The sequence below is a fragment of the Pollachius pollachius genome (assembly GCF_949987615.1).
Source record: "Pollachius pollachius genome assembly, chromosome: 3".
NCBI classification, from domain to species: Eukaryota; Metazoa; Chordata; class Actinopteri; order Gadiformes; family Gadidae; genus Pollachius; species Pollachius pollachius.
Genome location: NC_136936.1, coordinates 31,211,650 through 31,455,996, shown reverse-complemented (window position 1 = coordinate 31,455,996; position 244,347 = coordinate 31,211,650). Strand labels below are relative to the sequence as shown.

General features: G+C 46.1%; 6 protein-coding genes across 8 annotated transcripts in view; 2 read left to right on the top strand and 4 right to left on the bottom strand.

The window, feature by feature from the left end:
* LOC307073423 (neuroligin-4, X-linked-like) overlaps positions 1–2,259 on the bottom strand; it is a gene marked incomplete at both ends in the record, with an annotated part of 18,502 nt that extends 16,243 nt beyond the window's left edge. The window contains 3 exon segments of the mRNA XM_079733243.1: positions 31–183; positions 1,730–2,108; positions 2,110–2,259. Coding sequence (XP_079589369.1) covers positions 31–183; positions 1,730–2,108; positions 2,110–2,259 — 682 coding nt within the window.
* Positions 2,260–24,571: 22,312 nt separating this feature from the next.
* sona (SON DNA and RNA binding protein a) lies at positions 24,572–59,910 on the bottom strand. The gene is made up of 10 exons (XM_079731292.1): positions 59,797–59,910; positions 57,326–57,407; positions 34,384–34,594; positions 33,666–33,742; positions 31,805–33,565; positions 29,451–30,027; positions 28,644–29,128; positions 27,423–27,904; positions 27,095–27,188; positions 24,572–26,712 (listed from the first exon to the last, which is right to left on the bottom strand). Exons 2-9 carry the CDS (start codon positions 57,351–57,353, stop codon positions 27,114–27,116), a joined length of 3,696 nt encoding a protein of 1,231 aa, XP_079587418.1. The 5' UTR covers positions 57,354–57,407; positions 59,797–59,910; the 3' UTR covers positions 24,572–26,712; positions 27,095–27,113.
* A 480-nt stretch (positions 59,911–60,390) lies between these two features.
* ercc1 (excision repair cross-complementation group 1) lies at positions 60,391–65,001 on the top strand. Its single transcript, XM_079731216.1, has 9 exons — positions 60,391–60,888; positions 61,331–61,684; positions 61,826–61,929; positions 62,051–62,150; positions 62,422–62,495; positions 63,135–63,234; positions 63,756–63,827; positions 63,936–64,004; positions 64,096–65,001. Exons 1-9 carry the CDS (start codon positions 60,844–60,846, stop codon positions 64,156–64,158), a joined length of 981 nt encoding a protein of 326 aa, XP_079587342.1. The 5' UTR covers positions 60,391–60,843; the 3' UTR covers positions 64,159–65,001.
* Positions 65,002–65,717: 716 nt separating this feature from the next.
* On the bottom strand, positions 65,718–67,499 carry LOC307073331 (uncharacterized protein). The gene is made up of 2 exons (XM_079733081.1): positions 67,389–67,499; positions 65,718–67,207 (listed from the first exon to the last, which is right to left on the bottom strand). The coding sequence occupies exon 2, from the start codon at positions 67,197–67,199 to the stop codon at positions 66,150–66,152; it is 1,050 nt and encodes a 349-aa protein (XP_079589207.1). The 5' UTR covers positions 67,200–67,207; positions 67,389–67,499; the 3' UTR covers positions 65,718–66,149.
* A 17,417-nt stretch (positions 67,500–84,916) lies between these two features.
* Positions 84,917–111,655, top strand: LOC307072851 (sacsin-like). Its single transcript, XM_079732381.1, has 8 exons — positions 84,917–84,977; positions 85,596–85,641; positions 93,354–93,441; positions 94,383–94,494; positions 97,886–98,032; positions 98,154–99,585; positions 100,107–100,195; positions 100,284–111,655. The coding sequence occupies exons 2-8, from the start codon at positions 85,613–85,615 to the stop codon at positions 111,125–111,127; spliced, it is 12,741 nt and encodes a 4,246-aa protein (XP_079588507.1). The 5' UTR covers positions 84,917–84,977; positions 85,596–85,612; the 3' UTR covers positions 111,128–111,655.
* A 175-nt stretch (positions 111,656–111,830) lies between these two features.
* Positions 111,831–225,442, bottom strand: dip2a (disco-interacting protein 2 homolog A). Of its 3 annotated transcripts, none has more exons than XM_079733599.1 (38): positions 225,010–225,442; positions 174,435–174,506; positions 168,136–168,255; positions 167,090–167,209; positions 163,022–163,399; positions 159,717–159,833; positions 156,156–156,275; positions 154,246–154,446; positions 153,097–153,188; positions 152,381–152,491; positions 149,227–149,350; positions 147,345–147,454; positions 146,918–147,020; positions 142,176–142,240; positions 141,332–141,425; positions 140,532–140,651; positions 140,266–140,380; positions 139,343–139,482; positions 138,892–139,028; positions 138,680–138,760; positions 138,286–138,413; positions 133,999–134,113; positions 132,732–132,933; positions 132,512–132,621; positions 131,747–131,827; positions 131,255–131,378; positions 130,135–130,256; positions 129,687–129,798; positions 129,459–129,568; positions 127,512–127,642; positions 126,399–126,567; positions 121,487–121,657; positions 117,196–117,257; positions 116,885–116,942; positions 116,689–116,763; positions 115,426–115,600; positions 113,791–113,914; positions 111,831–113,620 (listed from the first exon to the last, which is right to left on the bottom strand). In XM_079733599.1, exons 1-38 carry the CDS (start codon positions 225,143–225,145, stop codon positions 113,368–113,370), a joined length of 4,878 nt encoding a protein of 1,625 aa, XP_079589725.1. In that variant the 5' UTR covers positions 225,146–225,442; the 3' UTR covers positions 111,831–113,367. The 3 variants fall into 3 exon arrangements, with proteins under 3 accessions (XP_079589725.1, XP_079589726.1, XP_079589727.1); XM_079733600.1 differs by having other exon boundaries at positions 132,521–132,621; XM_079733601.1 differs by lacking the exon at positions 159,717–159,833.
* Between the last annotated feature and the right edge of the window lie 18,905 nt (positions 225,443–244,347).

Below are 244,347 nucleotides of genomic sequence, written 5' to 3'. Positions count from 1 at the left end.
CACAACCCGGACATGAGTGGCGGTTCGTACCGAGCACGCCGAGGCGGTAGTTGAGGGTGATGACGATGACGTTGCCGTAGCTGGCCAGCACGCTGCCGTCCATCATGTTCCCTGTGCCCTCTGTGTAGGAGCCGCCGTGGACGTACACCATCACCGGCCGCTGGCCCCCCTCCTCGTGGATGTCTGGGGAGAGAGAAAGACAGAGACAGTTATTGGGAGGGCGAGAGAGAGAGAGAGAGAGAGAGAGAGAGAGAGAGAGAGAGAGAGAGAGAGAGAGAGAGAGAGGGAGAGAGAGAGAGAAAGAGCAAGAGAGAGAGCGAGAGAGAGAGAGAGGTAAAGAGACAGGCAGAGAATGAGATCCATCATTAAAATCCGCTCTGTGCCATATGGCTCAGCAATGTGTCTCAGCCAAGGATCAAGGCAACACAACATCACCCACTGAGCTGTTCCAGCAGGTATTCTGTACACTACCTCCTGTTGGGATTTGATCATGTGTGTATGTGTGTGTGTGTGTGTGTGTGTGTGTGTGTGTGTGGATGGTCCCACTTGTACCTACACACCATCTACTGAATGCCTTTCTCTACACATATTTGCTCCTATAAGGCAGTATCTGCCTGTCTTCCTGCCTGTTTGTCTGATTGTCTGCCTGTCCGTCCCATTGTCTGTCCGTCCGTCTGTTTGTCTATCTTTCCATCTAGCCTGTCTGTCTACCTGGTTGTCTGTCCATTGCTCTGTGTTTCTGTCTGTCTATCTGTCCATCTAGTCTGTTTGTCTGCCCATTGGTCTGTGTGTCTGTCTGTGTGTCTGTCCATCTAGTCTGTCTGTCTGCCTGCTTGTCAGTCCATTGCTTGGTGTTTTTGTCTGTCTATCTGTCCATCTAGTCTGCTTGTCTGTCCATTGGTCTGTGTGTCTGTCTGTCTGTCTATTTTGTCTGTCTGCCTGCCTAATTGTCGGCCAAATGGTCTGTGTGTCTGTCTGTGTGTCTGTCTGTGTGTCTGTCTGTGTGTCTCCATGTATCCATGTGCTTCAGCAGGATGGGTCTCCTTCATGTTGAGCAGGGGACAGAGGTCCTCGGTATGTTCACATCGCAATAGGAACCCTCTCTCTCTCCCTAACTCATCTCCCCCGACACCACATGCTGCTGCTCTCTCCATGGCTGCTCTCTCCGTGGCTGCTCTCTCCGTGGCTGCTCTCTCCGTGGCTGCTCTCTCCGTGGCTGCTCTCTCCATGGTCCCTGTGTTGTTGGGTCGTCGGGTCTGCTGCAGAGCTACATACACTTCTGCCTGGTCCAGGCCACTCAGAGGGGTTCTGCCTGGTCCGGACCCCTAGGAGCGGTTCTGCCTGGTCCGGACCCCTCAGAGGGCTTCTGCTGCACGTCTTGGATTATTTTCAACGTGTGCACGGCTCCAGACCTAACGCTACCCCTTCTGCAGTGCTAGGATACGAGTATGACTCCTGGTGAACAGCCCCGCAACCACGAGCGAGCACAGACACATGCACACACACAGATACACACACACAGACACACCTACACACACACACGCACACGCACACGCACACACACACACACACACACACACAAACACACACGCAGACAAACACACACACACACTCATAAACACACACACAGACGCACAAATAAACACACACACAGACAAACACACACAGACACACACACACACACACACATAAACACACACACAGAGAAGCCGGCATGGCCGCTGCTCACCCTCCTCGGTGGGCACGTAGATGTTGAGGTAGAGGCAGTCCTCGCTCTGGTGTGTGAGGTAGGTGGCGGCGACGTCCAGGTTGGCGGTGAGCCAGGAGGGCATCATGTCCCCCAGCATGCTCCTCTCGTCCAGCGATTGCGGGCACACCGGCGCAAACTGCGTCACGTTGCGGATGCCCGGCCAGGGCAGGGGGGGCTCAGGCGCCTGGAAGCGGCGGTCCCCGGTGGGGGCGCGGGCATAGGGGACCCCCAGGTACTGGATGACGGGCCCGAGCAGGTCGGACGGCAGCACCGTCAGGAGGCCCCGGATGCGGCCCTGCGCCGTGGAGACCACCGGGACCGCCTGCTGAGCGAAGGCCGCCGGCAGGGGGGAGGGGGGGGAGGAGGAGCAGGAGGAGCAGGGAGAGGGGGAGGGAGGAGGAGGAGGAGGAGGAGAGCGGGGTCTGGGCCAGAGGGCGCTGAGTCCGACGGGGGAGGGAGAGGGGAGGGAGGCGAGGAGGGGGGGTTCTCCGGGTGATGGCCAGAGACATGGTCTGCTGGGGGCAGTCGGAGGCAAGGAGGGAGCAAGATGGACAACCAATCGGGGAGCTCAAGAGGAGCTGAGTGGTTGGACGGGTAATGGGGGGGGCGGTGAGGTTTTGGGGGGCCTTTACCGTTCAGAGGTATTTGGCAGTCACACTCAGTTGCTGATGCTGTTCTACTTGATCCATATCCCACACCACGGCCTCTGTATGTATGTGTGTGTGTGTGTGTGTGCGTGTGTGTGTGTGTGTGTGTGTGGGGGGGTGTGTGTGTGTATGTGTGTGTGTGTGCGCGTGTGTGTTTATCGTGAGAGACTAGGAGAGTGTAGCTGAGTTGGGCTTTACACTCTTGCTGTGTGTGTGCCTTTATGTGAGTCAGTGATTTTCTGCCTCAAAGTGTGTGGTGACTCAGAGTCCCTTGAGTATGTGTGTGTGTGTGTGTGTGTGTGTGTGTGTGTGTGTGTGTGTGTGTGTGTGTGTGTGCGTGTGCGTGTGCGTGTTTGTGTGTGTGTGAGTGTGTGTGTGTGTGAGTGTGTGTGTGCAGGGGGGGGGGCTAGTGTGTGTGTGTGTGTGTGTGTGTGTGTGTGTGTGTGTGTGTGTGTGTGTGTGTGTGTGTGTGTGTGTGTGTGTGTGTGTGCGTGCGTGTGCCTCTCGTTATGTAAACAGTAGCATCACTGTTCCTCTGTCACTCTCTCCTTCCGGTCACCCCCATAACAAGCCCCCACTGCGCCCTGCAGAGAGAGAGAGTGAGAGAGAGAGAGAGAGAGAGAGAGAGAGAGAGAGAGAGAGAGAGAGAGAGAGAGATGGTAAATGGTAGAGAGAAAGTGGTAGGGAAGGATACAGATGGATGGATGGAAGAAAATAGATATAGATAGATTAATAGTAAAAAAAAGAGAGAGAGATAGAGAGATAATAGATAGAGAGATAGTAAATAGTTAAAAGGATAGAGAGATGGATATAGAGAGAAAGAGAGAGAGAGTGTTAGAGAGAGAGAGAGAGAGAGAGAGAGAAAGAGGAGAGAGAGAGAGAGAGAGAGAGAGAGAGAGAGGTGAAGGGATAGTGAAGGGAGTATGGGGACAGAGACAGAGGTTTCTTTAAAGACTTGCATTATCCATGTGTTTGCCTTCAACGCATGCACACACACACACACACACACACACACACACACACACACACACACACCAAGCAACGTGCGCCGCACATTAAACAATCCAATGACGCAACGACTATGGGTTCAAATATAGAAACACGATGTGTGGAGTGACCATATAACCATGCACTCAGCTTATCTCGGTGTCGATTTATAGACCGTGTGCCCCCCCCGGTGCGTATCGCGGAGACATATGTCAGAACGTCGCGCGGGGCTTCACGGGATCACAGGGAACGTCGCGCGCGAACAGGAGGCGTCAGGTTCTCTTAATTACACCTCGGGGCGCGTGACCTGCACGGAGCAACCGATAGGACGTCTGTGACGCTGCAGCACACGCAGCGGCGCGCACCCGCGTACACGCAAGCACACACGCAGGCAAGCACACACACACACACACACACACACACACACACACAGACACGTGTATGTGTGTTTTTGCAAACACACGCACGCACACGCACTCACACACACAGCTACACCCCCCCCCCTCCCCACACACACACACACACACACACACCCCTGATACTACGGGCCTCGGGGCAGAATATCAGCTCCCATATGCAACAACCACCTTCTTATTTCCGGAGGACCCCGAGGCTGCGGCGGACACACGGACATGTTGTTGAGATAATGATGAATAAAGACCCCCCCCCCCCACACCCCCTCGTTAACATTCCGCTGGTGATCACACACACGCTGATGAATACCGCTCCGTTGAGCGTCACGTTAAAACAGAAACCATCCCAACATGCCTGATTCACAATGCAACGCAAATTATTCCCCTGCTGTACGCCGGTTTGCTATAGCGTGTGCGGGAGGAATCACCGCCGAGCCGCCGCGTCCGGGGGTAGATTCCGCCTCCATCCCGCGGAGGCTGACTACGGCACAAAAACAATCAAAGCCTGTCGTGTCCCGCTGCAGTGGAAGCTCAAATGAAGAACGCTGGCTGTACCGTAGCATGGCGAGAGGTGTGTATCCGAGGACCATGGTCCGTGCACCGCAATACGTGCTGCCTCGTGTCTCCTGCTGCAGCTCCGCCGGGTCCAGGATGGGGTCTGGAGGTAGACCGTCTCCGCTCCGTCGGGGAATCAGTCCAGCGAGTTCAATGCTACTAAACGATAACGTTTCAATGGACAAATGTAAACCTGGACGATTTGGCGAAGGTTTTCTGGGCCCAGGACGTTTAAATGATCATTCTCCCCCCTCGCTCTCGCTCTCTCGCTCTCTCTCTCGCTCTCTCTCTCTCTCGCTCTCTCTCTCTCTCTCTCTCTCTCTCTCTCTCTCTCTCTCTCTCTCTCTCTCTCTCTCTCTCTCTCACTCTCTCTCCCTAGTTGCGATTGGACAGTGTGACAGGCAACGGCTAGTGATCCAATGCTACGCACCTTGCTCCATGAAGACACGGAACAGAGAGATGAGGAGAGGAGGAGAGGAGAGGAGGAGGAGAGGAGGAGAGAGGAGTGAAGGGGAGGAAAGGTGAGGAGAGAGGAGAAGGGAGGAAAGGGGAGAGGAGGAGGTGAGAGGAGGGGAGGAGAGGAGGGGAAAAGAGAGGAGAGGGGAGAATGGACATGGGAGTTGTAGACGGAGGTAATAGATGAGAATAGGTAGAGAGCAGGGGAGAAGCAAGGAGAGGGAGATTGCAGTGGAGGGGAGAGGGGAATGTAGAGAGAGAGCTGACCCACACAGGGAAAACTCAAATACATCTTTAGCCGACCAATATGCACACACACGGACACCCGGACATACAGACATCTGCTGTCATATCCAGACAGACACCTAGAAGACGACACACACACACACACACACACACACACACACACACACACATACACACACACACACACACACACACACACACACACACACAGTCACACACACACACACACGCACGCACGCACACACACACACACACACACACACACACACACACACACACACACACACACACACACACACACATAGCTACAAAGTGACCTCACATCTCTTCAGGACCAGAGGAAATTCTGTCCCCATTCTACTGCTGCCCGCCAACAAGCCTCTCCCCCAGGCATTGGATGTGTGTGTTGTGTGTGTGTGTGTGTGTGTGTGTGTGTGTGTGTGCGTGTGACTGTGTGTGTGTGTGTGTGTGTGTGTGTGTGTGTGTGTGTGTGTGTGTGCGTGTGACTGTGTGTGTGTGTGTGTGTGTGTGTGTGTGTGTGTGTGTGTATGGTAATGCAGTGGATCTGCAGTCACTACTAACTGTGTTTGGGAACACTCCTCACGTCAGCACAGCCTGCTGCAGCACTTGGGGCATTCTATTCATTTCTCACCTACCCCCATCTATCTATCTGTCCGTCTATCTCTCTCTCTCTCTCTCTCTCTCTCTCTCTCTGACTCTCTCTGATTCGCTCTCTCTCTCTCTCTCTCTCTCTCTCTCTATATATATATATATATATATATATATATATATATATATAATTATATATATATATATATATAATTATATATATATATATATATATATAATTATATATATATATATAACTCTCTCTCTCTCTATCAATCAATATATTGATCTATCTATCAATCAATCAATCTACCTGTCCATCTGTCTATCTCTCTCTCTATATATATTTTTATATATATATATATCTTTCTCTCCCTATCTATCATCTCTCTAACTATCGCTCTCTCTCTGTCTCTCCCTCTCTCTCTCTCTCTCTCTCTCTCTCTCTCTCTCTCTCTCTCTCTCTCTCTTACACCCTCTCCCTCTCTCTCTCTCTCTCTCTCTCTTACACCCTCTCCCTCTCTCTCTCTCATGTAAGGTTGATGGGAATGCATTTAAAATGTTTTAAAAGCATTCTGCGTGTTACAAAGCTATATCTGCGGGGAGCAGAATAGGGGAAAGCATTATCTCCAGTAGGGCTCATCACCTTGGTAATGTAAGGGATGTACGTCTCTAAGCAGTGGTCATATCTGATCACCACTCTTTCTCTATCTCTGCATACATCTCTCCATCTCTATACACCTCTGTCTATATTTCTATCTCTCTATATGTATATCTCTCCATCTTTCTATCTTTCTAGATATATCTCTCTGCATCTATATCTCTCCATATATCTATCTACTCTATGTAGCTATTTATCTATCTGTCTATCTCCCCACCAACGCACACACACACGCACGCACACACACACACACACACACACACACACACACACACACACACACACACACACACACACATACACACAAACACATACATACATACATACATACATACATACATACATGCTCATACTAGCACACATACTTTTATTCAGCCTTGTCTCCATTTATGCTATTTATATATGCTGAATTTGAATCCTTTGTGAAACAAATTAGAACTGTAACACTCTAATACAGGTCTCTGCGTTTCAAATCCTTATTTCAGAAGCGCAATATGTGCTGGTGTCTGACAGGGATTATATTGCCCGTTGTAGTTCTGATTAGGAGACCCAGTAAGACTTGTGCTCCTCAAAAGTAACAGGACCATTTCTCCATTTTCTAATGACGTATTTTAGAATAAGTGGGAGGGCTGTGAGGTGGGTGCATGGTGTGTCCTGCTGTTTTCTGCTCCGTTCCTGCGGACCGTGAGAATAACATGGAGCAGAGCCATGAGTGTTGAGGAGGTTGGCTGATGTCTTCATTTGTACAACATTGGCTCTTCAAGTTATAGAGAACCGATCCTGTTGATGGTCAGCGCTGCAGAACACATGTGGATACTATTCCACTCTTAACCCAAACCCCACCACCCTCGAGTCCTGTCCGACCCTGACCACTTTCACTAACACACACCTCCTCCATCCACATCCTGAGTCACATCCTCATGGTCTCCACATGCTCAGACACGCCCGTTCTCCATGGAGGAGTGGTTTTGATGGGACTAGCGTCTATGTATGTCTTTGTCTTGGGACCTGAGCCTCTGCAGCACACAGCGACTCTGCACCACGGCCCCTGAGTGTCACTTCCCACCAACGCCGTCAGCCCACCTCTGGCTACTCAACCCATCTCTGCACACCTGGCCTCCTGCTCTGCTGCCGCTGGTCTGCGGGCCCTTGCCCTCTCCTGCAGCCGGGCCCCACGGGGCCTTTCCTCCAGTCGGACCTCTCCTGCAGCCGGGCCTCTCCTGCAGCCTTGCTTCTCCTGCAGCTAGGCTGCACGGAGCCCCTCCTACAGTCGGGCCCCAAGGGGGCCCTCCACAGCCTGGTGTAACTGTGTGCCGTAGTGTCATGGCCTCGGGTAACCAGACAATGAGGGAGGACGAAGACGTGATTCTATTCAACAATAATCAAGGTTTATTTGATAGCCCATAATGAAAAGAGATCAAACCACAAAAGTTGCAGCGTGGCAAGCAGGTGGAGGTGCAAAAAAAAGAAAGGGGCTGGACTGCTGGAACAGGGCACACCATATAGGCCACCATATAGGCCACCATATAGGCCACCAACAAGGCGACTCCACCCCTCTTCATCAGTCCTAATTGGGAGACAGGCACACCAGTCCTTATTGGGAGAAAGCCGTCACACGTACATTGCGGCCGTCACACGTACATTCTGGTTAGAAAGAATGAAATGAAGACATTTTGATTAAGGAGGACGGAGAGGAGGGGGAGAGGGAAGCCCACTTACACCCACTATACAAACATGAATGTGACCGTGTCGGATCCATGTTTCTCTCTCCTCTTGCCCCTCCTCTACATCCTCTTTAATCAAAATGTCCTTCATTTCATTCTGGCTCTCACAGCTCAGACGTTGTGCAGTCGTGTGTCAGGTGTGAATCAGGGGACACTTGACCGTCTAAACGGGATCAATTCTCCACCGTTGAGAAGGGCTGCATTTCACGCACCTGTGATTGGCATGCAAGGTGGATTCCCACAACCAATCAGAGAAGCAATGCCCTGATTGGTCAGAAGTGAGCCCGGAGCCGTGTAAAATATGAATGGGCTCATACAGAAGCAGAACAGGGGAGCCGATTAGCTCTGGCACTTTACAAATGAAATTCAAATAAAAGCCCTTGAATCATACCTACAGCGCCTTCAACATGAATAATTTAAACAGCAGAAGGAAAACATGTCAAAAGAAGATGAGAAGAAACGTACAGTTGTACATTGCACGAAAGAACAGTGTTTTATTTGAAGTGTGTGTGCCGTGAGAAGTGTGGTCACAGTGCTGGATAGACACAAGCTGGATACACGGTGGTGGCCGTAATGAGCAGACGAGCCGCATGAAAGATTGCACGTCAGAATGCACGGTAGAGTGAACGTTAGAGCGCACGTTAGCCCAATAAAAGGACCAGCTGGGAGTGTGGAGAGCTCCACCGGACTGGCTAGAGTGCACTCAGCACTGAGCTGTGACCTGTCAGTGGGGGGCATCAGTGGGATGGTTCCCACACTGGGGCGGGCCACCGGACTGTTCATTGATGAAGAGGGCGCTGGGAGCCTCCTCTAGGCAGGATAAGGGAGGACGGGCGGATGAGTGGAGGAACGTACCAGGGGAACATTGAAACGTGTGATAGGGGGAAATAATACAAAGGAAAGAAGAGGAAAAAGGGGGGAAGGAAGAAGGAAAAAGGTTCTGTGAAAGGAAGAGAACAGAGTTAGTTCGGGGCTGGGAAGATAGCAGCGATATTACAGTTTTTCTCACTCGCTTTGGTACATTTCTCGAATCATCCTCAACATTTGCAAAACAGTAAATGCATTTCTCAAAACAATTCGTACAAATAACAAAACACCATGGATTACCTGCAAAAGCCAATCTCTTGCTCAAAATCCTTAGTTCATACCTCAAAAGTAAATATCTGTGTCAAAGATCATGTCAAGTCCTTGTGTCATTGTGGACGGGTAAGACAGTCAAATTGCTTAGTCATGTTGTCAATATAACAGTGTACTCTGGAGGGATGTTCTGATGTAAACTATGGCTAAAGTATTGAAGACATTTATTGTAAATTGTAAGTTACACCTTAGTGTATGTGGGAGATTGATTGCAAGAGACTGGACAAGATTCACATTTACTCTTTGACTGTTTGTACTGTAATTTGTTGACAGACCTTGTCATTGCTAGAAATGTGAACATAGGACAATCTCCTTAGGGTAAACTGTACATGCATTGCTGTAGGCATTACAGTGCAGTCTACCTACACCTCCTGACGTTCCTGTCTGTTGGGCCACAAATTCTCATTCTCACGCAGCCTCACTCCTCTTCCTCTTCTTCTTCTCTCTGGCTGTTGACCCCGTCCAATTCCTTGTCATTCCATTGTCAGACAATGTAACATTGTGTTGTGCTCCAGCTATATATATATATTTGCCAGTTCATGGTTAATGAGATGCACCTTTGAGCTATTTCAGTAAACTGGTTGATTGTTGGTTGATCTAACACTTCACACATTTCCCTTCTTTAGAGAAAGTCAAGATTCACCTGGGAGCAATTTACCAATTCAGGACAGATTTAGAAAAAAAGCCTAATGGAAATGTATAAAAATATGCTTGACATATTATGACAACTTGTTCAACCATTTTGCAAGTAAAGACTTACGCAATGAACTAATGCCTAAATGTTGTGGGGGTTAGACTATTCATTAGAGACCCATTACAATACATTTGGATCAACATGACATAAGCAATCGATAATGTAGGAAAGCGCAGAGAATTGTACGTAACATAATCATTTGCATGGATGTACCAAAGCATTTGCAACTTGTTCAACGAAAGGAGAAACTGCTTTTTTAATGTGTACAAGTGACACAATGATGTGAAAATTGAACAGGTAGTTTTGAGAATTTCAATTCTGATCTGAGAAATAAACCAAAGTGACTGAGTAAAATCGGTTGCTATGGAAACGTGACATCACACTTTAGTACTCTATAGAGGGATTATCAGTCTACGTCACTCTACATCACCACCCGCTCTACGCGCATGTCGCTTGCAGAAAGAGATGAGAGCGACAAGAGCCGCAATCAAGAAATTAAGATCATTCATTTATGTTTTCATGCATTTTACCATCCAAATATAACGTTTTTCACATAAATAGGACGGACCTTAGCTACGACTTGGCAACGGGAGGTATTCTAGTCCGCTGAGCTATGAGCCAGAGAGCTAATGTGTGGATGTACATATTTATAATTCGAAATTCGTCCCACCCTTTATACCACAGATACTCTAGGGTCTATAGCATGTAACTGCGTTGTCTGATTACAGTTTAATTCATTTTTCATAATTTACCAGCTCTTGTTGTGAAGAATAATTACCGCGTCTGTCATGGTCCGCCCCTGGTTTTCCCATTCACCTGCCTGCCACCCTGATCACCCCTAATTACGCCAAGCTCTGAGACTTTGCTGTTTAACGCAAGTAGAGTCTCTGATGAGGCTACTTCGCCTACAGCTCTTCTAACAGTGAGTAGGCTAAGGAGAAGGTTTGTGTGTGTGCGCAGTCAGTCAGCACCCGCCATGGTGTGTATATGTGCGTGTGTGTGCGCGCAGTCAATCAGCACCCATTATGGTGTGTGTATATGTGCGTGTGCGTGCAGTCAATCAGCACCCGCCGTGCTGTGTGTATGTGTGTTTGTGTGCAGTCAGCACCCGCCGTGGTGTCTGTGTGTGTGTTGTGTGTGCAGTCAGTCAGCACCCGCTGTGGTGTGTGTTAATATATGATTGCGCCCTTACTCTGAAGGGACAACGTGATGTCACTACGTTCTAGTGAAGTGTATGCGCAGGTCAACAGTTCCGTCGTACGTTGTTGTTGAACTGACTGGACAGTAGTCAGTCATGTATTCTAGAGAATAAATACGCCAAAGGCTAAAGAGAATCTATCGCTTTGCTTATTCTTCACCACGCCAGAGAAGAGGAGTCTCCGCTCCATCTCAGCTTAACAGGTTATGGGCCCAGGAAGAGTTTGGACACAAGCAAGTTAACGAGCATCTCGGACAGATTCCCGGAAGAAGTTGCCGCGCAGTATAGACACGGAACTTGAACATGCTAGGCTAACGTGAATTCTTTGTGTACCAGCTTGGAGATAAGTGAACGTTTAGATTCCCGGAAGAAGTATAAGGTGAGTAGCGACGTATAACGCAAAAGTTAAAGAAGATAACAACCCAGCTTAGCAATGAAAGCAAGCTAAGAGACTAGCAAAGAGGCTAATAGCCCCCGAGTGAATTTGGTGCGAAAGCAAAAATGGCAAGCACAACGTCAGGAATCATTGGAGCAAAGCTTATATTCGATGGATCAGAAGACAAATATGAACTATGGGAAACAAGATTCCTAGGCCACTTGCATATTCATAAGCTAAAAGGGACAATATGAGCCTCCAGGCTAATGCAGAACAGCTAGCCCAAGATGGAGCGAAGAATGCCGATTGTTAGGCTGAACTGGTAAGACATAGACGATAAAAGCCCATCGCTGATTAGGCACGATGCAGCCGATGATGGCAGGAAAGCCCTGGGAATATTGAGGGAACATTATTCGGGAAAAAGCAAGCCTAGAATAATAAACTTGTACCCGTCTTTGACCAAGTTAAGCATGGCAGAGAACGAGAGTGCTGCTGACTATATGATAAGAGCGGAGAACGTCATTACTGCTTTGAGAGATGCGGGCGAGACCATGAGTGATGGACTGACTATAGTCATGGTATTAAACAGACTACCAGACTCCTTCAAGCCACTAGCCGTCCATGTAACACAGAATGAAGATAATGTTACATTCACAGACTTCAAGAGAAGGCTACGGATTTATGAAGAGTCTGAGAAAATAAACACAGTAGAATCCGCAGACAACGTGATGAAGACGAGTGTGAGGCCAAGCCGAGGCCCCGCCAAAACGCACGCCAGCAGCAGAAAAAGTGAAGATACCGATGTGACATGCTGCAGGTGTGGAATAAAAGCACACAAGTCAAGAGCATGCTCCATAAAAGTGTGGTGCGGTTACTGCAAGAGCAACACACACCAAGAGTCTATATGCAGGAAAAAGAGGACTCAAGATGGAGCCAGATGTGTCGCAGAGGAACCGAATAGCGACCAGGACCACCTCTTCAAGGTCAACCACACCAAAAGAAAGAAACCACCGGACAAAATGAACATGAAGGGCATCATGGTGGACGGGGGAGCGACATCCCACATTGTCAATGACATTGGAAAGTTCAAGAGCTTCGGTGACTCATTCCAGCCCGAGTCCCATTCAGTGGAGTTGGCCGACGGAACCAAGTGCAGCGGAATAGCACAACGGAGAGGAACGGCGGTGATCTACCTACTAGACCACGCCGGACGCCAGCACAGAGCGCAACTTCGAGACGCCCTGTACATTCCTTCATACCCACACAATATCTTTTCGGTTGCAAGAGCAATACACAGAGGAGCGACGATCACCTTTAAGAAATAGGACAATCGCATGGTAACCAAAGATGGCAGCAGGTTTGACATCCATGAAAGTCTAAATTTGTTTTTCTTGCCAACTGTTGAAATTAATGTTGACCAATGTAAACAATGTGTGTGTCATGATGTACAAACCTGGCATGAGATTTTGGGTCATTGTAACTATGAAGATGTGCAGAAGTTACAGGGTATAGTGGAAGGCATGGAGATAAAGGGAGGTGCAGTAAGGCTAGCATTTTGTGAAGTGTGTACACAAGGCAAATTCACCCAAACAAGGAATAGGGAGCCAGACAGTAAGGCTAAGAAACCTTTGGAACTGGTGCACACTGACTTAGCAGGTCCCATGCGAACACCGAGCATAGATGGACACAAATATACACAGTCTTTTAGAGACGACTACTCAGGTACCATATTGGTGTATTTTCTAAGGTCCAAAAGTGATGCAGTACAGGCCACAGAAAGGTTCTTGGCAGACATAGCACCTTATGGAGAAGTCAAGTGTATCCGTTCAGACAACGGCACTGAGTTTACATGTGGAGACTTCCAAACACTGTTAAGGAAGAATAAAATCAGGCACGAGACGTCTGCGCCCTATTCGCCCCACCAAAACAGCACAGCAGAGAGAGGGTGGCGAACACTGTATGATATGGCCAGATGTGGAACTATGCTATCCAGACAGCAGCTTACGTGAGAAACAGGTGTTACAGCAGACGCACAAAGAAAACGCCATACGAGCTGTTAAATGGCAGGGTACCAAATGTATCTAAACTGCAAAAATTTGGATCAGTGTGTTTTGCCTACAAGCAAGAAAAGGGCAAGCTAGACTCTAGGTGTGAGCAGGGTGTGTTACCCAGGTATACTATCCTGACACAGCGAGGGTTCAGAAACACAGGTTGGTCAAATTCCCAACCAAGGCAGCCACAGAGAGAGAAACACAAACGCCTGAGTCACACATATAATGTAGTGATAGAGAGGTACATCCCAAGGTCAATATGGAAGAAAATGTTGATGAATGTGTGGAAAATGTACCAGGTCAGGATATTCAAAGTGGTGCTTCTGAGGTTTTACCTGAACAGATTGTAAACAGAAGGAACCCACCGAGAAACAGGAGGAGACACCTGCAGGAGTTTGAGTCCGAGGACAAGGTGGAAAAACTGCAAACTGCACGCCAGAGAAGAGGAGTCACTGCTCCATCTCAGCTTAACAGTGTGTGTTGTGTTGCGTGAAGTGTTTTAAGAGTGATTGACTGCTTTTTTAGGTGCGCACTACTGCCCTCTCTCTAGCATAAGGCCTTTCTACACTGCCAAGCCGGTTTGGTAGAGGCTTGTCGTGTACAGCGATTTCACTGCTTATTTCAAGTTTCCTGTGTAAAACCGAGGGGGTAAAATCCCCCGTTCGTCACGGCGCGGGCTTTCTTGGTTCACTGGAGAAGGCAGGGCTGCGCATTGAGTCTAGAAGTCTTTAGAATAATTTGCATATTCCGAATGTTTTTATTTTTTTATGAATGAAGACACCTGCATGCAAGAATGAGTTCACGTCTGAGTGTAGGCTACAAACGAGATTAACTATTTACAAGTGCAAAAACGCCAACATATTCTTTATTTTGCTGACCACTTTTGGGTTAGGGATGGGTTAGGTTTTTTTATCCCAACAAAAGCCTCGTAAGGACAGTTCCTCTGCATCTCTCTCGTAGATCGCACCGTCTTTCAACGTCTTTGTTTAATATGGCTGCATCACTTTCTCTCACATGATCAGCAGCTCGCGGATTTCACTTTCTCTCCAGTTAGAACTCCTTTTGATGATATCGCTGCGTTGTCTCTGTGGAGACAGTGCAGCAACACCTCTACCCAACGTGATCAGGCATGACATTTACGTGATTAGGGTATACATTTGTTTATGTGTACGTTTTTTAAGTCATCTAGTGCTTAGTAGGCATATGACTAAGCCAGCTGAGGGGCCTGCGTCGCAGATCCAGATGCACTTTCATTAATCAATTCCTTGAAATAGCCTTTGATAATGTTCTGGCCCGCCACCTACTGGCTGGAAAAAAAATTGTTAGCTTGATTGCCAACCCCTGCTATAGGGTCTATAGCATATAACTGTGTTTTCTGATTACAGTTTAATGTAACAGTAAGCTGACAACATGGCTAATTAACACCGCAACTGCAAATTAACCACACAGAGATAACCATGGCAACCGGTCAAACAACTCTTCTTTTTTTTTTTGCGATCATTCTGCGCGCGCATCCGCCGTGTTCATAAACAAATAATCCCCCTATAGCCCGTCAAAGACGTTGACGTTGCTTAGCAACCGAGTACGCTGGCTGGGGTTTATAAGTTACCCGAGTACTTACGGAGTGATGCGAAAGACGGCAAAAAATCCACTTTATGCTTAGCAACGGTGAATCATCAAAAAATAATTAACCGCCGGAAGTTGTGAAGGCCCATGCAATTGAACGGAGCGTTCCACAGCATTGAGAAGAGCCGTGTAATAAGTTAGGGATAATGCAAAGAACAATGATATGATGTGTTCTCCTGGTAGCCACGGTACTGCCCATCTTGTGCTGGGTAATTAGCTGTGATGGCCTGGACAACACAGGAAGCCGATACTGTCAAAGAAAGAAAGAGAACAACATTAGCAAAGCATGATAAATTATGCCTTGAGTAGCCTATACAGCATTACACAGGCTTCAAGCTAACGTAACGTAGCCTATGCTCTGCCAATAAGATCAGCTACTTTCGGATAACTACATTGTCACGTTCCCCGGGACTCAAAACGATTCTAGCCAATGTGTTAGTAAAAAAACAACAACACTTACTCTATGCTCAGACGTCTGTTTTTCCTGTCGGGCTTTGGCTGGCGTTTCCAGTTCACTTTCTGGGTCGGGAAATATGTATCCAATACCCATCTGTTCAGATGAGGCGTAAAGCCTGGGTGAGAGGTTACACACACGGCCCGTCCTCGCCAGATTCAGCCATTTATTCTAGAAGAAACTGGCATCGCTTAAATTCGCTGCAGCACAGGGACTCTGTGTTAGTGTCTATAGGTGACCAGAGCAAACCGGCGCGCTCCGGCTCCTCGTCCGGCAACAGGCAAGGCTTGTTCAGCTGCAGCCGCAGCAGCCTCCTCCTCTCCTGGCTGTATTCTGGCTCGTACTAATAGCCCTGAATGTCCGAATCCAACAATAGATTTTCAAAATCCACTTCTGCTGTTTCACATTGCAAATTTGTTCTCTAGCTAAGCGGTGAAGAAACATGGCGGACATTGTGTTTAAATCTCGTACGCGAGCTCCCGCCCCCCCCTCATTCCTTATTGGTGGGCTCACAAATTTGCGGAACCAGTGGTTTGTATGCTGCCTTCAAAGCAGCTCGGAGGTTCGGAAGGTCTTACTTGTCTTTACGTAAACCTTCCCTTCTTCCGAAATAAGTGTTCAGGAAACGTTTGTAGGATATGACATAAAACCGGAAAAACAGATGGTTCGTGAGACTAGACTTCATAACAACAAGTATGGATGCCCGCAGGGACCTCTTTGCTGAATCAGATGAATCAGTGATTAGGATTGCGTGCGATGGTTGAACATGAGGGAAAATTTGTCAGTTGATGTTTATAATCTAAAGCTATAATGTATTGTAATGCAAATGTTAGAATGGGTGTTAAGTTTGCCTCTTAGTGCTTGCTGCAAGTTCACTTTAGTCTATCAATGAAATGGGCAGCCATTGTTGTGACGTCAACTCGGAGGCTCGGGTTGCTCTACTTCCGCACGAAGTTCCGAGGGAAATCTTCACCTTAACAGAGTGTTTAAGGCGATTTCCTCCGATCTTAAATCCCAACCGCCGAAATTCCCGGAAACTCTGACTGTTTTGAAGGCACAAGTAGTCCTCGGCCCTTATAGCAGGCAAGCAAAGTTTTACTGAGATGACGTCAAACGCGTCATTTGACGTCATCTCAGGAGAAAATTAGATCAGGAAAGCTGGGCCAAGGGAAGACTGGGTTAGACTGAGGGAAAAATAACTTTTTCTTATATTACAGTAGTGATTTTATAATGATAGAACGCTGTTTTGAATTAGTGAAGTATCCCTTTAAACATCCAAAAATGAGAGAGACAGATGTGTATGTAGAGCAGGCAAGCCACTATTTAATCATTCAGCACCATTCATCCAAACGGACCCAGAGAATTCAGATCCACGTCATTGAAGATAAGGGTTAGGCGTTTGGCTCTAGGGGGCTCAGGTTACAAGGACATCGGGAATCGAATGCGGAGCCCTCTGGCTGCTAGTCAAACCGCTTGGCCACAAGATCCTCCTTACCAACTGCTGCCCTGGGTTTTTTAAACACAAGTTATTAACCTTTTAATAAAAATGAATGAATTCCCTTTGAACCAAAGCGCCTGAAAGTGAATAGAGGAACAGGCTTCAGACTGGTTTGGTGTATCAGTGTGGAGTCATATTCGGACATTCGCGTTGTGTATCCTACAGTTCGCCTTCACTAGGCAAGCTGGTTCTGATTTTGTTTATTTTGTTCTTTAGTTGATCAGCTCCACTGTGGGCACGGGCAAAGTCTCAATCAAACCGCTGACGTTTCTATGGCAACCTGCAAATATGTGCCGCACTCACTCAAGGACATTGACCTTCACTACGCTGGGCTCCCCTGGGCTGGACGCACAAACACATACACATGCATTTGAGCATACACACACACACTCAAACACAGTCACAAACACACACATGCATGTAAGCAAACACACAAGCATACACAGAGACACACACACACACACACACACACACACACACACACATACACATAGACATGCATGTAACCACACACAAGCATACACTCACGTGCATGTTACCACACACAAAATCAATCCCACACCCCCACCCACACATACACACAACCCTTTGTGCTTGCTTACATACAAACACACACACACACGCGCACACATGCAAGCTCAGTCAATGAGAATATGACAATGAATGTGAAAGAACCAGATGATTTTAATGTTATCTGCGCCTTGGTTCCCTGCAATTATATTGCACTGAAAAATATACATGGGGACATTTTCACAAATAAAGAAATATTCTGATGGCTGAATGTAAATTCACACAGAGAAACATGTCATTAGGATTTGTGACCTGCGTTGTGTATTCCTGCCTGTCCACACATCTTCATGACAGATGCTACAGATGTTCAGTTGTTATTTTGTTACTCTGTTTGTGTGTTGATGATGTAGTTGGTGGTGTTAAGCGCCATGGTAACAGGTCGGCCATGAGCAGAATCAAGACCATCTGCTGCGGGGGGAACACGTGGCAGGGCTTTTGGTTTTGTGTCTAGAGCTGGTTCCTTGTTCCTAGTACTCACCTCCGTTCAAAACACACTGGGCATTGAGAAGCTTTAAAGTAATGTACGCTTTCATTAGTACCTATGGGCTGAAAGCCGCTCTGTAGGGAACAGGCCTTTCAATATCAAATCAAATGCAAGTGTACATATGTATATGTATACATATATATAGGGTTTTATAGATATTTATATATGTATAGATGTAGGCCTCTACATTTGTGTATATTCATATCTAATCATGTTCGTACATAGATATATGTATATGCGTATTTAGGTAGGCCTGCATATATCAATAACTGTATATATATTTTTTGCATATATGTAGGCCAATATATTGTTATATGTAAACATTTATTTGTATATGTAGGCCTAAATATATTCATATATATTTATATATGTATGTATTGACGTGTGTCCCGAGAGGACCCACTATATTGTTGCACATAGCTGCTCCAGAATCACTCATGAAAAGGACACAAAACCACGCTGTCAACAAGGTTACCTTACATATATATGGGTGCCTTATATATCTTATTATGTGGTAAATTGTGTGCTTTATATATCCTATTATGTGGAAATGTATGTGCCTTATATATCTTATATCATTCTTGGGTATCTTATATATATATACCTTAATATATCTTATTATGTAGAAATTTAGAAACACTCGAGATGTCTGTCTTCAAAATGTGATCAATGGTAAAGAGCACATGGACGGGGGGAGACATGATCTGCATAAGGGGGCCACTGTGTGCATTACAAAGAACGTGTGTCTCTGTAGGCCCCATGGTATGACCAACATACGTTGACTATAGCGTGTGATCCTAAGGAGAACACAAACATATTGTAAACCTATGATGGCTGTTGCATCAGCTCAAGCATTATGTGCCGCCCTGCGGGCGAAATAGGATAAAGAACCCAGAGATGTATCACAAAAGAACATTTTTTGAGAAAAAGTATGGAAACTCAGACTGCTAGATAACATCGGGCCCCCGCCTGTATTGGGCGTAGATGAAAGCTGGACTCTGCATAAAAAGAGAGTGATTCAGAGGGTTCGGGGGGACAGAGACAGAGAGAGAGAGCTTGTTTGGTTAGTTAGCTGACCACCTTCTTAGGATGGGGCCGTGTGAACCACTGTCTTCTGCTCTTAGAACTAGACACTGAAAAGTGTCCGGGGAACTTAGCAATAGCATTTTATCTTAGGAACTCTGACATAGCCTCTATTAGTTTATTCTAGCATCGGGCATATTCTCAAGTTGTGGCTGAAAAAGCCGGTGAACTGAGACAAGAAGTCCATATTAGTTTATTTTAGCATCGGGCATATTCTCAAGTTGTGGCTGAATAAGCTGGTTAACTGAGACAAGAAGTCCATATCCGTTTATTCTAGCATCGGGCATATTCTAAAGTTTTGGCTGAATAAGCCGGTGAACTGAAACAAGAAGTCCATATTGGTTTATTTTAGATTAAGACATAATCTCAAATTTTGGCTATAGAAGCGGGTGACTGAGATTCAAAGTATGTCTTATTTTAGTTTGGTTTAGATCTATTCCTTATTTTATCTTGTTTATCTTACATTTATCTTTTCTTTCTTTATCTTAATGGACACTTTCTTAATCTATACTCAATTGTAAAAGATATTGTGTTGATTGGACCTAAAATAAATCTACCTGACTACCTTTGTAGTAGGTTAACTCTCCCAGCCGATCCCCTCACGGTAAGTGGCGCATAATACAAGCAATGGTTGATTGTGACTGACGTGTATAGAGGGAAAAAGGCAAACGTAAAAGAGGTTTTAATAATAAAAAAACAATGCAAAAGATACATCAGGGTTTCGTGGTGACCAGGGACCTTGACCCGCTCGTAAACTAATAAAAAGGGTCAAGGCTGAATTCATAAAAGCTGTGAGGAACTTAACCGAGTGACCTGAGTTGGACCGGGTTAAGAGCCGAGCCGAGCACCTCCGTGAACGACACAAACCACGGTGACACTAAAAAGGGTGTTCGACCGAGGTTAGTCCCGAGGGGCGTCCGACACCCCGACACCGACAAGGCTACGGTGTGTCACACGTAGGCCCTATAATCACTAATACATATATATGTATCAAAGCAGAATGACCCTAAGCCATGTGAAAAGTGTGGAGCAGACTTTCCCATCCCTCAATAAGAAAAGACAGACCAGGCCAGGAAATATATTTCAAATATAAAAACCAAACAAGTAAAACTCCAGACTGAGACACTTGGTGGAGGGGGGGAGGGAAACAGCCTTTAAGTCCAACACGTCTATTATTTGAAGCATGTCTTTCCAGGGTGTGGGGCATTGCGGTGGATCGGACAGCAGGCGACCTGCTGTGTGCTACAGGCCCTCTCCGTACTCCAGCTCCCACTCTGTTTGTCAGGTGACTAATATGCAACACTCGTTTCAGGTGTTGGGGAGGAGGTCGATAAGCGCCTCCAAAACAAACCTTTTTTAAGGGATAACAATGAAAACCTTGCAGATCCGGGGTCTCTTACAACTCGGTTTAGGGGGGGGGAACCGAATCTGCAAGGAAAAATCTTTAATTTATTTTTCTTTAAGGGGCAATCAGAGGAGATGAGAGAGAGAGAGCAGCATGGGGCGCTCTGCCTCCATGTCGTCTCTGACGGAGCTGGACGAGGGACTTTCAGAGTAATAAACAAACATTATGAAATATGAATTCACTTTTTGCTGTCAGCCATGCAAGCCAGTAAGATGTTCCCCATTCAGAGGATGTTGGGGTTCTCTGTGCTGGTGCCAAGAGGGGGTTTGAGTTTGGAACAAGGCCAAGCTGCCTCTAGTGATAAGATTCAGAGATATTAAAGACCCAATCCCTCTCCTTACAGCCCCTGTTGGAGCCAAGACGGGCTGGGAAGGTTTTGATGAAGGGGCAGAATCACACATTAACTAAAAGACATCGCGGAAAAAAAGCTGTTACCAATGTAGCTCCTGGACTTCCTGCCAAATGTGTAATGACTATAATTTGTTCTAATCTTGAGAAATTGGCAAAGGTATCGCATTTCAATTAGTTCACTGTTGAAATCACAAAGGACGGTAAATATCGTCCTTAACCGTACACAGTAAATATTTACTGTGTTCTCTAGTCCGAGTTGGGATGAGTGGGATTAACATGTGTGATAAGAACAATCACAGAGGACGGCCCAACATTTAAAGCAGATAAGGACTGTCTTTGTGTCTTCAATAGACAGGAAGAGGGGGCAGACACTGTAGTACTCTACACAGCACAGGTGTCAGTGCTTTCTGCCCTTACATGGTTCAATCAAAATGTATATGTGGCTTTCTAACATTAATCCTCCATCTTGGTTCAACCTGAACAGACAATACAGAGGGATTGGTAATGTTCAACCATCATTAACATTTAATACCTGCCTGATATTTCCATTTTAGATTATTGAGCTGCATGTTGAATTGCCTTTGGTTATGCTGGGTTGGCATGTGACATACTTTACCTACGTGCAATTTTACCCGTCACTCAGAGTGGTGGAGGTGGAGGATGGGGGAGGAGTTGTACTTGCCTGGAGCGAGAGAGGGGGAGAGAGAAAGGGAGAGAGAGAGAGAGAGAGAGAGAGAGAGAGAGAGAAAGAGAGAGAGGATGAGAATACTCAGGGCAGTTGCGGACCCCCCAATGAGTTCAACATCTTATTTATTTTGCATGAAAAGCTATAATTAATGCATGCAGCAGTAGGCAAAACCTACGTTTCTTGGCCACAGTTGTGTCTTGTTGAATCAGGGCCCGGCATATTAACTGTTAAACAGCCACTAGAAGAAGAGGTGGAGGGATATGGTCCAAGAACAAAGTCCTGGATTGGCGTAGTGATTTTCACCGCTGTGTTGGTGTCTGTGGGTTAACACCCAAACAACCAAGGAGCATTAGTCAACTTACATGTTACATAAGTGGTGCTTAAAAAACTCCAAAAGATAATGATGCCTTGAATCCACCCCTCTTATCAGATACTCCTACTCCTGAACCCGACCATCTCCACCCTAATGACATTTAAAACAAACCAACCATCCTTACTCTTACGCCTAGTGCCCACTGCACCGTCAGTCAAAGGACGTCGGAAGGCGTAGCTGACGGATGGGGGAGCTTTCGAGGGTCGTCAGATCCCGAGTAGTGTCACAGTGCTTACATTTGCATACGCGATCTGATTGGATGACGGATTCGTCGCTGCCGAAAAAGTTGAACATTTTTCAACTTTTTGACGGCGGCGAAGGCTCCAACGGAGCGCACGGATCCACAATGCATTGCGCGTCCGTCCCCATTCAAAGTCAATGGGGATCAGTCAACGGACGGATGCAGTGGGCACGAGGCGTCGGTTAAGGACGTCCAAGTCAAAAGGCGCTGGGTTTGATTCCGAATGTCTGCAGTGTATCTGTAGGCCTTTTCTCAATTGCTTTGGATAAAAGTGTCTTTCTCTAATCCCCAAGTGCCTCAACAAAAGGCTCTTTAGCAGCGGTGCTATACTAGAACCGGGGGTCGGGGGGGGATGGGGAGTCGGGCAAAACCTAAAGATCGAGTCCCAAAGGTGAACATACAGGGTTAGCCTATATGGCTGATCTGTCTGCCTGCCTGTCTGTCTGACTACCTGTCTGTCAGTCAGTCTGTCTGTCTGTCTGCTTACCTGTCTGTCTGTCTGTCTGTCTGTCTGCCTGCCTACCTCCATCTATTCAGCTGTTTTTTGTGTTAAAGGAAACATTAAACCACAACATCTAAAATAAAGCAGCTTCCTCCTCATCATCAGATCTCATGTGCAACGTTACGTCAACAGTGTGAGCAGCAACGCACACCGAGACCAATGAGAGGGTTTGAGCCACATGCAGGACCCGGGGACCCCCGTAGTCTCAGTCTCTCTCTCTCTCTCTCTCTTTCTCTGACAGATCACCTCTCTGCAGTGCACTGAACTGAATCCTGCTCCAAAGGACTGAGGGAGGGAGGGAGAGATGCCTATAGGTTTCCTAGAGTGATGAACTAGCCATACCTGCTCATGAATGGATCTGAATTCTAATGGATGGATCCATCCATTCATACAGCCATGCAAACACACACAAGCACACACACACACACACACACACACACACACACACACACACACACACACATATAAGCATCCCATATTCTAGCCCTCCTCCATGATTGGTTAGGATCCACCTGCACGGTTGATAATCCATCTCTTCCCTTCCTCATCTCTTATCTAGATACATGCCGAGCCCAGGGAGATGCACCTGCGACCTCATATTCTGCCCACATGGAAAATGATCTAGATTAGATGGTGGTTGCAAAGCCCTCAGTCATCAATCGATCGCGCCATTGATCCCCCAAGTCCAATGACCCAGTGGCTGCTCAGTATGCAACACACTCATATATGTATGTGCAGGTTCTGTGAGCACGCACACACGCACAGACACACACACACACCAACTTGTTCACATGCAGACTAAAACACTTAAATATCCACACCCCTCTGGTGTTACAGTCTACTAGAGTGTGTCAGTGGATTTCTCTGCATTAAAGGTGCTCTAGGTAGAATTGAAAAGCTATTGTTTGAGTGTAATTTGTTAGAAATGTTATTACCAACCTTCTGATTACTGAGTGAAATATGCGGTATCTTTTTGGAGTAGACTGTGGCTGATTCTGTTCGGGCTCATTTAGACTGCAGACTGTTATAGGCCTATAGTATTATATACCTTCATATTAGTAGAGATTAGTAGAGGCGTTTGATCATTTACAGCAACTGTTGATCTGCTTCAAATCCAGTTCCATAAAACCCAGAATAAAGGATCCACTGCTCATTGGGCAGGGGTCGTGTGTTTTGCCCATTTGGTTTAGAGTTTATTAGAACAGAAAATGAGTGGATATCCAATTTGTCGCAATGCAAAGCTCTTAATGCCCACGCACCTTTGGAAGGATTGCGTTTTATGTCTCAGGTGATTTTCTCGCCTTAAACTGATGAAGAGGCGCTGAGGGCCCTTACCTTCTGCTCACCCAGCAGACCCAGATTAAAGCCTTCTACTGGGAACTCTCCGCCAGCCTCATAACTTGGTACTTTAGTTTGGATTTATTGCTTTTGTTTGATTACCATAAATTCATGGAGGAAATTAAGGATGTATAAATATATCCTTCGGTTTGATAAACACATAGCATCAGAGCATGTCTGGATGTCAGGAGCACCGTAGGGCTTCCGGCAGGGCTGAGTGGTAGGGCTCTGGCGCCACCAGGTGGCAGCAGACAGTATCGGAATCAGACTTCTAAATATTAAAAACTAATGATCCCATCGTATGCATGCTTAGTGGGAGATGAATGCTAGGCTGTGAAACCCTCACTAGAAACATGGCTATTGCTACACTACATTGCCAACATTATCTTATCAAAAAAGATGTCCAGAAGAAATCCTGCAACATACACATTTTCTTAATTAAGACAACAGCAGATGAATTTAAGGCTTTTAATAATGATCAACACATTTATGTACAAAGCAAGCAATGTCATACCCAAGTGACCAAAAAAAAAGAATCCTAAAATGTTTTTTTGTCATTAAAATAGCTAAAGATTACATCAGGTACTCAACAGGTAAGCACTATAGGTACAGCATCACTAGTTTGACAAAAAAAAAAAATCTTCACGGATATCCATGACGGTTTAACAGCCCTGGGCCGGGCGGGACCGATGGGCAATATACAAATGCATGGAATATTATAAAGACGGGAGTGAGAAGAATGTGTCTCTGGATTGGGGTGGGTGGAAATGTTTGAACGAACAAGCTCAATTAAAGCCGCACACTCCCCATTGTTTGCCGGGTGTGAGCCGATTTGTAAGTTTCAAAATGGCTATTAGTAACACTCGTACACTGGCAGCTCACGCACACGACGACGCTGAAGGTGTCCTGGGTTTTGGCGAATGACATTCAGAGACAAAGAGTGAGCTTTCTGTCTATAGTTACACAAAGGATTTTGAGGATTTCATCAGGCCATCTTCTCTTTATCCAGCTCACACTAAAAAAGGTGTCGCCCAGCTCTGAAACACTCAAGTAAAAATAAAACATCTCCTGCACTACCACCTTTAGTGGCAAGTTCGCCTCTGTACCATAGGACAAAGATCTCACTATTCTGAAGGTACAGGGAACAGAACATCAAATCAACTCACAAGCTCAATGATCCCTTGGTTATCTTAACATGCTATCAGTGTCCCCACCCCCCACATCACTAACGCAAACCCCCAATTGATCGTGAAAAACCTGAGACGAGTCCACCTGGTGGGAGTGATGGGGAGAGACGGGGGAGTTGGGAGCATTAATATGCACAGGAAGGGGCCAGCACAAAACACCACGCTACCGGCATTCTGATTGTCCCAAACAAAATGGATTTGTCCATTGGCCCAGTGGAATCTAATCGAGGAGACATGTTGTACTGCTCATTCATTTGTTTAAAGATGATCCTGTTTGTTTACTCTTCTGGATTTAAAAATATATGCATCACATAGGACAAAACCAAAGGATCTCAATTTAGGAATCACCAAATATGCCCCAACTAAAGGTATGCCTGTGAGGCAGACGTTTTGACTCAATGTACCTTTAATGGACATGGGAACAGGGGCTAAAACAAGGTTGACAATCAGAGATCACAGGCCAGGAAACGTTTTGTGCTGCCAAGGAGTACAGAGTGTTGTGAAGTCATACAAATGAAATGTTTTGCACATCAAACCATTGCATTAAGGTTGGATCTGTAGGCTTTAGTTGCATACCATGTAGGGGCAATGGGAGAGCAATCTTCATTTCATTCATTTCACTTCATTTCAAGGGATCATAAAGGAAAGGCAAGTAGAAACATCAGGATAAAATGACCCACGCAATCCAGGACAGAGTATTTGGATTAACAGTTACTGTATGAACCCACATTCTGTGCTTCAACCCGTCCACATTCATGTCCTGCTAAGGGCAATAACCGTGTCACCTCAGTAACCGCGGGGAAGCGTGTCGTGAAACATCTCATCTCACGCATGCCGCCAATCAAAACCATCAGTGATCTCAGGCCGTTAGGAGACAAGCGGCGTGGGCGGGCCCAGTACACAGCGAGACACAATTAACCAGAAGATTTTCGTATTTTCTTTTACAAAAACAAGTAGAACATATTCGTAGGAGGAAGTTATCTTTTACAAAAGCACCGTCACCGTGAGGTGGGTGCTTCGCCTCCCTCCGTCGTATAAACAGCGAGCCTGTGAGGAAGAGGAGGTGGGGGGGACCACTGCAAGGTGAGTTGGTAAAGAGTCACCACTATGTACACTTATGCACACTCCCAGCATTCACATTACAGTCAAACTACTGCGTGCGCACACCGGAGTGTGTCCCCAGTGGGGTCACTGTAGCGTCTCCTCGCCGGTCCCTCGTGCACCGCACACACACACAAAAATAAACCAGGTGTGACTGCTGCTCCTCTACTGTTACCATGACAACAAGGGTGCTCTTGTCACTGATAGAGGAGGTGGAGTCGGGCGAACTGTGGGATAGGTTAGTCCTCAAGTCCAAACTATAAAACACAGAACATCCACTCCGGTCCAGTAGAGGGCGCTCCGGCACCTGGGAAAGCACAACGGGGATATTTAAACTGCTGTGGTAAAACACTGATGTTAAAAGTGAGTCTACAGATATTTTTCAGGTGGGGCATACTCATGGCTAGGTAGTTTCAGGACAGACACAGTATTTAGAGTTTCTGAGATGTATACAGTTCGATAATAAACCAACTGAAAAACGAAATGCTATTAGAGCTTCAATTATTTTTTGCGTGTAAAAGATAAGTGTTAATTAATGCACCAAGTAAAAAGCTGACTGTACAAGACAGCAAATCAAACAAGAGAACTACTCTGATAGGCAGATAACATCCACTGACACCATTATAATATATGCTATTGTAATACATTTTAAAAGACCCAATACAACTTCTTTAAGGTGGTGATCTTACCGCGAGGACACACGAGGCTCTAGCTCTCATCATCCGAGACGTGGGGTTTAGCGATGGCCATCTCCTCCTTGCTGTTGGCGATCATCTTGCACTTCTACAACACAATACAAATGCTGGTGAGCTGGTCAGCATTACAAAGGCGTGGATGTGTTCACATGAAAAATAACAGCAGGATGAGACTTCATTCGCAGCAAGCAAAGACACTCATAAGACCCTGCACTGGAGATCAACAACAAGCACCCGACATCAGGACCGCGACATCAACTTCAAGACCTCGACATCCGACACATCAACGCGGGGGGCTCCGGGAGGACCAGAGTGAGCTCACCTCGGTGAGCTCCTTGATGGTGTGTATGTTGGCTTGCTGGGTCACCTTCCTCTTCACCTCCTCGATGTGGCCCAGGTTGAGGGGGGGTGCGGGCGGCGCCAGGCAGGGCGGGGGCTTGTTGGTGATGGTAGGCAGCGGGGCCAGGGGGGGCATGGAGGCCAGTGCACCCATGTTGGACAGGGCCGCCGTCATGGTGGCCGCTGTCATGCTGGCCATGGCAGCGCTCATGGTCATGTTGGACATGCTGCCCATGCCCATGGGCCCCATGTTGCCCATGCCCATTTGCCCCATGTTGCCCATGCCCATCCCCATGCCCATGGGCATGGGCAGGGGGAGGGGCAGGGAGAGCGGGGTGGGGGAGGGCGTGGGGAGCGGGAGCTGGAGGATGGCTTTGGGTCGCAGGCTCTCGGGGATGGGCACCCCCGCCTTGGCGCACATGGCAGCCGCGTTGGCCTTGGCGATCTCCAGCAGCTGGTCCTTATCTGGGGGGAGACGACCAGATGATGAGGATACAGGGCAGGACGTCATGTTTTGTTTGTTATTTACGGCCAAGGAAAATTAAATGCATTTACGAGCCTTTCAACTCAAAAGAGCCAATGTTAATTTTCCACAACTTTGACCATTCATTTGATTCTACCAGGATCCCATTGGCACTTCTTAAGGAACCAAACAACGGCGAATACTCGATACGTGAATCTTCCTATAGACATCAGTGAGTTCAAATGAAGACACACTGCTATGAATGTATGGGGTTCTTTAAATGATCAAAAAGCTAAAGAGGTGGTTTTAACATTGTGAAATGTTTCCATTAATCTGCACCGCAGCACTAGCGCTACTCAAGAGTGTACTCTACTCTACTTTGATGAAGGAGGAGGAGAAGAGCCAATAGTTGGTTTGTGAGGAAGGTAATGTGGATGCACTGTCGGTAGAAGACATAAAAAGACCACGTATGCAGTAAATACCTTCTACAATTCTGCGATAAAGAGGCAAAACATTGTGCAACCACATCTGTTTCGGTGCCTCTAAATGAAAACAATATTAGAAGTGTGAGTCTTGAGCCCTGCCGGGACAGTGACTACACATCCTCCCAGACTGGGACGCTTCTCTGGGTACCCTAGTTACGACACCACACCTTTTGAACCGGGTGAACCGACCAATAGACGGACCCCTCGAGCCGGTCTACTGAACGAAGACCGCTCTACAGACAGAAGGTGGTATTACCCAGGTCTGTGAGCCGCGGCGGGGTCTTGCTGCCGCTGCGGCGTGAGCGGGACCCGGAGCGACGCTGCTTGCGTAGGATGAGCACGGGGGAGTGGCTGGGCTCCCTCTTCCACCGGTCCCGCCGGTCAAAGGAGCGGCTACGGAATGCGGGCCGCCGGCCCCGCCCCCTGGAGCGCGAGCGGCGGCGGCGGCTCGGGGACCGCGAGTGCGAGCGCTTGCGCCGGCCGGCCGAGCGACTCTTGGATCGCTTGGGGGTCTTGGATCGCTTGCGGGCGCGGCCCGCGGGGGAGCGGCTGCGCCTCTTGCGCGCGGGGGAGCGGGACTTGGAGCGGCGGGTCCTGGCCCGGGACTTGGAGCGGGACTTCCGCCGGCGCGCGGCTGAGCGCGAGCGGCTGGCCCGCCGGCGGTGGGCGGGGCTCCGGGACTTGGAGCGGCGCTTTTTGCGCTCGGCCGGTGACGCCCTCTTCTTGACGGGAGACTTGGACCTGAAACGGGCAGCAGCGGGTCACTACATGGAACAATGCTTGGAACATAATAAGCTAGCCTTTGACCATCTATAAGTGGGCGTATGCTAGACGTTCTGCTGGAGGTCAGGATAACAGAGATCCTGAGCTCCAGTAGGATGTGCAGAATGCTGCGGAGCTCGTTTGGGTAAGCGGCTGATTTAAATGATGGTGTCTGGAGGGTTAGGCTTCTAGTGGCAAAGTGTTTGAATTTCAAGCTGAAAATTAGGTTCTCATCAATAATGCCAACTTCAATCTGAGGCGGCGTGGCCAAAGAAGAAAAAGCCATGTGCACAAGACCCACCTGGACTGCTTCCTCCTGGACACAGACCTCCTCCTGGACACAGACCTCCTCTTGGACACAGACCTCCTCTTGGACACAGACCTCCTCTTGGACACAGACCTCCTCTTGGACACAGACCTCCTCTTGGTCACAGACCTCCTCTTGGAGGCCGAGCGCCTGGGGGAGGGCGACGTCTTCCTGTGGGGAGGGGCAGCGGGGGAGCGAGACGGGGAGTGCTGCTTCTTCTCCGTCCGAACGGGGGAGATGGAGCCCGAGGAGCTCCAGGGCTGCTTGGTCTTTACAGGAGATGCTGCCTTCCCAGCCCGTCCCTCCTCCTCCGCCGCCTCCTGCTCCTCCTCCTCCTCCTGCTCCTCCTCCTCCTCCTCCTCCTCCTCCTCCTCCCCCCCCCGTGTGGAGCCTCCAGAGGCCCCGGAGCTGCCGGGGCCCGCCGTGCACTCAGGAGAGGCAGAAGGGGAGCGGGAGCCGTCCCGCTTGGAAGGAGAGCTGGCCTCCTGGTGGTTGGGCGTGGGCCGGGGCGAGGAGCCGGCAGGCGCGGCGCTGGGGTCAGCGTTGGATAAGGGCAGGGGCTTCCAGGGGCCTTCATGGACACAAAGGGAAGAGTCAATACCTTCCCAGTTAAACCCATCTAAAACCTCCACATTTAGGACGTTCAGGCCGCTGGACCCGATTAGAGGGGGCATTTCTCCACAAAATGTACAAAAAAAAGTGCAAGTGAAACGTCCAAGTCTAGATCGATCTGTAGAACTGTGGCGCCCTTTGTCAGACGATTCCTCTTTGGAGAATCGTAACGGCCTTTAACCGATTACCTTTAAAAACACGACTAAAAGCCTGTGAAAAAGAGAAACTCCATTCCCCCCTGCGTTTTCATGTTACGATTCATAAGAACCCCAGATACACAAACGGTGACGTCATCGTCCACCCACCAGGTGGGTGACGTTCGATTTCCGTCTAATTTGTTTTTGTTTGATTTGAACTATTTTTGTAGCTTTAAATACAGCCCCTTGGAAAATATGATTACTAACTGCACATTCAAGTATTTTTTGCTCAATCTACAAGGTTTAACAACTGCTGTTGATTTCATCTTCAGCTGTATGTATGTAATAGGGATGGGCAACAATAGTCGGAGTCACGTAAAATATCGAATAATGAATGTGACTATCGTTATTTATTAAACGGCTCTTCTCAATGCTGTGGCCTCACTTGCATGGGCCTTCACAACTTCCGGTGTTAAATCATTTTTTGATAATTCACCGTTGCTAAGCATATAATGACCGCTGTCAAGGAAAGTGGATTTCTTTTTTTTTTCTGTCGTATCACTCCGCAAGTCGAGTCACTCCTCCGTGGTAACTTATAAACCCCAGTGTCCTTGGTTGCTAAGCGACGTCAACGTCTCTGGCGGACTATTTCTCTGCTGATCAACACTACGAATGCTGGTAACAAATAAATTGTAGAAAGACACACCTCGTGAAGTTATTTTTTTGTTTTGGCAAGTAGCCGTGTAATAAGCAGGATAATGTATAAAACGTCACTGGTCATATACATTATTCAAGTTCATGTTGTAGTCCAAGTCTACCGTCATTCCTGTAGCCTAAAATCATTAATGCTTGAGGCAACATTATGAAATTAACTGTGTGAAGATAATTTTGCAGTTTTTAAAATTGAAAAGGTTATGAACAATTACAGATAGGCCATAGTTTCCATATGCTAAAGACGTGTCTAGTTCACCGTCATGCAGGCTGTGTTCAGTCAAATAAATAAATAAATAGCAATCTGTTTTCGGCGCATGTAGGCCTGTCTTCCTAAGCCCACGTTGAAATAACATTGAAGTTGAATGTTGATGGCGCAGTTGTTGGAATAAACAGATTGATTTCATGCAACTCATAAAACACTCTTCCTGTGTCACTGTGTGTGCGTGTATCCGAGGTGCGTGTGTGCGTGCCTGGTGGGTTCTTGATTGATCGATTTTCGAATATTATTTGAATACATCTCACCGAATATTGAATAGTATTTTTGCCAGAAATGCACATCCCTAGTATGTATACAGCGCGCAGGCTTGATGCGCACAATCCACCACCTCTTCTTTTTTTGGTGCAGTTCTGTAGCAGAAACAGCGCCACATATAGACCTGGAATATGTAGCACAGCGTTTCTACAGCTAGAAGTGCTTTTGCAATGAGCAAATCATTACGGAGAAATTCTGCCACGCTGTCAAGGAAAACGGGGGGGAAAAGATCGTTTTTTGCCAGGTGTGGGCAGGGCCAAAAGGAAGGTGTGTGGTCTAAAGATATGAAGAACCTAAAGGAAGGTGTGTGGTCTAAGGCTATGAAGAACCTAAAGGAAGGTCTAAAGCTGTACCTGCTGCGGGTGTGGCGACTGCAGCTCCTTCAGTGTCCTCTGCTGTCTCTGCCTTGGACGGCGAGGGGGAGGGCTCCCTGTCCTGCCCTGGGGAGGCGCTTCCAGACGCCCTCTCACTGGAGCCAGATCGAGACTGGTTCGGGGCAGGCGAGGCAGACTTAGACAGCGACCTCCTCAAGCTCTTACTGGGGGACTTGGACTGCCTCCCGGCGGGGGCCGGTGAGTGGGACTTTGACCTGTTTCGCCTTGACAACGAGCGCGACTTGGAGCGCTTCAAGGACCTGGGCGGCGAGCGGTTCCTCTTGCCGGGGGAGTTCGATCGCCTCCGGGCCCCGGGGGACCTAGACTTGGACCGCCGGCGGGAAGGCGGTGTTCGGGACTTACTCTTTTTCCGGGGACTCCGGGACTTGGTGCGACGCTTGCGTCTGAGCACCACGACGGAGCGTGAGCGTGTGCGCCTCGACCGCCTCGTGGACCTTGAGCGGGAACGCCGCGTCCGAGAGGGCGGTGGCAGCGGAGACCTCCGACGCCGGGTCTCGGGTGAGCGGCTCCCGGAGCGCCTGGCGCCCCCCCGCCTCACCGGGGTGCGGGACCGCCTAGCGGGCCGCCGGGTCCGGCCCACCGAACGAGAGTGTGAGCGTCGGCCGACAGCGGTACGCCGAGGAGACCGCGTCCTGGAGCGGCGGGCCGCGGACCTGGACCTGGACCGCCGGTTTCTACGCGGGGACGGGGACCGACGCAGCCCACGTTTAGGAGACAGCTTCCTCCTCGGGGGGCTCGGGCGCCGCCGCTTGGGCGACGCCGACAACGTCCTCCTCCTTCGCTTGGGAGAAGCGGACAACGACTGGCGCTTGGACCTCTTGGGGGACTTGGCCTTCTTCTTCCTCTTGGGGGACAGGGAGCGCGACGTGGAGCGGGACAGCTTCCTGTCTCTCTTCGGGGAGCCGGAGTGGCGGAGCGGCCTTTTGGGAGACAGAGAAGCGGACTTCCTCTCAGACTTGGGGGAGTGGGAGGTGGAGCGCGAGCGCTGCCTGGCCTGTGGCGGTGAGACGGACCCGTTGGCCTCTGATGTGGACCTCGATCTCGTTTGGGAGCGCTCTTTAGAGTCCTTGTCTGTGGCGGCTGGAGCCCTTGTCTGCTGCCGGCTGGGGCTGGGCGTGGAAGACCGACTGTGACTCGACCCGGAGCGCTTGATCCCAGGGGCCCGCTGGGGGGACCCAGACGGGGACCTGGAGCCCTCCCGCTCTGCCCCCGGGGCCCTTTGGTTCAGGTTGACCTCATCTTTTAGAGCAGGGTCGTCTTGTGACGCTGTGCCTTCCTGTTTAGGTATGATGTCGGGGAGCGCGTGGCTGAAACTGCCATCACCGTGGTTCCCCTCGATTCTGACGTCAGCCCCTGCCGGGTGGGCCTGACCCTGGCCAGCAGAGGGCGACATCACCTGCACCGAGCCGTTGGTGCTGCCGTTCTTCCCTGCGGAGGAGAAAACGTTGTTGTCCGTGCTCTCGTCCTGCTTGGCGTGAGGCGCTTCCAGTTTCTCTGCCCCTCGCTTGCCCCTGGGCAGCAGCTTGGACACGGCCTCGGGCGCATCGCGCGGCCCCTTGCCTTCGTCCACCTCCGAATCAGAGCCTGACGCGGAGCTGCTCTCAGATGCCGAGTGGGACGGGGATCTGCGGTCCTGCTTCTCGTCCTTCTTCTTCTTCTTTTTCTTCTTTTTGGAAGCGTGCTTTTTGTGCTTTTTGGTCTTGGCGTCTACCTCCGATTCTGTAACAGAATGGAAGTGGGTGAGGAGAGTACAGATGATTAAGGTCACAAGAAAACTCTTCCTAGACCATCTGCTGGGGGAGCGCCGGTCATTCCTTACCTGTGATGCCGTCCTTTTTGCTGCCCTCCTTTGGCCCGACTTGGTCTGCAGCCCCCGTGGTAGATGCTAGTCTGGCACTGTCCATTAAAAACAGAAAGACATAATATATCAATTGTAATTATTGACCTCTGAGATAAGTTTTGAATCTGTGAATATTTTTACCAAAGAGAATCCCAATTGAAAGATCCCATATCATGCTTTTTTAAGGTTAATAATTGCATTTGGGGGTACTACCAGAATAGGGTTTCATGCCCGTTTGTTAAATATACCCCTTATTATTCTCACTGTTCATTTCTGCAAAACCAATTTCAGCATCTTTCAAAAACGCTTTAAGGCCCCCCTCCCAACAGCCGCGTCTGCTGTGATTGGTCAGCACGCCCACTCTGTTACGATTGGTCAAACACCTTGCGCGAGCGTCTGCCAATACACACCCCCGAGAAGTTGTAAACATGGCCTCTGCCCTTCAGCACGGCCCACTGCAGTCTGATGTCACACTGTTTGAGCGCATACGCGCTGTTTCACACCTTTATTCAGGGACGTTCTCGTGGGTGCGAATACTTCCCCCGACAGACTTAGATTTTTCTAGCTTTGCAGACATAAAACATGTATAGATACCTCATATAACAGTCTAAAGCAAAGGGAAAAGCCGAAAAAGCATAATATCACCACTTTAAGAAAGTCTCCTGTATCAAACAGAAGATGTTTGAATGGTCCTCACCTGGCTCTGGTGTTCCTCACGGCCCTCTGGGAGGGGGGCAGCTCTGCCTCAGATTCTGCGCCAGATTCAGAGCTGCTCTCCTTGTCTCCTTTCCGGCGCCGCTTCTTCTTCTTGCTCTTGTGTTTCCTGTGCTTCTTGTTCTTCTTGTGAGGGGTGCCAACGCCCCCTTCCTTGGTGTTGAGGTCATCCCTCTCAGTGGCCTCGTCCTCACCTGCCCACAGGGTCCCAGGCCGAGGGTTAGATATGCAAACATTCACCACACGGCATACACAATACAACTACAGATTCCGTCCATTTATTAAAAAAAATAAAATAAAAATACTTTAGTGTGTTTTTCCCAGTTTCTCTGCATTTTGCGTTTACATTATGCTTGTTGCCGACAGCAACGGCAATGTTGCTACAGCAACACGACTAGTGATCTCACAAAAAATACAAACGCGTTGGCCGAAGGAGTGTAAAGATCAACTGAGACATATTGGAAGTATCCACTCAAAACCCATACATTTCAATGCCGTGTAGTGTAGCCTAGTCTCTGTTCCCTAGCCTTTAGAGGCACAGGAACAGAGACTCATAGTTGGCATGAAAATGAAAACACTCTAGAGTCTAGGGCTGCACGATAAATCGTTATAAAATCGCGATCTCGATTCACCCGTGTCGATTTAAGTTTTAAATTAATCGATTAATTCGATTCTCTTTTTTTTATGAGCAGAGTCCGACTGACAAACGCAACTTTCTTCTGTGAGTTTAAAACAATAGGTCCGTGGTTTAATAGCACTCCCAAGCGCTCTCGCCCTTCTAGGTTCTGAGAAGGGCTTCACCCTCAGCCAATGACGAAGCGCCTTTTAGTCACGTGTTTCACTCGTGGAGCAGCAGAGAGCGCAGTAGTTCGGAAAGCTAGTGCGACTGCGAGTGCGACAAGAGATAAACAGTGAAGACAAAATGGATGTTGATGATGAGGACCCAGCTACTAGTGGCGAGAATCAGCCAACCTCTCAGACACAAACGGAACTCGTTCCAAAAAAAGGCTTGCATTCAGTGGTGTATGTGGAAGTATTTCGGCTTCAAGCAAAATGACGAGGGTCAGTCTAAAGTGATTTGCAAGGCATGCTTTGCGATCGCTGCAGCACCGCAAAGTAACACCACAAATCTATACCAGCACCTCAATCGTCACCACAAAGTGCAATATGATGAAGCTGTACAAGGCAAGAAAAGGTCTGAAAGTCGTCCAACATTAACAACAGACATTACTGACACCTTGCACAAGGCAACCCCATACCCACATAACTCCAGTAGGAGTAAGGAAATAACAGACGCAATTGCTTACCATCTAGCAAAGGATATGGTTATGGATATGGTGAAGATGACCCCTTAATCTGGTGGGGGCAAAATAGATCTGTATATCCACGGTTGTCTGTGTTGGTGAAGAAATACCTATGCATTCCAGCTACCAGCTCACCTTCTGAGCGGCTGTTCAGTACAGGGGGCAACATTGTGACATGCCACCGTGCATCACGAAAGCCAGAGCATGTGGACAGACTTGTGTTTCTGGCCAGGAATCTTTAAGTGCCAAGTTCAGGGTCACATATAGGGTCATATGAGAGGAAAATAAGAAAAGATGTGTTTTATTTATGTTAAAGTTAAAGTTGGTTCAGCATACTCGTCTTTGATACTGCACTTTTTTGTTGTCATGGTTCATGTGTGCAATAAAAAAATATAAATGTTTTTTTTATTTGTGACAAAAAAATCGTGGCAGAAAATCGTAACATCGATTCTAAGCAAAAAAATCGTGATTCACATTTTTCCCTGAATCGTGCAGCCCTACTAGAGTCTGTCTGTGTGTGTGCGTGAGCCATCCCTCTGACAGATTGTCACTTGGGCAGCCTATTTACGTTTCTCAACAAAGTCCTCTTAATTGCAACCATAGTGGTGAACTACATTCATAGACTTATAATTAACATCATCTGATTTATGTGCGATTCAACTCAATAGCAGTCTATGCTACAAGCCAGTGTTGACTGGCCCTGCGGTACGTGAATATAGGGTACCACTTACACATTACTTCACCTCATTGCTGGTTACCACTGTTAGTTTCATATTATTATTTACTTTATTTTATTATTATTTATTATGTTGATCTATGCTGCTTCTTATTTTTTGCTTAATCTTGTATTGTTGCTTCTATGTGGCAGTTAAGGAACCAAGCCTAAGAATTTTGTATCTTATTGTACTTGTACAATAAGATATAATAAAAGTAATTCTGATTCTTTGATAACATGAATGTGTGCAGTTTCATCTAAAAAATGATGTCTCTCCAAAACTCTCTCCAAAAGAGAGGTAGGCTACTTTAGTTGTGCAGGCCTCGACATTAACGGTTGCCCGCTTTCCCGGGCCAACTAAAAGTAATATTTGGGCAAGTTGCGATTGATTTCTGATTGCCCGAACGGGCAAGTGGATTTTGGGTGGATGTTAATATAAAGGCTATTTATTCAAGCTTTTTTAGAAACTGCAGAACAACCTTTTGTTCCGCAAAATCACACAAAATAGAAGTACTTGCAATTCATCAGCGCGCTGTCTTCTCTTCTCTCGGACAGCGAGTTAACAGACACGCATCGCTTCAGCGCGAATATAGCCCCGCCTTCTGTCACTCACTCGCAGTGCGGCCTTTGGCAGTGATTCGACGGTGTTAGCTAAAGGTTAGCCAACACAGCTAGCATCTTAAGTGCAGCGCCTCGGCGAACGGTTTAGGTAGAAGGAAAATGGAGTAGTGATGGACGAGTGCGGTTTGGAAGTACTTTGGATTGAGGCATATTACCAAGGAAAGTCATATGCAAGAACACGGTTTTGGGTTTCATAACTGTGCACATGCACAGCAATAGCGATCTTTTTCACGAAATTGGACCCTCACAAACTATATATTATATGAAAGCTGAGCCTCCACTTATTCCATCAGTCCAAACCATATCATTCTGTGACTAAAACTCGCAAATAACAACTTAAGAAGAAACGTCCCCTTTTCTTTTAACAACCAAAAATTAAGTTTTACCTTTGTGATTTTTGTCCACAAAGTTGATTCTGATCGCATAAAACCACCATAAACAGATAATCCAGTGTCTGGGGCAAATTTTGCAACTAAACATGGTGTTTACAATCAATGACTAAGAGAAGGTTTCTTAAGAAAAAGGTAAATTGCCTTCAATCAGAAAACATTTTCTTCAGCGCAATCTAGTGGCCATATGTGTATTTGCGATTGTTTGGCTTGGTGCTTTCAATTTTATTTGCCCTGAACTTTAAATAGAGGTGTCAAGTATCAAAATTATAAGATATCTACCTTTATTTGTGTCTCATAGTAAGACAGCGCTCCCAACTGATAACGACCAACTGATAATTATTTCAGGTGGAAATGTTATCTTCCACTTATGCTGTGTACCATGGCTTTATTCACTTTAACCAAGTATTATCCCCATTGAATATTTCACTTGCACAACAATCTTTCTATTGGCACAAAGATGACATTATCGCCCATGCAGTTGTGGAGATACTCTATTTACTTTGGGTACATTCTTTCCTGAAAAAAACTTTTCCCCTGATATCGAAAATGATATAGAATATCGATATTTTTCCAGGTATAGTATCGAAGTTAGAAAATCCAGTATCGTGACTGACAACACTACTAAAAACTAGTGGTGCAACGGATCACGGATTTCCCGTGATCCGTCCCGATCAACACTCACGGGGCGGGACGCACGTGATCCGCGGGTCAGCTGACAAATAATAGTTGCGCGTTCACGTGATCGGCGCATTGGGAATGCAGGTGTATACTTGTTTAAGTTTAAGGAAGAGGAAATATATAAAAGCATTGTTTGACTTTTTGAGAGAAACAGGTTTATATGATAGGATATAGAGTAACAAGAAAGTGTGAATGAGTGAGTGTTTGGATATTTTGCACCAACACGTGGATGCCAATTGCCAACCGCCGTAAAACACCAAGAAGAAGACGTGATCGGCGCATGCTTACTGAACATTTAGCGTGGCAGCATGGCGAGCGGCGGAGCGGAGGAGTTGGAGAGGCCTGCATCATTTAAATCAGCCGTATGGGAGCACTTTGGCTTCCCTGTGCACTATAATGAAAACGGAATAAGGGTGGTGGACAAAATGGCCACGGTGTGTCGGCATTGTGGCACCAGAATGCCATACGACCACGGCAACACCTCGAGCATGGCCAGCCACGTGAGGAGACATCATCCCGATGTGTCGGGAGTAACTGGAGGAAAGAGAAAAAATGCACTGCAACTGCTTCTCCCCGATGCATTTAAGCAGTGCTTTCCTGCGAGCTCCGACCGGGCAAAAGCCATCACCAAATCGATTGGGGTGTTTATAGCGGCAGACATGAGGCCATACTCCGTTGTGGAGAATAAAGGCTTTAAAAACATGATTAAGGTGCTTGAGCCACGGTACGAAATACCCTCGCGCACCCACTTTACAACCAAGATCGTTCCCGAATTTTATGAGGAACAAAAAAAGATTATTGTGGATGAATTATCTAAGGCATCCTCCGTTGCCCTCACTACAGACGGGTGGACCTCTAGAGCCACTGAAAGTTACGTGACGGTGACTGCGCACTACATAACACCGGAGTGGGAGATAAAGAGCCCAGTGCTGCAGTCACGCCCACTCTACGAGAGCCACACCGGCACAAATCTGGCGCAGGTACTGACAGAAGCAGTAGCAGAGTGGAAAATAGAGAGGCCAAAAAACAACATCCCAGTCACCACAGATAATGCCAAAAACCAAGTAAGTGCAGTGAAGGAAGCTGGACTGGGGCCACAGATAGGGTGCTTTGCCCACGTGATTAATTTAGCATCCCAAAGGGGAATAGCATCACACAAGATGGACAGACTGCTTGGGAGGATCAGAAAGGTGGTTTCATTTTTCCACCGCAGCACAACAGCAGCTCATGTGCTTAAAACAAAGAAGGAAATGCTACAGCTGCCTACTCACAAGCTGATACAGGATGTCCCAACAAGGTGGAACTCCACGTATGACATGTTGGAGCGCTATCTTGAGCAGCAGGCAGCTATATACTCTGCACTGACTGACAAGGCTCTGAAAAAAAATATCAGAGACATTGTCACCTTGTCTGATGATGATGTGAAAGTGGCAGAGGAGGTCCTCCAGGTGCTCAAACTACTCAAAATGGTTACAACCCTATTAGGCACTGAATCTGCTCCATCTGTATCCATGGTCCTACCCCTAAAAACAAAGATTATACAATCCATGGACCCATGTGAGGGAGACAGCACCATCAGCCGGGATGTCAAAGCTGCTATTAAAGCAGACCTGAACCGCAGATACACTGATCCCCCCGATCTACAGAACTATCTACATAGATCGACTGCACTGGACCCAAGATTCAAGTCCCTGTCTCACCTAGATCCTGCCCTGCGCCAGAGAACATACAACAATCTCACCACTGAGATTGTGGGCAAGTTGGGCACTGAAGAACATGAAGAGGTAAAAACAATTTAAAATACGAGTGACTTAGGCCACTGAAATATACTGCAGTTCAGTCTTAGTTATTTTGCTATAAGAATTGTACGTCTTTTAATTGAAATTAATAATAATAATGTTAGTGCTGCAATAATAGTTCTGTTAAAACTGAAAAACAAGATTTTAACATCAAATAATTGTTTCTTCCAGAGTCAAGTCACTGAGCCGACAGGAGGAGGCGCAGGGACATCTCCTCCACAAAAGAAGTCAGCCATGGAGGCGCTTTTCGGGGAGACCTTTGCAGGCAAGGAGGACACAGGCAAGAAGCCGTTTCTTGATGCCATTGAAGAGGAAGTGGCATACTACCGAGCAGCAAGTGGCATTCCGGTTGATGGTGATCCACTGAATTGGTGGAAGACCAACGAGGGCAAATACCCTCATGTTGCCATGATGGCTAGACGTTACCTTGCTGTGCCTGGCACTTCAGTTCCCAGCGAGAGAGTATTTTCCACTGCAGGGGACATAGTGACTGCAAAAAGGTCTACACTCTCCCCAGGCAATGCAGACATCCTCATCTTTTTGAAAAAAAATTTAAAGTTATAAATCCAGGTCCGCTGTGCTTCTCTGTGCACTTTAGTTTGTTCATGCACTTTATTTTGTACAGCCTGTTATTCACTGTAGAATGTTGAGTTCCAAGCGAGAGAGTATTTTCCAGCCTGTTGTTCACTGTTGAATGTTGAAAATAAAACAAAAAGCAATTGAAAGCTAAGTCACATTTGTCTTGATATCTTTTTCGTTGTTGATGCGAAAATGATCCGATCCGTGACTCAAAAACCGTGACCCGATCCGAACCGTGAGTTTTGTGATCCGTTGCACCCCTACTAAAAACGCGATTGTAATTATTCAGTTAGAGCTACAAGAAACGTGAAAGTAAAAAAAGACATCTTTGCTTCTACCTCTGACATTTAGTTATGTACATTTGCATAAAATCATGCAGGTCTACATATAACTGGGCGATAGCTTTAATAGGTTGCAACGGTTGACTGAAATCACTTCATGGCACGATGTGACAGTTCGATAAATAAGTAAACAAAGAGAAGTATGTGTGGAAGCTAACATTCAGCTTCAGTCTGAGCTAGGATGAGTTTTCTGAGCCCCCCAAAACCAGGCCGGGTGCCTGGCAAAAAGAGGCCCGTTCACGATTCTGATTATAATTTGGGCAAGTGAACATCACATTCGGGCAAGTTGAACATGACCTGTACTTGCCCGATGGGGAAGTGCTTTTGAAACCTAAGTGTCAACCCCTGTTATGTAACAGGTAAGTACTTGGGTTGCCTGTATCTAGGTCTGCATCCCACCGTTTGTGCCAAGTTGTTTAATATCTGGCAACACGCGGTACTACACGTGGAATAGTGGACCACAGCACAGAGCCAAAATCAATCGCTCTGACCCCGAACAGACTGGCTGTAGCATTGTCTGTTTTGACCTGGCCTCTTTCCCTAATCTCCAATGACTGGAATGGTAACCTTATGATTTAGTACAGTACACTTGTTGCATAATGTACACACACAGGCAAACGCACGCGTGCAAGACGAGTTATAAATATAAACCTTCCAAAGTGTCCTCACCCACAACTCTTCCTGGGCCATGTTCATAACCCAAGAAAGTAGCTTTTTTATTTCAATCAATGTATTCAACAACTATATAAAATCAGGGCTCAACACCGACTGTTTTCCTGCGAGCACTGCTCCTTAGTTGAACATTTCAGGGGCCCAATCAAACAAGTAGGGCCACAACTAAATTAAATACACACAAGTCAAACTAGAGGGATTAATAAGAGTTTATTTCAGTCTTACAATATAGAAGCGTTACATTTCTAATTAAGTGATAAACAATAGATGGTTGGGTGTGCGCTCTGGCTCCAGGGTTTAACACTGACCGACTCACAGGGGCACGTACCAATGCTTAAGTAGCTGCCGCTAATTTTAAAGAGCCAGTCAACCCAAAACCTTTTTTTTTTATTAAAACATGGTAATTTGTCTCATTTTATCGCAAACATAGCAATTTATGCCATGTTATCATTTTTTGGCCTGTTGCGTGACGTCAGACTACCTTTTCCGAGGTAGTCTAACGTCACGACAAAGGGCCACGGAGCTCTCTCTGAGCGGTGTGTGTGGAGCTCTGTCTGAGCGGTGTGTGTGGAGCTCTGTCTGAGCGGTGTGTGTGGAGCTCTGTCTGAGCGGTGTGTGTGGAGCTCTGTCTGAGCGGTGTGTGTGGAGCTCTGTCTAGGCGGTGTATGTGTGGACGTGTGGAGCTCTGTCTAGGCGGTGTGTGTGTGGAGCTCTGTCTAGGCGGTGTGTGTGTGTGTGTGGAGCTCTGCCTGGGTGGTGGGTGTGGAACTGTCTGGGTGCTGTGTGTGTGGAGCTCTGTCTGGGCACTGTGTGTGTCGACGTTTAAAGCTTTATCTGGGGTGTGTGTGTGGACGTGTGGAGCTCTTTCTGGGTGGTATGTGCAGTAGTTGACACTGACGGTTGCCCGCTTGCCCGGGGCAACTAAAAATAAAATTTGGGCAAGTTGAGATTGATTTCTGGTTGCCCAAACGGGCAATTGGATTTTTGAGGGTTTGTTAATACAAAGGCTATTTATTCAAATGTGTTTACGAACTGCAGAACAACCTTTTTCTTTTGTCTTCTCTTCTCTCGGACAGCGAGTTAAAAGACACGCATAGCTACAGCGCGAACATTGCCCTGCCTCCTGTCACTCACTCGCAGTGCGGTCTCTGGCAGTGATTCGGCACTAGTCACTGTGTCACTCGTGTCACTAGTCACTCGGCACTGTGTTAGCTAAAGGTTAGCCAAGAAAAGTAGCATCTCAAGTGCAGCGCCGCCGCGACCGGTTTAGGTAGAGAAGGAAGACGGAGTTGTGATGGAGGAGTGCGGTTTGGAAGTACTTTGATTGAAGCAAATTACCAAGGAAAGTCAAAAGACTCATTTAAAGTCATATGCAAATGCAAGAACACGGTTTTGGGTTTCATAACTGCACAGCAATAGCGATCTTTTTCACGAAATTGGACATGCAAAAACTATACATTATATGAAAGCTGTGCCTCCACTGATCCCGACAGTCCAAACCATATCATTCTGGGACTAAAACTCGCAATTAACAACTTAAGAAGAAACTTCACCCTTTTCTTTTAACCAGTGTTAGGAACGTTACTTTAAAAAAGTAATTAGTTATAGTTAGTCACTACTTGTTCTAAAAAGTAACTGCGTTAGTAGCTGAATTACTCTATAATAAAAGTAACTACACAGTAAATTCCCCAGTGTTAAATATGCAGTGTCAAACTCCATTAACTCTATCTGAGTTAATATAACAACAGCTGGAGTAGAATGCCCCCTAATGTTGGTGTCAATTTCGGTAGTTAAAACACGGGGTGTAAAAAGTACTCTATAAAGCTCTGCCCACCCCTTTCTCATTTCAAAACTGCACCGACTCTGCACTCCGCCATTTTCAACTGCTTTCGTCGTCGAAGAAGTCTGGTAGCATATCTACATGACTAATGTTTTTAAACTGCCTTGTTGTCATTTACCGTGTACTGCAGTTAGTTGTGTACTGTAGAAATAGAAAATCCAGTTGTGTCTAGCTGAACAAATAAGCAGTACCTAGCTTCTTCATTTCGGCTAACCTGCTACCATAAACAGGATTTAGTCGGTAAGAGGTTACTTTCACATTATGAAGGTTTATAAAAAAGTGCATTGGTGGTTATCCTGTAATAAATTTAGACTCCTGTAGGTAAATGGGAAGACTGCATATGTGGGAAGTGGACCAAATTGCGCTGGCAATACAATTGTGTAGCCTTACTAGCCTAGCCACTCTAATTTTACCCTAACCCTATTAAATTAATTTCAGATTTACAATTTACGGCAGTTTAAATGTGTGATTTCGGTGCAGTTACGAGACAGTTTGAAACAGGCTTATTGCATGTCGAAGAACGTGGTTTTCAGCGGGGTCATCCCTATGTTCCCCGTTTTTCCCAAAAAGGGTCCTATGTTCCCCTGTAGCCATACATACCGGGGAGCATAGGACCCTTTTCTGGGAAAAGGGTCCTATTTTCACTGCAATCTATCAATCTTCAAAAATATTTAAACTTTGACGCGACATTCGCGTGATGACAGCCAATCGGCGTTCAACAGCGTGGCCACTGAGTGACACGTGTAACGTAACAGCCAATCAGCGTTCAACCGGCCAACTCAGTGCAGTGCAGTCCGGGGTGAACTGCAGCATGGAAGAGAAAGCGATTGTTGCCGTTTTCGACTCCCGGAGCTCTTTATATAATAGTATATAATTGTATAATAATATCAGGGCCAAAAACTTTGTTCGCCTCCGGATGGCCGCGGGAAGCTCTCGTAGGGATTGGGCTTCTCGGGGTTTGATTACCGGCGTATGAATAGACTGCGTCAGGTTCTCCGACGTCTCTCACTCTTCCACAAAAGGTAAAGACTTGAAATGGTAGTTATCTCGGCCGGAATTTGGCAGTAATGGTGAGAAAAAGTAACAGACCGGGGAACATAGAACCCTTTTTTTGAAAAAGGGTTCCGGGGAACATAAACACGCTCCCGTTTTCAGCCACGGTGCTTGTCTTCAGTTTATGGTCACTGTCTGGTGCTCACATTACGCGCGCGCCAAAGTCCACCATTTTGCTTTGTCCGCCATCGGGAACAGCACATCCAAGTGCAACGCCGCTGCTTCTGCCTGTCACTTTGTCACGGGATAGCCATCGGTGGAGGCAGACATTTTATCAATAATCTTAATCATCATTACTTGCTGAATTTTCAAACGATTTTCAAGCCGTTTGCTTTGCATGGGTATTTGCGGTGAAGGACACTTGGTTACCAAAAAGTAAACAGTAGTTCTGTATGAATTAGTGGTGCAACGGTTCACGGATCAACCCCCACGGTTCGGGACGCAAGTGATCCGCTGATAAAAAAAAAAAGTTGTAAACACCAAGCGCACAGAGTATTTAGACCAGCAGGCTGAAACTGATGTTACGTTAAACGGTGCAGGAGAGGTTGTGGCAAGTAATGTAGACGAGACGCCAACATCATCTGAACCTTCTATAAATTCCGAGAAGAGCACTCTTGATATGTGTGCCTCTGCTGTTGCACAACTCAAGGCAGCTGTCTACTGTAAACAGTTTTGTCTCATCCATGGAAGAAGTGTTTTTTGAGATTAATAGTCAGGCTAAAGATGCAGCTTTACAGTGCTTATCTCCTCAGGACACTGAAAATAAGAATAAAATAGAGGAATCCTTCAAACAGTTGGAAAATGGAAATCCCTTTGCATGCTTGAATACAGAAACCAAACGAAACAAACACTTCAAAGAGAAATGGGGAAACGTTGAACCTGTTGAAAAGGTGCTCGGCACAAGATTTGACAGCAGAAGAAACAAATCTACTGGGACATATGACCAGGTCATTATAACAGATACGTTTTCATATGTTCCCATCCTAGAAACGCTTAAGAACATTTTTGATAACCCAGAATTGACCAACATGTTCAAGCCCAGGCACATTCCCAAAGAAGGTGTTTATACAGACATAAGAGATGCCAATTATTTTAAAGAAAATCTGTTATTTTCTAAAGAGAATGATGCATTGCAGATTCAACTGTTTTATGACGACTTTGAAACAGCAAATCCCTTGGGCTCTAAAAAGGGTATCCATAAATTAGGGGCTGTATATTTTACTCTGAGAAATTTCCCCCCAATCTTTAATTTGGCTTTGATTAATATTAATTTATGTGCTCTTTTCCACGCACAGGACATAAAACGTTATGGTTTTAATCTGATACTTGAACCACTGGTGAATGATCTAAAAGTACTTGAGACAGAGGGACTTAACATTTCCATGTCTGAACGTGTTATTCATGGTACCATTGTCCAGGTCACTGGGGATAATTTGGGTTTGCATGGTCTGTTTGGCTTTGTGGAATCATTTAGTGCTCGTTATTGCTGTCGTTTCTGTCTCCTTGAGAAAACTTGTTTTCAAACTGTGTTCTGTGAAGATAATCCTGAAGTTGTATTAACAACTATTGAGATGCACACCCAGCACTGTCAAACTTTACAAACTAACTCTACGCTACCTCATACATATGGTGTGAAACGCACTTGTCTGTTGAATACACTACAGTATTTTAACACATCAAACAACTTTTCTGTAGATATAATGCATGATATCTTGGAAGGGGTTGCTCAGTTTGAGGTCAAACTTGTTTTACAGTACATTCAGGGCTACTTCCTGAATGCCGAACAACTGGCAGGTAGAATCCATGCTTTTGACTATGGTTATAATCAACAGCAAAATCGACCACCTAGAGTAAAAATGCTTGATGGAAGTAATGATTTGTGACTGAATGCTATACAATCCTGGTTTATATTGCGCAACATGCCGTTGCTTTTTGGTGATTTATTTCAGACAGGTGATGGTTATTGGCGTCTTCTACTTTTGCTTCTACAGATTGTTAACATTGTTTTTTCACCTGTCCTCTCAGAGGGCATGACCATATACCTCAAACACGTAATCATTGATCATCATCAACTCTTCAAGCAGTTATTTCCTCAGCTCAATCTCTTACCAAAGCATCATTTCATGATTCATTACCCTCGTATTATAAGGACCATTGGCCCAATTCTGCACATGTGGTGCATGCGTTATGAAGCTAAACATAATTTCTTTAAGAAACAATTAAAAAACTTTAAAAACATTACACAAACATTAGCCAAAAAGCACCAGAGTTGTATGGCATTCTATCGAGACCAAGGAAAGACTAACTTTAGGCCCTGGAAAAATGCTTCCACTAAGTGAGCTCAAAAATTGCCCAGACATTGCTTCCAAATTTGGAGCTGAATTGTTATCCAGTATTTCTTCTGCCAAATGGATTAAATACCATGGTACCGAGTACCGCAGTGACTTCATTATCTGTACTGAGGTAGCATTTGAGATGCCTGTGTTTTGTAAGATAGAGTCTATTGCTGTGAAGGATGAAAATGTATTACTCTGTGGAAAACTGATGGAAACTGTTTGTTTTGAGCATCATTACCATGCCTTTAAGATCAGACTGCATCCAGAAAATGTTCGAAAAGTGTTGCACATTGATGAGTTGTGTTACTTCAAACCATTTGATGTTCAAATGTGTTATGGAAATATAGATTGCTCAAAGTACATAATCCCATACTGCCATTTTATGTAGCCCTCAATGATTGAATAAATTGTCTCTTTCTGCCTTGACATTCAAGCCTGTCCGCCTGACAGTTTGCACTAAAATAAACAAGTTGAACTGCATTATTTTCTGATAACTTGTCATTTTTTAAATATTCTGCTTTTTAGAACATTCAGAAGTTTTAATGATACTTCAGTGTTATTATTTTACTGTTTTTTAACTGCACAAGAGTAACTTTTCAACACAGTAGTGTGTAACATCAACACTAGCCAGAGCTACCTTTTCACTGCAATAGAGTAACTTTTCAACACAGTAGTGTGTAACAACACTAGCCAGAGCTACCTTTTCACTGCAAAAGAGTCACTTTTCAACACAGTAGTGTGTAACATCAACACTAGCCAGAGCTACCTTTTCACTGCAATAGAGTAGCTTTTCAACACAGAAGTGTGTAACATCAACACTAGCCAGAGTTATTTTAATGGCCAGTGTTACCTTCAAATAACTCAATGCAGTGTCAATCAGCATTCAAATTAACACCATCAGAGTTGATTCGTTATCACAAGAGTTATTTATGAACACTGCTGGGAATAATATTAACCCTCTAGAGAGTTGTTCAGTGTTCAGTGTTAAATTTAGATAACACTATACAGTGTATACGAGTGTTAATTTTTAACTATTTGGAGTTAATTTAACTCTAAAATTGTAACACTTTGAAAAGAGTTCATTTAACTCCAATTCAGAGTAGGACCAAATACACTCGGAAATGGTGTTAAATTTAACTCTTTTAGTGTTATTTTAACACTTCAAAATTTACTGTGTAGTTACCAGGGAAAGTAACTATTTGCGTTACTGTAAAAAAAGAAAGTTGCTATATGTCAGGGAATTTGAATTTTTCTGAGCAGTTTTCACTTGGCCTTAATGTGTTAAATGGTTGAACTGCCCAGTGAAGGCCCTGATATACTTCCAACTGAATTTTAATTTGCTTAGTTGCAAAAGCTGTGGAACATCTGCCGAATACTACAGAAAATGCCAACTTTTCATCGGATTGCTCTGGACTCGCCATTTCTGTTACTTCATCTAATCTGTTTGGTGTGACTTAGCTGAAAACCTGCTCCCGACCAGGTTTGGTTGAGAGCATAAGTCACCATGGTGATACAGCGACGCTAAAAGAGATTGACTTTCGTGTCCCCACTAACCCAGGCTTTGAGCGCAACATACCTCGCTAACCCACTAATCAAGGTTTATAGTACAGGCCACTGGCTTGTGTGTAAAAACACTGGCTCCGATTGGCTACCATGAAACATGACTCAGCCTTAGCCAATCATAATCGCTTATCTCGTTGTCAACCCACCCGGTCTCCTCACTAGCAGTTTGTGTCTGAAGCCAGGGATGCATTCGGATTACGCACTTTATGCAATCAATTCATAGTAATGCACCGCATTTAACGTACGGTAACAGCGTTGTAACGACGGAAACAGTAATTAGTTAGATTACCCCGTTACTGAAAAAATAACTGCGTTACCTAACGCCGTTCTTTTAAACAGCGTTATTACAAACAATGCTTTTAACAACCAAAAAGGAAGTTTAACCTTTGTGATTTTTGTCCACAAAGTTGAAACTGATCTCATAAAATCACCATAAACAGATAATCCAGTGTCTGGGCCAAATTTTGCAACTAAACACGGTGTTTACAATTAATGGCTAAGAGAAGGTTTCTTAGGAAAAAGGTAAATGCCTTCAATCAGAACATATGTTCTTCAGCGCAATCTAGTGGTCATATGTGTATTTGCGAGTGTTTGGCTTTGTGTCATTCGATTGTATTTGCCCTGAACTTTAACTAGAGGTGTCAAGTGTCAAAATGGTAAGCTATATACCTGTTTGTGTCTCATAGTATGACAGTGTTACAATCTGATAATGACCAACTGATAATTATTTCAGGTGGAAATGTAATCTTCCACTTATGCTGTGTTCCAGCTTTATTCACTTTAACTAAGTAGTATCCACATTGAATACTTCACTTGCACAACAATCTTTTTATTGGCACCAAGATGACACATTAAAGCCCTTGCAGTTTTGGAGATATACACTATTTACTTTGTTTTCCCTTGGTGTTGAAAATGGTATAGAATATCAATACTTTTCCAGGTATAGTATCGAAGTTAGAAAATTCAGTATTCGTGACAACACTACTATAAACGCGATTGTGATTATTCAGTTAGACCTACAAGAAACACGAAAGTTAAAAAATACATATCTTTGCTACTACCTTGGACATTTAGTTATGCAAATTTGCATAAAATCCAGATAAAAGCATGCATGTCTACTAGGGTGGAGCTTATTTATGAACTCTTGAAATATGATCTTCTTACCCTCTCATTTTGTTCCTATATATAAAAAATAAATCAGGCAAAATATGAGCACAATTGAACAATATTTAGAGGTAGCTCAATGAGCGTGAAGTTTCTCATACCCAAAAGCTGCAGCCGCCTTTTTTTTTTTTTTTTCCTCGTTTCTTTACTCCATCACAGAGATGTTTGTCCAATCCTTGGAGAAGCTCTATCAGTGAGTATGGTTGTTCATAACTTGTTCTAAGTATATATCATCATATGGTGAAGAGATGGACATCACAATGCATACACCAAAAAGAAAGAGGGGGCGAAAAACTGTCATTACTCCATCACTCGCAGCTGCTCTAGATCGCACAAAAGTGTCAGACCGCAAGGCTGCTTTTATCATAGCACAAACTGCCAAAAGCTTGGGGCAGAACATTGATGAACTTGCTCTAAACAGAGACTCAATTCGCCGAAACAGAGTACAACACAGAGGCCAGAGAGCTGCAAACATAAAGGCCAAGTTTCAGGGTAACGTTCCCCTTGTTGTTCATTGGGATGGCAAACTGATTCCGGATCTAATTGGAAAAAAGAAGGTTGATCGTCTGCCAGTATTGGTTTCAGGGAAAGGAATTTCTCAGCTACTTACAGTTGCCAAGCTTCCATCCGGAACAGGCGAGGCTCAGGCTGCTGCTGTCTTCGGAGCCATTCAAGACTGGGGCTTAGCAGACAGCATCCGAGCTATGTGCTTTGACACCACCAGCTCAAACACTGGTCGGATTGCTGGTACCTGTGTCCTTCTAGAGCAGAAGCTTAAGAAAGAGCTCTTGTCACTGGCTTGTAGGCACCACATTATGGAACTGATAATTGGTGCAGTGTTCCAAGTATGTTTGGGAGCCACATCTTCTCCCGGGGTTCCACTCTTCAAACGGTTCCAGGAATACTGGGAATTTATTGAATGAACCGGGGGTTGCAGCCGATGATGTGGCAGGTCTTGTGGAAGACATTAAGCAAAGCACCATTGATTACGCCAACAAGCATCTTGAACAGAGTCTACCAAGAGATGGAATTCTTGGAACTCGTGGTTGTGTTTCTCGGTGCTGCTGCTGCACGAGGAGTGCGATTCATGTCACCTGGTGCAATACACCACGCCCGTTGGATGTCCAAAGTTCTATACAGTCTCAAGATCTGGATGTTCAAGGCTCAGTTCAAACTGACTCCCGCAGAAGAGAGAGGGTTACCTGATGTGTGTGTGTTCGCAGTACGTGTCTACCTGAAAGCCTGGATCTCTGCTCCTCAGGCATCAGGTGCTCCTTCCAATGACCTGCTGCTACTTAAGTCACTGCTTGAATACTCATCAATCCATTCAGCCATTTCAAAGTCAACATCACGCAAGTTTTCCAAACACTTATGGTACTTGTCACAGGAACTTGTTGGCTTGGCTTTCTTCGACAGTCGGGTCAGTTCGTCAACCAAGAGACGGATGGTTAGTGCCATGCAGAATGAAGAAAACCAAGAGCACGATCATTCCAAGCCAATCACTGTTCATCTGGATTCATTCAATGACAAGAACTTAGAAGACTTTGTCACAGCAAAGTCAATGAAACTGATCAGAATCATGGAACTTCCAGATGGATTTCTCGCGGTTGATCCGGACTTGTGGCAGGACAGAGATGATTACAAGCAGGCTACAGAAGCAGTCAAGTCTCTTAATGTTGTCAATGACCAAGCTGAACGTGGAGTGGCACTCATTCAGGAGTACAGTGGATTACTAACCTGTGATGAAACGCAGCTGCAATTCCTGCTGCAAGTTGTTGAGGACCATCGCAGATTGTATCCTGATAGCAGGAAACAGACTCTGCCCGGGCTGCCATGAAAACATTAAATCTAGAGTTTGCTGGACACTGATATTAGTTGTCAGAAACTGAACAAGAATTCACTATTACTGTGTTCAAAATAAATAGTGTTGTTTAAAATAAATTTGTAGAAATACTCCTAAAAGTTGTGTAATTCGTTGCATTTTTATAAATTTCGTAATCTTTGAGGCACTTGAGCTACTCCTAAACATAAGAATTTATTGTTCAAACTTTGCATAGGGTGTTTTTTTATTATGCCGCACAGATAAGGGGGGTAAGACTTAAAAAAAAAAAAGGAAAAAAAATGTATTAGTTTAAGCTCCACCCTAATGTCTACATATAACTGGGCAATAGCTTTAATAGGTTGCAACAGTGGACTGAAATCACTTCATGGCACGATGTGACCATTCGGTCAATAAGTAAACAAAGAAGAAGTTTGTTATTGTTCAGTCTGAGGATGAGTTTCATGAGCTCCCCTAAACAAGGCAAGGGCCCCGTTTCCCGATAACGATGGATCCACGCTCGTACGATCATTCTCACGATGGATCTTGCGAACCATCGTAAATTTCTTTGGAGCGTTTCCCGAAACTCCTCTTAACATGAATGTGCTTTCACTGCACTCACAACGTTCGTAGGATTGTAACTGTCTACTGACAGTGCTGAAATGGGCTACGTAGGAGGGGGAGACGGAGGAATGTCGCAGGAAAATGGGGCTAAAAAGCGTTAAAATATCTCCCCATCAAGGCCAACAGCAAAGTAGCATACGATAAGAATAGACTGCAATAAAATGAATGCTAAAGATCATTTACATTTACATTTAGGGCATTAAGCAGACGCTTTTATCCAAAGCGACTTAAAATAAGTGCATTTGTTACAATAAGTACATTTGTCATAAGAAGTGAAACAATATATCGCTGTCGGTACAGTAAAGACGTTCATAGAACCAAGTGCAAGTATTACAATCGCTAGGCTAACCCATTCCCCGTGTAAAGCAGCGATAGCAGCTACTGTAGATGCTACACAATTAAGTACCTTGAATAAGTGCAATGTAAAAGTGCCAGGACGTACAACATTCAATGGTGGCTGTGCATTGGTTTCTATGCAGAGTCAAGATGAACTCTGAACAGGTGAGTTTTGAGTCTTTTGCGAAAGCTGGTGAGCGATTCTGCGGTCCTGACATCGGTAGGGAGCTCGTTCCACCACTGAGGTCCCAAAACAGAGAAAAGTTGTGACTTTGCCGATCGACCTTTGCTTGCTCTTAGCGATGGCGGTACCAGACGTCCAGCTGAGGTAGTTGAGCGGAGGGATCGAGCTGGGGTGTGTGGCTTTACTAATGCTTGGAGGTAGGCAGGGGCAGTTCCATCGACTGCCAAGATATTAAAACACAATTGATTAGGCGTGAGGCCGAGATCAGTCCTCATCCTGAATGCCCTGTGCGTAATTTTTTTCCCGGCAATTTCCCCCCTGAAATAATTCCATATTAGAAAAATCTAAAATAGCTTGTGTCACAACTACATTTATCTTAATGTGCTGATTTCTGAAACACGCTTTGCGCAGCAAAGAGAGACGACTTTATCTTATTCCGGTTTCATTGATTGGCGTGCACTCTCTAGTCTAGAATGTTTGTAGACATTAAAAAATGCAACATTCCATTCATTCATTATCATTCAACCACAGAGGCTAGGCATTGGCACACGGCTATTGGTGACCCGATTAGGAGAGCTTGGTCTAGATCAGTGGTTCTCAACTGATCTGGCCTTGGGACCCACATTTTTCATGGTCATTATGTCGCGACCCATTTTTATTAAAACCTAGCAAATTTATTTCTCTAAAACAATCACACATACACAATTGTAATCACAAATATAATCTTCAAGTTGGCTTAGTAAACGGATTGTTTTTAGTCAACAAGTGTTCAGTGAAGCTTTTCAGATAGTTGGGGATGTGCTTTTTTCCTGTCTCCTGTGCTTTGTTTCAAAGTCTGGGGTGATGGTTGACAGAGCTACTCTCAGATCATGTTCAGCGTCCAACCTGTTCCTCTGCTTGGACTTGAGCTGGACCAAAGTTGAGAAGCCACTTTCGCAGAGATAGGTAGTGCTGAACTTAGTAATTAAAGTGATATATAGGCCGACACATAGGAATCATAAGTCAAAACGGGCTACATTTGGCTGAATTATAAAAAGGTATAAGTGGTCATTTGAAGAGCCGTTTGGGAGCCGAAAGAGCCGGCTCTTGTTGGTGAGCTGATCCAAATTATCCGGCTCACTAAAAATAACCTAAAATCTCATCTCTAATCAGATGGCCTAATCACTGGTAATATTTTTAGCTATTTTATTTTTTCTCCTACACTCCGCGACCCATTCAAAATGAGTCCGCAACCCACTTTTGGGTCGCGACCCACCAGTTGAGAAACGCTGGTCTAGATCCTGCCCATATTGTTGGGCAGGATGATGTAGGCTATAGCCTAGGTCTTTTTACACTGCCAAGCCGGTTCGGTCGCAGCTTGGCACGCCCGGCGATTTCACCTTATCTCAAGTTTCCTGTGTAAAACCGAGGGGGTCAAATCCCCCGTTCGTCAAGGCGCAGGCTTTCTTTGTTCACTGGAGAAGGCGGGGCTGCGCTTGGAGTCTAGACCTCTTTAAAATAATTTGTATTATTGCAAACTCCCGAATGTTTTAATTTTTTTATGAATGAAGACACCTGCATGCAATAATGAGTTCACGTCTGAGTGTTGACAAACGCAATTAACTATGGTCAGGGATGTTCGTTGCTGTCTAGACACGGTCCAATAAATAATGAACATCATCACAGCCTCACCGAAGCGCCCACAGTGCTTAATGCAAACAATCGCAACAAAAAACGCCTGCAGAAATTATCCAACACCCGCTGGTCTCAGCTTGATTCCTGTCTACATTAGCCTATGTTTTCTGCCATTGATCAATATGAGGACCTTTTAACCACGATGGTTGAATAAAAATCTGAGAGACAGCAAGTGCAGCTCGAAAGCGACCTCCCACACAAGAGCAATGGAATCGTTTGATTTTATTATATGCCTTGTGACGTGGCGTTTGATTGGTACATTTCGGCTTCGCATGTATTTGTGGAATTTTAAATTGCTGCAATAAATTATGTTGTTGTTGACTTCTAACATGTCTCTATCTTTGCTGTTTAAATCTAACAGTAGTCTATGAGTAATATATCGATAGTAAACACTGATTTTGGTGGCAAAATTGCGCCAGCTGGGCATTCCGTGGTATTGGATGTGTTTTAATAAAACATCCAATACACGGAATGTCCGCTGGTGACGCCCCTGAGGCTATAGTAGGTTAACGATGCTCTTAGCATCCTACGAATACCCCTGGAATCCTCGTTAGCTACGAGCGTTTTCATGACGTTCGTTACCAATGATGCTTTCCGGAAATGGTGTGAAAACTGTACGATGCTTGTACGACGCACTTCACGATCCACTTAGGCTAACGATGCTTTCGGGAAACAGGGCCCAGGTGCCTGGCAAAAAGAGGCCCGTTGACAATTCTGATTTTAATTTGGGCAAATGAACATAACATTCAGGCAAGTCGAACATGATCTGTACTTGCCCGATGGGCAAATGCTTTTGAAACCTGAGTATCAACTAGGGATGCACCGATGTATCGGACGAACATCGGTAACGGCCGATATTCGCGTTGTTGACATTCACAGATGGCAGTGGCCGATGTTTATCTGTTGTCATATCAATTTTGCACTGGCTAAATGTTGTTGGTTATTTGCGGTCTGACTTGCAGTTTCAGAGAAGATGCAACAGGTGGTAGGCTACTAATAATACCACCCATAACAGCCGCTGTGCAGCCGTGCGCACGTTTGGTTTGTTTACAAATAAAAGTGAAAGAAAATGTCGGTCGTGTGGGGGTATTTCACGTCTCTGAGAAAGATCAGCGATATGCAGTTTGTTGTTTGGTTGGGCTATGCAAATACTGAACTCTTCTCATTGAGTAGGCAGTTGTATAGTAGGGATGGGCAGCGATCGTCGAATAGTCGAAGTCACGTAGAAAATCTAATAATGAATGTGACTATCGTTATTATTTACACGGCTATTCTCAATGCTGTTGAACGCTCCGTTCACTTGCATGGGCCTTCACAACTTCCGGTGGTGAATAATCTTTTGTCACCGTTGTCACCGTTGCTAAGCATATAATGACCGCTGTCAAGGAAAGTGGATTTTTTTTTTCTGTCGTATCGCTCCCTAAGTAGCCCGGTCAACCCCAGCGTCCTCGGTTGCTAAGCGACGTCAACGTCTTTAGAGGACTATTTCTCAGCTGATCAACACTACGAATGCTGGTAACAAATAAATTGTAAAAAGACACACCGTGTGAAGTTATTTTTTTGGACATAGTTTCCGTATGCTAAAGACGTGTCTAGTTCACCGTCATGCAGGCTGTGTTCAGTAAAATAAATAGCGATCTGTTTTCGGCGCATGTAGGCCTATCTGCCTAAGCCCACGTTGAAATAATTTTGATGCTGAATGTTGATGGCGCAATTGTTGAAATAAACAGATTTCTTACAAATCATAAAAGCCTCTCTCTGTGTCATTGTGTGTGCGTGTATACGAGGTGCGTGCGTGGGGGGTTAGGGTTTGTTCCCCTGGCACAAAAGGGGGAATAAATAACAAAAAAACATTGGTATCGGCATCGGCTATTTGCCAAATTGTCATTTTAAACATCGGTATCGGCCCAGAATTGCACAATCGGTGCATCCCTAGTGTCAACCCCAGTATGTGGATGTGTGGAGCACTGTCTGGGCGGTATGTGGACGTGTGGAGCTCTATCTAGGCGCTGTGTGTGGATGTGTGGAGCTCTGCCTGGGCGGTTTGTGTGGACGTGTGGAGATCCTCACACATGCTCCTAAATGTCACTTTTACAGTCATGAAAGGGAATTTCCTTAATAACAGATGCAAGAAGAATTGACACCCTGAAAATCTAATCTTAGCCGGATCGGTTCCTAACAACTGTGCATTCAACACCCCTGTATTACATAGTTACAATATAATGTTTATCATCGTTTTTGTAAGACTATGCATCTAAATATGTTTTGGATGGCCGCGAGCTAGAAATAGCTGGCATTGATAGAGGTCTCACACAATCACTATGTAAAGCGCTTTGAGATGGGATATCTACATGCAATTAGGAATGGCGAAAATGTAAAAAATTCTTGACCTCATTAACCGGTTAACTGATCAGATTAAAATGTGCAATTTGAAATAACAGCCATTTCGAGCCGCACCAGCCGTCTGCTATTTCGTAACTCTGCTTATCTCCCTCCCATTCTGCCTCCGACTCACAGACACACTCCAAGTGAGAGTCAGTGGCTCTAACCGCGGCACGACCTGCGTTTGAATTGAAACACGAGGCATGCTTGCTTACTGCAAGTTGAACGTGTGTAGAGAGCGGGGCCAATCGGAAGAGGGCAGAGTTAGGAGCTCATTTGAAACATTGCCGCGGCTCATTTAAGAAAAAGACAGCTCCGAAGAGACGCCGCTTGTTTAGTTTTGAGGAGATGGAAAAATTTAGTGTGAGGGATAATTTTTTTCACTTCACACAAAAATATCTTGGAATGAGATGGCTAACTGTAGTCTTATAGCGTTTAGTCTACTGTCCATAATAATTTAGAGATCATATTCTCCGCCGCTCACATGCGGGAATAATTAAGACTTGAGCAGAAATTTAACAGCGTGCTAGAGACGCGGTGTCCGTCCAACTTCCAATAAGTCACTTCATCTGATCATCTTTTTTTGTGAAGTGAAACCAACACACACTCCACAGTCCACATTGAAGCCAAAAAATGTTTTAACCGACAAGTGACAAGATTGATCGGTTAACGTGGATACGGTCAACCATCGGTCAAACGGTCATCAGTCAACATCCCTACATGCAATTCACTTTTCTAATGTTTCATTAAGTGATAAAGCAGACACATTTCGGAGCCAGGTTGCACAGGCCCCCCTCGATGACGGATTGTGGTGTGAGACAGAGTGTATCAGCTGCAGGGCTCACTCACCTGAGGGAATGTCCACTGCACATTCCATTATGCCAGATGCTTGGAGCCAATTGACTGGAGAGCTGCGCTCTGCTGGTTCCCTCTGAAACAACAATCTGAATTTTAATATTCAGTCTATGTTAAGTCAGTTGGACCTGTATTATATACAGTCTATGTTAAGTCAGTTTAACCTGTATTACATAGTCTGTTAAGTCAGTTTAACCTGTATTATACACAGTCTATGTTAAGTCAGTTTAACCTGTAGTATACAGTCTATGTTAAGTCACTTTAACCTGTAGAACACAGTCTATGTTAACCCATTCAGACCGGATCACGCATCTGTGCGTGTTTACCTTTAAGACCGGATTGCGCATCAATGCCTATTTACCATTTACCCATTTGTACCGGCTGCGCGGAGCAACATTGTATCTACTAGATACAATGTTGCGCCGCACAGCAGCCGGTACAAATGGGTTAAGTCACTTTAACCTGTAATATCCACAGTCTATGTTAAGTCACTTTAACCTGTAGTATACAGTCTATGTAACTGAGTATAACCTGTATCATACAGTCCAATTTAGGGATGGAATTTAGGGATCCGAATTCTGTTCTTTAAAAATAAAATTTAAATACCGACCAAATTATGTTGGTACTAGCGAGTACCTTTTCAAGTTAAAACCATCGGAGTGGGTATGCTTCAATATACATCAGAGAGGGAAAGCACTCGTTCACATTACCAAAAAAGTGTTTTCTAATGTTTTTTAATAAAGGACTATTTGTTGAAGTAGGTGGGATTTAGTTTTAGTTTTTTTATTTATACAGTGGTATCAAGAACCATTGAACTTCAGTTTTAATGGTATTTACTAATACATTTCTTGTATCGTCACATAGCTAGTCATTACCAACAATTACTGAGTGAACAAACTCATAGTAGTCCAAACCTTCAACTAGACAAGAGGGAATTTGTCTGACCATTGCAATTACAATCTGGGATAGATTTATGTTTGATCAAAGTGGGAACTGTTGTGGATACCGTTCAACAAAAACATCTAAATAGTGTCACCAAGCAATCCATGAATCACCAGTTATACACCAAGATATGTGCTGTTGAGACGTACTTATTTCACACAGGTCTACACTTCATTAGTTTGCCTGCAGCGAAAACAGGTCTGTCCTGCTGCTTTGTTTCATTTGATTCATGTAATAGTAATACTAATTATACATATAATATAACCTTGTTAACTTTTCTAATAGTTCATTTAAAAAAAAGGCCTTTGCCTCAATTATCCTTGTTACAAGAAATATTGTGTCTTCTTCCCAATTAAAAGGGTTTCATGATAATAAGCATTTTCATTGACACAAGAGCAGTTTAAATGTTCGTATCAAACATTGGATTTTAGCCTAAACCATGAAAAAAACATGTAAAACTAAACGAGTAGTTGTCAATGTACATTGATCAACAGCACATTTTTGTGCTTCACTAAAAATGCACACGGTTTGGTCAGGTCGTTGGGCATCGAGGCCAGTTTGCGACCAAATCTACACTCATCGGTTGGCCTTGGACCAAATATAAGGTATCCAGAAAATAGTTTCAAATACACGAGATCAATGGAAAAACGGTTGGCACCTCAAATTATATAACAGTAGTTTTAACAATAATATGGGCACCTTTCTCTTACGATACTTTAAAGAGTTTGAGAGGGTTTTCACTGGAACTTTAATTATTTGCGAAACAAAAACATAACGTGAGCCGGAGCCGGGAAATACCGGACATCATGACACACAAAACATCGGAAACAAAACAGCGAATCCATCCATTCCGCCAGGTCCATTTGGTCCTTAACGTTACTGAACAGAGAGCTTATCCGGTCTCCTCCGGTTACGGAGCACCTGGACGGATAGCCACACGGCGGCCGATAGCATTTACTAGCTCTTGTTGTAACGGCACAACAATCTGACGCATTCTGCATTTCACAAACACTGTTATGTTACGGAACACATACAGCTATCCTGACCTACAAACACACCATCGACATGAGCACACAGAGGACAGATGTTAACGCGACGGCTAACTATGTAGCGGCTAACCATGTAACAGTTAACTGTAACAGCTAACCATGTAGCGGCTAACACGTTGGCTGAGGACCTGAGCTAGGCCTGTGAACTATAAAACACTTCACCGTCCCTTGATGTCCAGCCTACGTTACACCGCCGGCCACAAAAGGTAGCGTTAAATACCCTTGGTGATGGCTTATGGATTCGCCATTGTAGAGGCGAGATTGCTGCCCATTCAATAGTTGGTTTAAATGTGAGCCGCTCGTGAAGCGGGTTAACAAAGCGAGGCACGCGCGGATACACGCCGCGGATAGGCGGCTAGCCCACCGACTAGGTGGCTGATCCGCAGGGCTCTTACCGTATTACGGCCGATCCCGCAGTCTCAACATACACCCGACACATGGTCAGACACGGAGAGATTCTCATTGTAAACTTACCCAGGTTACGCCGAGTTACTGCCGTCCGAGAGGAAGTGGGACTACCACAAATCCAGAAAACCGTTGTGTATGCTAATCGTTAACGTTAGCACACCACCAGATCCACCATGACAGTAGTGTGTCTCCCAGAATGCACCATGGCGCGGTTTGAATATGGCGTCAGCGTCTCCTTGGTAACTCCACAGAAACACAACCTCAACTCATTAGTTACTTGCTTAAATTAGGATTTTTAAAGCAAAAAAACACAAGCAAACTTCGACACTTGAACCAGAAGACTGCTATGCTACTTTGATTAACGAGGTTGTAAATAGGAAGGAAATGGCAGGCGGCTACTTCTGTGATCTTCACATCAAAGTCATATTACTAAAGTTACACAATAAAAACGTATAGGATGATATGGACGTGAACATTTGATAGATGTACCTGTAAGAGCCATACGTATTCAAGGTCCAGTTTGCATAGTTGGATTAATATTTTTTGTATTATATATGATTATTATTATTAAGATTGCTTAATAGCACGGACCCATAAGGCTTCCGTATAGTCATGACGTCAGAAATAGTGACGCGGGAAAACACGGCGAGAAGCCTGCGGAGCAACACAATTTTTCTTTCCGAGAAGTGCACTCATGTCCATTTCTATGTGGCTTATTGGGCCAGTTGGCCTTCACGACAGATATGTCAACGTTAGAATTTAGAATTCATACTTAAATGAATTACCCTAATAATTTGTTTACCCCAAACAGTTCATATATTTCTGGAGGCCTACAATTTGAGGAGATAACCAATTGGTTTAACTTACTTCTAGACAAAACAAACACAGAAATATATCATCAATTCATTATTAAAATAATCATTCTCTGGGTTTTGACAATCCACTTCGACTAGTTTGGGCTCTTTTTTATCGACATCGACTTCTCGGCGACCGTCTCAAGAGTCTGGCTGTTTTTTTTTAACTGGTTTGTTCAAACTGCGCGGACTCAGTCGACCCTGTATCGGACTGGTCAAGGAATCTCACGTCTCATCCTGTAGCATTGATCTCAGTAGGATGGAGAGGCGAAGGTTGACTCTCCACCTGGAGGACTCTGCACCGGTCAGTACTACCGCTCCTCCAACCCGGTGGTGCCAATCTCTGCTCCCTATCGAATCGAATGGTATAAAATACATGCATACATTGGCAGAACACAGGGTCTATCGAATCATGCAACCTTTTTTGTTTGGTAGCGTATTTGATCTGTAGACCAATTGCCTCTATCAAACGATGCTCTCACTACAGAATATAACACCACTACTCACTCCATATACACTGTAAGAATATGGGGTAAATTATGTTTATTTCACACTACGGATCAATATTGTCGGCATGCGCAGAGCCACTAGGTAGGACGATTTGATAGGTAGCACAGATTGGCAGAACACCGGCTCACAAGTAAACACTGGAACAACTCAAGAGAAATACTTAACTCTTGTTTCCATGATCCTACATTCCAGAATACAAGTGCTTTATCTCATGTATGTTATGTATTCCACTTTAGATCAAGCCTCCGTCTCAGAGCTCCACCCAGGGAGCGGCCGGCGTCTCCTCCTCTTCAGCGGACCCTGCCCGCCCTGCAGAGGGCCAGACCGACGTGTCCAGTACAAACAAGGATGAAAGTACTGCGATGCTGAACAGCCTTGAATTAGCACCCTCCACCGCTGTGGACCGTACAGCCCTGCAGCATGAACTCCATCAAAGCATTCTTGGTGTGGACAACAATATACCAAGTGAGCACATGGACTTGACTGGGACTGATCAACCCCAGGGAGCCGACCAGAGGACAGAGACAGTTTCAGTGATGGCTCCTAAACCAGTGGGATCTGGTGGTAGTATTATTGTCAGTCCCCGGCAGGTAAGCTATAGACCATGGACATGCTCCCTCTTCCCTGTGATATTCACCCCGGACTTGCTAAGCTAACTTAGCTCGTGTTCTTAATGGCATGATTCGAAATGTATTGATGGCCCAAATGTTTTTTCCCATGTCTTATCACAGAGGGGAAACCCAATTCTGAAGTTCGTCAGGAGTGTGCCTTGGGAGTTTGGAGAAATTACCCCCGATTATGTGCTGGGACAGACGACATGTGCTCTTTTCCTGAGGTCTCACACTGTGTGTGTGTGTGTGTGTGTGTGTGTGTGTGTGGCCGCACATTTTGCTATACTCACAGTTTGCTTCTCTTGTCTTATTTACATGACTGGTTGGGATGACCTTTGGATTTAGTTTGCGGTACCATAGTCTCAACCCAGATTATATTCACGACCGCCTCAAACTGCTTGGACAGACCTTTACTCTACGAGTGTTGCTCGTTCAAGTCGATGTGGTAAGTAAAAAAACAAATTGCAATCAAGTCGTACGATTGTTGAAGTCATGTTGGCCCCCGTAGAGGCAAATTTAACACAGTTTACCCTCAAAGGGAGAGGATTGATCCTTCTAGTAGATGAAGTTAGAAAACGTTATTGTCCGTCAGAAAAGTAGATAGTAGGGTGGGATGGGGCTCCAATCAAAAAGGAGAGAACATTGTTGATATTGTTTTCGACAAAAATAACAAATGTGTAATATGGAGATCAGATCATTTTATTCTTTTATTGCAGAAGGATCCTCATTCACTGAAGGAGCTGGCTCGCATGTGCATCCTGGCTGACTGCACCCTCATCCTGTCATGGAGGTAAGCAAAGTCTGCAAAATACTCTTTGTTGGGAAATCCTAGTTAAAATATGCATGAGCATGGGAGAAGTGTAGCATGCGTTTACTTTTAAATACACTGCCAGGGTTAGGGGATGGGTTCCCACTGGGGCCACCCATGCTAAGCATGCAAGCACTCTGTATCAATGTGCATGCTACAACACGCCACCTAGCAACCCGCTGCCCCACGCCATCTGGCTTTCAATGGGCTCCTCCAGACAGAGGGAGCACAGGTGGTGAGTTGAAGTATAAGGTTACATGGCCTGGTGCTCAATGTTGCCATGCAGGAGATCTCTTCCTGAGTGAGTGTGGATGGGAGAGACCAAGTTCATTTTAAATACACAATGGGGGAAGTGAAAATCTCTGGTATCTATACAACAAAGAAGTCAGTCGATTTGCCTTATTATCATACTTTGTGGCTACAGTGGAATTGCAAAATGCAAACTATCTTATCACCTTTCAATTAGAGAGAGGAAGGGAGAAATCTCTAGGTCCAAGGAGAATGTATAAAAATCCCTTTCAATTGACTAGTAATTATATAAACTGTGTGTATATAATTTGATATTATAGTTCTGATTGATTTAAATCCAGTGATCCTCTTCTTGCGCCTCTTGTGTGGCAGTCCAGAGGAGGCCGGGCGTTACCTGGAGACATACAAGTCCTACGAAAAGAAACCAGCGGACCTCCTCAAGGAGCATGTGGAGAAAGACTACCTGTCCAAGGTATAAGATATGACTAGACTAGTGTCAACAAAGATTGTTTGGAAGGTCCTCTTCAGTTTGTCTCTAATCGAGAGTACTGTTTTAGTAGACCTTCCTGATCTCATGAGATCCCATTCTGTGTCTCTGCTCTCCATCTGGCTGGCCTCCAGCCTGTTAAGATAGAACTAATCAGCACTCGGGGAGGGAGTTGAAATTCATGAAGAAGCACTGAGCGCTAGTCTTTTAACAGCGCCTGAGGAGAGAGCAGAAATCAAAACAGTTCTATCCAAAATGCACTGAACTAAATCAACCTCCCCCTAGTGCTGATGGCTCCTTTCACACTTAGGAGAGGCTTTGAAGTGACTCGCGGACACATTGAACTGCAGAGACAATCAGAATCTGAGGATGGTCTAACGAGGCTCATACCGCAAAGATCATTTCCCATTATTTCATACTGTAAAATCCTTGACTATTGATTGCTTATTCCGACGCAAAGTACGAGTCCTGTGGTTGTTCCTACCTTTTCTACCATGTCTCTGTAGGTGACTGACTGCCTGACCACGGTGAGGTCCATCAACAAGACGGACTCCATCACTCTACTGTCGGCCTTCTCTGTCGGTATTATTGAACTAGCTGCTCCTCTAGAACAAGTCATGCTTTGTATCAATGTGGAACTGCTGTTCCTATGTTGTCATAAATCAATGTTTCTGTCCCCTGCCCAGTCTGTAAAAGGGATCATCAATGCTTCTAAAGAAGACTTGGTGCTCTGTCCAGGACTGGGACCACAGAAAGTGAGTGGAGAAAGAAAATCAATGCGTCATTCCCATGAGTCAATATAGGAGCAGGATAGATGTGAGCTCCCTGGATGTTGTGTGTCTGCAGGCAAAGCGTCTCCATGATGTTCTCCACCAGCCGTTCCTGAAGTCCAAGAGGAAGGAGGTCTGAACCCCAGGGCCGTGCCCCATAAACACGGAGACGACACACCTCACCCAAACACTCACAAACAGGCATCTTAAGGTCCCAATGTGGAAGATGGAGCCACTCCCAGTTAGTAGAAGGGAGTCTTTCACAATTCAAAACATGAAATGCATATTGTGTCCTCTAACCGGCTGTTCACAAAGAAGGAGGGAGTCAGCGTAGCTCGGCGGGCAGGGAGCAGGAGCACCGTATGGGGAGCCACAGTAAGGGTCTTTAGATAAAGAGAGAGGGACGGGCTGGATATCCTCTCTTATTTGTAGAAAATATTGTTGGTGGGGTGTACTATGATTTATAACATTATTGAAATCTAGCGATTTAGGATTGACTACAGATATGTCGACATCATCTCAAGCTAGTTGAAATATTCTGTATTACAACATTAAGGATGGGAATTTGGGAACCAGAACCGTTTGTGCTGATCTGTTTTAATGGAGGGATGGAAGAAGGGTTAGGGTTAGGATATCTGCATTGTTATTGTATGCAATAAAGGTTGTCAACATGAAGTGATAGAAATTGTGTGATTAGATCATATCTTTGCATTCGTGGGCAAAGACAATTTATTGGTCGGTGTTGTTTTGCTGTTACAATATAATACTTTTTTTTTTATAAAATACCTGCATTGCTATGAAATTAGCTAATCAAGCAATCCATGTCAGCCCCATTTGAATTAATGTTTACATCTGTTCAAATAATTGTAGAAAAAGGATAACTGAAGTTAAAAACTGTTTGCTTATTACTTCTGCTCAAGGGTGGCTAGTGTGTCGACATTGGGGTTTTGAACCCGGAACCTTTCAGCTGAGAGACAAACAGCCTTACATCGACAACCCTGCCGGGATGCGATGGGATGAATAAATTACATCATGTGTTACTCATCCTCCTCATCTTCAAAGCCACTTATCCGGGCCGGGCCGCGGGGGGGCAGTAGCTCCAGCAGGGGGCCCCAGACTTCCCTTTCCCGGGCCACATGAACCAGCTCTAATGGGGGAATCCCCGAGGTCTCCTCTCCACTGGTCGTGCCTGGAGCACCTCCCTAGGGAGGCGCCCATCGGGCATCCTTACCAGATGAACCATCTCAACTGACTCCTTTCTAAGCAGAGGAGCAGCGGCTCTACTCCAAGTTCCTCCCAGATGGCTGAGCTTCTCACCTATCTCTAATGGAGACGCCAGCCAACCTTCTGAGAAAACCCATTTTGCCCCATATCTTACAGATTCTATTTAATTACACAGTCGTACATGTTGGATCAGCAAACAATCATTGTATAGGATGCAGAAGTGTTAACTCATCACACAAATTGAAGACAGTTAGATTTATTAAATTAAACAGAATAGACTAGTTTCTAACTCCTTTGACGTTCAAGACAGTTGTATGGTCATGGATGAAGAAACAATGCATGTTTTTTTTCTTGTATTCATTGTTTTACATTTTTATTGAAATCACAGCAATATGTATTGAAAATAAGCACATGCAACAATTCATTCATGGTACAAAATACCATTTTAATTTAACAAGGATTTTAGGTGTCAGGTTAAAAAGTGCCAGTTAAGTGCTGTTAACTGCTATTTCTAATTAGAAATATGAACTTAAAAATAATTTCACTGTATCCGCATTGCTAACATAATAGGCGGCATGTCAGTCAATCTATTCATGTACTGAAGTAATGAAATGCAATACATTTGTTTGAAATACTATGTTTCTTAAACACAAATAACAAAAACTTGCAGAAGAAAGAAGGTGTGTTCTAGTAGGCATCTCCAGACACTTGGCTGGAAGACATAAAATGAAATCTTGGGGACCTTCTTATGAGAGTATCTGGCTATGTTCTTCTGAATCACATGTTGACGTTCATCTGATGGGTACAGCTAAAAATGATCTATGTTTACCATGAGGACCCAAGACATGAACATGACCTCAGTCTCATGTGGTCGGTTGGAGAAGCCATTAGCTGTACTTCACGTGGTCACGGCTCCATCTTAACCCTGGCCCTGGATCTGGAGCGCGTGGTGACCTCCGAGGAGAGGGCCCCGCTGGGGGAGGGCGGAGGCAGGGGAGGCAGTCGGGACAGTGGGACAAACAAGGGAGCTTTGACCACTTTCTCTTTAACCTCCTCGCTCCCACCTTTGACCTTGTTATGCCTCAAGTGTTTATCACAGTGGCTGATAAAGGTATCCATCTTGACAAAGGTTTTGTTACACACCTTGCAGTGGTAGGGTCGCTGGCCCTTTTTGAGGCGCACGTACAGCCGTATATAAGAGGAGCGCACAAAGGTGCGACAGCAGACCCCACAGTTCAGGCCCTCGGGGGGCGGGTCCAGGACCTCGGGGGGCGGGTCCAGCGGGGCGTGGCGCTGCCGGGCCGTGGGAATGGACCCCGGCGGGGGCGCGGCAGGCTCGGGGGACTCCTGCGCTCTATGGCACAGCAGGTTGGACAGGGAGCGAAAGGCATCCCCACACCTGTCACACTTGTAAGGGCGTTCCCCCGTGTGCAGGCGAACGTGCGCCATCAGCCCAGCCTTCTGAGAGAAGGCTTTGCTGCAGTAGGAGCATGTGTACGGCTTCTCCCCCGTGTGGAGCCGCTGGTGGGTCTTGAGGTGCGAGGCCCGGCCAAAGCTCTTCCCACACACCGGGCACTTAAAGGGCCGATCCCCGCTGTGGATCATTTTGTGAGCCACCAGGTGGGAGGACTGATGGAAGGACTTGCCGCAAGTCCCGCATTTGAACTTCCTCCCCTTGCTGTGAGAAGCGAGGTGAACAGTCAAGTGGGTCAGGGAAATGAAGGTCTTGTCACAGTCAGGGCAGCTGTGAGGGTCCGGGCGGAGGCGCCTCTGGGGGCGGCGTCCCGGGGGGGACCGGAGACAGGACGGGCATCTGGAGGGGTCGTCGGTTCTGTGCCGTCCTCTCCCGGCTGGAGGGGTGGAGGGGGCCAACGGGGTCTGCTCCTTCCGTAGTCTGAATTTACATCCACATTCTGAACAACGTCCAGCGTCTTTGTCGTCGACTTTAACAAGCATCGTGCAATCTGCAACCATAAGGATGAGGAAAGTGGCGGCTTTACTCTATGGACACATCACGTCTCTATCCGCATCACCAAGAAATGAATCGAAACGTCAACCGTGCAGTGAACTCTCCGCATTGTGTCAGAATGTGAGATCTGGCGTAAAGCTCCACATCAGCAGGACAAAAAACACACAAGTACATACCGCATATTACGCATGAATGGTGAGGCTGGAGAACACAATCCACGGTTTATTTCTTAAAATGCCAGGTTAAACGGGAGTAATATGTAGACCGCTGTCAACGCCCCCCACCCCCCCATCCCTATTGACAACAAAATCCAAGAGGAACCCCGAGCAGCAGAGATCTGATACCCGGGACACAAAGAAGAACGACCACAGCACCGTCTAGTGAAGTGGAGGAGGAACGATCATAGCATCATCTAGTGGAGGGGGAACGACCACAGCACCATCTAGTGGAGGAGGAACGACCACAGCATCCTCTAGTGAGGTGGAGGAGGAACGACCACAGCATCCTCTAGGACTAGGAGGACTAGGGGTCCTAGGAGGACCAGGGGGACTAGGGGTCCTAGAAGGACCAGGGGGACTAGGAGGACTAGAGGGCCTAGGAGGACCAGGGGGACTAGGAGGACATGGGGGACTAGGAGAACCAGGGGGACTAGGAGGACATGGGGGACTAGGAGGACCAGGGGGACTAGAAAGACCAGGGTGACTAAGGGGGACTAGGCAGCATCATCTAGTGAGGTGGAGGAGGAACGACCACAGCATCATCTAGTGAGGTGGTGAGCAACTCTGCGGTCCTGACATCGGCAGGGAGCTCGCAGTGGTGGAACGAGCTCCCTCCGATGTCTGGACCACAGAGTTGCTCACAAGCTTCGGCAAAAGACTCAAGACTCACTTGTTCAGAGTTCACCTAGACTAGGGGTCGGCAACCTGCGGAACGCGGGCTGCATGCGGCCCTTTGGCGCCGCCCTTATGGCCCTTTGGCCATAACTCGAAATTAACATTTATGGGATACTTTTTCCTATGATTGTTGTAGGCCAAAGTCAACCATACATCATCAATTTGTAAAAATATATTGCTTGTATATGGCATGAAAAATGTTTTTTCAGCATGAGTTGTGCATTGCAAGACTATCCTGGCGCCTATTTTCTGAGTGGATAGCTTGCTAAAATCACCTAGCTATGGATCCAAAGAAGGCAAAACATATATAAGCTGAAAACAACATCATACAGCCCTGATATTCAGAAGCTCTGCAATGAAATTCAGAAACAAAAATCCCATGAAACTTGATGAGAAAGGTAGGGGGTGTTTGATTATCTCATTCATTCTAGGAAGTTGTAAGGTTTTATATAGATTTTTGCTCATGCAGGCCGCAAGTGTTGCTGGGAATCAATGCAATAGGACTACTTAGCACTGAACTGGACAGTCATAATTCAATTGTTTGAAATGTTTACCAGTGTTGTTATTTTCTATGATGCAATGATATTCACCTCATTTGCACAAACATGGACTGAAACCGAAGAGCTAGGCCTACTCAATTTCAACTTAAAAACCTGATTTCTTCTCCCTCATTTCTTGTTAGATGTAACATCGATGGCCAAAATAACCTAAAAAACACACCACATATACAGTACAGATATAGGCACACGTTAAGGCCCATGGTGAAGACATGTCCCAACAATAGAGGCCGTCAGATGCTCACACAATGGACATACTCATTCAAATCTATCTGCTGATAACACTCGGCCGCAGCCCGGGGTGCTCAAGGCCAGGCAGGTGTTCTCGAGATACCCCCACACCAGCCTTGACTCCCACAACTCGCAACACACATTTCGCTAGAAGAAAACACATAAGACTGATACACTCTGAAGGCCATCACGCTCATTCGAAGCAGAACCTCTACGGAGGGGAAGCTCCGGACGACCTCAGCGCTGTTAGGGACTTAGACATTTTCGCTCGATCGATCTCTTACGCTCTCTAGCTCAGTATAACCTTTTTCACCTTACTAAATAAATCCGAGGCCCTCGTGCCGATAATTTTATCTCCTCTCCGTCTCAGTTTATCTGTTCAAGTAACTAGGCAGACTATTTTCCCCAACAAAAATGGTGACCCCGACGTGATACTTTAAGATTTGGACCGTGACTGGGAAAACCACTGAGGACGTAGAGGAGGACACCCCGGGACCCCGGAGCGCCGGACCGATTCCTGGAGTCTCACCTCGGGCCCAAAGAAAAGGTAGGCAGAACCTGTTGATAAAATCCAAACTCTGCATAGTTATATAGGAACCACATTAGGAGGTGAGACTCTAAGAACGGTCTGCTACGGGACATCCCACGGGGAGAAATCTAACTGCAACGTAGTGTTAACCTGCCAAAGCCCCACCCTACCAGAAAAGCGTAACAGATCGTATCGTCTTGGGAGGCGGGAAACCCCCTTGACCAGGTAAAGAGCGTAGCGGACCCTTAAGGTCTAAAATACTAACATTAAAAGTAACTCTAAAAGATCCTTATAAGGAGATCTAAAAGGTCCTTATAAGGAGACCTAGAGAACAAATGCTAACATTAAAAGTAACTCTAAAAGATCCGTATAAGGAGATCTAAAAGGTCCTTATAAGGAGACCTAGAGAACAAATACTAACATTATCACTAACACTAAAAGGTCCGTATAAGGAGACCTAAAATACTAAAAGGTAATAATAATCAAAATAAATAAATAGATAATAATAATATTTTTATCAATTAGAATAATAGTAAAAACACGAACGAGGTGAGCCCGCGCGACGTGGAATAGGCAGGAAGAGACATGGTATATTCGGTAGCTGACGGACAAATACATTGACCGACGTAGACAGGGATAGAAAGAGACCTCTCGGCCCCACCTTCACAGACGGGACTGTCCTCTGGATATTGAGGTGTGGCAGCTGGCCGCACATCTCTTAGCAGGCAGTGTGGGTCTGTGTGTTTGTATGAGTGTGGGTGTGTGTGTGTGTGTGTGTGTGTGTGTGTGTGTGTGTGTGTGTGCGAGTGGGTCATCTGAAATGTATTATTGTTGATTTATTTTGTACTTAAACACAACGAAAAAATAGTAAATGCTCATGTTTAATACAAAAATATAATTACATGATATTCCTGAACCTGATTCAAATAGCAGTGCAGTGTGTGTACGTGTGAGTAACAGAGAGAGAAAATCAGAGCGACAGGGTGCATGTGTATGAGAGGCTGTGTATGTGTGTGTGTGAGAGGTGCACTTTAGCAGATAGAGGAGCAAGTCTCCTGGCTGCCAGTGGAGTTTGGGCGTCTGACTTTATGATCTGCTCATATTAATGTTTGTGTATCGTTGTGTGTACGAGAGAAGCTGTGTGCGTCATTGTCAACGTGCGTTTCAGTGTGTATGTCTCAACGTGTGCTTGTGTGTGCCTTTGTGCGAGTTAGAGAAGCTGTGTGCGTCAGTGTGTACGTGCGTGTCAGCGTGTATGTGTCAACGTGCGTTTGGGTGAGTGTGTTTGTGTGAGAGAGAGAGAGCGAGAGAGATAGACAAGGAGAGCTAAAAGTGGGAGGACGAGCGAGAGGGACCATTTTTCCCCCCTTCTAGTCTGTTAGAGGTAGCGATAGACAGCGTGTTCTTCTGAGAGTGGACGGTTGCTTCAGAACCACGGACAGGGACTCCGTATAGTTGTCAGGCCCCGAGATTTCCCCCCGTATTTGTAGTCCTCCCATTCAATATATTTGCGGTCCCCGTCTGCCTTATTTACAGTTCTTCCATATTTGTAGTCCCCGTCCCCCATATATGTAGTCCTCCCATTCGATGCATTTGCGGTCGCCCACCACCATATTTGGAGTTCTTCATAGTCTCTGTAGCCAAGCCCCCCCCCTCTCAACACCTCCCACCACTGGTTGATAAGAGAACTATTACCAGTTCTATCTCAACATCTCCCCCTGTACCACAAGAAGAGGACTATTATAAGTCCCAACTAGGCGACTCCCTGCTCTCCAAGAAGCGTACTACTACTGCTTTCCCCACACCCTGCCCCAGAATCCCCTTAAGTGTCTGCCCCCACCAGGTGAGCCCGAGTTTGCCTTACAACATTAGGGTAACCCATGGAACAGACGTTCAAAACCCCACTTGACTTGTACATACTGGAACAGATAGGATCTCATTCGTTCCTATACACCCCCCATTCCCCATCAACCTATTAGGCAGGGACCTCATGGGTTCCCTGCAGATCACACTGGCCTGCGACTTAGGGAGCACCACCCTTACACACCTAGTTTGTACCTTCAAACACTCCCTCTTAATGACAGTAGTATTCATTTAGTTGAAAGGAGGCCGAGCCTCTTTCTATTATTAGTCAAGTTGAAGGTTTTTTCTTATTGTTCTCTCTTCCCCTCACTCCCTTCCACCCTAAACACCTAGCTATGTGTAAGGACCAGATTGTCCGTTTTTGTATTTGTTTGAGTGTGTGTGTGTGAGACTGCTGAGATAAGGTGAGCCATTCCCTAGTTAATATCTGCAGAACACGCATGTATTTTGAATATACCATAATTACTGTGTTTTGATTCACCAACATTAATTGTTTTAACAATCTGCAAAAGTTTGCAATTTTCTTTTTTTCTAAATGTATTCTCTTTTCTCTTCAGGAAGTGGCAATATAAACAGTGAAGGATGCCCATCACTCATCATTTTAATTGTTTACATTATTCTAAATATTCTCTCTCTCTCTTCAGGAATTGGCGGTATAAGCAGTGAAGAATATCTAACACCCACAAACATTACTTTCTTCCAGATTGCTGGGCCCGTCTGTCTGTTTTCGTGTGTTTTGTGTATCATGACAGGAGTGCACTAGACACTGGTTGTGTTACGAACATTACTATGAGAGAACCAGGATGGTTAAAATAGACACGGGGATTAACTACTAAAATAATAAGTTCAAATAATAAATAATGCGAATGGTTTTCACCGGTGAACAAGGAGGAAGTTAGGAGCTCAACTACTATAATTCAATTATAATACATTTTTTGAAAAAATGTAATCTAATTGGGTTAATTTCTGCACTAATCAGCTGCTACATACAAACATCAGAATAACACTGCATGACATGTTCACGGGTCAACTATTGCCTCAGTTGGAGCGATCGCAATAGATACAATATCGTACCACCAATATGCATGCATGATCTTGTATTCAATAATTAGAACAGCCGGATTCCAGAACCGGCAGAGGACCTACCAAGGGAGGGACCGAACCAGGGGTAATAAATCAAGGGAGATCCCTGTATTGGAGTATTAGAGTTGCATGGTGATCACAGGATTTAGGGACAATTATCTAGACTCCATAACATCAACAATTAGCCTTTAAAGTTGTCCATAGCATGCATACCGCTCGTCCACAGAAGTTCAGGGGTAACCAGTGCTGGGGATTCTTGTTAAAGAATTCTGGGGTAATCTGGGGTAATCCCGCCTCACAAAAGAAAGAAGAACCCCCCCCCTTTAGGGGACTCTGAGAAAGCGCGGTAGAAATGCACAGTTCAACAGACCTGACGAGGTTTGAGTACCAATATGACAACACAAATTAGATATTTCCTGAGGGATAGCTGTAATAAGACATTTTATTAAAAGTGATCGTATAATCTAGAGATAATAATCTGCAATATAAAATTAGACTAAATAAGTATGATAAAATGTTATCCAAAATCCATCCTGAGTGTGATGGAGAATCTACATGCTATGTTTTTCTTTATGAACTTAGGTTTTGTATACTATTCCGTGTATGGTCTTGTCACCCTGTTATTCTGCGGGGTCGTTTAAAAGGTAAGCCTTTGTGGTTGGTAATGCAATCTGTTCTCATTCTGTTCCTGTGTTATCTTCTGTTGGTTTGGGCCTGTTTTCCTTTCCCCTGGGGAGCGCAGAGACGCATGTGATAAGGAACGGCTGCGACCACTTATTTATGACATCCTAAGGAACTTAAATTGATAGATTACCATCTGGTTGACAAGGTTTTGGTTTATTGGGGGACAGCTGCCCTCAAGAACCCAAAACAAATATAAGAACTCCTGATCTTAGCCACCCAGCGGACTTCTCCATGCGAACCTTTAGAGAATGAAGTGAGGCGCAGGGCGAACTCCCACCTGAGACCTCAGATTATTGTACAGTATGTGTTACGTTAGACATTTCAAATATTCACCGGAGAAAAACACACACAGCCGCCATCAACTCTTTGGTCGGGGAACTATTCGGACCGTTTATTCTGCGCATGATCACATGACATTAAACAGTGCACCCAGGCACGCATGCTCATATAATCACGTCTATGTGTAGGCTATTTAACATGGCTTTGCACCTGCACTTATATTCAGTAATATACTTAACACTCCCACTCAATGACATGTTTATAGCTCCCTCTAATAGTAAACAAAACAATTATTATTATTATTATTTTTTTTTTTTACAGAACTCCAGAATATAATAATATATAATAAACATTTGGCTCATTGACAATGTTAATAACAAAATAAAAACTTTACATCTGTCAGTACCCTTCACTCTCCAAACAAATACCTCTTGAACTTCTCAAGCTTAGCCTTCACCACTGGTTTGGTAAGGACATCAGCTACCATGTCTGCAGTAGGGCAGTATTCTATAGCTATTTTCCCTTCTTTGTGTGCAGACCTTATAAAGTGATACTTTATATCTACATGTTTGCTTCTCTGTCGACATGCTGGGTTCTTTGATAAAGCTATCGCCCCCTGGTTGTCCTCGTATACCTTCACTGGTACATGCTGGTTGCTGCTGTCTATTCCTGCTAGTAGTTGTACAAGGTACATACTCTCCTGAGTAGTGGCTGCTAGTGCCATATACTCTTCGCTTCGCAAGTTGACAGTGCCACTGTAGGCTGTTTTCTACTTTTCCAAGATATAGCTGGACCATTTTCAGTTAAGCTGAAGCAGTATCCAGTTGTGCTTCTCCTGTCATTTTGATCGGCTGCCCAATCAGCATCACTATATCCCTCAAGTTGTAGGTTTTCATCACTTTTCTTGAAGTGTAGTTTTTGGTCTATAGTACCTTTTAAGTACCTGAGTAGGTGTTTGGATGTAGCCCAATGTTGTTGTTTTGGTTCCGCTAGGTATTGTGATAATTTACTCACAACCCAGCTCAGGTCAGGTCTAGTACATGTCATAATGTATATCAGGCTGCCTACTATCTCTCTATAGCCTGTTGAGTCAATAACTTCACCCTCAGTGTCAAAATGCAGCTTCTGGTCACATGGGGTTGATCTTGGTCTGCATTCAGACATTCCAAACCTTATCAACATCCTCTCTATGTGTCTCTTTTGAGTCATTTTGATCTCTCCTTCACTCTGTTTAAAGTCGATACCCAGGAAGTGTCTAAGTGGACCCATATCCTTCATCTTAAACCTCCTCTTCAACATCTCTTTTACACCATTGAGTGAGGTGTTGTTACTTGCCGCTATGAGTAAGTCATCTACCCATACTAATAGAATCACTTTCTCCTTCTCAGATTCTCTGCTGTAAACACAATGATCAGCCCCATTTTGCACAAAACCATTCCCTATAAGACGATCATGTAGTAACATGTTCCAGTTACGCCCGGACTGTTTCAACCCATACAGTGACTTGTTGAGTTTACATACCAAGTGTTCTCCTGTTTTTGACTTGATTTCAAAACCTTCTGGTTGTTCCATGTATACCTCACAGTCCATCGGAGCATGGAGGTAAGCAGACTTCACATCCATTTGATGTAGGATGAGATCTTCTTTTACAGCCACCTGCAGCAAAGCTCGGACAGAGGTCATGTTGGCTGTTGGTGAAAAAGTCTCATTATAGTCAATCCCTTCCACTTGGCCATAACCCTTTGCGACATATCGGGCTTTGCACGTTTCAGATCCATCTGAAACGTGCAAACGTCTCTTTTACTGCATATACCCAGCGACCTCCCACTGCTCGCTTGCCCCGTGGCAGTGGGGTCAGAGTAAAAGTCTCATTCTCTGTTAAAGAGGTCATCTCCTCTTCCATTGCATCAGCCCACATTTTTGACTTCTTAGAGTCCATAGCCTCTCTAAGTGTTTTAGGTACACCATAAGTCACTCTGTAGAAATAATCAACATTTTCATCATCATCATTGTTACACTCAGCTTTACACTGGTACTCCTTTAAGTGGTCTGGAGCCTTCCTTTGCCTGGTAGGATACCTGCTTTCTTCCTGTTCTATCTGAGTATTATCTGTCTGAGTGGGACTTGTCTCAGCAGTCTCAACACTGGGTTCTTTACACCCCTTAGGTTGTTCCTGACCCTGGTTGGCTATCTTTGGTGGTGTATCTCCATAACACTCAATGTTGTCCCCCATGTCATGATCTGTCTGAGTCTGGCTATCTGCGTTACCTTTGTTGATGGATTTCACCAGCCTATGTTTAAGGACTTTTCCTGTCTCAGGATAATAGACATTATATGATGGGCTATATTTATCATAGCCTACAAAGATTCCCTTTGCACACCTAGAATCCAGCTTCTTCTTATCCTGCTTGTATGTGTAGCATTCAGAGCCAAATATTTTCATATTAGAAAGGTTAGGTGTTTTTCCTGTGAAAACACGGTAAGGTGTCTGCTCTAGTCGGTTACTGTAACACCTGTTACGGATCTGAGCTGCTGTCTGTACAGCATATGTCCATAATTGCTTTGGGAGGTTACTCTCCAATAGCATGCATCGTGACATCTCAAATAGGGTTCTCCAACCCCTCTCTGCAGTTCCGTTCTGATGAGGAGAGTAGGGTGCACTAGTCTCGTGCCTTATCCCTTTACTCCTAAGTAAAGATTGGAACTCCTGCCCGGTAAACTCTGTACCGTTATCAGATCTTATGCACTTTACTTTTCCATATGGAGCTACATCTGCTATGAATTTTTCAGTAGCTTTTGTCGTGTCACTCTTTACTTTGATAAAGTATGGAAAAATCATCCCACTGTGATCATCAGTAAATGTTACAGCATATCTGTACCCATCTTTATCAGCTGGTTCTATTGGACCGAATAGGTCTGTATGTACTAATTCTAGTACAGTTGTAGCTTTTGTGTCTGCCTGTCTGTTTCTGTTTTGTGTAAATTTGCCCTGTGTGCATATTTCACAATTTGTATTGGACTTGTCATGTTTCCCTTTTATCACCATCCCTTCTACCACCTTTTCTAGTTTTGAAACATCATCAAAATAACAATGACCAAGTATCTTATGCCACGTTTGAATGTCATAACACCCCTTCACTTCATCACTGTTTTCATCTTCTACTGTGCTAAGGTAATACAGCCTACCATACACATCCATTTTGAACTTGGTACCGTCTTTGTGGATCAGCCATCATCATTGTTCTTGAAACGAAACTCGGCTCCGTGAGCTGTCGCCGCTTTGACTGAAAAGATGTTCTGAGGAAAAAATGGGATGTAGAGTGCTTGCTTGAGCCTCGTCTTCACCCGTCGTCCCACGCTGTCCAGTAGGTAGACTTCGGCGTCTCCCCTCATCTTCGCCATCCCGCTCACCTTGGTTCCATCGGCAAGCTCGATCGTGTGGTCTTCGGGTCGGAAGCTCTCATCAACTGTCATGAACTTGTTGGGGTCGTTGATCATGTGTGTTGTGGCGCCACAGTCGACCATGAGGCCCTTCTTGTTTCCTCGTTGTGTCGGACAGTCACTTATTTTAAAGAAACAGAACGATGTCGGCTCTGCCTCCGTTTCTCCATCAGCTTTCTTCACATACTCACGGTCTCGTCCTCGGCCGCGCCCTCTGCCTCGCTGTGGTGTGTCCCATTTTCGTTCTACCCTTCTCGCTTGGAATCCGTCATGACATGTCCTTGCCATGTGTCCCTTTTTACCACATGTGTAACACTCGACATCAGCCAGGTTCATTTTCTTTCCTCTTCCTCTTCCACGTGGCCATGTTGCGCCGCCAGTCTTCATCACGTTGTCTTCTTCTACATTTCCATCACTCTGCCCATATTTTTCAGTGCTCTCATAACTTCTGAGTATCGTTTTAAACTCGCTGAACGTTACAATGTCATTTGTCTGGGTGATGTGGACGACGAATGGCTTATATGTATCAGGTAGCCCCTTTACTACCATTGCTATCTGAAGCCCATCACTAATATGCCCGTCTGCTCTTCTTAATGACGTGAATATAGTTTCTGCTCGAATTATGTAATCAGTTACCGTTTCATTGCTAGCCTTATGGAGCGAGGAAAGTTCACAGTACAAACTCACGACGCGCGGTTTGTCCTTTCCCGCGTAGTGCTCGCGGAGAATCTCCAGCGCTCTTCTTCCATCACGTTTTGCGTCCCTCATTACCAAGGATAAACTCTTGTCGTCTAGGCATTGCACCAGCTCTGCATATGCCTCTCCGTTCTTGGTCTCGTCTTCTGCGAGGGCTTCTTCGTCTTCCCCGTCTATCTTCGGGTCCTCCGTGATGACTTCTCCGAGCCCGCGTAACTCCATGTGCGCGAGGAACCTCGTTTCCCATAGTTCATAGTTTTTCTCATCGCCGTCGAATAAAAGTCTAAACCATCTTTGGCCTGCATGACTGGGCCCATAACCTGTTACGTTAGACATTTCAAATATTCACCGGAGAAAAACACACACAGCCGCCATCAACTCTTTGGTCGGGGAACTATTCGGACCGTTTATTCTGCGCATGATCACATGACATTAAACAGTGCACCCAGGCACGCGTGCTCATATAATCACGTCTATGTGTAGGCTATTTAACATGGCTTTGCACCTGCACTTATATTCAGTAATATACTTACCAGTATGCCTGTTTTGTTGTTAGTTGATGCATGTTGTGATGAATCTTTGGTCGTACTTTTATTACAAATATATATATATATTAAAAAAATCAATAAAAAAATCAATAAAAATAAAATAATAATAATAATAATAATAATAATAAAAATACAAAACAAATGGAAGATAAATATACCATGTGTGCATGTCTTCTCGTGGGTGTCAGGGCCACCGAGACAATGGAGGTTACTCCCCTGGTGGACTACAAGAGGGATATTGAAAGCATACTTCAGATAAAACAATAAGGTTAATTAGGAAATAGTCGTTGTTATGATTGATTACGATAACATTTGTGCCGACCAATAACTAACTTGTGAATTTTTACTTTAGGTTCAGTTTTTGTTTTGGTTATTATATATCACCGTACCTTTAATACCCAGATGTATGAGCATAATTGTTGTGAGTTTGGATGACTCTTTATTCTACCTAGTTTAGACAGTTTTGATTGACCTGGCTCAGAATTCCCTCCACTGACTTGGTGTCAGAAGTAGGATTGTGGCTCTCCTCGGGAGCCTCCGAGCCACACGTCGACTGACTGATCGTTCCTGCGGGTTCTGGAGAGGTGACGGTGGGGCTCATGGGGGGCTCCGGGAGAGTGGGCGATCACGGGTTCATACGGTGAGAATTCAAGTCAGTCATGATTAGAAAATGGAAATAATGTATCGATTTGATGTTGACCAACAAAAAATTAGGTAAATATAATGATAAATACTGTTTATGTAATGGTTTAGGCAGGTCAGGGACTTGCATAGCTAAAAAAAACTGTTTTGGAAATAGTAATGACCATGTCGGGGACTATGAATTTTACTATGAATACGTAAAGGTAAAACTGGGTTTTACTTTACTAGAACAAGTCGTATGCACGTTTGATATGGTATGCGAAAGGTAGAGCAAATAAGGACAACACGGAGGGACGTGTTGGGTACATAGGAGTGAATCAAAGGGTGGACAACATCAAATGCGAGCAATTGGTAGAATAAAAGAAGATTAAGTCATCCAATTTAAATAGTTAGTGTAGGACAATCGGGTAGAATAATGAAGGGAATTCTTTTCAGAAACGGTTAACACAGAAGTGTTATTGAACATGCAAATTTTAATATTGTGATTTTTCTTTTTACATCTCTTTGGTTAAGGACAACAGATGGATTAGCGCTACATCTGCTGGGAAGGGATCCTACATGCTAGGTTCTCAATTTACATTCAGACGTAGTGGGTTTACCCTTCAAATGCCACTACTACTGCTAACTAACTAACGCTTTGATAAAATGTTAGCATTTGATATTATGATACTTTTAACTCTGATAAGTTACTTTTGGATTCGGCCCATCATCCAGCCACCCCCCCTCCACGCACACACAGAATAATCGCCCTGATGTGTACCCATTACACACACACTTGGCTGCATGGGTAACTGGGACTGAAGACTCTGTCTCCATCCCTCCACTTTGCAATCTATACCACCAGATTGGTGGGGACTGATTGTATCCTAGGCACGGCTTTCTACAATAAGCCAGTATGGAAGGCTGGTTGGCCAGTGACGGGTAAGATCCCACCTTGACATCTGGGACAACCTAAGACAGGCACAGTCACGATTACTTGGCAGAGTCACTGTGAGCACTGGCTCACTTGATCATGAAGTGACGAGCTGCAACCATCATAGGAAGAGCCGGTTGGTGGAAGGTAGAGGAGGAATAAGAGTCAGATATGTCAGCTCAGGCAGCGGAAGTGGTGGATTTAGAACAGGGCAAGTTGCGTTTTCATTTATTTAACCTTTGCGGTATATACTGACTCGTGTATCGTTTTCAGTTCAGTACATGACTTTGTTAAACTTCGGGAACAGCGTGGTTTCAAGGCGGCTGATGATAAACCCATCAATGTCGACATTTGGTTTTGGATATACAGGCTTTGTTATCCCTTCCCAATAGATTGGTTTTATTTAAAGATAGTTGAGGTTAGGGACTTCAAATTTGGTTGCACCAACAGCGTTGTTAGGTTTGCTTATCATTTAATGTGCATGGCGTTGGCAATGCGCAAGGAGGGAAGTAGTGAGAAATTAAATCAAAGTGTGGATACTGTAATCAGACTTTTGACTCAATTGAATTGGTTTAGATGAACTACCACTAGCACTAATGAATTATCACATGCAAGCTAACAGAATGACTCATCTAACCTTGCATGAAATGCTAACGGGTTGACCCATGCCTTCACCTACATTTCGAGGGCCCCATAAGGGACTTCCATTAGAGCAATTAGAAATAGAATTAAGAAAATATGTATGACAACTAACTGCTATACATGAGTTTATATTCCCACAAGAGAAACACAAAGTTCCAGAGCCGGAGGAGGAGCCGGATGCAGACATGCCCGGAGCCGACCAACTACTCAGGACCACATCCAGCTGAGCCAGGAGCAACAGCCACATGATGCAATCAAATAGCGGCAGGGTTTGAATCAATTCTGTTTTGGTGGTCCACTATTAACAAAAATGTAGATTGGATGAAGTACATATACTACAATCAGCAATCAGTTTGTCAATTTTACAGAGGATGCAGTCAAGGGGCTAGCAGAACAATTAGATGCCACTTCCCGGATGACCTATCAGAATAGGCTAGCCTTGGATATGTTACTGGCAGAGCGAGGGGGGGTGTGCCAAATGCTAGGAACCACATGTTGTACTTCATCCCCAACAACACGGCCCCTGATGGATCGGTGACAAGGGCCCTAGCCGGTCTTCGAGCTCTCTCCCTCCAGATGGCAGAGGACTCTGGAATCGATAACCCCATGGAGAAATGGATGACCGACGCGTTCGGGAAATGGAAGGGCCTGCTCTTGGCCCTCTTGTCATCCCTGGCCTGCTTTGCCGGGGTTCTGGTCTGCTGCGGGTGCTGCTGCATCCCGTGCGCCCGCACACTCTGCTCACGCCTCATCACCACGGCCCTCCAGAAAGAGAGCCCCCAGCCCCCTCCCTACTCCGAAGCAGTTCCCCTCATGCCCCTGATGGATTTCCCTGACCAGGCCGACGGCGAGGGGGGCCTGGAGCCCACAGCCCCTGACTATGAGGACGATTCCCCCTGCCCATGCGAGTCCCCTGCTGGCCCAGACGCCTATCGGTGAAGTCCCTCCCCCCCTTCCCTCCGACATGGCACACACCCACACCACTCGTGACAAGGATCCGCGTTCCGGTACCAGGGGCTGCGGCCCGTTCCCTTAAGGCTTGAGGGCGCCCCTGGCTGTATTCTCTTCTGTACGCTTCACTGTTTTTAGCCGCTCCCGTATCTACGCCCATGTCTGCACCTCTGGCCCGGGTTTTTCCAGCAAGTCTGGTTTTCCCGGCGTTGGTTGGTTTCGACGGGAACTCGAATGTTGCTTCTTGTATTGCTGTTCCACTGTATGGGGCTCGGGGAGGTACGCGGGCATAGTTCCAGGGGCCTTTGATTGCCCAGTCATCAGACGAGGTCCTGAGCGCAGTTGTATAAAAGGGTCTAATGCTCAGGTGGCGCGTTGCGTCCACCTGCCCGTGATGACGCTCAGGACTATTCCGTGGTTCTTTAGAGATTCCCGTGCCCCGAGCCAGCCCTGTATTGACCCTCATGCTGTTTAATCACTTAGTTTCTGCCATCGACTGACCCCTTGTATCTCAAGCACGTAGAGTCGTCTGGTGACGACTTCATTTTGATTCTTATTTTTTCTATGATGTTGATTTTGATTGTTATTTTCTATGGTGTTGATTTGTCGTTGTTTTGTTGGTACGCGCTGAGGTCCGGCCCCTCGTATCCCTAGTAAGTGAAGTCGTCTGGCAACGACTTGAGGGGGATATGATGGCCAAAATAACCTAACAAACACACCACATATACAGTACAGATATAGGCACACGTTAAGGCCCATGGTGAAGACATGTCCCAACAATAGAGGCCGTCAGATGCTCACACAATGGACACACTCATTCGAATCTATCTGCTGATAACACTCGGCCGCAGCCCGGGGTGCTCAAGGCCAGGCAGGTGTTCTCGAGATACCCCCACACCAGCCTTGACTCCCACAACTCGCAACACACAATTCGCTAGAAGAAAACACATAAGACTGATACACTCTGAAGGACATCACGCTCATTCGAAGCAGAACCTCTACGGAGGCGAAGCTCCGGACGACCTCAGCGCTGTTAGGGACTTAGACATTTTCGCTCGATCGATCTCTTACGCTCTCTAGCTCAGTATAACCTTTTTCACCTTACTAAATAAATCCGAGGCCCTCGTTCCGACAATTTTATCTCCTCTCCGTCTCAGTTTATCTGTTCAAGTAACTAGGCAGACTATTTTTCCCAACAACCTCCACTCAAATGCTTGTTTTGTGGCCTATGTTTTATTGCAATTCCATGTATTCATTGCATAAATCCAATTGTTGTATATGCCTATACAGGCTATTTAATTGCTAAAGTATAGCCTATTACAACAAATATGCGGCCCCATACAGCTATCCACACTCTACTAACCAAAAATGGCCCTTTACAAAGAAAAGGTTGCCGACTCCTGACCTAGACCCTGCATAACCACCCCTGCCCACCCCTCCAACTGATTGTATTTTCTACGTCCTGGCACACCTATTGTATTTTGTATTTAGTTATAATAGGCCTACTATTATAACTAACCTAGAGATCATTAGTGCTTGGCACTTGTCAGAAGAAATGTCAGAAGAAATTGTAAGTCGCTTGTAAGTTGCTTTGGATAAAAGCGTCTGCTAAATGCCCTCAATGTAAATGTAATGTTTTCTCTTCTCTTCCATTTACCCGCCGATAAAAACACTAGACGAGTCTCTGAAGACAGACCAGGAGGACTAGAGGGACCAGGAGGACTAGAGGGACCAGGAGGACTAGAGGGACTAGAGGGACCAGGAGGACTAGAGGGACTAGAGGGACCAGGAGGACTAGAGGGACTAGGAGGACTAGAGGGACTAGGAGGACCAGGAGGACTAGAGGGACCAGGAGGACTAGAGGGACTAGGAGGACTAGAGGGACCAGGAGGACTAGGGGGACTAGAGGGACCAGGAGGACTAGAGGGACTAGGAGGACTAGGAGGACTAGAGGGACTAGGAGGACCAGGAGGACTAGAGGGACCAGGAGGACTAGAGGGACTAGAGGGACCAGGAGGACTAGGGGGATCAGGAGGACTAGAGGGACCAGGAGGACTAGAGGGACTAGGAGGACTAGAGAGACCAGGAGGACTAGAGGGACTAGAGGGACCAGGAGGACTAGGGGGACCAGGAGGACTAGAGGGACTAGAGGGACCAGGAGGACTAGAGGGACCAGGAGGACTAGAGGGACCAGGAGGACTAGAGGGACTAGGAGGACTAGAGGGACCAGGAGTATTAGAGGGACTAGGAGGACTAGAGGGACCAGGAGGACTAGAGGGACTAGGAGGACTAGAGGGACCAGGAGGACTAGAGGGACCAGGAGGACTAGAGGGACTAGAGGGACCAGGAGGACTAGAGGGACTAGAGGGACCAGGAGGACTAGAGGGACCAGGAGGACTAGAGGGACTAGGAGGACTAGAGGGACCAGGAGGACTAGAGGGACCAGGAGGACTAGGGGGACCAGGAGGACTAGAGGGACTAGGAGGACTAGAGGGACCAGAAGGACTAGAGGGACTAGGAGGACTAGAGGGACCAGGAGTACTAGAGGGACTAGGAGGACTAGAGGGACCAGGAGGACTAGAGGGACTAGGAGGACTAGAGGGACCAGGAGGACTAGAGGGACCAGGAGGACTAGAGGGACTAGAGGGACCAGGAGGACTAGAGGGACTAGAGGGACCAGGAGGACTAGAGGGACCAGGAGGACTAGAGGGACTAGGAGGACTAGAGGGACCAGGAGGACTAGAGGGACCAGGAGGACTAGGGGGACCAGGAGGACTAGAGGGACCAGGAAGACTAGAGGGACCAGGAGGACTAGAGGGACTAGGAGGACTAAAGGGACTAGAGGGACCAGGAGGACTAGAGGGACCAGGAGGACTAGATGAACTAGAGGGACTAGGAGGACTAGAGGGACCAGGAGGACTAGAGGGACTAGAGGGACCAGGAGGACTAGAGGGACTAGAGGGACCAGGAGGACTAGAGGGACCAGGAGGACTAGAGGGACTAGGAGGACTAGAGGGACTAGAGGGACTAGAGGGACTAGGAGGACTAGAGGGACTAGGAGGACTAGAGGGACCAGGAGGACTAGAGGGACCAGGAGGACTAGAGGCACTAGAGGGACCAGAAGGACTAGAGGGACCAGGAGGACTAGAGGGACTAGGAGGACTAGAGGGACCAGGAGGACTAGAGGGACCAGGAGGACTAGAGGGACTAGGAGGACTAGAGGGACTAGAGGGACTAGGAGGACTAGAGGGACCAGGAGGACTAGAGGGACCAGGAGGACTAGAGGGACCAGGAGGACTAGGGGGACTAGAGGGACCAGGAGGACTAAGGGGGACTAGGAGGGGCTAGAGGGACTAGGAGGACTAGAGGGACTAGGAGGACTAGAGGGACCAGGAGGACTAGAGGGACTAGGAGGACTAGGGGTACCACGAGGACAAGGAGGGCTAGGTGGAGGACTATAGGAGGACTAGGGGGACTAGGAGGACTATGTGGACCAGTAGGAATAGGAGGACCAAAAAAATATCCTTGTGTCGATATACATATATTTTACAAATAACAAAGTCCGCCAATACAAGCAAATAAAACAAATAATGCGAAAATATAAGTGCATATTGGCCTGTATTTAGGACTTACTTATACACATTAGGAGGAGCATTTCCAAGTTTCGTCTTTGAGTCGGTTCTGAGTTTCGTTTTTGAGTAGGTTCTGTTTTATCACTAAACGGGAAGCGCTCAGCGCTTCCTCTGTATAAAGGGAGCGCGGGGCTTATCCTCTGACAGTTCACTCTGCTGCACTCCTACAACCAGGAATGAGGTAGGCTACACTTATTTAACCAAACTTATCCATTATAATAGTGCCGTTAATATTGTATTATTGTCATGTTCACCTTTAGATGATACTTCTTTATTTGATTATTATTAAGCCGACTTATATCAGGGACCTTCTCGTCAAAGAACGTACGCAAGCACGCTAACACACACACATATAGGCTATATGGTTATGATGTATTAGGGTCCAGGTAGTAGTCCTGTTCTAAGCGATATTTTATTCTAGGACTACGCCCAGCCTGGGACGTATAAGTGTGTGTGTTAGCGTGCTTGCGTACGTGTGCGTGGTTGGGTGCATGTGTGTGGGTGCCTTTGTATTGAATAATTATTTTGAGTAAAATTGATTTTAATCAGCCATCATTTCAATTCTGAAGGCAAAATGAGGAAACAAAGCAGAATCGGACACTAAGCAGTTAACTTATAGCATTAACACATGAGGAGTCGGTCACATGACTTGTCGATTCCGACGCTCCTTTTGGCTCGTGTTGGAGTCACCTGTCCATTGACGTTCCCGCCAAGATCGCTAATTGCAACAAGGTTATTGGTTGATGGACCTCATCAACCATAACACTGGCTGTCTCTTTATTCTGTTCCTTTTTTACAGGAATCTCGACAGGAACCATGAGTTTTAAGACGCCCATGGAAACTCGGTAAGTTGGATCTGTTATCTTTTAAAATATGTAAGTGGCCTGAAAACGCAATGCATATTGTTGCGTTCTTGAAGAAAGTAGTCTAATCCGGATCGCTTTTAACTCTATTTGTTAAAGTATTTCGGTATGGTAACTATGAAGCAAAAGGAGGGGAATTGTATGGACACGCGTGTGAGCGATAAACAGCAGGCCTCTGTACCTAACTCCCTAGTATGGACTGCCGGATGTTTCTGATCTCGTTGGCTTCAGTTCCTGGTTTTATACCGAGTAGGCGTGGCCTATGTGACGTATTGGTTTCGCCCTCCTCACCTGTCTAAAGGTGCTGCCCTCTGTGGCTGGAATAGTTATTGCAACTTATATGTCAGATCCTGCTTCCTAGTGGCTATGTGTGGGTAGCTTATGTGTTCGATCATACTTCCTAGTGGCTATGTGTGGGTAGCTTATGTGTTCGATCATACTTCCTAGTGGCTATGTGTGGGTAGCTTATGTGTTTAAAATACTTAACAATATACAATACAATTACAGTACACATCACGTATTGCTGTGGTGGTGCTTAAGGGGGAGCGATGAATTATCATATACATGAAGAGTTTTCAGGATATTTATCTGGGCATTAGAAAGTTTGAAAGTTTGACAAAGTTTTTGTATAAATACAATAATCACACAATTATTTAATGTGGCAACCCCCTCGTCGTCGGCTGGGATTTCTCAATGAGATGCTCACACAGTGTTGCAGTGCAACGATTTATTTCGTCCCGCTCAAGAAAAACGGAAAAAGGAATATAACTTAGGTTCTTCCACAATGGGGAATAAGGGTGCGGGGGCCGCCTGGTCAGGTCCGTTCTCGGAGTCGGCGGGGAATCCGCTCCCGACGCCTCCGGCTCACTCCTGTAGGGAAACGTTTGTAGTTAGACTTACAGCCGGCGTTCCTTTGCTACAACGTCTTTCTCCAACCCGTTCCCCCGGTGTCCCCAATACCTGTGATTGCCCGTGTCCGCTTGATGAGCGATCCAGCGCAGCTGCGCTGAACGGTAGGTATCTCCCGTTGACTACCTGCCCGCGGAGAGGGTGCTGGTCAGGGTGCTGGGGCGGCTTGTCCATGGCCAACGAAGTGGGGTTGCCACAGTAAGCTGTAATCATTTAAAACTGATATGATTAGAAGAACATAATTTACAAACATACTAGAAATGAAAACACAATGAATAGGTTGCAACTCAAAATACCTTAAATTCATTGATTCTAAACATTATTACCCATCATCGATCAATACACACAACCTCGTACCCATCCTGAGAATTCAGTTTTACACAACCAGTTGTCAAAGTCTGAAGGCTGGTTAATTTGTCATGTCAGATCCGTCACCTCCAGTTATTCAGTGGAGTAGTGCAAGGATAGGTTTCTTTAGATTACAAGTAGCCTACTATGCCCATCACTTACTCCTGTGTGTTTACTTTAGAGCACAGGCTACATTCTGATTCTGCTCTCTGCACCACCTCATACACCATCTCATACACCACCTCGTACACCACCTCTACACCACCTCGTACACCACCTCATACATGACCTCATACACCACCTCATAAACCACCTCATACATGACATACACCACCTCAAAATACCACCTCATACACCACCTCTACACCATCTATTACATGACCTCACACACCAACCTCAAACACAACCTCATACACCACTTCATACATGACCTAATACACCACCTCATACATGATATCATACACCTCCTAATACACCAACTCATACACCACCTCAAAAAAACACCTTGTACACCACCTCATGCTCCACCTCATACATGACCTCATACACCACCTCTACACCAACTCACACACCAAATCAGTGTCATGCAAACGGCATGTTCTGAAATAATATTTTAAGTAAACTTGGGTAACATTAAATGCTTTTCTAAAGACGGATGAAGGATTGGGTGGCGTGTCAATGGACGGTTTGACCTGAATTTTGACTTGCTTGACTAAGGGAAGGGCCTCGACTAGACTTGGATTGGATTCTCATCGCAGTGACTTGAGACTTGCTTGTGACTTCAAATGTGTGCCTTACTCCCAGCTCTGAACCCTACACATAAATATGTACCACTTCAATTGACAACATTCATAAACAAGCAACTTCTGGGGGAATTTCTTTATAAAGCGCATGTCTGTTTTATACTATTTTTTTTATACTGCACGTGCGCTTTACTAAAGCGCACCTCGCTTGGGTAAAGTTGGGTAACCGCACACGCTTTAAGTAAGTCGCACGAACGCTTTACGTAAGTCGCACGCACACTTTACTAAGTCGCACTCGCGTTTTAAGTTAGTCGCATGCACGCTTTAAGTAGGTCGCACGCACGCTTTAAGTTAGTCGCACGCACGCGTGCTTTAGTAAGTCGCACGTGCACTTTAGTGAGATGCACGTGCGCTTTCGTAAGTTACACGCACGTTTAAGTAAATCACACGCACGATTTTAGCAGTGTCGGGGTAGTTACTCAAAGAGTATTTTTTTTACTAGTTACTTCTGTAAATTGTAATGAGATTACTTTACTAGTTACTGCATTTGAAAAGTAACTTCACTACTTTACTTTCCTGCTTCTTAATTTACTGCAGATACATGGACAATAATATCCCTGTCTGCACAAAGAAATATGCCTCCCTCCTCCCATAAAGGAGTCTATGGTTAGGTCAATCAATAGCAACACACAAGTTTCGAAACACAGGCTTTGGGAAAGATGAGAACAAAAATGAAGTGGTCAATGAAAAATATAAAAATAAAGGTCAGTTCATCCCATAAAATTAAAACAGAAATGCACTTAAGCGGCGGTGACACATGCTGTAACTTTATGTGATAGTCCAAAGGCTTAATGAACCTGATCTATTTCGCAAGCTACGACATCGTAACTGTGTCTTACTCTCACCCTCTTGCAGGCAAGAGCAGCCTTCTCACATTTAAAACTAATGCTGTCTATCCAGTGCACCGTCATTCCTAAGTAACTTTTGTTGTTGGCGGACCAAATGTCCGCGGTGGCGGACACATGATCCATGAACTCGAAAGTTATTTTGAGCTTTGATTCCATGTCGGAATAACACTCGTGTCGGATGTTGGCTTGCGAGTCGCGGGTATTTTATCTAGTATTTTTCTAAATCTGGGCGATTCAATGGTCGACATGACAAGCATGGCTTATAAAATGAACCCTGCAACCAGCCTGTTAATGTCTTTCTGTGTTACCTGCTTCTGCGCTCCGCTCCAACGCTTGAACTCTCCTTCGCACAAGCAGCTACGTCACTCAAATCGATCGCTATGGCAACGTGCCGAAACAAGCAGGCGAAGCACACACACAGGCAGCATGCATGCACGCACCACTTAAACAGATCAAGGGTCTCATTTATAAAACTGTGCGTGGGATCGTTACTAAAAGTGTACGTACGCTCAAAAGCCAAGTTTTGCGTGCTCAAAAAAATATTCTGACTTATAAAACCCTGCGTACGCACACCTCTAAGCAATCTTTGCTTTATAAATCAGAGTGCCTTCAAGTGTGCGCAGCTGAATCAGCTTCACGTTCCGCCCTGTACACGCCCCTTTTTTATGGAGCCAGTATCCTGCCATAATTCAAACCTGAAAAAAAAAGTTTCAAAGGCTTGTAAGTCTGGGTTTGAAAACTCAACACCTTGTAAAAAAGGTTTTGCAACACTGAAAAAAGAGATTATAGCCTGAAAAAAAATTAAAACATCTGCAAACATGATTTTGTGTTCTATTTTATCTTCTTCATCATTTTCACCAACACAGTTTCAAAGTTTCAAAAATGTCACCAGCGCATTTGCAGAGTTTCAAATCTGGCACTGTTCTAACAGTGTATTTCATTGTTTCCCGGTTTTGAAACCTTGTAAATGGGATTCTGCAAACAGGTGTTCATACATTGAGAAATAAGTTTTGAAAGGTTGAATATTTTTTTTAAAAACTTGTAAAGGTGTAAATTTACACCATTGCAATGTATTTTTTCAGAACTGACTTTTCAGCACTGACTTTTCAGAGATTTGACCACACAGGCGCAAGCTTTGAGTCACGTGATTATTGGCAGTGTTCTGTCGCGCATTCGTTTTGAAACTCCCTGACAGTCGAAGGTCTGAAATCGTTGATCTGAAAAAAGGAAAAAAAAAAAACGTTCCTGGGGGCGGGACCATTTGGCTCTAAACCTATTGGTTGCTCTCTGCTGACGTACATTCCAATCACGTGTGCCGTTGACCGGGCTGTGCGTGATTGACAGTGCTCTGCCGATGACAAGAATAACAAGCGACCAGCGCGGTTGATTTTGTTCTCTATTTTCTGGAACCATGGCTGGGTACGGAAACCGTAAAGGGGCACCGGGGAAAATAAATAAATTAACGTTTCTCGTGAGCACGAGAAAGTATCTCATGAGCACGGGGAAGTATCGTGCGCATATCACTGGCAGTGTGTGTGTGTGTGCGTGTGTGTGTGTGGGGTCGACGAGCGAGCGATAGCGTGCGTGTCAGTTTTGAGTCCGGTTGTGTGTAAGAATCAAGTATCCAGCCTGTCAAGAATCGGTGGCCGCTTCATTCCAACCATATTCCGACCTATAAGCCACTTTCTCGTGCTCACCAGTTACTTTCTCGTGCTCACGAGAAACGTTAATTTTTTATTTATTTTCCCCGGTGCCCCTTTACGGTTTCCGTACCCAGCCATGGTTCCAGAAAATGGAAAACAAAATCAACCGCACAGGTCGCTTGTTATTCTTGTCATCGGCAGAGCACTGTCAATCACGCACAGCCCGGTCAACGGCACACGTGATTGGAATGTACGTCAGCAGAGAGCAACCAATAGGTTTAGAGCCAAATGGTCCCGCCCCCAGGAACGTTTTTTTTTTTTCCTTTTTGCAGATCAACGATTTCAGACCATCGACTGTCAGGGAGTTTCAAAACGAATGCGCGACAGAACACTGCCAATAATCACGTGACTCAAAGCTTGCGCCTGTGTGGTCAAATCTCTGAAAAGTCAGTGCTGAAAAGTCAGTTCTGAAAAAATACATTGCAATCGTGTAAATTTACACCTTTACAAGTTTTTAAAAATAAATATTCAACATTTTAAAACTTATTTCTCAATGTATGAACACCTGTTTGCAGAATCCCATTTACAAGGTTTCAAAACCGGGAAACAATGAAATACACTGTTAGAACAGTGCCAGATTTGAAACTGCAAATGCGCTGGTGACATTTTTGAAACTTTGAAAATGTGCTGGTGTTGAGTTTTCAAACCCAGACTTACAAGCCTTTGAAACTTTTTTTTTGAGGTTTGAATTATGGCAGGATACTGGCTCCATACTTTTTAACCATAAACGGTCAATGCAAACGACCTCATGAATGCGATCTGCATATAAATCAGACTCAGATGCAAGTATTATGTCTGGTCGGAAACAATGGCAGAAGGACTGAGAAAAGCAAAAAAGCGAAATTTCACGGAGGTAGAAGTGGAGACACTTGTGGGTGAGGTGGAGGCTCGAAAAGTAGTTTTGTTCGGCGGTCACGGGATTGGGATCACTAACAACAAAAAGCAGAGTTAGTGGCAACATGTTGCTGCAGCAGTGAATTCTGTCAGTGGCACGGAGCGCGCAGTCCCAGAATTAAAAAAGAAGTGGTCTGACATAAAGGTATATATTTTTATGTACCAATAAATCGTTATGGTCCCTGAAGACCCTCTCCCTCCGAATCCTGCCATTTGCATGGTCCTCCAGCAGTGCCAGCAGTGCCATGGTGCAGCATTATGCACGGGGCTCACCGCTGTATTTATAGGGTTACGGTAATAAGACTGACCGAGAACACCTTGGATAATCAGTTTGTAATCACCCACGTTAAATGTTCTTGAACATAACCCCTTTTTAATGCCTGATTTGTCATGAAAAGCATCAAGAGGAACGGACAATAATGAGGAGCATGTGGCTTGGTTTTCCACACTTGGGATTTAATTGGCATTTGATTATGTGTTTACAGTGTCACATAAAAATATTATGTTATTGACACATGTTGGACAGATGCTTTATTCCATGCAGTCGCGCCGTCAGTGGACCGTATGGAGTGACGGGATTAAATATAGAGAATTTTGATTTTGAATTTTCATTTCGATTCTAAGGAGATGTTTCTGGAGTTATAACTGAGAAATAACGCAGTTGACTTAAATTATTCTGATTACATAGATTTGAGCAACTCTGTCCATTATCGTACAGCACAATACATTAGCAATTTTAGTCAAGATGACCAGCATTATTTGTTCCGTGCGGGGCTGCCATAACAACTGGAAAAAAAGACGGGTGTCCTTGCAACAATACTGTGTTGTACACGGGAAAACCAGGGCAGAATGTTGTGGGGCAACCTCGAGGGCGTAACTTTGGGTCTACCATTGGGGGGGTTAAACTCCAGCATATTTATTTTTCATTTGTTTATTTATTTATTTAATAATTTTCTTGTGTAAAACATTCCAATTATCCGTTCTTGTATTCGAAATACATTGCAATACTTTTACTGATTTTGGCTACTTTTTTGACTATTTATGCCATAATGACACAGTAGTTAAATTCAGTGTTTAAGCGCTAGCCAGCAGTGGCAGCTTCCACTTAATTGATTTTGTGTGTGTGTTCACTATCTTATGAAAAAAGTATGCAAGAACTTAAAGATTAATCAATTGCATCACTGTATTGGCACCTACATGCAGCAAATGTATTTTGCACAATTCATGGCAATTCAAAGCATGGCAAACTGATTTCACATATTGGTGGGCATCACCAGTTAAAACTAACAAAATCTAAACAAAAGCATGTAAATACAAAAGAAGGCCTATCTGTAAATCTCATTTGAAGGTATGCTACAACATATTAGGCTGCAACTTAACACACATACCATACCAAGTATTTGACTAAAAGAAACAGGATGCTATACTGACGTCTATTCTGCCAGCAACTATAGTACTACTAGCACACTATAGTACACACCTCACATTGACCCAGGAAAACACCCAAACCCTCACCCAGGCAGGTGCACACCTCACATTGGCCCAGGTACAAACCTCAGCTATCAGCTATGTACACTACCTATATGTTCCCATTTATCTAGTTTATTCAGTTATCTACTAGGGATGGGTCAGAATATCAGATTATTTGATTATTCGTTCCAGAGGGTCAAAGTCGATTTCTAACATTTTTCCCATTCAAGTAAACAATAATTAACGGACGGAACTAATGTTGGACACCTTGAAGGGCATTATCCCACTTATACCATGGTCACTTGCCAAAGAAAATAAATTATGATCATTCATTTATATTTTCATGGGTTTTACAATCCAAATATAAAGTTATAACTTTTTTTCCCTGATAACGCCTGAGGGTTTGACTAATACCTGGAATAATCATTACCCTCCCGTAAGGTTCTTATGCCACGGAAACATTGTTCACTCCTCCAGTAAATAGGACGGAACTTAGCTACGACTTGGCAACGGGAAGTATTGTAGTCCTCTCCGCTATTACTGTAATCCGTAACTTTGTAACTCGTTACCCCCAACACTGGATTTTAGTAAATCGTCACACGGGTTACCTGTTGCTTCGATTTTAATATATAATTCTTTAATATAAATTCTTCAGCTTGATTATTATTTAAAATCTATTTAGTCATCATGTTACATGAAGTTTGTGATTTCTGTTGCAGAAATTCCTTTGGGGCAACAGCGCCACCATTCATTGACTACCTGAAAGATATTCTGAGAAGATATCCAGATGGTGGACAAATTCTGAAGGTAAGTGTGAATTTATTGTATTGTTTCAGTTGTATTTACGGAAGACTGCCAACCATCTTTCCAGAAGGGGAGTTTGCTGGTTAACATTTGTATTTATTATCAGCTAGTTGTCTGGTCGTCTACACTGAGGGTAACCTGTCGGTTATATGATCAGCTGCTTCTGTCTGGTCGCGTACACTGAGGAGGGTAACCCGTCAGTTCTATGATCAGCTGCTTCTGTCTGGTCATCTACACTGAGGAGGGTAAAATGTCAGTTCTCCCATAAAGACTCATTCACTAAGAAATGCAAATCAAGATTAATTTCAGATTATAACATAAGAGAGAATGTCTTTGCATGATAAGTCTTTGGTGAAGCCCTGTCACGGATCGAGGACAATGTGTGGACTCGGCATAAACTGCCAGGACTAGCAGGGGCGGAGCCTTCCCCTGGACAGGTAGACTGGGACAGACCTGTTGGTGGTGGGGTGGGAGGGGGAGCATTGAACAAAAATACCTAGGCAGCAAAGAAGGTGAGTTAGACTACTCTTTATAAAGAAGGTGTAGGCAGGTGATTGGCAGAGGGATTAACAACTGAGGGAATGACGCGCGTGAGTTTGAGTCTTCCTGGTAGAACATGCGCTCAAGCTTAAATTTCTATGATCAGCTGCTTAGTACCGATCAGATAGTACCAAATTATTATATTATTGACTTCAACTCTGGTTGTGTTGTTACTAACCATGCAAACTCCCCTTCTCGAAGCACAATGATGAATATGGATTTAATCCACTCGTCTGACTTTGAGTAAAACAGGCAAACGCTAATTTATCGATATCTCGGTGTATCTCTTTATTTCGGCTAATACCCAGAGGTCAGAGAGCTCCTGACAACAGCATAATAACAAATAACGGAATAACCCAACAGCATCTTAATGTGTATTATTCCTATCCCCAATGTTTACACAGGAGCTGATCCAAAATGCTGATGATGCCGGAGCCACAAGAGTTGTTTTCATCCATGATGAGAGGAATTATGGTCACGAGAGTATTTTGACTGATGAATTTGGAAAATATCAAGGTATGTATTATTTTAGGAAAAAATATTTGGTCAACTATTTATCCATTATACATTCCCAAGAAAATGGTTTAATTAGGGGGCCATGTGTTTTTATTATAATCCCGCCACTTTCTCTTTTGAGCATAACCACTCAGTCGTCTACCACATGGTAGAGCGCAGTGTTTCAATTATTCCTAAAACAATTTTAATGTATGAGGCAAATATGAGAATATGAGAATGAGATGGATAAGAAAAATAAATCATTGAACAGTTTCCTACCAATTGTACTGTTGCCATGTAATCATAATAAAATATGAACATCTGTAGTCTAGGCCCTACACAACGGTGGCCCAACCTTTTCTGAACCACTATCATCTTTTACATTTTGCTAAGATCTACCAGTCCAAATAGGGAGCAATATTACTGATAACCTACATACGTTGCCAGATTGATAACTTCACTGCTAAGCTTTTCCTGTCACTCTCCAGCTCGCTAACCTTCATTTGCTAAACCGTGCACTGGTTTAGCGTGCACTTAACAACAGAAAGTGGGGGAAATAGATAAAAAAGGGAAAGAAAGAGAAGCTAAAACTGTTAAATTGTTAAGATGTGTTGAGATATCTGTTTTTGAAATTGGTTGAGACTGTTAAAACATTCACAAAGAAAAAGGGGAAACTCAAGCTGCTGCTATACTTTAGCAGTATATAATTTTTCTTTATTTTAAGATTATTATTATATTTTTTTTCACTTTTTTGAATTTAAATGCAGCAGCGCTTCTTTTCCTTGAAGAGATTAGTTTCAGTTGAGTCAGTTGAACCTCCTTAAATAATCCATATCTTCAGAATTATCTGTATAATTGTATAAAAGTGACAATAAATATTGTCAAAATGTTTTTGAATTGTTCTTCCTATATTGATCTGACAGTCATTGATTACATGCAGACGTTGATACAACTACTAGGCTACTTCAATATATATCACACTGAATCATAACGCAAGCTAGACATTATGATGTTCCAGACCTTTGCTTGAGGACATTTTCTCTAACTGGACCTATTTGAATTTTAGTTGAATACCCCTGATAGTGATACTAGCTGCACAAACGATATGCCTTATGAAAGGTATGGTATTGATTGATGTTTATTATTATAATAATTATTAGATTTATAATAATCCCGCCCGTTTTTTAAACCAGCCGAAATTGTCTGTACTTGCCTAATGCTAATTTTTCCAGCCTAACGTTATTAAAAGTAGTCCAATTTAGCGAGAAAAACTGCCCAAGATGGCAACACTGCCTGTACGTCCTCGAGCTCTAACCTCAGTGTAAATCAATGGGACCAACTGAAAACAAGCAGACACGGAACTTAAACTGTGATTTTAAAGGTAATCAGAATTCTGTTTTCAGATTATTAAAGATACAAGTGTGTTGATTTGTTTAACCTTTGAACGAAGGTTAACGATGAAACATTGACCAAGTTACCAAGTCTGAAGTAGTGTCAGAGAATGGGCGGACCGCTGCGCTGTCCTCCCATTGACTTCCATTGTAAAAAATAGTATTTTAAATGTAGAATATCTTAAAAAGTATAAAATATTTTAAAGGTCCCATGGTATGAAAATCTCACTTTATGTGGTTTTCTAACATTAATATGACTTCCGCTAGCCTGCCTATCGTCCCCAAGTGGCTAAAACTTGCGTTCGGTGTAAAACGAGTCAAGTTACCTCCCCTTTCTCTGCCTTAGCCGCCTAGAGAATTTGGCCCGCCAATGAGACAATGAGCTATGACCGTGCGTGCGCCACATGTGTGTGTGCGTGTGCGATTACACACACTGTACCACCAAGTGTCGTACACTTCTTTGTTATTTGGATAACCGTTCTGCTGTTGGTGTTATGGCGCATAACACGTTGGACTCTCGTCTCTGGTATTTCCACAACGAGACTCGTAGTGGGGGTTATTTCAGCCATGGTTGAGAAGGAATTGGGGGAAAGGAACTTTGGCTTTGACTCCCTGAAGCACATGAACCACGACATGGAGGAGATTGTTGCCTTCGATTGTCTCCCGCTTGAGCCCCGCTTCCCGCTGCCCGCTGCCGACGCGGTGGTCCCTCGTCAGTGAGGCTCCAGCGGGAGACAAGCGCGGTCAACAATTGCGGGCAACAATCCCTTTCTCCTCCATGTCGTGGTTCAGTCTACTTCAGATTGATGTGGATGTGGAAGAACCAGAGACGTCGGAGAACGACGCATTTGAGATTCATTTGAGATTCCTATTATCGTCTGGAGGCGCACACAGCTTTTGTGCGCACACAGCTTTTTTTTTTTTTAGCGCGCGATTCCAATCTAATATGAAAATTTAGAAATTGGAATAGAGTCTTTAGGTGAAAATTTGAGGAAGGAGATAGGTCCCAAAGTTTGTAGAAAATAATAAAGAAGAAAGAAAGAAAGAATAAAATTTAAGAAGAATAATAGTTGGGCGCTGCATGCAGCACTCACCTTTTAACATCATACCCACTAGGTATCTTATACGGTCTGAAGAAAGCTTGTGTATGGTCTACAACTTCTGGCAGTGTAAGCACGATCCTTGAGAAATACTACTTCCAACTGGTCTGAAACAAACATGGTACAGATCATACTGAGCTAACTTGAGTCTGCCTTGAGAAACTCCCTGAAACAAAAGCACCGTCAAGGGCCCCATCCAGCACTTTGGCTTAAAGGGGACATATTATACCACCAGGTGTGAGTGTGATTAGCAGTTACAACCCGTTTTGAAAATCTGCGTCTTCTGACATCACTAGTGGGCATGTCCACCTGGATGTATGCTTGATAGATGAGCAACGTTTGCTTCAGTCCACCTGGTAGGCTGGTAGACTGATCTATCCAGCACACATCTAGGTGGACTTGCCCACTAGTGCTGCCAGAAGACGCAGATTTTCAAAGTGGCCTAGTAAGCTGGCAGAAGGTTGAATTTCGACAGTGGCTCTATTACTTGAAGTGACCTCCAGCAGTCATACTGCTGAATTCACCAAATGAGGGCTGCATGCCTGACACCATTTAATGCTGTTCGCAGCTGTATTTATTATTATTATTATTATTAGGCTGCAATGCACAAAGTGTGAGGCACCCTATTTTAATAGTTCATGTTTTTTATGTATTATTCTTCAGCGTTTTCCTATCGAGCCATAACTGTCCGATAGCATTTTATGAAACCAGACCACAATGGTAGAGGGTGATTAATGATGCTGCCTCTGTTTTGCTAAATGGTCGCACCAATAGAATGAAACTGAAAACTTTAAACAAGCAACTCTCCCTTTCCCCTAGAGCCATGAACTTTGCGCACATGTGTGTGTAACTTTATTGTTATTATGATGAGACCTATATAATGGATCATTGCTTTATTCATTTAATTATTTTGTCATTTAGGTCCTGCTCTCTTTGCCTTCAACGATGCAAGGTTCACTTCAGAGGACTGGCAAGGTATTCAAGCTACAGGAAGAAGCGTCAAGCGAAAGGACCCAAACAAAGTTGGGCGCTTTGGGATCGGCTTCAACTCTGTGTACCACATCACAGGTACAACCAATCGAATGTGCTAAATTTCCCCCACAACTTCTGCAGGATCAGCAGTGTTTTCCGTGCATTCTACAGTATATTCTATTTCTATATAAACTATTTAATTTCCTTTTATTCTCAGATGTGCCATGGATCTTAAGCTCAGACCATCTAGCGGTGCTAGATCCCCATGAAAAACTTTTTGGACAAGGACATGGGGGCTATCAGTGGTCTTTAGCCAATAATAAAGACCAGGAAACTTTGAAGACTATCGAGGATCAATTCAGGCCATTCCAAAACATTGTCGAACATCTATTACAAAAGCAGTGGATCGAGGTCCTCGAAAACCAGCACTTCGATGGGACACTTTTCCGATTTCCTTTGCGCAATGAGATATCTAAAATCTCAGATAATTTGTATAATTCTGACAAAGTTGCCCAGCTTTTTGACAGCTTTATTGCAGATGCAGAGTTATGTCCTTTGTTTTTAAAAAGTGTGCAATCCGTGTCTTTAATTCACGTCACGGCAGACAGCTGTGTCAATGTCATGCTTGAGGTGACTAGCTCATGTTCTGAAGGAGCAGTTTTGGAGTCAAGTGATGGATCAATCATCAAGAGCTCAACACACTTTAAAGACATAACTATCAGATCAGAAGGCCGTGAAGAAACCAAAAATTGGCTCTTGACTACTTGTTGTCTGAAAGAGGGCAATGTGCAGAAATTGGATTCACTGGCAGAGAAGCTGAGTTTTCTACCACAAGTTGACTTGGCGTTTCCATGTGGTCAGAATAAAGACAGTAGTGACAGTAGATTGAGTTGCTTTCTCCCACTTCCTAACAATGAATCCAACAAGACTGGACTTCCACTTTATGTAAACGCATGCTTCGGCCTCACAGACAACCGAAGACATATCAAGTGGCAAGAAGAAGATCAGAAACACGACGAGGGTGCCATGTGGAATGAATTGCTGGTCAAAGAGGTGCTTCCACAAGCATATCTCATGATCCTTAAAGATGCCATTGAATTATCCAAAAACTCTGAGCTCCCTCTCTGCTCTGTGTATGGTCTTTGGCCAGACTTAACACACCTTGAGCATAAAGAAAAATGGCATTCAGTTGCCCAGAATGTTTTACAATGCTTATTTAGGGAGAATATTGCTGTGCTCTCTCTTGCTGCAGATGAAAAAAGATTTGTCTGTCCTTCAGAAGCTGTGCTGCCCTGCGATTCTTCAACAAGCCCTAAAGTGTCAGCTGCCATTCAAAACGTTTTGTTTTCCTGTGGAGTTAATCTTGTGAAAATCCCAGAATGGGTGGATAGAGCGATTGAGAGGGCATACCCACATCCTGAATCCTTGAAACGAGTCACTCCAACTTTTCTCCGGACCATTGTCCACAAAGCAGATTTGCAGAATGTAACAAAAGAGGACAAGATATCTCTTTTAGAATATGTTTTAAGCGATGGAACATACGAAGAACTCCAGGGCCTTCCACTGCTTCCTCTCAGTGATGGTGCTTTCAGATCCTTTACGAACAAAGAGGAAGACGTCGCTTTCATCGATAGCCAAGACTTTCCAAGGTAAAATACCCGTTTTGCTTGATAACCAATCTATAACCTTCCCCTGTGTCTGTAATTAGTATGGTTTGATTATTTGTAGTAATAGCACATAGAAAATAGCAGATAGCACAATTTTAACAGCATTCTTCCTGAAGTGTTTATTTACAGCATATTAATAACTTAAATTAAATCATTAACCCCTTTCACACTTGCAGCCACATGCCGGTAATTAACAGCAGCCAAGCATTAAATTGGAGATTTATTATTTTCAAATTGCAGTGATTCCGGGGCAATGGTAACAAGTAATTTCCAGGAAATTACAACAGAGGTTTATAACTGCATTGCCAGTGCTGTTTGAATGATTGCATTCCGCTGAAAAGAGAGGTGTGTCTTATGCGAACGCAGACACTGCTATCTTTTACTAGTAATCCTTATCCGTTAATGTAACATATCTGTGTGTGTGAAAAGTGCTAGTGTGCTGTTGGTAGCTGTCATCTATACTCTTAGATAGTTAACATGAAAGCCAACTCATTCCTCGACAGGTCCCTGCTGCCTGGTTGCAAACACTTGTTCATCCCTCAGGACCTGAGCACCACCTGCCAATCACATCTGAAAATGCTGGCCACAAGAGGTCGGCATGTGGTTTTGTGTATCATGTATTTAAATTAATAACCAATTTGCATGCATTTAATACTGTTTTCCAATGGTCTTTTTTCCAGATATATTCAACATCATCAACATTGACGCAGACAAGGTCACTGACCTGGCAAAGAGGTATTTGCCTACGGATTGGAAACAGGGAATGGAGCATGTCACCTGGGAAATTGCAAACTGCCGGCATCCACCAGCCGGATGGCTTCAAGAGTTCTGGAAATTCCTTAACACTCATTTCAGAGAGTTAAGTGGTTTCACTGGCATGCCTTTAATATCCATTGAGTCCCAAGTGGACCCCACACAGCCCATGTTACTCGCAAGAATACAACAGAACACAACCCTAATTTTTCAGAGAAGCAAACATAATAGCTTGCCACAGCAGATTGCTGAATGGGTGAGAAAGGTTGGCGGCACTGTTGTGAGAGGAGGAGAGTGGCTTAAACATGAAGACATAGACTCTTATGTGCTGCCCCCTTGTCCACGGAGTGTCCTTCAGGTCTTCGTGAACACAGATTCTGATCATCTCATCAACGTTATTCAGTCAGTTTCTCATGATGACAGAGAGGAACTTAAGAACTATCTCTGTCACCTGGATTCTCCCTCAGCCAGAGAGCAAGATGTTCTCTCAAAGTTACCTTTGTTCCAGACCATGAAGGGATCATTGGTTGATTCTCAATCAAAGCAGGCTGTGATTTTGGGTTCCGGGTTAACGATCCCAACAGAACTCCCTATGCCTGACCATGTGATACAGTGTGTCACTGAGGCCGACCGCAGACTCCTACAACTACTCAACATTGATATCCTTGATACACCTCAAGCAGCTAGTCTACTGATTAATTGTGTTCAGTGTGATGCTTTCGGAAAGGATGCTACAGAGAAAACAATGACATGGATTTTAGAGCATGGTGGTAACCTGTTCTCTCAAAATAAAGCCTTAAAAGCCAAATGTAAGGAGCTGAACTTCATTCACTTCAATGGAGGCTGGAAAAAGGCATCACAATTATTTGATCCTAGAATTGAAACCTTCAAGGATCTTTTTCCTTTGGACTTTTTCCCACCAGCCATGTACACACAAACAGCACAAATGCTTCAGAGTTTAACAGAACTTGGATTGCTAAACAAGGAAGCAGATATCACTACTTTGCATTTGTTGGATACTGTCAAACAGATTGAGAATTTGCAACTTAACTCTTACAAGAAGGCTGTCAAAAGGGCTGAGGTCATTCTTTGCCTGCTCAATAACAATGATGTGCTGTCCAAATTCTCTAAACCACAGCTCAAAAGCCTGTTGATGATGAAATGGGTGCCATGTGTTGAACCAGGACAACAAAACAAGGAGAGACTTGGTTTCTTCTGTCCACATGAAATAGGACATACAAAGTATGAGGACATTGTTGGGCATGTAATGCCCCTGAAAAAAGAGTTTAGTGAGAAGGTACGCAATAAACTTGGCATCACACACTTGCCCCCACCTCTTAAAGTGTTGGAAAACATGTCAGTGATGTCATCAATTGCATATACACTAATCGATCCAGATACAGATGTGGATTTCAACAGGAAGCTACATAGTACTTACATGTACATGCAAGGTCACATTCATGAGTTTGCAGAAATTGTGACCAAGGATACAAAGTGGTTATGGGCACACAAAAAGTTTGTTTCTCCTGTGGATCTAGTTCTTGACTACCCTCCAAATCTAGATCTAAGTTCTTACATTAGGAAAATTCCAAAAGAATTTCTTCCTTACCAGAAGTTGCTCATCCATTTTGGATTAAGGCAGCGCCTTTCAAGAGAAGAAATAGTTGGCATTCTTAGTCAGATCAAACACTCCATTGAAGAAAGGCACATACCAGTTCTGAGTCCTGGTGAGCTAAAAATGGCGATTGATATACTCAATTGGATGGGGAGAGAGAAGAGAGTTGTTGAAGAAGACATCCCTGTTCCAGTCATTACCGATGATGAACATTTTACCTTAAAGCCACTGTCAACAACGGTCTTCTGTGACATCAGCAGAGATGGTTTGGAGGCACTCAATAATCATCAGGAAGAATTCTATGTCATTCATGCAGAGATACCAAGAGCCACTGCTGAGTGGCTGAAGATCCCACTGCTCAGCACTCGGATACTTAGCCCTGAGATGTTAGGAATACAACAGTGTGGACAGTCAGAACCGATAACAATGCGGATTAAAAACATTCTGAATGAATATGACGAGGAACATGACATCTTTAAAGAGCTGATTCAAAATGCTGAGGATGCTAGAGCAAAGGCATGTAGGTTCATGGTCGATTTCAGGGTGCACAAAGAACCACCAGAAAGTCTTATTGACCCTGGAATGACTGCTTGTCAGGGGCCTTGTCTTTGGTCATATAATGATGAGCAATTCACAGAGGATGATTGGACCAATATCGTCAGAGTAGGATCTGCCTCAAAAGAAAACATGGTTGATAAAATTGGAAAGTTTGGCCTTGGGTTCAATACAGTGTATCATGTGACGGACTGTCCCTCCATCCTTAGTGGCAATCATCTACTCATGCTGGATCCAAATGTTACACACCTGAAGAAGCACATAAAGGAAAAAACGAATCCTGGAATTAAGCTGGACCTAACCCACTGTGATTTCCACAAGTGGTTTCCAGGGCAGTTCAAATCGTATGAAAACATCTTTGATTGCCATTTTAGCAGGCTCAGCACTGATAAACCCTACCAAGGTACTCTCATCAAACTACCCTTCCGAACACAAGAAGAGGCTTTCAAGTCAGAAATAAGCACTAAAGTGTATGACAGGGTCAATATTGTTGGTTTCCAAAATAATTTCATGAGCAATTCACAAATGTACCTGCTCTTTCTAAAAAACATAAATACAGTTTCTCTACAAAATATCACAAAAAATGCCTCAACTCCTCCACAAGATGACCAAATACAGACTAAATTTAATGTTTCAAAGACCATTGTGAGTATCATGAAGATACCAGACCAAATGTTAAAAGAGCAAAATGAAGGAGTTGAAAGCCTGGTCAGTGAAAATAAAAAATGCTACGAATTAACTGACTGTCACACAGCCCAAATTGTCCAAATTGAACAACAAGAAAGTGGATCAGTCAAGTTCTGGCTCCTATACAATTGCTTTGGAACACAACAGTGCCTCAAAATGATTCATGACAAAAACAAGGAAGCCAAGTTCACTCTGCCTGTTGGTGGGATTGCTGTGACTCTCGACAAAAATCCCAATTCAGAGAAATGGATGCCATCAAAAGAAGAACTAATCGGTCAAGCCTTTTGCTTCCTCCCTCTCTCCATTCAAACGGGTCTTCCAGTGAATCTGAATGGGTCATTTGCAGTGACTTCAAATCGGAAGGCTCTATGGGCAAGCGGAGTGAAAAATGAGTGGAACAAGGCTCTCCTTCAGGACCCTGCAAAATCAGCATATATCACTGTGCTCTCCATATTGAAGAACATGTCTCAAGACAAAGACTTGGAAGGCTATAGTTACTTCATCTATTGGCCTGATCGGGAAAAAGTGACAAAACCATTTCAACCGTTGGTGGATGCTTTTTACTCTGCTGTCGTCCATCAAAATGCACCAGAGATCTTCAGTGATGGCGAGCATTGGTGTTGCTTCAACAAGGCCATCTTTTTACATGAAAGTATTGAAGAGAACAAGGAAATTGGTGGACTTGCAATGAGAGTAGCGCAAAGCCATGTGAAAGCGCCCAACCATGTGGTTCCTCTTCCAATTTGGCTGAGAAACAGCTTCAAAAAGGCTGGCTTCCAAAAAGATATAGAGAGCAGAACATGGAACTGGGAGACATTTTATGAAGAGGCTGTGTTTAGGAATCTAGCTACCATGGATTCTGAAAGTAGGAATGCTCTTGTGCTGCATGCCATTGACCTCGACTTGACTGAAATTGATGACCTACTGATGCACCATCCATGCATTCCTACAAAGGGTGGACAACTTCAATGCACCAAGAAAGTTGTTAATCCTACTGGAAAAGTCGCCTGTCTTTTTCAACAGACAGAAGGACGCTTGCTTGACGGAACCAACATTGACTTTAGTGCCCCTAAAAGAGTGCAACGCTTGTTGGAACTTGGAATGTTGAGTGACTATATCCCATTGGAAGAGATTGCACACAAAGTTGGCAGCATCAATTATGTGTGGAAAAAAGACAAAAACAAAGCATGTGTACAATTGAAATGTATTATGGAACAGTTGAGGGGTCATCTGCCTGACAAGGACTCACTCTACTGGGAATCAATCAGGAACACTGCATTTCTTCCAGCCTTTTCTCCAGAGTCGGAAAGGGTCACACTTCAGAAGCCCATTGATGTTTTTAATGAAAAATACCGCCACCTTGTGAACATGACAGAGCCTGTGCTTGATCACACCAACTTGGAAACATACAAAGTTGATCCAGTCTTAAACATTTTGAGAGTTCGTCAGAGTCCACCACTTGAGACAGTGCTACAACAGCTGGAAAGCACTAGTTTAAAAAACCAGAGCTCCAACGAAACAAGGCTTCATGAGATAGCCAGTAAATGCTATACATTTCTCGATCAGTGGCTCAAGCAGTATGGAGATACCCCACTCATTTCAGAAAGGGCACATTCATTTCCGTTCATTCTCGTTGGCTGCAAGTTTGTACATGCACAATGTGTGGCAGAAAATGAGGACTTTGAGGCAAAGCCATACCTTCATGTACTTCCATCGGTCTTTGCTGGTTTCAAGAGCCTCTGGGAGAGTGTTGGCATTCAAAAGAAATTCACAAGAAGTCAGTATCTCACTGTTATCGAGGGATTACATGCCTCACATAGACAGAAGCCCCTTTCCAAGCCAGACCTCAATATCTGCCTCACAGTATTGAGGGGTTTGTATACGAAGAAAGAACAAATAAAAGACTGTCTCATCCCCAATGAGCATGGGGTTCTGCAACCTGCAGCAGAGTTATCCTTCAATGACAGTCCCTGGATGCCGCTCAATTTAGGAGTGACACTGTGCCATGAGGACTTTACTCGAGTGATGGCACGCCATTTTGGAATCAAGACAACCAAACATCAAACTCTGGAAAATTCCTTAGTTGCAAACATGTCACCATTTGTCTTTGAGTTTGAGCAGCGAGAGGAACTGACAGTGAGAATAAAAAACATTATTGCGGCCTATCCATCCAAGAAAGATATCCTGAAAGAGCTAATTCAAAATGCTGATGATGCAGAAGCCACAGAAATCCACCTGGTCTGGGACAAAAGACAGCACGGAACAAAAAAAACCTTTGGAAAGAAGTGGAACCATCTGCAGGGCCCTGCATTGTGTGTCTACAACAACAAGGTGTTCTCTGATGCAGATCTGAAAGGCATCCAGCAGCTGGGAGAAGGTGGCAAACACAACACTCCAGGCAAAACAGGAAAATATGGAATTGGATTCAACTCTGTGTATAACATAACGGATTGCCCTTCTATCTTAACTGGAGATAAAATACTCTGCATTTCTGATCCAAATCAAACATACATTGAACATACATCAGGGAAAACTGCTGGCTGTGGGTACAAGCTTGATTCAGTTTTTAAGAACACATACCTTGATGTCTACAAGTCATTTCTGCCCAAGGAATTTACTCTTGAAGACGGAACGATGTTCAGATTACCGCTGCGAATTGGTACAATGGCAAACAACTCTAAAATCTCAGCCCAGGGTATCACTGACCACGACATTGAAGATTTGTTCTCGGCCCTTCTTGATGATCCAGAGGGTTTGATTCTCTTCTCAAAAAATATTCAGAAAATACAACTCCATAAAATTGAAGACTCTGGAAAACTAGAACATCTATTCAAGGTTGAAAAAAGCATACAAGACAAAAGCTGCAAGGAAAAAACTCATTTTCAAATGAAACTACAAAATGCCTTGAAATCAGACGGTTCAGTTACACCATACCAGGCAATTTACAGAATACAGATTTCAACGTCCTCCAACAGCAAAAGTGAATGGGTAATTGCAGATCAATTTGGATCACTTAGAGGTGACACTGGTAGACGGTTAGACAAGCTGCCTCAAGCATCAGTTGCTGCATGTGTGCACTGCAAGCCTTACAAAGAGGAGAATTTCAAAGGTAGAACCTTTTGTACCCTTCCTCTACCTGTTCAAACTGGTCTTCCCGTCCATGTGAATGGGAACTTTGAAGTAGACTCATCCAGGAGGGACCTATGGAAAGAGGATGGCAAAAGTTTGAAAGTAGACTGGAATGGAGTATTGAAAATCGATGTCATAGCTCCCCTGTACGCAGACCTGCTTCATAACATCTGCCGAACCAATCCAGAGAGGAACATGTGTTCCACAAGTGGAGACAGTCATTGTCTCCACAATTATCTTCAGTTTTTCCCATTTGTTTCACAAGTTATTGCTCCGGACTGGCAAGAAATGATACATGAAGTTTACAGATCAATTTGCAACAAGGCTCTTGATGTCATTCCAGTGTCGAAGAGCACAGTACGAATCATCTCATATAAGTCAGTTAGGGAGTACTCTTTTGAGTGGTGTAATGTCAAAGAGGCAGAACAAACTGATGCACCTCATTTGTCCCTAGAGGAAGAAATCAACCCCATGTTGGAGAGGCTTGGAATGAAATTGGTTTCTTTTTCTAGCGATATGGCAAACATTTGGGAAAGTTTCAAAGCTGCTGGGGTGAAAGTTAGGTCTGTAAGCCCTTCAACTGTGAACGATTTTCTTCGAGAAAAGCCCCTCAATGATCCTACCAAAACCACGAAGGGTTTACCATTGCCAATCAAACAAACACTAATTCAAGATGGAAAAACATGCGCTAAACTGTTGAGTTTCTGCTTGAAAGACAATGGCTTGAATGTTAAGGAGAACACACCTTGTTCAATTAGTGGACTCCCTCTTCTTCTAACAAATGACCAAGTTTTGAGGGTGTTTGATTCCAGCGATCCTAAACTAATCACCAGATATCATTCTCTGTTTTGCGGATATGAGAAGGATTTTGTTGATTATTTGACCAATGCAATGCACATTGAAGTTCTACAACCCAAATATGTTAAAAAGTTAACAATTCCTGATGCAGAGAAGTATCTGAAAGCCATACTTCCCCGTCTCCTTAAAGACTGTGAGGTTGATCCACTTTTTGGTCTCCATGTACCAAACGCAGCAATACAGAAGTGGTTGATAAGTGCTTGGCAGTTTTTCACAAGTGAAATATCCCAATGTATGACATTTAGTACAGTCCGGGAGCTATTTGATGGCTGTCAAATGCTGCCAGTTGTGTGCCCAAGGTCAAATAACAAACCCTTCTTGCAAACAATGATGAGCATGCCAAGTGTGATTCAATTGAGCTTGAATGAGGGCATACAAAACATCCTGTTTAAACTCGGATGCATGAGGCTTGACATTTCACTCTTCGTAAGGCTTGGATCACAAGTACCAACAGTGCTACACACTGAACTATTGAATACAAGTGATCAAAGTGCTGTGTTGGACTTGGTTTTCAAACTGAATCCTTCTGAGTTTTGCAACCTTTCTAAATACGAGCTAAATGAGCTACAGGGGTTTCTACAGCTTGGACTATTGAAATCAAAGGACAAGAGTCAGTATCAGAGAAAAGTCAAATCTTTGCCAATATTTGAAACACCAGATGGAAAGCGAGTCAGGATTGATGGACCTGGACAGGTATTCATTGTCAACGGCACGCCAAGCTTTCCAGACTTGTTCAATCTGAAAAAGAGCAGCAGCACTTTTCTCAAACAAAGTTCAGTAAATGAGCAACTCTCTGAAAAATTCCAGATCCCAATCCTTTCTGATCTTCAGTATTTTGTTATGTTCATCCTGCCTGTCATGCATGCACTCACAGAGGAACAGATTCTTCGCTCCATCAAAATGTTGTTGTTACTGCAAATCGATTCGGATTATCCTAAACATGAAGCAAACATCATCTCCTCAATGAAGGGAGTGAAGCTGATCCGCAGTATCCAAGGAAATTCAGAGATGGCATCATTCTACTTTGATGACCATGTGAAGTTGTACAACATCATGTTGCCTCAAGGGAAATTTGTGCCTCAGAGATTTTGGAAGGCAATTTGTGACACATCATCCATGAAAATACAAGCAAGAGAATTCGTTAAGAAACTGGGAATGAAACATTCTGTATCAAAGAATGAAATCATTGCTTTTGCATACCAAATCGAATCTGAGTCTAAAGGGAACTGTGAACTGGCAGACTTAAAACTAAAATCATCAAAACTGCTGAGTACTGCAATGAAAAAGGCAGGAAATGACAAGGCACAAGAAATTGACAAAAAATTTATCAAGTCCTTGGCTGACATCAAATTCCTTTTACCAGTGCAAATAAGAAAAGATCTATGCACCTTTCAACGTCCAGCTGCGGTTGGGAGAGCTGTAGCTCTCAGGGGGTCATTGATTGGAAATAATCATCAGCATTTGATTTGGACTTCCATGCCAATCATAGATTTGCCATGTTACAACCCAAATTACAAAGAAATTATAGAAATGGCTGGAGCCTTTGAAGAACCACCCATGCTGTCTGTCACCACAAACATGGCGAACGTCTGCCAGTTACCTTGTCAGTCTGAGGATCTCAAGAAAATCAGGGCTGTTGTTTTCAGGCATTCATATGCCTACTTACAAAATACCACATTTCCAGTTAATAGATTAACTGGCCTGCCTGTTGTGTTGGCTGAAAATGACACAAAACTTGTAAAAGCTGAAGAGACTTCCCTTGGACTGCCCAACAACTTGGACTTCAGGCCCTACTTGTACAAAATCCAGCCAAATGATGTAATGTATGCAGACTTCTTTAAGAGAATTGGTGTGACTGAGGTACCAACAGTAGAGCAGTATTGTCACGCTCTCACAGCAGTTTTCCACGATTCATGTGAAAAACAAACACCAAACTCAAATCAAAAGGACACCATCAGGCGGGCTGTTGAGGGGATATTCCTCCTACTACGACAGAAAAAAGAATCCCCCCTCACATTTTCGGAGATGTTGTACCTCCCGTCAAAAGAATGCAAACTATACCCCTCAAATAAACTCTACTTTAATGACACAGTATTTCAGGCAAGCAGGCTGGAGAAAGCATTGGAAAATAAGTTGCCGCTACTTGCAAGCCTTAGGATATGCCATTTGGGGGACGATATGTATGAGCATCGTCAACTGGTACAAATGTTGCCAGAAAATCTTCAGCCCAAAATGCTCTCTCAGTGTACTGAGGAACGTTTGGGAAAATCAAGCATGCACATTTGTCAGTACGGAAAAAGCTGTGAATTCAGTGGATGGTTTGAGAAACATCTGTCATCTATAGCCTTCCGACATGGACTTATCTGTCTCCTGAGAGAACAGTCAAAAGGTGAAATCACACAAGAAGATGCTGGCAACATGTATGAGCAGACGTTTGGCAGTATTCAAATCATCTGCTGCAGGAGCCTTGAAACAGAGCTGTGTTTGGATCAACAGCCACTGAACGATACACTGGCGGAGACTGAAGTCTACGTCAAAAAAGGACAACAAGGATGCACCTTTTATTTGAAACACAACAATGACATGGCTCCAAAAGTGATGAATGAAATAATCTTGACAATGACAAAAGAGATAAATGCTCTATTAGGGAACAAACTTTCCTCCAATCATCTACCTGTCCTTGGGGTTCTTTTGATGTGTGACAGCCTGCCGGAGGTCCAGCAAAAGCTGGCAAAGCATGGAATTCATGACAGCGCAGAAGCGGACAACTCTGCTCTCTACCCAGCAGAACCTGGGAGTGTTATCCCAGATGAATGGCTCGACTGCCTTGATATGAACATGCTCAATAACTTTGAAGAAGGCGAACATGTTGGCTATTTGAGCAATGACATCTACATTTATGCAGTTATTGTCAAGCAACTGCCTGGAGCCACTGACGCACAACTGTCACGCAGGTATGAAATCCAAACCAACAACAAAGAGTTCATCAAAGTGAGTTCGCTTGAGCTCTATCAGTTCATACGAGAAAAGAAGCCCAAATTGAAAAAGATGAGCATTAAATCAGGAGCATCCTGCATGGTACTGGAGCTACATGAAGGATCAGAGTGGAATAGAAAAGAGGAGTTTGCTGAGGAAACATCCTCACCTGGCAGGACGTTGCCAGCATCTTTTGATGAAGCCAAAAGGGAAATTGACAAATGTTTGGAAGAAATCTGGACCCTTTCCAAGGAGGAGAAACATGGAGCCATAAAAAGACTGTACCTCAGATGGCACCCTGACAAAAACCCAGAGTGCATTGAGATTTCCACTGAGGCATTTAAATATCTGAAGAACAGAATTGATGAACTGACAAACAGTAAAACTGCAGATTCCTCAAAGCCTGAATGGAACGGGAACTTCAGGGATTTCTATGGAAATTGGAATCAGGAGGCCAGGCGGCACAGGAATGGCCGGGAGCGATTTTATGAAAACTATCGCTCTTATAGTTACAACTTCTGGACACATCATGAAAATGTCCCAAGGCCAAACCGAGCAGAGGCCCAGCGTTGGCTGCAGCAGGCACGCTGTGATTTGGCGGCAGCTGAGAATGACATTGGCAGTGGGAGCACGGAATGGTGTTTGTTCAAGGTTCACCAAATCATGGAAAAGGCTCTCATCGCTGCAGAGTACAAAAAAAAAGGGAAACGTTCTGCTAACTGCACCATCTCCATCATGGCGGCACGAGTTGCCTGCTTCGATCCTCGATTAAGGGAGCTGACTCAAATAGTGGACGGTGTAAAGTTGCTTGGAGTGGATGCACAGAAAACTCAATACCCTGACAATGCTTCCCCTATCATTCCTCATGAACGGTTCAAGGAAACGGATGAGCGGCCAGCCGTGGATTTGGCTTCAGAGCTTCTGTGCATGATAGAGGCTTATGTTCATTAAGAATTTGTGATTAAATGCTGTTTTCATCTTATTTTCTTTTATTTATTTTATCTTAAAATTCCATAAACAAAATGTGGAAATAAATCCTGAGAGTGGTATATATATCAGATATATTATTTGCATTTGAGATATATCTTTATATTTTTTATATATCTAGGTATCATTTAATTAGGATAATTTTATAATTCTATGCATCGTTGTATGTTGTGTTATGGTTATGTACACACTTTTCACTCTTTATTGAACAAACATGTCAACAAACTTAATGATTCCTTAATGACCAATGAAATAATTTACTGTTTTGCAGTTTTTGTTTCCATATACTCTATTATTTTACTGTTAATGTAAACATTGTTATGTTTGATGCATTTTTTGATTTTATTAAATCCTTTGAGGATAAATGAATTGCTCTATATACACATTGAAATGGATGCATTACCTTTTAAAACTTCCTCGATATGTGAAATGTTCCAATCGTCTTTCTATAAATGTTACTATGAATAATAAAGGGTAATAAACAAAGGATTCCCATCACATTGTGTATTTGAGCATTCTTTCTTCGACAGTACATTGGAGTAGAAATACTAGAAATGACGAATATTCATATGTTTCAAAAAGAGAAATTAGCTAACATCTTGAGGCTCAGGTTCCTAGCATCAAGTCAGTACACACAAATGAAACAAAACATTTCAACTTGTATAAGTAAAGTTTTCTTTTAATAAGAAATTATGGTATGAAAATAATGACAACCAACCACACGCCAGACAATTGCATCTTCTCATGGCCCAATCAGGAGTAAGTCCCCTCGGAGCAGAAGCATCCCAGAGTCTGCATGGAATCTTCTTTATTTGACTGAAGCCACAGGACGCAGCCCGAAGGTCATTCACTAGAAAAACACTCCAACCGTGTCTGCAGTTCAGGTGGGCGGGCAGTTCATGGTTCACTAGATCTAGTCTTTGTTATGAACCCACCAGGAGTGTCCGTCGATAGTCTCTTAATAACTTACACAAATCCTGTACATACTTACAGCAGGCCTGAAGCCTGTCTTCAAAGTGGATTTAAAATAAAAAATAAAAGTTATCTTACATATTACATATTCATTAGATATTATGAAGGGGGAGGGGGGGGGGGGGGTCTGGTACAGCCTATTACAAATCTGACTCATACAGCACATGCAAATCAAGAACAGAACAAAATCTAACTCTGTTGGCAACATCCAGAATGACTGATGACGGCGGAGAGTTGAGACATCCACACAACATATCTGTGACAAACCAAGTGGGACCAGGTTAACGACAAGAAGAAATAAACAGTGTTGTACACAATGATCCCTATGTATAAATATATATCTTCTTTATGCATCCTTATATAATGGATTATGGTATTGAATGCATTGCTGTGATCTTGCAACTTCCATATTGGTTGTATTGCATTTTATTTGATCAAATCATGGGACTATAGGAAAGAATATAAAGCTAAATTGATGAAAACTCATCCGCAGCACAGGGTTTTCATTTTCAAAAAGGTGTTGTGTTATCCTGAACTCTAGTGGTCTATGAGAACAATCTGGTACTTTTAACATGAAGAAATTCACGAGATGTATCAACTCATCTATCATGACAAACCCAGATCCTTTAACGTTAAGAAACAGGATTGATGATTGACAAACATGATGATCGACATTAGATCAACACATGAGGACAAATTAGCCAAAACTTATTGGGAAACAAATATCGTAGCGTTTCAATTAGCATGTAGCCTTTTGTTGCTAGTCTGTAATAAAATCTTTCTTTAAGAAAACACCCATTCTTCCACATGGATTGTCATTGACTCCAGACAAAACAATTTTTTCATAACATTAGGAACCAAATAGATTTCAGGAAAAACACACAGATGAGAGTCAAACAGATTTAGGTTCAAGGGGCCCGACGACAAAACTGATGGCAGAAACACAGCTGTTCTAAACCACAGAGCAGACATGGTGTGGTGTGAACGGCTCTGAGAGCTACTCAATGCTTCCCCTGACCCTGGGAGTCCTGCAGCACAAATGCATCCCAGCTAGACCCCAACCAAAAGCTGCTCCCAGTCCTTTAGAGGAGTTTGGACCTGTGGTATTCAGCCTTCTGACCTTTCCCTCCCCCGTCTGACGACCCGCAGCCCTCCTAACCTCGTCCTCCTGCAACGCTGGACTTCCTGAAGGGCTCAGGCCTCTACCGGTGGCGCCACACTGCCCCAACGCCTCACATGTTGTAGGCCACGTAGATGGGGTCCAGCTGGTCGGCCAGGAAGCCGTCCCTGAGGTGCATGCGCTGCTTCTCCCCGCGTGAGTTGATGGGGATGACGCCGGGGTCCACAACCACCACCACGCCCACAATTAGGTAGTGCTCCTCCAGCACCACGTTGGTGACCAGGGCCACCAGGTCCAAGGCCTCCTGCTCAGAGCCCTCCAGCTCCACCACCACCACCAGCAGGTTGGTCCAGGTGAACACCGCGCTTGGGAGATGGACACATACATCATGAATAAACTCAACTTGCCAAAAGGCATATTCACACCTCCACCCTTCTACTGATAGTAAACCAGTTCATACAAGCTACTTCCACTCCCCCCTGAAGTGGATCTCCCTCCCTGGGAGGGTTCCAGAGCATGGGCGGTCGGTCCTCACCACTCAGCGATGCTCTTGTGGGCCCTGATGACGGAGGTCTCGATGTCAATGGGGTGGTACCGCATCCCCCTCAGCTCCAGCGTCTCGTCCAGGGAGCCCACCACATAGAGGGCATCGTGGCGCTCTACAGCAGACAGGGGGACAGACAGGCGGCGAGACAGACAGGCAGACAGACAGGCAGACAGATGGAGAGACAGACAGACAGACAGAAAGGAATTAAGGACAGACAAATTGAGAGACAGATCGGCAGACAAACGGGGACAGACAGACAGAGAGGCATACAAACATATAGACAGACAGTCAGGCAGCCGTACAGATAGACAGATATTACATGATTGAATTATGAAAATAATAATAGTAAGTTCAGCAAAAACAAAACTCGATATTAGTTGCGATTCCAGCGGCTGTCAGATACCAGAGGAGGAAACACACCTCCTCCTGACGCCTCTCCACAGCCGCTAGTGTTCAGAGTGGACCACACACCTCCTCCTGAAGCCCCTCATCAGTCTCTTTACAGCTGCTAGTGTTCAGAGTGGACCACACACCTCCTCCTGAAGCCCCTCATCAGTCTCTTTACAGCTGCTAGTGTTCAGAGTGGACCACACAACTCCTCCTGAAGCCTCTCCACAGCCGCTAGTGTTCAGAGTGGACCACACACCTCCTCCTGAAGCTTCCCTACAGCCGCTAGTGTTCAGAGTGGACCACACACCTCCTCCTGAAGCCCCTCATCAGTCTCTTTACAGCTGCTAGTGTTCAGAGTGGACCACACAACTCCTCCTGAAGCCTCCCTACAGCCGCTAGTGTTCAGAGTGGACCACACACCTCCTCCTGAAGCCCCTCATCAGTCTCTTTACAGCCGCTAGTGTTCAGAGTGGACCACACAACTCCTCCTGAAGCCTCCCTACAGCTGCTAGTGTTCAGAGTGGACCACACACCTCCTCCTGAAGCCCCTCATCAGCCTCTCTACATCCGCTAGGTTTCAGAGTGGACCACACACCTCCTCCTGAAGCCCCTCATCAGTCTCTTTACAGCTGCTAGTGTTCAGAGTGGACCACACAACTCCTCCTGAAGCCTCCCTACAGCTGCTAGTGTTCAGAGTGGACCACACAACTCCTCCTGAAGCCTCCCTACAGCCGCTAGTGTTCAGAGTGGACCACACACCTCCTCCTGAAGCCCCTCATCAGTCTCTTTACAGCTGCTAGTGTTCAGAGTGGACCACACACCTCCTCCTGAAGCCCCTCATCAGCCTCTCTACATCCGCTAGGTTTCAGAGTGGACCACACACCTCCTCCTGAAGCCCCTCATCAGTCTCTTTACAGCTGCTAGTGTTCAGAGTGGACCACACAACTCCTCCTGAAGCCTCCCTACAGCTGCTAGTGTTCAGAGTGGACCACACACCTCCTCCTGAAGCCCCTCATCAGTCTCTTTACAGCTGCTAGTGTTCAGAGTGGACCACACAACTCCTCCTGAAGCCTCCCTACAGCTGCTAGTGTTCAGAGTGGACCACACACCTCCTCCTGAAGCCCCTCATCAGTCTCTTTACAGCTGCTAGTGTTCAGAGTGGACCACACACCTCCTCCTGAAGCCCCTCATCAGTCTCTTTACAGCCGCTAGTGTTCAGAGTGGACCACACACCTCCGCTGGCGTCGGTCAGCTCTGTGCGCCGCAGGAAGCCCAGGTAGCCCGTCCTGGCCCAGTTGGTGACCGTGTCTCCAAAGCAGAGTCTGGTGTTGAAGTGGTCCGTGTGCAGCGCCTCCTCTCCGAACACGGTGTAGTACCCTGTTGCATTGTGGGGGCTGCTTACCCAAATCTGTCAAACGAAAAACACACACCCAGGCTGCTTCAGGGCTTACTCAGGGACAGACCCTTATCTCAGATGACCTGGGCCCTTCTCACTTAACATAATACAGTTTTGTTATACTTTAAAGACAGAAAATAACATACAGGTGCATCTCAATAAATTTGAATGTTGTGGAGAATGTACTTAATTTCAATAATTCAATTTTAAAAGTGAAAGTCATACATTATATAGATTCATTACACCCAACGTGAAATATTTGTATTAATCTTGATGATTATGGCTTACAGCTCAGTAGCTCAGAATATTAGAATATTGTGAAAAAGTTCAATATTGTAGACTCAAGGTGTCACACTAATCAGCTAATTACCTCAAAATACCTCCAAAGGTTCAGTAGGCTTCACAATCATAGGGAAGACTGCTGACTTGAAAGTTGTGCAGAAGACAATCATTGACAGCCTCCACAAGGAGGCTATGCATCCAAGCATATTCATAGAAAGTTGAGTGGAATTGGCATCTTGGCACCTGCCCACACTGCCCAAAGTACCAATTCCTGGTTTATTGTCCATAGGATTACTGTGCTTGATTGGCCAGCAAACTTGCCTGTTCTGAACCCCATAGAAAATGTATGGGGTATTGTCAAGAGGGAGATGAGACACGAGACCCAACAATGCAGACGAGCTGAAGGCCACTATCGAAGCAACCTGGGCTTCCATAGCACCTCAGCAGGGCCAAAGGCTGATCGACTCCATGCCACTGATGCAGTGATTCATGCAAAAGGAGCCTCAACCAAGTACTGAGTGCATATACAAGAACATACTTTCATATCTGTTTTTCTTATGTCTTATTAAATATTCTAATTTTCTGAGATACAGAATTTTGGTTTTCTTGAGCTGTAAGCCATAATCAAAGATTAATACAAATAAAGGCTTGACATATTTCACTGTTTGTGGAATGAATCAATATAATATATGAGATTCACTTTTTAAAAGGAATTATTTAAATTAATTAACTTTTCCACAATATTCTAATTAATTGAGATGAACCTGTAGTTTAGTCATTTTTAGCAGAGAAATCAAAGTATGTGAGGCTGGACTGACCTCTCCAAGGTGGGAGTCCCCGAGGGGCCCCTTGGTCTCTGTGTTGGCCACGATCACCTTAACGCCAGGCAGGATCTGAGGACCACATGGAGGGGGGGACCAGTTAGTGGAGCCGCCGTTTAATAGAGTTGTTTGTTAAATGACATTTCCTGGTATGAAAAGGTGTGTGTATGAGGTGGTGTGACCAAGCATGTACCTTCCCAGACTCCATCAGTGGAAGGCTGTGAGGTGACCCCCTCTCCACCAGACGGACCCTGCAGGTCATGCAGGGAAACGTCCAATCAGAACTAAAACACTCCTCACCCATTCCACATCATAACGGACTGCTGATTTCAATACTAAACATATGGAAATAGAAACATGAATCCTGATTTGGTTTGAAAGCCACCGAGTTAGGATATATACTGTATGGATATATGTTGTTAGACATTATTCTGCTGCTATACGGTATTGGTTCTGAAAGTCAATGATCACCACAGACATCTCCATGGAGACAAGGTGCCCTACCTGTCGTGCCGGAGGGCCCTCATGTCCACGTAGACCGTGGTGGGGTCCGGTCCTGCCGTGCCCTGGAGGTCAGACAGGGGTCAGACAGGGGACAGTCAGGGGTCAGACAAGGGTCAGACAGGGGACAGTCAGGGGTCAGACAGGGGACAGAGACCAGAGTGAGACCTGTGCCGTGTTCCAATATTTATACTATCCTTACTTACTAGCCTTAGTTTGAGTACGTAGGGCGTTCCAATTCAGATCGGGGGTGAAAATAAGTGTACTGAAAGCCCCTGATGGTGTACTCAAAACGGTCAAATTGCGAAGCGTGGATCGATGTACACTTTTCGTACTCAACGGCAGCCATCTTAGCTACGTAGCGGAAGAGGGCGGAGCCAGGCTGAGCCAAAGTCGGCGCATTTTCCACATAGCCTGCATTAATAGTCATTTTGTAGTATTATAGCTTTTATAGCTTTTTATAGCTGCTAGGCATAAAGAGTTCACCGTACAAAGTGGGATGTTTATTGAGGGGGAGGAGCCGTGGCGGCAGTCGTGATCGTAATTTCCGGTTAGTGCACCACGGAGTATTCGATTTGGAACAACACTGACATCTGAAAATTAGCGCACTTAGTGAGTACGGATAGTGTACTACGTTTAAGTGTACTCATGGAAGTATGGATATTGGAACACGGCACAGGATCCATCCCGAGGATAATGTCACGTGTGTGTGTGTGTGTGTGTGTGTGTGTGTGTGTGTGTGTTTGTGTTTGTGTATGGTGCTGGTGGTGGTGGTGGGGGGGGGGGGGGGATCTGGAAGCCAAAGCCACAAAACTAAAGTAGTAAGCGAGTAGTGGAAGCAACGGGAACGACATGGATGGATTTGTGTTGGATTGTTGGGGCTAGAGAAGGTTGTCATGCTGCTGTCACACCTGAGGGTACGCTAGAGCAGAGCCAGTACAGACCTCCTTCAAAGACCAGGTTGACACTAATAGGAAAACTGACAAAACAATTGATTGAATGATTGTCATGATCTGGGATCAAGCAGACCGACTAATGGATAGCAGAACTTCTGGGGGGGAGACGGCAGAGCTTGGGCCATAAACCAGGAGAGGCGAGGGCCGGAGTTCCTGGTAGCTATGAGAGAGAGAAGAAGCTCTCTGTAGGGGATCTTAATGAGTGTGTTCTACAGTGGTACTTCTACAAGCTGTTGATTTGAAATCCTTAACCTGTTTGTTACAGTTTACCGCTGCTGCCTGAGTTTCTGGTCGCCAATCACGCTCTTAAAGGGCCAGGCCACCAACAGCATGATTGGTCGAAAACAAATATGAAGCGAAAGAAAGTAGATCAGGAACCAAGATCTAAGCTGGTCGGCCTTCTTCTGACCTTACATTAATATGTCTAGTCTGATGACTACGGTGAGTATGAAGCACTGCTCGATGCTCTGAGGCTCTGTGGAACATAGCGCTCTTCTCAACGACTAATTACAACCGATCATGTGATGTCAAAACAAGCTCATGTGTGTGTCATGTGACACATGGAATAACCCAGACGTCAAACTTAGTGAAACTACATGGGTATTATAGCAGATCTCTCATTCACTAATCATTACTGGTGCAGCATGTGACTTTGACATTCTGAGATTCAGCCACACTGGTTATTGTCAAAGTTAAGGAAAATAGAAAATAAGAAAGTTAGGGGGACAAACAAGAGGCATCCTTGAAACGTCCATATTTTTTGTTGAAGCCATCATCAACAAAAAACAACGACAGCAACAGCTCCAACACAGAGGCAGCCAGACGCAGCAACAGAAGCCATTAGCACCCAGCTGCCCCACTAGCAGGGGGCAGATACGCTAGCAATTGCAGCCCAGCTAACAGCCAGTAACCCAGCTAGCAGTCAGCGGCCCAGCTAGCAGGGGGCAGCCCATCTAACATTCAGTAGCCCCGCTAACAGTCAGTAGCCCATCTAGCAGCCAGTAGCCCAGCTAGCAGTCATTAGCCCGGCTAGCAGTCAGTAGCCCAGCTAGCAGCCAGTAGCCCAGCTAGCAGCCAGTAGCTCAGCTAGCAGCCAGTAGCTAAGCTAGCAGCGAGTAGCCCAGCTAGCAGCGAGTAGCCAGTAGCTCATCTAGCAGTCAGTAACCCAGCTAGCAGCAAGTAGCCCATTTAGCAGCGAGTAGCCAGTAGCCCAGCTAGCAGCCAGTAGCCCAGCTAGCAGCCAGTGGCCCAGCTAGCAGCCAGTAGCCCCGCTAGCAGCTAGCAGCCAGTAGCCCAGCTAGCAGTAAGTAGCCCATTTAGCAGCGAGTAGCCAGTAGCCCATCTAGCAGTCAGTAGCCCAGCTAGCAGTCAGTAGCCCAGCTAGCAGCCAGTAGCTCAGCTAGCAGCCAGTAGCTAAGCTAGCAGCGAGTAGCCCAGCTAGCAGCGAGTAGCCAGTAGCTCATCTAGCAGTCAGTAACCCAGCTAGCAGCAAGTAGCCCATTTAGCAGCGAGTAGCCAGTAGCCCAGCTAGCAGCCAGTAGCCCAGCTAGCAGCCAGTGGCCCAGCTAGCAGCCAGTGGCCCAGCTAGCAGCCAGTAGCCCCGCTAGCAGCTAGCAGCCAGTAGCCCAGCTAGCAGTAAGTAGCCCATTTAGCAGCGAGTAGCCAGTAGCCCATCTAGCAGTCAGTAGCCCAGCTAGCAGTCAGTAGCTTAGCTAGCAGTCAGTAGCCCAGCTAGCAGTCCGTAGCCCAGCTAGTAGTCCGTAGCCCAGCTAGCAGCGAGAAGCCCAGCCCCACTATCCCTTAGTACCTGCTCAGCTAGTTTCCCCAGCCGGTTGGGCTGCCCAGGGGGGCATGGGTACAGGAAGAGACCAGAGACATACACGCGGACACACACGCATGCAAAAGTACATTCCCACACACACACACACACATATGAACACACGCACAACAGACAGACACACCACATTTATACACACACACACACACACACACACACAGATATACACAACACACATAAATGCATTCAGACACGCACATTCATCAAGGAAATTATTAGAGTTGGGCCAAGACAAATTAGAAACAAAAGTAGGATCACAAAAGGAGAAAGAAATCACAGAAAAAGAGAGAAGATATATACAGTCAGACCATGGAAGTGAACAAAATCAAACCACAGGACAGAAAACCATCAAGAGAGAACGGGCTTCAGCACATGGACTCTCATTACCAATACACCGACCTCACTCTTGCCAACTCCTCCTCCTCCATAACCTCACTCCTCTTCCTCCCTCCTTTCCCTCCTCCCGCTCCTTCCCTTCTGCTCCGCCTGTCCCTCTTTCCGCTCCTAACCTACCTTGTTGCCCCTAATTCCTTTCTTTCTACCTTTCTCCTCTCGCTAAAACCCCCTCCGGTCCTCACCACCCTCTCCTCCCCCTCCTCTCCTCACCACTGTCTCCTCTCCCACCTCCCCCTCCTCTCCCCACCACTGTCTCCTCTCCCTCCTCTCCCCACCACCCTCTCCTCTCCCCCTCCTCTCCCCCTCACTGTCTCCTCTCCCACCTACCCACCACTGTCTCCTCTCCCACCTCCCTCTCCTCTCCCCCTCCTCTCCCCACCACTGTCTCCTCTCCCACCTCCCCCTCCTCTCCCCACCACTGTCTCCTCTCCCACCTCCCTCTCCTCTCCCCACCACTGTCTCCTCTCCCTCCTCTCCCCAACACCCTCTCCTCTCCCCCTCCTCTCCCCACCACTGTCTCCTCTCCCTCCTCTCCCCACCACCCTCTCCTCTCCCCCTCCTCTCCCCACCACTGTCTCCTCTCCCACCTCCCCCTCCTCTCCCCACCACTGTCTCCTCTCCCACCTCCCTCTCCTCTCCCCACCACTGTCTCCTCTCCCTCCTCTCCCCACCACCCTCTCCTCTCCCCCTCCTCTCCCCACCACTGTCTCCTCTCCCACCTCCCTCTCCTCTCCCCACCACTGTCTCCTCTCCCCACCACCATCTCCTCTCCCCCTCCTCTCCCCCTCCTCTCCCCACCACTGTCTCCTCTCCCACCTCCCCCTCCTCTCCTCACCACTGTCTCCTCTCCCCACCACCATCTCCTCTCCCCCTCCTCTCCCCCTCCTCTCCCCACCACTGTCTCCTCTCCCACCTCCCCCTCCTCTCCTCACCACTGTCTCCTCTCCCTCCTCTCCCCACCACCCTCTCCTCTCCCACCTCCCTCTCCTCTCCCTCTCCTCCCCCTCCTCTCCCCACCACCCTCTCCTCTCCTCTCCCCCTCCTCCCCACTCCCCCTCTCCTCTCCTCTCATCTCCCCCTGCTCCCCCTCCCCCCCCCCCCTCACCTGCAGGCAGACGGCCACGTTGACGCGGCACCCGAAGGTGGTGCTGACGGCTCTGGTGGAGAGCCCCAAGTCCTTGAAGATCTTAGAGAAGGTCTGGGTGAGGGAGATGCGCGGCCTCTCCTCCGCCACCACCATGCATGTCCGCACGCAGGACAGGTTCACGTTCCTCAGCTGGAACACACAAGGCATGGAGGGCGGCTCAGAGTAGGAGGGGCTGGGTGCAATGAGGGTCTGCAGGCCGGATGTGATGGTGTGGACGTAGCGCGGCTGTGGACCACTCTGCTGACTCATATACATGCATACAGTGGGGCAAAAAAGTATTTAGTCAACCACCAATTGTGCAAGTTCTCCCACTAAAAAAGACAAGAGAGGCCTGTCATTTTCATCATAGGTAAACCTCAGCTATGAGAGACAAAATGAAAAAAAAATCCAGAAAATCACATTTTTTAAGAATTTATTTGCAAATTATGGTGGAAAATAAGTATTTGGTCACCTTCAAACCAGCAAGATTTCTGGCTGTCACAGACCTGTAACTTCTTCTTCTTTAAGAGGCTGTTTACCTGTATCAATGGCACATGTTTGAACTCCTTATCAGTATAAAAGACACCTGTCCACAACCTCAAACAGTCACACTCCAAACTCCACTATGGCCAAGACCAAAGAGCTGTCAAAGGACACCAGAAACACAATTGTAGACCTGCACCAGCCTGGGAAGTCTGAATCTGCAATAGGTAAGCAGCTTGGTGTGAAGAAATCAACTGTGGGAGCAATTATTAGGAAATGGAATACATACAAGACCACTGATAATCTCCCTCGATCCGGGGCTCCACGCAAGATCTCATCCTGTGGGGTCAAAATGATCACAAGAACGGTGAACGAAAAACCCAGAACCACACGGGAGGACCTAGTGAAATGACCTCCAGAGAGCTGGGACCAAAGTAACAAAGGCTACCATCACTAACACACTACGCCGCCAGGGACTCAATTCCTGCAGTGCCAGACGTGTCCCCCTGCTAAAGCCAGTGCATGTCCGGGCCCGTTTGAAGTTTGCTAGAGAGCATTTGGATGATCCAGAACAGGATTGGGAGAATGTCATATGGTCAGATGAAACCAAAATAGAACTTTTTGGTAAAAACTCAACTCGTCGTGTTTGGAGGAGAAAGAATGCTGAGTTGCATCCAAAGAACACCATACCTACAGTGAAGCATGGGGGTGGAAACATCATGCTTTGGGGCTGTTTTTCTGCCAAGGGACCAGGACGTCTGATCCGTGTGACGGAAAGAATGAATGGGGCCATGTATCGTGAGATTTTGAGTGAAAACCTCCTTCCATCAGCAAGGGCACTGAAGATGAAACGTGGCTGGGTCTTTCAGCATGACAATGACCCCAAACACACCGCCCGGGCAACGAAGGAGTGGCTTCGTAAGAAGCATTTCAAGGTCCTGGAGTGGCCTAGCCAGTCTCCAGATCTCAACCCCATAGAAAATCTTTGGAGGGAGTTGAAAGTCTGTGTTGCCCAGCGAAGGCCCAAAAACATCATTGCTCTAGAGGAGATCTGCATGGAGGAATGGGCCAAAATACCAGCAGCAGTGTGTGAAAACCTTGTAAAGACTTACAGAAAACGTTTGACCTCTGTCATTGCCAACAAAGGGCATGTAACAAAGTATTGAGATGACCTTTTGTTATTGACCAAATACTTATTTTCCACCATAATTTGCAAATAAATTCTTTAAAAATCAGACAATGTGATTTTCTAGATTTTTTTTTTTCATTTTGTCTCTCATAGCTGAGGTATACCTATGATGAAAATTACAGGCCTCTCTCATCTTTTTAAGTGGGAGAACTTGCACAATTGGTGGCTGACTAAATACTTTTTTGCCCCACTGTATATATTTATATTGTGGCATCCCGCCGCTGAACCTCGGACCGGGCGGGTCCGAGGACACGCAGTAGACCGGGTTTACCGTCGCCAACCTCCAGCCGGCGACAGAGAGCACCACGTCTCTCCCCCCAATCAGCGCAATCGGAGACACCTGGCCGGAGGAAGGGAAAGGACCAGCGCCGGGCTTAAAAGGCGCACCAGACCGGGCGAACCAGGAAGTGCCACGGAGAGAGTCCGCACCACGAGGAAGTGCCACGGAGAGAGTCCGCACCACGAGGAAGTGCCAGGGAGGGATTCCGCACAGCGCCGGGCAAGTGACACGGCGGGAGTACTCGCTAGGCCGGGAGAAGGGCGAAGCGACCCGGAGGGATTCCGCACCACGCCGGCGATCTAGAGGCTCACGGAGACCCTAGCACGAGTATACAGACTATTTACTCTCGTGAAATAAACGCCGAATGCGGCTTTAACCCCTGCTTTCTGTGTAATTCCTACCGGGTATCTGACAATCGGGGAAACGGGTTGCCACATATGGTGGAGGATGCGGGCAACTCGACCGCGCTACGGGCCGGTTTTGTGAGGGAACCCCCTTCAGCCGGCATGCAGAACCCGGATGGGACCGCCGCGACGGCCGCCCAGCAGCAGCAGCGGGAGACCACGGAGAGTCTGGCCCTGCTCTACGAGGTCGTACTACGGCTCACCGAACTAAGCGCCGCGACCGCCGCCGCGACCGCCGCCGTGACCGCCGCCGTGACCGCCGCCCCGATGCAGCCGGAGACGACGCCGCCAGAGACGACGCCGCCAGAGACGACGCGGCCCGAGGCGGGGCCGCGGGAGACGAGGCCGCGGGAGACGAGGCCGTGGGAGGAGGGGCCGCGAGACGAGCCACGCCGGCAGCAGACGCAGCCATGCATGCGAGCGACCTGCTGGGCGCAGGGGAAAACGGGAAGCCCGACCATACCGGCGCGGGTAATGACCCAGGACACGCAGGCCCTCGTGGATACCGGCAGCGTGGTCACACTCCTCCGCCCCGACTTGGCGGGCGGGAAGGAGGCCGCGCCCATAGAGGTGACCTGCATACACGGGGACACCCGGACGTTCGAGACCTGCCACGTCGTCATCCGGACCCCGCACGGGGTATTCACGACGCGGGCAGGGATCGTACCCCACCTACCGGTGTCGCTGCTAATCGGGAAGGACTGCCCGATCTTCCACCGGCTACAGGACCCGGCGCGTGAACTCCGGAGCCGGAGAGAACCACCCCGCAGAGGGGTGAGGGGAGCTCAACAGGCCTACGGGGCCACCAGGCCTCCGTCGCCCCCTGGAGGGCGAACAGAGGAGGCTGAGCCCGCGGCCTCACCGGCACCAGGGGCCGTGGCTCTGCTCGAGGCCGATCCAGAGACCGACATCGACACCGAGCCCACGACAGACGCCTCAATCCAGGCCGATGAGACGTCGGTCGAGCCCCAGCCCGTGGTGGAGACGGAGCCCGAGGCGGAGGCTGGGCCCGCGGCCTCACCGGAACCAGAGGCCGTGGCGCGGCTCGAGGCTGACTTGGAGCCTGAGCTCGAGGCCGAGCCAGAGGCCGACGTCAACACCGAGCCGGAGGCAGAGGCAGAGATGGAAGCGGCAGAGACGTCAGTCGGAGCAAGGGACTCCGCTAAAGACGCTGAGGACGACCACCTGCCCAGGTCGATCCCCAATGAAGCCGCCATCACGCTGGACGTGGATGGGGACGACCTCCCGGAGACAGGTAAACCTGTGAAACCTCCAAATCCCGACGAGAGCTCTGACGACCACCGGGTCCCCTCTGGACCCACGGGCCACGACGATGACGACGACGACCTGATGGAGGAGGTAACCAAGGACCCCGGCTCTAAGAAGGCGTCGACCGCCAAGCCGCTGCAGCAAATCACATTGGACCACGAGCTGGCCGATCAAGCCCAGAGCCGGTGGAGGGCGGAGGGAGGTCATCCAGGTCACCGACCACGCCCCCCTGAAGCGGAGGGCCGGAGCCAGGGACACCAACGCACGAGTGACGCGGTGGTTCCGGGCCCCCCGAAACATCAGGTATTATCTTCTAGGGAGGGAGGTCATCCTGGTCACCAACCACGCCCCCCTGAAGTGAATGGCCGGAGCCAAGGACGCCAACGCTCGACTGACGCGGTAGTTCCCAGCCCTCCAGAACGTCAGGTACTATCTCCTAGGGAGGGAGGTCATCCTGGTCACCGACCACGCCCCCGGAAGTGGATGGCCGGAGCCAGGAACGCCGGCGCCCTGTCACGCCGGGATGCCTGCCTGAGCGGGTTCACCGACGACCAGAGGCCTGAGCAAGCGGTGGAGGAGTGTGGCATCCCGCCGCTGAACCTCGGACCGGGCGGGTCCGAGGACACGCAGTAGACCGGGTTTACCGTCGCCAACCTCCATCCGGCGACAGAGAGCACCACGTCTCTCCCCCCAATCAGCGCAATCGGAGACACCTGGCTGGAGGAAGGGAAAGGACCAGCGCCGGGCTTAAAAGGCGCACCAGACCGGGCGAACCAGGAAGTGCCACGGAGAGAGTCCGCACCACGAGGAAGTGCCACGGAGAGAGTCCGCACCACGAGGAAGTGCCACGGAGGGATTCCGCACAGCGCCGGGCAAGTGACACGGCGGGAGTACTCGCTAGGCCGGGAGAAGGGCGAAGCGACCCGGAGGGATTCCGCACCACGCCGGCGATCTAGAGGCTCACGGAGACCCTAGCACGAGTATACAGACTATTTACTCTCGTGAAATAAACGCCGAATGCGGCTTTAACCCCTGCTTTCTGTGTAATTCCTACCGGGTATCTGACAATCGGGGAAACGGGTTGCCACAATATATGCATATATACGTAGATATATAAATATATAAATATATATATATATATATATATATATATATATATATATATATATATATATATATATATATATATATATATATATATATCTCGACAGGTTGTTGATGATTGCCCGTCTTGAAGAGGAGCGCAGCGGTGTGTGAGGTACTGACCCTCAGGGCCTCGGTCTGGGTTCCCAGCCCCTTGGTGCACATCTCCATGACGGAGTAGGAGCAGAAGGTCACGCGGACCTTGTACTGGCTGACAGCAGACAGCCACAGAGACGCGTTGGTCTCCAGCTCCAGAGGGGGCACCAGGATGGACTGGTGGCCTGAATAAACACTGGAGAGACACACAATACAGTTAGAATGCAGAACACACACACACACACACACCGTTAGCATGCAGAACACATACAATACAGTAAGCATGCAGAAAAGACACACACACACACAATACAGTAAGCTTGCAGAACACACACACACACACACACACAATATAGTGAGCATGCAGGAGACACACACACACAAACACACAAACACACAGAATAGTGAGCATGCAGAAGAGACACAGACACACACACACTCACACACACACACACAATACAGTTAGCATGCAGAACATACACAGAAACACACACAAAACATTTAGTTTGCAGAACACACACAAACGCACAATACAGTTAGCATGCAGAACACACACACACACAGACACACACACACACACAAACAATACAGTACGCCCACCCACCCACACACACACCCACACACACACAATACAGTTAGCGTACAGAACAGACACACACACACACAAACACACACACACACACACATACAGTTAGCATGCAGAAAATACACACACACACACAGTAAGCATGCAGAACAAACGCAATACAGTAATTAGAGTAAGCATGCAATAGAGTAAGCATGCAGAACAGACACATACACACACACACACACAATACAGTTAGCTGACAAAACACACACACACACACACACACACACACAATACAGTTAGCATGCAGAACAGACACACAAACAGATGCAGTCAACATGCAGAAAATACACACACACGTACAATACTGTTAGCATGCAGAAGACACACATACACACACACACACACACACACACACACACACACACAATACAGTTAGCATGCAGAACACACACACATACACACACACACACACACACACACACACACACACACGTGTCATCACACACAAACACAATTAACAAGTGAGATGACAAAATGAACCCAGTGAAGACTGCAGTGCCGGCTATTACCTGCAGAGGCACCAGAGAGCAAAGCCCAGGCCACAGTAGGGGTCCAGACAGATGGCGATCTGCCTGGAGGGGTACAGCTCACACTGGAGCTTGATGGAGCGACACAAGGCACTGGTGGCAGCGTGGGACATCTGGAAGAGCAGTTAACCATCGTGAATTGGTCATTTTTATGATTAGGTATAGCTTTAGTGTGCTCATGGTTAGGGTCAGTACTGACATCACACAGAGGGGTTGGTGTTGAGGTGCTCATTAGCGGTAAATAGCAACAGCTGAGGCGGCAGGTGAGTCAGGAAGTGAGACTCTGGGGTGAGAGTCTCTGGAGGTGGCCCTCTGCAGGTGAGACTCTGAGTTTGTGGGATTAACACAGTCACCTGGATACAAGGTGCCGGTGCGGCGTGTCACGGAGAGAGCTGTTCGCCTACGGTGGCTGTGGACCTGCGGTGAGTACCTAGCACCTAACTCCCTAGATAGGTAAGAGTGCACTCACCCAGGGAAAGTTTAGGAACATATCTCAAGTTCAACGCACCACGTAGGGACACACATTAGGTTACGGGCTGACTACCCGGATAAATAACGAGTGTGGTAGAGGTGTCATGTCCATAGATCATGTGTAAGTTTTCATGAATTTTCACTGGACAGCAAAATCGATTGTGATGGACATTATGGGTCCAGATTGCAAAAATGTACAGCATGCAAAACAAGGCATGTACACCAAGTTTCAGAATTTCATTTCAATCTGGGCGGCCACGGATACTCTATGGACACCTAATCAGTCAGTTTGCGGCTGCAGATGTTTAAAAATGGCAGCTGAAATAAAATGCTGAGAACTCACGACATATCATGGCTGACAATGTTCTGCGCTGCACGCCCGGCCCCAAAGTCCTGTACTTTAGAAAGTACTGACCCCTGAGGAGGGCCTTTTTTGGGGGTCAAATAATTTCTCATGTCTAGTAACATAATCTACATCCTTGTCCCTGCGGTGGAGCTCCTCCAGAGGGCCCTATCTCCTAGGGAAAGCACTGCGGTGGAATGTGGCTTTACAGCGACGACAGACAGAGGTCATCAATGAGCAGGGAGGGCAGCTAGCTCAAAGATGCCTTTCGTAGACTCAGGATACACGGGATCAAACCCAGAACCTGTTCCACTGGTAGTCAAACAATGTAGCGAACAGTGACTCTTAAATCTTGTCCCTCTGACCCCCATTTCCCACCGCGAAAAAGGCCTCTCTATAGTACTGCAAGAGCTACCTGTGACACTTCCAGCTCTGAAACAACATGAATAGCTAGTCCAGCCTGAGCAATGCAACAAGCAAACGGCACGGAGAGAGTGAGAGTTGTCACCAAGACTAAAAACAGCTTCTCTTAAGCAAAATGAAAATCCTCCTGACAAATAATCACATCATCACAAGCTGTGTGTGCACTACAATAGAATATATAAACATATATATAGACAGCGGCCCGGGGCGCAAAATGCATGACGGCAGATGAATCAAACACCAAAAGTAAAGCTTTTGCTCCTTGCTGATTCTGTCTTCCACGGGTTTTGTGATAGTTGGTGGAGTTGAAATGCCTTTCAAAAGCTTTGGTTTTCTTAACCAATTTTAGGTCTAGTATGGGTCTTCCTGTTAATAACTCCCCAAGTTTGTCTGACAAAAGGGCTTCTTTCATTTAACCCTTAACATTCAAACACTAATTGATTAGGCAGGCTAATTTCCTTCGAAACGTTTTTGTTTAGATGTTCATAAACATAATAAAATAAAAATAAAATAACTATAATTACTTGGGGCCTAGAGGGCCCTCTCCGAAGTCAAATAGAGCCCTATCTGAGGGCCTAGAGGGCCCCAACGGTTCCCCTCTGGTCAAACACTGTTGCCCTACGCTACATTCACCCCCCACACTAGCCGGGACCATCCTGCCCCGTGAGAGGAGAGCCGGTCGCTGCGGGTACCTTGACTCCTGCTAGGATGCCCGTGGTGGAGACGCTGAAGTCCAGGTAGGCCAGCATCTCCGGGGTGGGGGGCTTGTAGAGCTGGGGGTTCCTCTTCCTGGGAAGGTCGTCTGGAGGTCACCATGGAGGGAGACCGTCAGGATGCATTGCAGGCGTGGAGATGAGTTGCTCTTTAGTGTGTGTGTGTGTGTGTGTGTGTGTGTGTGTGTGTGTGTGTGTGTGTTTTACCTGTGTCCAGGACCATAGGCCAGCTTTTAACGTCTACGGCGGCAGCAGCCTCTTTGGATTTGAGCAGCTTCATTATTGCTTGAGTCGTCAGGATACACACTGACTTACTGACCTGTTACACACAAGCACACACGCACACACACACACACACACACACACACACACACACACACACACACACACACACACACACACACACACACACACACACACACACACACACACACACACACACACACAAACACACACACAAAGATAAATCACGTGATCATCTCAAACCCAGTGGTTCAAGAGAATATTAAACCCAGTGGTGCCAGTGAATATTAAACCCAGTGGTGCCAGTGAATATTAATCCCATTGGTTCCAGTGAATATTGCAGACCATTATGCAGAGTGGATGGGATGAGAGGTGCGCAGTGCTGCATTGAGCAGCTCGTCCAGAGCCTTACCTCTACGATCATCTTGACGGTGGGCAGGGTGGTTGCCAGGTTCTGGGGGTGGGGGGGTCTCACGGTGACCGGGACACAGCCAGCGTACAGGCAGCCGTAGAAGGTGGCGATCAGGTCGATCCCTGAACACAGTGACACAAAGCACCATTGAGAGCCGTGGGTGGATCCTCACTCATGAGTCAGAAGAACCGGGCCTTGCACTCCAGATAACATTAACTTGGATCCCCATTAGACACAGAAATGTTGGCTACTCATTCTGGGGTAAGATCACAGAAGAAAATACCAAAATTGCGGTGATTGGCCGGCGACCCCCCTCAACCCACTGTCAGTCTGACGGCAGACTGAACGAGAGAAGCAAAGACGGTCTTTCTATAACGTGCTAACATAAAGGCTGAGAGGATATACATTCAACTCATCAGATACTGCAACAGCAGAGGAGGAGATGGAGAAAGGAGGAGGAAGGCTGAGGAGGAGGATGTGGGGAAAGGTTGAGGAGACTAAAGGAAGAGGAGGAGATGAATGGCAGTGGAGGAGGAGACTAAAGACAGAGGAGGAGATGAACAACAGAGGAGAAGGTGACGAACGGCAGAGGAGGAGGAGATGAACAACAGAGGAGAAGGAGACGAACAACAGAGAAGAAGGAGACAAACAACAGAGAAGAAGGAGACGAACAACAGAGGAGCAGGAGACGAACAACAGTGGAGGAGGATACGAACAACAGAGGAGGAAGAGACGAACAACAGAGGAGAAGGAGATGAACGGCAGAGGAGGAGGAGATGAACAACAGAGGAGAAGGAGACGAACAACAGAGAAGAAGGAGACGAACAACAGAGAAGAAGGAGACGAACAACAGAGGAGCAGGAGACGAACAACAGTAGAGGAGGATACGAACAACAGAGGAGGAAGAGACGAACAACAGAGGAGAAGGAGATGAACGGCAGAGGAGGAGGTGGAGAAAGTAGGAGGAAGGCTGAGGAGGAGGAGACGAACGGCAGAGGAGAAGGTGAAAGGAGAAGTGGAGGATTTTGAGGAGGAGGAGGAGGCAGCGGAGGAGGTGGCAGGAGAAGTGGAGGAGGTGGAAGGACAAGTGAGAAAGGGGTGGAGGTTGGTCCTATGTTACCTGGCGGGTACACCAGAGCAACATGATCACCGGCGTTCAGGCGACCTTTCTCCGTGAGCGCCACGGCAACCCTCTCGGCTCTCTTGTGGAGCTGTAGACAGGAGGCGGAGCTGACAACCGCGCCCTGGTGGACAAACACAGTACTGTCACACTGGAGCACACATCTACACACTATATCGCATCCTGGACAACATGGGGACATGGAGGGATCCAATATAAGCACTGACAACTCATTAAAGACCCTGTCATTAACTCAGGAGTTATAGCAAAATAGCAAACTATTAATAACTTATCACTTATATTGGACTAATTACTTCTGATTAAGTATACCTTATACATACAACAAACCTTTACCAACAGCCATTGTCTCTTTTTTGGATACTTCAGTAAAAGTCTAAAGGTCTCTTTCGGAGCTGGTCGTGCTGATGAAACAACACTCTGGGCTCCTTCAGATAAGAGCCATAAGTCATTAATAGCAGGGGGGGGGAGTACCTTGGCGTTGAGCACCAGGAAGAGAGGGTGGTCAGGGGTGGCCTGAGCTCTCCACTGGAGCACGTCCTGCATGTACAGGAACTGTGGAGCAGAGACGGAGCAGGAGTGGTCAGACTTGGATGAGGTGGGCATGTGGAGCTGTCTCTGACCCCACGACCGGCTCATGAAGGATGCAGTGGAGCGAGGGCATGAGAGAAGGAGCTGAACTGGTGGGAGCGTCAAAAAGCGCAGAAGCGGTCCATGGAGCTGAATCAACAGTCCGTATGTATGGCCGGATATATGCGTTCACACATTAAGGGACATATTGCTGCGCGAACAAGACGTCATGCTTCAAGTATGCAAGGGAAGTTAAATGTCGACATTGTACAATGTACAAAACCGTTTTGAGGTGCAGTTACGACACTGGTGTGTGTGTGTAAGCTGATCTCATGAGCACAGACACAGAGGTGAACAGAAGGTTCAAAGATAAGTCTTCCTACTTAATTAGTTCAGGCAAAAATGGACACGTAACACAACCCTGCAAAAAGTGCTTAGAAGCACTTTTAGATGGCACTCGCATTTAGACAGCACCCTTGCTAATGATCGCTGACTCAGAATGCATTGGTTTAGTTTGAACGCCTTACGTGTTGATAGCATGACTCTCTCTCTCACCTGTCTCTGCGGAGTTGCTGGTGGAATGGAGATGCTGTCTACCTTACATGTTCAGTGAGATGCACAATACTCTCTCACCTGTCTCTGTGGAGGTGGAATGGAGATGCTATCTACCTTACGTGCCTGGTCATTGTCCTCCAGCTGGGACAGGTCTCTCCCGCAGGCCTGGGCGATCCTCTTCCCAGCAACCAGGTTTCCCACTATCATGGAAGCAGGACCGACCTCTGTGGCCCACCCCGAGACCAACGACACCAGTCAGCCTCACGTTACCCTCATCACACTCATCACTGTTTTTTTATTATCATTTGCATGGTCCTCATGACCGTCCACCTACCGGCTTGTTTCTGCCGGGGCTTGGGCAGGTTGGTGACGCAGGTGTGGGGGCACATGAGCACGTTGCAGGGGTGCAGGCAGCCCTCCAGGAAGCGCTGCTTGGTCTCCGAGATGTGGATGCCCCCCAGCGGGGCCTTGGGCAGCGTGTTGGCGGGGACCAGCGCCAGACAGTACACCCCCACCTGGTGGATGCTGTCGATGGCCTGCAGTGACATCACACAACTACGTCGCACAATCAGGACTTACAGGTTTTTGTATACATGTAAGTACACTTCCATTCAAAAGGGGTCACCCAGACAATTTCAGTTTTTCCATGAAAACTCACAGGGGTTTTCTAATCATCAATTAGCCTTTTAACACGATGAGCTCAACAATGTACCATTAGAATGTGACAGGAGTGATGGTTGTGGAAATGGGCCTCTGTACACCTATGTAGATATTCCATAAAAAAATCAGCCGTTTCCAGCGAGAATAGTCATTTACCACCTTAACAATGTCTAGTTTGTATTTCTGATTAATTTAATATTAACTCTTAAAAAATAAGGACATTTCTAAGTGACCCCAAACTTTAGAACGGTAGTTTATATTGTTATCATTTAATTATCGCACTTTAAATGATGTAATATGTATGTTCTATATAGCATTTAAGACAATATATAATGTAAAAATATACCATGTTGAATAGTGCACCAATATGACGTGCCATGTCATCTTGAGACTGACATTTATCAAGCAGAGTTGTGTGGGGTGAGGCTGTGAAACAGATTGTGTGTATTAAAGATCAGTATGCTGCGATGAACTTGATGTGTGTATTAAAGAGCATGTTGTGTGTATTAAAGAGCATGTTGTGTGTATTAATGTGTATTAAAGAGCATGTTGTGTGTATTAATGTGTATTAAATAGTGTTTTGTGTGTATTAAGGAGTATGTGTGTATTAAAGAGCATGTTGTGTGTATTAAAGTGTATTGACGACCATGTTGTGTGTATTAAAGTGTATTAAGGACCATGTTGTGTGTATTAAAGAGCTAGTTGTGTGTATTAAGGACCATATTGTGTGTATTAAAGTATAAGGACAATGCTGTGTGTATTTAATTGTATTAAGGACTGTGTTGTGTGTATTAAAGTGTATTGAGGACCATGTGGTGTGCATTAAAGTGTACTAAAGACCGTGTTGTGTGTCTTGAAGTGTATTAAGGACCATGTTGTGTGTACTAAAGTGTATTAAAGACCATGTTGTGCGTGGTATAGATAAAGATGGGCGGGGCCACCTGCAGCACGCGGCTCATCCACTGGAAGCTGTCCTCCTCAGAGGCGTCAGGCCGCTGCTCCGCCACCACCACGATCCTCTCATCGTGGAGCACGGCCACCGAGAACACCGCTATCCTGGGGACAGGACAGCGTGAGGACCGTGGTCCTCAAGGTGCTGCTCATTAAGTTATGGAATTATCTCTCTTTTACTTCTGCATACATTTAATCTGTTTGTCGGTTTTAGCTTCTATGTTTTATTGTTTCCATTTCCTTATTCTAGTTTCTATCTCGTTTCGGTTGAGGCATCAAAACAACAAAGGTTCAGGGGTCAGGAGGCAGGGACACCATGGTCAGGCTATGCAAGGCAAGGCAAGGCAACTTTATTTATATAGCACTTTTCATACACAAGGCAGACTCAAAGTGCTTCACATATAAACATTGTCATACAATAAAATAAAATAATGGATAAGTAAAAGAAAACATATGCAAAGAAATGAGTAAAATAGAAAGTGCAATGCATTTAAGATCAGATCAACAGTCTCTCTGGTACCCACGTCGGGACTCCAACCCAACCTAAAGGAATTTGGTACCCACGTCGGGACTCCAACCCGACCTAAAGGAACTTGGTCCTTTCTCTGGGACTCCAACCCGGATTCTAGTCAATTTATATTCTAGGACTCTTATTCTATTCTGGGACTCGATTCTAGGACTCTAACCCAGATTCTAGGACTCTAACCCAGACACACGTCGGGACTCTAACCACGAACAAAAGGCCTTTCTCTGGGACTCCAACCCGACCTAAAGGAACTTGGTCCTTTCTCTGGGACTCCAACCCGACCTAAAGGAACTTGGTCCTTTCTCTGGGACTCCAACCCGACCTAAAGGAACTTGGTCCTTTCTCTGGGACTCCAACCCGACCTAAAGGAACTTGGTCCTTTCTCTTGGACTCTAACCCGACGTAAAGGAACTTGGTCCTTTCTCTGGAACTCCAACCCAGATTCTAGGACTCTAACCCAGACAGAACTTGGGTCTCAAACCCTTATCCTTTCTCTCTGGTATCAGATCAAGTATCTTTCTGGTAAAAATAGAAAATAAAGGGAAAGTTAAAAAGCCATTTTAGTAATAAAATAGAAAATAAAGGCAAAGTTAAAAAAGCTTTTTAGAAAGTGCAATGTATTTAAGATTAAGCAGAAAGCTAAAGCAAACATAAAAGTATTCAGTCTTGTTTTAAAGGTGCTCAGAGTTGGGGCAAGTCTTAAATCCTCAGGGAGTTTATTCCAGCTATTTGCTGCATAGTAACTAAATCCTGCTTTCGTGTTTACTCTGGGGATAATTAACAGATTGGTCTCAGAAGATCTTAGTGGTCTAGAAGGCTTATGTAGTGGAAGCATATCAGTTAAATATTTTGGGCCTAAACCATGTGAGGATTTATAGGTTAGCAACATGATTTTAAAATCAATTCTCTGACCTACAGGAAGCCAATGTAACGATTTAAGAATTGATGTAGTATGTTCAAATTTTTTGGTCTTTGTTAGAACTCTAGCAGCAGCATTCTGAACAAGCTGAAGCTTCCTTAGAGTTTGTTTTGTGAGACCTGTAAGGAGACCATTGCAGTAATAAAGCTCACTAGTGATAAAGGCATGTACAAGTTTTTGTAAGTCTTCGGTGGACATGAGCCCTCTAAGTCTTGCTACATTTTTAAGGTGATAATATGCAGATTTTGTAACTGATTTGATGTGTCCCTAGATTTCTGGCCTTGATTGAGGTTTTCAGGGACAGAGAGTGAAGGTGTTAAAGGTTACTTTAAGCCTTTCCGTTTTAGCACCAAATACAATTATCTCTGTTTTGTCCTCATTTAGTTGAAGGAAATTTCGGCACATCCAGTCTTTCACTTGCTCAATGCACTGGCACAGCAGATCTATGGGCTGATAGTCATTTGGTGATAGCGATACATAGATTTGCGTGTCATCAGCATAGCAATGGTGGCCAATATTGTTATTTTGCATGATTTTCCCTAGTGGGAGCATGTATATGTTGAATAAAGAGGGTCTTAAGATTGAACCTTGTGGGACTCCACATATCACGTTGGTTGATTCTGATACAAAGTCGCCAATGGAAACAAAGTAGTTCCTATTTTGTAGGTAGGACCTGAACCAATTCAAGACTGTGCCTGAAAGCCCCACCCAGTTTTCTAACCTGTCCAAAAGTATTGAATGGTCTACAGTGTCGAATGCAGCACCGTGGTCTAGTAGCATTAGTATTGAGTCTGTGTCTGTGTTAAGACAGATGTCGTTTACAACTTTAATAAGGGCGGTCTCAGTGCTGTGCAGGGGTCGAAATCCTGATTGGAAGGTGTCATAGCAACCAGTTGATGCCAGGAAGTGATTAAGTTGCTGGAGGACAACTTTCTCAATGATTTTACTTGTGAAGGGTAGATTTGATATTAGTCTGTAGTTGTTAATAATAGAGGCATCTAGGCTGCGCTTTTTTTAAAGGGGTTTAATAACTGCAGTTTTCAAGGCTTTTGGGAAATTGCCTGACTGGAGAGAGTTGTTAACTATCTGCAATATGTCTATTGCTAGGCAGTCAAAAACATTGTTAAAGAGGTTGGTAGGTAAAGTATCAGGTGGATGGCTTTAGTTGTGTCACAGTTTCCACAAGAGTTTTAGAGTCTATAACATTAAAGCATGCCATCCCTGCCACACTACTTTTGCCTGAACAGGGTGGTAGTCCAACATTTTGTTTGAAGTGTTTTGATGGCGCGTCTGATGCCTTCAATTTGATCAATATAAAAAGCTGCAACCTCATTGCATTTCTGCGTGGAATGGAGATCAGGTGGAATTTGTGTTGGGGGGTTGGTCAGTCTGTCAACAGTTGCAAATAGGGTTTTTGCATTATTAGTATTGGTTTCAAGGATATTGGAGAAAAATGTTTTTCTCTTTAAGAATGTTTTTGACTGCCTAGCAATAGACATATTGCAGATAGTTAACAATTCTCTCCAGTCAGGCAATTTCCCAAAAGCCTTGAAAACTGCAGTTATTAAACCGCTTTTTAAAAAGTGGAGCCTAGATGCCTCTAATATTAACAACTACAGACCAATATCAAATCTACCCTTCATAAGTGAAATCAATGGGAAGTTGTCCTCCAGCAACTCCAGGCTAGAGACCAGAGGCAGGGACACATTGGTCAGGCTAGAGACCAGAGGCAGGGACACAGTGGTCAGGCTAGAGACCAGAGGCAGGGACACCATGGTTAGGCTAGAGACCAGAGGCTAGAGACTAGGGATGGGTCAGAATATTCGATTATTCGTTCCGGAATAATCGAATTCATTTTTTAACATTTGTTCCCAATTCATAAAAACAAGAATTAACGGACGGAACTAATGTCGGACAGGTGTCCAAGGGCATTAATCCGCTTATACCACGGTCACTTGCCATAGCAAATAAATGAAGACCATTCATTTATAGGGGGATTATTTGTTTATCAACACGGTGGATGTGGGCGCAAATTATCGCCATGAGAAAATTTGTTTGACCGGTTGCCATGGTTATCTCTGTGCGGTTAATTTGCAGTTGTGGTTATAACTAGCGATGTTGTCAGCTTACTGTTACATTAAACTGTAATCAGACAACGCGGTTATATGCTATAGACCCTATAGTATCTGTGGTACTGGGACGAATTTCAAGGGAGGGACTATAGCATATAACCGCGTTTTCGGATTACAGTTTAATGCATTTTTCACAATTTACCAGCTCTGATTTTGAGGGCTGAACAGACAATTTGACTGGAACTACTTAGCAGGTAGTTGTTGTTTTGCGTTTAAGATATTAAGTGTTTTCTTGCCCATGATCCATGGCGGCCTTTGTGAATGTCGGCACACATCGAATAATCGATTATTCGTTCATACCACCCATCGATTATTCGACCATGAAAAATTGGAGCTATTCACATCCCTACTAGAGACCAGAGGCTAGGGACCAGAGGCAGGGACACCATCGTCAGGCTAGAGACCAGAGGAAGGGACACCATGGTCAGGCTAGAGACCAGAGGCAGGGACACCATGGTCAGGCTAGAGACCAGAGGCTAGGGACACAGTGGCCAGGCTAGAGACCAGAGGCAGGGACACCATGGTCAGGCTAGAGACCAGAGGCTAGAGACCAGAGGCAGGGACACCATCTTCAGGCTAGAGACCAGAGGCAGGGACACCATGGTCAGGCTAGAGGGCTAGAGACCAGAGGCAGAGAGTTGTAATTTGGCCTCTCTACGTCTTTTGAGTAAAGAGGTAAAGGGTGTGGATGTTTCCTCACCTCCCCCTGTAGACAAACTTCATGGGCTCCACCGCCAGCGCCGTGGCAACCACGTCGTCTGCATTGTGTCTCCGCCCGCTGACCACCATGAGGCCGTCCATCTTCCCCACCACGAACACCAGGCTGTCCTGTAACCAGGGCACAATGTTCACCCTCCAGACCCCAGGCAGGGGGCTCATGTGACACAAGTGTGGATGTCATGAGCCACGTTTAGTGGCTGGATGTTTCTGTCCATCTTAAGAAAATCAAATTCATATTCAGTGACCTGATCCTCGTTACTTAATCCTCCCCATGGTCACCGCTACCACCATAATAATGACTTCATGTTAACCTTCATCCTCCTCATCATCACAATACTCTTCATCATCATCGTCATAAAAGAGACAGTACTGACCGGACCCACGAAGCCCAGTAGCGATGTGCGTGTGAATGGCCGGTCGCTCACTGGGATCCCAGACAGCCTTACTGGGATGGTCTGGAACCACAATACACACCATGAGAAGCGCACACACACACACACACACACACACACACACACACACACACACACACACACACACACACACAAACACACCATGAGCGCACACACACACACTTCACACACACCTCAAAGACGTTCTTGGTCCTGCCCGGCAGGCCGTAGTAGGCGGTGCCGGTGCTGGCCGAGCTCACGCAGATCTCCCCCACCTCGTCCGTATGGCACAGGTACGGCGTGCCCTCCACCCGCACCACACACACCAGGGCTGGGGGCGCATGGGGAAGACATCAGCAGCACTCAGACATATGGGAGACGGCCCTGGAGGCCGTTACAGCCTCACACTGAGGACTTAGCCCTTCCTCAGTCAGGGGGTTACTGAAGTCCATTTACAACATGGAGCCACATCTTCCTCAACTAAATACTTGTTTATTGGCAGGGCTCAGCCCGCTAGCACAAGTAGTGACACTAACAGGGGAAAGGTGCGAAATAAATAAATATCCTTTTTTTTTTATAATTTAGCACTTCCTTTTTATTTTTAATTTGATGCATTTGCACGATTACATCAAACGATTAATTTACCTGCGGGCATCACCTGACCCACGTCCTGGACAGTCAGCACCGACAGCTTCTCCTCCGTGTCCACGCGGATCACGCTATGGCTCAGCCCGCCCATGGAGAGCACCGCCTTCCCCGGGGGGGGCACCCCCGACTCTGGGGGTCTGGGGCCGACAAGAACCAGGAATAAGATGATGTCTAGTAGATTCACAATTTAACTTGGGACGGATCGATGCAGGTTTCAAATGAAAGACACATAGTTGTTGTAATAATAATAATAATTCATTGAATTTATATAGCGCTTTTTTTTCTTGAAACTCAAAGCGCTTACAGTGAATGGGGGGACCAGTGAATGGGGGTCAGCCAATTATACAGGAGGATGATTAGGGGGACAGATTGAATGAGCCTGGTTGGGCCAGGACAACGGGGAATCCCCTACTCTTTGCGATAAGTGCCCTGGGATCTTTTATGACCTCAGTGAATCAGGACCTCGGCTTTACGTCTCCTCCGAAGGACGGCACCTTCCACAGCACAGTGTCCCTGTCACTGCACTGGGGAATCGGGGATTGATGTTTTGGGCCAGAGGGAACCGTGCCACCTACTGGCCACCACCCGACACCACTTCCAGCAGCAACTCAGTGTTCCCAGTTGGTCTCCCATCCAGTACTAACCAAGCCCACACCTACTTAGCTTCAGATATTCAGCTAAGGCAGGGTCTCCATTGGTCTGGCTGCTGGTTGTTTTGTGTGTGTGTGCCTGCGTGTGCATATGAGTGTGTGCATCCCATGTCATATATAGCTCCTCCATTTGAGACAGAGGAACTCACTGCGGTTTTCACAGACTTACCATTAATTACCAAGAACTACAACATATTTCTCATATTCAACAGGTTTAGTTTTGTGATGGCCCAGATTGAGGCCGGTCGGGGTGCAGTAACAGCGGCCCACCTGCGGATGGCGACGGTCATGGCTTCTGAAGAGCTGGCACACGGACAGATGACCTCAGGACGCAGACCACGAGCCTGGAACACGTTGAGGAAGGCATCGCAGGAGGAGATCGACCCTGGTTACACACACAAACAGGCAATTGTGGATGTAGATCTGTTTCAAGTGTTCTGTGGAGACACCCAGCGTGTCTGCCTGGTACTCATGAGAGCATGGCGTCCCAGCCCAGCATGGAATGGAAGGAGTAGCGTGGGAGAGGGGGGACTCACAGGGGTTGGCTCCATCCGCTACGATCAGCATGCGCAGGGAGCTCAGGCTGAGGTCCCTCTGGTCCCTCTGGGCCAGCAGGGACCAGTGCATGTCCCGGGACTTCACCACCGCCACCCGGGCTGCACACACACACACACGCACACGCACACACACACGCACACACACACACACACACACACACACACACACACACACACACACAAGTCAATTCAAGTAGCAGATTCATAATCAAGGTGCTTAACACATCTGAGATGTCATGGATGAGGCGCCTGGGGAAAGGTTTGCTGTACTCTACAGAACCAGACCCCACCAGAACCCAACAGAACCCAACCCAACAAAACCATCCAGACCAAGGGCTGGGCGATTTGGCCTAAAAATTGAATCTCCAATTTTTTCAAACCAAACCCGATTAGCGATTTTAATCAATTATTTTTCCATAAATGACAAATATATATATATTCTTTAAGTTTAGATGTTTTTTGAAGATTAACAATGATAAACAAAAGCAAAATTTTGTTGCAACAGACTTTAGCCAAACTCTAAACTCTCACTTTTTTCTGCGCATGCTGCCATGTTGACATTTTAATCGTTAACATATATATATATATTTTTTTCATAATCAATTTTCTTTTAAAAAAAAACGATTTTTGAACATAAATTCAGATTACGATTAAAAATCGATTAATCGCCCAGCTCTAACCAGACGCCACCATAACCAACACGAAACCAACAGACCCGACCAGAACCCACCATAAACCACCCCAACAGAACCCACCCGACCCCGGCTGACAGACCTTACCCTTGTAGGTGTGCACCTTCTGGATCCAGGAGAGCGGGTTGACCTTCATCAGGGAGTAGGGGATGCTGATCACGTGCATTCGGTTCATAACACTCTGCCAATCCACAACAAACAAACAAACGTAAACCAACACACATAAACAAACAAACGTAAACCAACGCACGTAAACAAACAAACAAACGTAAGCCAACACACATAAAAAAACAAACGTAAACCAACGCACGTAAACAAACACATAAACAGACTGGAGGATGTGTTCCCCGATCGCAACACGCCTCATATATTCACCCCCACATTATCACAGCCTCTGGAATACGCTTTTATGAGTATTATTTCAAGTCACATACATTTCTCTTAACTGTTTTTATCTTGTGAAGCACTTTCTATGATAAGTGCTATATTAATATGGTTTATTATTATTATTATTATTATTATTATTATTATTATTATTATTATTATTATTATTAACTAGCTGGTGACTGACGCAGCTCCGCGTCATGACTATTCACAGCATCAGATCACACCAGGATGTCCAGTAAGGCACATAATAGCTGTAGTCATTTTACATGTTACTTCTGTAAGTAGATGTGTATGTATATATTTGATGTACATATATAATTATACGTGCATATTTTCTTTGCGTTTATAATTCCACAGATCAACGCGTTAACATTAGTTTCTCCCCGGTTGCCAAGAATAACAGTGTCATCACTAAGTCTCCCAGCTGAACTACAGTCCCTGAAGGGAGAGCTTCCATCTCCCGCCTAACAGTAACATCAGCTCCCGCTCCCTGCCGCTGCGAGGCCCAGACGGCTGTCAGGACAGGGGGCAGAGGACCACTCACCGTGAGGACCCCGTGCCACAGCCCCGCCTCCCTCTTGAAGTCCAGCACGTTGGTGATGGTCTCCGCTAAAACACACGAGGAAACCGCCTGTTAGAAACAACAGTATACAACTTCACCAGAACTGGACTGCTTCATGCTGTAGCTTATATGGCCTTATGTACGCATTACTGAGAAGGTATGTTGTACACTCATCCTTTTAGCCTCCGTTTCCCCTGCTGTGCTGATTTCACTCCTCTTTACTGCCTTACAGACATGGACGCAACAGAACATTATAAAACCCAACGCCCTCAGTCGCTCCAACCCAGACCCCCTCACTCAACATTGATGGCTCCGTGGTCACCCCTCAATTCCCGCACCCGCTGAAACACCACTATGATCCCTATATCTATAGGAATATATCTATCTATATATCTATCTATCTACATTTACATTTACATTTAGGGCATTTAGCAGAGGCTTTTATCCAAAGAAAATTACAATAAGTGCATTTGTTAAAATAGGTACATTTGTCATAAGAAGTGAAACAATATATCGCTGTCGGTACAGTAAAGATGTTCATAGAACCAAGTGCAAGTATTACAATCGCTAGGCTAACCCATTCCCCGTGTAAATATATGTGTCTATATATAGGAATATATATATAGGAATATAGATATCTATCTATTGGAATATATCTACATATTGTTATATCTAGATATCTATTGTTATATCTCTATATATCTCTATATATGTAAGGGATAGTGCCCGACGAGGTGTCCATTATCAGTAATTAATGGACGACCGTCCGGTTCACGCCTCCGCAAAGTCCATCCTACTTATACCATGGTCACTTGCCAAAGAAAATAAATGAAGACCATTAATTTATATTTTCATGCGTTTTACAATCGAAATATAAAGTTTTTCACAAGCCATAACTTTGTTTCCCTGGTAACTCCTGAGGGTTTGACTAATACCTGGAACAACCATTACCCTCCCGTAAGGTTCTTATGCAACGGAAACGTTGTTCACTCTTCAGTAATTAGGACAGACCTTAGCTACAACTTGGCAACTTGTCTTCTAGTGTGCTCAGCTATGAGCTAGAGAGCTAACGTTATGCATTGTACATATTTATAATTTGAAATTCGTCCCAGCTTTTATACCACAGATACTCTAGGGTATATAGCATATAACCGCATAGTCTGATTACAGTACGGCTGGGTATTGCCAGGTACCTCACAATTCAATTCAATTCGATTCTTTAGGGCTTCATTTGATTCGATATCGATTCGATTCGATATTGATCCAATTGCTTCGATATCGATTCAATAATACGTGCAGATGACAAAAATACCTAAATGTTATTTAGAATTAACCATTTCATAATGAATTAACCATTTCATTGTGCTTTAACTAGCAAAAAGGGAATAGACCATTGTATAGTATTGTTCCTGAGCTAAACTTGCAGCATAAAAGTAATAATCAGAACATGGAAAAATGTAATAGGGCATGTACATTTAGGCATACTCGCTTCTAGATTACAATGACAGAGTATGCTTCTTTTTTTTATTTTTATTTTATTTTTTTATGGAAATAATCGATTTCCAAAAATTCTGAATCGAAATTGAATCGAGAACAAATAAATTGCAGTGCATTGATGCATCGATATTTTTACCCAGCCCTAGATTACAGTTTAATTAATTTTTCACAATTTACCAGCTCTCGCTTTGAAGACCGAATCACTGCGGCATTCGTTTCAATGGGAATCGCGACGGTCTATACTTTCAACATAAAGGGCCCTATCTTGCATCTGGCGAAATTGACTTAATCACTGGCGCATGTGTCGTTGCTAGTTTGCAACTGGCGCAGAGTGTTCTTTTCCCTCCTGCGCCACGCGTCGGCCAATTAGGGAATGATCTTGCACCCCAAGTGGCGGTTCGGCGAAAGGAGGAGGCGTGTTTTGGCGCAAACATTCCCTGGTGCTATTTTGCAGTTTCAGAAACCACTTGCGCCACACACCAGGAAATACCTGGTTTAAAGTCAGTGGCGCGTTGTTCAGATGCTATTTTAAGGGCGCATGCATAATGTTGCTTGTGTACCTCACGCATACACTTTGCTTCTCTCATCTACCACATCTCATCTAGCCACACATTCTTGGTAAATTATTAGTTGTACTTTTAAATCAATGCATCTGCAAACACCGTACAGCAAACACATATTTTCTTGACACAGACATCGTGTACATGCCCATAACTTTTAGGATTGATGAGTATTTGATCGTGAGAAAACATTGTTTTACCCCGAGTGAGTGTTAAAAAGAATGAATGAATGCGGGTGCGCGTGTGTGTATGTGTAAAAGAATTAATGAATGCGGGCGCGCGTGTGTGCGTCCATCTGTTTAAACACACGCAAACTAAATACGTACCGCATAATACAGTCCATGGCAATGTATATTAATGGGGGGACACATGCATATTAGGAACACAAGTCGATAACGATAATACATACAATACTGATAAGAAACGTTGTTCAGAATGTATTGCGTGCATCATTAAATACAACCACAGTTACCGCATATCATATGTTATATCATATAAGTTTTCTTTGCCGAAATTTATTTGAGGACTCAGTATTTCTGAAGTTGTGGAAGAAAACCTTATTCCATGTGTGAATTAGGCCATATTATTTGGCCATAAACTGAGCCATTTGAAGTTTGAAATTCATGTGCATCTGTCTCATCGGAGACTGCAGACGCGCTGTCAAAATATCAACCCGTCAGATTCAAATGCGCTCATGGCTCTTAAAGGGGAAGGGAGCTGGCACTCTCATTGGTTTATTGCACGTTACGTCCAAACCACACCTACGGGTAACAAGGCTACTTCAGACCAACCCTTTTTAGATCCGCGCCGGGCGCAAGAGTCATTTTTTGCGTCGGTAAAATAGCGACGTCGCCATAGAACCGCCCACAAAGCTACTTACGCTTGGCGCTTCTCACTTGCGTTTCAGACCGTTAAAATAGGGCCCAAAGTGTACATATTTATAATTTGAAATTCGTCCCAGCCTTTATACCACAGATCCTCTAGGGTAGGGCTGACCGATAAATCGTATTTTCATCGTCATCGCGATATGAACATGCGCGGTTAACACATCGGAAAAGATGCCTGAAACGCGATGAATAAAAATCATTTTTTTACACGCGCCATGTATTCACACCCAGCATGCGAACATTTGACCTATCAGATGGAGCCCTGGATACATGCGCCATGCATTCACACCATTTGGCCAATCAGATGAAGCAACAGCTAGCCGTCGGCGCCGGCAGCGTCCCCGGGTCCTATGTTCCCCCGGGTCCTATGTGTTCCGGAGCCACCCTCAAATTAATTGGTGTTAATTTTGTGGCGACTGCGAGGCTATGTAACACGATGGCGGAGAAAGGAGAGAATAGCGAGGAAAATGTGGATGACGAAGACCTTGTGGTGAAAAAGAACTGCACTTCTGCAATTTGGAGTTATTTTGGATTCCGTAGCGACGACGTGTTACAAACACAAGTACTGTGTAAAACATGTCGAACAGCTACACAAGTCGAGGCCCCACCACTCCCACCGCATCTTCCATGCAGCTGGAGCAAGCTCTTGAAGCTGAACTTAACAGCTACTTGCTGTCCCCCACCATTGACAGTGAGGCAGACCCTTTGGCTTGGTGGAAACTCCACCAGGTCACCTACTCAAAGCTGAGCAAACTAGCTCGGAGGTATCTTTGTATACCTGCCACTAGTTCACCTTCTGAGAGGCTATTCAGCACATCAGGGAATGTGGTAACATGTCAACGTGCATGTTTGAAACCCAGCAAAGTTAACATGCTGGTTTTCTTGGCCAAGAACTTGCCCTAAAGAATAACTTGCCATAAGGGGTAGATTTTTTTTTTCCTGATTGTATCTTGATTTAGTTATTTCAATTTTCCCCCGCATACTATAGATCCTTGCACCTTGTTGGGCGGAGTCGAGGGCCTTGATGATTGTAATGGGAGACATTAGTTATTTTAAATTGCCATGCCCATGTTTAATTTATATTTATTTAATTATTTAAGTTGTTTTCCCCCAGAGATTTTTTTATTTCAAGAGTTCAATGTTTTTGTTCAGTTTAGAAGAAAATATTTTCAATAGAGCAGGGGAAATTAAACTTCGTTGGGTGTTCATGTTGTGCACTTTGTTCAATAAAAGTTATATAAAATAATTTATTTCATTTCTTTATTCAGTGGGCATAGGCTATTCAATGTTTGGGGTCTATGTTAGCAGTGTACCTATTATAGCAGAAAGACAGGAACTGTATAGCTAATATGCACACTTCAATATTTGTTTATTTATCGCAAGTCATATCTCATCGCAATATTGAACAATGGTATCGCACATCACAGATTTTCCTCATATCGTGCAGGCCTACTCTAGGGTCAATAGCATATAACCGCATTGTCTGATTACAGTTTAATGCATTTTTCACAATTTACCAGCTCTCGTTTTGAAGGCTGAACAGACAATTTGACTGGAACTACTTAGCAGGTGTCCGTATATCAGGAGTTAATGCACACCCTGCAGCCAATCAGAATCGAGTATTCCCCCAGATCGTGGTATAAATACATATATCTATAGGAATATATCTATATATCTATCTATATATCAAACTATATATATATATATATATATAGATAAGTTGCAACATGAATACACTGAATGTATGTGTATGTGGTCTGAGTAAGAGAGAGGAGCTGACCTTCAGCGTAGTCGCAGGCCTGGGTCAGGCTTTGGCAGTGGGCCAACATGGCCGCGTGGGTCACGGTGATGCCCATGGTGCTGCCCTCCTTGCTGGTCTTGTACTGGAGAGAGACGACCAGCGCAGGTAGAAGACATGAGCCCTCAGAGAGAGGACATGATCAACACATGAGCTTCATCCATGCTCCAGGAGGGGGCGAGTTTGTGGAGTCTTAAAGAACTTCATTTAGGGAGATAAACAGACAACAAAACTAGACTGGACAGCTCCAGAAAATGACTATATTAATGGTAACGTTCAGATCTGATCTGAAGAAATCCCCTTTCACATATCACAGATATTGTAACACTGCTGCTTAGCTGGACTCTTTCTGTCCCCAGTTATATTTTGTTTCTGACACTCCTTCCTACACCCTGCAGAGCGCACCCACCTCGATGTAGGCAATGTAGTTGCTGGCCTCCTGGATGGGGGGGTACCAGTCCTTGGGGGGCTTCACAACGTGCTTGCTGTCAGTCACAAACCACAGCAAACGGGGCCAACCTGTAACCATGACAACACCGCACCCCTCAGTACCTCCACAGCACCCCTGCCCCAAGACACACACTGCATCCAACCACCAGGCCATGTCCCTGTTATGGCCTCTGGCCCCCAGCTCTGCCCGGAGCCCCGCCCTGAGGTGCGGAGAAAGGAGGGGTCGGAGAATAACTCCCCGACAGGACAGACTCCCACGAGGAAATAGAGGGGACAGACTCATCGTAAACAGTGTACTTGCGGTGTACTACGAATCAATTACATATTCCTTTTCCTTTGTGAATCTAATAAGGAACCGGAAGAAGTGCATTCTGGGATACTTAGGTCAAAAGAGCATAACCACCCCGTGGTGAGTTGGAACCTCTACACTGCAGGGAGGAACTCAGTGTGGGGCGGCAGGGAGGAGGGAGGGCATGGAAACAGTGCCAGTTCCAGTCCGTCTGTTGGGCAGAGGGCCTCCAGTCTACCATGTATTGGAGGGCCTCCAGTCAGTCTGTGATGCAGAGGGCCTCCAGTCAGTCGTGTGTTGGAGGGGCCTCCAGTCAGTCGTGTGTTGGAGGGGCCTCCAGTCCGTCTGTTGGGCAGAGGGCCTCCAGTCAGTCTGTGATGCAGAGGGCCTCCAGTCAGTCGTGTGTTGGAGGGGCCTCCAGTCCGTCTGTTGGGCAGAGGGCCTCCAGTCTATCATGTGGGGCAGAGGGCCTCCAGTCAGTCTGTGGGGCAGAGGGCCTCTAGTCCGTCTGTGGGGCAGAGGGCCTCCAGTCAGTCGTATGTTGGAGGGCCTCCAGTCTATCATGTGTTGGAGGGCCTCCAGTCAGTCTGTGATGCAGAGGGCCTCCAGTCAGTCGTATGTTGGAGGGCCTCCAGTCAGTCATGTGTTGGAGGGGCCTCCAGTCAGTCATGTGTTGGAGGGCCTCCAGTCCGCCTGTTGGGCAGAGGGCCTCCAGTCAGTCATGTGTTGGAGGGCCTCCAGTAAGTCTGTGGGGCAGAGGGCCTCCAGTCTATCATGTGGGGCAGAGGACCTCCAGTCAGTCTGTGGGGCAGAGGGCCTCCAGTCCGTCTGTTGGGCAGAGGGCCTCCAGTCAGTCATGTGTTGGAGGGCCTCCAGTCAGTCTGTGGGGCAGAGGGCCTCCAGTCTATCATGTGGGGCAGAGGGCCTCCAGTCAGTCTGTGGGGCAGAGGGCCTCCAGTCCGTCTGTTGGGCAGAGGGCCTCCAGTCAGTCATGTGTTGGAGGGCCTCCAGTCAGTCTGTGGTGCAGAGGGCCTCCAGTCTATCATGTGGGGCAGAGGGCCTCCAGTCAGTCTGTGGGGCAGAGGGCCTCCAGTCAGTCTGGGGAACAGAGGGCCTCCAGTCAGTCTGGGGGGCAGAGGGCCTCCAGTCAGTCCGGGGGGCAGAGGGCCTCCAGTCCGTCTGTTGGGCAGAGGGCCTCCAGTCAGTCATGTGTTGGAGGGCCTCCAGTCAGTCTGTGGGGCAGAGGGCCTCCAGTCAGTCTGGGGAACAGAGGGCCTCCAGTCAGTCTGGGGGGCAGAGGGCCTCCAGTCCGTCTGTTGGGCAGAGGGCCTCCAGTCAGTCATGTGTTGGAGGGCCTCCAGTGAGTCTGTGGGGCAGAGGGCCTCCAGTCTATCATGTGGGGCAGAGGGCCTCCAGTCAGTCTTTGGGGCAGAGGGCCTCCAGTCAGTCTGTGGGGCAGAGGGCCTCCAGTCAGTCTGTGGGGCAGAGGGCCTCCAGTCAGTCTGGGGGGCAGAGGGCCTCCAGTCAGTTGTGTGCTGGAGGGGCTGGGTACCTTTGAAGGCAGCCACCTCCCCGGTCTGGGCTTTGGGCAGGCCCTTCTGGCAGGCGTCCGTGGTCAGCGCCAGCGTCACACCACAGCTACCCAGCAGGAAGCCCACCTGCTGGCTGCCTGCATCCTGGAGGGGAGGACGAGACGCAGAGTATTAGGCCGGCTGTGGGCAGAGCTGCCCACTGGGACCAACGTCCCCCATGGTCCTGAGTACACACAATACAGGGAGGAGGTGGGAGAGACCCAAGGTTTGGAGAAAGTGAGAGACGTGAAGAGGTAGGTCTAGAGCAGGGGTTGGCAACCCGCATGCAGCCCTTTGGCAAAAAAATAAAATAAATAATAATAACAAAAAAATGCATTTCCTGCAGAAAATGCGGTGAGTGCTGTAGTACAAAGTGAGGTTGAAAAGATGCTTTTAATAAAGACACATAGTTTAAGACGTAAAGAAATGTTAAATGACTTAAATCAAGTGAAGGGATTTGAACAAAATTTCAAAAGTCTAAATGGAGTTAACAATGTAAACATACACACCATTTAAGAAAAATGAAATGGTTGGATACAAATAAAGTGGCAGCTGAATGAAAAGCGCAAAGCATTGCAAAAAATGTAAAATAAATTGAAGAATCTGAAAGGTCAAATGTATTGCCCTGCACTGCTGAAAAATTGAAAGGTCAAATTTATTGCAGTGCACAGTGCACCTGGAAGCTGAAGTCGAAAACTGACTGACGCTGAATTACATTACCTGAAGAAGCAAAGTGCTGAAATACATTGCTACAAAAGCTGGAAGCGCAACTGTAATACGGTCAAAGTTGGAAGATAGTAGTAGTAGTGGTACTAGCTGTAGTAGTAGTAATAGACTGGTAATAGTAGCTGAAGTAGTAGAAGTAGTAGCAGAAGGAGTAGTAGTAGTAGCTGAAGTATTAGTAGTCGCTGAAGTAGTAGTAGTAGCTGTAGTAGTAGTAGTAGCTGAAGTAGAAGTAGTAGTAGTAGCAGTAGCTGAAGTAGTAGTAGTAGCTGAAGTAAAAGTGGTAATAGCTGCACAAACTATATGCCTCATGAAAGGTATGGTATTGATTGATGTTTGTAGAAAGAATTATAATAATCACACCAGTTTTTTTTCTAAACCAGCCGAAATTGTATGTACTCGCCTAATGCTTATTTTTCTAGCATAACGGTATTAGAAGTAACCCAATCTGGCAACACTGCCTGCACGTCCTCGTGCTCTAACCTCCGTTGAAATCAATGAGACCAACTGAAAACAGGCCGACATGGAACTTAAGCTGTGATTTGGACAAAGTATAAAGGTAATCGAAATTTTGTTTTCAGAGTATTGAAGATACAAGTGTGTTGATTTGTTAAACCTTTAGTTTGAACGGTTAAGGTTAAAGATAAAATATTGACCAAGTTACGAAGTATGGAGTAGTAAGTGTCAGAGAATGGGAGGATGGCTCTGCCATCCTCCCATCGACTTCCATTGTAAAAAAATGTATTTTAAAAGTAGAATATCTATCTATTTTTAAAATCTGAAAAGAAGCGCGCGATTCCAAGGTAATATGAACATTTTAAAATTGGAATGGAGTCTCTAGGTGAAAATTGAGGAAGGAGATAGGTCCCAAAATTTGGAGAGAATAATAAAGAAGAAAGAATAAAACTTAAGAAGAACAATAGTTGAGCGCTGCATGCAGCCCTCACCTATTAATAATAATACTTCTACATATATTTATATTTTTTGAACTTGAAATTAATATTTATGGGATTAATTTCCTATGATTGTTGTAGCCTTTGAGCTGGTAGTATACTAAGATCGCCTAGCTATGGATCCAAAGAAGAGTAAGATATATAAGCTAAAAACAACATCATACAGCCGTGATATTCAGAAGCTCTGCACCGAAATTCAGAAACAAAAATCCCATTAAGCTGGATAAGAAAGGTAGGGTGTGTTTGATTTCTCATTATAGCAAGTTGTAATATTTCGTAGAAAACACCCTGAGCATGCATTCTCTTTTGCTGATGCAGGTCCCAAGTGTTGCTGGGAATCAATGCAACAAGACTACTTCGCACTGAACTGGACAGTCAAAATCCAATTGTTTTCTATGATGCAATGATATTCATTTCATTTGCACAAACATAGACTGAAACTGCAGAACTAGGCCTACTCAGTTTCAACTGAAAAAACTGTTAGTTGATTTTTTCTGCTTTCCTCCCTCATGTCTTGTTAGATATAACATCCACGAAAAAAAAAGCTTGTTTTGTAGCCTATGTTTTATCAAAAATGCATAAACTCTAATTTCCTATACAGGCTTTTTAATTGCTAAAGTAGCTAAATAGCCTATTACAAAAAATATATATGCGGTCCCAGACAGCTATCCACACCCCATTTCTAAACAAAAATGTCCCTTTACAAAGAAAAGGCAGACAGCTGTTATATATATAACTCGATCTGCTTTGCCCTCACACACACACACCACGCGTGTGATTAAGTGTGTAAATCAGCCGTGTGTCATATTCCAAACTGAAACATTAAAACTAAAGGCTAAAAAGTGAGAGAAAGAGGGGGAGGAAGAGAGGGATGGAGAAAAAATATCTCTAAAATATAGACCTTATGGATGCCAAGCTTTTCCAAAGCATCAGGCCTCTGATCATAATAATTGACTGACATCATACAACTCTGTACAGTTATGAATCTCATTAAGGACAGAATAACACATTCAAATCCCCAGGCCGTGCTAGTGAGGAGGACCAAGGCACTTCAGGTTGTTTGGACAAAAGAAGAGTTTTTTTCTTGTGTTTTCTTTTTTCTGAAGGGAACTCTGTCTCCTCTTTAGTACAGGAAAACGAAAAGGAAACAGTAAGATAGATAATAAGAGTATCATTAAGTATTTGTTTCAGTATGACTGAATTATGAGTAATACTAAGTATTAGTATAACTAATTTGCTAGTATTACTAAGTGTAAGCCTTGCCCGGGTGAAAAGCTATTGAGAGCCCTGTTCTGATCTGAATCCATCATGCAGTGACTTCATGCTCCACTAGGGTTCACTGTTTCTCTGCTCAAGGTTAGTTCACCAGATCCAGATGGATTTCCCAAACATTCCTAGTACATGAGACTTGAGCGGATGCTGAAGAACAGAGAGAGCCATGGGGGATGAGACGCTTTACCTTCCGAGTGAGAGGCACCTCGATGGGCACAGGCACCAGCTGGGCCAGCAGACAGCCGTAGAACGCCACCATGAACATCACCGGGTCGCTGTTCGGGAACACCAGCGCCACCTGCAAAGAGCATGCTGTTAGCCCAGCTAGCCACAACGTCCACACACACACACACACACACACACACTCTCTCACACACACACACACACACACACACAGCCCACATACAGGGCAAAACACACACACACACCTACACGGCCAAACACACACACACCCACACACACACACACACACAGCAAAACACACACATAGACACACCCAAATGTCTACAATCATTGATTTGATTATTATGGTCTGTTAGTCAGACATTCTGCAGGTCAAATTCCCTCAGCGGTGTTCTTCCACAATTGCCTAATTTCCCATTAATGTCACATTGGTGCGTCGCAATTCGTTGAGCCCTAGACTCATTTATTTAGCTTCATTATCATCCTTATTTCAAAACGTGTGTGAGTGTGTGAGTGTCCTAGAGTGTGTGTGTGAGTTCCAGTTCCAGTTCCAGTGCGAGTGTGTGAGTGTGTGGGCCTGTGTGTAACAATATTGACTCAATGCCAAGGAGGAGCTGACGAGTGGGGTCTCATTGGGATCTAGGAGGGGGGTCAGGGGGTTCTCTAGGAGGGGGTCTCTAGGAGGGGGGTCTCAGGGGGTTCTCTATGGGGGGGACTCACTCTGTCCCCAGGCAGCAGCAGCGGCTCGTTCCTGCTGCTCAGCTTGTTCAGCAGGCTGTAGGCCAGCTTTTGACTGCGGCTCCACAGTTTACCTGCAGGAGAAACAGACGTTACCACTCCTCTGGGGTCCAGCGTCCTCCCAGGCTGCGCCAGAGCCTGGTAACTAGGAACTCAAAGAGGCAGACTCCACCTTGTTTCCTGTTTGTTATGGCCGTGTTCTACGAGAGGCTCGTTTGTGTGGTAAGACGCAGCTTTCAGAAGAGCATCTTTTCTCCAGTGCCTACAGTGCCCAGTGCTAGACAGTGTGTAAGGAGTTCAGGAGCCCAGCAGCATGAATACAGGGTCAGATTGAGCCATCAAAGTGAAAAGCCCTGTTCACTTTGATTAAGCTCGTCTCATTATTAACCTAAAGCCAACACTTTGAAACACCCAAACAACACTTATCTGTAATCCAATTCCCTCTAACTCAATTAATGAAATGAGTTGAAGATTCAACCAGGCAAGGCTAGGGAGTTGTGTTGATACAGCACCTCAAACAACAGGCCCCTCAGCCCAATCGATAGAATACAGCAAAAGGCAATTATTGAAAAAGGGATGTGAAAAAGAAATGGCCGCAAAAGGTCAAACAATAAATATGCCAGTGTGGAAGAAGATATTGATTACATGTTTTGAGGCATTTAGATGAAAACAGACAAACTCCGATCCACCAGTGAGGTTTGAAATGAGCAGAACACAATGAAAGTACTGGGACCTCAGACTGGTGGGCCTACAGAAGGGCCAGCTCCTACCGTAGGGCCAGATCCTACCGTAGGGCCCAGCTCCTACCATAGGCCCAGCTCCTACCCTAGAGCCAGATCCTACCCTAGAGCCAGCTCCTACCATAGGCCCAGTTCCTACCTTAGGCCCAGCTCCTACTGTAGGGCCCTTTCCTAGCGTAGAGCCAGCTCCGATGTGTAGGCCCAGCTCCTACCATAAGGAGTGAGTTGGGTCCAGGTCTACTATATGGTCCAGTAGGGTCCACTAGGGTCCAGGTCTACTATAGGTGAGTTTGAATGGTCCAGTAGGGTCCAGTAGGGTCCAGGTCTTACCATAGGTGAGTTTGAATGGTCCAGTAGGGTCCAGTAGGGTCCAGTAGAGTCCAGGTCTTACCGTAGGTGAGTGTGTAGACGGCCTTGCCCGAGTTGTCCAGTGCGGTCAGACAGGGGCTCTTGGGCTGGGTGGTCCCCCAGCGCTGGAGGGCTGCCAGCAGGGAGGGAGGCCGGTGGCCCCCCCACCCCTCCAGAGGCTCGCCCTCCAGGGGCCCCATCTGCTGGCCCTCGGGCTTGGGCTGGTGGGGGTCAGGCTGTTGGACTGGGAGGACCAGAGTTTATATATTTAGTATTGTGGTTATCAGGATATAATAATAATACAGTTACTTTAGTACCTTTTAAAACGTGTGTTTACAAAGTCAACCATAAATAGACACAGGCCCTTACAGAATAAGCAGTGGGCTCAGACAGTTTCAAGGGGTTGTATTCAGCAAAGGTCTGTTAAACGGCCTGTTTGTTCTAGATGAGGTCGCCGCTGTGTGTGTGTTCTGATTTGACGTCTCCTTGTGTTGAAACTGAAACAGGTGAGACAGTGATTTTGCGGTATAAGTTTATAAAGAACGTTTGCAGTATTATTTCAAAGCTGTATTAATATAAATTAATAAAAAAAATGCCAGATGGAATTATAGTCTTGTGAATTCCAGGATGTACATTCTAGGCTATACATTCTAGGTTGTTTACAATAGGTGGTATATACTAGGCTTTAGATAAAATGCTGTATATTCTAGGCTGTATATTCTAGGCTGTACATTCTAGGTTGTTTACAATATGCTGTATATTCTAGACTTTACATTAAATGCTGTATATTCTTGGCTGTATATTCTAGGCTGCATATTAAATGCTGTATATTCCACCCAAATCCCTGCGCCACCCTGCTGAGACTTACCCGGCCTCCCTTCTCCTCTTCCTCCATCTTGTCCTGAGCCATTCTGACTCAGGGGAACCAGAAGTTTGCTTCCACTTCTACTCTGTAACCTTCTACTGATCGATCTCGATCTCAACCTCTATCTCCCTCTTTCCCTCTCTCTCTATATATTTCTCTTTATCCCTTTCCAATCCCTAACTATCTCCAGCCCCCCCCCCCCCTCTGTGTGGGCCAGGCCCCGTCACACAAACACGGTTCACAGAGAAGCTCGTCTCCAGATCCACTCACCACCTCCAGATGCATACACACACACTCGTACCTTCGGATCCACACACAAGCACACACACACACAAACTCCAGATACACACACACACACACACACACACACACACACTCCTCCGGATCCACACACACAAACCACACACACACACACACACATGCACACGCACACACACACACACACACACACACACACACACACACACACACACCTCCCTGCTACTGCAGGACAAAATGGCTTGATGGAGCGAGAATGTGCTCGCTGTTCCTGTGTGTTCTAGTGTGTAAGTGTGTTTGTGTGTGTTGATGTGTCCTGTCGCCCCCTCCACCACACCACACCGAATGGTTCCAGCGCTGCCAAGGCCAACAAAAACCAAAAAAATAAACTCCATAAACACGTTGATCCGAAACCACAAGCAAGGCACGCCTCTTCAAGCTCATCAACCAATAAAAAGTCTATGTTCCTTACAAACAAACACTCAGATACCCAACCAAAGCCTGGACAGACAATACTTGAGATAAAAAGTGATGTAGTGGGTTACATTCTATGGCTATGGATTGATACTGGTCCCAAGCTGAAACTGAATGCACACTGTTTGTTAAACGCTGGATGAGATATAAACATGGACTCATGCCCTCAAAGGGATGAATGATCTCCACAAACTGTCTTAGTGGGAGCGGCTAAGTAACAGGTTAGACTCTGAGGATCATACGATCCACACTGTGAAAGGCAGTAAAGGTCCGGGGGGCTTTTCTCCCATGTTGAATTCATGCTGCATGTATTGGTAACTGAGGGTAGAGGATGCATAGGGGGAGAAGCTTCTTACCATCCAGAAGCTCTTCGAAGTCGTCCAGGAAGAACTCCCTGAGGGGGGGTCGCTTGGGCCGCTTCAGGGTGTTGAGGAGCTGCTGGATCTTAGAGGAGACGCGGCTGTTGACCGGGACCCCTGCAGGGGGGGGGGGGGGGGGGGGAGGAGGTGGAGAGAGGGAAGGAGGGGAGGTGCAGGAGGACAAGAAGACAAAAGGAGATAAAGATAAAGACATTAGATAGCAGCAGGGAGAGGGTGGGGGAGAGAGCATCAGGGAGAGGGTGGTGGAGAGAGCAGCAGGGAGAGAGGTTGGGGGAGATAGCAGCAGGGAGAGGGGGAGGAGATAGCAGCAGGGGAGGAAGGGGGCGATAGCAGCAGAGGGAGGATGGGGGAGACAGGGAGGATGGATGGCGAGACAGAGTGAAGGATAGGGAGCAGGCAGGAGCAGAGGAAGGAGAGTATACAGAGGACAGACACACAGACGAAAAGGTCAGCACGGCACCAGCTCAGCTGTCCGTCACAAAACAGCACAATGACTCATACGGTCATGTGGAGGTCAGAGGTCACGGCCTGTCGCTGAGCAGCACTCTCCCTTCTAGTCACCTGGCGTGACATGGGCAGCAGGTGCGCTCAGGGACCGAGGAGAGCAGGCTGCTGCCTAGCAACAGCACTGCTCCCTCCCTCTGGACCGCCCTGCAAGGGATGCACCTGTTTCTCAGCAGGAGTGCGGGGCTGCTGCTCTACTTTCTGCAGCGGGCCCACGAGGCCAGACAGGTATCAGGGGACCAGGGGACCGGGGCAAACCAGCAGTAAGGAGCTGGCAGACGCATCGGGGTTCAAACCCAGAACCTCTTCACGTGGATATTCAAATCAAATCAAAACACATGATGCGAGATGCAGCCAGGTTTCACGTCCACGTTTCGCCCTGAAGGCACTCGCCTTCTGTCTGGCCTAATGCTCCCCAAGCCCCATCCTGACAGGACACATCCTCGCCCCTAACCGGACATGACACAAGAAACCCCAAGGATCGCCAGAGCAGATGACATGACGAGTCTGAATGGGCTGCCGGGGACAGAGAGAGTGAGAGAGGGAGTGAGTGAGTGAGTGAGTGAGTGAGTGAGTGAGTGAGTGAGTGAGTGAGTGAGTAAGTGAGAGAGAGAGAGAGAGACAGAGAGAGAGAGACAGAGAGAGAGAGAGAGAGCGAGACAAAGAGAGCGAGACAAAGAGAGAGAGAGAGAGAGAGAGAGAGAGAGATAGACAGAGAGAGAGAGAGACAGAGAGAGAGAGAGACAAAGAGAGAGTGTCACATTGACAGCGAGAGAGTAAGAAAGTAAGTGATTGAAGGAGCGAGGATAGGGGAGGGAGATCTGGAGAGGAGAGATGAGAGAAACAGAGGAGCCATTAAGTCACACTTTCCCTCCATGTGGGACAGTCTATTTGTGGACTGAAGCTCTCCATCCGTTGGACGTTTGTTTCCACTAGATGAGCTCATGGCTACTTTAATGTGTGTGTGTGTCCGTGTGTGTGTGTGTATTTGCTTGTGTCTGTGCTTGTCCATGTGTTTGTGTGTGTGCGTGCACGTGCGTGTGGTGTCTCAGACGTTCCAGACAGCCAGGACCAGACTGTGGCCCCAGCTGCAGGCTGCTGTGTTGTGATGTTATGGGCTAAGAACCCCTCCCTATCCTCCAGTCGCCGCTGAGAGGGGGCGTCTGGAGGCCAGGCCAGCCCCCCTGGATCTGTTACAAAGCCCCAGACACAGGGGACCTACACTGCGGCACTCTGGGCCATCGACACGCAGAGAGGTACTGCAGGAGGGATTTAACTCTCATCTCTGCAACACAATGTGTCTCAACAGCCCCACCTATTGCCCCCCACTAGATGACACGCAGAACCACACAAATCTAACTCTTGACCTGTGGTCCATTTTGTGAACAGGCTACAGGACAGCTCCACTGATGTGTGGGCATCTCTAGCCAGATCAGCGGCCTGCGTGGGTGCTGCTAATACAATATTCATATTATGTCCCCTGAATTTACTCAAAAAAAGATTTCCTTGTATACTATTTACTAAGACTATCGATGCAGTTCCTATCTCAGACTGAATGGTGCCTACAGGACCTCTGGTATTTCTCACGGTGAACTTCATAAATCTCCTTGTTTAGTTACAGGGTGCTGGAGCAGAGAGGCCTGATCAGGCAGCTCAGTGCACTCAGGGAAATGCTTCACACAGAGGGTTGCTACAGGGCGCTAGAAAAGGATTCCATCAGGAAGGACTCGCAGCATCAGTTACACAACGGCCAAACCCTGTCAAACAGCTGGGGAGCACTAGACAACATTCTGATCGCTTTGGACGCAAACACGCAGACAGAAGCATGCACAAACATGACGCACACACCAATGAGCAAACACAAGCTAAGGAATCAGAGAAGGTAGAAACACACAATTACACAAACGCGCACACACACACACATACGGAACATACACACACCGAACACACATACAAACCGAACACACACACATACACACACACACACACACCAAACACACAAACACCACACACACACACACACACACACACACACACACACACACACACACACACACCGAACTCTCACACAGAGACATGCTTGGAAAGGTCCTCCTCCTCTGTGGTGTGTGTTTATGATGGGATGTGTTTGGAGGAATACAATCAAATCAATTCCATAACGTTTGTTTGTTCAAATAGCCCCTGGAATGTTATTCAGAGGCAAGGGGAGAAGGCATGACTAAGGGTCGGAGCTGGGTGATATAAAGTGTCCATAAATCCCACGGTGTTGAAGTGCTTCGGGGCTGAGTCGAAGTCAACCCTCTGATGGGTCCAGACACAGCCAGTGGATACGTGACCACACCGAAATGGATCCAGCCACAGCCCTGATATAGTTTTAAGAGACTGGCAGCATATGAACACATCAGGAACGGCCAAACCAATGGCTTTGATTGGACCTTAGAGGCTTTCTAAATAGAAGGAGCCTTTGTAGCATGCTGAGCTCTGTGCTGTGGCCTAGATACCTTCTGTTGGAGGATGGCTGGTTGATACCGGACACAGAGAATGGAATACAACCAGGGATACACTCGTAGAATATCACAGCACCAGAGGAGGGTGAATTTAAACTGGTGTTTAAACTAAAAATAAAACACCAGTGTTAACTCACTGTTTTTAAGGATATCTAACATTCGGTGAGAGACAGATCTCCACGGAGTCATCACCACTCAGATGTTAAACAAAAAAACCTTTTCACACAGCTATCATCCCAGTGTCGACAGTGTCACTCATAATAGTAGATTTGGGTCTGCTGCTGTTCTGTACCGGGGGGATGGCAGCAGATCTATCCCCACTAGTCCACTGCCAGCCCCGGGGAACAGGGAGCAGACCCATGATGAATGCTATCAGCCACACCAGTGTTCATCCTACAATCAGGGTAATGTCGACCGGGGCTCCATAAGTCTAGACCCGGAGGAGCAGCCCTCGCTCTCTAGCACAATGTCTACCGTAACCAAACAGGAGGAGGAACAAAGTGTTTGTGTGAGGAGATAGACTCACCATCTGCCGTTTCCATGACACCAGCGTGGTGGGGATGTCCCTGGGGAGCGGCCCTCATGGAGCCCCACTGGGAGCGCTCCGACAGCCCCGTCACATCGGGGGGGACCCAGTGGTTATCTGGGGGGTTGGTGGCAGTGTCGGGGGAAGGGTGGCGGGGTCAAAGGTCAAACGCTTGATGTTGTTGGTCGGTTCAGTCGTATCAGGTCTGTGAGCAGAAGAGAGCTCAGATCGCCCCTCTCTCTCTACCTGTGTGGTATGGTCGTGTTGCAGCTAACAGCAAACACAAGCTCGGCCGGCACTAGCGAACGTTTCCTGGGGGGTAGATGAGCTAAAACAGCCGAGTCCCCCCCAGTCCGCTGTGTGAAATCGAGGGTGGCCTGGGAGTTAGTGGGCCTGGGAGTTCCTTGCATTACTTTATACTGTATAATTTATATACTTTATACCCCACCAGGCAGACGTCCGCCAGGGCAGAGCGAGAGCTGCTGTGTGCGGGGAGTGTGTGCTGGCATGGAATACAGACCGGAGGTGAACACCTCCGGTCTGGGCCGCTCTCCCTCCAGAAGGGACGGCACGGGGCGTCCTGATAGGTCAACACTCTAGAGACCGCCTGCTAGAGTACACGCACACACACACACACAGACACACACAGACACACACGCACACACACACAGGAGCACATACGTGCACGACCAGAGATGACGATACACACACCACACAGAGCAATGATAGAACAACACACACACACACACACACACACACACACACATGCTACTGAAGGCAGTTGAATCCAGTGAAACTCTTCAGGCTGTCTGGGACGCTCTTCAGGAGAAAACGTTGAGCGAGGAGCATCGGTGACGAGACCTCACTAAACGCGGCTAAACACAGCCGTCAGACATGCAATTGTCTGATTAGAATTGAAACGCTGAAGCACTCTTTTCCTTTGTCTGGTCGAGTGTGGCAGACTCCGCCAGGCCCAGAGAGAGATAAGACGGTGATTGGCAGACATAGGCTCACACACTCTCTCACACAGACACACACATTCCCACAAACTCTCAGACAGACACAAACACTCTCAAAAAGAAACACAGACACACGCACACAAATACATGCTGCAGACACATTGCTCTAAAAAGTGCTTAAGTCTGCACTCTTAGAAAAATTATCTGGCTGCTTCTGCTGCACTCATCCCAGACTCGCACGCCAAACCACAGAGTGTCGAGTGACTGGTCTGGTCTCAGCGGGAGGTCAAAGGTCAGAGGGTGCCTGGCTCCGCCCACCAACGTACTTCTGCTCAATTTTCATTTCCCTTCAGTACTACGTCTGGGTTTGCGGTATACTCGTGGGTTTTCTCCGGCAAAATTCTGCCGGTCCAATAAGCGAACAGAGGGAGTGGCTGACAACAATGACGTTGTGGTCGTGCGCTAGTTTGAGCTGTAGTCAAACATTAGCGATTGGTTATGGCAGATCCAGAGTGGCACTGGGCAGATCCAATAGTTTGAAACTCCAACGGACGCTCGCCTTCAATTGAGTTAACGTTTGTCAATGGAGAGAGGCCAGACTCTCTGTGCAAATGAAATGAAGTACGAGAGTCTGGTAGGACCAGGCTACAGGCCAAATTTAAGTTAAATACGGCGGTTTGATCAGTTGCACCTCATCTTGATTTAGCAGCTGGTAATTATTATGAACCTCCTTCACCCAATCAACGAGGCCCAAAGTCAGACCACAGCAGTCCAGTTATGATATTCTACTTGCTCGCCGCTGCCCATTCACCGAGGCTATATCGGTTTTAATCCATGATCTATTCAGTAGCACACTGTCTGCGAGTTTTGTCTCCCTTTAATTCTCACACAGTAGCGTATGGATTCCGCCTTTTATGATGTGTTCATTGTGAATGTGATGTATGTTATCTTGACCTTTATCTATTCTTCTTGATGTTCATTGTGGCTGTTTCACGAATAGGCAATATTCCTTCAGCTAATAAATCAATTCCCACGATTAATGAAGAACGTTTTGTTCACATGAATGCCATCTTGTTTTACTAGGTTTGGTAATAAGCTTGATCTGTATGAGACTCGGGTGTATGTTACGATCTCTGGATGAGACTAGTACTGGCATGTGTGTAACGGTCTCTGGATGAGACTAGTACTGGCGTGTGTGTAACGGTCTCTGGATGAGACTAGTACTGGCGTGTGTGTAACGGTCTCTGGATGAGTACTGGGGTGTATGAGACTAGTATTGGAGTGTATGTAACGGTCTACGGGTCTGGATGAGACGAGTACTGGGTTGTATGTAACAGTCTAAGGGTCTGGATGCCAGTAGCCTGGTGGAACAAATTAAATCAATACAGACGATTGTGGAAGAGAAAAGAGCATTTTGTTCCCATGAATGCAGTCTCTGCATTTATGTGAACAAAATCCTCTTCCACAATCGTCTGTATTGATTTAAATTGTTGAATTAATAAATATTGTCTATTGGCTTAAGCCATACTGAACATCAAGGAGAATAGATGTTGGCCGACAATATCAAACATTTGATTCATATTGAACACGGTCGTAAAAGATGAAGACATTGATCTCACTTTCTGACAACTGAAGGGAGACAGAACATGGTGAAGGTGTAGTAAATGCTTTGCCTATCGTGGTGATCAGAGTATAGCAAATGCTTAACCCACCATGGTGAAGGTGTAGTAAATGCTTAGCCTACTGCGTGTCTCTGATAGAACACGGGTTAACCATCCAATAAATGATGGTTATGGTGAAGTGATCACGCAGAAGTTAACTATCCTGAATGGACTGGTTTGGTCTCACGTTGGATATCAGTGATAAGGTGAAAAGGTGCATAACTACTGGCTGAAAGATCAAGGGGAGGAGCTCATCTGGCCAACGAAGACACAGTATTTCACCCTCTTGTGTTAAATAGTGTGTTAAAAAACGTTACAAAGCTGGCTCTTTCAAAGACGGCATTGTATGGCTTAATATAATTCAACAGTGCAAAATGTGGCATTTTGAGATCCCAAACGCTAAACTTTACGTCACTTTGAATCAACACACAATCCACAATGAGGTGTAGATGTGTCCCTTTTGGCCTTCTATCACACTAACATAAACCACATTAAGAAATGAACACACTGATCGCCTCCCTTTGTCACCGATCAAATCAAACACACTAAAGAGTTGGCAGTCGGTATGGGACAACCCGGGACGATTGGTCTGTGTGTTCGTACGCGTTCGTTACCGTGGAGACTCAAGTACTGTGCTGCATGTGTGTCTGGATCCCGGGTGCGTGTGTCCTGCGGGGTCACTGACCTAGCTGGGTGTGGGCCATGAGGTCGGCCAGGGCGTTGGCGTTGAGCACGTGCCCGCCGCCACTGCTGTGGTTGGCGGTGACGGAGGTGTTGTTGGAGGTGACGGCGGTGTTGTTGGTGGTGTTGTTGGCGGTGAGGGCGGTGTTGTTGGCGGGGATGGCGGAGGTGTTGCCGGTGGTGTTGGTGTTGGCCCCCCTTCCCCCGGGGTGGGATGAAGTGGAGGAGGCGGAGGATGAGGTGGTGGAGGAGGAGCCCTGGATGACGCGGTTGAACCAGTGCTCCGCCCCGGGGTGGGTGAGGCCCGGGTACGGGGCGGTGGCCGTGGTCAGGCGGCCCTGTCGCCGTAGCGACCCCTCGTCCTCCGAAGCCGACGATGTGTCTGTGTTAAGGTGGAGAGAGAGGGGGGACCGTGTCACTAACAGCACACACACACGCACACACACACACACACACACACACACACACACACACACACACACGCATGCATGCAGTTTACAGGCAATGCTGTGCCATACCATTGCTATGTGGTTGAACATTAAAGGACATTACAGGTCTGGGGATCAAACCATCATATCCATCTCTCCCAGCTGCACTGGGACATCCATCACCAGTATGACTTATACTAGTATAAGTCATACTGGTACGATTAAGATTAAGATTTGGTATGTCTAAATTATTGGTTTTGCTCAGAGCATTTTGCCTTAACACACCTCGGATGTAAATAACAAGAATAAAGCACTTGGGTCTTTCAGATTAGGCCTTTAAGTACTTGGTGGTGATGTCATATTGTCCACACAGTCAGAAGTGACAGGTTCACATTGACTCCTAAAGACCAGAGTGCTGTATCACTCTTGTTGGTGTTTGTATTCTTGGCAGCTCACCCTAAAGGCTCTTCAGCAGAATCAGAACCAGGAAGTCATGTTGACTAGGGGTTCTGGTAACGGATGTTTGAGTGAAGCCGGGAGGGAGGGGTACGACGGTTTGATCACTCAGACCTGGAGGCTCTTTAAGATAAGACAACACTTTAAACATTGCAGATGGGAGATCGGGGATGCATGACAAGCATGTAAGCCAGAGGTCTTACATGGTTGGGATGGAAACCACAGCAATGCTTTGTTGTGATTTCTTTAGGGAGCTTATATACACACTGGAGTGTTACATATAAGTAGGAGGCAGAGGGGGAGGATGGAGAGGCGTGGTGTTGGTTTGAAAGGAGGGTCTTCTGGTGTTCCCAGCATGGCTCGGTTGGTCTGGTGTATTCACACCAGGGAAAGGGAAGGTGTGTACTGATGAAAGTACTGGACTGAACGTGTGAGTGGCGAGTCAGGGATCAGTCAGGCTTTACTGTCAGCCCTAGGCTCTGGATCCCAGAAACATGTCTACACCGAGGATAAGAGATAAGGTTCATGTGATTGTGTATCTAGTTCAACTTCACAGTCTCCTGTATGGGACAATAGTAAAAAAAAAAGCATTATTCAAACTACGGTATAGTATTGTACCAACAGGAGCTATTATGGAAAGTGATTGAATTCCCAGTGACAGGTCATTAAGCAGCAGGTTGAGGTCAGACACCTAGGCACGCCTACAGGTAGACTGCATAGACATTGTGAATGGAACCAGGAACAACACCCGCACCACAGCACCATTAGCTTCAATAAACAGACTAGACATCAGTGGTCTGTATCAATAATGAACCAGCACAGGTAAATAGACTCTAAACATCAGTGGTCTGAATTTATAATGAGCCAGCACAGGTAAATAGACTCTAGACATCAGTGGTCTGAATCAATAATGAGCCAGCACAGGTAAATAGACTCTAGACATCAGTGGTCTGTATCAATAATGAGCCAGCACAGGTAAATAGACTCTAAACATCAGTGGTCTGTATCAACAATGAGCCAGCACAGGTAAATAGACTCTAAACATCAGTGGTCTGGATCAACAATGAGCCAGCACAGGTAAATAGACTCTAAACATCAGTGGTCTGTATCAATAATGAGCCAGCACAGGTAAATAGACTCTAAACATCAGTGGTCTGTATCAATAATGAGCCAGCACAGGTAAATAGCCTCTAAACATCAGTGGTCTGTATCAATAATGAGCCAGCACAGGTAAATAGACTCTAAACATCAGTGGTCTGAATCAATAATGAGCCAGCACAGGTAAATACTCTAGACCAGGGATGGGCAACTGGCCCCCGTCGCTCAGTGCGGCCCACAGATAACTCAAAATGTAATGGAAAGTTAATTAAAAAATAAAAAAATAACGTGTTTTTTTTTTTTACAGAAACCTCGATCAAGAAAACCGTACCTTTCCGTCAACATGGGAACCAGAACATCTGTTTATAGAATTCCAAGGCAAACCCATGTATCTAGCTTGCTTAAAAAAAACAATATCAGAAAGATTTAAACTTGGCTCGCCACTACAACTACTATAACTGCACTGAATATGATGAATAAGTTGTTGCACTTAATGTTGGGCAACTGTTTTTCAGTTTTGTGCCATTATTGAATGATGACGTATTGTGAGCCCTTTGCACTGAAATACTAAAAAAAAAAATACTAATCACTCATGTGGCATGTTTGGCATGTTTAAAACAAACTTTTTCTATTTTTCGTTTAACAAGAGTATAGACATTTTAAAAATGCATTTGAGCATGGAAAATATGAATTTAATGCATGTTGGTTCGATTAACAAAGAGACATATATATACATATATATATACTGACCTATGTGTATGTTTGTGTGTGTGTGTGTGTGTGTGTGTGTGTGTGTGTGTGTGTGTGTGTGTGTGTGTGTGTGTGTGTGTGTGTCCGTGTGTCCGTGTGTTTGTGATGAACCTGTACATTCTAATTCCAGTGGCCTTTTAAAACAGACATGACACAGAATCAATAAGTTTATTCAAAAGCTCGAGACTGAAATCCAAAGGACATCAGACTCCAGTTCCTCACAAAATGCACCTCCATGCTTAGCATACACTATTAGTTTGTGGTCACTTGTTTACTGCTTCTTTTGCACATTGCAACCACTTTGGATTGGAAAAAAGAAGAGAAGAAACAATCTAGAAACAGGATCAAATAACAGACCAACCACAGGCAGAACTGCGCTGTTTTGCTGAATAGTAGATAAACTAGATAGGCTACAAGAGTTCTTGCAAAGAATTGATAAAACCTTGAAACCAACAAGCAAAGAAAACAACCACAACATACATGCCCTCCATGTCAGGGAAACGTGTCAGCCCTAGCTCTCTGCCCCGCCCTAGCTCTCTGCCGTTCTAGCTCTCTGCCCCCCCGCGCTAGCTCTCTGCCATGCTAGCTCTCTGCCCCCGCGCTAGCTCTCTGCCTCCGCCCTAGCTCTCTGCCCCGTGCTAGCTCTCTGCCCCCGCGCTAGCTCTCTGCCCCCGTGCTGGCACTCTGCCCCCCGCAAGGCTTTTGGCCACCACGCTAGCTCCCAGTGCTAGCTCTCTGCCCCCGCAAGGCTTTCCACTCCGGCGCTAGCTCTCTGTCCCGGTGCTAGCTCTCTGCCCCAGCGCTAGCTCCCAGCGTTAGCTGTCTACCCCGGCACTAGCGCTCTGCCCCTGCTCACCACGTAGCAACGAGGGATCGGTCTGACACAATGCTAGCCCTCAGGTGGCCTTGGAAACACACGCAGGAGGATGACAGCAGCCGCTAGAAAATGGCCCAAAAGGCTGACGTCTTTGATATGACTGGTCAGGAATGTGATGAGGCCTCCCACAGGGCAGTGGGGAGCAGGCTGGGAACCCGGTGGGAGATCCCCAGACAGACAGACAGACAGACACATTGATCTACTGGAATGCCATATCCTGGACGGACACAAAAGGCTACAGACTTCCTCCTACTACACGCTGGGACGCATGGAAGAGCAAACGGCCTGCGTGTGCATTTTTATCTGTGTGTGTGTGCCTGTGTGTGCATGCACATGCGTTTGCGTCCGCATGTGTGAATGTGCGTGTATGTGCGTGGTCACTAATCAACATGGGTTGGATGCCAGACAGAATAACAGGTTGGACAGGTTGGTCTTGTTCCGCCACAGAGGGGAGGGGTCTCACCTGGGGGGGTGCATGCCTCGACGGATGACTGAACTAGCACTGAGCGTCTCTTGGAGGGCATGGGCATCTTCCTCTCTTTGTACTTGGCCAAGGCCGCTTGGACGGCTTCTGTGTGCAGATCTACCAGGAGGAGCAGGAGGAGAGAAGGAAACGTTAAAGAAGGCCGTCATCCGATGCTTATCACACAGAATAATCAATAATCATAATCAGTGAAACAGTGGAGCCGATGTCCAAACGTAAAACCCTTCTGATGAACAGGCAGTCTTTCAGTTATCACTCACCACACATGGAGAGTGCGGATGGATCATTTGAAATGATTGCTGGTGATGAAATGATTGTTAGTTATAGTTGTACGAGGACTGATCGTGTTGTAGAGCCAGACTCATCCTATATCAAAGCACTCAAATCAGGACAGCGTTGCAGTGTGTAGTGCTGTTCCCTGATAAACTACTCATATCAGGACAACATTGTTGTGTGCAGTGCTGTTCCTGCTGTTCCCTGGTAAACTACTCAGATCAGGACAACATTGTGGTGTGTAGTGCTGTTCCTGCTGTTCCTTGATAAACTACTCAGATCAGGACAACGTTGTGGTGTGTAGTGCTGTTCCTTCTGTTCCCTGATAAACTACTCAGATCAGGACAAAGTTGTAGTGTGTAGGGCTGTTCTTGCTGTTCCCTGATAAGCTACTCAGATCAGGACCACGTTGTGGTGTGTGGTGCTGTTCCATGATAAACTACTCAGATCAGGACCACGTTGTGGTCTGTGGTGCTGTTCCATGATAAACTACTCAGATCAGGACCACGTTGTGGTGTGTGGTGCTGTTCCCTGATAAACTACTCAGATCAGGACCACGTTGTGGTGTGTGGTGCTGTTCCCTGATAAACTACTCAGATCAGGACCACGTTGTGGTGTGTAGTGCTGTTCCTGGTGTTCCCTTATAAACTACTCAGATCAGGACAACGTTGTGGTGTGTAGTGCTGTTCCTGGTGTTCCCTTATAAACTACTCAGATCAGGACAACGTTGTGGTGTGTTGTGCTGTTCCTACCTGACCTGAAGCGCTCATCCCTGGCATTGGTGGCCCGGGACTTGGGGTTTTTGTTTCCAGGGAGGGGGGCCTGCGCAGAGACCTGGATCCGGTGGTCCCGCTGCAGGGAGGGGTCTACACCTGCACACATACCAGAGACACAAACCAGGAAGACAGCAGGACCGTCAACATTGGGCCTGGTTAGACTAGTAAGTAATTTATCTGATTATTTAGCCATTTATCTGCTTAGTATTTATCAGGCTATTGAGTTGTTTATCAAACATTTTAGCCATGAATCTGTATAATTTATCCATATATCCCACTATCTAACCATTAATCAGATCATTCTGTAATTTTTCTGACTGCTAGCCATTCAGCAACTATTTTATCATGTATCAGACTATTATTTAGTCATAAATCAGACGATTCAGCCCCTATCAGACGATTCAGCAATCATCAGACGATTCAGCCCCTATCAGACGATTCAGCCATTATCAGACGATTCAGACATCATAACACGATTCAGACATTATCAGACGATTCAGACATCATAACCCGATTAAGACATTATCAGACAATTCAGCCCCTTTTCTGACAAGTCAGACATTTTCAGAGGATTCAGCCCTTTATCAGACACTATTGTCCAAAGGGAAACTCCCAAACTGAGGTTGAAACCCAGAACTTTCGGGCTTGGGGCACAACACCCTCCCCACTGGTGGACCATCCTGCCCTGAGCCAGGGGAATAAGAATAGGAATATATCTTGCTGCTATAGCTAACCATGGCTCATAAATATCTTCATCACAAACACAAACAAATTACAATCCGTACATATTCAGCCAAGTAATAAACAGTATTCAGGCAAAATATAAATCCATATAAAGCAGCAGGACCTCTGTAACGAGATGTAGAGCAATAGGTGCTCTGTAACAAGGAGCTCTGTAACGAGATGTAGAGCAGTAGCTCTGTAACGAGATGTGGAGCAGTAGCACTGTAACAAGATGTAGATCAGTAGGACCTCTGTAACGAGATGTAGAGCAATAGGTGCTCTGTAACAAGGAGCTCTGTAACGAGAAGTAGAGCAGTAGGAGCTCTGTAACGAGATGAAGAGCAGTAGCTCTGTAACGAGATGTAGAGCAGTAGGAGCTCTGTAACGAGATGTAGAGCAGTAGCGCTGTAACGAGATGTGGAGCAGTCTGAGCTCTGTACCGAGATGTGGAGCAGTCTGAGCTCTGTACCGAGATGTGGAGCAGTCTGAGCTCTGTAACGAGATGTGGAGCAGTCTGAGCTCTGTACCGAGATGTAGAGCAGTAGTGCTGTAACGAGATGTGGATCAGTCTGAGCTCTGTACCGAGATGTAGAGCAATTGGAGCCCTGCAAGCACACCGAGTCTGTCAGCAAGCCGCTGAATATGTAAATGTTCTGCAACACTCTTTGTCGGTCTGTCTGTGAAATAAAGTCTCTAGCCTCATCCGACGTGTCTACCCATAGTAGCAGAGAATCCGTTGAATTGGCTCCCCAGATGGGACACCAGGAACGACAGACCCGGGGAACGAGGCCTCGCTCACCGGCAGTGCAGAAGGAGTTCCTAGCCATTATGTATGCAGTCGACACCCTACTAGTGCTGCAATGGTGTCTAGATCTTCATAGCAGTGGCCGCCACATGTAGGACACCAATGCGAGCACGGCCCCTCTGTGTCTCACTTTAAAGCCCTTCAAGTTCAAGGGGATCCACAGGCTGGGGATCCAGAGGCTGGGGGCCAGAGGCTGGGGGGGACAGAGGCTGAGGGCCAAGAGGCTGGGGGCCCAGAGGCTGAGGGCCCAGAGGCTGAGGGGGACAGAGGCTGAGGGCCAAGAGGCTGGGGGCCCAGAGGCTGGAGGCCCAGAGGCTGGGGGGCCAGAGGCTGGGGGGGACAGAGGCTGAGGGCCAAGAGGCTGGGGGCCCAGAGGCTGGGGGGCCAGAGGCTGAGGGCCCAGAGGCTGGAGGGCCCAGAAGCTGAGGGCCAAGAGGCTGGGGGCCCAGAGGCTGGGGGCCCTTCGAGTTCAAGGGGATCCAGAGGTCGGGGGCCAAGACGCTTGGGGCCAGAGGCTGGAGGCCCAGAGGCTGGGGGCCAGGAGGCCGGGGCCCAGAGGTTGGTGATCCTCTCCTGTCAGATCATTTTCGGGGGGGGGGGGGGGGGGGGGGGCCTGCGGCTGGTGAGCTTAATGAGTCAAGGCCTATATGTACTCACGTCTGTTCTGCCCTCGCCCACAGTAAGACGGGGCCTGAGTCCGTCCAGACGCCAGTCTGTCTGTTTGCACCAACCCGCATGTTTCAATGTTCATTCCTTGCATGGAAGGTTCCACAGGGAAATTAAGTCTCTAGCTGGGTACCAATGTGCGCTCCCTTCCTGACAAGAAACTGGCAGTACCACAGAATCTGCTACAGTCACTTCTAGTGCAATGCTTTAATGTCTACGCTATGTTTATGCTTAACTGTGTTCAGATGTGTTTCATATCTTATTTTCAGTGTGTGCAGGGCTCTAGGGGCAACGCAAACCATGTTCAATGCTATATTGCAGGGCAAGCATTAAAGAAATTGCAATGGACATGAATCAACAACAGACACAATGAGAAATCAGAGCCACATTCTACGGCTCTTCATTCAGAAGGAATCGTTCATAGGTCATCCTGGAGTCGGAGATCGCTTTGCCAACGCATTACTGCTCAGATGGAGCTGGCTGAGAGGCTGCTTTGGGTTGTTCTCTCTGTCCCATCTCATGAACTTTCACCCCTGAACTAGACAGTGGTTGAGCTCAGCAAACTCGGTCTCAGAGGCTCTGCCAACAGACTGGGTCATTTGAGGGCACAGGCACCAACCCAAGGAGACGCCAGCCTGCCAGATAGCCTGCCATTAGCTATCCAGCCAGCCAGTCGGGCAGCCATACAGTCAGTCAACAAGTCAGCTGGTCAGTCAAAGAGTCAGTCAACAAGCCAGTCTGACCATAGAGTAGCAGCTTAGAGAGGATCAGAGAGCTCCACTCCGTCAGCAACTCTCAGACACGCCAGCACAATCAGCAATGCTCAGCAGCAGCCAACACTATAGATTACATCTGCTATAAACCAGGACGAAATGCAGATGCATGCGCACACAAGCGCACACACACACATACACACACACACACACACACACACACACACATGCATGCACACACACATGCTCAGACACAGGATTTTTATTACAAATTGATAAACAAACACATACCTAATCCAGATTTGTGCATGTTATCTAATCTAAAGACATGTGTGTTTGATAAATGCAAACATCCAGAGGACTATCAAAATCTTAAAAGATCCACATACATGCAGCCTCCCACATACACACACACACACACACACACACACACACACACACACACAAACACACACACAGACTTCTAGGCACGGACAGAGCGGTAGCTTGTCCCAGCCCCCAGAGAACGCTGGTCTATCAAATCAGCCAGGCTACCGGGTCTGGTTGCCGGGGAGAAGTCACTTCACTGAAACATTGAAAGCAAGCCAATCAGAGTCAATACTCTGTCCCAACAAAGACGGCTATTGGCTGGGAGGGAGCCCTCATGAGTCAGCAGCACCTGTCTGACAGAGCCCTGCTCAGAGAACGGCTGACATAATCAGAGCGTTTCCGTTAAGAGCCGCTTGACCAATGATGTGTGTTAACAGCTTCAGTTGCATAATCAGAGATTATCTCATTTGAACAATATCGCACAAAGTGCACAATGTACTGGACCGAAAGTCAAGGTCGATAAAAGAAATGGGTAAAATGTTGCAATGGATTTTTTTTACTATGCATTATATTTAAACAACTAGTTAGGGACCACTATCAATATTTTTGCAAAACAAACCAATTCTAAAAATTCAAAAGCAGGAAAGCGAATCAAGCAGATAGATCCCATTATTCATGTTCAGTGAACACAGGAATAACTATAAATAAATTTGTTTGAAAATGTTTTTGATAATATAGGTATTCCAGTTTGAGGAGGAGAAGGAACAGATCTGGAGAGACCATTCTCTGTTGAAGAACTGGTCCGGAGAGACCATACTCTGTAGAAGAACTGGTCTGGAGAGACCATTCTCTGTTGAAGAACTGGTCTGGAGAGACCATTCTCTGTTGAAGTACTGGTCTAGAGAGACCATCCTCTATAGAATAACTGGTCTGGAGAGAACATTGTATGTAGAAGAACTGATCAGGAGCGCTGATCACTAGATGGGGATGCGGTGTTCTCTTTCTTTAGCTATATCAATCAGACCTTTGGCTGCTGCATGCGTGGTGGAATGACCATTGGTGTACTAAGCATAGGGTGCCACTATACGCAGAGTCGCAGACGATGTGCTTTTGTATTTGTCCGATCTCTTACTGTACTACAAGTGCTTGACATACTCAATGTCTTGGCAAAATACCTGGATTTAAAGTTAACTTATAAAGAAGCAACCTAAAGCAGCACTACATATTATGTTCACATAATTTCCCTTCAACGTAACTATCTAACAATTTAAGTACCCAGGAATCTGAATTACATTCTCTCTTTCTTTCCCCCACTTGTAACTAATTAGAAGAAAGTTTTAACCCTGGACTTACAACGATCTAGAGAACACACCAAACAAAATTGTTTCACAGATCGCCAAGATGGAGGGTAAGCGAAATAAATAAATTTACTTTCATCTTTGTCCCGACCTACGTTTCAAAGCCTACCACCAAACTCTTTTAGATTCCATCCTAGAAATCAATCCCTCCATGAAAAATGGTTATTGGCAAAATAAACTTCCTTAACTCACATAACCTAGAACCTTTGACCATACTATATAATGGTAGGAAGATTTGGATATACAACTTACTGACACAGTCTGACAAAACGCCATAGACAGAATACGTTCATATTGAGTCTGGTTAAGTCTATGGGTGTTAAAGTCAATTAAAATGGCTTTAGTCAGTTCAATAATATTACTAAAAACACCCAGAGAACCTTCTCCTGGCGTTGCATTATTTGGTGGTCTCCATGGAACCTCCACACCCCCTGGCATGATAACAACAGAACTGGATTTGGAACCCTTTTTGCCAGGTCGCTTATACTACTAAAGTGGTTCCAGGACATGGCAAACTATGAAATAATGAAATATCAAAGCCTCTTGTAAATTAAAGTATCTTTTATATAGGAGCCAGCGAACCTACACTATCCTCTCCTCAGCCTCTGATTCAGGACCACTTAAAACAGACAGCTACATGAGAGAGAGACAGAGAAAAAGAGAGAGAAAGAGAGAGAGAGAGAGAGAGAGAGAGAGAGAGAGAGAGACCCAAAGCATCAGACAGACAGACAGACAGACAGACAGATGGAGAGAGAGCAGCAGAGAGATGGCCTACTCAAGCCAAAGACCAGGTCCACTAATAGATCCCAATGGAAATACCAGTGCGCTAAGGGTCCTGGTTTCCACTGAGGCGGAGCCCGCCGAGAGATCAAGCCTAACCCCATGTCTCCCATGGGTCCAGGAGGCATAATGGATCAGAGAAGACACACATGCTCCTCTCTTTGGACTCACTGCAAACCCACTTCGTTTGAGTCTTACACCGAGCATGGTGAGCGAGGGAGCGGAGTTAGAATATCTTAACCAGATGGTGGGATACACCGAGCCTGGAATTCATGGCACACGCAGCACGGCATTCTCATTAATGTTTTCATCAGCAGCATCTACACTCAATACATAACAGGATCAATATCATATCACTGCAGCGCTGATCAGAGGTCAGTGAGCACACAAATATGTAATAAACTCCTTCCTTCTAATCAAACGCCACTTATGATGATTCATCAGTTTAACAGCTAGGTTTTATGGGGCTGGAGGGAGACATTCGACTGGACTCGGCCCATCAGCAACTCACTGCCCCACATGTACAACCACATCCCTGCAGTCTAAACAGCAGTGAGCCAGCAGGGCTGTGACACATGGTCCGGTTAAAACAGATGAACTGTTGAGATGGATGACAAAAAGACCCCATTCCAGGCTCACATCTTGCTCTCGCAATGAAGCAATATGTGACATAAAGCATCCAGCATTTCACATGAATCTTCCATTTCAATAGTTTTATTGTAGTTATAGTTTCATCTTTTAATCCTAAGCCCTCACACAAACCTGAAATCCTCCACCAGTCAGCCTGAGTTTCGCTCCTACAAGGACATGCTAAAGGCAATGCGAGCCGGTTGCTAATGCTAAGCTATACACAGCAGCAGAATGCCCTCCAGAGGCACTGGAGGAGAAGTTTGGCACATGAAGGGCTGACACTGGTCTTACCTTGTATCTGTGGGATGTACGGCGCCAGCAGCTTCCCCCTCTTCTTCTCATAGCCTTTCTGAGTTATGTCCCCTGAACAGAGAGAGAGAGAGAGAGAGAGAGAGAGAGAAGGAGAGAGGGGGGGAGAGACACAGAAGAGTGACTGAGTGAGAGAGTGGAGGATGACTCATTAGCTGTGCGGCTGTGTAGTTTTGAGTGTGTGCGTACGTGCGTGTGTACGTATGTGTGTGTCTGTGCACGTGCTCCACCTCACACTGCCCATCCATATGCACTGGCACCACAGGGTACCACCAGAACAGGGTAGTGCATATCACATGACAAGCTACTGACCACCTGGCTCACAATACTGAGCAAGCACACACACACACACACACACACACACACACACACACACACACACACACACACACACACACACACACACACACACACACACACACACACACACACACACACACACAGCAAAGAAAGAAGATGTGGTGAATCTCCTGCTCCATAGTTTAACGATAAAATCAGCTGGAGGAGGGGAACATTTAAAAGCTTGTTAGTCTCTGGCGTATGGAGGCTTCTCCAGGACAACACAGGCCGAGACAGTGCTGACTGCTCCTTCATAAGGCCAGGCTTCGGAACACAGAGTGAAGAGGCCGTCGGTAGGACCAGGTCTAGAGGTGTCGTCACCTCACCTCAAATAACTGCTTTAATTTGGCTTAAAGGGTAATTCCGGAGTAAAATGGATTTGGGATATGTTTTGTATGATAACGAGTTGAAACGTTTGTTTCGGAGCACAAAAAACATATATAGACGCTTTCTTCAGTTGGCTGTTTTTAGCCGATTCTATCAAAACGCTATAAACTTGGAACGATGGGGGCACTGGTTATGGTAAAAACGAAATCGCTATTTTAAACCACTTAAAAGGCTAAAAGTAGCCCGACACTTCTTTGGTAGTATAATAAGGGTCTTAACATATAAAACGAGGCATTGAGAACTTTGTAAGTGTACAGATTGTTTATTAAAAAGGAAAATTTATACACACAATACCATCAGTAGATCTCCCGTCGACGCCATTTTGTTTTTAAGACTCGATAGGTAGATTGACGAACACAGAGATTGTGACATCCGTCAGCAACACGCAAGCTCTGTGTTCGCCAATGTACTTTTAAAAAACAAAATGGCGTAGACGGGTGATCTACTGATGGTATTGTGTGTATAAAATGTCATTTTTAATAAACAATCTGTACACTTACAAAGTTCTCAATGCCTCGTTTTATATGTTAAGACCCTTATTATACTATCAAAGAAGTGTCGGGCTACTTTTAGCCTTTTAAGTGGTTTAAAATAGTGATTTAGTTTTTACCATAACCAGTGCCCCCATCGTTCCAAGTTTATAGCGTTTTGATAGAATCGGCTAAAAACAGCCAACTGAAGAAAGCTTCTATATGCGTTTTTTGTGCTCCAAAACGAACGTTTCAACTCGTTATCATACAAAACATATCCCAAATCCATTTTACACCGGAATTACACTTTAAGATTGACACATCGTCCTATATGGGGCATATCTGAAGAATTTAAATAATTGAAGACTCAAACACAAATAGATTATTTGACACTTAACCATCAACTTCTATGTTAACAGACAGACACACAGTCAGGGACACCAACATGCACGTGCGCAAACATACACGCAATTACAGGCATACACACACGTATACACATCACACACACACACCCCCACACACACACTCCGCCCCTTCCAGACACACACACAAACACGCACACAAACATGCAAACAAACATACACGCACTTCGTTAAAGGGGTTATATAAGAAGTGCAATACAATGATCCATGTTGCAGTTAAAGGCAGGTTGAAATGCATCCTCTCTGATGCTGGCGGCTTGCATGTGTTTGAACAGAGAAGGTGGCCTGTCAGGGGCCCCCTTCGGGAAGGGCTGTTTGAGTGGCGGCTCCTCCTCAAAGCCTCCCTTTGTCTCTTGCTCCTCTCTGCCGGGCTGCTGTTTATCCTGTGTCTTAGAAAGCCTGGGTCTTCAGAAAGTCTCAAAACTTATGGATGTGCCAGCCAGGGCTTGTGTGAGTGTGAGGGAGCGGCAGTGTGGTGACCGGTCTGTGGTCAGTCAGCACTGCTGGGTGGATCAATCTCTTGCTTCCTTCCCGACATGTATTTAACTATACGACGTGTTTACTGATGAATGCTATTATGATGAACAGGACCATACTGTGTTGATTTGCAACCATTACAGACATTTTGCTGAGAATGTTGGTGTCCAGACAGGCAGGATAATTAGCTTGTCTCTCCCCCTGAAAGGCTTCCTCGTGCTGTCTGAGTTTTGGTTGGCTGTAAGCCAATCATGCGCTTACAAACCCCGCCTCCAGCAACATGAGCAGTCGTAACAATATGAGTGAAAGAGATTGAATGGCGTAAAGTCAAGAGACAAAGTCAGAAGACTTGACTGGACTTAATTACCTGACTGAGAGGATTCTGGATAATTGAGTGTCGGGTTGTTGCATTTCCAACCAGACGGTTCAACTGGGTTCAACCCTAATGTTTGCAGTTCACCTTTCGGCTACAAGCCTTAACCCCTCCCTGAACTAAACCTACACTTAAGCTGCTGTGGATCAAATACTATGTTCCATGTCCGTATTGTTAACAAACCTGGATAGAACTAGAACTAGAAAAATAATGTAACCTTTAAATCCCAAGATAGCCACAAAAGATGAAAGCCACTGGAAGGTCAGGGACTCAAACGTCACATTTGACTGTATTTTGGGTTAAGTGTAATTAAAATGTAATGACAACACTCTCCATTTACTGTGGGAGTGGGTAACCTGAAATGAAGCTAATTGATGTGCATTACATAAACAGAGCCAATCATGTCTATTACAATGACTGGAGACTCTACTTGCCAGACGTGTGAGTCTGTGTGAGTCTGTGTGTGTCTCTGTCTTTTTCTCTGCCTGTGTCTCTGTCTGTCTTTGTATGTGTCTGTGTGTCTGTGTGTCTGTCCGTCTGTGTCTGTCACTGTGTATGTGTGTGTTTGTGTCTAGGGGTGGTCAATAAGTATGTTTGGAACCAACTGGAGCTAATTGATTGGGTAGGATCTCATAGGACCATGCTCGTCGCCCAGTTTGTGAAGGCACCCTAGCATGTAACGCACTAGCATGAGACCTATTCTGCTCCCTTCACTCCTGTTCCTGTCGCTCCACACCCGTAGTGATGCTGGGAGGCTATGCTGGCTGCACAAACCCGCATTACCATCACACTGTGATTTGTTTTCTCCTGTGTACATTCCATAACCCCCAAAATAAATGAATATATATATATATATATATATATATATATATATATATATATATATATTGTATCCTCTATTGCTAGGAACCACGGATATATAGACAGTGCTCCACCCTGGCAGGATGTTACAACGAGACAGCATTCTAGAAGCCGCTCCTAGAAGTGAACCACAACAAACATCCCACTAGAACACAACGGCTGAACTATCTCACTACAGGGCAACAAGGTGTGTGCTGCTGGTCACATCGCTGGTGCACAGCTTGTGTGTGTGAGCATGTGCATGTGTGCGAGGCAGGTGACGCTGTTCACAATCCTGTCCCTGAGTCATGGATGTGAAGGATGCAGTGTTGTCAGGTGTTGAATCGTCCCGACCAGCTAACACAATGCAGTACTGTACACACAAGGCTCAGCATGTTGGGGCAACACACAAAATCAGGAGGGAGGAGGAGGGGGAGAGAGACAGAGAGATTGAGAGAGATGGACAGAAAGACTAGTTACCAAATCCTGTCAGTATTCTCACAAGATTCTCATCAGACTTTAGCCAAATAATCTGGTAGCAGACAGGCTGAATCAGGGTGAATGGGGTGTTTCACTATTTCACGTTGCCCTAGTAAACAAATCATCACCATGCGGAATGTACTGCAGCAATACATTGATGATCTCCCCTCCTGAATTTCTTTCTCTTACAAATTGCATATCTCCTCCCCCACCCAGAAGTTGTGCTACTGAATGCTGGACTGCTGGATCTGACATTAACGTGTCGATAAAACAGCACGTATTGAATGTTTTCAGTGTTTTTAGAGTAAGAAATAAAATAGTCTATGTCAATTCCATGCGTTCACTGTTTGTGGTTGGCGAGCGAGAGAGAACCTGTGAAATGCAGTCCTCTTCCTCCAATCAGGCTTCCTCTTCCTCCTCTCTCTGCACTTTCACTAATTCCCCGCTCACCCCAGACCTACCCGTCAAAACACACAACCTTCCCTTGGGATTTGACCCACCTCCTGGATGTGTGTGTTGCACGTGTGTGTGTGTGTGTGCGTGTTGTGTGTGTGTGCCTGCGCTCGTGTGTGTGCGTAGAGCCATTGAGAGAAGGTGTGGCGATCAAAAGAAAAACCTGTTTTTTTCTATTTCTTATAATCAACCAAGTGATGCAAGCACGTTGCGTGCCAAGAACCGTAGCCACAGGGCTTATTTCCGGGATGCAACGGTCCTGAACAATCGTTGCTGAATAAATCTCCTTTCTGGGCTTTTATTGTAATTTCACAGGGAAGAGATAGAGGGGGACCAATGGAGCTGAAGAGAGAGAGAGAGAAACAAACAAACAGAGACTGAGAGAGAAAGAGAGCGAGGGAGAGGGGAGAGGGAGAGGGAGAGACAAGCAAACAGAAGGAGAAAGGAAGAGAAAGAGAGAGAGGGAGATATTCACATTTATGCTTTGAAGCCATATCAGCTAAGGGACAGCATCCTTCAACCTGAGAACGTTACAACACTATGCAGGATGCAGAGACGATTGGTGCATAATACATTCCAAGCAGGTGTGACTATTGTGACGCCCTCTTCACTGGCCTCTCAGAAACGTGGAAGACTTCAGTTAGTTCAGTATTCTTCCATTCTCTCTCAAATTATTCTGAAAGAGAAGAAAGAATAAAGACGAGACAAAGTTTTGTTTGATTTATTGACGCAACTCTGATTCCATAAGTTTGGCCGAGCCCGTAGAATCCTTATCATGAGCCAAACGTTGCCATATACCGCAATACACGGCCAGTGAGCCACAGAAACCCTGGGCTGAAGAGTTTGGCAGCGTTAGCTTATGGTTCAAGGATAGCAGATGTAGTCAGCTGTCATGTTCTCAAAGCTGTACAACAACACAGGAGGTCCACGTTGCACCAAATTGGTGTATTTTGTCCAATAGGAACTTCCACTGCAGCTTAAAACCTCAGCAGTGTCCCTAAAGTGTGTTTGTGTTCCCCAAACACACACACACACACACACACACACACACACACACACACACACACACACACACACACACACACACACACACACACCGTCCGTTGGGCTAACCAGGCTGCTAGGTACAAGGGTAGCTCTAGAACTTCATCTAATAAGCATCTTGCACTAGAGAAATTAGTAAAAAATTATAATATATCCTATTGTATTAGCTACTTTAGGTCAATGCCTTCAGCATCTCACCATCAGAATTGAACGCATTGGCCTAAATGCAAACCATTTGAATAAAAAGCTGCATAATTAGGCTTCATACAAAGATGCATAGGCAATACTGATTGTATGTTATGATTATGCTGTTGCTGTAGATCAGAGGACCACCCCCAGGGCAGGGGAATTGGGGTAGCCACACAATCAAAGAGGTAGGCTACATCATTCTAAAGACTAAGACTCACTTGCTAGCTGATAAACTACACTGCAAACAAGCTTTACACTTCATGTATTTATAAGGAGCTTTAATTAGATGATCCACAACGAGGTGAAGGACCCTTCAGAGTAGATCATTCTGCTTATTCCATCATACAAATATAAGGCTGTTGATTCATAATTGATTCCATTCAAAACCTGAACACACACACAATCCGAAGGGTGAAATATGTGTTCTGACTCCATCTCTAAAGAGACACCCGCTAACTATTTAGTTAGTTTCCCCCCAGGACGTCACCTACAATACAGTCGACCTTCTAAATCAGAGAACAGGGTCTGACTAATGCCTGAAACTCAATCAGTTAACATGAAACTCATATGGATTGCAGATGTTACTTTGTTATTCCAGAAAATAGAGAAGATCTTACTAATGTCATGCCAACATAAACCTTTCCTAGAAGTGAGATTTCCCAATCTGAATAAATATGTCAGATGTTTACACATTTCAAATCATATTAAGCGACGGTGATAACTCAACGATAATTGTATAATTGAGAGTGGTGGTGAGACTAGCCGCACAGTTATAATATGAATATGTTACAGCCCTGCGGTGAGCTAAAGTTAATCCACACCCGGTTGATTACACAATACTCGATTCTCATTGGCTGAATGCCAACGAGTATTCATCCAGGGCCATGGTATAAACCAAAATAATGGAGAGAGGAGTCATTCTCAATAAAGAGGAGGCCAAGGTGATTTAATCCTTAATATGGATGAATACAACGACTAAGGGAAAATTACTCCACATCCGGAGTCATTAAACAACCTTAATAGCGTGATTTATTATCAGGATGGTGTTTACTCTGTGTTCAGCCTCGCCAGGTGATTAAGGTGACTATACGATGATGGTGATGGTGAAAAGTGTCCAGTGTAAATCTGCTATATCGCTGAGCTGCAGTCATGTTGAAGATGTACTGATCCAGGAAGTCTCCTAGTCTAGCCACACATAATGGAAGTACTGATTGAGCAAGTCAAACTGTGTGTGCGATTGTGTGCGTCTGTGTGTGCATTTATGTGTGTCTGTGTGTGTGTGTCTGTGTGTGCATGCGGAAGGAGGTTGGGGGCTTGTCTGAGATCCCATTCATCTGTTGTGTTCTGGCTCAAACTGAATGCCATGAATCCACATGAAGTAGCATTGAGATGACTCACAGTCCCCCCCTAAACCTAACCCCCCGGAAAGGCGGGAAGGCAGTAAGTGACAGCAGAGAGGGTCTGACTGAGGAAGACGGAGAGGTCGAGAGAGGGACAGCTGGGTTTAGAGGGGCAGGGAAGATGGGGTGGAGGGGTGGGGTTAGAGCTCAGAGGTGGAAAGGCAGGAAGGGGCGAGTAAAGTATAGCAAGGCAGGGGAGGACTAAAGGAAGATGTGATGAAAAGGTAATGACTTCCTCCCTCTGTAGAGAGACAGAGACACACACACGCACCTGGTTTCCTTCCGTCTCCATCCATCAGCAGTTCCAATCAGACGGTTGTATCACTTTTAATTAAGTGGTGGAAACAAATTAGGACTCTGAACCAAACCTCCACACTACCATGCTAATATCTAACCCCACCCTCAAGCCAAACACACACACACACACACACACACACACACACACACACACACACACACTGCACCCCTTGGGCTCAGTAAAGCTGGTGAAGGAGGCTATAGAGACAGTTTGAATAATCTGAGCGCAGGCGTTGCAAGGGAGTTCCTGCAGCTGTGCACTGATGAATGCGCGCGCGTGTGTGTGTGTGTGAATTTGTTTCTCCCATATTTAGTAATTACATTTCCTTTAGATACACACACACAAATGCAAGTGTATTGGTTATGATGTAAAACATGTTTAGTGTGAGTATTTCCCTAGCATTTGCCCCTAAAAATAGAAATGGGCTAACCAGTTAAATTATTTATGAGCACAGTGTGCAAGTAAAATTTCCCCCCAGACTTGATCATTCAAAAAACACAACTCACAAATCCCACAAGCGGTATGCACCAATCACAGTGAGTTTTCTCTGATGGATTTCTGCAAGCAGAAAATTTAGGCAGTGAGAATTCCTGGGTGTTGAATGAAGATTCAGATCAATTAATTGCAGAGTTGCAAACATTCTCTCTCTCTTATGTAATAAATAGTTTGTTGATAAACTCTGTTCTGCTAACACGTTTCTCTCTGCTCTCTGTACTGTATTGAAGACAGCATGGAGCCCTGATAATCAAACAGGACGCGGGTCGCCCGCCTGTCTGTCTGTCTGTCTGTGTCTGTGTGTGTGTGTGTGTGTCTGTGTGTGTGTGTGTGTGTGTGTGTGTGTGTGTGTGTGTGTGTGTCTGTGTCTGTGTCTGTGTGTGTGTGTGTGTGTGTGTGTCTGTGTGTGCGTGGCTGTGTAAGTCAGAGAGACAGGCTTGACCAATGAGGAGGGCTGGGCATGAAGCCCCCATGACACACATGTGATCTGTTCACAACCAAACAGCTTCAGCGCTGTGCTAGCTTTTTCTTTTTAAAACAACGGACAGTACATGTCTAGATGACAGCAGTTCAACAATAAACAGCATAGCTGTAAGGGTGTTCTAGACCCTCTGAGATGACTAGACCCTCTGTGATGAGGCCTCTGGCCCCTTGGACCAGGCTGAAGACAGTGGTAACTAGGCCAGACTGAATGGACTCTTTACTCAACTCTTGTTCAAGGGCATGAAAACAGGTCTTTGCACATGGTTAACACACAAACCCCGGGACCGCTGGATAGATGGTTCAGCTGCTCCTTAACGATTTGACCACCAGTGAGTCAGGATAGACCTGTTCATATTATTATTTTTACAAAAAAACAACTCCTTTGCATTTGATAAGAGGCATTTGAAAAGCAGGCTGTCTCTCTACAGCCCCATGCAATCAAATTGGGTTGACAATGGCGTATTTCCATTAGAACACTATTCAAATACGTATTTAACAAGCACAATGTCAGTCGGCAGGAAGCTGAAAATGCTGCAAGCTCCCATCAGTCCTCCTCATGCAGGAGACATCATAGGTCCTCTTCATGCAGGAGACAGCAGAGGTCCTCCTCATGAAGAAGACAGCAGAGGTCCTCTTCATGCAGGAGACAGCAGAGGTCCTCCTCATGAAGGAGACAGCAGAGGTCCTCTTTATGCAGGAGACAGCAGAGGTCCTCTTCATGCAGGAGACAGCAGAGGCCCTTCTCATGAAGGAGACAGCAGAGGTCCTTCTCATGAAGGAGACAGCAGAGGTCCTCTTCATGCAGGAGACAGCAGAGGTCCTTCTCATGAAGGAGACAGCAGAGGTCATCCTCATGCAGGAGACAGCAGAGGTCATCCTCATGAAGGAGACAGCAGAGGTCATCCTCATGCAGGAGACAGCACAGGTTATCCTCTTGAAGAAGACAGCAGAGGTTCTCCTCTATTGATTCACCACTGACTTGCCTCAGGCCCTCAGTCTCTGAGGTGGTATTGGTGTGTACTGTGGGATCTATGTCTATACCATCGAACCCGCTTCTTCTCAAGGCTTTGTGTGTGTGCATGTGCATACACAAAAAAGCTCAGTCTCAACATAGGCACTGTGGAAATCCAATTACAGAATAGAGGAACACCAATATGAATAAATTCATGGAACCATAGACATTTCTGTGTGTGTCTGTGTGTGTGTGTGTGTGTGTGTGTGTGTGTGTGTGTGTGTGTGTGTGTATGTGTGTGTGTGTGTGTGGAAAAAGCAGGTGCACAAGCAAAACAAAATACCAAATACAAAGAGCAGCTGAGCATTGTGTCTCCAATTAGTTTTCATGTTGGAGGTTTGTGTCAAATAGACTAGTATGTCCAAATGCGCACGCGCATGCATGCACACGCACACACACACACACACACACACACACACACACACACACACACACACACACTGAACTTGCCAGGTGCTGGTGCTGATTCTCTGGACCTACTCCCTCTTCCACCATCTGTTACACTTTCTATGTCCCAGTCTGGATCATCTATCTCTCACAGCCAGTCTCTCCCCTAACAAGTCATCAGCACATGGCACGGCTCCTCCTACTGCTAACATGCTCCCTTCATATTTCACTCTGTTTCCATTACTGTTACATTATGTGTGTGTACATGTGTGGGCGCCTGTATTTGCGTGTGTGTGTGCACGTGTGTATGTGCGTGTGTGTACCTATATGTGCGTGTATGTGCGCCTGTATGTGCATGTGTATGGCTTGTATGTGCTCGTGGGTGTATGTGTATGAGGGGCCGCCTGGGACAGAATTCATACTTGGTCTTACACACACTATTATAATCTTGCATATACACCAGTATACTCATACACACACACTATTATACTCCTTTTACATGTATGTATGAGAGAGTATAGTAGTGCATGTGAGAGAGAATAGTAGTGCACGTAAGAGAATATAGTAGTGTGTGTGAGAGAGAATAGTAGTGTATGTGAGAGAGTATAGTAGTGTGTGTGAGTCGGTATAGATGTTTATGCAAGAGAATATATTAGTGTGTGAGAGTATATATGTTTATGCAAGAGAATATAGTAGTGTGTGTGAGAGAGTATATATATTTATTCAAGAGAATATATTAGTGTGTGTGAGAGAGTATAGTTGTTAATGCAAGAGACTATAGTAGTATGTGTTAGAGAGTATAGTAGTGTGTGTGAGAGTTTGAATGAAACGGAAGTGAGTTTGAATGAAACGGAAGAGAGTTTGAATGAAAAGGAAGTGAGTTTGAATGAAAAGGAAGAGAGTTTGAATGAAAAGGAAGTGAGTTTGAATGAAACGGAAGTGAGTTTGATTCCTCAGTTCCTGATTGGCTGACAGAAGAGGCGGTAGCTTCTGGCGCTCAAAATACTGCGCGTCATTTCACTCTTCCTTTTCAGGCTTCCTCTTGTGACCGCTAATTCATTCTCAACCATGGCCAGTCTCTACGTGTTGTGGAAGTACCAGAGACGTCGGAAAAACCGACGCAGTCAATTAGGTTTCATAATATCATCGGTTCTTTAAAATATTCTAATCTAGAACACTCCGGGAGCTCCGGCGGGGGGTCCTGGAGCTCTATCTATCTGTATAATATAATATATTAAAGGGGACCGGAGGGGGGGAGCTCTGGGAGTCCACAAACGTCAACAACGCCCTTTCTCCTTCATGTCGTGGTTCAATTGTAATGACCACGGAAGGGGCAGTGAATGAAGTATTGATTAGACAGCGATTTATTAGATACGACCGCTAATAAACTGTTGGAACACACACAAGACCGGTAACCACGACAACGCCGGTAACCACAACAAATCCTGCAAAGCGAAATCCCCACGAGAGCTCCCCCTCTAAGGCCCGCCCCATCTCCCAAACCCCGTGAAGCTACAATATTATATTATAAAGATATCTATATATTATATCATCTTATATTATTTAGATATAGAGCTCCTGGACTCACGCCGGAGTTCCCGGAGGTTTCTAGATTAGAATATTTTATAGAACGGGTGATATTATGAATCCTAAACGACTGTCGTTTTTTCTGACTTCTCTGGTACTTCCACAACACGTAGAGACCGGCCATGGTTGAGAATTAATTGGCGTTCACAAGAGGAAGCCTCTCTCAAACTCAGGCGGCCACGAGAACAAGCGAAAAAACATTTTTTGGTGCATAACAACATCGCTGGAGATTCAAGAGTGAAATGTCAGCGAAGTATTTTGAGCGCCAGAAGCTACCGCCTCTTCTGTCAGCCAATCAGGAACTGAGGAATCAAACTCACTTCCGTTTCAGTCAAATTCTCTCACACACTGTACTATACTCTCTCACACACAATACTATTCCCTCTCACACACACTACTATATTCTCTTGCAAAAACAACTATTCTCTCTCACACGCACTACTATACTCTCACATACCCAACTATACTCTCTCACATACACGTCTATACTCTCACATACACTACCATACTCTCTCACATACACTACTATTTTCACTCACATACACTAATATACTCTCACATACACTACTATTCTCTCTCACATACACTACTATACTCTCTCACATACACTACTATACTCTCTCACATACACTACTATACTCTCTCACATACACTACTATTCTCACATACACTACTATTCTCTCTCACATACACTACTATACTCTCTCACATACACTACTATACTCTCTCATACATACATGTAAAAGGAGTATAATAGTGTGTGTGTATGAGTATAGTGGTGTATATGCGAGATTATAATAGTGTGTGTAAGACCAAGTATGAATTCTTTCCCAGGCGGCCCCTCATATATGTGGCCCGTGTGTGCGCGTGTATGTGCGCATACGTCCGTGCATGTGTGCATGCATGTGTGTTTGTGCATGAGTGTGTGTGTGCATGTGCGTGCACAATGTGCGCTTGTTCATGCATTACTGGGTATCATGTCGTTGATCTTGTCCCCCAGGTGACTGCGGCAGCACAGAAGCAGTTAACCACACAAAGTGATCAGCCACTGAGCTCTGCCTGAAGCCTTTCATCTTTAACAACACTGCCATCAGCTCACTGAGGGGCCCACAGCACCCTGCCATCAGCTCACTGAGGGGCCCACAGCACCCTGCCATCAGCTCACTGAGGGGCCCACAGCACCCTGCCATCAGCTCACTGAGGGGCCCACAACATAGAACTGTAGAAGAGAGTTAAACCAACACCATAGGACTGTAGATGAGAGTTAAACCAACACCATAGGACTGTAGATGAGAGTTAAACCAACACCATAGGACTGTAGATGAGAGTTAAACCAACACCATAGGACTGTAGATGAGAGTTAAACCAACACCATAAGACTGTATGCTAGATGAGAGTTAAACCAACACCATAGGACTGTATGCTAGATGAGAGTTAAACCAACACCATAGGACTGTATGCTAGATGATAGTTAAACCGTGATAATTCTCAGGCGCTATTCACTGTAGGTACAATCACAGCGCTGTTCAGATGTGGCCTGTAATTATCAGCTGTATCACACAAGAAATAGGGGGAAGAGACTGTGTGTGTGTCACCAGTAGACAGCAGCTCATGTGTTCTACATGTTAGTGATGACTTCATTGGTCAGTGGCACAGGAGCCACTACTCCACACACACACACACACACACACACACACACACACACACACACACACACACACACACACACACACACACACACACACACACACACACACACTTTCAAACTCGACAGGTCAGTCTTCGTTACGGCAGGTAAGGCACTGAACACGCACACACATTCTGAGGTATCTCCAGACCAGCTCTCTCTTAAGTCCGGCAGGACCCACCAGTCTGTCAGCCTTATCTCAGCAGGCGATAGCCATCAGGCCCTGCTCTCATGGGCCTCACTGAGACCGTCCCTCTCTATACTTCAGCATCTGTCCATTAGAGGGCACCAGAGCTGCAGGCTTCCCTCTGCACCACACCCCCTCTCTGCCTCCCGGCCCTGCTCCCACCTCCTCCCACCCGCCCTTCCTCACTCCCTTCCTCTACACACGCCTTGGGTTGATGTGAGTTCTCTCATAATGAGCCGCTAGAGGAACGGGAAACGTATTTCTGAATGAAGGTCACCCTTTTGTGAATCATGGTCTGGTCGAGAAAAAAATCAGATCCAGTGTGATCCAGTGAAAGGTGTAATCCACCTGTTCAAACATTCAATGGAGTAGTATTTTTAGAACATGTAGCACCCATCCACAATGCAGAGTCATTTAAAATGAAATCTATACTGTTAATAGTCCCTGTGACTCCCGCCAGTTTACGGGTGCTAGCACCAGCTTACACACTGCAGCTAGCATGGCGCTATCATACAGACCCGGTGCGGCTGGCTTACATGGTGCGGCTAGCTTACATGGTGCGGCTAGCTTACATGGTGCGGTAAATCTATGCAGGTGGGCCTTGTTCTTGGCACTAGTTGGCATGTTCAGTTGTTAAACATCTTGCCTGCCAGATGTGTAGTGGAGGAACATTATGTATTTACGGGCGCTAGCACCAGCTTACACACTGCAGCTAGCATGGCGCTATCATACAGACCGCAGCTAGCACGGTACTGGCTAACCCAGTTCAGCTAGCTTACATGGTGCGGCTAGCTAACACTGTGCGACAGGCTTACCCGGTGCGGCTGGCTTACCCGTTGCGGCTGGTTTACCCGGTGCGGCAGGCTTACATGGTGCGGCTAGCTTACCCGGTGCGGCTGGCTTACCCGGTGCGTCGGCTTACCCGGTGCGGCTGGCTTACATGATGCGGCTAGCTTACGTTGTGCGGTAAATCTATGCAGGGGGGCCTTGTTCTTGGCACTAGTTTGCATGTTCAGTTGTTAAACATCTTGCCTGCCAGCTGTGTAGTGGAGGAACAGAATGTATTTGTAACCAAGTTGTGTATGATTATCTGGATAGGCTGACAATGCTGAGTAGTAGTGGTAGCCAGTAACCAGACCTAACGATCTTACTAGTGTACAGGGAACTAGGTTAACTGCAGCCACAAGCAACACTTCCACATTTATACTGCTGAGAACGCAGATTGAGGCCAATGCAGGAATAAGCAGGACAGCTGGGAGGTGGAGTGGTGTGCTAGGTAGAAAATAGGACAGAGACAGAGAGGAACATGAAAGACTGGACAGAAAGTGAGATAGAGGGTGAGAGAGAGATGGAGAGAGAAGGAGTGAGAGAGAGAGAAGTAGAAAGAGTGAGATAGAAAAGAGAGATGTGGAGAAAGAGAGCGAGATAGGAGAGCAAGAGAGATATGGAGAGAGAGAGAGTGAGGTAGGAGAGTTAGAGAGAGATGAGAGGTTAAAGTGTTTTTAGTCTAAGCTGTGACCTCTCATGAGGGTAAAGGTCATTCCTCTGCAGGCCATGCTGGTGGATTCAGTACAGCTGTGAAACTCAAGGGTTACATGTGAATCATGGATTGCATGCATGTGTCACTAAAGAAGAATGTGCGTGTGACATACGTCATATGTGACATGTGAGAGACGTGAGTGGTTGTGTGTAAGCATGTGATTGTGTGCGAAAGAGACAACATAGGTCACATCTAGAGCTTGGTGATATGGGGGAGGGGGGGTACCATGTTAAATGAATCAGCCGCAGGAAATAACAAGGTGCATGGGTCAATAGCCGATCAATACCCAGCCACTGACTAAACCGGCACTGAGGAAGGCCCTCAAACACGCAGACCAGAGGGTCCCCTCTCTGCTGTGGGGGGTCCCACTGAGCCTTCAGGTCGTCCATGGTGGACAGAGTGCCAGGACTGTAATACCGGTCTGTGTCAGTGTGGAGGAGCCCTGGAGCTTGGCCCGGAGAGAGGTGATCCAGCAGACTTCTAACCAGTGGAGGCCGACCACATCTCCGGCCTCTAACAACCGGCTTCGACGAATCTTTCACAGAAAGCACAGAGCACTGCTAAATATAGTGTGGGATGGTTAAAAAGTACTAGGAATCTGTCTCTGTGGATACACAGACGCAGACAGATACACAAACACACACACACTCACTCCAAATATCCAAGTATGATTCAATGACCTTTACTTTTGAATTCCCCATTCATCATCCTCATCATCATCATCATCATCCACAGCCTCCCCCACTGAGATAACCCTACTGTTTGTGTGTGTGCAATATCAGCAAAAGATGGGGTAAGGGAAGTTATAGTGGTCATAGGATAAGTGCAACTATAGCAGACATTACCGCAAAAAGATAAAGATGTGACACGCACACGCACACGCACACACACACACACACACACACACACACACACACACACACACACACACACACACACACAAAGCTGAGAGACGGGAGACGGGAAAGGGATAGAGGGAGTTGAGGGGAGAGAGGCCTGTACTTTGAAGCGAGGAGGCCTGTTTAGAAAAGCCTCCCAAGGGTCACAGCGGGGGGGGGGGGGGGGGGGGGGGGGGGTTGATAGTGGGGGACTGGAGAGGAGCACCCGTGGAACTTTCTCTCCTCTCCCTCACACTCTCCCATGTGTGGTGCATCCTGTCCAAACTGCTAGAGACAAGAACACAGTGGAAACACAGGGAGAACCCATTACTCCAACAGGAGAGTCCTGGTCTCCTCTGAGGTCTTCAGCGCCCCTCTGTCTCTCTGTCTCACAGTCTGCCCGCGTGCCGGGGCAGGGCTCCTGGCAAGAGGGTTGACTTGCTCCTTCTCAGCTGCCTCAGAGCCAAGACGTCAAGAGCCAGACGGTGCCTGACGTAGACTGACGTAGACGGGCCCATGAAGGGGTTTCCATGGTGACGGTAGTGCTGGCGCTCGCCAGGGGGCATGTGCAGAGATGGACCGGGTGACTTTGTTATTGGCGGAACATTTTAAATGAACACACTCACACCCCCTTAAAAAACAGAAAATCTTAACAAGAGCGCTATCTCCTGGCCGGAGCTTTATTTACCAGGCGCCCGGCTTCTGTCCGACCAAGAAACAACAGCTAATAACACAATCACAGAGGGTCTGTCTCCATGTTTAACAGAGGATGTTAGCTGAGCTCTGTGCTGTCAGATAAACGACACACAGATGCGTGCGGTGTTGGTGGTCAGGGGGGAGCGGTGTTAAAAACAGACAGCCTAATGGAAAATGACAAGAACAGGAAAACATGTGGAACAAGAGCAGTGGTGGTGACGATGTTTGGCCGGGTGGAGTGCTTCGACGCGTGCGCATGTAAGTCAATATGTGTTTGTGTGTGTGTGTATGTGTGTGTGTGTGTGTGTGTGTGTGTGTGTGTGTGTGTGTGTGTGTGTGTGTGTGTGTGTGTGTGTGTAAGCATGTGTGCCGGTGGAGTAAGACTGAAAGGCCTGTAGCAGGTCGGTCTGTTACAGTGAAGGAGGGCAGTGCAGAGCGTTATCTCTCCTCACTCCCAGTGCCTCTCACAGTTGGCAGTCACTTCCTGCCCCATTGTTTTGGGCTGGTGGCCCTACGTACAGGAAGTGTGTTCTTTGTTTCCTGTTTCCTTCCGACAGGAACCCAGTGGATCTACGTGTTTGTGTGTATGTGTAAGAGAGCAACAACAAACACACTCTAGTTTTTGCATGTAACCAGGAAAGACTTTTGGCACACACACACACACACACACACACACACACACACACACTAGTAACATTGAACTGCTGCTTAACCAACAGACATTGATGACATTTAAAAAGTGCAACACTTTTTAAACGCGACACCTGTTCCAGCCTGAATTTATCAGCTTTCTGCCCGACCAAGGAGCTGAATAAATCCCAGATGGCCGGAGCCTCAGTCACTACATATGTCATGTCACCCCTCTATTCAGTGCAGTATATTGACTCACTCTCTCCCCAGTGCCCTGGGAAGCAGCAGGCAGCCTAATGGAGCGGGCCTTGACGGCTCCATCCAGAGGACACCCATAAAACACCCGCTCCCCCCTGACAGCCAGCCCAGGGTTTTGTCTTGGTCTGGGGGCTGGGGGACACGCTAGCTACTCTGTTTTTTACCGTCCCAACAGTTCGTTTGTCAGGAAGAGGCTCCATCCCTGCACAATAAGGTCCATCCTAGATTAATAGATAGTAAATGTGGGCCTTTTGGCCGAACATCTACTTTACACATGGTGGTATGTCCATACAAGTGCAACAATTTGTGATAAGACATGTATATAAAGTGAGGTCAGAGCCAACTGGGTTCCTTCAAAATGAGCCGGTTTGAGGGTAATAGACGGTAGAGCGATGGAAAGAAAGAAAAAAGTAGGCAATACCAACGCAAACTAGCTCCACCGGATGGACAGGTTGAATGAGGGAGTGACGAGAGAGAGATATATATTAAAAAAATATATATATATATAAATAAATATAAAAGAGAGTGAGTGAGTGAGTGAGTGAGAGAGAGAACCAGACAGACAAAGAGACAGAATTAAAGAGAGCAGAGCAACGACCAATCAGACCTTTGTCTCAATAGGCTTGTCAAGCAAGGCTGAATGTGAGCCTGTTTGTTAGTGTGTGCGAGTGTGCAGGGGGTGAGCGCATGCTTGTCAGTTCATGTGTGTTTGTGTAATCAGAGAACTGAAGGGTATAACACACACATGGAAGTGGAGAGGGAAGGTGGGAAGTGAGAAAACTGATCCAATGAGGGACTGACTGAAAAAGGTCTGAGTGAGTGAGTGAGTGAGCGAGTGAGAGAGATCAACTCCATGTGTAAGGAATGTTTGGTGATCCATCATATCTCCATCAGGTCCATGCAAAGAGGACATAGCCAGAACTTCCCCATCATTGCTAGATGATATGCTGCTCCTGGACACCCACACGTCAATCATCCCCTTGCTCCCCTACTCAACCTGTCTTCATTTCTGAAGACTTCTTTGGTACAATAACTGACCAATCCACCACCACCGCCAGCAGCAGCAGGGTTATTCTCTTTGTGTGCAGCGATCAACACGTCAGCACAAGTGTCTGTATATATGTGTGTGTGTGTGTGTGTGTGTGTGTGTGTGTGTGTGTGTGTGTGTGTGTGTGTGTGTGTGTGTGTGTGTGTGTGTGTGTGTGTGTGTGTGTGTGTGTGTTGTATACGTGTGTTTGTGAGAAGCAACGTTTGTGGGCAAGAAGTGTTTGGTGTCTACACTGACAAACGGTCGGTCTGGCTTTGTTTCATAATGTGTTTGTGTGCGTGTGCGTGTGCGTGCGTGTGTGTATGTGCATGCGTGTGCGTGTATTTGTGTGCGTATAACTGCATGTGCGTGCGTACGGGCTTATCTGTGTGTATTAGTGTGCGTGTGAGAGGAAGTGCAGGATGTATGGAGCAGTAGATTAAGCCACAGTGCAGCCAGCTGAGCTTGGAGCGGCTGATTGGCTGCTCCCTGCTGGCGGCCCCTTCCTGGTTTAATGGAGTGTGATAACGACCGCCACCAATCAGAGGCAGAGGTCAGGAGATGCTCGGGGTCAGGACCAGAGCGGGGGACGCGTGTGTGCATCTTTCATCACATTTCTTTGTCCACAAACAAAGGCACAGCAGGTGAAATGATCTGTAGCCTAACTCAATGCTTCAAAAAAAGACAGAGACTGTCTGCAGTCAGACAGACTGGCCATCACCGGTCCTCTATCTTCATCAGAGCCAAATGAATTGGAACAACTTGATCATTAAAAAGAAAAACAATCAATATCTCACCAACAATACTTGCCACCGGTCGCTACAAAATAAATTGCCCACTGGTTCTCACACACACACTCACACACTCACACGGTTAGAAAGTAACTGGTTGGATATATATGTCGATGTACAGTGAAGGCTGGCTGTATTTACAGCGTACAGCAACACAGAGACAGAGCAACGTAGGAACAGAGCAGGTCCAGGGACCTCAAGGTCATGAAGACCAGCTGTTGTGTGCGTTTGCTTTACCAGCGGGCAAACTGCCAACCTTGTAGCGACCACGGCGAGTCATGTGCAGCAGGTCTGATGAGAGGTTCTGCCGTTTTCCCAGATAAATGATAGAGGACCTGTCTTCGGAATAGTGGCAATTCAATCAAGTCAAAATGTGACTAACCATGGGATATCACATGTGGTAGAACATAGGACCAGAAGGGGTCATGATCCACTGGGTAGACTGGTAGACAGAGGCAGAGGTCCCGCAGGCAGAGGTCCCCCACGCAGATGTCCCCGATGTGCTGTCGATGAGAACACTGCGACAGACCGAGGTCTGATCCTTCCCTTAATTTTACACTTGAGTCCCCATCCAGTGTGTACACTGTTCCCACTGTCTGACTCGTTCGTTCGTTTGTGCGCGCGCGTGCGTGCGTTTGTGTGTTCATTTAGCAGTTAATCCCCATCACCAAAACACGCATACACACACACACACGCTAAATCCAGAAAGGTTTGCGAAGATAACTGTAGTGGGTTTGTGCAAGGCCTGCGGGCCTCATTCGGAGCATTTGTATGGAGGGCTGGTTTCACACACGCACACACACACACACACACACACACACCACCAGCAGTAGAGTCATGCCCTAGCCATCTGCTCCCCAATCAATATCTCGCACACACACAAACACAGTCTTTCTCTCTCTCTGACACTAATGCACCTATGGCATTCAGACTCTCCACCTCTGTCCAACACACACACGAGCATACGGACACTGAGTCATATGATTTGAACAACCAATAATAAATTGTGGACACGCATACACACACACACACTCTCTAAAGATATACAATGCCTTAATCCCAAATCCTAATCCATAAAGCAGATTTTATGATAATATACGACAGACATATACTAAAGTGAGCTCAAAGCTGATATCCTACAGGCATAACATACCCTATATTGTACAGCGTCTGACCTCTATGAAGGCCCTGGGTTGTTGTCCCCCAGCCGGTATTAATGGCCGGGCTCAGTAACCCTGGGCCTGCAATTCTGCTAATTGCCCTGGTGAGTACTGTGCCATTATGCATGCAGGCAAGCGGATAGTTACATGACCCACGTGCTCAACGACCCCCTGGAAAGTCACTGGTAGCTCACCGGCAGCTCACTGTTTTCTCAATGGCAGCCCACTGTTATCTCACTGCTATCTCAATGCCAGCTCACTGTTAACTCACTGTTATCTCACTGCTATCTCACTGCCAGCTCACTGCCAGCTCACTGTTAACTCACTGTTATCTCACTGCCAGCCTACTGTTATCTCACTATAATCTCACTGCCAGCCCACTGTTAGCTCACTGTTAGCTTACTGTTAGCTCACTGTTAGCTCACCGTTAGCTCACTGTTATCTCACTGTTAACTTACTGTTATGTCACTGGCAGATAACTGGCAGCTCACTTCTATCTCACTGGCAGCTCACTGGCAGCTCACCTCCAGCTCACATCTCTGTGCTTTTCCTCTGACCATCTTTTTGAGGTCTGTGACTCCACGTACAGTCGGAGGTCCAAACAGAAAACAATGGCCCCATAACCGGTCAGTGTGTGCATGCCGGTGGTCATGGCTGGTACAGGTGTACTTTGTGATGTGTGTGCATATCAATCCTTAGTTATGGTGTTTGACCCTGCAGTCCACCTCTAAGCTCCCTTGAGCAAGGTTTTTCTGTACATCTAAAAATGGTAATCCAGCACAACAACGGAAGGAGAGGCTGATGGACATCATCTTCTTATCCCCTGGTTACTAAAGAAACTGGTATCTGATGAAGAACCTGGTATCTGATGAACCTGGTATCTGATGAAGAACCTGCTATCTGATGGAGAACCTGCTATCTGATGAAGAACCTGGTACCTGATGAAGAACCTGGTACCTGATGAACCTAGTATCTGATGAAGAACCTGGTATCTTATGAAGAACCTGGTATCTGAAGAAGTACCTGGTATCTGAAGAAGAACCTGGCTTCTGATGAAGAAACTGGTGTCTGAAGAAGTACCTGGTATCTGAAGAAGTACCTGGTATCTGATGAAGAACCCGGTATCTGATGAAGAACCCGGTATCTGATGAAGAACCTGCTGTCTGAAGAAATACCTGGTATCTGACGCACCAGCTCTTCTGAAGAAACATTGGGCAAAGATCTACTGATGCTCACTTGTTTTGTTACCACAATGGTTGGAGAGGTTTTTGAGAAGCAAAAGTAAAATAAACAATGATGTGTGACCTTTTTCCTGGGAGCCTTATGTTTTGTGTTATTATGAACCCCTCCCCCATCGCTCCCTCTGGTTCCCCCCGCCATTACTCATGCTGCTTTATGGCTGCTGGGTTCTTCATGGGTTTGCTCAGTGTGTTGTCATTGTACATAACTGAAACCAGCAGAAGCTAAAACACTATCAGCTGGTAGAGATGGCAAGAGGTCTCTGCTAGCTGGGTAACAGGTTGGGAGATAGACTTAGTGTTTAAAAACTTTCCCAGTAAAGCACTTGTCTGCGTTCAGCTGGGCTGTCTGGACCCAGCCCTTATAAGGCCCAGACCATAGGAGGACGATCCTGAATACGGTCTGGTCTACTGGAGGTACCCGACCAGGGGAACTGGGAGACAAAGGAGAGAGACACCAAGGGAGAGACACCAAGGGAGAGAGACATCGGGGGAGAGAGGCACCGGGGGAGAGAGGAAAAACGTTTGAGTACAAGAAGGGTGACAAGTGGGGAGGTAGGTCGAGGGGGCGGGGGTCATTGATGGATGACAAGGAGTGGGGGAGAAGGGAGAAAAACTACTGACAGATATGGAGGGGAGAGATAAAGACAAATAGACGCTAACAAGTCACGACCAACGGAGAAGGAAGAATGTGCTAAGTTATGAGTTGCCTGAGAACACTGCAGAGGGTGTGTGTGTGTGTGTGTGTGTGTGTGTGTGTGTGTGTGTGTGTGTGTGTGTGTGTGTGTGTGTGTGTGTGTGTGTGTGTGTGTGTGTGTGTAAGAAGCTGGCTGTTTGTCTGGCCTCAGGAAGGAAATCCGGGGCCTTTACAGACGCAGGGACACAAACAAAGCCCAGCACCTGGAAACAAAAAAATGCACACAAACATGACACACATTCTGTTTCTCCATTCTGGATGTATAGCACTTCTTTAAAACACACAAAAGAGTGTCCGGTATCATAAGACATGGTCTCACTGGTCGCGCGCACACACACGCACACACACACACACACACACACACACACACACACACACACACACACACACACACACACACACACACACACACACACACACACACACACACACACACACACACACACACAATTAGCTCAAGACAACAACCCTTCTACTCTGACCATGTTTGGTATCAGAAACAAGAAGACAGCAGTTACTATGAACAAAGCATACAGAAAAAAAGTGAGAATTTCAAGAGAGGCTACATCAGTGGATAGCTTTGCAAGGCGGTCGTTTGGTTGCCATGACGCGTGTCTTGTTTGGCTAGGCTAAAGGAGATGCTAGCAGAGGTCAGACTTAAGGTGAGATTACATCAGTGTTCAGCAGCCCTGCGTTGCGTCTTTTCCTTTCCTTTTCTCCTTCTTCCCTCCCTGTGCCTGGTTCTTTTCTCCCAACAATGGAGAAGTGATAGGCCTAAAGCACCACCACTTCCCTGTCCCCTTCCTCACTGGAGGTTAGGGGGGTTTATGAAATCCCTTGTTTCTCATCGGGAAGAATTAAACTGCTATGTGTCACTGCTTCTCTTAGTTCGCTGTTTTGAGGCTTTTGCCTTTTAATCTAAACATACATTTGCATGCATGCATATATATATATATATATATATATATATATATATACATACATACATACATACATACACACACACACACACACACACACACAGAAATACAACAAAGCCAACTTAACTTGACATGGTTGTGTTTGCGGTTTGATTTTGTTCAATGACTCGGCGAGAGCTGTCCTGGCTCAAAACACACACACACACACACACACACACACACACACACACACACACACCTTTCCTGACCATAACCTAACCTGAAGCTAACCTATCTTACCTGACCATAACCTAACTTAGCCTGAAGCTAACCTATCTTACCTGACCATAACCTAGCCTAGCCTGAAGCTAACCTATCTTACCTGACCATAACCTAACCTAGCCTGAAGCTAACCTATCTTACCTGACCATAACCTAGCCTAGCCTGAAGCTAACCTATCTTACCTGACCATAACCTAACCTAGCCTGAAGCTAACCTATCCTACATGACCATAACCTAACCTAGCCTGAAGCTAACCTATCCTACATGACCATAACCTAACCTGTGGGTCTCCAGGTGAGATAATCGAGTAGTCAAGGTTTGTCTCCCAGCTCAAAGATTGATGCTTTTAACCCACAATGGCTACTCTGAAGCGACTGATACTGACACCTGTAGTTATCCTTGATATAAATTGCTTTGGATTAAAGATTAAAACATAGAAGTCAAACAGCCCATTATTGATGGCTGATGTAACCTCACTGTCACAACACAACAGACACACTAGAGCTGAGGAGACCAGTGTTCGTCTCCGGTCTATTCTCTGCGGAAACCTGCATTGTATCATGTGACTACTAGGGGTTCTCTCTGAATCTGAACAACTTGGGTCCCTCCTATCAGCTGTCACTCATTTAGGGGGGATCCGTGTCCTAATGGTTAAGGAGTTGGACCAGTATTGGAGGGTGGCCGGTTCGAATCCCGACCGAAAAAAAAGGACGGGGGAGTAGTTGTGCAGCACTCTCCTACGTCCTCATCAACGGATGAGGTGCCCTTGAGCAAGGCACCTGAAACCCCCACCTGTTCCCCGGGCGCTGCACTGCGGCTGCCCACTGCTCCGGGTGGGCTGGTGTGCCCCATGTGTTCACCGGCTCCCGGATGGATTAAAAGCAGAAAGACACTTTCCTCCAAAAAGGGACAATAAAGGATAACTTAACTCTCCCTCTCTCAGCGTGTTAGTTATTACTGACCGGGAGATATTTGAAGGTCAGCCTACAGTCACATAAAAGGTCTCCCTCTTCACACACACACACACTTTGGACAGATGTGGACTATAGTCTGAATCCATGATGGGAAACATGGGACCCCCCCCGCCCCCCCCCCAGGTCCAGGAGGACCCACAACACTAACTATGCGGCCCACCACCTCATCATCTTGATGACTCAGCGACCGGGGGACACTAAGGGACAACCTCTCTGTTAAGTTTAAGGGCTGATATCATGTTTTTTCGACTTTCCCCTTTGTTTTATACAGTTATATGCCTTATGTATACATTTTTTACGTCTTCTAAGCTAGAAAAAACTAAGTCAGAGCCAGGGGGATAACGCCCCTCAATAAGCGGGTGAAACAGCTTGTTTGCCTCAAGCTTTACTTCCGTAATAGTGTGACATGCAGTGGACAGTGCTGAAGTGCAGAAGTCCCGCCTCCCAGCTACCCACAATGTTTACAACTTCTCTGGGGTGTGAATTTGCAGACAAATGCGCAAAGCGTGGGCGTGCTGACCAATCACAGCAGACTGGGCTACTCGGGAGGGGGGCCTTAAAGCGCCATGATTCAAAACAGAACGTTTTTGAAAGACGCTGAAATTGGTTTTGCACAAATGAACGTTGTGAGAATAATAGGGGGTATATTTAACAAACAGGCATGTAACCCTATTCTAGTAGTACCACCAAATGCAATTATTAACCCTTAAAAAGCATGATATGGGATCTTTAACATAACACTTCATTCATCCAGGCTCCATAATTTTTGGAGATCCAAACAATGGCAGGCGACAGGCCCACTCTGGTTAAGAGCGCCTGCTAAATGACTAAATGGCAAGTGTTAAACGCTGATGATTGACATTGAGGTCTTGGAGGTGCAGAGGTCACGTCACTACCTGTGAACACAGGTAGAGATGGCCGGTTTGGACCAGTTTGAGGGCTTTCTTAGGAAAGCGTGTTGAATCACGGGTCAATCAGCACCGTGTCCCGCACGAGGCAGGTCAGCCTGTGTCTCCTCTTCCTCCCTGAGTCCTGCTCCACAGGCTCCAGTACTCAGCCTTGTCGGCACATTCTGATGACATCCACCCGGCCGCAGATAATCAGAAGGGACCTGCTACATACCCCAGGACAATGTGGACACACACACACTGACTGTGTGTGACCGCCCTATTCCCCCTCAGCAGGCCCACTTCCCAGGGCCTGGAGAGAGAGGAGGAGAGAGTGAAAGCGTGTGACTAGCTGAATGCGTTGCTGACCCGTGACCACACATTGCAGGCAGACGCCAACACATTGTGTGCATTCCAACCCGCCCTGCAATCACAATGCATTACATGGCTGCTTAGACTGCGCGCACACACACACACACACACACACAGCTGTGCAAATACACACAGCTGCACGCACACACACACACACACACACACATAACAAACCCACACACATGGGATACCAGGGCTAACAGTCAGGGTTGGGCAGGAAGAATAACCAGCAGCAGCATCGGCGTGCACAGGCTCTGAGGCAGTCTGTCACACCCCGTCTCCCCACCCTGCGCCCCAGAAGGTCAGAGACCCCGGGGGGACTAGAGTGACAGTGGCCCTCCTCATCATCATCCTCCTCATGAGGACGCTGTGCAGGGAAGACCTGATGGCTGTGATTGGACCGTGTCCATGTCTGTTTTTACATCCTCATTACCATCCTCCATTGCAGTCTTAGTTTTGTATAGCAACCATTGCTTTTTACACTTCGATTGAACACCTGAGCATAGTACACCTCTAGGTCAACCACATTCAGTCGGAGTTGCTGGAGTCCCGATAGAAACAGACTCCTGGTGTCTCTATTGGCCAATATAATACTTCATTCTATTCAAATGGTTCAGTTCTTAAACCTCAAATGGCAGCATTGTGATTCCCTTTCTTTTTTTCAAACTTCTCTGCCCTTTTCTCAAAGTGCATCGTTCACGGTGCGTTTGGACATCCACGTCTACAAACAGTCATCGTGACATCTCTCTACTCTTTCTCTCTCCCTCTCTCTCTCTCATACTGAACCAACAATCATCCTCCTAAACCTCCATCATTGTATTCAGGGAATGGGTTAATCGATTGTTAGTGCTTGGCACTTGTTTCTATGATCATCCTTACTGTACCGACAGGCAGCGATATATTTTGGTTTCTAGCGTAGCATTTAGCGTCTGCCAAGGGCCCTAAATGTAAATAAAATCTTTTGGTATTTAAATGTCCTGATACATTTTGTTTGTTTATGAAAAAAAATAACATTACAAAACCCTTTTCACCAGGAACTGTGTTGATAATTAGGGAGATGACGCCAATTACTGTATGCCAATAGCGATTTAAATACAGAAATGTGGGAACCGAAAGTTTTGTGTTGAAAATGGGGCTTCTCTATACTAACAGGACAGCGTCCGGCCCAAGGCATTGTGGAAACAGATAACATGTATTATGAACGAAAGTGAGTTCAAGTCACTAACACAGTTCACGCATAGGCACCACACACGCACACCTAGGAGTTGTATAAAAGTTCCATCAGCATCAGCCAGCTTACATAAACACAACATGGAAAGGCAATAAAAACTGGACAGACCCGACGCGAATATGGGCAATTTTCAAACATGAAGTGAAAATACGATGCAACCCTCAACCTCATATTAGTGGAAGAGGAGCCCACACCGACCCTTCACCTAAATGATAAAACACTGGGTGTGTCCTCGTGTGCATTGGAGCGTTCTTTAACACATCCTTGATTTGGGGAGTCGTTTTTGAGGTGGTTCCCCAGGATGATAAGTAAAAGCAGGCTATTTCAGAAGAAGCTGGTATTCAAAACATAACTGTTGCAATACAACTGTACACTGTTATGTTATTGAAGGCCACCTGTATTCCATACAGCAGTGAAACAAATACATTTATAGCGCCAACAGCTGTTGAGATTAAGCTAATGATCCACACATATAACAGAGAGCAGTAATTACAGGTCTATGCATGTAGTTCACCACCATGGATGCAGTAAGGGGACTGTGCATTGAGAACGTAAACAGGATGTTACCTCCGCCATTTTCTACCTCATGTACCGTGACCATGACGTCCAACAAAGAGGCCTGCTTGTGTTTGGTTTCACTCATTTATTTGTGGGCTTGAGTTTTCACAGATCGATGTTGTATGTGAACGTCCCACTCTGCTCCTTCATTTTCTATTATTCATTGACAAGGGATTAAGTGGGAACGATAAACGCATTAGATGAAGAAGGAGCAGTGGACGAACAAGGATCACAAGTAGAGCAAGATGAAGAGAGAAAGCGATAGGAGGGAGGGAGGGAGGGACGGAGACTGTGAGGGAGGGAGGGAGAGGCTGAGGGGGGAGGGAGGAGGTGAGGGAGGGAGGGAGGAAGGGAGGGAGGCAGTGAGGGAGGGAGGGAGGAGCTGAGGAAGGGAAGGAGGCAGTGAGGGAGGGAGGGAGGGATGGAGGGAGGCGGTGAGGGAGCGAGGGTGGGAGGGAGGGAGACGGTGAGGGAGGCGGTAAGGGTGGGAGGGAGGGAGGCGGTGAGGGAGGGAGGGAGACGGGGAGGGAGGGAGGCGGTGAGGAAGGGAGGGAGGGAGGGAAGCGTTGAGGGAGGGAGGGAGGCGGCGAGGGAGGGAGGGAGGGAGGCGTTGAGGGAGGGAGGGAGGCGTTGAGGGAGGGAGGGAGGCGGCGAGGGAGGGAGGGAGGCGGGGAGGGCAGGTGACTGAGGGGCTGCTCCAGAGGCGAGCAGGGATGAGTCACGGAGAGGCTGCTTGGTAACAACGCAACGGCAGCAGGAATACTGTGACGTCTCGAAGCGTTCCCCTCACCACGAGGTAGAGGGGCTCTGAATAGACATTCTCTGTCTCTCCCCCTCTCTAGGCCATCACCATGGACAGATCTGATTGGCTGAGCAGCTGGAGGTCCCTCTCTATATACGATGAGTCATGAGACAAGCTTCTGACCGAACCCAACACTGTTTGTTATCATATTTGGTTGGGTTATGATCTGGTAAAACACGGCGGTATCGTGATATTACATCATTCCTCTATCCCTCCTCTACCCCCTATCACTTTGGCTCTTCCTCTTTGTTTTCATCATTCTCTCCGGCATTCTCTCTCCTGATCTTTCTCTCTGCGGTTTGATTCTGTGTGCTGCAGCGCTGCATAGAGCAGTAGTCTCTCTCTCTCTCTCTTCCTCCCTGATAGATTCCATTCTGAGGTGAGCCAAGGTGAGCGCCACACTCACATCTGAGAGGGAGGGAGAGACAGACAGAAACTAGGATGGGTAAATAGCATCTGAACAAGAGGGAGACCAAACCTTAACATCCCCCAGCCAGTGTTAGGGCGCTCTATTCTTATTATTCTCAATGAAATATTAAGGACAAAAAAAACAAAAGACAAAAATAAAACAAACTAACGAGCCAAGATATTGGCTCGTTGGCGTCGTATTCCATCTTAAAGTTGTATATGATGCAGACAGAGAGACAGCGACAGAGGCAGAGAGAGAGAGAGAGAGAGAGAGAGAGAGAGAGAGAGAGAGAGAGCCAGAGAGAGATAGAGATAGACAGAGACGGAGACAGAGACAGAGAGAGACAAAGCCAGAAAGAGACAGAGACAGAGACATAGAGACAGAAAGAGACAGACGACAGAGAGAGAAAGAGACAGACACAAATACAGACCGAGAGAGAGGGAGAGAGACACATACAAAGAGACACAGAGACACAGAGAAGGAGACATAGAACGAGAGAGACAGACACAGATACATGGAGAGAACAACAAGGCGGTTCCCCTGGTTATTTTATTTTTCCTCAAAGCCGTCCCAGAACTTCAGAAGTGCTCACATTCCACGCCCACGCCCACGCCCCACACTGGAGGCTGGAGTTCAGCTTGCATGGGGAGCGGTGAGCCAGAGGGTCCGGCTCTCTCCCTCTGTCTCACTCTCTCCCTCTCCCTCTCTGTCTCTCCCTCTCTCTCCGACCGTCTCTTCGCCTCGCTCCCTCTCCATCTTTGTTTCTCCGTCTCAGAACCAGAGAAGAAACTTAAGGGAGGTCCTCAGATAGTCAGTCTGACACACACACACACACACACACACACACACACACACACACACACACACACACACACACACACACACACACACACACACACACACACACACACACACACACACACACACACACACACACACCTCTGTGTCACCATTGCATCGTGATTGACCACCATATACACATTGCTCTGGGCAGATAATTTACTATGGGGTAATTTAACAGGCGCCTTAATCCAAAGCATGAGAGAATGATGCGAGCTGCTCTGTTACAAAAGCCTATAGTACGGCTATAGTTACCGTGCCAAAACGACTATGTAAGCCTCTTTAAACTAATGCTAAAAGCACTTTAAAGAGTCTAGTCAGCTTATGTAACAGCAGGGGCCTCACCATACCATATGAGGGTTTGAAGTGCTGCTATATGGATCGCAAATCTGGAAAGAATTCAATTATGTCAACATTGAAATACTATATTATGATGATGTTCTTGTGCCATTTTATTCGGTGTGGGGATTTAACAAAACTTCTGGTGGAATTCTACAAAATTGGGGAATAAATTGGATACTGAAGATATATGCAGAAATCCAAAGATGGAGGGAAAGCTGGCCTCAAAGGTCGGACACGGTGAGGCCGGTCTAACAACCAAAGAGGACCCCTCCTGGCTCAACACTGGGACAGCAGTCATCTCTGAGCGCCCCCCCAGCCCCCCTCAGCCCCACCCGGGCGCTTGGGGACGGAGGGTCATGCCCCGAACAGGGAGAGGAAGAGAGCACAACACTGAGGAGATAAATAATACAGAAAGAGTAAGAGACAGTAAAAACACTGCATGTTTTTGCACTTAGTCTTACAAAACACACACACGCACACACGCACACGCACACACGCACACACACAGACACACACACAGACACACACACACACAGCCTGGGGCTTAACCCATCATCCAACTCCACAAACATGCTTAGACACGAGGGAAGAGCAAGGATATTTAACAATTATTCGCCGAAGAGGGGGCTATTCCCCTACTGTTTTAGTATATACTATTTGTTTTTATTAGCGTGACGAGATGACCGTCACGCAATATCCCGAGTTTGAGATCTCAATCATGGGATATTGCCCAATATCCCGAGATAGCGAACCAATGAAATTGCCCATACTTAGGAGGTTCAGGTGTAGCATATACTAAATATATATATCCTCATCATCAGATGTGCTTGTGGAGGTAGCCGGTGATGGGGGAGAGGGGGATGGAGGGGGTCCTGGGCCCCAAGCAAACGAGGGCCCCGGCAGACAGTGGCCAGCCCAGCAGTCGGATTTATCTCCTCCACCTGCTCGATCTCTTCCCTCAAGGGGAAAGTGCAAATCGATGGCCTGGAGGGATCTGTCCAGCGGTCCATCCCTCATCCTCTCCAGGGAACTCCTACTCCTCCTCCTCCTCCTCCTCCTTCTCCAGTACCCTTCACCCCTGAGTCCGAGGTGATGATGCGGCGGTCTCCCAGCTCAGGTCAGATGGGGGTGTGGGGGAGTTGGCTGCTTCGTTCCCAGGAGAGAGCCCGTTAACAGCACCTCTCTGGAGGGGTTTTCAGTGAGGACGCTGATGCCAGGGTAAGAGGCTCCAATAGGAGGCCTTTCACAGACCACGCCCTCGTCTTGCAAAGCCCTAAACATCCCCCTCCCTAAACCCTAACTCTGTGGGGCGTCATGAGGACCCTTACCCTAACTCTGTAGGGCATCACGGGGACCCTTACCCTAACTCTGTAGGGCGTCATGGGGAACCCTTACCCTACCTCTGTAGGGGGTCATGTGGAACCCCTAAAACCTAACTCTTCAGGGCGTCATGGGGAACCCCTAAACCCTAACCCTAAAACTGTACTGCGTGATTGGGAACCCTAACCCTAACCTCTAACTCTGTATCGCATCATGGGGACTGTGTTCTTCAGTAGCTCTTCTTCTTCTGCCATGTGCGCCGCTACACAGTCAGTCCAGGTTTAGTGGAAGCCACTGCAACCATTTGTAGTTTTTTTGCATTGTATGCTTCATTCATGACCGATCAAGAGACAGTCACACTGGGAGGTATGGGGGAGAGAGAGAGGCCATTCAGCCAATAACCAATCCACGACTGGAATCAAACCTGGGTCGCCGCCGTAAAGACTGACTTTATGGTACGGGCTCTACCCACTGAGCGCTCTACAATACCTATATTTATTACTTCTACCACCGCCACCTTCTTTTCTTTTGCCGTTCTCTGTTCCTCCCGTCTCATTCCAAACAGAGACCTATCCGTCGAGAATGTTCTCTTCCTAACCCCTGTGGATTATTTGCCTTGGCAGCCGGCCAACGACAGGCTTGTCTGCATTTCGTAAACGCTGCTGTTTTCTAATCCTGTTAGTGAACAAGGAGGCAGGCCCTCCCCACCCCCACCTCACCCACGGCGGGCAGGTGGAAACAGACGGGTGGTGAGGCCTTGGGGAACACCATCAGCCTGTGGTGGGGGTGAAGGCGGGCCGCACCCGGGCTGCCCCAGTGGAGCAGGAGATCAAATGTAAACCCAAACAAAAGGCCACGTTCTTTTCACCATTCCTCCCTGCGTCTCCACCCTGCCTATTCTCCTCCCTGCCTCTCCTGCCTGCTTCTCCTGCCGCGCCTCCTGCCCGCGTCTCCTCCCTGTGTCTCCTCCCTGCGTCTCCTCACTGCGTCTCGTCCCCGCGTCTCCTCCCCGCGTCTCCTCCCTTCGTCTCCTACCTGGGTCTCCTACCTGCGTCTCCTACCTGCGTCTCCTACCTGCGTCTCCTACCTGCGTCTCCTACCTGCGTCTCCTACCTGCCTCCCTGTTGCTGACACCCTGGACCCGGGGCTGTGAATGGCTCTTCATGGGTTGGACCTAAGGTTGACCCCCTGAGCACCGACCCCTGAGCGGAGCGTCGGGGGGAGACTCAACAACCAGCCTGTATGTATTCGCAAGGAAATCGGTCACCCACTAGCCTTCACTCACCATCTACTGTATATGTAGGAGGCAGAGACACCCTTCCGTTTAACCCGTCATTAAGGGGTGGGAGGGGCCAGGCAACACCTCATGAAAGGCCTTCAGGTAGGCGGGAGGCGGGCATTGGGGTATGAACCTACAACCTTTTGACTCAGAGCCAATCACCAAGCACTATTATTCACTAGGATCCGTTTGTGGTGAAAATTGTTTACTATAAAGTGGATACCAAATGGCCTTCTGTATGACAGGGCTGCTCTGCTGCAGGGGTATAGGGCTGTCCACCTCCCACCACGCTGACACCGGTCAGTGCAGGCCCCAGTGGGGCCCCCCCCACTGCAGCATACAGAGGGAATAATGCTGCTGAATAAGGCGCTTCCCTACACCACATTAATAATTAAAGGATTTCAGTGTGGGAATGAGAAAGGTCAAATATGTTTCTTTCCACTGTTTCTGTAAGTGAGCTGGAGCCAACAGGATCTCCAGGCGGCGTGTGTTTAGTAGGCGGACAACAACGGACAACGAGGACTTTGTTGTTGTCACCCGATGGTGTTGAGAGTGACGGGGGGGGAGGCGTTGCCCTGGGTTACAGGAGGACTGGGAGTTCAAGGGAACCATCCCGGCCTATCGCACAGCGCCAATTAAGACTTTGAGCTGTGGCAGGCGGTCTAAGAAGGGGGGGCCTTTGCACTCTGGTGTGTGTGCGCGTGTGTATATGCATGTCAGCAGGGACGCGACACACTGATCCCCATTGGCAGAGCCCGTCACCAGCTGGGTGCCACTTGTTGTTGGGGGGGGGAGCACAGCCGCACCTCACTGCCAATGACGGAGAGGTGCCCACACACACAAACACACTTTTTACTGCTCCGCAGAGTCCTGTACACACTACAAAGTTAACAAACTTCGGGTTGGTTACAGAGGTGGACCGCAGTGCGTAAATGTGGCTTACATAGCGTTAATATGGCGAATGTAAAGGCTTGTTTTGCGATGCGGAATTTAAAACTTGAAGTCTGAGTTTCCCCTGGACTGTTTAGCCAAAGTATACTTTGTCTCCGTAATCCGACTCCGTAACTACAGAGACCCCTCAGCAGCTCTCCGTCGGGATGTCGGATACGCAGTGCAATTCGCTGCCCGATCGATCTTATATGTTGACTACAAGCCATGTTAACAGTGTTGTAAATAAACTTCAAATGCTTTTCAAATCTTATTTGGTGTTTTATTGGTCCTTAAGGTGCAAAGCAAACAATGTACAAAGTAATTAAGGTGCAAAGTCAAACCGGAGAAGTGATTCCGGAAATGACTTTGCTAGAGGACCAATCACAGCCCTTGCCGTCTCTGTTGCGTCGACCAATACATCCATGGCGTCGACAGATAGTTAAAAAATATTGGATGCGGATGTAAGCTACGGAGAGGGTCTCCGACAAGCCCCCAGGAGCAGTGCATACTTCCGCAATCCACCAGTGCTCAGCGGCCAAGCCTGGTATTGCAGCTGTTTTAGCGGGCTGTGGACGGGTCCCTCAATTCATGGAGGTGCGGAAGTAGGTATCGCCCTTCACTCCAATACAAGTGGGGAACAGGAATGTGTCTCCGCAAAAACATTCTGGATATCAATCAAAGGCTCATAATTATCTATCTACCATGTTATAATAAAATGTAAGTTTTCTCTTTTCAAAACGCCTCCTCAAGCGTTTTATTAGCCGTTGTTTGCAGGAGAAGGAGGGGTTGGCAGCTGAAAGGAGTCGTAGTGAAAGAAATGTTGTTTGATGTCAGATGGCAGGAGGAGTGTAATTTAAAGATCACATATAGAGAATCATCGAGGGGGTTAGTAACTTATACTTCCATGGTCGGTAAATAATGTGGCTGTGCTCACTCAGACCTCTCACTTATGATGCTACAATGCTAACAATACTAGAAAACGAGAGTATTTCTGCATCCGGCACGTCATGCACTAGGGCAGCGGTTCTCAAAGTGTGGGGCGCGCCCCACTGATGGGGAATAGAGGCGTGACAGGTGGGGCGCAAGAAAATTTCACTAGCTGCATTTACATAGATATTTCTGTGCCGATTCGATTTCTAATCGGAATAGATCTATTCCTATCATGCAATCCGAATGTACTGTATGTATGGCATTTACAAAAGTGGTAAGCGGATGTTCGTATGTCTCTTGCGCACAACAGTTATGTTGGTCTGGGTTTAAATGATATATGTAAGGGATAATGTTGTACAGAACGATGGTCCTTATCGTGAAAATAAGCTACAACAGGGCGAACCGGACCCCAACGCGAACCTGAGGTGCTTCGCCCTGAAGGGTATTATTTTAAATAATGACCGGCGACGTTCTATACATTGTCCCGCTTATTACACGGCTCCTTGCCAAAACGAAACAATATCTTCACACGGTGGGTCTTTTTACAATTACCATTCGTAGTGTTGATCAGCAGAGACGTTGACGTCACTTAGCAACCAGACACGCTTGGGTTTATAAGTTACCAGACTACTTGCGGAATGATAACAAAGACGTGAATCAGGCAAAATATCCACTTTCCTGTGAGTGGTCAAGTTCGGTGTGCATAAAAGTACCGACGGACCAAATGCAAACTACTGCAGCTGCTGATGCAATCTCTCTAAAATTTAGCCGCACCCACCCCAAACCAATCGGAAAAAGTGTATACATGTCGATTATAGCGGACTACACCACCTCTTTCCAATTGAGGCGTATATATAATCTTTTTTTTTTTCTGATTGAGCTGTTCTTCCACTTCTAATCGGATCAGAAGTGTCCATGTAAATGCGGCTACGGAAAACTCCTTGACAGACATAGCAACAGTAACTAAGGAGGCGGGGCTTAGCGAAGGGTCAATTGTAACGTCATGACACAGCTGCAGTTTTATTTTCTCTATTTTTGAACTTGATGCAAGTTAGGACACAGCTGCACTTCTATTTTGTCTATTGTTGAACTTGCTGTTATTTGATGTTATTGAGTTAGAATTTAGATACAACATGATGTTACTTCAATAAATTTGAAAATGTTAAGCTTGGCGTATTTCATAAGCATTGTGTTGGGGCGATGGGGGCAGGTGAGGCTTGAAAATTCCCCCTTGTCCAAAGCGGGGGATGACAGAAAAAGTTTGAGAACCACTGCACTAGGGCATAGCTTGAGACCTCCATGATGCGGAAGCAGATCTCTCCTTGATGTTGCCCTGCGCCATTGAGCAGTTTTCATAGGAATGAATGGGCAGCCATGTTTTAGTCCGCTGTCCTTTCTAATAATAGGTCCATGGTCTCCGACAGGCTCTCCGTGTCTACGTACAGCACTTTAACATGCACACTTTGAAAAGGCACCATCCAGGTGTTACTATCAACGATGCTGTGAAAAATAAACAAGCTGTGCAAACCCAGCTAACGACACTATTTCAACAACCCCTCTCTGGGAATTCAGAAATGCCATACCCAAGTCTAGTGGTGTTTTCATTGCTGCTGATCTACGGCCATTCTCCGTTGTTGACAAACGAGCAGCTTTTTTAAATATTCCCCTTAACTATGAACCATACCGTCCTGTATCGTACCGTGACTTCAAAACCGAGGTATGTACCAAACCGTGACTTTTGTGTACCGTTACACCCCTAGAGGGAATGTGTGCAGGGGGCTGGCGGTGTAAAGGGTGGAGAGAGAGGGATGCAAGGCATGTGGAGGAGGGAAGGCGAGTCATGCTGCGTAGACTCCAACTGTCACCACGGGTTGGTGTGAGGGCACGCCATTTGACCACAGCCATCACTCCGCCCGTATGAGTCCTGTGACCTCTGCCCGGTACAGACATCATGACCGTGTGTGTGTGTGTGGTGTGTGGTGTGTGGTGTGTGGTGTGTGTGTGTGTGTGTGTGTGTGTGTGTGTGTGTGTGATATTGGATTAGCAAAGACCTGGGCCGCGTCACTGTCGTGGACCGCCCCCTCGCACTGGGATTGTGACCCTGTGAGGCAGAACCATCCTGTGTGTGGTGAAGAGACCATCACGGTCACCAGACTATGAATCATGGGCTAAATATCAGAGACCCCTCTCAACACTGACTTGAACGAGGGCTGCTCGATTTTGAAAAAAATCATAATCCGATTATTATTATTATTTTGGTCAATATTGAAATCACGATTATTCAAACGATTATTTTTGAGTTTGAAAACATGATGTATTTATTCAGCATGTCTCTCTCAAAAACACTTTCTAACTGAGAACTTTGAAATTTCGCCTCAAAAAAATACACAAAAAGGTCAAAAAGAAAATGCTAAAATCTAAAATAATGCACATATATGTATCCAAATGTTCTTCTGCACTTTCTATAAAACATTTAATTAAAAAATAATCATAATTTATTTTTTTCGAAAAGTCTATTATATTAGCTTTCTGATCTTTTGAAGCTAAAATCGAAATCGACATCAAAATTCGATTAATCGCCCAGCCCTAACTTGAACCCATGTCAAGTTCACACCATGGTCCTCAAGTCAACAGTCCAGTCTTGTTGAGCCTATGAGGCAACTAGTTGGTCCCCTACCGGCCAACTGGGCTGGTAGGGGGACCCATCCATCATACGTATAGGTAGACCCACCCACTTTCGAGGGCATGAACGGGGAACAGTAGAAAAGGGGGGGGGCTCGGTGGCTCACACCACAACAAACACGTGTTCCAGGGGGCTAATGGCTTCTCAACAGGCCTATTGTCCTCAGACTGACCCATCACATGACCTCTGCAGGAGGATCACCTGGCTCGCTTAACATATTAACACGCGCTCACAAGAAACACGGACACCTTCTGCTTACACTTCTTACTTATTCATTCTTGATTATAATTTGGGTTTGTTTCATTGTCACCATCTATTGTCCCTTCTTCAGAGAGGGTTTCGGTCGAGGAGTGATGTATTGCTCCTGGATGACATTTCCCATTAGATTTCCCACATTCTTTTTCCTCCCCTAAAAATGCCGAAAATACAAACAAAAAAATAAAAGTCCCTGGCTGGAGCACGTCAGACCACGATCCACTTATTAAAAATAACTTAATTTAATTGGAGCAGCAGAGAAGGCCGCAAGTGGAGCCCACTTCACCAAGACATCCACTTCCAAGCGGGGCAGAGAGGACCCCTGAGGTGTGGTGACCTCGCGGGGACCAGAGCGGGTATAGAGGACCCCTGAGGTGTGGTGACCTCCAGGGGTCCAGAGCGGGTAGAGAGGACCCCTGAGGTGTGGTGACCTCCAGGGGTCCAGAGCGGGTAGAGAGGACCCCTGAAGTGTGGTGACCTCCAGGGGTCCAGAGCGGGTAGAGAGGACCCCTGAGGTTTGGTGACCTCCAGGGGTCCAGAGCGGGTAGAGAGGACCCCTGAGGTGTGGTGACCTCCAGGGGTCCAGAGCGGGTAGAGAGGACCCCTGAGGTGTGGTGGCCTCGCGGGGTCCAGTGGTCCAGAGAGGACCCCTGAGGTGTGGTGACCTCCAGGGGTCCAGAGAGGACCGCTGAGGTGTGGTGACCTCCAGGGGTCCAGAGAGGGTAGAGAGGAACCCTGAGGTGTGGTGACCTCCAGGGGTCCAGAGAGGACCGCTGAGGTGTGGTGACCTCTAGGGGTCCAGAGAGGGTAGAGAGGAACCCTGAGGTGTGGTGACCTCCAGGGGTCCAGAGAGGACCCCTGAGGTGTGGTGACCTCCAGGGGTCCAGAGCGGGCTCTTACTGCTCTAACACACCTCCTGGAAGGGGTCTCTTCTCTACCCTCACAGAGACCTGCAGGATGATACCAACCACCTCACACCACAGCAGAGGAGGAACGGACCAACCTTATTGGTTAGCACTCACGGCAGTGAAGATGAGGGGATACAATGTGGTAACAAATACAATTAAAGAAGTCGATAAAGAAAATAAAACCACCATGTAGCAAACTGGGACCATCCCGTCTCCAACCATACTTCAAAAACAGGGGTTCATGGACAGCCTAATGTGACTTTGCAGCAGTGGATAGGTAACAATACTGTCAATAAAATAAGGGGGCAGGGGGGTACTCATGCAGTACTGTGTGGTCGCCACTTTCCGTCTGGCTGGTAATTCCAATTTGACAATCCAACAACTCTCAAGAACCGTTATTAAAATAAACACACACACACACACACACACACACACACACACACACACACACAAACAGGTAAATGTGTGTGGTTTCCACCAGATGGTGATGGCTGTTAAGTGCCGACTTACTGCCTCCTAATTTTAGCGCTACCCCCAGTAATGCCTCATTAAAAGCCCAGTCTGGACTCTCTATGCAGATTGTTTAAAGAATGATTTTCATATGATCTGGGCTAGTGTGGATCAGGTCGCCATAGTTCGTCTGTTCTTCCCTCAGGATCTGCACACATTCTCTCCCTCTTAGTATATCCACCTCTGTCCCCGCTCCTGTCTGCATCCAGGCACCAGAAAAGCATGCATGGTAGACATCATCCCCGGAGATGGAAACAGTGGCTAACCTCAGGCCATCTTCTCCCTCAGATCAGAGGAAAGGTCTCCCGGTATTCAGGTCAGGCCTGCCAAGCTAGTTTAAATGTTAGTGTCTGAAACAGAGAGAAATGCCTTGGGTTCAAGACTATAAAAGAACCATGTACTGTTCATACCTATTCCTTCACCTCATGTCCTGGAGGGGAACAGTAAGGATAGCATGTCTATGTTGGGGAGGGGAGAGGAGAACTTCACCTTGTTCTCCATAGACCTACGTCTTTGAGTGTTTGTGTGTGATCCTCCCCTCACGCGGTGGTGGTGGTGGTGGTGGTGGTGGTGGGGGTGGTGGGGGTGGAAGGGGATGGGGCTGGGAGCGTCTCCCTGGTGGAGCGGTGGCTAGGTCTGGGTACATTCCAGACATTTCCCCCTGGTCGGTTTTCCAGTGGTTAGACGTGCAACACTGCTCCTTCTGCTGCACACAGCAGTACCTGAAGAAGAGCTCCAGACTCTAGGAGTCGGTCCTATGGAGACAACAGGTTGAACTAGAAAATGTATTTCCTGCAGAAAATGCGTCGAGTCCTGTAGTACAAAGTGAGGTTGAAAATGTTTTTTAATAAAGCCACATAGATTAAGACAAAGAAACGTTAAATGGCTTAAATCAAGTGAAGGGATTTGAACAAAATTCAAAAGTCTAAATGGAGTAAACAATGTACAGATACACACCATTTAAAAAAATGGTAAAAACATGAAAACAGCTAAAAACGAAGCCGGTATGAAACTAAAACTGTGATTCTGAAGAAAGCTTAAATGATATCGAAATTCCGTTGAGATATTATTGAAGATACAAGTGTGTAGATTTGTTGAATGGTTTGAACGAAGATAAATGGTTGAAAATTGATTTAGTTATGTCTTAAACAGTTAAAATACCAGAGGACGGCTCCGCCGTCGTCCCATTGACTCCCATGTTGAAATAATATAGTATTTTAAAAGTAGAATATATTAAAAATAATAAAATATATAAAAAATCTGAAAAGAAGCGCGCGATTCCAAGCTATTCTGAATATTTCAACATTTTAATGGAGTCTCTAGGTGAAAAATTGAGGACGGAGATAGGTCCCAAAGTTTGTAGAGAATAAGAAAGAAAGAAAGAAAGAAAGAAAGAAAGAATAAAACTTATTAAAGTAGAATATCTTAAAAATGATCAAATATATAAAAAATCTGAAAAGAAGCGCGCGATTCTAAGCTATTCTGAATATTTAAAAATTTTAAAGGAGTCTCTAGGTGAAAAATTGAGGAAGGATATAGGTCCCAAAGTTTGTAGAGAATAAGAAAGAAAGAAAGAAAGAAAGAAAGAAAGAAAGAAAGAAAGAAAGAAAGAAAGAAAGAAAGAATAAAACTTATAAAGAACAACAGTTGAGCGCTGCATGCAGCACTCACCTAACAATGAGCGAGGCCGTCTGGGGCCTACACTGATGTTTCACAGTCTTGTTTGGAGAGACCTGCCAACCGGTTTTCAGGTGATATTTGGATTTCCCATGTTTTTTTTTCAGAGAATCCGTAGGTTGGCTCTTTGCACCGTCTGCCTTAAATGAGCCAACAGGTGTGGTTGGTCATTCCTCAGCTGACCAATGGCTGCCAGAGACATAAACTAATGGGGATCAACTTTGCAGCACAACTATTTATTGGCGGGGAATTGAATTCACCAACAACAACACATGCTGTCAGCTTTGTGAATGAATGGAATGGAGCACAGCCCTGGGATTACCAATCTCCTTGATTAAAATAACCTCTAGTGAGGACTCAGTACTCACGAGGCACAGTACAGCCTTTTATTATGTTTTCTGCCAATAAGGCAACTGATGTGTACTGCATCCAATGAGGAATTATCAATACCGGGTATAGACCTGCAATGGACGTGCATTCAACCAAGACTGCAGCCAAGTAATTTTGTTAGTGAGAACAATGAACGGATTTTATCCTTGAACTCGCCCAAAAAGTTTCTCGGCGAGCGTAAGGGCTCTTTAAACAGCCTGGCAACACTACAATGACTTCTGGAGCCACCTGCCTCCGTAAGCTATTCTATCTCTCCAGTCATGTTGCCTGCTAGAAAACTGCATCAGGGTGACAAGTGTTGACATACATCAACGACCAAAGGGAATCATAATGCCCTACTTCTGGGATAGCCCACTCTGAATCTAACTTCTCCTCCTACATTTCAGCGGTAACTGGAATGGTGCCCGGCCCGGCCAGGCACGGGGCCACTGGCTGCAAACCAGGCTCAGCAGAATCCTTAAGCCCGTAAGGTCCTTTTACACCAGGGAGGACAAAAGAGAGTCTAGGATTGTCCAGTCATAAGGGTGTTGCACTACCAGTCTAAAAGGTTCTGGGTTCAAGCTCCATGGTGTCTACAGTCTACATGTAAAATAAAACACTTTAGGATGAAAGCGTCTGCTTTCATCCAAATGGAGCAACAGAAAGGGGGTTTTATGTAATTCTATTCTGGATAAATGTTTAAAAGCCAACACTAGAGAAAAGAGCCTTCAGAGTCCAGTGATCATAGGGCCGTGGCCCACTGAGGTGTGTGGTGGCACTGCAGTAGTAGAGGAACAGAACGGCCGACCGGCAGGATGCTGGCCGTTACCTTGGCGACAGGCCAAGTCCCAGGTGGACTTGAATCGGTGAACTTCCTGGTCACACACAGAATCAGTCATGTGACTTTGGAAAAAAAAGGCAAAGCAAGATTATCGCTGAAGACTCAAGCCAAGAAAGCAACAACGAGAACGGCTTATTTGACGAATGACTGGCTCTATAAGAAATTAGCTTTGACAAAAACCTCCATCCTGAAATACGTATGGCAGACAAAGACAAAGGGGACACTGGTATCATAACGAATCACACTACCCCTCTCTACAGCACTTGAAGAGATGCTCTACCCCTCCAAACTCAAGGTTACCTAGGAGACGCCCATCCAATCAGCTGTTCGTTCCTCATTACGGTCACAAACAGGCAGCACACTACACATGAGGGCAGCAAACACATCACTCCCTTTCCCGCCCGTTTCAATTGCAAACCTGTCGGCAGTGATCTGCAGGGACAGAGCCATACTTAATCAAACAAGCACTCCACGCCATTGATTGATCGAAGCCTCCTCAATAAAACAGCAGAACATCCCTGTAGTAACACCAGGAATTAGCACTGCAGCATTCATTCATGGATGGGGTGGTGTGTGTGTGTGTGTGTGTGTGTGTGTGTGTGTGTGTGTGTGTGTGTGTGTGTGTGTGTGTGTGTGTGTGTATATATTAAATGCATTGCAGATAAACAGCATTTAATCAAAAAATGGTATTAATAAGACTAATATCTATGTATTTCTCAATCCACCAAGGGGTCCCTGGGCTAAGCGGTGGTCAACACCTGGCCTAGGACTCTGTTTCTCTCGAAATGGAAATAAAAACAATCACTGACAACATGTTATGTTATCATGGCGTCACTTCAGAGTGGAAAATCTGCTTTAACTAAACTATTTGAAAAATGTGACACTTGCCTCAGTGATTCAAACGCACACCGCCACCTTTCAGAGCCCTGCCAGCAAGCGGGAGATTCTGTTGGCTCCAGCACACTTACATAAGCAGTGGAAAGAAACATATTTGAGATTTCATTCCCACACTGAAACCCTTTAATTATTAATTTGGTCCTATAGGGAAGTGGTTGAGGTCTACTATAAAGAATGCTGCTTAGTCCCCAGGGCAGAGAGCAGGAGGACGGGATGTTTAAAATGGCCCTGAATACAGACTAAAAAGTTGGGCTCCATTATCAAATCCACAAGCAAATACAAATAGCTCAGTGGTTTGGTGTGCAATGTGCATAAGAACAGCAGTCAGAGTAGAACACACACACACACACACACACACACTCTTTGAGTGTAGCACAAATATCTGAAGCCCACTCTGCTCTAAGGCACACCCTTAAAATATTTATTACTCTTAGTCTTATACCACAGCAGGGATAAAACATCACTAGCTTGGTATGTATTAAAAGTCTGCATCCCAGCCATGGCCATCAGCCTCAGTGGTCCTGTTGAACAGAGCTTCCTGTCCAACACGCCTTACTGTAAGGACCATATTACAATGCAACATGATGGTCAAAGTCCATTCCCCCTGATGACCTAAGCAGCCTGAATCCCCTAAATCCTCCAGCCCTCATTAATGGCGGCTGAGTGTGCTAAAACAACACCACTCCTTGATCCCGCTGCTCGTCCCATTCACCCATAAGCTGAACAATGCGACGTAAGCTGCTGGGGGAGGGGGTGGACGTTCCACTCCTCAGAGTTTGTGGTCGGTCAGCCGCCCCCACAGTGACTCAGGCCTTATGATCCTTCTGGAGCGAGGGCTATTCACCACCATGGAGCCACGGGACTTCCTGTAGCGCTGGGCAGCCACCCACACATCCACAAGGAGGGGTTTATTTAGTGCGAGACAGAGGCGACAGAGGTTTCCCGAAACCTTCTTAAAGCCTTCTTAACGCTACGTCATTCGTGACCTCTACTTCAAGTTCAAGTACCTTAACATCTCGCATGTTTCCCGAAACGCTCTTTGCTGCGAATCTCTTACGTACGTTGTTTGTTGGTAAGAATGGTCTGAAGCGCTCGTAGAACCTTCTTAGCTCTACCATAGTGATGGTTCAGCTTCAGCTTCTATTCACAGATCAGCAGTGTCACAACTTGCATTGGCGCAAAATCCGTGGCCGCATCACAGAAATTCCTGTTTCCAGTGAGACCAGGTTGCCTGCCGGTCTGTGTGTGGGCTTTGCGCACCACCCGGCCACTGTGTGTTTGTCAGGTCTAAACTAAATGTCAAAAAGAAGGAAAGGGCGGTGGTTGAAAAAAGTCTTTCGACCACTGATTACGTTCACTCTTTTCTTGTAATGGTTTATTAGTTTCCCAGTATAATTTTCTTAATTTAGAAGACAGATTTTATTTCATTTTTGATTTGTATAATAAATACAATACTTTTTTGAAGAGACCGGCTTTGAAACTAATTGTAAAAAGACACACCGTGTGAAGATATTGTATCGTTTTGGCAAGAAGGAGCCATGTAATAAGCAGGATAATGGATAGAACATCGTCTGTCATTATCGGGAAAATAATACCCTTCAGGGCGAAGCAAGACACCTCTGCTTCACGTCGGGGTCCGGTTCGCCCTGTCTGGGCTTATTTTCCCAATAATGACCGGCGTCCTACAACATTATCCCTTACATATCTCATATAAGTCCAGACCAACACAACGGTTGTGCGGGAGAGACATACGGACGTACACTTACCACTTTTGTAAATGGCATATATACAGCACATTCGGATTGCATGATAAGAATAGATCTATTCCGAAATCTAAATCGGATCAGAAGTGTCCATGTAAACGCAGCTACTGTCAATGTGGCAGCGCAACGGGGATTTCTAAAAGGTACAGTGGCGTCGACTAGCGTCAGGAGCTGAACCATCGCTATGGTAGAGCTAAGAAGGTTCTACGAGCGCTTCAGACCAACCTCACCTACGAACGACGTACGAAAGAGATTCGTTGCAAAGAACGTTTCGGGAAACACGTGAAGAACTTAAAGAAGAGGTTACGAATGACGTCGCTAAGAAGACTCCTAACTGTTCGGGAACCACTCCTATAGAGGTAAACAACTTTGATAAGTCTAAACGTAGGAGTCTTCGTAGCGTGCTAAGAGAGAACGTTATCGGGAAGCCGGGCCCAGAAGGCGTGTAAATCCTCTGCTAATGGAAGAATGTTGGAGACTGGACGAGCCGGTGCTATGGTCTATATTACCATCGCTCAGTTCTAAGATTCAACACTGTTCTTATTGGTTTGACGGCGGAAGTGGAGTTGCTGTGTTTGACTTGGCAGTTGCATTCCAGCTGCATTCCACTGATTAGCGTATCCTCAGGGTTCACTCACTGCCACAGTAGGACTGGCATGCCACTGTGCAAATATTAACTAACTCTCTTAGGGCATGCACATCAGCTGTGCACATGCATGCGCACAAGGAACGTAACGCTCTGCTAAAACATAAGCACGTTGAAAATACCCGCCAAAGAAATTGGCTCACACAGACAATACCATGATTGGGTTAGGCAAAAAAAGGATATGATCAACAGAAAACGTGTCGTAGTCAGAAAGGATTTCACTGAGTTTGGTGAAGCAGAAGTGTTGTGTTTGAAGATCCAGTGCATTCTTCCCTAAACCCAAGAAACTCAATGCTCTTTGAATGGGAATGGAGAGGGTGGTCGGTAGGCTTTCTCCTGAGGTATACTGGATCAGGTGCAACCAGAGACTGCAGAAGGTGCATCCAATACTGGCAGGATCTAAGCCCAGGGGAAGAGGTGTATCTCACGTTCCCTAATGCATGCAAATACCAACACTGTAACAGTAAATGTACCTTACAAGGTGAACATGTAGCAGGATGCTATTGATCTCTAGTCTTCATTTCCTTTTCACTTTAAGGTCAGTTTCACCCAATTAGATTCTTCTTTATCAAAGATTGGTTGTTATCAATGTTTGGTCACATTAACAACCGGAGGAACTAGTCTGCTTAGAGCCTCTGGTTGGAACATCAGCTCAAAAGTTGTTCCCTTGCAATTATGGTGTGGCTCCTTAGAGTCAAGGCTCGTATACTTTGACCTCCTCAGAGCAGCTCGGGCCTATTGTCTAGTGTCACTAAAACAAAAAAACATGCCTAAGCAAACTGGAACAGGGGACAACACCTATAGTTAAACACAGATCATTGAACGAAACCAGCAATGTTTCTCCAGCAAATGTTTACCCAATGGGAGCAGGCTAAAAAAACGCAGTGACCAACCAGACTCTGCCATTGTCCAAACAAACAACCCCACCGGTCAAAAAGGACTTGGTCATCAGAGGGGTTCTGAGAGCAAACAGGAGGCGTAAGAGGAGGAGAGTGCTTGTATGAGTTTCTACCTCTCCCTCCCTTGATGGTAACCTTCCATCTTGCTCTCTATAACAAACTTCCTCCCCTCGACCACTCAACGCTGTCCAGGGCAGCTGAGGGACCGTTTGTTGCTGCCTCCAGTATCTCTGTGAGGCTCTGTGGGTTCTGGGCAGCATACCGCACTAGAAGACCCTGGGGAGACTGCTTAGAGAGTCAGCGCAGACAGTCAGCGCAGGGAGAGTCAGCGTAGGGAGTCAGGGCAGGGAAAGTCAGGGCAGGTAAAGTCAGTGCAGGGAGACAGCGCAGGGAGAGTCAGCGCAGGGAGTCATGGCAGGGAGAGTCAGGGCAGGGAGAGTCAGGGCAGGGAGAGTCAGGGTAGGGAGAGTCAGTGTAGGGAGGGTCAACGTAGGAAATCAGCGTAGGGAGAGTCAGGGCAGGGAAAGTCAGGCCCCGTTCCATTAGTCTCCCCTTATCGAGAACACTTGCTTTGAGTTCCCTCCCCAGTAAAGTCCCCTCAAAGAGGGTTGTGAGAGTGAAGATCTTTTCCTATGAAATGGGACACCACTATAAATAATATAATGCAAATCAGTGCACTACAGGAAGAAGCCTACTACTATTTTCATTCACATTTGAAAATGTGACCATTGTGTCTAAAATATACGACCTACACATTCAAATCATATAGTTAAATCCAGTCTACGGTTAAATAATTTAACATAGTATATAACTGTTTGAGAAACATGGAACAATTGCCACTTGCTGAGTTTGCAAGGTATCCTGGGTAATTTGTGATACTCCCTTAGCTGCAAGTGAGGTACCAAGCTGGCTAGCTGCTAAGGGATATGATTAATGATTGTTTGCCCGCGATTTTTGACCGCGATTGTCTCCGGAGCCTCGCTGCCGAGGCACCACCGCCTCCTGCAGCGGGCACCGCTTAGGCGGTGGTCCCTCGGCAGCAGGCAGCGGGGCTCAAGTGGGAGACAAACGCGGGCAACAATCACTTTCTCCTCCATGTCGTGGTTCATGTACTTCAGGGAGTTAAAGCCAAAGTTCCTTTCCCCCAATTTCTCGGAGACGAGAGTCTGACGTGTTATGCGCCATAACAGTTATCCAAATAACAAAGAAGTGTATAACACTTGCGTCACAGTCCTGGAGCTCTATATCTAAATAATATCATATAATATATATATCTAGGGCTGCAACTAACGATTATTTTAATAAATCTATTAATCTGTCGATTATTTTTTCGATTAGAGATCAGATAAAAAAAAGAAACATTTGTAATTGCTGCATCTTTATTCAAAAACGTAACATTATTTCAGAATTACTTCAGTAGAATAAGTTATATGAAGAGCTGTTTGGGAGCCAAAAGAGACGGCTCTTGTTGGTGAGCTGATCCAAGTGATCCTCACTGAAAAAAGGCAGAAATTCCCATCTGGTCGCGCATTGACAGTAGCGACGTCTTGTTGTTTACCTACCTAATTTCCGGATTTCCCTATGGTCTACGCGTTAAACATCACAATGCTTTGAACTGTGGATGATTCCCTTCGGTGAAGTCTGCACTGATGCAGACTCACGGAAAGGGCTCGGTAAGTAAGTGTGGACTCAAACCCTCACGCCCTTTGGAATTCGACATTGGCACAGCCGTAAAGCCTTAATATTTTGTGAGAACGCGCAGCAAAGTCAGTGAGTCCGTGAGTCCAGACATTGGGTTTGTGCCTAACACACACACACAAACACACACACACACGTGGCGCTCGCACGGTCATAGCTCATTGTCTCATTGGCGGTTGTGCTGCACGATTTGGTGAAATAGTGATATTGCGATTTGCGAAGGCGATATAATAAACAAATGGTGTCATGAGTCTACTTGCTTGGTTATCAAGGAAAATGCACACAGAATACTGATAATTTTAAAATGTTTATTTCTCAACTCAAACATACAAACTTAAAATAGCATAAAAAAAAGTGTACAGTAGTGTTTTCAAAATAACAATATTTTACAAAATTAAATAAATAATAAAAAGATATATATTTCAAAATAAAGGCATTTCTGCAGTGCAAACTTGTTAGGTTTTCTAAATAGTACAACTAAATAAAATAAATAGAATGAATAATAAATTGCACTTTTTTTTGCACTTTTTTTATTTAATTAAATCGCAGCCTTTTGCGGTTATAAAATCGCAAAAGGCTGATATTGCGATTAGATTAATCGTGCAGCAGTAATTGGTGGGCCAAATTCTCTGGGCTGGCAAGGCAGAGAAAGGGGAGGTGGCATCTCCCCTTATGACCTCATATGGGGAAAATTCCAAAACGGCGCGTCTGAGCTTCGTTTTTTCAAAAGCGGAGCAGAATGCCTAGTGCTTGTTTTACACCCAACAAAATTTCTAACTACTGGGGGAGCATAGGTAGGCTAGGGGAACTCATATTAATGTAAGAAAACCTCACGGGAACACACAAATTCTAGGGCTAGGGCTCAAATCTAGGGCTAGAGGGGTAATGGGACGGGGCCTTAGTGTAGGGAGAGTAAGATTAGGGAGTCAGTGTAGGAAGAATGGGGTTGAGATGCTGCTGGCCAGTGTAGGTTTTTTACATTCCATTTACAAGTGGTCATTTAGCAAGCAGTTTAGCCAAAAGAGACTGACAAGTGAGTCTGAAAACAATCAAAGCTCCAATACAGGAATAAGGAATAAGAACAAAAATGCCATTTGTTACACAAGGGAGTTTCTGAAAAAAATGAGCACTTACCATTTAGTTTTACTTCTGTCCACAGTGGTATAGATACATTTCATACTGCAGATAGGCTGCAGATATCAGGTATCTAAACCAGTACCTCTCGCCTGGGAATCAAACACCAATGCAGCCACACTGTGTTTGTTTGAAAAGGTGGTTCGCTATGAGCTCAGAAATCCCTTTTTCAGACTGAAAAAATAGGGTTTATGATACGACTGCTAGTTCAAACCCAACACAGGGACAAGCCTTTAACCTCTGTGACTGTGACGAAAGGATCAGTTAATCCATCAAAGGTGTGACAGTAGGCAGTGAAGTGGAGTGAGGCTGAGGAGACTGGGAAACCAGACAGGAAAACACCATCAAAACACACAAAGTCCATAACAATGCTTCATCTTGAGCTGCAGCCATTGGTGTAAAGAGAAGCAGATTGTATACATTTCTCCTTTGGGCAGGTCTTAGAGGCAACAACGGCAGTACTAGCTAACCAATAACTGCTGCCACTGTACAGAAATACAAACAACATCAAGTTGAATATAGTGGAAAGTGGAGGACATGTACCTAACACCCTTTATGGGTCCAATAAATAATATACAGTAAAGTAAACAGGGGATTTAAATCCCTATGAGAAGGGCTCAGTCTCTTGCTCTCTCTCTGCCTCATCTCCTTTAAAACAAGGACTATAGAATATGCTATACTGGGAGGGCATCCTGAGGGCCAAGGTCCACAACGATGAGCAAGGAGGAAAAATTAGGGATTCAAGATATAAATAAATATTGACAGTGCATTTACCTACATTTCAAGGTGGCTCACACACACACACACACACACACACACACAAACACACACACAAACACAGCTAGAGTGAGAGAGATGTGTGTACGTGCATACGAGTGTGTGCTTGAGGAATGGAAAACAAGTGCTGTAATTCAACAAACCGCTGTAGAAGTTACAGTAGAAGACAGTACAATGTAACAGGAAGAGAGGAAGGCTAGCGGCACATGAAGAGTGCTTGTATGGAAGCTCCGACATGACAGGACGTGAAATAAGGAGAGCAGGAAGAGGAAGCGGGACAGATATAGATTGGTTTTTAGTAGCCACTCCTGAAAAACGTGCTCTTCCACCTGGGCCAGTGGCCATAAAGCCACCAGGGCTTATCAAAGCCTGCACCTTGAGCCAAATCAAGTCCTGACAGTGTATGACATCACGAGGAGAACACCAGACGCACAATCCCACGGTGGGTTGTTATAACAATGTGTTAACATGGTCAGAAACAATGAGCTAGCAAGTTCTATGGCTGATATTTTTTACCTTTGAAGATGGATCCAACATTTAAACCAGATCTAATCAGATCTAATATGAAAACCATTATTCAAAGCCATCGCCAGAGAAGCCAACAAGTGCATTAAACAGAAAGCATAACGTTACTGTTCAGAGTTATACAAGTAAAACACGATAGTATTTTGAGTTAATGTGTCCCACATCAACAAATCAAATACCCCACACTGTGAAATAGAAAGGCAACCAAACGTTATATGCACCAAAATACACATCTGATCACTATTCTGGCTAACCAACCATTAAAGGAGAATTGGACTGTAGGCATATCTGTTGGCAACATTAATTTGTGTATAACTGAACAAGACAACCAAAAGCAGGCTGTAGTTCTGGGCAGCATGGGTGTGTAAAATAGGCTGTAGTTCTGAGGTGTGTAGAGCAGGCTATAGCTGTGGGTAGTGTAAAGCAGGCTGTAGTTATGGGGTGTGTAAAGTATACACACCCCATAACTACAGCCTGCTTTACACCCCCCAGAACTAACGCCTGCTATACACTGTATAATAGGCTGTAGTTCAAGCTTAGTGTGTAAACAGGCTGTAGTTCTGGGGTGTGTAAAGCAGGATGTAGTTCTGGGTGTGTAAAGCAGGCTGTAGTTCTGGGGAATGTAAAGCAGGCTGTAGTTCTAGGGTGTGTAAAGCAGGCTGTTGTTCTGGGGTGTGCAGTATGGGTGTGTCCCATCAGCTGTTCTGATTCAGACAGGAGAGACTCACAGACCATATGAACACAATGACCCTCTTCTGCTCACGTCAACAATGTTGTATAGTAGTATAACCCAATGTCTGAACTTTGGGTGATTGTGCAGCTAAGATCCAAAAGGATGCATAGAAACACCCCCAGAAACCTTCACTAACGTGTGCTAGTCGGGACGTTGTCAACTCGCAATGATATAGTATAGTTATCAACCAGGTCGAATAACATGCAGAAACAGCATGTGTCGGCGACACTGTCAGTTGTTCTATGGATGGTCGGTGGGTTACCTTCAGAGAGCTCCAGCTCCAGCTCGGCCAGCCGCTCCCGGACCTCGGCCGGGAGTGTCACCGCGGCAGCCGGGAGGGCGACGGCGGCGGCCGGCGGCGGCTCCATCAGTGGACCGCTGGAGGTCCTCTCAGCCATGGCGACCCGAGTAAAAGTCTTCAGCCCTTCAGAGGACCAAATCAGCAAGGATCAGCCCCTCTAGGCTCCGAGCGGATAGTGTGGTAATAGAGGTGGTGGTGGTGGTGCTCTCGCTGCAGATGTGTGAGAAAAGACTCCACGGCCACGCGTCATGACACAGCTAGCTCAGCGGCTAGCGCACGGCCCCGTGTTGTGGACGTCCATCGCCGATGCGGATCTGCTCTGTCGGCCTCCCTGCTCTCAGCCGCCCTTCTGACGGTGGCGAACTCCTCCAGACCGGGGACTTGACTCATTCAACTCCCCGCTGCTCCCTGCGGCGCAGGCGCCGTTGCGTCATAGCAACAGCAGCCGAACCCCTGCGCGTGGACGTCGGCTGTGCACGTGAGTGAGAGATAAGAGCAGCAGGGCGGAGAGGTGGTGCTGCGCTGTGGGCTCGCCGGTCATAGGTGCAGCCCCGGTATCCCCTCTTGCAATACTGTCTCGCCTCCTGCTGTCGCCAGGGTGCATTGCACACTACTGCCAACTAAACCCAGATACTATCTGAACTCTTCTTAGTGTTCTTATATCAGGGATATCGCTCTAATCCTAGCTCGACACTTCCCTGTATGTTATGTGCACCTCTCCAGGTCTACCTCCCATATGAAACATTTAAACAGCGTTCCATTTCACAACACTGTGATAATAAATAACTGGTTGCTAGGCATGTTCAGTTAGGCATGTGAATGGCCCAATCTCAAAGTGAGCCCTGAGGACTAAGGACTAAGGACTCACGGACTTAATTGATCTCAGGTGCTAAGTGAGTGCGTGAGGCCACATGGGCTCAGATAGACATATATGGGATTGGGACAGCACTTCACGAGAGCACACGTTACCTTGGACGCGTTTAATGACAAAGATGCTGCTGACACTTGCCGGTTTGGGAATTCTCATTTTTAGTTTTTTTTAGTTTTTTTGTAAATGCAATGAAAACAATCAGCTACAGCAATTTATTGATATTAGAAAATATAATTTTTACTTTTGAATACTACTTCAATATAAAGGATGTATTGAATTAGGTGATTATTGGCCTACACATACTAATCATAAGTCAGAACGGGCTACATTTGGCTGAATTATAAAATGTAGAATTAGTAATATGAAGAGCCGTTTGGGAGCCAAAAGAGCCAGCTCTTGTTGGTGAGCTGATCCAAATGATCCGGCTCACTAAAAAAAGGGCGAAATTCCCATCTGGTCGCGCATTGACAGTAGCGTCGTCTTGTTGTTTACCTTCCTAATTTCCGGATTTCCCTATGGTCTCCGCGGTAAACCTCACAACGCTTTGAACTGTGGGTAATTCCCTTAGGTTAAGTCTGCACTGATGCAGACTCACAGAAAGGGCTCGGTAAGTGTGGACTCAAACCCTCACGCCCTTTGGAACTCGACATTGGGACAGCCCTAAAGCCTTAATAATTTCGCGAGAACGCGCAGCAAAGTCTGTGAGTCCGGACATTGGGATTGGGCCTATGAGAGTTTGGTCCAATGGCATCAAGGAATGTGTGCTATAAAGCTAGCTCACTAAACTTTAGTTATCTCCCTTTGCTGGAGAGTAATCTCAAAGTTTATCAGTGGTGGACTGACCATCGATCATATAACCATTCTGACAGTCTCTTTGAGGGGTTGTGGAGTTTCTGTGGGACAGATTTAATACAATGGCCCAATCCTAAAGTCCGGACTCAGGGACTCACAGACTTTGCTGCGCGTTCTTGCAAAATTAGTAAGGCTTTAGGGCTGTCCCAATGTCGAATTCCAAAGGGTGTGAGGGTTTAAGTCTACACTTACCGAACCCTTTCCGTGAGTCTGCATCAGTGCAGACTTCACCTAAGGGAATTACCCACGCCACAGTTCAAAGTGTGGTGACGTTTACCGCGGAGACCATAGGGAAATCCGGATATTAGGAAGGTAAGCAACAACACAACGCTACTGTCAAAGCGCGACCAGATGGGGACTTTCTGCGTTTTTTAGTAAGACAGATAATTTTGATCAGCTCACCAACAAGGGCCGGCTCTATCAGTTCCCAAACGGCTCTTCATATCACCACTTATACGTTTTATAATTCAGCCAAATGTAGCCCATTCTGACTTGTGATTAGTATGTGTAGGCCTATATATCACCTAAATTATTTAATACATCCTTTGTACTGAAGCATTCAAAAGAAAAAAATAAATTTTCTAACGTCAATAAATTGCTGTAGCCGATTGTTTTCATTGCATTTAAAAAAAAAAAAAAAAATCCCAAAGTTTCAGCAACATCTTTGTCATTAAACGTTGCCAAGGTAACATGTGCTCTCGTGAAGTGCTGTCCCAATCCCATATATACCTATCTGAGCCCATGTGGCCTCACACACTTTTCAGTTATTTAGCACCTGAATCAATTAAGTCTGTGAGTCCTTAGTCCTTATGGTGCATTCACATCGCTGGAAATTATGGGGAAAACATTTTCGCGACGTCGGGAAGTTGGCGCGAACGGCATGATGTCCTCATGGGAAGGGCGTACCTCATGACGCTCTTATGATTCTACTTCCGTTCGGCAACTCGGGCCAGATTTTGATAGCAGAATTGCCCAGTTGGTGACGGATGGATTACTAGTGACATGCATGAGCATGGCGGAACATGAACGTTTTACTCAATATAAAAGAATTTAAGAGCGATTTTCCTGTTTTCCATTTATATTGTAACGTCTGTGTTGACCACTGAGTGTTGCTGCCTTATTGCGGGCACAGGTATAAAGGGTACGTCATTTGGGTTACCTCTGTTGTTTGACCCCGGAAGGGCATACAGTTTTTGACCGCTAGAAGTACCTTATTTACAGTTGTTGTTATGTCACTGAGGATCTATCTGAATGTATTCCGTATTCACATGCAATTGGTGTCATGGTGAGGAAATAAACAAGTCGCAAACCAGAGACGATTGCATGGATCATTCATTGCTTCACGCAGCTGCATACTACTGTAATGACCTCGCCGGTGACATAACAATGTCCAGTCATAAGTACTTGTAGGAACTTTAATGTTACAAATCTGGTCACTGTAACCCGTAAACAATGGCAAAAATCCACACCAACAACAACCGGTTACCCGGGCAACCCCCAACCCGGTCCCTTCAACGTGCTAGCCCCCACCCTACTGTTCTCCCAAGTCCCTCCCCCAGCTGACCTGATGATTCGCCCCCTATACTGATTGACAAATAGAACATTCCAATGCATGCACATAGAACAACTGGCATAACGGACAACAAAATACAATGCAACACATAATACACAAACGTACCAGGGTCGCTATATTGCCTCCCCCCTTCAAAGTTCCTCGTCCTCGAGGGAACAAACAAAGTCCCGGAAGCAACCCGGTGCTCTCCCCTCCCTAAGAGGCCGTGTTGGGGCTACGGGGGGCTGGGGAGGAGCGCCCGGGGGCGAGAGGGGCCCACGAGTTTCAGACCCGGGGGGAGGGCAGGGGAAAAGGGAGGGGCGGGGCTGGGAGCCAAGTTGCTGACTGTGGTGATTGACAGGGAGGGAAGACAGGGATAGAGTTAGGTGGGGGCCTAGGGCCAGAACACTGAGGTGTGCGTGTCTGGGGCCCATTCGCACCGGTGCGGGGAGCCACAGGGCTCGCTGGAGCAGGTTGAGGGGTGGCGGTGCCTCGATAAGGGGCCAACCTGTCTCTGTGGAGGGCCACCCTCCTTCCCCGAGATGGAAGCTGGACCCTGTACACCACCTCCCCCATCATCTCAAGGACCCTTTATGGCCCGATCTACTCGCTATCAAGCTTTGGGCATCTTCCCTTCTTTCTTTGCGGGCTGTAGGTCAAGACCAGCTCCCCAGCCTCAAAGTGCCTGCCACGAGAACGCACATCAAAGTTCCTTTTCTGCCTCACCCCTGCCCTCAGCAGCTGTCCCCTGGCGAAGGAGTGAGCCGTCTCCAGGCGGTCCTGGTGTCTCCTGTCATACTCTGGGCCGGGAGGAACAGGGGGAGATTCGGGCGGCCGGCCAAACGCCAGGTCAGCTGGGGTGCGAAGCTCCCTGCCCAACATCAGCAGAGCAGGCGTGCAGGACGTTGACTCCTGTACAGCTGACTTGTGGGCCATGAGCACCAGAGGCAGATGAGTGTCCCAGTCCCGCTGATGCTCAGCCGAGACAATGGCCTGCTGCTGCTCCATACAGCGATGAAATCGCTCCAACAAGCCGTCAATCTGTGGGTGCAGGGGGGTAGTGCGGGTCTTCTGCATGTCAAGCTTGCTACGTAAAGCCGCAAAGACACGGTATTCAAAATTTCTACCCTGGTCGCTGTGGATGGACTCCGCTGCCCCAAAACGGCTAATCATCCCCCTGACTAAAGCGTCAGCTATGGTCTCTGCCCCCTGGTCAGACAGAGCGTACGCCTCCGGCCACTTGGTAAAGCAGTCCATGGCCGTGAGGGCATACTTGTTCCCCCTCTCTGTACAGGGTAGCGGGACCACCACATCCACCACAACCCTCTCCATAGGGAACCCCACAGGGCACTGCTGTAAATGGGCATGGGACCTTTCAGCAGGGTCTTTGCGGGCTGTGCAGCCATCACAGCGGCGACAGAAGTCCTCGATGTCCCTCTTGTGCTGCCCCCAGTAGAAGCCAAGGCAGAGGCGACGCAGGGTCTTTGTCCCCCCAAAGTGCCCTGAGCCCACAGCACCATGGACCGCTTGAAGCACTTCCCCACGCAGAGAGTGAGGCACCACCACCTGCCACCTCACCTCTCCGGTGGTGCGTTCCTTCCAGGCCCGCTGAAACACGCCATCCCACAGCCGCAGGGCCTCAAACTTAGCCCACAGTCCCTTGGTGACCAGGGAGAGAATGGCCACTTCTTCCCATGGGGGCCGCTGCTGTAGGTCCACCCACTGGAGCACTGGTCAAAGGTCTGCGTCCTCCTCCTGCTGCTGTCTCCATCCTGCAGTGTCGACCTCCCGGAGCTCACAGCAGACTGGGAACACCACCTCCACTGCAGAACATCCCTCCTCCTGACAGCGCAGCTCCTTCTCATGGTTCTCCCTCCTTTCACAGTAGCGGCAGCCATCCTGACTGCAGGGGCGTCGGGAGAGAGCATCTGTATTAGCATGGCGTGCCCCATCCCTGTGCACCATACTGAAGCTGCAGGAGTGCAGCTCCTTGATCCACCGTGCTACCGGCCCTTCTGGCTCCTTGACAGACATCAGCCACTGGAGCGCGGAGTGGTCAGTCCTTACGGTGAAGCGCAGGCCGCAGAGGTAGTATTTGAAGTGGCGTACAGCTCTAACAATGGCCAGCAGCTTGCGACGAGTGACGCGCAGTGGCGTTCAGCCTTGTTAAATGTCCTGCTGTAATACGCCACCACCCGATCCCCTTCCAGCCACTTCTGTGTCAGCATGGCGCCATTGCCGACGTTACTAGCATCCGTGTCCAGGATGAGGGGCAGGGCAGGTTCAGGAGGGGAGAGCACCGGGGCTTTGGTGAGAGCTCCCAGTCTGCCTTCGAGGGTCTGCCATTCACATCTCGAAGGCAGACTGGCAATCCTCTGCCCACACAAACTCCCTGTCCTTCTGTAGCAGGTGGAACAGGGGAGCGGCCACACAGGAGAAGCTCCTCACAAAGCGCCTGTAGTAAGACGCCAGTCCGAGGAAGCATTTCAGCTGTCTGGTGTCAGTGGGGGTGGGCCAGTCCTGGACAGCTTGCACTTTGTCCTCCATTGTGCTAATGCCTTCTCCCCCCACCTTGTGACCAAGGAAAGTTACCTCTCTCCTCAGGAAATGGCGCTTATCAGGATGGAGCTTCAAGCCCGCCGCATCTACTCTCTCCAGAACCTGACGCAGTGAGGCAAGTGCTGTCTTGAAGGAGCCCCTGTGTGCCAGTATATCGTCCAGGTAGACGATACACTGCTGCCGGGGGATGCCAGTGAGCACTTTGTCCATCAGCCTCTCAAAGGTCGCAGGCGCATTGCAGAGGCCAAAAGGGAGGACCCGAAACTGCCACAATCCTCTGTTAGTGCAGAATGCAGTCTTGGGCCTAGCATCAGGGGCGGGAGGGCACTGGAAGTAACCAGAGCGGAGGTCGAGTTAGGAGAACCAGGATGACCCAGCTACGACATCTAGGGCCTCATCAATGCGCGGGATGGGGTAGGAGTCCTTCCTTGTTGCTGCGTTAAGTGACCTGTAGTCGACACAGAATCTCCACTTACCCCCCTTCTTAGGCACCATCACCACAGCTGCTGTCCAGGGACTATCTGAGGGCTCTATGAGGCCCGCCTGCTGCATCTCCCACAGCGCCTGGTCCGCAGCCTCCTGGCGGGCCAAGGGTGTGGTAGAAAATAACCGCGTTCTATTACTTCAACTAATTGAGAGAGCACAAGAAATCGAGGGGTCCGGAGCAAGTATGACAAAAAGACTTTATCGCTACAAAGACAACAACAAAGCCGAGTAGTTTGCAAAGCACTGCCGGTCAACAGATCTCGGCCTCTTTTTCATCCTCACATACAAAGTTGTTTCTTGTTTGATGTGTCCGCCCACGGCCACCCATGGCCGATCAGTCATAAATTTCTTTAAGCGAGTGGCTGGCAACACTAATCTAAAACACCAGGCTGACGTCAGCACGCATTGACCCCATAGCCTCTGGTGACGTGTTGGCTTCTAACTCACACTCTAACCACAGACTCCCTGGTGCTGTGTCAAGTCCTAGATAATAGTCCAGAGACGTTTTTAGATGCTTTCTACCATTAGATATATAGGCCTAATAATAATCAAGGTTTACCTTAGAATATAGTCATTAATTTCTTCCATAAGGGCAGGCGACGCGGCCACATTCTGATGGGCCTGGCATCCCCAGTGATTTCATGCTGCACCAGGTGTGTCTGACCCACGTCGCTCTCATTCAAGGCAAAGCTGTCCTTAAATGCCGCCAGTAGTCGCCACAGCTGCTCCTGCTGTTGAGGGTCTAGTCCATCACAGTGCCCCTGCCATATTGCCCGCACAGTAGACAGCACAGTCTCCTCACCTGTCTGGGGAAGCTGGGCAGGGCAGGGGAAGGGGCCCAGGCTCGCGGGTGCCGGGGTGGCAAGGGAGTAGTCTGCAGGGGCCGCAACATTGACACGAGGGGATGGGAGGGAGGGGGAAGGGTTGTGGAAGGAGGACTGGGTTGATGGGCAGGGACCGGGAAGACAGGGTGCTTGGAAGGTCTTTGCAAGGGGGTGAAGGGGGCCGGGGACGTGTGACTGGTCCATCTGAGCTGTTGTGGGGGCCGAATGTACGAGGTGTTTGTTGGGGTCATATAGACTGTGGGCCCTCCTTGGAGGCCAATCGCCCCCCTCTCCAGGTCCAGCTGGCAGCCTGTGCACCACAGGAAGTCCAGCCCCAGGATACAGGGGTCCTGCACAGCTGTTACCCACACTGGGTGGAGGACAGTCTTTCCCCCCACCCAGATGGACAACAACATCTTCCCTTTCATGGGAGCCCTCTCCCCTGTGACCGTGCGGAGCTGCACAGTTGTAGGCTGTAGTACTGTCCAGCTTGGCAAAATGTCTGGCCTCACCAGGGTCACTAGGGTACACCCTGTATCGACAAAAGCCAAACAGGCCACCCCCTCAACAGTGACAGGAACATGACAAAAGTCTCCCGCCCCCCACCACGACAACAGGCTCCAGGATGCTGTCATCTGCGTCTGGGGGGGGTGGAGCCCCGCCCCCCCGGCTGTGATGGTGGGCTCCTCCAGACGATGACGGCGGGGGTACGGGGGCAGGGCCTCGCGTTTCCCCAATTATGCGGACCCTGGCTCGTTTCCCTGGGCTCTCACAGCTTTAGGGCACTCTCTGACAAGGTGGCCAGGCTTCCTGCAGACCCTCTGCCCTCGACGAGACGGGGAGCGGTAGTCCGCCTGCATAGAGACAGCGCGGACGAGTTCAGTGAGCTCGTCCACCCAGAGAGCCACCCAGCCCCGGCTTAACACACAGTCCAAAACGCCTCCTTAGTGCCCCCACTAGGGCAACATAGTCTCCCCTGTCCTCTGGGCTAAGCAGCAGCAAACATGACAACGCCTCGTCTGCCAGACACATCGCAAGCTGCAGCGCTTTGACCTTCACTGACCATCCGGCAGCATCGGCCAAAAGTTCAAATTGCTTGTGGAAAGCTTCCCAGTCAGCCTTACCGGTGTATCTAGGCATCTTGATGGACATCAGGTTCGATGTGAGAAAGGCGCCGCCATGTCTGTCGCCGTCTTGGGGCGGCCATGGGAAGTCGGCGCTGCGAACTATGTGGGAAAAATCTCCATGTTTTTCAGCGGCGGCCGGTTCCCGTTGGGTTCTTACCCTCACCAGAGACTCCGAAGCTACTCCACACGCCCCCTCGCCGTAGTCGTCCATCTCTATCTTCACCCGACAGTCCATAGGGAGCATTATTGTTGTTGAGAAAAAGCAACAACATAAACAGAGCTACCGGCCCGGAAAAAAATAATTAATTAATTAATTTAAAAAAGCTTTCAATTCTGACACCAATGTAATGACCTCGCCGGTGACATAACAATGTCCACTCATAAGTACTTGTAGGAACTTTAATGTTACCAGTGGCGATTTTAGCCTGAAATTTCTGGTGGGGCAAATTTATATGACGTCATATTACGTCACAAAAATAGAGGTAGCTGATTATTATAACAGTAGGCCTACGTATATAGACCAGTCAGGTATACTATGGGCTGCATTTTGAGTGCCAGCAGGGAGCAGACATCCTATTTCAAATACATTTCACATGCTTTAGCGCTCAGTACGACACAAAGATGTTGCCTATAATAATAATAATACGCACTATAATATAGCATTAAAGTAAAACAATTAGACAGACACATAGCTTCAATAACTAATTTACTAATAAACTAATTTATTAAACAAAAAAGACGATCTCCTTCAGCTCAAAAAAAAAAAAAAAAGGTTTTGACTCACCAATGCCGATCACTTAAAAAGGAAGTTGGCTCGACGGTTCTTTGCTTGAGCAAACCTCTCAATTACTTTGTCGTTAAAATCCAGCAGTCCATTAATGAAGGTGTTTTCAATAGAAAGCATGGAGAGGGCGTTCAGTCTCTTCTGTCCCATCGTGTTCCTAGTGAAAGTCTTTATCCTTTTCAGCGTTGAAAAGTTCCTCTCAGACTCCGCAGACGTCATGGGGGTTGTGATGATGATGCTGAGTAGAGTGCAGGTTTCAGACAAGGCCTCTTGCAGGTTGATGTCGTCGTGAATGGCCTTGAACAGCAACAGTGCAGATTTCCCTGTGTGCAGCTCAGTGTGTCCGTAAAAAAGAGTCAGCTCAGTTTGTAGCTTCCCCTCGTTCATCAGAGCTGTGGGCCAGAGCTTGATAGCACAGGCGAGTTGGGCCTCCGGGAATGACTTAACAAACTTTGGGAACAGTGTGCAGTCCACCAGTTGTGCGGCAATAAGATGGTAACTCTGTGAGAACCGGTCCTCCACTTGCGCAATCATCGTATCACAGGCCTCCTTCATCACGGCAGGCGTATTTGTTTTCCTGCGCTTTGATGTGCCCGGCTCCTCACTGGCTTGGTTACCAATCTCATCTGCTTTCTCTCTGATTTCTTTCACGTGCACTTTGAAATTCTCCACTGCACGATTCACCCCAGATGCGTCAATCTCTCTTTTCTGTAGTATGCCATACAAAACATCCACTTCTGGCATAACTCTGGCAAAGAACTCCAGCAGCTGGAGAAACGTACGGTCCCGCAGGTGAATGGAGAGGCCGAATGCCTCGCTGATGGACACCTTGTCCCATCCTGGTTTAGTGCGAATGTTATCCAGACACTCCAGTATATCTTTGCGAGTTTCCCATACCACATTCACGGTCCTGCTTTTAAAATTCCATCGGGTGCCGGGTGGCCGCGGGATCCGCCTGTCCGATGTCTCTGCCAGAGCAGCCGTTCTTTTCGGTGAGGTGGAGAAGAACGTGGCAAATCCAGACAGATCAGCAAAGAACACCTTCAGCTCACTGATCCTGGATGCACATACTTGCTGCAGAGTTAGGTTCAGCTGGTGTGCGTAGCAATGTACAAATATTGCGTTTTTGTAGCTTTCCTTAATAAGTACTTGCACGCCGCCTACACTGCCACGCATAACCGCTGCCCCGTCATAGGTTTGGGCTTGTCAGCCCAAACCTATGACGAGCTTGTATGAGCTTGTCAGTCAGTCCCAGTGGGTCGAGGACATGTTTCATAGCAGTAGAAAGGCCAATGGCAGTTTTGTCCTTCACTTCAATGAACTCAAGAAACCGCTCTGTGACGCTGCTGTCCACCATGTATCTCAGGACTATGACCATTTGCGATTTGCATGAGGCATCAGTGGTCTCATCCGCCTGGACAGCTACAAACTGGGTGTCCCGAAATTGCTTGGCCACCTCACACCTGTAGACCTCAAACATGCAATCCAGGAGTTCGTTCTGAATGGTGCTTGATGTCCCCTTGAACGTAGGCTCCGAATCGTAGTGACGTCTCAGCCTGGTGTCGCCCTCGCACATCGTTTCAAAAATGCACCTAAAAATGCCTGGGTTTACAGAGTCGGCTGACTCATCGTGACCACGCAGACCCAGTTCACACTTCCCACACAGCTTTAGGCACGATATCAGTCTCCCCAGTACATATCGGTTTTCCTCCGCCTGCTTGTTGTGCTCTAAAATGCTCCGCTGATAAGCACTGTCCAGCTGTGTCATGATGTTGACCCGTCCCAATAGTCCCAATTTCATGGCGCAATTGATATGAGCTTTGCTACTTTCATGCTTTACCGTTCTTTCCGCCAGATGCTTCAGGTCTTTAAAGCCATCAGTGGTCCAAACTGAGTCTGCGTTAGTGGTATTTCCAAAAAGAAGGCATGGAAAGCAAAACAGTGCTTTTTTTGTTGTGCTCGCAGTTAGCGAGGTCTTTCTTTCAAACCACTCCATCTTGAAATTTCAGTTCGTTTTCTCACCAGGCTGGTTCAGAATGAAGTCGTCTGGTCTGTGTGGTCCCAAACGTTTTATTTCTAATTGTTCTTCCTGCGGCAATGTGCTGAATTGCACCCTCAGCAAATAATCTACGTTATTCATTGTTATTCATTAATTAAAAAACTCTTTCAAAATTGTGTAAAATCTACCGATAGCGAACTCTTCTGTAAGTCTCCTGTAACTCCTGATCTCACTCTCACTGTATGTTTTTTTTTGCTTAGTCTCGGGGTAGAGTTCTCGCGGGTTTCGCATTATCCCAGTCTACATTACGTAGAATACGTAGATTACGCAGTTAACGTCTAGGGGCAAATTTGAAATTGCCCCTAGCCTCAATGTTAACTTTGGCCGGTGTGGTTCGCGCTCATTGGTGTTTCTATGGTAACGGTGGGGCAGCGTGGGTCTTTGCCCCTCCGGAAACAGGAAACGGAAATATAGACATAACGTTCATTCAAGCAAGCACACAGGCAGTAGAACACACAAATCAAATTACTCCAAAACAAGGCAATAATGCTTGTGAGTCAAGTTTATTCACACAAATATGTGCGCTACTTTGCATATAAAAAAATATATATAGTTTGCCACGAAGGACAACGGACAACGAAATACAATGGAACACATAATAAACAAACTCTTTAAATGTCCCAGGGTTGCTAAAGTACAAACATTGGGAAACATCAACACAGCGTGTCAACCAGAGGGGTATTCCATCAAAGTCGCCAACGAAAGCGGCGCTTAGTTGATTAAGCCCGGGTAGAACTAATGCCAACTTCCACTTGAGGCTAAAGCTGTTCCACCAACCCAGTTCAGCCGCGCCTTGCTCAGGTTAGTTCAAGCCAGGCTTACGTTATCGTTGATTACGTACGCTCACGAGATATGTAACCAGCCCAGAACCGTGAATGTCGAATCATGGATCAAATGTCTGAAAAGGATCGAGCGGGATCTTTTCCAGCGGCGAACAGAAGCTGCTTGTGAGTACAAGCATATAATAACTCAAAAAGGGAACACCGTAACCATTAATAAAAACAGGGAGGCCACCTGGCAATAAAATCGCCGATCTTTTGAATGAATAAGTAGTATTAAGCCTAACATATATTTTTTTTAAACATATATTTATTCAGAATTTTGTTCATTTTACAGACAAACAATACAAGACAACACAACAAGGCACATATAATGCAATTTGTTCTCACATATAGCACATATAATAGATGTTCTTGTCACAGTAGACAGTGTGTTACAGTCATTGAAATTACATCTGCTAACTTACATTGTTTACAGGGGAGAACAAATGAAAACAAAACAAAACAAAAAAAATACTCAATCCGTCTTATCATCCAACCAACCATCAACATCCATGTTGTTATTTTCAAGGAAGTTGTAGAAAATGTTCCATACTTCCCAAAACTTGTCAAGTCTATTTTTTGTTGTGTAACTTATCTTTTCCAAAGCTAAGTAAGAAGTCATTCCCTTCAACCATTGTGATGTGGCACAGGGTGTATCTGATTTCCATGAGAGAGCAATACATCGTTTGGCTTCCAGAAAACAAATATTCAGAAGAGACCTAATTTTTTTAGAGGTAGTGAAGTCTTCTGGATAGATATTCAATAGGCACAATTTAGGACTAAGAGGCACTTTCCTGCCACTGATTTGGCTAGCAAGGTCCACCACCTTACTCCAAAAAGAAAGTGTCTTTTGACATTCCCACATACAATGAAATAAGGTACCTTTTTGGTCTTTACATTTGAAGCAGGTATCAGGTATGTTAGGGTTAAAGTGGTGCAATTTAGCTGGTGTTATGTACAGTCTACTTATCCATTTATATTGTAACAGTTTGGAGTTTGTATTTACGGATTGGGTCTGAGCTAGAAAACATGCCTTTGACCATTCCTCCTCAGTTACATTATCCTGCAAGTCCCTCCGCCATGCTTGAAGTGAGCGCTGTGATGATTCTTTAGACTTGCTTACAAAAAGCTCATAGAGTAATGAAACTTGTCCCCTAGAATGTAAAAACTTCAAAGTGTAATCTTCTAGAGTGGATAGGGGGGGAAGCTTCAAATCATTGCTCTGTCTGGAAAGGATGAAGCTTCTAAATTGTAAATATTTAAAAAAATGTTTTGCAGGAATCCCATATTTTGATTTAAGCTCTTCGAATGACATGAGAACCAAGTTTTCATTGTAAAGGTCAGCAACCTTAGCTATACCCTGGGCTGCCCATATTTTAAACCCTGGGTCTGCTCTACCAGGTTGGAAGTCATCATTACCAAAAATTGGAGAATACCGAGATAGTTTAGCTGTTTCTCCTAGGTATGCAAGAGATTTGTGCCAAACCATTAATGTATTTTTGAGAAAAGGATTTTTAGTATGTTTGATTAGTTTATGTTTTTTAGCAGAGAAGATGTACAGGTTTAAAGGTATGTTTGTTAAATGTGCTTCTATTGAAACCCAAGCTGGAGGGTGGTTTCTCTCAAAATAAAACATTGCTGCTCTGATTTGAGCTGCCCAGTAATACCACTCAAGATTTGGTAGTTGTAAACCACCTCTATCATATGGTAAATACAACAGGGAAAGCCTGAGCCTGGGACGCTTGTTGTTCCATATAAAGTTAGAGAAAAGCTTTTTAAGAAAATTAAAGAGTGAGGGTGGAGGAGCAAGTGGAATAGATTGAAAGAGATAAAGAAACTTCGGTAAAATTGACATTTTCAATACATTTATACGCCCAATCATAGAAATGGGTAGATTTGTCCATCTATTTATAAGTTGGGTGACCTTATCTGTTAAGGTATTGTAGTTATTAGGAACAATTTTGTCAGTGGTAGGGGCAATCTTAACACCCAGGTATGTGAAGCCATTTAGTGAAACCGTAAAAGGAGTAGGAATTGGGGGGTGTAGTCGTTCCCTTTCATTCAAGAATAATATTACAGATTTCGAGTAATTAATTTTGTATCCCGCAAAGGTGCCAAAAAAGTTAATTTGGTCCAATAAAGCTGGTAAAGTCTGTTTCAAATTAGAGCAAAACAAAATGACATCATCAGCATACAGTGCTATGCGATGTTCCGTATCTCCTATCCTTATGCCTTTAAAACTAGTATGGTTGCGAATTGCCATGGCCAGCGGTTCAATTGCCAGGGTAAATAACAGTGGAGACAGGGGGCAGCCTTGTCTTGTGCCCCTGTACAACTTAAAGGGTGCTGAAGATAGCCCATTTGTTAAAACTACAGCCTGGGGGTCAGCATAAAGTAGTCTGATCCAACAGAGAAATTTCTTCTTTATGCCAAATCTTTGAAGAACCTCAAACAGGAAGTGCCACTCCACCTTGTCAAAGGCCTTCTCGGCATCCAATGACAAAATAGCAGTGTCCATACACCCTGAATTTTCAAACAAAATATTAAGAACTCGTCTTATATTATGAAAACCCTGTCGTCCCTGAACAAAGCCGTTTTGATCAGAGTGCACCATTTGTGGTAGAAGTGTATCTAACCGTCTGGCTAATGCTTTGCAGAGAATTTTGAGATCGTTATTAAGAAGTGATATTGGTCTATACGATCCACAAAGGTTAGATGCTTTACCTGGTTTTAACAATAATGTGATTACCGCCATATTTAGAGAAGGGGGAAAGGACCCACTATCTAAGGACTCTTTATACATTTCAAGTAAAGGTGGCAGTAGCGTTTCCTGAAAAGCTTTATAGATTTCAATGGGAATCGAATCCTCGCCAGGCGTCTTACCCCCCTTCATACTCCCAGTGGCTGCAGATAATTCCTCAATGGTTAAGTCTAGGTCTAAATCATCCAGGAAGTTTTCTTCAAGAGGCTTGATGTTCAATGAATCCAAAAAGTATTTTTGTTTTTGCAAGGCTGAGGCTGAAGAGTCTGTGCTGTATAAGTTCTCGTAAAAACCTTTAAAAGCTTTATTAATTTCTTTAAGGTCACTAGTCTCCAACCCACCATCTAGCTGAATAGTATTTATTGTTCTTTCAGATTCTGATTGTTTAATACGCCAAGCTAAGAGTTTACTAGCCTTTTCCCCTTGCTCATAATAGGACTGTTTCAATTTCAGCAGGCTTTTAGTTGCCTTATTGACAGATAAAACATTATACTTAGCTCTAAATTCATTAAGTTCTCTAAAGGACTGTTGGGAAGGATTTTTGAAGTGTTTTGATTCAGTTTCTTTTATCTTTTTTTCTAACTGTTGCATCTCCAGCCTCCAAGATTTTTGTTTATAACTTGTATAACTTATCATATGTCCTCTCAGGAAGGCTTTAAATGCTTCCCACCGTATAGCAGCTGATGTTTGAGTTGTGTTATTTACAAAGTAATCATCAATTTGTGCCCCAATAAACTTCATAAATTCTGGATCCTTCAGCCAAAATGACTGAAGGCGCCACCCCATGGAGAAATTCAGTGACTTTGGCATGTTTAGTCTAAATGAAACTGAAGCATGGTCTGAAATTACAATGCTGTCGTACCAGCTTCTTGTGATTGTTGACATCAAGGAAGCAGAGACCAAAAAGTAGTCAAGTCTGGAGAATGTCTGGCAGGTGGCAGAATAACATGAGAAGGTTGACTGATTAGGATAGTCTCTTCTCCATATGTCAGTTAAATTAAATTCTTTTATATATTGTAATAACTCCTTTCGTGTCTGGGCATGGGAGGTATCTATCCCCGTGGATCTATCAATCTCTGGTTGGAGAGTGCAATTAAAATCTCCACCTATTATGAAACTACCAGACAAATCAGCCAGGGACAAAAACAGATTTCTGAAAAAAGACGGGTTGTCATCATTGGGTCCATATAAGTTTACCAGATTTAACCTAATTGAGAGTATTTCACATTGAATAATAATGTATCTCCCATATCGGTCTTCATCCACATTAATGAGATGAAAGGGTAGGGAGTTATGTATCAGAATGATTACCCCACGTGAGCGAGAACTAGATGAAGCAGAAAAAACTCGACCTGGCCACCTCCTCCTCACTTTTACTACATCTTCAGGTGTTAAATGTGTCTCCTGCAGAAAGACTATCTTAGCTTTAAGTTGTTTAATCCTACTCATTACTTGCTTAAGCTTGACAAGTTTGTTTAGACCTCTTACATTCCAAGAGGTGAACTGGAGTTCAAATGACATGATATAATACTACATTGTATGTGCGGGTTGGAATTGAGTATACAATACAGAGAAAACTTAATTAATACAAATGAAAATAAAAATATGTGCCTTAAGACGTAGACGTAAACACAATAGGGTGTACTTCCCCAAACGAAGTACACGCTTCCCTCCCCTAGATCACACTTCCAATAGACCCCTGAACAGAGTCTGACTATGGAACTAAGCTGGTCCACCCACATGTCGAGGAACAGCATGCTCAGCGATCATGTTGGAGCTCCATGCAAAATATTAAAAGTTAACTTATTGTGTATTGCAATCAGAAATAACCACTTTGCAGCAAAACATTAGACTTAAATTAACAGTCTTAAACAGTCCAGGAAAAGCTTATCGCGCCCGTATTGCGGCTGCATTCTTTAAACAGTCCAGGAAGAATTCAGTTACCTGTATTGTGTCAGCACTAAACACGTTAGCTTTCTCACCACCCAGCGTTGCCTAGCTTTGCGACTTTAATTCCTGCACAAAAGCCTCCGCTTCAGATGCAGTGTCGAACGTGTGCCGTCTTCCCTTGATGGTCACCAGAAGTGTAGCTGGGTGAATTATTCCGTAACGCAGGTCATGGATAGAAAGGGAGGCTAGTTCTTTCTTTGCTGAATCAAAGACTTTTCTACGTTTTAGCAGATCCGCCGACACGTCGGGAAAAAACATGACATTCTTATCGTCGACAAGTATCTTTCCCTTGCTTCTGGCCGCTTTCATCACTCGAACCTTGTCGGCGTAGTTCAGAAACTTCATCACCACCACTCTAGGGCGTGTAGCGGTTGGTTGGCTTCCATCTTTACTGTTGAGTCTACCAACTCGGTGTGCTCTTTCTATAAGCAATGGCCCAGTAAAGTTCATTTCACCAAGAGCTTTAGGAATCCACTTTTCCAAAAAGTTACGCACGTCACCTCCTTCGGTTAACTCAGGCAGACCCACCAACCGCACATTCGAGCGGCGTGCTCGGTTTTCCAAGTCATCCACCTTTAGCACAAGCTCCTCCATAGCTGCTTTCATGGTGGTGGTCTGTGTTTTCAGAGATGTTAGGTCATCTTCATTGGCGCCAATTCGGTCTTCAGCTTCGGTCAGTCGGCCAGTCAATGACTTTAATTCGCCTTGCACTCCCTGAATAGCGCCCAATAGCCCATCAAACCTCGACACAAAATCTTCTTTCATTGTCTGGATAGCGTTGAGAATTAGACCAGGGCTAATTGTGTCGTCGTCGCTAGTATTGGAACTAGTTAGCATCGTCGGGCTGGAAGAATCATCGGTTGATTTAGTAGATTTTGAAGTCTTTGGCTGCAGTTTCGGTGGCATTATGGCTGTTTGCTGTGTTTTTGGATCAGTAGTAACTGTTTGGTAATTCTTAGTGGCTTCCTGATTATTTTTCTATGAATTGTGCATGGGAGCTCTCTTTCACACGTCTGCCTAGCAGCGCGCCATAACCGGAAGTCCAAGCCTAACATATTTAATTGAATATTGACCATAGATCAGTCATCAGGGAGATAGTGTTAAGGTAACGTGTCGTCGTCCGGGGTTCGATCCCCACCTGAATTGCAATTTAGGAGGGCTTATTGGAGAAATCGAAAAACTTTTCATGTTTTTTATTTTCCATTTCTTTGAATATTCTAAATTAACTGACCATAGTATTTTTCTCAACAGAAGTGTTCTTGGCTGCCTGCCGAGAAACTCACCTGAATGGAATTTATGTGGCTGCAATTTCCCATGCAGCAGTGTCTTTGTCATTGTGACAAAGGCTTATCAGTAGCATTAATATTAACATTAACTTTACCATGGGTTTTTGCAAGTTATATTTGGGCTGTAGGGATATTGTAAGACATATTTATTATATAAAAATTCAATTGTTAGGCCTAATTTCTCTGATATAAAGGAAATTACAAAAATAAGCCGACGGCAAGAGAACATTGACCGACCCAGGAAGCGAACTCGGGTCGCCCGTGCTCCAGGGCAGATGCTGGACCACTCAAACAACTGCCGGTGTTACCCCGAATTCTGCGACCCACCTGAAAGTGTGACTGGACTGTTGCACATTTTCTGCAACATGCACGTTTGCATTGTAACAAAAACATAAATAAAACATAAGGTCTCCCCCCACCGGTGGGTCTTTCTTTTCTTGATACTAACATTAATTCTAAACAGCGTTTTACACAGTAGCCTATAATAGGAAATGCTCTAAGGTAAATCAGCGTAGTTTAACACTGACTGTAGCTTTTTATGGGTAAAGAAGCAACGGTCAAGGACCGTACTAAACGCCCTATCATTGTATAGGTCTGTAAAATGCTAATAAAATCAAAACAAATGCATTTATTAAGCACCTTTAACAAAAAGGTAATTGGTTGGGGGAAGATCTTATGTTTCATTTATGTTTTTGTCATGCCTGTCTACGCTTCAAACTCGTGCATATTGCAAAAAATATGCAACAGCGCCCCCTGGGGTCACACTTTTCGGTGGGTCGCAGAATTCGGTGTAACACCGGATGACAATTTTGATAGAATACATAAATTTGTCAAAAGATCTGTTAAGAAAATATCCACGATAACAATAGATAGCAATTCATTTAATTATTTTATTTGCATCATTTAATCTTAGACCCTTAGTGAAAACATACGCTGTTTGTACTTCATATATGTACATTTATGACAAAATTGTGAGGACTAGGCTTGGCGGAACCTTCAGATGGTAGGCTACACTTCTTTCCGACAGATGGGACTTCTCTGAAACACCGCTCAAGTTAGAGAGTTAGCAGGTTAATTTGGTCGGATAATTTGCCATGGTTACTTAGCGGAAATTCCCTTAAGTCACGTTGATGGGACGCAACTCTAGCTTAAAGTAGAGAGGCTAAGCGAAATAAGCCCGGCTTTGCCTTTAGCTTGGTTGATGGAATACCCCCCAGGTCACCCGGGAGTCAAACCACACGGAGCATAGACATTGGATGTGGCTCCTATAAGAATCAACCATCATATCACATACTTTACTATTGATTGACGTTGTAACTGTCTGTTGGCAACGACTTTGCTCAGTTGTAAACGTTGTGTACTGGTAA

What these genes read in the sequence shown, in the direction of transcription:
- sona (XM_079731292.1), bottom strand. Translation starts at nt 57,353, where the DNA reads ATGGAATGTGCAGTGGACATTCCCTCAG. An exon ending in GTGAGGAACACCAGAGCCAG is followed by an intron (nt 33,743 to 34,383) that starts GTGAGGACCATT and finishes TTTAATGGACAG; the next exon opens with TGCCAGACTAGCATCTACCA. An exon ending in GCCGCGGCTCACAGACCTGG is followed by an intron (nt 27,905 to 28,643) that starts GTAATACCACCT and finishes GTCTCCCCCCAG; the next exon opens with ATAAGGACCAGCTGCTGGAG.
- ercc1 (XM_079731216.1), top strand. Translation starts at nt 60,844, where the DNA reads ATGGAGAGGCGAAGGTTGACTCTCCACCTGGAGGACTCTGCACCG. An exon ending in ACCTGGAGGACTCTGCACCG is followed by an intron (nt 60,889 to 61,330) that starts GTCAGTACTACC and finishes ATTCCACTTTAG; the next exon opens with ATCAAGCCTCCGTCTCAGAG. An exon ending in TGCTCGTTCAAGTCGATGTG is followed by an intron (nt 62,151 to 62,421) that starts GTAAGTAAAAAA and finishes CTTTTATTGCAG; the next exon opens with AAGGATCCTCATTCACTGAA.
- LOC307073331 (XM_079733081.1), bottom strand. Translation starts at nt 67,199, where the DNA reads ATGCTTGTTAAAGTCGACGACAAAGACGCTGGACGTTGTTCAGAATGT.
- LOC307072851 (XM_079732381.1), top strand. Translation starts at nt 85,613, where the DNA reads ATGAGTTTTAAGACGCCCATGGAAACTCG. An exon ending in AAGACGCCCATGGAAACTCG is followed by an intron (nt 85,642 to 93,353) that starts GTAAGTTGGATC and finishes TTTCTGTTGCAG; the next exon opens with AAATTCCTTTGGGGCAACAG. An exon ending in GATAGCCAAGACTTTCCAAG is followed by an intron (nt 99,586 to 100,106) that starts GTAAAATACCCG and finishes ATTCCTCGACAG; the next exon opens with GTCCCTGCTGCCTGGTTGCA.
- dip2a (XM_079733599.1), bottom strand. Translation starts at nt 225,145, where the DNA reads ATGGCTGAGAGGACCTCCAGCGGTCCACTGATGGAGCCGCCGCCGGCC. An exon ending in GCTCTCTGGTGCCTCTGCAG is followed by an intron (nt 126,568 to 127,511) that starts GTAATAGCCGGC and finishes GTGTCTCTCCAG; the next exon opens with TGTTTATTCAGGCCACCAGT. An exon ending in CACTGATGGAGTCTGGGAAG is followed by an intron (nt 116,764 to 116,884) that starts GTACATGCTTGG and finishes TGTGGTCCTCAG; the next exon opens with ATCCTGCCTGGCGTTAAGGT.